Source organism: Bufo gargarizans, chromosome 3 (genome assembly GCF_014858855.1).
Source record: "Bufo gargarizans isolate SCDJY-AF-19 chromosome 3, ASM1485885v1, whole genome shotgun sequence".
NCBI lineage: Eukaryota > Metazoa > Chordata > Amphibia > Anura > Bufonidae > Bufo > Bufo gargarizans.
In genome coordinates, this window is record NC_058082.1 from 358,320,159 (window position 1) to 358,608,516 (window position 288,358).

A 288,358-nucleotide genomic window follows, 5' to 3' on the forward strand; every position below is an offset into this window, starting at 1 on the left:
TCAATGATTTTTTCTCTGGCTGACCTTCCTTTAATTAATTTTGGTTAGACCAAGTGTTTTATAGAATAAAATAAAAAAGTAGAAAAGGCACACACATTTCAGAAGCTACAAATATTTACTTCAATGTGCAATCCTGCAACAACATGATGAGAACTTTACTTGTCACACCTCAAAAGCCAATAAAATGTGCTAAAATACGACCTATCACAACTTATTATATATAAAAATTGAATTAAACCACATTTACAAATATCCTTCATTATTTAAAAGTAGAAAATAATACATCATGAGTTTTTTATTTGTAAATTCCTCTGAATGAGATTCAGTTATTGTAAATATATCTGAAAATGTTAAAAAAAAAAAAAAAAAAAAAGCAGATTTTGCACACATTTGTTTCATTACAATGACCCTCACCCCTGTATCCTCCTTACCATGTAAATCGAGATCAAGATGGTTTATGAAACATTCATGAATCCCATGGTCTCAGAATACAAAGAGGAGAAGATGAGCTACACCAATGATACTGTGAAGTATGCCTGTAGCGGAAATCTTGGACTAAGGCCTCATGGACACGACAGTTGTTTTTTTCCTTGTCCGTAACGCCGTTTTTCATGATTTTCTGCGGACCCATTGATTTTCAATGGGTTCGTTGAAAACTCGGCTAATGCACCATTTGCCATCCGCGTCCGTGATCCATGGTTCCAGTCCGTCAAAAAAATATAACCTGTCCTATTATTTTCGCGGAAAACGGTTCGCAGACCCATTCAAGTCAATGGGACCGCTAAAAAACGCAGAGGCACACAAGATTGTCACCCACGTCCGCTCTATTCCTATCATTTGCATGGCAAACCTGTCTTAGACTTTTTTTTACATTCCTTTATGTTTGGTGGTCCTCCAAAAATAAAGGAAGACACACGGAAACAAAAACTTAAAACTGATCACGGAACGAGGGAACCCCATTTTGCGGAACGGAACACAACAACGGTCGTGTGCATGAGGCCTAAAACTGATACAGCGACTGATGGAACGTGTTAGACCCGTAATGTGACAGATGCAGGGAGATGATCTAGAACATTAAGCAGTAATACAGGTGACACACTAAATTTGAACTATTGTGAATCCTTATTTGCCACCAAACACGAGTGTTAAATTAATGGTATATCACTTACAAGGATGATAAATACAATTACTTCTCTATACCAGTCGTGGATCCCTACAGAAGTATTTTAATATCCAATATCTGTACTGCAAGCAATAGCACCTGTGTTTCCTACAGATAACATTTCTGTCAAGTCCTCAGACACCGCAACTCCATGAACGGTCTTCTAAAGCTACATATCCAGTGTTTTCAGTGTAATAGTCACATTCATTATTCACAGTACACAAATAACTTCCAGGTGAGTTAGAAATCTTCAAGAACTCTCCAGATATGTGGAGAGCCCTCCCATTCACGTCATTTCTATTCCATTATAAAAACTTGGGTGTACAAAACTGGTGGTTCTGTTAAAGCAATGGTCAAGTGTCTGAAAAGTTATCTTTGCCAGGGCTCTGGGGAGACAGTCCAGGGGCGGGGGGCTTCTTTGCTGGTTTTCTGTGAAAAAAAAAAAGTCTTTGTCCATGGTCCCAATTAAAGGCTTGTATTAAAAACCTGAAAAGAGAAGCATTCGGTAGTTTTCTTGTTTGCCAAGTGTGCAGAATAATACCAGTGTTGAAGCCGTGATGGCAATTAAAAGCAATGACCTTTATCCAAGACAGTACTGCATTACTCTACTCATCTTTATAGAGGTACCCTGATGCTCCACCGATGGCAGATGTCGGGGAAAAGAAGAAGCTAAATTAAAACATGTCAGAATCTTCCTTTCCCCAAAAGCCAATCCTTTTGTTTTTCCAGGAGTTTAAGAGGACCTGTCACCACGAAATGCAATGCAATCTGCAGGCAGCATGTTATAGAGCAGGAGAAGCTGAGCAGACTGATAATATTGAAGGACATTATTTAGTAATTTAGTAATTTATACATTTAAATCTCTGCCATTTCTGATGACTGACAGCTCTCTCTGTATACACACACAGAATGCCATCAACCTCTGGTAGCACCTACCGCATGCACAGCTGAGGTCAGAAAGAGGATAGATCTTTCTGACTTTAATCTATAAATTACTGAATCTTTTCCCATAAAACTGTATAACAACCTGCTCAGCTCCTCCTGCTCTATAACATGCTGCCTGCAGACTGCACTGCATTTTTCGGAACTGCTTTGTAGCTCGTCAGTAGTGAAACGATTAAGCAGGTTTGTGGAATTTATGGAAGTAACATACAATGGTAAAATCAATATGCAAAACACTGGGTGAGACCGTTCACTCATCTGCACTATGATTTGTGAATTGATGCCTACCTTTTATATTTATTCCTCTGCAATTTCCGTCTCCTGATGAACTACCACCTTGGTCACCGACATGTCTGGATGTTGCTCCTTTGCTTCTTTGATAGCTTGCACCAGGACCTAAGGACAGGAGAAACACTTAGAAATAACTACGAAATAACTTTTTAATTCAAAAATATATGCCATTTCCTCAGTTAAACCAGTAAACAACCCACTGGTAGTTGACTATATTACCTGGTCATGATCCAAGTCTCCGTCACCTGTAATAACTATCCTCTTTTCTATTCGAGTTTCTGAGATGCCCCCTTTCACTGTCTGGAGGAGAGGAATTAAAGCAGATTTAGACAAGAAAGTAGAGTAACCTATTGCGATTAGAAATATAATATCCATTAACTAACATGTCATTTAATTTAATAAAGGATATGTATAAATTTCTGATTGCTGTGCCTATGTCAAGAACGAGGAGTCCTGCCTGATGAGGTGACCTCCGGCCACTGCATCCAGGTGGAGAATGAAAGGAGAGGTGGTCGTGCATGTGCACGGCTCTCCATTCACTTCTATGGGAGTCTCAAAAAAAGGCAAGCATGCTTCCAGCTTGCTGGAAGAATAAAAAATGATAACATGCAGGATTTAGTTTTCAGTTTACCAAAGTGTTCATTTTCAAGTTACCAAGCAATCAGATATCAGCATAAAAAAAGATTGGAAGTCATTGGCTTTATTTACATGGTCATGGCCCCTTCATGCTGATGCTAACATTCATGTACAATAATGAACCAAAAATAAAACTGCTGACAAAACTGCATAGAAGATAGAAAGTGGTGCAGACATAACTGGTGATAGTCATGCAGATTACATAACAGAGAAATCTGAGCCTTTCACCCCAGCACTGCTACCACAAGTACTATTTCGTTACAGTGGCTCTACCATCCCAAATCTACACACCAGGTGCACTCTCCACGGCACACCCACTACCGATAAAATCACAGTAACGGTCCATTCACACGTCCGCAAATGGGTCACCATCCGTTCCGCAATATCGGAAACGGGTGCGGACCCATTCATTCTCAATAGGGCAGAAAGGGATTCAGAGAGCACACTATGTGCTCTCTACATCCGCATTTCCGGAGCTCCGCAAAAAAATAGAACCTGTCCTATGGGGGGGTGCCGGCCGGGTGTATTGTGGATCCGCAATTTCGGATCTGCAATACACCACGGATGTGTGAATAGACCCTAATAAATATCAATAGTTTGGAGGGCACACAACTATCTGGTGTTGCAAGGAACAGTCAAATACATAAATGCACATAAACCATTTATTCCAATATATACATTAAAAAATAAGTGAACATTTATAAAATAAAAAAAATATATAAAAAAATATAGTGATATCAATGATTGATAAAGTACAATATGGTAAAAAGTAAAATAAAAAGTGCAATCGCAATAGTGACAATATCGATGGAATAATATATATACCTTATTAAACCATTAGACCTATATTAAAAAAAGTTTATCAAATTAAAAAACACGATTGGTGCATTTATAAATACATAATAAATATGCTCATAAATCCCATGATTCCATGGTATAATTAATAATTCGTATTATCATGTGATATAAGTAATATCTGAAAAAGCAAATCAGTGATATTCTCAAATAAAATAAATCAAGTTACAGTGATTATTCAAACGGCACTATCAACATAAATGACTGAATATGTGATATGTTTTAGTTGGTTTTCATGTAATTGGCCAGCTGGTATTGAAATGTAATAAATATGTAAGGCCACAGTTTCTGTATATGTAAGATTATATGTTCATGTTTCCTCTCAATCTGAAGATTGACATACGAGACATTAAATTATCATCTATACAACTAAGAAAATCCAGTCCACACTTTCACATGAACATTGACTACAACAAATACCTCCCCCCCAAATAAGGAATCCCCTTTAAAAATGACCCCTTAGGATGTTCACTGCTGACCAGTGAAGGAGCACGCGTCTCCGAAGCGCATTTGATGTATATTGCGCTGACAGTGAACAGGAGAGTGGCTTTAACTTGCTTGTAGACCATTATATCACGGAGACGGACTGGTTGTCCTTTTACAACTGAACTTTTTACAATTAAACCTTCCATAATAAGAGGAGCAACCGACGTCAACTACTTACTTGCTGGTTTCTTGTGGCCGATCAAACTAACAGCCTCCAAACACGTGGGAAGCCAAAAGAGCCGAGCCAGCACAGCTTAGTGCCCGTAGCTTTACAGCTCCACTCCGGATGCAGAGTATCCTCACTACACAAAGGATTGGTAATGTAATTGCAAGTTTATGTTATACTAACCACAATTAACAATTAATCATTTTATCAAATGACAGTTATCCAAAGAACAAAAAGCTGCCTCCATAGAGGGGACATCCATTACCCCCTAATACAATACTAATATACAGACGTCAGCGAAACTGAGAACTATACAAGGGGAGTTATATGAGATAAACTGTGGCCTTACATATTATTACATTTCAATACCAGCTGGCCAATTACATGAAAACCAACTAAAACATATCACATATTCAGTCATTTATGTTGATAGCGCCGTTTTTACTGTAACTTTATTTTATTTGAGAATATCACTGATTTGCTTTTTCAGATATTACTTATATCACGTGATAATACGAATTATTAATTATACCATGGAATCATCAAATTGCAAATCATGGGATTTATGAGCATATTTATTATTTATTTATAAATGCAACAATCATGTTTTTAAATTTGATAAACTTTTTTTATAGGTCTAATAAGGTATATATATTATCCCATCGATATTGTCACTATTGCGATTATACTTTTTACCATATTGTACTTTATCAATCCATTGACATCACCAATATATTTTTTTATTGGATCTGTTCACTTATTTTTTCTGTATATATTGGAATAAATGGTTTATGTATTTGACAGTTCTTTGCAACACCAGATAGTTGAGTGCCCTCCAAATTATTCTGCCACCACAAGTGCCTAGGAGGTGACCCCTTCACATTCAGTGTCCGAGGTTCTCTGCACTGAATGCTTTCCTGCCCCATTCCTCTGAGTGACAATTCTAGAGATACAATTGGATACTAGAGCTGTGATACAGAGGAGGAGCTGGGAAGCGTTCAGCGCAGAGAGTCAAGGCACTGTACACTTCCAGTCGCGAATCTGGAGCATCAAAACCTCAACTTCTCTAACATGTATCCTGTTGAACCATCACAAGAGCCATCTGTGCTCTCCCGGTCACTTCTATGGTGCTGTCAGCAGTTTTGAGACATTAAAACTGCTGATGGACTACCTTTAAGCTGATAATGTATTACGTTACCTTGGTGATTTGGGTTGTTGTGGTGCTGCTGGTTGTTTCAGAGGTAATGGTGTGTGCAGCAAGCAGGATGCTAGGTTCTTGGTCAAAGTTAACATCTTCATTCTATAGATATAAAGGTTTGCATTTATAAAACTTAAAAGGCACATTGAAGCCTAATCTCTAATAGGCCAAGTACTGTTACTGGAACACGTTCCTTCCATTATATGGATCGTGCGCCCATTACACTTCTTGCACAAGGCAGTGTAGCAAGGCTGTGAAATGATGTAATATCAGCACTTTATAGGATAAATTTAGGAGAACCTCTGGTTGTTGTACTTTCTCTAGTTGAGAAGGCCGATTTTAGGCCGAAGCAGAATACTTACTTTTGCTGCTTCATAAGTGATAGTCTTGGTCTCTGTGTGTACCAAGGGGACTTCTTTAGTGGGGATTTGTCCCTTTTCACTGGTTGAAGCATTGGAGATGGTTACGGTCTGTGTTTTCACCAAAGGTGGCTATGAGGAAAAGTCAGAATTAATGAAAACATGTTCAGTCGACTGCACTGTAACAGGCCAACTGTTGGGTAACCTAACCTTTGTATTTTCTTGTAGTAGTACTCTAGGTTATTGAGGTATTACATGTCTTTAGTGTTGACAGACTGCAAAAATGAGCCGATACCATACATACTATTCTCCAGCTTAAGCATTGCTTCTTAAAGAGCCCAACCAGAAGAAAAGAAATGGTCTATTAAAAAGGCAAAACTGTTTGTAATATCCAACAAACCCTACAGATGCACTGCTAAGAGAAACCAGGAGGGTCATGTTGTCATAAGACTCTGTTAAGGGTACTTTCACACTTGCGTTGTTGGATTCCGGCAGGTAGTTCCGTCGCCGGAACTGCCTGCCGGATCCAGCAATCTGTATGCAAACTGGTACCATTTGTAGAAGGATCCGGATGCGGATCAGTCTCATAAATGCATTGTAATACCGGATCTGTTTCCAAAATGATCTGGTATTTATCTTTATCATATTTTTAAAGATCTGCGCATGCGCAGACAGCAAAAACGGGATACGTTTTTCCGGAACACTTGGGGACGGATCCAGCATTAATGCATTTCAATGGAAAATAATGCAAGTGTTCCGGAATTTTGGACGGAGAAAATACCGCAGCATGCTGCAGTATTTTCTCCATCCAAAAATCGTACAGTGACTGAACTGAAGACATCCTGAACAGAATGCTCTCCATTCAGAATACATTAGAATAAAACTGATCAGTTCTTTTCTGGTGTTGAGCCCCTGTGATGGAACTCAATACCAGAAAAGAAAAACGCTAGTGTGAAAGTACCCTAACGACTGGCTTGAATAGTTAGCAAGGCTCATTCACACTTTTATATTAGCAATCTGTATTAATAATTTTTTTTTACCACTGAAAAAGTGATGCAGATACAGTTACTGTATATTTTTTTTTTTCAAATATCCATTTTTTTTTTAAATACACTGCTTTTATGCATGTCTTTTTTTTCAACATGCAGCATGTTCCAATGAATCCATACGGGTACGGTTTTTAGCCTATTAAAGTCATAGGTTGAATTTAAAAATGAAACTTCCGTAATTCTTTACTTCGCATGTGTGTATGTGTTCTCATTTATTTCATCCACACTTCAGTATTATTAAAAAAATATATAATTCCTTTAAAAAAAAAGTTAACAAAAACACAGACAAAAAAACCTGACAAATTTATGGTATAAAAACCAGATGCAATACAGAACAAAATGGTTAAGAAAATTGTAGAAGGAGCCCTTATGTGTATAAATGTGCAAACACTGTATGCTGTATTTCATTTACTAATTTATGCCAGTGATTGCCTGCAGTGGTCACGTGTGCTTGATGTTACTTCAGTGCTGCAGATGGTAAAACAAAGCAACAGAGCAGCAGCACTGGAATAGAAGAGCAATTTCCCAGGTGAATACTGCTATTTTTATTATTTTAGCATCCCCACCCCCCACAGACAGATTTATCCAGTCCTGGAATATCCCTTTAAATGGAATCAGTCACCTCCGTCAAGCCCTAATAAGTGCCGTATAAAACACCTGCCACTTACTTCATATTAGTAATATGTATGTCAACAGTCGCCTCCATTCCCCCACTACAGGCCTGCAAACCAGCCATGGAATGCATTGAGGGATCGGCTGTGCATGCGCATATAATGGACAGGACTCCAGGAGAAGACCTCTTTATGCATTTCATGGCCGTTTTATGGGAACATAGCAGGGGAATGGGGGTGGGTATTGACAAATTACTGATCTGAAGTCAATGGCAGGTGTTACTGCACTTAATAGGGCTTAAAAGATTCCCTTTAGTCTATGACAATTTATTTGTTGAATTTCTGTGTGGGGAATTTTGCTCAGTAAATTTCCACATTAAGTTTGTTTTCCTCAAAGGGTTCAGGGTCAATTACAACACCCAGCCAGTGGCCAGGAGTTGTAATTTTTCTATATAATAATTCATATAATGAAGAATTATGCAAACGCCTACATCGGTGGGACCTGAAAGTTACAAGATATTCTAGATTATTGTATATACTAATCACTTGTAATAGATTTGATCAGACTTTCTGAATTATTGGATGCTCGACTAAAGGGATTTTGTCCTACAATGAATAAGCTTTATTTAGATATCAGGGGCGGACTAAAAACAAAGTGGAAAAAACACTAAAATTGGCCCCATGTAGGCAGTTCCAAATTTACAGAAGGTTGGGCAACACAAGTAGATAGGGACAGCATAAGCAGGAAGGGCCAGCAATACCACAGGTCCTGCACAAAACACCCCCTCAGCAGAACCAAATACCATAGTGCAGCACAAAATACTGCAGACCTCGCCACAGTATTCAATTAATGCTGAGACCATCAGATCATTATTCACCCAGCCAGTGGCTATGAGGAGTGCTCTTGGTGTTGGCCCACCACAAAATTTCCTTTAAGGGTCTATGGCCAGTCCGCCCGTGTAAACAATTCAAGGTCAGATACATACGTAAAGAAGTGCTCAGAGGTGTGGTTGACGCTTTGGAATTGGCTCAATGGCCCCTTATCACGTATCCCCTATGTCTCGTATGTCCCTAATACTTTCTGCTTCCTCGTTGGTACTCAACACCGAGAAATGTCTGCTCAGCCAGTCCCTAGCTTAGGCAGGTCACGGCTTTGATCGGTTGTCGGCATCTCCTGTGTCTTGTGAATGGACCAGGAAGCAGAGAGTATAGGGGACCCAGGAGCATTATAGGATCAGTGAGGATGAGTATCCTTTATTCCACTCCGAGCCCTTTCTGCACCTCCACCACTGGACAACCCCTGTAATCAACCAGCCTCATAGATTTCCAATCACAATTCAGATTCTTAACACATCATTTCACTCACTGACTAATCAATAAATGATTGCACAAACAACTAGAATATCAAAACACTATTTATTTCCTGTCAGCATAAATACAATAACATTTCAGTTTTTTCCCGCCGCATTGTCGTATATGAAAGTTAGTGATATAAACACATAATATCTTACATCTGGAATTGATGAAAGGACAGTAAAAAAATAAAAATAAAAACATCTGGGCACCGTAAGTACTGAAATAAAGTAGATAATAAAAAAAAAGCAATAAAAATGACATTAAATGGCTAGCATCATTAAAAAGTTGAAACATACCAAAAATAAAAAAAGAATAAAGGCAAACAAACTGAAAATACTGTCTCAAAATGCTGAGCAGCTTGTGGAAATTCTGTAAACAGTCACAGGACAGAAAAGATAGGGATCGGACACCAATTTTTACTCGACCATAGAAATTTGGCAGGACCAATAAGAAACAAGTTGTGGCTAGGCCAGTAAACAACGACAAACTACCTGAGGAATACTCTACCCACGGACAAGGTATAACCAGTAAGGAACTAGGCTAACATTAAGTTCAAGCAGCAGGCAACTAAGTAAATACGTCATGGCTTGTAAATTAGACCCATGAATATGCCATGTGGGGTTTCTTTCAGATAATCAATTTTTACTTATATGTCAATCCAAGATCACTAAAGACAATCCAATAAATCAAAAGATTATAAAAATGTTCCCGTTTTCAATAAGGCTACTTTCACACTCGCGTTTGGTGCAGATCCGTCATGGATCTCCACAGATGGATCTGTTCAGATAATACAAACTTCTGCATCCGTTCAGAACGGATCCGTTTGTATTATCTTTATCACAGCCAAGACGGATCCGTCATGAACACCATTGAAAGTCAATGGAGGACGGATCCGTTTTCTATTGTACTTGTGTCATAAAAAACGGATCCGTCCCCATTGACTTACATTGTGTGTCAGAACAGATCTGTTTGGCTCAGTTTCGTCAGATTGATCCATTTGGCTGCAAGCAGCGTTTTGGTGTCCATCTCCAAAGCGGAATGGAGATGGAACGGAGGCAAAGTGATGCATTCTGTGCAGATCCTTTTCCATTCAGAATGCATTAGGGCAAAACTGATCAGTTTTGGACCGCTTGTGAGAGCCCTGAACGGATCTCACAAAAGGAAAGCCAAAACGCTAGTGTGAACGTAGCCTTATATTGTATCCTAAAGCTTCCTACTGCTGTAGAGGCAATTTGCTATCTCATACCAAAAGTATCACTTTATGTTATAGTATTTTTTTATTTTATTTAAACACCTTATAAAGGATCACACAAAAAAAAATACAGCAAAATTCGCCTTCACTTGATCGCTCTCATCACAAATCTGCAAAAAGGCACTAGAATTTATTACATAAAGTGTCCTCCTGAAAGCTATTTTTCACAGTTAATTACACTTTCTAGAAGATATATGTCAAAATCTCAAATGTTGTATTCCATACAAGTAGACGATAAAACGTCCCGTACTTTTAAGCTACAAGAATAAATACCAGTGCATATCATACAAGTCTGATGTGTGAAGACATACAGTAGTACAGGAGCAACAAGCGATATCCAGTACAGAGCGGACACATTTGGTTTATACGGGCTCTCTGCTAAACTGCAGGAAAATAAGCAAGTCATCAATCTATTTTCAGCAAATATACTTCAGTAGCCATAAATACCATTAAAGCACTTGCAGTCTTTTCAGAAATGGGGGAGAGTAGGCAGTCCATTGTGTACGAGAGTCCTATATTATCAGAGGAGTTTCTAGGCCTTGGAAACATGGGGACATGTAGGCATGCGCTATAATGAAGTAATGAAGAGGCGCAGAACTAATTATATATATATATATATATATATATATATACACATATATATATATATATATATATATATATACACATATATACACACACACACACACACACACACATTCTTCTATTCTGGAAAAGTCCTCATTTAGAAAATGAAACAAATTGGAAGCACACGAAACATTAGAAATACATAACAAGGAAGAAAAAAAAACTATAAAAGCAAAAAAGGATACAGAGGCAAGTATTTGAAAGGTAGAATCTTCTTAGCAGCCCACACATAAAGGGATGTTTGAAGCAATTCCATTGCATTTGTGTAAAGGGGTGTTTTTATACAGCAAAAGGGCCGCAGGAATACTCAGCCATACGTACAATGAATGAGATGGAACTCCCACGGTATGAGCGCTCATAAGAACACTAGCCACCAGAGCGTCACTGCCAAGAATAGTACAAAAGACATGAGGAAAGGGATGGGAGAGTTTGGTAGTAAAAGTGAGTGCAGACGACACTTTTCCATAGACTTCTCCTCTGGCATAGGGATGGAGACTTTCGGGAGGTTTCCCCGATGGTCTGTCCCAGGCGGTTTTACAAAGTCTTCGTCCTGCACTGGAGGCTCATGTTGAGTCTGCCCACAGAGGGACGGCAGAAGAGAAAGAGACAGGTGAAACCGAAAAAAAAAAAATACAGATGGCAAATGGAACAGGAGAATAGAAGTACTTGTTAGGCATGTGCAAAGTACTTGGATCTGGCCTATAAAAGTATATTAGGGCCACTGACAAACTGCAGTGAGATTTAAGTGGTATCTATTAATAAGAAAATCTGCCAGTGGCAGTAGTATTTATCCTGTCTCCTCAATTAATAGCAGAGACAGGGAATTTAATGTCTATAAAGTCATGTTTTACGGAATAAAAGGGTTGGGTCACGTCAGATATTAGTGAATTATCGCTAGGAAATGCGGCCTCTGGGACCCACACCTATCTCTAGAGCTCCCAAAGTGCACAGATCCCAAAATAAATAAAAGACAGTCACGCATGCGCTCTCCTTCACTTTGAGCACTCCGTTCTAGAGTTAGGTGGGACCTGTACCCATCTGTTGATGGTGGCATATCCTAGCATTATGCCACTAATGTTTGAGGTGAGACAGCCCCTATAAGTCAAAATGATGAAAGGCAAGAAGTGGGGAATGGCTACTTTCACACTAGGGTTTTTGCTGGATCCGGCAGGGTTTAGTAACAACGCTTCTGTTACTGATAATACAACCAGCTGCATCTGTTATGAACGGATCCAGTCAGAGAAAACGTCTCCGTCGACTTGCATTGTGGGTCATGACGGATCCGTCTTGCTCCGCATCCCAGGACGGAAAGCAAACTACAACATGGTATGAGAACGGAACGGAATGCATTTTAGAACATTCCGTTCTGTTCAGTTACGTTTTGTCCCTATTGACAATGAATGGGGACAATACTGAAGCGTTTTTCCCCTGGTATTGAGACCCTATGACAGATCTCAATATCGGAAAATAGAAACGCTAGTGTGAAAGTAGCCCAAGAGGTTAGAGCTTTTGCTCCCAGTATATTCTGACCATTTACAAAGCCTTTGCATAGTCTCTAAGATAAAAAGAACTCTGATCTCAATTCCCTCAGGGGGACGGCTTTAGGAGGGTTAATTCGTGGACTTTCGGTTGGATCTTTGCACATCCCTGAATAACATTTCTCTGCAACATCACGGCCAGATGGCTGAGCAGCGCCAACAAACTGAGAGATTAGAATTAAAACATAAAAAAGAAGCAAATGAAAAACATTTAAAAAGTTGGTGTCAAAATGAACAAAAAATAATAATAAAGATGGCAGGAAACAGAGTGAAAGAAAAAGAAAAGAGAAGGGAACAGTTATAGTCAGCATCGCAAGGTGTGAAAACATAGGAGATCCTTTAAGTGATGTAGAAGATGGTTTACCATTACTAAACCAAGAAAAAGCCTCAAGACCTGGACTAGGTGGTAACCCATCTCCTGCAGTCCTAAATGTGATAGGGATTTTTGTGCGGCAGGAATTGTCAGAGTAAAATGCTGCAAAAGCCCAAAGCACACAGCTAAATGATAGCGCTGGAGTGCCCCAAGCATACAATCCGAATTTCCAATCTGCTACTTTCTTGCGCAGGAGCCTTGTCAATACATCCATAAACCAATACAGATTTACATAAGTTTTTACACATCATATCCAATAACGAAACAGGTGTAAACAAAAAAAGGCTCTAATTGGCTTTTTATGAGAATGTTAACTAAACAGTTTCTTGGGAGGCATATCTGCTTCTCAGGCCTGTCAACGCATTACTGAAATTTGGCACAGGGATTTGAACCACTGTTTAAGGGCTCGTTCACACGAACGTATTTTGCGTTTAATATACAGGCCATTTTCTGCGGTGCCAAAAATGCGGACAGCACTCTATGTGCTGTCCGCATCCGTTGCCCCGCAAAAATTATGAATCCTGTCCTATTCTTGTCCGTTTTGCAGACAATAGGCATTTCTATAATGGGCTCCTGTTCAGTCCCGCAAATTGCGGAAGGCAAACGGGCGGCATCCTTTTTTTTGCGAACCGCAAAAAACTGAACAGGTCGTGTGAACGAGCCCTAAAGGACATCGTTCAGCAGGCTTGTACCTATGACACTGGCCGACCTGTTACATGTGCACTTGGCAACTGAAGGCATCTGTGTTGGTCCCATGTTCAAACAGATGTAGCAGGGTTAGCACTCCCGCTGTTAACTCAAATTTCTTAACTCATTTCATTATCTTAAGACAAAAGCCATTGAAAAGCAATTGAAGGTGTTTGCTTAGATTAGATAACCAAACTCAGAAATCTCAGAAAAAAGGAGTGCTAACCTCGCTACATCCGTATGTGATGTTTTAACCGTTTGCCTCTACAGACAGTTTTGGCCTTAATGACCAAGCCCTATTTTTCTAATCTGACATGTGTCACTTTATGTGGTAATAACTTTGGAATGCTTTTACTTATCTAAGCCATTCTGAGATTGTTTTCTTGTGACAGTGTACTTCATGTTAGTGGTAAATCTGATTTGATATGTTTTACCTTTATTTATAAAAAAAAAAAAAATCCAAAAAGGTTTTCCAAAAATTCGATAAAAATGAGCAAGTTTCTCTGCTTTGAAGAAGTAGAGTGATACCTCATTAAATAGTTTTACATTCAATAGTTACTTTACATTCACCATATGTCTACTATATGTTGGCATAATTTTGTAAATGTCATTACATTTTTTAGAACATTAGAAGCTTAGAATTTTAGAAGCATAACGTTTTTGATATTTTGAAGAAAATTTTCAAAAATGAATTTTTTAAAGGACCAATATAGTTATGAAGTCACTTTAAGGGGCTGACTTTAAGAACTATACCCCTAAAATTATTCAAAATTGATATTTGAAACTTTTTTTTTTAACCCTTAAGGTGTTCCACAGGAATTAAAAGGAAAATGGAGGTGAAAATTTCACTTTTTTGTGTGCAGGTTTTCCATTTTAATCCATTTTTCCTGTAGCACAGAAAGGGTTAACAGCAAAACAAATCTACTTATTACCCCGATTGTGCAGTGTACAGAAACACCCCTTATGTCGTCGCAAACTGCTGTATGGGCACATGGCAGGACACAGGCCATTTTTGCCGGAATGGTTTTCAGGCACCATGTTGCATTTGAAGAGACCCCGAGATACCCCAACAGTGGAAACTCCAAAATAGTGACCCAATTTGGAAACTACACCCCTCAAGGAAATTATTGAGGGGAGCAGTGAGTGATATGACTCGGCAAGCGTTTCAAAGTATTTAGAGAAACTTTATAATGTCACAGCCCTGGTTAAAGTTCGGCGTCTGGTTACAATCAAGACGCACCACTACATCCATTTGCAGCAGGGGTTTAATAAAAAGCAAATGAGCCTCTAGGAACAACCAGAGCGTTGCCTGGAGGCTCCGCTCTCTCTGCTACTGCCACACCCTCTCCACTTTGATTGACAAGGCCAGTCGTGATGATGTTTTCACCAAAAGTACAGAGGGAGCGAGTGATGCAGAGAGAGCAGAGCCTCTAGGTATACTGGAAATGCCTCTGTTGCTCCTAGAGGCTCATTTGCATTTATTAAAACGCAATTTTTCTCAGCAATGCGGGCACATATGAACATAGGACCAACACAGATGCCTTCAGCTGCCAAGTGCACATGTAACAGGTCAGCCAGGTTCAGAGGTACAAATCTGCTGACGGATGTCCTTTATAGACTGATATTTGTAACTTTATATCCAAAACTGCTCAATGTTGGCAATTCCATTGAGGCAAATGAATCTCAACTACCTCAAGCACAGGGGTGGCCAACCCGTGGCTCTTGAGCCGCATGCAGCTCTTTGCTTCTTCAAGAGCGGCTCTAGCTGTAGAGCCGGGAAGCAGTCAGGCCGGCTCACTCTCCACCCCATGCTCTGATCTCTTTTCCTGATCGGGCACTGTTGCTACTTTGCACCTCCATCTCACTCTCCACTACGTCCTGATGCACAGTGCGAGAACGTAGTACGTAGAGACAAGCAGTATGACCTGACGTTGTGCTCATCAGGTCACAGTGGAGAGCGTGTCAGACCTGCAGAGTAGCAGGTAAATTATAGAAGTGAGCATGGGGCTCTGATCTAAGCATGGGAGGTTCTGATGTGAGCATGGTGGGGGGTCCTGATCTGGGCAATGGGGGCTTGGAGGGGGGATCTGAGCATGGGGGGCAGATCCGAGCATGGATTGGTCAGGTCTTAGCATAGGGGGTCAGATCTGAGAAGGGGGGGGGGGGGGGACTGAGCATTTGGGGGGTGGGGAGATCTGAGCACTGAGGGTCTGACACTGGGAGTCTGATTTATGTTGACTGATCTGGGCATTGGGGGTCTGATGAGGTTTGGGGATCTTATTTTAGGTCAGATGATGATTAGGGATCTGATTTAGGAGTCCGACCTGAGGGCTGTTGAAAAATATATTTTTTTATTTTTTTCCTCTGCTAATGAAAAATAAGAAAAAAATATTTTTATCAGACCTCAGATCAGATGAAAAATATTTTTTTCTCTTATTTTTCTTTGTTAAAACCTAGGTTCATCTTGTAGGGCGAAAAATACGGTGACTCGTGTGTAAATGTATAGCTTGTGGCTCCTGGTAGTCATATTTTTTTTCTTTTTGTTCTTTGTGTCTGTAAAGTTGGCCACCCCTGCTCTAGCACCTGAAAAGACTATACTGACATTTGAGAATTTGACTCTATATTTTATCAAAATCACCACAATAGTCACAAATTATATACTACTATCAGATATAATACCAAATATACCCTTCGGTATGAAATACAGGCTCCTGCGAAAAAGCATCATGTGTTTGGGGTACCATTAGCATTTTGCAGGTGCTGAAACCAAACATGCAAACCATCTGTCAGCAGCAAAGAGCTCACAGCCCATAGAAGCCAACCTCCCCTCCGCAGTCCTTGATATATGCCATGCAAATATTCAATTTTTACACACTTATGTGAAATTGCAGCAACAGCGCACGAATGCAGCCTTTACAATCCCTGCTTCTATTGGACAAAAAAAAGCTAGGAATGGATCGCACAATGCCAGTCTGGCCAGCACATGATCTTAGCATGGGCTTTACCTCTGACCCACATACTTTCCGCTCAGTGGGTAAAACAAGAGCGCGTTTAACCTAGATCCATAGGAACAATAAAAGCAAATATGAATATAATAGTATGAACAGTTAAATTAACAATGCAATCTTGTCACAAACACGTCTACCACGAATAAAAAGTAAAGCACAATGGAATTATCCTTTATAAAGGAAATGTATTACTACAATAACTAGCCATGTAGTGAGACATGCAGATGTCATTGGTGGGGACCTGCGATCATAGAACCCCACCCTCATGATCGTTAAAAGAGCCACAGTTAGTGGACTCCCACCTCAACATCTCTCAGTGACATGACAAACATGGGCACAGGCAAAGAGATATGCAGTGGACATGCGCCCCCGAATCTCTCTTTGCCTGTGTCCACAGTGGGCAGAACACATGCCAAGGCCCCTTGTGATGCACAAAGGGGCTACAGGGAAATATCTTGCCACAAAGACACAGGGCTGGCTGGAGCTTACTGAGGGGGCGGAGGTAGGCGCGAATAGGGCAGGGGAACCTGAGCACTTGCAATCGCTCATTAGCATATCATATAAATAACTTTTTGGGGCAATTTGGAGATTCTGAAAAACTAAACACAGGATCTGTGTTAGGGTACTTTCACACTAGTGTTAAAGTTTTCCAGTATTGAGTTGCATCATAGGGGCTCAATACCGGGGAAGAAGGGGGGGGGGGGGGAATATATTTTAAAAAAATTCAAATAGCTTCAGTTTTGTCCCAATGCATTCTGAATGGAAAGCAATCCGTTCAGTATGCATCAAGATGTCTTCAGTTCAGTCCCTCTTAAGGTATTTGGCCGGAGAAAATACCGCAGCATGCTGCAGCATTTTCTCTGGGCAAAATTCCGAAACACTTGCCAGAATGACGGATTTGGCATTCATTTCCATTGGAATGTATTAATGCCGGATCCGGTACCTAGTGTTCCGGAAAGACTGATCCGGTTTCCTGGTCTGCGCATGTGCAGACCTTTAAATCTGTAAAAAATAAAAATAAACAACGGATCCGGTTTTCTGGATGACACCAGAGAGACACCGGTATTGCAATGCATTTGTTAGACGGATCCGGAAACAAATGATATTCATTTGTATACGGATTTCCGGATCCGGCAGGCTTTTTCGGCAACGGAACTGCCTGCCAGATCCTTCTAACACTAGTCTGAAAGTACCCGTATGTCTTTGTGCCCCACTGAACCGGTCAGGTTGGTGACAGACTCCCTTTAAAGTGAACCTGTGAGCTCCCATATCACTTCAAAACAATGCTTGGTAAGGCTGTCTCCCTTATTATACTTTTAGATGCCAAATTTTACGCTGCAACGTTGAGAAATTCAAGTTTTAATCCTTATACAAAAAAAGGAATAGAGTACACCCTGGATGGGCCTGAGCCGCTCGGTGCACCATTGCTCCCCTGCTTTCGCCTCCCACACTGGTTTGATTGACAGCGCCAGGCTTCTCCAGCATAATTGCTCCTAGCCCTTAAATCCCACAACTGCGTGATAGCTCAAAATTCAGTACAGGAGCATATCAATAATATGTCTTTGTCTGACCTCAATAGACTGTACTGCATACTCTTTAAAGTTTGCACAGTTTCAGGCACATGTGCAATAATGCTGAAGGAATTGTTGCCCTGTCAATTAAGCCGGAGTAGGAGGCCCTGGGAGGCGAAACATGCAGAGCTATTACGCACCAAGTGGCTTGGGCCTGCCCGGGTGCCCGTGATGCCTAATTTGTAAGCATAAAAACATACATTTCTCCACACTGCAAGATCACTTCTGAGAGCTAAAGGTGTGGGTACAATATGGGAGACAGCGCTACCACACATTGGCCCAGATTTACTAATGCTAAAGATGGCGTAAGTTTAGACAGGCTGTCTAGACCGGCACCACAATTATGACTGGGGCTCAGGCTGGATGATACTACTAGTGCAGGGGCAGAGACTTTTCACTAACTTTATACCAATTGTTGGTTGGCTTATTTTGTGACAGATTTTTATGTCAGAATTGCCCCAAAATCTGGTACAAAATGGCACATTTTAGGCCCCATCCCTTCCCTGTGAAGCACCGCCCAGTTTGCTCCCCATCTTCAAACATGATGGAAAAAAATGTGGCAACCCTAGATGCACCAAATTGCACCACTTTTTAGACGGACTTTTGATGCAGATACATTATTAAATCCAGGCCATTGTTCTTGGTTTTAAAGTGATGTGTCAGCTGACAGACCCGCTTTAAAGTGTACACCAATCACAGTGTACAGTGACAGCCATGGACCCCAAGGAGAAGACGAATTATTACCACTTCTGTCTACTTCTTTCTTCTGTACATAGCACTCAATGAGCGCTATGCAGTGAACAGAAATCTATTAGGCCTGGCAATTGCCTGGTGTCTCAGGCAGATCAGAGCTGCTGGGTCTTAGCATGCCCTGACCAGCTCTGCCTGTATATAATGCCTCCGCAGGGGGATGTTTCCCCCTGTAACCGGGGCTCCTTTAGATGCCCTAGTTACACTGAAAAACTGCAAAATACATATTTGCCAAAACATATTAAAAAAATTAAAACATAATAAAATACAAATAAAAGAAAAAAATACCCACAATAACCAAAACAGTTGCCATGGTTGCCCCGTGCATGCAAAACTATGCATATATCAAAACGACCAACATAAAATAGGGAACCCATTTCAGTTTGCATATTTAAAAGGGGTTTTCTGAGATATTTTTAGTAGGGGTCCAAGATCTGAGACACTCGCTGATTAGCTTTTTGAGAAGACACTAAAGCAAATGGGGCTAAGCACGATACCAAGCACATCCGCTATACTATGTAAAGTGTTGGACTTGATAAGCGTCGAGAAGGAGGACCACCGGTGCCTTCTTAAACAGCTGATCGTGGGGGTACCAGATGTTGGACCCCCACCGATCAGATATTGATGACCTATCCAGAGAATAGGTCATCAGTATTAAAGTCTTGGAAAACCCTTTTAAACAATACGAAGCTACAGTTCGGAATAAAACTTTAAAAAAAATCTCTAAAAAAACATTAATAAAAAGCCCTAGGTGTCACATAAAATATGTAGCCAAACTTATTTTGTTAGTCTAACAAATAATAACGTTAGGACAGTTTTACCACCACGTGCACTAAATCACGAAAAAGTGTCTGGTCATTAAAGCCTTTGCAGGCCTGGCAATTAAAGGGATAATAATCAAATACATATGTAGGTGGACACCAAATTATGGGAAGCTTTGACCAATTCCATAATAAATACTTTGTTACTGAGACCTGGTTTTCTTACAGATAAGACTGTAAAAAACCATAACACTATGAATTGTAACAAGACACAGACACATATACCCCAGTCTATCGGTGAAAAAACAAAGACGAAAATGGCGGTCACACTTAATAGATGAAATACAATTGTTTTGTAAGCATATTAGATCCCATCTGCACACATTTTACACCAGTCACGGTGGTGAAATCACTCTGACCTGCTAATATTATGGTAACTATTCCTTTTTAGTGACAAACCAAGACTGAAATCAATAAAAATAAAATAAAATAAAAAAGGCTTACAAATGAAAAGACTTGTTTAAAAACTACTAAATAAATTTTACTAAACCATAATTGATCTGAATGTCTGTATTCAGACTTACCCCATCACTGCCTGTTTGGACCTGTCCATTGAAACTGAAAGTACGGAAAGGAGAGTGGGAAGAAAGGCGTTTATCCCACTCACTGGGGCGTGGTGCAGGAACAGACTCCATGAAACTTTTCTTCAGCTCACGGATACTGGCATGGTGGCGAATTATTTCGTCTTGCGTCTTCTCCAAGTCCTAACAGAATTTGATGGTATAGTGGATAGTAAGATCAATGGGATAAGAAATGCAAAGAGTCGAGATGCCCATCACAACAAAAATGAAGAAAACGAGTCAGAAAAAAATGAAGCAAAGAAAAGGAGACTGTTAAGCTTTTAAGAGCTTGAGGCCACAGAACCCACGGACATGAGTATACTGCAGTAAAAGCAAGGTTAAATCACCTGTAACATTATATGGCCACTGCCCAGAAAATGGCAAATGCGCTAAGCAAGTTTTATTGTGCCAAACACACGGGTAAGAAAGCAACATAAAGCAACATGTAACTCTTAGGGGGCAGTCACACAATCTTGGTGCCGCCGTGCCCATGTTGCGGACTGTGGCACTGGCCATCTGTGTTCTGCATAGTGGAGCAGACCCACCGACGACAATGGGTACCCAATCCACAGGTTGCGGCAAAAGATAAACATGTCCTATCTTTTGCAGTGCAGAGGCACAAGTCGGGAAGCCAACAGAAAACAAGAAGGCCCTTCCGTGGGCTTCCGGGTCCGTGCCGCAAAAGATAGAACATGTCTTATCTTTTGACACATCTTTCAGATGGCGGACCCATTGAAGTCATCATAGTATGGCAGCCCTGCGACCGTGTTAATGCCCCATTATAAAGTTCCCAGTGAAAGCAGAGGCTGAAGATTTACCTACATATAATTCATCACTTAACTGCACTGTCTGCCGAGTAAATAGGTAAATGTCTATTTTTAAAGCAGTTGTCAGAAGAAGAGAGGGCAACACTGACCTATTATACACATGAACATTCTAGAGCTTCTGGTTTTCTTAAGGACATATACACACAAGGGGTCATTTACAAAAAAAAAAAAAAAATATGCCAGTTTTTGACTCCATTTTTTGTCTTTTTAAATGCCTGCGCAGAAACGTTTTGGTGAGTGGTGGGGCCAGGACATCGGCCCTGAAAAATTCACCAACATTAGTGTCTGGAAATGACCGAAAACTATTCCAGTTAGAGACTGGAGTAGGTTTCCATCTAGGAAAATGGACTGCCGGAGGATGTGCCTAACTTATGACGAGCCATCAAAGGCCAGCCTTGGTCTTTGATAAATGACCCCCAATTCCATTTGCAGTTCTAGGCACAAGATGAAACTGTTCTTATGATGATGCATACTGGAGTTCAGAGGCAAGCCTTTATAAATTATGTTCAGTCCTGCCACATTTGTTACAATTCTCGTCTGTATGAAAAGACTACTTCTCAACAATGTTCCGTCCTTTCTTTGGGTTGTCACACATTATAGCTTTATAGTAAACACTTTAATCTTTTTTTTTTTTTAAATAGTTGCAAACCAAAAGCCAAGAGAATATGGATGTAATAGAGAGTTCTCCATTTTAACCCTAATCCAAAAAGAATACTCTAGATAGTTTCCAGCTGCATATAATCGTTATACTAAGTGAATACATCTGCTATCTATTTCCCAGTGTATAAACCAGTAAAAATACCAGTAAGTTGTGCTGCTATATCTTGCTATATTGGAACTGCACTGGTGTTGGCTGAGCAAACTTTTAAATGCAGGTTAGCTGAAAGAGTTTCACAAAACGTGAGCGATAAGTAGGTTTTATTTCCTCACCACAGAGAAACAAAGTGAAAAATTTAGAAATTTAGAAAACTATTAACTCTTTACCGTTATTATCAAGTGTAATCCGAACTGTAAGCTCTAACCAGTAGCCAAATGATGGCATGTGTGGGAGGCTGCCATTGACTGGACAATGCATCACAGTAGGTGTATTTCTACTTCTGAACATTAACAATTGTATTGTAAGGATAAAATACCTTATTTCTTGGTGTAGCCTTCATTTGTTATTTCATGATTTCATTAGTGATAAAATCCACTTTTTATGAAATGTAAATGAGTGTCCAAGGCCGAGCCCAGTGACAAATGTAAAGCTATTGCCCTCAGGAGCTTCTACATCGCGCAGGCAGTTTGCGGTACTGCACCTGCGTGAGATTTCACATAGCGGAGGGGGCAGCGGCAAAGAGTTCGGGTGTGGGCAGTTACTTATGCTGGAAGAGGCGTGCTTTGGCTCTAAAGGAAGGCAGGCTGGGCACTGTACGGGGGAGTTCCTGGGCTCCAGATTAGGATAACACCTTGGACACTCATTTGCATAACATAAAAAGGATTTTATCGCTAATGAAACCACGAAACACAAAATGAAGCAATAGTAACAACTCAATATTCTCAAACCAGGTGACAGATCCCCTTTAAGTACCGATTGGTTCTCCCCTTTAATTCTGTTTAATACTCGGTGTAATCATTTATACGTTTCCTTGTAATGAAGTGGGTTAGAAATAGTACCCATCCCCAATTGTGCTGATAAAACCACATTCCCGAGTGATCTCAGAGACATGCGTGCTGCACACTGGAGGAGGGGCTAACAGTTTTAAAACTGTGACACACATTCCCTCAGGAAACTCCATTTGAAGACTATACCCTAGGTAGGATGTAGGTATGACTTGCCCTATCTCTTGTCCACCCTGGGGTGTCAGTCATATGTTATAACGTGGTAGACAGCCATGGGTTATAGCATGATCTACGGAATCTCCACCCCATTTAGGCTAGTGATATTTATTTACTTTTTATCTGTATGTGATTTATTTGTGTTATTGTATATTTAATCACACTTAGTAGATATATTTATTCATTAAGCCTGCGTAAGCTTATTCAGTCTCAAATCTTTAGAATTCACGTTACGTTACAACAATATCTATAAAGAATGATGTAAACCCTAAATCTCTGTCACGTGAAAAACAACAGGGCGCACACTATGCTTTTAATATACACTGGTTAAGGTAACATGACACCAGAACTGTGAATGCAGTCTTGTATAGAATAACTATAAGGCATACTGAATAAGGGTCCATTCACACGTTCACAAGTGTTTTGCGGTCTGCAAATTGCAGATCCGCAAAACACTGACACTGGCACATGGCCGGCACTTTAATAGAAATGCCTTTTCTTGTCCGTGTCTGCGGACAAGAATAGGACATGTTCTATTTTTTTTGCAGAGCGGAACTGCGGATGCGGACAGCACACTGTGTGCTGTCCGCATCTTTTCCGGCCCCACTGAAAATGAATGGGTCCGCACCCGTTACGCAAAATTGTGGAAAGGATGCGGCCGTGTGAATGGACCCCAAGAGTAGTAAAGTAAAGTTCATTTTTTTTATGCAGTTTCTATGTAAAAGTTAACATTCAATATAGCAATTGCGTATTTAGTGGATGGATCTTTTCAATAGCCGCGATGGTCAATCATATTAAGGTCACGCATATTGTAATAATACCAATCTTTGTATCTTTACTACATTTCTTTCCACTACTACCAATTACACAATGGTATAACTTCAAATATTTCCTGAGGCTTAAAAAAACACAATGCTATAATATATATTTTAAAGGACAGATAAAAGTTGTTTCAAAGTATTACAATGCTGTTATAAAAGCCCAGGTACAGGTTATTATTAGCATGCGTTAGCTTGACATCACAAGATTACCGGCTGGAACACATGTATCCTGTTATATAACATGAAGCACAGAAATGCTAAACACAAAGTTATGACCAGCTTCACAACAGCAATCAAACACAAAGCAACCCATAAATTAGATACGAAGCAGCAGAGGTCCAACAGAAAAACACAATGTATTACATCCCTATGAAAATTTGCCTGCTCCAGAACTTGGCCCCAATGGTCTGCTAAAAGTGGACAGAGATATAGCTCAGGCCCATCATCCTTAAACACACAAAAGGTCAAAAAGGAAACATTCAAAAAGCTTTTTAAAGGGTAAGGCCTCATGCACATGAACAGGTGCTGGCCAGGCCCGTGCTGCGGACCACAAATTGCGCTCTGCAATCACAGGCACAGTCTGTAGGGCTGCTGCATGCAGACGCGGACCCAAAGCCAGGGGTCTCACATTTTTATGTCATTGTTTCAGGGAGTTTTTCAGTAGGAAAACACCTAAAAGAAAACACAAAAGACCATACTGCACTAGGAAAAAAAAAAAAAAAAAAAAAAAAAAACTGCATGAAATGCCGAGAAAAATAAAGTCCATAAAAAAAAACTGTAGTGCATTCCACAATTCCCTATTGCCTTGTAGCATAACCATGCCCTTTTTTTCCCCTTTTTTTTGCAGCAAGAGTGCAGTTTTTCCTAAATCTGCTATTTTATGGTCTTTTCCTTACTCTTGTCGTCTGTTTCCATTCTTACTTTAAAAAGAAAAAAAAAACTGGCAGAAGGGAGAATGGGTCACTAAATAGGCTTAAAGAGAACCTGACACCAATAAAAAGCAGTGCAATCTGCAGGCAACAGGTTACAGAGCAGAGCGATATATAGTCTTGATTCAGTATAACTTTGATTTTATTCATCAAAATCATTGCTCTTTCTATGCATCTATGCTCTATAACCTGCTACTAGCTGTTCATGCTACATTTTCATGGTGACAGGTTTCCTTTAAAGGGAACTGAACAGATTAGCACCAGCATTTTTTACTGCCCCAATGCAATTGAAAAGAAAAATACAGCGACGTAAAAGCTCTATTCTTTCTGTCCAGTTCGTGTAAATCTATGTCTCCATGGTAAAAGACAAGAAATAAACCCTGTGTAGTCAGCTTCTGCAGTCATACACTTTTCCCTACCCCCAACTTCTTTCTAACCTACCAAATGTATTTCAGAGTAAAATGCTGGAAACAGATGGAATGAATCAGGCTACACAAAGTTTGTTTGTCGTCTGTTACCATAGCAATGGATAGGTTTGCATAAGATCTGTGAAAACCTAGCTGTAGATTTTTTATTTTTATTTTAGTAGCGCTGGGAACAATTGAAAACTAAGCTCAGGAGCAGTCAAATATTTACTGGATAAAATTAGTCACATGGAACACTCTGCTTTGGAAACATGCAACAAAGATTCAAAACTAAGTGTGAAAAACATGCAAAAATGAACAAACATGCAGACAAGGTCTGCACAAACAAAAAATAAAATGAGAAAAAAGTAAGCTGCATGATTTAATACCAACCTCCAACATTAAATTGCTATGCCTGATATATATGTTTTCACCCTCTAGTTTCTTTGCTCTTTTCTGTGAATGTGAACAAAAATAAAATAGAAAAACATTTAAATTAAAGCTAGTTAAGCCTACAGTAGGGAACGTGACAGAAATGAAAGCCAAATCATTCCCTCCATACACTAGAAAATGTAATGCCGCAAAAAAATGTCTCCACTAAACTGTCATATAAAAATGAAAGAGTAAGTGTGTTAAAATATTTATTTTACAATGTATCCGGTCACTCCTATTTTTATGTTTTTAGGTCTCGGACAACCCCTTTAATATTATATTTGCATTCATATATGAGAAACCTTTCCCAGAGCCATCGGATACCAGCTTTCATCTTACCAGTACAGACCACCTAGGTCCTGTGGACAAATCCTCCCTCTTTGTTTTCACAAGATGCTGACATTTAAACATCTTCATAAATATAAAAAGTAGGGACTTACAGGAACACGTCACCTGATTCAAACACAGGGTCACTTACCTTTTTTGTCCAGTCATTTTCTTCAGCAGCTCCAGTGGAGTCCATTTAATGATGCGCACATGCAGCGGAGTCCTTGTATTCAGAAGCTCCTGGCTCCCCAGCCATTGAATGGAAAAGACTGCTTTTACCATGTACATAGTATGGGAAGAAAGCTGTCAATCATCCATGTAAGGGCAGGTGGAGCTGTGGCTCAAGGATACAAGGACCTCACCGCTCAGATCCTGCTCAAACATTTTTTGAAAGTAACCCTGCGTTTGAATCCACCACTAGTTCATACTTCCCACAGAAGAGCATAAAACTCGTGAAAGATTCCCTTTAAATAATCTGGTTTGGAAAGACCTGTGTTTCCCTAGAATATATTATAGAATCCTCTCCCCTTTATCGCACTGCATTTATTTAATATTTTAATAAATAAATAAATATGTTAAGAAGCTAATTAACTGGATCAATTTAAGTGCTCAAGCAAAAGTTGCTTAAAAAATTGAAAATAATCAAAACAAAAAACACAAAACGTAGGCACATGCAAAGTTATCTTTGAGAATTTTGCATGTCATGTAAATGTAGAATGAGAATACAGGAGTATAAGAATATATAAAGAAGGCTTTGTGTTTTTTTTGCAATATCTTTGTTTTAGTGTGGCTATCAACAGGTAAATATTGACCCTCAGTTATCAAAACTGTAAGGCGGGCCATATATATTCCATGTACAGTATGTCAGACTAGCCGACCATCTAATGTGTATGAGGGCCTCCCAACTCTAGCAGACAGCAGATATATGGATTTCAATAAGCCCAATCCTTCAGGAAGATAAGGTGCTGTTAGAGATGTCTGGCAGCACTTTCTCCTATCTCCCCATTCAGAAGACAAGCATGCTTAGATGATCCAAGTGTGTTGTGAAGGGGGGGGATGGTGTTCAAGGATAGCTTGCCTTGTTGCCCATAGTAACCAATCACCAAGACATAAACACATTGTAATTTTAAAACCAACATTTTGCTAACCTTCCTCATGCGAATTATCTCTTCCTCTTTCTCAGCTGGTTGCTATAAAGACCATGGGAGAAATGAAAAAGACAAATTAAGACTTGTACACATCAATAAGATATATAAATATAGTAGAAAGCGTTAAAGTAGTGGTGATTACCAATGTATAACACCTCAGGCTTACAGCAGCCTCCAGGTAGGGAATCGTCTGATCTGAAGCCATTTCCATTTTTTGATATTAAGGCTACATTAACACGACCATATCAGAAATATAATATATAAAGCAGAGTGTGTGCGTGTATGTCCGCTAAAGGAATCCGCACCATCACATTCACAATCACAAAATTTGGCACACCGGTACATAGATCAGGTCTCCGGAAAGGTTTTAGACAGGGTCTCAGCTCTCTAGCACATACCATTCCTGAGATATTCCCAAAAAATGCAAATATGGCACATCACATGACCTACATTAGCTAATAGAAACCTGCAGGTTCTTAGTCTCCACATAGACACAGTTTTACACCAGGTTTCCATTACAACCCAGCCATTTTTCTAAACTGCTGTAGGTCAGCTTTAACCACTTCAGCCCCGCTAGGTGAAACCCCCTTCATGACCAGGCCACTTTTTACACTTCGGCACTACACTCCTTTCACCGTTTATCGCTCGGTCATGCAACTTACCACCCAAATGAATTTTACCTCCTTTTCTTCTCACTAATGGAGCTTTCATTTGGTGGTATTTTATTGCTGCTGACATTTTTACTTTTTTTGTTATTAATCAAAATGTAACGATTTTTTTGCAAAAAAATGACATTTTTCCCTTTCAGCTGTGAAATTTTGCAAAAAAAACGACATCCATATATAAATTTTTCGCTAAATTTATAGTTCTACATGTCTTTGATAAAAAAAAAAATGGTTTGGGCAAAAAAAAAATGGTTTGGGCAAAAAAAAAAATGGTTTGGGCAAAAGTTAGAGCATTTACAAACTATGGTACAAAAATTTGAATTTCCGCTTTTTGAAACGGCTCTGATTTTCTGAGCACCTGTCATGTTTCCTGAGGTTCTACAATGCCCAAACAGTATAACTACCCCACAAATGACCCCATTTTGGAAAGTAGACACCCTAAGGTATTCACTGATGGGCATAGTGAGTTCATAGAACTTTTTATTTTTTGTCACAAGTTAGCGGAAAATGATGATGATTTTTATTTTTTATTTTTTTCTTACAAAGTCTCATATTCCACTAACTTGCGACAAAAAATAAAAAATTCTAGGAACTCACCATGCCCCTCACAGAATACCTTGGGGTGTCTTCTTTCCAAAATGGGGTCACTTGTGGGGTAGTTATACTGCCCTGGCAATTTAGGGGCCCAAATGTGTGAGAAGAACTTTGCAATCAAAATGTGTAAGAAATGACCGGTGAAATCCGAAAGGTGCACTTTGGAATATGCGCCCCTTTGCCCACCTTGGCAGCAAAAAAGTGTCACACATGTGGTATCGCCGTACTCAGGAGAAGTTGGGGAATGTGTTTTGGGGTGTCATTTTACATATACCCATGCTGGGTGAGAGAAATATCTTGGCAAAAGACAACTTTTCCCATTTTTTTATACAAAGTTGGCATTTGACCAAGATATTTTTCTCACCCAGCATGGGTATATGTAAAATGACACCCCAAAACACATTCCCCAACTTCTCCTGAGTACGGCGATACCAGATGTGTCACACTTTTTTGCTGCCAAGGTGGGCAAAGGGGCACATATTCCAAAGTGCACCTTTCGGATTTTGCAGGGCATTTTTTACACATTTTGATTGCAAGGTACTTCTCACACATTTGGGCCCCTAAATTGCCAGGGCAGTATAACTACGCCACAAGTGACCCCATTTTGGAAAGAAGACACCCCAAGGTATTACGTGAGGGGCACTGCGAGTTCCTAGAATTTTTTTTTTTTTGTCACAAGTTAGCGGAAAATGATGATGTGTTTTTTTTTTGTTTTTTTTTTTCTTACAAAGTCTCATATTCCACTAACTTGCGACAAAAAATAAAAAATTCTAGGAACTCACCATGCCCCTCACAGAACACCTTGGGGTGTCTTCTTTCCAAAATGGGGTCACTTGTGGGGTAGTTATACTGCCCTGGCAATTTAGGGGCCCATATGTGTGAGAAGTACTTTGCAATCAAAATGTGTAAAAAATGGCCTGCAAAATCCGAAAGGTGCACTTTGGAATATGTGCCCCTTTGCCCACCTTGGCATCAAAAAAGTGTCACACATCTGGTATCGCCGTACTCAGGAGAAGTTGGGGAATGTGTTTTGGGGTGTCATTTTACATATACCCATGCTGGGTGAGAGAAATATGTTGGCAAAAGACAACTTTTCCCATTTTTTTATACAAAGTTGGCATTTGACCAAGATATTTATCTCACCCAGCATGGGTATATGTAAAATGACACCCCAAAACACATTCCCCAACTTCTTCTGAGTACGGCGATACCAGATGTGTCACACTTTTTTGCAGCCTAGATGCGCAAAGGTGCCCAAATTCCTTTTAGGAGGGCATTTTTAGACATTTGGATCCCAGACTTCTTCTCACGCTTTAGGGCCCCTAAAAAGCCAGGGCAGTATAAATACCCCACATGTGACCCCACTTTGGAAAGAAGACACCCCAAGGTATCCAATGAGGGGCCTGGCAAGTTCATAGAATTTTTTTTTTTTTTTCGCATAAGTTAGCGGAAATTGATTTTTTTTTGTTTTTTCTCACAAAGTCTCACTTTCCGCTAACTTAGGACAAAAATTTAAATCTTTCATGGACTCAATATGCCCCTCAGCAAATACCTTGGGGTGTCTTCTTTCCAAAATGGGGTCAGTTGTGGGGTGTTTGTACTGCCCTGGCATTTGAGGGTCTCCGCAATCATTACATGTATGGCCAGCATTAGGAGTTTCTGCTATTCTCCTTATATTGAGCATACAGGTAAAGGGAAAGGCGTCTGCCAGGACATAGGAGCTCCGCCCTACATCCATACCCACTTAGCTCGTATGCCCTGGCAAACCAGATTTCTCCATTCGCATCAATCGATGTGGATGAATAAATCATTGCCGGGATTTTTTTTTATATATATATATATATATATATACAAAGTGCTTGCCAAAGCATAGGAACGCCGCCTCCTCCTCAGCTCGTATGCCTCGGCAAACATATCTGTCACTGCAGAGGAGAAAATCCCGTCTTGCAGCGCCGCATACACCGACTTGCGTGTAATCTGACAGCAGCGCAATGCTTCTGTTAGAATGCACATCGGTGCTGCAGCTAGTAGATCGGTTGGTCCACCTGGAAGGTAAAAAGACAAAAAAAAAAAAAAAAAACAGGCCACAACGCAATAATTTTATTAACTTTGGAACAGAACATGTAACTTTAACTTTTGGAACTAAACATTAACCTGTTTGCTTACCTGTTTTTTTTTTTTTTGTTTTTTTACCTTTATAGAACAAACCTCTCCTTCCCCATGGGTCAATGTGCAAAGCGCAAATCGCCCAAAGATGTGGCGAAGTGCGTTATGCACTTTGTCCCATGTGAAAGGAGAGGTTTGCAGCAGCTGTGAGTGAATGGGCCCTAATAGCCCTGTGTGCCTATCCTGGTGAGATGTGATCCCTATGCTAGGTGTACCTGTGTGTGGTACTTTCGGAAACACTCCCCTAAGCATAGGGCAGGGTGGTCGGGACAGTCAGGACAGAAATAGCGGGTGTCACGCCTTATTCCACTCCTGCTACAGACACGACATTTTTTTCGGGGTGGCGGTCAGTTTGAGGTACCAGCAACGACACTGGGGAAGTGTCGCTCGTGTAGACGGCTAACTACACTGGTGGATGGGGCCACGGAACCTCCTGGATACAGGAGGTTCGCGATGATCTCTTCCTGAAATTTGAGGAAGGATCCAGTTCTCCCAGCCTTACTGTAGAGAACAAAACTATTGTACAGAGCCAATTGAATTAAATATACAGACACCTTCTTATACCAGCGTCTGGTGCGTCGGGAAACTAAATACGGAGCCAACATCTGGTAAATGAAGTCGACCCCTCCCATGTGGAGGTTATAGTCGTGGACTAAGAGGGGCTTTTCAATGACACGGGTTGCTCGCTCAATTTGTATTGTCGTGTCTGCGTGAATGGAGGAGAGCATGTAAACGTCACGCTTGTCTCTCCATTTCACCGCGAGCAGTTCTTCGTTACACAGTGCGGCCCTCTGCCCCCTTGCAAGACGGGTGCTAACGAGCCGTTGGGGGAAGCCCGCGCGACTAGTTCGCGCGGTACCACAGGCGCCAATCCGTTCTAGAAACAAATGCCTAAAGAGGGCCACACTTGTGTAGAAATTGTCCACATAAAGATGGTACCCCTTGCCGAATAAGGGTGACACCAAGTCCCAAACTGTCTTCCCACTGCTCCCCAGGTAGTCAGGGCAACCGACCGACTCCAGGGTCTGATCTTTTCCCTCATAGACCCGAAATTTGTGGGTATAGCCTGTGGCCCTTTCACAGAGCTTATACAATTTGACCCCATACCGGGCGCGCTTGCTTGGGATGTATTGTTTGAAGCCAAGGCGCCCGGTAAAATGTATCAGGGACTCGTCTATGCAGATGTTTTGCTTAGGGGTATACAAATCTGCAAATTTCTGGTTGAAATGGTCTATGAGGGGCCGAATTTTGTGAAGCCGGTCAAAAGCAGGGTGGCCCCTGGGACGGGAGGCGGTGTTGTCGCTAAAGTGCAGGAAACGCAGGATGACCTCAAATCGTGTCCTGGACATAGCAGCAGAGAACATGGGCATGTGATGAATCGGGTTCGTGGACCAATATGACCTCAATTCATGCTTTTTTGTCAGGCCCATGTTGAGGAGGAGGCCCAGAAAAGTTTTAAATTCGGAAACTTGGACTGGTTTCCACCGGAAAGGCTGGGCATAAAAGCTTTCCGGGTTAGCGGTGATAAATTGTGTGGCATACCTGTTTGTCTCTGCCACGACTAAGTCTAAAAGCTCCGCAGTCAAGAACAGCTCAAAAAATCCCAGGGCCGAATCGATCTGAGCTGTCTCAACCCGAACTCCAGACTGGGCGGTGAAAGGGAAAACTACGGGTGCGGCTGAAGTTGGGGACTGCCAATCAGGGTTTGCCAGCACCTCTGGGATTCTAGGGGCTCTACGGGCACGTCTTTGCGGTGGCTGCGACGGGGTCACTACTGCACGTGCCACCGTACCAGCTTCAACTGCCCTTCTGGTGCTCGCTACTTCACCAGGTTGTACGGCAGTGCTGGTACTAGGTCCAGGAAGGGCTGGGCTGCTGGTGTATGCCTCACCACGTAATCCGACAGCACCAGCCCCACTCTGCTGCTGTTGAAGCGGATCCTGCGCAACCTGCGGTCTAGCGACACGGGGCCGGGTACGCCTGGTGCTATCAGGGACCTCAGCCTCCTCGTCCGAACTTTGGGTCAGAGAGCCACTGCTTTCTACAGGTTCGTATTCTGACCCGCTGGATTCATCAGATGAGGGTTCCCACTCCTCATCCGACTGGGTCAGAAGCCTGTAGGCCTCTTCAGAAGAATACCCCCTGTTAGACATGTGGGCAACTAAATTTCGGGGTATTCCCTGAGACTACCCAAGAAAAAAAAAGCAAGCCTGTCTTACAAATGGGAGGCTAGCGAAGTACCGGAGGCTGCTGCGGTTGATAAAAAATATCAAAACAGATTTTTTTATCGCCGCAGTGCGTGTAAAGTGAATGTGCAGCGATCAAAAAAAAAATTTTTTTTTGTCACTGCGGTGGGGCGGGCGTGGGTGTACGCACGTGTGGGTGACCGATCAGGCCTGATCGGGCAAACACTGCGTTTTGGGTGGAGGGCGAACTAAAGTGACACTAGTACAATTATAGATCTGACCGTGATCAGTTTTGATCACTTCCAGATACTATAAAAGTACAAATGCTGATTAGCGATACGCTAATCAGCGAATAACGGACTGCGGTGCGGTGGGCTGGGCGCTAACCGATCCCTAAACTACCTAACCAAGGGGCCTAAACTATACTGAAACCTAACGGTCAATACCAGTGAAAAAAAAAAGTGACAGTTTGCACTGATCACTTTTTTCCTTTCACTAGTGATTGACAGGGGGGGGATAAAAGGGGTGATCAAAGGGTTAATTGGGGTGATCTGGGGGCTAAATGTGGTGTGGTGGGTACTCACAGTAATGATGTGCTCCTCTGCTCCTCTGCTGGAACCAACCGACCAAAAGAAGGAGCAGAGGAGCACAGCAGCCATATAACCCAATCATATTTACTAATATGTGGGGTTAAATGGCTGCTGATTGGTTTTTTTGAAAATCAGCAGCCTGCCAGCCAATGATCGTGGCCGGCAGGCTGCTGACGAAATACTCTGCAGTGAAATGCCGGCCCGCAATGCGCATGCACGGGCCGGCTGTGACGTAATCTCGCGTCTCGCGAGAGGACGCGCCGATGCGTCCAGGAGGAACTAATCAACCACCTCCCGGACGCATCGGTGCGTACAGCGGTCGGGAGGTGGTTAAAAGGGGCAGGGCGCTCTGGATGACACTGTTAAGGGAGCGGAGTGCTGTGGAGGTCACAGTTCAGGGGGAAAGTAGGGTGGCCATTTAGGCCACCCACAAAAGAACTTAAAAACAACGCCCCCAGGTCTCGCCAAGCCACGCCCCGACCGGTTAGGCCACGCCTACTCCCACTCCGCAATCGACAGAGATTGAAAAAAATGTAGGTAAAAATCTACTTCTGTAAGCTGCATGGGTGGGAGGGACGGTGACATTCTCCCTGCAGCTCACGCTAAGACAGCATAGTGCTGCTGTCTGAGAGTGAGCTGTTCAAAAGGACATCCCTGTGTCCGTCCAGGCCCTGCACTGGACGGAGGACAGGGAGTCTGAAAGCCAGACTGTCTGGCCTAAAACCGGACCTCTGGCTACCCTAGGGGCAGGCTGCTGTGGAGGTCACAGATAAGGGGACAGTCCGCTATGGAGGTCAGTGTTAAGGGGCAGATTGCTGTAGAGGCCACTGTTAAGGAGATGGGGTACTGTGGAGAACACTAATAAAGGGGCGGCCGCTGTGGAGGTTACAGTTAAGGGGGCGGGATGCTGTGGAGGTCACTGTTAAGTGGGCAGGCAAAGGTGGGGGTCACAGTTAAGGGGACGTTCCACTATGGAGTTCAGTGTTAAGGGGCGGGCCGTTGTAGAAGTCACATTTTACGTGAACGGAGCTCTGTGGAGGTCACTGTTAAAGGGGCGGGTTATTGTGGAAATCAATATTAACGAGACAGGGTACTGTGGAAGTCACTACTAAAGGGGCACCACTGTGGAGGTCACTGTTAAAGGGGAGGGCTCTGTGGATGTTATCGTTAAGGCCGTTGTGGAGGTCACTGTTAAGGGAGGAGGGGACTGTGGAGGCCACTATTAAAGGGGCAGCGGGGTACTGTAAGGTCACTGTTAAGGCAGCAGGGTACTGTGAGGTCACTGTTAAGGGAGCGGGGTACTGTTACAGTCAATGTTAAAGGGGCAGTCGCTGTGGAGGTCTCTGTTAAGGGGGCCAGGAATGGTGGAAGTAAGTTAAGGGGACTGTAACCTATGGTCAGTGTTAAGTAGTAGGTGCTGTAGAGGTTACTGTTAAGGAGGCAGGCCCCTGTGGAGGTCACTGTCAAGGGGGTGGGGTGCTGTGTAACTCACTGTTAAAGGGGCAGGCTGCTGTAAAGGTCAAGGTTAAGGGGGCTGTTATTGATGGCTTATCCTAAGGAGAGGTCAAAAAAAATATGTAGGAGCAGCACACAAAGGTCTCAACAACCGCACCAGAATGCACCAGCCACGCCACAACCGCAGATCCTCAGCAGTCCGGTAAATAAGTAAAAGGCGACGGCAGCATCTCCGGTATCTTCTTTATTGATAGTACTTCAATGAACGTGCACGCATAGCGACAAATTCAACGTTTCGGCTACATCATAGCCTTTGTCAAGCATAATAACACATGTAAATACCCAATCTAATATAGTGCAAAAAGAACCTCCCTCACTTGTAAGGTAACCAATCCGTTAAACAATACAACACCCACTTAATTTAAACTAACCAATGTACAACCAGGTATACTCGTCCTAATTTACATGGCATTATATATCATTAAAAATACCTGTGTTGTCGTGCAAAAGAAGGGTGAAACTTGCGATAGTGAACACATCGATTACCTGGACTCCATGATCGCGTCTCCCGTTGTTCACTGCACATCTCTATATTGTTAGTAATTGGCCAGAATGCGGATAATCACATGATTGTTTAACCCCGCCTTATCAAGCTAACCTAAACACCAGGAAAACATCCTGTTATCATAGATACCGACGCTATCACAGGAGAGGAATCTCCATATCACACATTACCTATGCACTTCCCCATATCATACATAGCGTGCAACGAGTAATTTCATTAAAATTAAGATATCCTGCACCGCCCCGCGATATCGTACCATATATTCAATGCGGGCATAACAGATGGGGACAGTGCGTCAAAAAGTATATAATGGATGGAGTAAATTAACCACCACTATACAATCACGGCAATCGGCCACAAAATCCTACCAAATGGTCAGTCAGCAGTGGAGTCCAGGTATCTCTGTCCACACCGTCGCATTATACCCAGAATCTATAAAGGAGGGAGAGAAAAAGTGACATTTTTTGACGCAGTGTCCCCATATGTTATGCCCGCATTGAATATATGGTATATTGCGAGGCGGTGCAGGATATCCTTTATTTTAATACAATTACTCCTTGCACACTAGATATGATTTTTGGAAGTGCATAGGTAATTTGGAGATTCATCTCCTGTGATAGCATCGGTATCTATGACAACAGGATGTTTTCCTGGTGTATAGGTTAGCTCGATAAGGCGGAGTTAAACAAATCAGGTGATTATCAGGTGACTGTGGCGTCATCCACATTCTGGCCAATTACTAACAATATGGACATGCGCAGTGAACACCAGGAGACGCGATCATGGAGTCCAGGTAATCAAAGTGTTCACTATTTTGCACGACAACACAGGTATTTTTAATCATATATAATACCATGCAAATAAGGACGAGTATACCTGGTTGTACATTGGTTAGTTTAAATTAAGTGGGTGTTGTGTTGTTTAATGGATTGGTTACCTTACAAGTGAGACACTAGGCATTTAGATGTATTATTATGCTTGACATAGGCTACGATGTAGCCAAAACGTTGCATTTATCGCTGTGTGTGCACATTCATTGAAGTACTATCAATACAGAAGATACCAGAGATGCTGCCGTCACCTTTTACTTATTATCCTGAGAAGTGGTCATAACTATCGTGAGCCTGGAAGGCCTCTCAAACAATGCATGCAGCACACAGCTTTAATGACATTGACGTGCTGGTGTCAATAAAGGGTTTCTGGGTGACAAAAAAAGGGAACTGTTGCGATAAAGGTTTGCAGAGGTTACAGATCTTCAATGGCTGTATTACACATTTCAAGACAAATATCATTCTATACCATTTAAAATCTGCATTACATAAACTAACCTGCGCTTGATCTCCATTGACCGTGGGAGAGGAATTCTTCTGTGGTGGAGTTTTTGCCTCCTAGATGAAGAAGCATAATACAAAGCATAAAAGACAGGTATAAAATGAGCTCACACTGAAACCATCTTGTACAGTTGTTTAACTGATAAAGAATAAACAGCACATTGCACTTTACAATAATGGATGCTAGGAAATTTGTCAGTCACCTTAGGGGAGCTCCTTGGCTCCTTGACTTGGTCCTGTGGTTTCTTCTCCTCATTCTTCGTTGATGATTCCTCTCTAGATCGTGCAGGTTGTATAACAATTTGACTCTGAGCGATTACAGGAGCAGAGACTGGACGGGCATTGCGTTCAGGTGTTGCCACTGCAGCTATCAAATTCAAGAAAGAAGATTAGGGTGGCAATAAACCATATTCCGGACACCAACAGCCATTGGGTCAGATTTCCATAATACCATTGCATTTACTGGTATTTCATCCTGCTTTCCCACTGGAATCTGCTACAGAGGCGTCTAACATAACCTCCTCCACAGATGTGCAGAATATTCCGTTATCTAGTGTTTTAAACAAATGTGGCTCGAACTAGATGTATGGAAGAAAATCTTTATGCCAATGAATACAATTATAGCGTAGCAAAAATAAATAAAAAAGCAAAATGGCTTGCAATGCATCTGTATGGATCTTTAGGCTGTAGGCTGGGTTAACTGAACAGCATGGATAATGGACTGGCTGCACATGAAAGCTCAGTAGATTATGCGTTTATGATTATGCCATATTCATACAGTGTTTTTAGGGGTGGTGCTAAGGCCTCATGCTCACGGCCGTGCCCGTATTGTGGCCAGCAAACAGCGGGTGCATAATATACAGGCATCAGCTGCTTGTACACCGCACTTGAATGGGTCCGCAATCTGAAAGGTGTGGTGCTGAACGGAGTACCTCTCCGTGCCTCCGCACCGCAAAAAAACAGAACTTGTTCTATTATTTTTTTTGCAGCGCAGGCAGATCACAGTCAATAGGTCTGGATCTGTCTGCGGCAGCCGCATGAATGTTGCCTGTACATTGGGGACCGCAAATTGTGGTCCCCGATGCACAGAACAGCCGAGCAATGGCCGTGTGTATGAGGCTTAAAGCAACATTTCCCCCTGTTTGTAATCAGAAATGTGGAAGGAGACCTATAATGACATGTCATTAAAAATGTGTACCCATTGTGACAATCCCAATGCTGTACACTGCACAGAGCTCACGTGAATAACAGATCTGCTGCTGCTCTTCAAAAATTTCCCAAACAGACCCAATGCACAAGTCTATACTGCCTCAATTCTCCATGTGAAGGCATGTTAGCTTAAAAGGGGTTTCCCGGGAAGCATCAAGATCCTTTAAAATAATCGGGTAGCTGTAATTTTTTTTTATCCTATCTTCTGCTTTGGGTTGTGGTCACATGACTATGTCCATGCAGAGGAGTGTCTGTAACTAGCTGGGAGGGAGGAGCTATAAACTAGCTGGGCGTTAATAGGGGCGGTGCCGATACAGGATTTAGATAAACCAGAGGGATTCCCCCTCTCCAACACTTGACTGCTCACTGCAGAGCAGACCAGCCGCCCAGCAGAGTGAGTAACTTAGTTTAATTTATTAATTTAATTACATTACTGCCGGCTGCCGCGCGGCAGCCCGCAGAGTCCAGCAGCACTGTCTGGTCTTGGCTGTCTGAGTGTAGTGTCCGGATGGATCACTCCTCTACTTCCGTCCTCAACTGAAGCCGCTCCTCCTCCCTCCTCCCTCTGCCTGCCCTGCACAGTGCGCTTCACACAGGGCCTCGCCTCCGCTCCGCCTCCGCCCCCTGTGAACCAAGTGAAAGTGAATCTGATTTCAGCCGTGTTCTCCGGACTTGAGGCTGAAAGGGAACGGCGTTCCTGCCATGAAAAAAGTGCAGGAACGCCGTTCCCACGCGTTCCCCCTCCACTCGACCCCTGATTCCGTTAGATGGTGAAAATCGACCAAGAGAGTCCAAATTTAAAAAAAGAAGCATAGGGGAGATGTAAGCAACTACATGCACATATAGAGGTTGTCTGATTTCCAGTATTGATGACCTATACTCAGGATAGGAGGGGATCTGATGCCCGGTGCTCATGTGAGTGCTGCGTCCTCTTCAGTGTTTATCTGCTTGCCGTGGGCTTTGCAGCGGCGTGCAGGTGTAATTACAGCTCCTCAAGTGAATGGGAGGGAGTGTAACAACAACTGCTCCTTCCTGTTCAAGTGAATGCACAAAACAGCCGAGCGGCTGAGGACAGGTCACCAATATCAGAAACTGGATAACACCTTTAAAAACCATAGTAATCCTGGAAACCCCTTTAAAACCATGCCCATAAAATTATTCACACTAACATACAGTGAGAAAAACGAGTTTGCCTTCACAGCATTCAAAATATCTAAAGTAATTCTGTTTAGTGAAAACCAGCATAAATATAGTCATGCAAAATGTATTTCCGGTAGTTGTGGTAATAATTTACAGAGGACTGGAAGGTGTCACCATGTGATCGTCTTCAAGAGCAGCGGTCAACAACATAAGTTCTGCACCTCTCATTATGGAATGATATAATAAATATCCTAATGAAATTGCATAGATTCATTAGGGGCTCTTTGAATACGAAATTTAGCAGATTCCTTTACAAGGATTTGTCAGATTTTACATTTACTGCTAAGCAACACTGACTAAAACTGGCCAAAGCCTACAGAGACATTTCACAGCCTTTTCCCTCTCAGAAGCAGGATCCACCCATTCATACGCTGCTTAGTAAAAGGTGACCATACACTTTTGACCTACCACCCCAATCCTCCATACAAGTGCATGATGGGTTCAGCCCAGCATGCACGTTTCCAGTGGAAAGAGGGGAACAAGCAGCAGACAAGCTTCTCTCCTACAGGAACAAAGTATACTAAATGGTGAAATCCAAGGTCTATACTAGGCCAGTCCTGCAAAATTTGATGGATTCAGAAAATTTAAGTCTAAAAGAGCATAACCTTAAAAGGGATGAACCAGTATTTCATTATCCGTGATCGGTCGGTGTCCAAGACCACACACACACGCTGATCAACTGTTCCAGAGAAGCTCTGCATCTACACACATCTGTCCATTGCACAGTGGATGGAGCAGGTAACTACACAAATGCCTCTGCATGCTGTTATATTAGCAGGACAACAAAAACAATAGAAGTGCTAGATACATAATCTGAGGGACACCAAGTGCACCTTACAGACCTCCGATTGTAATGGGGCCCGCCAGGTAACCATCATTTTCATGGACATATTAGTGCAACATGCTCCTGCATGTTCAATGGCGCCTCCAATGCATATGTGAACTAGCCCTTACCCGATAACCATTACAAAAGGGGGAAAAGCTATACATTTTTCTGGGAACGGTGTATTACATCATAATATACTTATAAGGTCATAAAATAGTTGCTGTATCTAATCACAAATGCACATAATACATCTAAAGACTATGTACACATCCGGGGAGAATTTTTTTTTATGATTGCATTTTACCAATTTTGGGTTAAAAATAATTTTTCAATTGGTCTTTTAAAAAAATATTCAGTCGTTCAGTCACAAATGGTTAACTGTTTAGCTGTGTGCTTTGTGTCAGTCATCTAATAACCCTCATCTCTAAACTAATAAAAGCCACATTCTTATCAGAAAGATAAGGATTTAGCTATAATGAGCATTTAGGACTGTGATGGTTAACCTCCAACACTCCAGCTGTGGTAAAACTATGACTTCCAAGATGCCCCCTTGCTTGGCTGTTCTGAGAACTCCATATAAATTAATGGAGCATGCTGGGAGTCATAGTTTTACCACAGCTGGAGTGCCGGAGGTTAGTCATCACTGGTTTAGGAAGTCAGAGACCGGAGATAAGGAGCCCTCAGCTGAGCTGCCTGACTAAACAGAGTGAAAACAGATAGCATGCTACCAGAGAATCTCAAGGCTGTACACCGAAAAGGGCTCAAAATTTTTAATAAATACCAAGTGAAAAATGATTAGCTCAAAAGGAATACAATGTAATTAAAAAAATTGTCCCCAAAGGGATCTATAGCCTTTTAAGGGTATGAACACAGTGAGAACAAATTTTTTAATATTGCATTCTCATTTTGGTTTAAAAATCATTTTTCAAAAGTGTTCTTCATTAAAAATGTTCAATAGTTTTTCTGACACCTTTTACGTAAAATCTGTAAACTCGCAGGCTGTTTCACAGTGACTCCTCAGAGAGCTGCTCCGACGGCTCCATGTGTAGCCGTTATCTTTGATCTCCTGACAGCTTATAAACACTCCCTTGCTAAATTATTATGCTCAGCTTTGAAACTCCGCAAATCTGTTCCTACAGAAGAACAGACTACCGGAGGTACCGTATCCGCCATTGCCGGACACAACCGGATCCTTATTTACTATAATGGGATCTGATGGATTTCCTGCACAAACATAGCCTTCTGTCTGACATGGTGATAACCCTTTAAAAGTGGCTGCGATCAGAAAAACTGTTGACATTTTTTATAAAGACCAATTGAAAAAATTTATTTTTAGACCAAAATGAAAAAAATTAAAATAAAAATTGTTCCCAAAGACATCCATATTTTTTTTAAGCTTGGCTGCAAAACAGGATGGCAAAAGAGGTTCCTCACAGGACAGCCGTAAAGCACTTATTTCATGCATGTGCTTAGTAAACTTCAGCTCATACCAAGTGACCAGCTACAGCAGCAGGGCAATGTAAGTAACGCCCAAAACAACACTTATGCGATTCTGTTATTGACGTGAAATCCATCGATTTAATAGACGTTGGTATATTATAAAAAAGACGGACAATGGCGTGAATTTACTTTAGGAAGATGCATTGCTTTCTAGTATAGCAGGGGCTAATGTTAGTAGACAGCCACAAGGATCAGTCTTCACACACTGGTACCTTTCTGCTCAGTCTCTACATATATTTTGCGGGTCTGCTCAACCACGCTCATCTCTTCCGGCTTCTTGAGACCAGCCTTGTCAATGTTTTCCAATTCAATCTCCTCTGGAAGCAATTTGATGACATTACAATAGTGGGACACAGAAATTTCCTTATGTCACACCTTACTAGATGTGATAACTAAAGAAGCAATCCCAGACCCGCAGCCTTGGCACGATGGAAAAACTAATGCTAGTATAATTATGGCACAAGCAGATTATATTGCAAGTGGAGACTGCTTAATACTAAGTACTGAACCAATGCAACACTTCAGAAGGCAGTTTAATATTTTGTGTAACACACATAGAATTAGAGCAAAATGCAACATTCAATTTCAGCCTGTTTTGGGCCTTATTCACACAGGAATTGGGACATGTTGTAGTTTTTATTTGGCACAATTTGTGGGTACACATAACTTCTGGAGGGGGGATGGGAAAAAATAGCAACACTGCCATTGAATTTTTATGTTATAAATTTTGACGCGTACATTTTTTGGCATAAATAACAATGTTATTCTCTGCATAAGTACAACTGCAGCAATACCAAATGTATGCCTTTTTTTTGTATTACTAGTTTTGCACAATAAAACCTCTTAAAAAAAATATTATATATTTTTTCTTATTTTTTATTTGCATCTGCCAACTCAGAACGTTTATATTTTTTCCTTCTACAGAGCTGTATGACAGCTTGATTTTCGCAGGACGATTCATAGTAGCTTTCATTGGTATCATTTTGGGGCGGATAACACTTTTCGATTTGTTTTGTTGGTGAATAAGCAAAAAACAGCAATTTTGGCTTTTTGTTTACTGCATTTACTGTGTGGGGGAAAAACTGGCATTCCTTTTTTAACTTGAATATTTTTATTATTTGCTAAAACTTCATTAGACTTTTTATAATTTTTATCATTTAAACGTCTGACAATTTATCAGTCCCACGAGTGTTGTCTAGTGTTCTTCTGAACACTTCCATTACATACTGTACTGATGCAGTACAGTGTATTATAGTGTCAATACTATACAGACAGGCACTGCACCTCTGCCACATCCTGATAAGGAATACACTGCAGGCAGACCTGGGGGGCTTTCATTAGGCCCCTGGTCCCATGCTAAGACATTGGAGGCAGAGATCTAATTTGCAGGTTGCTGATACCTCACAGGGGGAGCTCTCGTCCTCTAAACCACTTAGCTGCCTCAGTAGTTACTGACCACGGCATCCAAAAGGTTAAACAACACTGCCATTCCAGACCATTAAAGCAGGGGGCTAGCTCTAATATGAGAGCGACCTCTTACCCTGCACGGCAGGCCTGCGCAAAAAGGCAGTGGCCTAGCCCAAGGCCCATTAGTGACCGCCGTAAAAAGGCCCATCAGTAGTCGCCCATCAGTAGTCATTAACATTTGGTTATATGAACAGGGGACTCCAGAATTTGACGCAATTAGGGCATATAGCCATGAAATAGGCGGTTCCCTCGCTCACAACCCTCCTCTATGAGCTTGAATGTGTCCCGTTCTGGCAAACTTGGTGTTTTTGTTACAAAGCCCACCATTTACCTGATTGGCTTCATTGAACTCACCTCAGCAAAATCACTTCATTGCCCCAGGGGCTACATTCTGAGAGGTGTAGTCTCTGATGTGACAACTCCTTTAAAACTTAAAGCCAAGGTCTATAAAATGTATGACCCTTCCTGCTCCGTAAGCAAGTTTACTGGTAAGACCTCCACTACAATACTAGAGAAAGATAAAGGGTCCACTGCTGACAATTGTTGATGGGGACAACTGACAGAGCATGTCCATAAAACTCTCCTACCGATGTCAATAAGTCAACTCTAGAAACCTGTATCCCATGTCCATGTGGCTTCTGTAAAACAAATATTTAAACTGTTGTTGACCCAGCAGGGCAGCAGCTGAGGCAAGATGGCTGCTCCTGTATTCATGTTCAAAAATTAAATACACAGATCTACTACAAGAAATAAATACAGATTTGAAAAAAGTACGGTATGTAAAAGTAGCAGATTTTAATTAGTAGAAGAAAATGTGATACCTTCAACCTAATCAACTCCTTAGCCTACATGCACAGTGTAATGACAGTGGTGTTGCCAACAGATAGCCTACCGCCATATATGTGCAGTGCAGTGATGGTGTGGACTCGGGGGCAAAAATAAAAAGTGAACAAAAGTCGTATGCAACCCAAAGTGAAACCAAGGAAAGCTTCAACTTATCTCGTAAAAAAAAAAGCCCTCCGACAACTCAGTTTATGGAAAAATAAAAAAAAGTTGTGGCCCTCAAAAGCAAAATAATTATTCTCACCCACCATGCCCTACAATTGAGGTAAAAGTGGGTGAGAAGGTCAAGGCTGGGATTGCTGTTTTTTTCTGACTTGACTTCCGATTTCCAAGTTACCGGTATATGATTTTGATATTATTAGCCTATCCTCAGGAAAGGTCATCAATACCTGATCAGTGGGGGTCCAGCTTCCATTAACCCTACTGGATAGGGGTTTTAAGAGGCTGCTATACCCAAGTAAGCGCTGTGGTCTCCTCACAGCTTACCAAGCACAGTGCTGTACACCATATAGCAGCTGTGTTTGGGATTGTCGCTCAGGTTCATTCACTTGAATGGGACTGAGCTGTGCCCAGGCCATGTGACCAATGAACGTGAAGTCACTGGCCTGCGAAGCAGTTGCAGCGCTATTGCTGATCAGCGGGGGATGCCAGACCCGCACTGATCAGTGACATCAAGGAGCAGTGACGTTATTTCAGCCAATAAGCAAAACTACAAAACAAAAGCAGAACATACATTGGCTTAAAAAAGATTAGCTTAGCCGCCTGTACAGTAAGTGCAGCTGCACAGTAGGAAATGCACAAAATGTAGCAAAGAGAAAACGTGCAGAAAAATAGGAAAAGCAGCATGTGCAAAAAAAATAATCAAAAAAGATACCCAAAAATGTCTATTATACCTTTGTGCGACACTGTTGCTGGCACAGCATGAATTGGTATCTTTAATTCAATCACTTCAACATCATTATCCTCTTCGGAGGCAATGAATTTATATGCTGGGCGCCCTTTTTTAACTAAGGCAAAAAAAAATTGTTGGAAGTTGTACAAATTATTACAACACTTGTGTGGGAATGGTGTATAAGGCAGGAAAAAACTACACAGGGACTACACTATACACTAAGGGATATGGATACAATCAACGGTCACTATAATATGCCCTTTTGGGCTATATGCATACATTGGTGTGGGAAAAAAGCCTGTAGCAGAGTGCAATACAACAAACTGCATACAAATCCACATTTTTAAATATATAAGGATATCCTATATGTGCACCTGCAGAGGAATAACACACTTGTGCTCAGCACCCTCCCAGCCCTCACTGCCACACAAGGAATAGTACTGTCACGCTGGGACCAGAGCTGGAAAAGTGCCCAGGAAAGGCTAGTTATTGCTCTTCCCTAAGAAAAGTTATGTGATCATGGGAACTACGCCATGACAAAAGAAATGCCAAAAATAAGCCTGGGAAAGAAAAATGAACCACAATAAGAGTCATCAGCAAGAAACCCACGTCAGATAGATCCTCCTAATGATCTATATTTCTGCACACACAACTAAATATATCACTTCTATTCCATAGCGTGTAAATGTAAATAGCATTCTGAAAAGACCCATTCCCTTGAATTGAAAGCATTTTTATTCTCTGCTTCCAGTGGGTAAGTCCAGAATATCCTCAATCTTAACTTTGCTAAGAAGTTAAACATGGTGTCCAAGCATGCCGTAACAGTGTTTTTCACTTGCGGCATTCTTCAGGGAGTATGCAGTGTTAAGTCTATTTCCACATGTGATGGCTTAAAGGGATTTTCTGGGGGTTAAATATAGATGGTCTATCCTGAGAAAAGGTGATCAAGATCTGGGCGTGGGGGTCTGGCGCCAATATCCTGTTCGTTGGTCACATGGCCTATTTGCAGCTCAGTCCCATTCATTGCCATACTGAGCACAGGTGTCGGTCCCCCACCAATTAGATGTTGGAGACCTGCCCTGAGGATAGGCCTTCGATATCAAGCTCCCAGAAAACCCCTTTGATTTATGGCTTTAGAGTCCATTCAAACGTCCGCATCCGTTTTGCAGTATCAGGAACGGGTGTGGACCCATTAATTCTCTATGGGGCCGGAAGAGATGCGGAGAGCACACTATGTGCTCTCCACATCTGCATTTCCGGTGGGTGGTCCCAAACTTCCCGGCTTCAACCCCAAACTTTCAGGCCACGGCACCGGAAAAAAATAGAACATGTCTTATTCTTGTCTGCAATTGCGGACAAGAATAGGCAGTTCTATGGGGGGTGCCGGCCAAGTGTATTGCGGATCCGTAATACACCACGGACGTGTGAATGAACCCTTTTAAAGCGATTTTTGCAAAATCCCAGCATCATGTTTGAAGACCGGATGAGTAGTCCACGTCTTCTGATTAAGAAAATGGCTTTATGCTCCAACATCCTGACCTACAGAGGAAGGAACATGCAAGTATGGCTACATGCATACGACCGTGGTGTTTTGCGGCCCTGCAAAATTGCAGATCCGCAAAACACGGATGGTGTCCGTGCGCGTTCCGCAATTTGCGGAATGGCACGGACAGCCTTTGATATAACTGCCTATTCTTGTCCGCAAATCGCAGACAAGAATAGGACATGTTATATTTTTTTTTTGCAGGGCCACGGAACGGAGCAACGGATGCGGACAGCACACGGAGTGCTGTCCGCATCTTTTGCGGCCCCATTTTAGTGAATAGGTCCACATCCGAGCCACCAAAACTGCGGCCCGGATGCGGACAATTTTTTAGTAAAACTGCTGCCAAAAATGTGACAAAAGCCCAGCATTTCAATAAGCTCAACAACAATTTTATAAGGCATATCTACCAAGTCAGATGACTAGGACCTCCACCGACTCTGGGAACAGGGGTCAAATGACATCCATTGCTGGAACTGAACCAGCAAGAAAGGGACAAAGAGGCCATCATTTTTGTCACATGAATTAATAGGGAGTGACAGTTTCCATAACTCCTCATTCATGGCAAAAATATCAACTGACATTTCATGTGTATTAATTTGATTTCAATTGTACTAGATGAAGCAAAATTAAGGCCTCTTTCACATGGGCGTCATGTTTTTGGCCCAGATAAGATGCGGGTGCGTCGCGGGAAAATGCGTGATTTTTCCGCGCAAGTGCAAAACCTTGTAATGAGTTTTGCACGTGCGTGAGAAAAATCGGCATGTTTGGTTTAGGTGTTGTGTAGACTATTATTTTCCCTTATAACATGGTTATAAGGGAAAATAATAGCATTCTTAATACAGAATGCTTAGTACAATAGGGCTGGAGGGGGTAAAAAATAATTTAACTCACCTTAATCCACTTGTTCGTGCAGCCTGGCTTCTCTTCTGTCTTCTTTGAGGAATAGGACCTTTGATGGAGTCACTGCGCTCATCACATGGTCCATCACAATGATCTTTTACCATGGTGATGGATCATGTGACGGACCATGTCATGAGTGTAGTGACGTCACCACAGGTCCTTTTCCTACTGCACAGCAAAGATGAAGACAGAAGAGAAGCTGAGCTGCGCGAACAAGTGGATTAAGGCGAGTTAAATAATTTTTTATATATTTTTTTACCCCCTCCAGCCCTATTGTACTATGCATTCTGTATTAAGAATGCTATTATTTTCCCTTATAACCATGTTATAAGGGAAAATAATAATGATCGGGTCCCCATCCCGATCGTCTCCTAGCAACCGTGCGAGAAAATCGCACCACATCCGCACTTGCTTGCGAATGTTTGCAATTTTCACGCAGCCCATTCACTTCTATGGGGCCTGCGTTGCGTGGAAAACGCACAAAGAGGAGCATGCTGCGATTTTCACGCAACGCAAAAGTGATGCATGAAAATCGCAGCTCATCTGCACAGCCCCATAGAAATTAATGGGTCCGGATTTAGTGCGGGTGCAATGCGTTCACCTCACGCATTGCACCCGCGCGGAAATCTCGCCCGTGTGAAAGAGGCCTAACTGCATTATTTATGCTGCTGGTGGTACCATTAATTGTGGGTGGGGGATTTAACTGCATTTAAGCGCGTAGTTTTGATATTAAGCTACTTTCAGACTCTCGTTTTGGTGTGGATCAGTCATGGATCTGCACAGATGGATCCGTTCAGAACATACAACCGTCTGCATCCATTCTGAACTGATCCGTTTGTATTATCTTTAACATTGCCAAGACCGATCTGTCTTGAACACCATTGAAAGTCAATGGAGGATGGATCCATTTTCTATTGTGCCAGATTGTGTCATAGAAAACGGATCCGTCCCCATTGACTTACATTGTGTGAACTATTTATCTGGAAGCTATGTGGTGCAGTGTCTTGGCTTATGTATAGCTAGATTAGATGCCGTTGAGGATTGCCTGAATTGTGGCCAAATCGAATTGTGTGGTTTGTGACCAAAAATCCTTCAAAGTTGGATTTTTTTTTGTGACTGTGCCATTGCAGTCAACCCCACACTGTGATCTTTTCATGACATTGTGCAGCCTTAGGGCTTGTTCACACGAACGTAAGGGCTCCGTGCCCGTGCTGTGGACTGCAAATTGCGGTCCACAATGCACCAGCACCGACCGTGGGGCAGCCACATGTGGATTGCAGACCAATTCACTTGAATGGGGTCCGCGATCTGTCCGTTCCACAAAAAGATAGAACATCTCCAGATTCGCGGACCCATTCAAATGTATTATCTTTGTATTATCTTTAACATTGCCAAGACCGATCTGTCTTGAACACCATTGAAAGTCAATGGAGGATGGATCCATTTTCTATTGTGCCAGATTGTGTCATAGTGCCAAATGAATGGGTCCGCACCCGTGATGCGGAATGCACACGGCTGGTGACCTGTGTATTGCGGAACCGCCGTGTGAAGCCTGTAACACGGGCACAGAGCCCTTACGTTCGTGTGAACAAGCCCTTATCCTGTACAACAAAATGGCCATAAGATAGGCATAAGGCCACCCTTCATATAAGATAGGGCCAGGGGCTATTCATAGTATTCAGCATATTGAGCAGACTAGATGGGCTAAATGGTTCTTATCTGCCGACACATTCTATGTTTCTATTCCCCTTAGACAAGCTTGGTGCACTGGATTTTTCAAAAACTAGGCTGGCACACTTTACAACAAGGTCTAGCTGCAATCACATTAGTAAATGTGGGCCAATTTTTTTGTTGCCTACATGTTGAAGCATTTATGTTTCATGCATTTCCACAGTTTTTCAAGATGTTTTATCGAGTTAGGGCTTATTCACACGACTGTAATTTAGCGGAACGGATACGGACCCATTCATTTCAATGGGGCTGCAAAATATGCGGGCACCGCACACCATGTGCTGTCCGCATCCGTAATTCCGTTCCGTGGCCCCGCAAAATATAGAGCATATCCTATTCTTGCCCACAATTGCAAGAATAGTCATTTCTATCATAGGGCTGGATGGTATCCGTGTTTTGTGGACCGCAAAACAGTTGTCTGAATGAGCCCTTATACTGGGAAGCCTATGGAGAAAAGTCTGAAATAACAAAAGATCTCCCGCAAGTTAAAGGGATTATCCCATGACTAGTACATGACAACCTCTTTCTAACATAGCCAGAACCAGCCCTGTACCTCACATGGATCCAGAGATCTCCCCATTCATTGCTCTGCTGGATTTATATCAAGCTGATATCTCAAGGGGAGTGTCTTTTCTGCTGCAGCTCTGGTGGTGAGCAGGTGGAGCTATACAGATATATTTTATTGAAGAAAGACAGTTTGGTTAACGCTTAACACTGGATTTACACGGCCTGAATATCGGGAACGAACGTTCTACTAAAGGTGCCGCAGATACTACACTTCAGCTCCTCTTAATGAGCAGCCAACTGTCGGGAAGGAACGCTTCCTTCCTGACAATCTGCTTTTTCTCGCCCGATACAAATGCAACTTTAATCTTCCCTCGCTTTGCCAACGCCACCCATCCCCACTCTTTTGCCTGGGTCCCGACTAGATGTGTGCGCTTATTTTCCTGTTCAGCTGCATTTACTATTATGCAGCTACACAGGAAGAGAAGGGCACAAATGCGACCAGGACCCGAGCAGAAGAGCCCGCAGCCTGTGTGAGTGAGGCGGGCACAGCAGAGAAAGGATGGGTAAGGGTACTTTCACACTAGCGTTTTTCTTTTCTGGCACCGAGTTCCATCACAGGGGCTCAATGCCGGAAAAGAACTGAACAGGTATATCCCCATGCATTCTGAATGGAGAGTAATCCGTTCAGGATGCATCAGGATGTCTTCCGTTCAGTCATTTTCACTGATCAAGCAAAAGAGAAAACAGCAGCACGCTACAGTTTTATCTCCGGCCAAAAAAACTGAAGAAATTAGAACATATTAACCAAACTGTCTTTTCTTCCACAGGTTAGAAGAAAGGCAGTTTTTATAAGAAGCCCAGAGATCACCTTTAAAGGGGTTCTCCAGGAATAGCAATAATTTTTTAGTAAGTGCCTGCATTCCGCCTCTGTAAACAGAAGAATCATACTTATCTGCTCCATGCCGCTCCTTTACTGTGTTCACGTTCCAGTTTGTGGCTTATTTTCTGCTGGTTCTGCATGGGCATCGTCATATGAATTGCTGCAGCCAATGATTGCCTTCAGCGGTGACATGGCCAGAAGCAGCATGTCACTGCTGAAGCCAGTCATCAATAGCAGTGGAGCATGTGAACATGCCCATGCAGCAGCAACAGCAGAATACAAGCCACGGACTGGAACATAGACACAGCGGAGGATCAAATTGGCGAGGAGCAGGTAAGTATGAATCTCCTATTTTTGGAGGTCGGCTGCGGGCTGAAAAATCAGTATGTACAACCCCTTTAATGTAATACTTCTTCATTATTAATTTTTTGCAGTCTCCACATATTGTGTGCTTTGTTAATATTAGGTGCCATACATGGAAAAATGTCTTGTGACTATCGTCAGGGCTGATAAATCACATTAATGTGATAGTGTTAGATTACTATATGATTTTGCATGCAATATATACCTATGAAATTGTAGGTGTACATTGGATAACATTCACTTGAGAAAAAATTAATAAACTATGTTGGATTACTTTGTGATAACTGAAAACTTATACAATTCCACCCCCACATACAATTTTCTGCAGTGCAATATTACATAATATCACACATGATTTTATGGTGTAATCTCTGACGAGATTGTGTTGTAAATGAAACGGCAAGGTGATACTTCACATCTAGTGCAGTGCGATACAGATCAGTAAGAACTGGCCTGCTTAATGAGGGTTACAAGGAGTCAAAGAAACAAATCTAAATGAAAATAGCAAAGACAGTAATGAGGACATATTACAAAATAGATAGAAACGGGGGGTTACAAACTCACTCCAGGAAGGGGGTGGAGTATAAAAAATACCAAATTTCTAGACAAAAGTGTTAGAGTCAAAGATGCACCAAATTTAACAAGCAGTGCACAATATTTAATAAATCTGGGGAATAGTTCTCCTGTTCAGCCTCAATCAATATTACCTTCATGATAAATGTCCCCCATTATCTTTTATTGTATAAGCCAATGTTAACTAAAAAAAGGTAAGGCGTGACTTAATATAAAGTGCTGAAGGAGAAAAATGTATGTGCATACTGGTCAAAAGCATCCTAAAGGACATCTAAAATAAGTAGGGTCTTCGGATCATGAGGGTTGGAAGGACAATCCGTTCAGCTAATTACATCTCTGAAATCAGAGTCAATTTTAAAGCAAATGCACAATAAACACGATATATTGCAGTGGTTGATCAGGAACAAAAGGTAGGACATGAGAGACAACCAATATGAATGCCTTGTGCTCTCATCAATCCAAACTTGGGTGAAGTTACCTCCATCTAGGCTGCGTGTGGCTCTTTTGCTAGCAGTTCGCTCAAACTGGGGAGCAGGTCGGTCAATGAGAGCACTGGCATGCCTTGTCTGGGCCTGTGTGCGCCCACTGTAACGAAATTTGGATCCCAGTGACAGGAGCCTGTTTTTAGGAATGGTCTCTGTAGATGTTAACCTAAAAAACAAAGAATATAAGTTTAATATTTAATGGATAGTAAAAAAAGAACAAAGCAGGGGGTGCAAAACGGTTTCTGGTCTGAAGGCCATATTGTCAGCACCTCTCCCTAAGGCTGCGACAGAAGGCTAAAGAGGTACTTTCATCTGAAACATGTATGGCATAACCACAGGGAATGTCAGAAATATCTAATGGGTGTGATTTTTCTATCGGGAAGATGGGAGTCTCCTGAACTCCTATTCAGTATGTCAGAGGAGGAGATGAGGGGGAGAAGTGACTGTGTGTGCTCTCTCCATTTTGGTATATAGAAGTATCTATGTTCTCTGGGTACATTCATAGAATACACCATCAATATTTCATAAATGCTATAAATGGGTATACCACTTTAAAGTATGCACCCGATTTATCACAGGGCCTCAGGCTGGATGAGAAATGTGGTGCAGGCATAGACACATTCTATGACTCTATACCAACCATTGACTGGCTTACTTGAAGACAGAATTCTGCCTCTAGTTGTGCCAAAATGAGCTAAAATTGATCCAATTTGCACCATTTGGGCCACTGTGTTGCAAGGGCAGACAGGTGTTTTTTGACACACAGATTCAGAGACCACCAAAGAGGACATTTTTCATCGACTGCCCTCAAGGCCTGCAATAGGCATAACATATTAACAGTTTAGTGAGGATTGTTCTTAAAGGGGTTCTGCCTAGATCATCAGCATCTGATCGGCGGGGGTCCGACACCCGCAACCCCTGCTGATCAGCTGTTTGAGAAGGTAGCAGCAATGGCAGTAGCGCCGCAGCCTTCTCGCTGTTTACCACAGGCCCAGTGACATCACAACTATTATCCCTGGCCTGGGCGGGGCTAAGCTCTGTTCCGTTTAAAAGAACTGCAGAACACCTTTAAGTTGCTTAAAACAGAATTCACACAGCACCTAACAGTGCCCTCTCAGTAATGCCAGCCATGCACAACCACTACCCAAAACAGTGACCGCCAGACAGTGCCCTTATCCGAACCACCACCATACTGTGCCTCTAAAACAGTCACCATAAGTGCCAGTCTGTGCCCTTCCATTACTGCCAGCCACATACCTCAGCTCCACCTACTGGTACCTGCTTCTGTGCAGCTCCACTTTCCTCTGACATTAAAGATACATGTGAGAAGTGTTAACCGCCATCTGCTCTCTGATATTTTGGGCTATCTAGGGAAGAAAGAACTGAGCACCCCATTTTCTACATATGGAGGATGCAGATGACCTTTGACAGTTGTTTCTTTCTGAACTACTGTGGCACAAACAAGAATGCCTGTGTACTAATGACGGTCTACCCCCACAGAATGGCATCACAGGCTGCATGTGGCCTCAGGTTCTCAGGCTGTTCACCCCTTACTACAACTTAAATTCTAACTTACCTGAAAAACGTATGATGTTCAACACAGACTTTCCAAAGTTTCTTTGCTGCTCGGTAACTTGGTAACTTAAATCCTATTGTACTTTCATATTGCTCCTGCTACAAAAGGAAAAACGAATTAGGGTAAGTTTGGCAAACCTGGTGGACATATAAAAAATAAAAAATAAAGGCTTACAACAGTTCCATCAAAAATAATCAGTAATTTCTGTCATGATTCCTGTAAACGATGCAAATGGAAACCATGACATCAGTTTGAAAACAGCCTTGAGTAATACAGGGAATTTACTTTGTATATATAAACTTTAGAGTTCTTTCTTTGCTCAGCTATTTCATGAAAATGTGAAGCAAAAAAGTTAGCCTCAAGTATAAATCATAACAAGCAAGCGGCATTTTCATACCTCACCAGGGCGAATCTTAATGAAAAAGCTGCTTCTTTTATAGGAGATTTTCAATACTTTAGGCCAAGGGAAACGGTTGATCCTCAGGTTATCTTTGAAGACCATGAGACCACCAGAACAGACTCCAAGTTTTATGTCTACTCCCTCCAAGTCCTGGATAAACATTAGATAACACAATTTAGAATATATACCACAGTTATGCAGAAATGACACATACTAAAATTTTCAGCTGCATGCTTGACAGGTACAGAACAAAATAAAAAGCAGTCCTTGTGTTACTCATGAATCCTAAGTTGCTTAAAGGGGTTGTCCAGGTTCAGAGCTGAACCTGGACATACTCATAATTTCACCCAGGCAGCCCCCTGATGTTAGCATCGGAGCATGTCATGGTCTGATGATCTCCTTTACCCTGAGCTAGATTGTGCAGGGCAAGGGCTCTTTCATTTACAATAACAGCAGTGTGTTCGGTGAGGTCACCGGCTCTGATGGACGGGCTTTAGCGCTGCCCTAGCCGTTTTACAAACTAGGGCATCACTAAAGACCGGCCATCAGTGCCGGTGAGGTCACCAGGCTCACTGCTGGACAGAAGCCTCCGCCTGGCAGCCTGGTACATCACAGGGACTCCAGAAAATGCCCTTTTTGCGCAGGGCAAAGGAGAGCATCGAAGCATGAACTCCCCCGGATGCTACTGGAATGCCTGCTGGCCCCATTATCTATAATAGGGTCCGATGGAAATCCGGCCGCAACCCAGCAAAAATGCCAAGAGCTGGTTGGACAGAAAGCGCTTTTTGTCCAGCCGATTCCAGGCATCCCACATTGGAAGAGCCTGCCGGAAGGCTGTAGCACTTATGTGAAAGTAGCCTTGGACAGCTAGACCTGTAGTTCCACACTGTCTGTTCACAGGTGGCATTCAGTGCTAAATAGGTTTGAAAGTGACAGATGAAGAAATACCCAGCATTCACTGGTACGAACCAGTACAGTCTGCATTTTCAGTGTTACAGACATATGAATCTATCATCGCCCATTTCACATCTATGGACACTTTGTCGAGGCTTTAAAGAAATGTCAGTATCCTATGTGTCTGCATCCTATATAGCACTAGAAATACAGACTGCCGTGGCCCATACGAGGGAATTCTTTGGATTGCTTCGCCTATAAACTCCTTCTGCATCACCACCAAAGGGAAAATTTAAAATTACATAGCTCCCAATGAAATCAATAGGCTGTCCAAGTAACACTTGGAGATGATGGGTTCCTCAGAGCATGAGGCCCTTTTTGTAGCCACTCTGCAATGGTTAACAGACAGACCTCTTTGAGGTGCCTCATCTTAGGCCTCATTCACACGACCGTTGTTGTGGTCCGCATCTGAGCCGCATTTTTTGCGGCTCGGGTGCGGACCCATTCACTTCAATGGGGCCGCAAAAGATATGGACAGCACTCAGTGTGCTGTCCGCATCCGTTGCTTCGTTCCATGGCCCCGCAAAAAAAATACAGCATGTCCTATTCTTGTCCGTTTTGCGGACAAGAATAGGCATTTCTACAATGGACCGTTCCGTTAATTGTGGAAGGCACACGGGCGGCTTCCGTTTTTTGCGGACCACAAAAAACTGAACGGTTATGTGCATGTAGCCTAAGGCCTAGTTCACATGTCAGTGGTCTCCATCAGGGATTGTGACCCAAAACCAGGAGCGCAGCCTACAAAAAGATATGGTATAATGGGAAGACATATTGGACATCTTCTCTATTTTGACCAACACCTGTTTCTGGCTCACAATAACTGACTGAAATCACTGACCAAACACTGACACATAACCAGACAAAGCACCAATTACACTATACATAACTTACTCTAGTTGGGGGGGTTTGGAGCGGACAGATTATCCTTATCAAAAGTTTACATCGGTGGTGGTCTGAGCTGAGGTTCCTGGAACAAGGAGAGGAGTGCGCACATAGTGTTCTCTCTCTCCTCGCAGCTGAGGACAAAATAGACTTCAATGCAGCTTGTCTTGTGCAGTGAGGAGAGATGGTGCCACACTTCTATGTCTTTCTAGGGATCAGTGGGTATCTCAGCGCTCACACCCACCGATCTAAACTTTTGATATGGCTCTACGACAAACGTTTTTTTGAAAAGCTAGTGACTCTTTAAATTAGAATATCTAATAGAAAAACAGTTGAACATATGAACACACCTTGGCTTGGTGAATATCCACACCATACATGGTCAGCTTTTTGGCATTTTCAAGAAACTCCAAGTCAGCTTGCGCTGGAGTCATTGACCTGATCAATACAAATAATAGAAATTACTAAAAAAATATAAGGCCTCCTCTTAGTGATATTACAAAGACACAAATAGTAGCTTTTAAGTCAGTCAATCTCCTCACCTGTTCTTCAGCACCAGACTACAATCTACCGCTTAGTGCATGCAGTATTGAATGTTGACTGACTTGATTCCATATCAGGCCTTTAGCTTATGCCTCTATTAGCATACTATACCAAGCAATACAAATGAATATCATTGATTACTACCTTGTGTCATAATTCAATGAGTACAAACCATTCAGTGATGAGCAAGGCAGAGACATATTTTGCTGATGATTTTGTAATAAAGATAAAAAAAAAGCTAATTAGACTGACAATTGGTATGCATGTTTACCTGTAGGACTTATGTAGCTCTGCAACTTTGGCCTCAAGATCCTTTGTCTGATTGGGACTCAGTTTAAACTCGCTCACATAATCTGTGCCATGAAGATCTTCATCATAATCTCCCACTTCTGACTGGACAGTGTACGAACCCAAAAGGGCAAGAGTGGCAAAGGAGCATGGCAGGCGGCCACTGAGGATGTCCTGACGTAGCTGGAGGCACAGGAAATATCTGTGAAAGCATAAGAACCACAGTAAGCAACTACAACTTGTATGACACTTAAAACAGACAATTCCTGCCCCATACCTACAGAGATCATAATATAAGACTGTATAAGAAATTTAAACTCACAAATAAGATGCAAATCACTACTGCGGAGTTGAGCACATAAGGCTACTTTCACATAAGCGTTTTTTGCGGATCAGTCATGAATCTGCAAATATGCTTCCGTTACAATAATACAACCGCATGCATCCATCATGAACACCACTGAAAGTCAATGGGGGATGGATGTGTGTTTTCTTAGAAAACACACTTGCAACTATTTTTGGTTGTTGCTCCAGAGTATATTACATAAAAAAAATAAACCCTTGCTATTCATTTTTATTTTCAATACCCTACCATGTCATAGCCACCCTTCCTAGGCATATCTAAGTGTCTCCAAGGTTACAGAGCAGAAACAAACCCTGTATCATCCGATCTTGAAGTCAAACTCCCTCCTATCTGTCCACAATTCTTGCTAACCTCGTAAATCTTAGATCAAGCTTTATCCGCAGTGCCTTATGGGGCTTACATTAGGATCTCAATGAAGCAGTGAGCAGTCAAAATATTGTCATCAAGAGTCAATGTGGTCTGTTACAGTCCATCTTGATATTGCGGAAAAATCCATGACGACTCCAATTTTAACAAAAGCAGGACACTAGTGTGATAAGGAGTTTCCCACAAAGGGCATTTGTCACTAAAACACAACACTTAGATGTTTGTCAGTCTAGCAGCCTTTGAATGCAAAGGTACAAGGTAGACCGCTGCTCCGCTCCTCACCTCAAACCATGTGCAGTCCGACATTAAGAAAAAAGGAGGCAGTAAATATTACCTAGTTATGTCTTCTGTAAGCTGAGCAGGGTCCGGTGGATAAAATTTCACATTGAAGGTGAAATCCCATGGGGCCCCTGTGAATAAATAAAAAATAAATGAAAACACAAAAAACAGATAGTAAATAAACATACGCTGCTTTGATGCTAGCAAAGTGATAGAAAGTAACAAATATAAACAAAAATATTCATAACCATCATTAAATAGGAATTCTTGTTTGATAAAAAAAAGGGTCTGATAAGGCAAACGCACACAAAATAATAATAATAATAAAAAAATAATAATCAATCCCCCGCCGCTGCTATTCTCCACTTCATCTTCACTGGCTCAACATGATGGATAGGGCTTGGCCTGCCTGCTCAACCAATCACTGGCCACATCAGTGACCAGCATCAAACAGTGATTGCCTAAGTGGGAAGTCCAAGCATTTTCCAGTGTGTTGAGCCCAATAAGAGCAAGTGCAGAGGAGGGAGAGTAGGGCGGGCAAATGGGGGATAGATAAGTGCTCCAAATTATATGTATGTAATACATTGCAATAATTTACCAGAGACTTTAAAGTAACATCTTTCTGCTCTGTATCCAAACAAAAAGGTGCCAAAAAAAAATAAAAAAAATTCAGATAAACGAATGGAACTAACCACAAGACGGTGTTTTTAATACTTTTTGTCTAATCTAATCACCTTTACAGCCTAATCAAGTCACTTGTCATATGAATTGTAGTGATTCTTTTTACCTTCAAAATTGTGATTTGTGTATAATTGTGACACATTGAGAGGTTTTGTCTGGGAAGGCAGGTATCTTCCTCCCAGCATGTGCGGCTGGGCTGGTTTCCAGCCAGATGAAGTCAAATACCGGGCCGGATTTAAAGTGCCGGTCCGGGTTTTGGCAGTACCTGGCTGTCCTTAAATAGGCAGCTGGGCTCAGAAGACAGGTCTCTGTTTTTGGGATCTGACGCTTTGTGCCGTGCTGGAGGGTTGAGAGACGCATGCTGGGGAAACAGGTCCCCTAAAGCCTGCTGTGTGTACAGGAGGCAGAACTGCCAGCAAGGTGACTTGTGTTATATGAACTTTCCATTGTGTGTGACTCAACACCAAGACTGCAAAGTTAAATGCTGTTTTGTGTAATTGCCTCAAGTGTGAATAAACACTGACGTTTTGAGTTAATCCCTTCCTAACACATGACATACTATTAAGTCATGGAAGCCACTGCGTTCCCGCAATTTGATGTAATAGTACGTCATGGCGATCGGGCAGGCACCGGAGCGGTGCGCACGCGATCACTGCAGGGGCCTGGCAGTGCCTGGTAGCCGGGCCCTTGCTGTATCTGCCGGCATTGCTGTAAAAGCCGATGCCGGCGGATTAACCCCTTCTATGTTGCAGTCCGCGCCATAGAAGGGGTTTATGTCGGGTAAAGGAAGCCCGATGCCGTGCAGAGGCTGCCCGATGCCTTGCACAGCATCGGGACCTGTCTTCTACGGGTGCAGAGGAGATCCAGCCTCAGGGTGGGTCTCCTAGGCAACCTGTTAGTGTACAACTCACTGTAGTACACGAACAGGCAATGCATTACGATACAGATGTATTGTAATGCATTGCAGAGGGGATCAGACCCCCCAAAAGTGAACATCAGAAATAAAGTAAAGAAAAAAAAGTTAAAAAAAGTGTTTTTGATAAAAAATTTATAAAGTACAAAAATAAAATAAAATGCCCCTTTCCCCTTATTTTATACAAAAAAAAAAGAATAAAACACAACAAACCCACACATATTAGGTATTGCAGCATCCATAATGACAGGCTCTATAAATATTTCACATGATCCACCCTGTCCGATAAACAAAAAAAAAGGGACCAAAAAAGGCGTATGTTCCACAAAATGGTATCAATAAAACAGTCACCTCATCCCACAAAAAATGAGCCCCTAACTAAGACAATCACTCACAAAATTAAAAAAAACTATAGCTCTCAGAACATGGAGACACTAAAGCCGAATGCACTTGGCTTTTCGGTCCGTGGTAACCGGGCCTGGATTCCTGCTGAGAGCAGGAGTGCACGGAGTCATTGGTTGCTATGACGCCGTGCGCTTCATGCTGCCGCTGCACTACAGTAATACACTCGTGTGATGTATACGAGGAATCCAGGACTGGTTATCACGGACTGCTCACGGCCGTGAAACACGGCCGAGTGCATTCTGCTTAAAACATCCTTTTTTTTGTTTCAAAACTGCTATTATTGTGCTAAAGTTAAATACATAAAAAAAATATATATATAAAAAAGCTATCACTCTCAGACAATGGAGAGACTAAAATATGATTATTTTTTGGTTCAAAACTTCTATTATTGTGCTAAAGTGAAAAAAAAAAAAAAAGATACATATTAGGTATCACCACGTCTGTAACACCCAGCTCTATAAAAATACCACGACTTAACCCCATGGTGATGAATCATGTGATGAGCACAGCGAAGTCACCACAGGTCTTTTTCCTCCTGCACAGCAAAGAAGACTACAGAAGAGAAGCCGGGCTGCGCAAGTAAGTGGATTAGGCCTCATGCACACGGACGTGTTTTTTTTTGCGGTCCTCAAAAACGGTTTCTGTTGTTCCGTGATCAGTGTCAGTTTTTTTCTTCCGTGGGTCTTCCTTGATTTTTTGAGGATCAACGGACATGAAAAATGAAGTCAAGTTTGCCTTTGAAATGATAGGAAAAAACGGACACTGATCACGGACGCGGATGACAATCTTGTGTGCAGCCGTGATTTTTCACGGACCCATTGACTTGAATGGGTCCGTGAAAAAAATAGGACAGATAGTAAATAAACCTACGCTGCTTTGATGCTAGCAAAGTGATAGAAAGTAACAAATATAAACAAAAATATTCATAACCATCATTAAATAGGAATTCTTGTTTGATCAAAAAAAGGGTCTGATAAGGCAAACGCACACAAAATAATAATAAATAAAATAATAATAAACCAAAAGAAATCAGGGTATTAAATATTGAGTTTTGTTTGGCTGTTAATGCTTGTTTTGCTACTGGAAAAAATTAATTAAAATGTAAAATCTGCCAAAAAAGTGAAATTCTGAAGTTTCAGCTCCGTTTTCCATCAATTCTTGAGGAACACCTAAAGGGTTAACGAAGTTTGTTAAATCAGTTTTGAATATCTTGAGGGGTGTAGTTTCTAAAATGGGGTCATTTTGGGATGATTTATATTATGTAAGCCTCATAAGGTGACTTCAGACCTGAACTGGTCCTTAAAAAGTGGGTTTTGGAAATTTTCCAAAAAATTTCAAGATTTGCTTTCAAACGTCAAAAAATAAAATGTAATTTTCAAAATTATCCAAACATGAAGTGGACATATGGGAAATGTAAAGTAATAACTATTATATGAGATATCACTATCTATTATAAAAAGTAGAGAAATTGAAATGGGAAAATTTGGGAATTTTTAAAATTTTGGGGTAAATTTGGGATTTTTTCACAAATAAAGGTGAAATATATTGACTCAAATTTATGACTATCATGAAGTACAATGTGTACCAAGAGAACAATCTCAGAATGGCTTGGATAAGTAAAAGTGTTCCAAAGCTATTACCAGATAAAGTGACATGTCAAATTAGCAAAAAATGGCCTGGGCAGAAGAGCGAAAACTGGTACGGGGTAGAAGGGGATAAGAACTTGTATTTTGCCTCTGTACTGCGCCCGCTTACCCTTTATACCAGAGCTAAACCCCATAATATGCATGTAGACAGCAGCATGATCCTAAATGTCTTATAAGCTAATTGATAGTTTATACCAAAATGTATCTCTAGTACAAACCTGTATTTGTGATTTCTATTTCCTACTCCTGCTTGACCGTGAGTTTACTGTACTTCACTCTCATAATGCTTTGAGTACAATACACAAGTGAGGCAGGAACTCACAGCACCAAGTCATTATGATGCTGTGAGTTTGAGTCACAGGAACAGTGCTCGGACTGGGAAATGCAGCCATCACGTGGAGTGTATTCCCAGAATTAGGCTCCATCACACGCCCGCAACGTGTTTTGCGGATCCACGGAGACGCAGATCCGCAAAACACGGACAGCGGCAATGTGCGTTCCGCATTTTGCGGACCGCACATTGCCAGCACTATAGAATATGCCTATTCTTGTCCGCAATTGCGGACAAGAATAGGACTGGTTCTATTTTTTCGGGAACGGAATTGCGGACCCGGAAGTGCGGGTCCGCAATTCCGTGTCCGGGCAGCACATCGTGCTGCCCAATAGGAATGAATAGGTCCGCAATTCCGTTCCGCAAAATGTGGAACGAAATTGCGGACGTGTGAATGGACCCTAAATATGTCTTGAAATTGACTTACGGGCTCATGCACACAAAATTTTTTTCTGGCCCGAAAGCAGATCTATTCACTTCAATGGGTCAGCATAAAAAAAGGAATATACTCTGTGTGCATTACATTTCCAATGGCCGTTCTGCAGAAAAATGGAACATGTTCTATTATTGTCTGTATTACGGACAAGGATAGGACTGTTCTATTATGCAAAATGCACACCGTCGGTATCTGTGTTTTGTCGATCGCAAAACAAGCAAGTCGTGTGCATGAGCCCTTAGGCTACTTTCACACTTGCGTTTGGTGCGGATCCGTAATAGAATTGCACAGATGGATCCGTTCAGATAATACAACAGTCCGGAACGGACTGATCCGTTTGTATTATCTTTAACACAGCCAAGACAGATCCGTTTTCTATTGTGCCAGATTGTGTCATAGAAAACAAATACTTCCCTATTGACTTATATTGTGGGCCAGAACGGATCCGTTTCGTCAACGGACACCAAAACGCTACAAGCAGCGTTTTGGTGTCCGCCTCCGAAGCGGAATGGAGACTGAAAGGAGGCAAACTGATGCATTCTGAGCGGATCCTTATCCATTTAGAATGCATTAGGGCAAAACTGATCCGTTTTGGACAGCTTGTGAGCCCTGAATGGATCTCATAAACGGAAAGCCAAAACGCTAGTGTGAAAGTAGCCCTTAGGCCTCATGCACACGACCGTGCCGTTTTCTTTTTTTTTTGCGGTCTGAAAACCGCAGATCCGCAAAAAAACGGAAGCTGCCCGTGTGCCTTCCGCAATTTACGGAACGGGCGGCCCATGGTAGAAATGCCTATTCTTGTCCGCAAAACGGACAAGAATAGGACATGCTATATTTTTTTTGCGGGGTCACGGAACAGAGCAAAGGATGCGGACACCACACAGAGTGCTTTCCGCATCTTTTGCGGACCCATTGAAGTGAATGGGTCCGCACCCAAGCCGCAAAAACTGCGGCTCGGATGCGGACCCAAACTACGGTCGTGTGCATGAGGCCTTAGGCAGATTTTTTATTGTATTTTGTTTTTGCCAAGGCCAAAAGGAAAGACTGAGTTTGACCGTTTTCAAACAACTCCTGGTTTTGAGTTAGGCCTCATGCACACGACCGTTGTGTGCATCCGTGGCCGTTGTGCCGTTTTCCGTTTTTTTTCACGGACCCATTGACTTTCAATGGGTCCGTGGAAAAATCGGAAAATGCACCGTTTGGCAGCCGCATCCGTGATCCGTGTTTCCTGGACGTGAAAAAAATATGACCTGTCCTATTTTTTTCACGGCCAACGGTTCACGGACCCATTCAAGTCAATGGGTCCGTGAAAAATCACGGATGCACACAAGATTGTCATCCGTGTCAGTGATCCGTGTCCGTTTTTTCCTATCATTTCAATGGCAAACTTGACTTAGATTTTTTTTTTTCATTTTTCATGTCCATGGATCCTCCAAAAAACAAGAAGGAAGACCCACGGACGAAAAAACGGTAACGGATCACGGACCTGCGGACTTTAACCACCTCCGGACCGCCTAACGCACATGTGCGTTCCGGAGGTGGCAGGCTGGCGCACAGTCACGCATATATGCGTCATCTCGCGAGACGCGAGATTTCCTGTGAACGCGCGCACACAGGTGCGCGCGCTCACAGGAACGGGAGGTAAGCGAGTGGATCTCCAGCATGCCAGCGGCGATCGTTCGCTGGCAGGCTGGAGATCCGAATTTTTTAACCCCTAACAGGTATATTAGACGCTGTTTTCATAACAGCGTCTAATATACCTCCTACCTGGTCCTCTGGTGGTCCCTTTTGTTAGGATCGACCACCAGAGGACTCAGGTAGGTCAGTACAGTCGCACCAAACACCACACTACACTACACTACACCCCCCCCCCCCCCCCGTCACTTATTAACCCCTTATAAACCCCTGATCACCCATGATCACCCCATATAAACTCCCTGATCACCCCCTGTCATTGATCACCCCCCTGTCAGGCTCCGTTCAGACGTCCGTATGATTTTTACGGATCCACGGATACATGGATCGGATCCGCAAAAAGCATACGGACGTCTGAATGGAGCCTTACAGGGGGGTGATCAATGACAGGCGGGTGATCACCCATATACACTCCCTGATCATCCCCTGTCATTGATCACCCCCCTGTCATTGATCAATCCCCTGTAAGGCTCCATTCAGACGTCCGCATGATTTTTACGGATCCATGGATCGGATCCGCAAAACACATGCGGACGTCTGAATGGAGCCTTACAGGGGGTGATCAATGACAGGCGGGTGATCACCCATATACACTCCCTGATCACCCCCCTGTCATTGATAACCCCCCTGTAAGGCTCCATTCAGACGTCCGCATGCGTTTTGTGGATCCGATCCATGGATCCGTAAAAAATCATGCGGATGTCTGAATGGAGCCTTACAGGGGGGGTGATCAGTGACAGGGGGGTGATCACCCTGATCACCCCCTGTCATTGATAACCCCCCTGTAAGGCTCCATTCAGACGTCCGCATGCGTTTTGTGGATCCGATCCATGTATCCATGGATCCGTAAAAAATCATGCGGATGTCTGAATGGAGCCTTACAGGGGGGGTGATCAGTGACAGGGGGGTGATCACCCTGATCACCCCCTGTCATTGATAACCCCCCTGTAAGGCTCCATTCAGACGTCCGCATGCGTTTTGTGGATCCGATAGATGTATCCATGGATCCGTAAAAAATCATGCGGATGTCTGAATGGAGCCTTACAGGGGGGGTGATCAGTGACAGGGGGGTGATCACCCTGATTACCCTGATCACCCCCTGTCATTGATAACCCCCCTGTAAGGCTCCATTCAGACGTCCGCATGCGTTTTGTGGATCCGATCCATGTATCCATGGATCCGTAAAAAATCATGCGGATGTCTGAATGGAGCCTTACAGGGGGGGTGATCACCCTGATTACCCTGATCACCCCTGTCATTGATAACCCCCCTGTAAGGCTCCATTCAGACGTCCGCATGCGTTTTGTGGAACCGATCCATGTATCCATGGATCCGTAAAAAATCATGCGGATGTCTGAATGGAGCCTTACAGGGGGGGTGATCAGTGACAGGGGGGTGATCACCCTGATTACCCCTGTCATTGATAACCCCCCTGTAAGGCTCCATTCAGACGTCCGCATGCGTTTTGTGGATCCGATCCATGTATCCATGGATCCGTAAAAAATCATGCGGATGTCTGAATGGAGCCTTACAGCGGGGGTGATCAGTGACAGGGGGGTGATCACCCTGATTACCCTGATCACCCCCTGTCATTGATAACCCCCCGTAAGGCTCCATTCAGACGTCCGCATGCGTTTTGTGGATCCGATCCATGTATCCGTAAAAAATCATGCGGATGTCTGAATGGAGCCTTACAGGGGGGGTGATCAATGACAGGGGGGTGATCAGGGAGTCTATATGGGTGATCACCCCCCTGTCATTGATCACCCCCCCCCCCCCCCCCCCGGTAAGGCTCCATTCAGACATTTTTTTTGGCACAAGTTAGCGGAAATTTTTTGTTTGTTTTTGTTTTTTCTTACTAAGTCTCATATTCCACTAACTTGTGTCAAAAAATAAAATCTCACATGGACGCACCATACCCCTCACGGAATCCAAATGCGTAAACATTTTTAGACATTTATATTCCAGACTTCTTCTCACGCTTTAGGGCCCCTAAAAAGCCAGGGCAGTATAAATACCCCACATGTGACCCCATTTCGGAAAGAAGACACCCCAAGGTATTCCGTGAGGGGCATATTGAGTCCATGAAAGATTGAAATTTTTGTCCTAAGTTAGCGGAAAGTGAGACTTTGTGAGAAAAAAAACAAAAAAAAAAAAATCAATATCCGCTAACTTATGCAAAAAAAAAAAAAAATTCTAGGAACTCGCCATGCCCCTCATTGAATACCTTGGGGTGTCTTCTTTCCAAAGTGGGGTCACATGTGGGGTATTTATACTGCCCTGGCTTTTTAGGGGCCCGAAAGTGTGAGAAGAAGTCTGGGATCCAAATGTCTAAAAATGCCCTCCTAAAAGGAATTTGGGCCCCTTTGCCCACCTTGGCAGCAAAAAAGTGTGACACATCTGGTATCGCCGTACTCAGGAGAAGTTGGGGAATGTGTTTTGGGGTGTCATTTTACATATACCCATGCTGGGTGAGAAAAATATCTTGGTCAAATGCCAACTTTGTATAAAAAAATGGGAAAAGTTGTCTTTTGCCAAGATATTTCTCTCACCCAGCATGGGTATATGTAAAATGACACCCCAAAACACATTCCCCAACTTCTCCTGAGTACGGCGATACCAGATGTGTGACACTTTTTTGATGCCAAGGTGGGGAAAGGGGCACATATTCCAAAGTGCACCTTTCGGATTTCACCGGTCATTTTTTTACAGATTTTGATTGCAAAGTACTTCTCACACATTTGGGCCCCTAAATTGCCAGGGCAGTATAACTACGCCACAAGTGACCCCATTTTGGAAAGAAGACACCCCAAGGTATTCCGTGAGGGGCATGGCGAGTTCCTAGAATTTTTTATTTTTTGTCGCACGTTAGTGGAATATGAGACTTTGTAAGGAAAAAAGAGAAGAAAAAAAAAATCATCATTTTCCGCTAACTTGTGACAAAAAATAAAAAATTCTAGGAACTTGCCATGCCCCTCACGGAATACCTTGGGGTGTCTTCTTTCCAAAATGGGGTCACTTGTGGCGTAGTTATACTGCCCTGCCAATTTAGGGGCCCAAATGTGTGAGAAGTACCTTGCAATCAAAATGTGTAAAAAATGGCCTGCAAAATCTGAAAGGTGCACTTTGGAATATGTGCCCCTTTGCCCACCTTGGCAGCAAAAAAGTGTGACACATCTGGTATCGCCGTACTCAGGAGAAGTTGGGGAATGTGTTTTGGGGTGTCATTTTACATATACCCATGCTGGGTGAGAGAAATATCTTGGCAAAAGACAACTTTTCCCATTTTTTTTATACAAAGTTGGCATTTGACCAAGATATTTTTCTCACCCAGCATGGGTATATGTAAAATGACACCCCAAAACACATTCCCCAACTTCTCCTGAGTACGGCGATACCAGATGTGTCACACTTTTTTGCTGCCAAGGTGGGCAAAGGGGCACATATTCCAAAGTGCACCTTTTGGATTTCACCGGTCATTTTTTACACATTTTGATTGCAAAGTTCTTCTCACACATTTGGGCCCCTAAATTGCCAGGGCAGTATAACTACCCCACAAGTGACCCCATTTTGGAAAGAAGACACCCCAAGGTATTCCGTGAGGGGCATGGCAAGTTTTTAGAATTTTTTATTTTTTGTCGCAAGATAGTGGAATATGAGACTTTGTAAGAAAAAATAAAAAAAAATAAAATCATCATCATTTTCCGCTAACTTGTGACAAAAAATAAAAAGTTCTATGAACTCACTATGCCCATCAGCGAATACCTTAGGGTGTCTACTTTCCGAAATGGGGTCATTTGTGGGGGTTTTCTACTGTTTGGGCATTGTAGAACCTCAGGAATCATGACAGGTGCTCAGAAAGTCAGAGCTGTTTCAAAAAGCGGAAATTCACATTTTTGTACCATAGTTTGTAAATGCTATAACTTTTACCCAAACCATTTTTTTTTTTGCCCAAACATTTTTTTTTATCAAACACATGTAGAACAATAAATTTGGCGAAAAATGTATATATGGATGTCGTTTTTTTTTGCAAAATTTTACAGCTGAAAGTGAAAAATGTCATTTTTTTGCAAAAAAATCGTTACATTTTGATTAATAACAAAAAAAGTAAAAATGTCGGCAGCAATAAAATACCACCAAATGAAAGCTCTATTAGTGAGAAGAAAAGGAGGTAAAATTCATTTGGGTGGTAAGTTGCATGACCGAGCGATAAACGGTGAAAGTAGTGTAGTGCCGAAGTGTAAAAAGTGCTCTGGTCATGAAGGGGGTTTCACCTAGCGGGGCTGAAGTGGTTTAAAAAAAACGGTCGTGTGCATGAGGCCTAAGGCTACTTTCACACTTGCGTTAGAAGCGGATCCGTCTGGTGTCTGCACAGACGGATCCGCTCCTATAATGCAAACGCTTGCATCCGTTCAGAACGGATCCGTTTGCATAACTGTTTATTTCAGATCTGATTTTTCACTTCGGAAAACTCAGATCCGACAGTATATTCTAAACACAGAAGCGTTCCCATGCTGATGGGGACGCTTCATGTTAGAATATACTGAGAACTGTGTACACGACTGCCCCCTGCTGCCTGGCAGATGCTGCCAGGCAGCAGGGGGCAGACCCCCCCCCCCCCCCTCCTGTATTTAACTTATTGGTGGCCAGTGCGGCCCCCCCCCCTCCCCAGTATTAAATATGACCAGTGCGGCCTCCCCCTCCCTCCCTCCCCAGTATTAAATATGACCAGTGCGGCCCCCTCCCTCTATATTTATTGGTGGCCGGGCCAGTGCGGATTCCAAGTATTGTGAGCAGTGCGGCCTCCCCTCTCCCCCCCTAATTAAAATCACCCCCCCCCCCCTATCATTGGTGGCAGCGGAGAGTACCGATCGGAGTCCCAGTTTAAATCGCTGGGGCTCCGATCGGTTACCATGGCAACCAAGACGCTATTGCAGTCTTGGCTGCCATGGTTACTTGGCAATAAATACAAGCATTATACTTACCTGAAGAGCTGCGATGTCTGACCGGCCGGCAGCTCCTCCTACTGGTAAGTGAAAGGTCTGTGCGGCGCATTGCCTATAGCACAGACCTGTCACTTACCAGTAGGAGGAGCGCCCGGCCGGTCAGACATCGCAGCTCTTCAGGTAAGTATAATGCTTGTATTTATTGCCAAGTAACCATGGAAGCCAAGACTGCAATAGCGTCTTGGTTGCCATGGTAACCGATCGGAGCCCCAGCGATTTAAACTGGGACTCCGATCGGTACTCTCCGCTGCCACCAATGATGGGGGGGGGGGGGGGGTGATTTTAATTAGGGGGGGAGAGGGGAGGCCGCACTGCTCACAATACTTGGAATCCGCACTGGCCCGGCCACCAATAAATATAGAGGGAGGGGGCCGCACTGGTAATATTTAATACTGGGGAGGGAGGGAGGGGGAGGCCGCACTGGTCATATTTAATACTGGGGAGGGAGGGAGGGGGAGGCCGCCGCACTGCTAATATTTAATACTGGGGAGGGAGGGGGAGGCCGCACTGGTCATATTTAATACTGGGGAGGGAGGGAGGGGGAGGCCGCCACACTGGTAATATTTAATACTGGGGAGGGAGGGGGGCCCGCACTGGCCACCAATAAGTTAATTACAGGAGGAGGGGGGGTCTGTACACAGTTCTCAGTATATTCTAACATGAAGCGTCCCCATCACCATGGGAACGCCTCTGTGTTAGAATATACTGTCGGATCTGAGGTTTACGATGTAACTCAAATTCGATGGTATATTCTAACATAGAGGCGTTCCCATGGTGATGGGGACGCTTCAAGTTAAAATATACCATCGGATCGGAGAAAACTCCGATCTGATGGGGACTCCTGACTTTGCATTGAAAGTCAATGGGGGACGGATCCGTTTGAAATTGCACCATATTGTGTCAACGTCAAACGGATCCATCCCCATTGACTTGCATTGTAAGTCTGGACGGATCCGTTTGGCTCCGCACGGCCAGGCGGACACGAAAACGCTGCAAGCAGCGTTCAGGTGTCCGCCTGCTGAGCGGAGCGGAGGCCAAACTGATGCATTCTGAGCGGATCCGCATCCACTCAGAATGCATTGGGGCTGTACGGATCCGTTTGGGGCCGCTTGTGAGAGCCTTCAAACGGAACTCACAAGCGGAGCCCCGAACGCTAGTGTGAAAGTAGCCTTATTCATAAAAAAAAACTGAGCACGGAAACATACTCTAAGGCCACTTTCACAGTCAGTATTTGGTCAGTATTTTGCATCAGTATTTATAAGCCAAAAACAGGCACAGACCTATTATACTTTTCTTGGTAGGATCCATTCCTGGCTTTGGTTTACAAGTACTGATGAATACAGGCCATGTGAAGGTGGCCAAAAGCAGACACTGCAATGCTCACAGATGACTAATGCCGCAGAGATCCAGAATGCTGCCAAAGAGGTCAATACTTCCAAAAGCCATTGGATATTCAAAACCTAAAGTTTTCTTTAGAACGGCCAAGTGCTTTAAAGGGATTCTGTCACCTCCCCTTAGCCAAAAAACGATTTAAAAGCAGCCATGCAGCACAGCTTACCTGGATTAAGCTGTGCTCTTTTATCTTGAAATCCGTCCAGCAGTTACTGCAAAAAACGACTTTGATCGATATGTAAATGTGTCCTGAAGGTGCCCAGAGGGGCGTTTTTTTCTTCTTAGTGAGCCCAGTACCGCCCCTCTTTCAGTGCCCAGCCCGCCTTCCTTGTACTTTCTAACCGCCGCCCCCAGCCTGCCACAGCCTCCCCTCCCTCTCCTCCCCCTCCCTCACGCCGAACGAAGTCTCGCACAGGCGCAGTACCCACTGAGGGCTGCGCCTGTGCGATCATCAGGAGACTGAGGGCGGCAGCTTCATCTTCGTCACTGGGCATGCGCCGAGCCCAGTGACGTCCGATGTTAGCTCTTTCCCTCAGCCTGGTAGGATGCGCAGAGGATTGCCGATCGGCTGCTGCACCCTGCGCTTTCTCCAGTCTGCCTGCCACAGTGAAGACGGCCAGCGATTTCTTTCCCCACCCTCCCTTCAGGAAAGAAATAAGTATTTGTTGGGGCGAATTAGGTATTATTATATTAAGTAAAGCTTTACTGAATTTATACATTTTCACTGAGCAAAAACAAATACTTATTTCTTTCCTGAAGGGAGGGTGGGGCAAGAAATCGCTGGCCGTCTTCACTGTGGCAGGCAGACTGGAGAAAGCGCAGGGTGCAGCAGCCGATCGGCAATCCTCTGCGCTTTCTACCAGGCTGACTGAGGGAAAGAGCTAACATCGGACGTCACTGGGCTCGGCGCATGCCCAGTGACGAAGATGAAGCTGCCGCCCTCAGTCTCCTGATGATCGCACAGGCGCAGCCCTCAGTGGGTACTGCGCCTGTGCGAGACTTCGTTCGGCGTGAGGGAGGGGGAGGAGAGGGAGGGGAGGCTGTGGCAGGCTGGGGGCGGTTAGAAAGTACAAGGAAGGCGGGCTGGGCACTGAAAGAGGGGCGGTACTGGGCTCACTAAGAAAAAAACGCCCCTCTGGGCACCTTCAGGACACATTTACATATCGATCAAAGTCGTTTTTTGCAGTAACTGCTGGACGGATTTCCAGATAAAAGAGCACAGCTTAATCCAGGTAAGCTGTGCTGCATGGCTGCTTTTAAATCGTTTTTTGGCTGAGGGGAGGTGACAGAATCCCTTTAAATCAAGGTCCCATTTAAAAAAAGAGAGCGCATACTGAGTAATCTCATAGTAATCTTTTGCTTACAGACAAAACAGAAATATACCTGCTTTGCAGCATTTAGTTTTAATTTTATAAGAAAGGATGTAAACAAATGATCATCCGTTTCAATCTGTCTGTACATCAAGTAAGAAAAAAAAAAAAGGAGATAAAAGACTACAACTACACACTGTTAGGCTACTTTCACACTAGCGCTTGATCGGATCCGTTCTGAACGGATCCGATCATATTAATGCAGACGGAGGCTCCGTTCAGTACGGATCCGTCTGCATTAATAACTTAGAAAATGTTCTAAGTGCGCAAGATGCCTGAGCGGATCCGTTCAGACTTTCAATGTAAAGTCTATGGGGGACGGATCCGCTTAAAGATTGAGCCATATGGTGACCTCTTCAAGCGAATCCGTTCCCATTGACTTACATTGTAAGTCTGAACGGATCCGCTCGCCTCCGCACGGCCAGGCGGACAGCTGAACGCTGCAAGCAGCGTTCAGCTGTCCGCCTGTCCGTGCGGAGGCGAGCGGAGCGGAGGCTGAACGCCGCCAGACTGATGCAGTCTGAGCGGATCCGCTCCATTCAGACTGCATCAGGGCTGGACGGAGGCGTTCGGGTCCGCTCGTGAGCTCCTTCAAACGGAGCTCACGAGCGGACCGACGAACGCTAGTGTGAAACTAGCCTTACTCAGAACATCTTACAAAACTGGAGGAACACTACAAAGGCAGCATCAAAATAATGTCAATTAAATCAATTGATGCATCTGGTTCAGGTCAAAACATTTAAACTCCTCAAGGGTACATCCACAAGTGGCAGATACGCTGGAGGTGCAGAATATCAGCAGCATCAAGGTGGATGTGATTTTAAAAAGCTGGAAACCTGCCCATCATCAACACCTGTAGGGAGCTTGCAAAGATAAATGGTACACTTGGAGTAAAGCCCTCTGTAAAATGGGGTTTAGTCCACTAGGTGTCACCATAATCTTTCTGTAGAATCCGTTGGAACCGATGCATTAAGACAGGCATCCTCAAACTGCGGCCCTCCAGCTGTTGCAAAACTACAACTCCCAGGATGCCCGAACAGCCTACAGGTATCAGCCTACAGCAGGGCATTGTGGGAGTTGTAGGATGCCTGCATTAAAACCTGATCGTGTGAGGATCAGGGTCAACATTATCCAACAGGAAGCGTAGATAGTAAAAATGGTGAGGAGACAAAACAAAAGTACTTTAGGTCTCATCCACACATCAGAGTTTGATCAGTATTTAGCATTTGGTTTTAAAGCCTAAAGAATAAGTAAATGGAGGGGCATAGAGAAAACACATGCAAAAATATGACAAACCCATTGTTACATGCAGGGCTGCAATTACAGTTTTACACCGAAGCAATCATTTATTTAGAAAATTACTTACTTAATGGGGTATTTCCACCTTAAACATTTATGGCTTATCTCCAGAGACGGAACCCGTACCAATCTCCAGTACAGGGGTCCCCTAACCCCATCCTCTCTCTTGACGTGTCCACCACCCCTAATGGAGAGGTGGTCCCACGTGTATGCGTCTCTCTCCATTAATTTCTATAGCAGTCACAGAAACAGCAGGGCACCAGCCATTCATCGTCTGCTGTGATGAGGTGGCTGCCTTGCCAGGTGGAACGGGGCTTCTATGTGTGACTCGCATATATCCGACATTTATCCTATTTTTATGCCATAAACAGCTAAGGTTTGAATATCCCCTTAAGATAACACTCGCCTCAAACTGTGTTAGGAAGCTAAAGTCTGGGCTTACACCAGTGAAATTTCCTGGTGTCAAACATGATGCCTTGATGTACGCCACCATATTCAGCAACCAGTGGTTACCATAAAAAAAAAAATTGCAAAAACATATTTGGGATGACAACTGCATATGAAAATGCAGCGAGATTAAGCTTTTCTATACATCATTAAGAGATAAAGTATGCTGACCTTTACCTGCCTAGTGAATGTCAAAAGGACCCTCCTAACATCTTCGAGGTCTATGGACTTGTCAATGCAGACGCTGAATGGACACATAGAACAACGTTTAGAGCACTGACGGCCACAACCTAACCCTAATTACATTAGCGGTATTGGAGCCTTCCATATGAGCTGGCTGTGCAAGTACAGTTATGTAATGTGGCTTCAGTGTCCAATGGCTGCTGTAGCAGTGCTGAATTTTAACAGTCAAAAAAATACAACTTGGATTACAGAACAGAGTTTGTGCAAAAAGGAAATTGCACGCTCCGTGTTGAAATCCTCACAAGATCAGATGGCTGATTTTTCATGCTGACAAACCAGATGCTTATTTGAAAGAAACTCAGCTGCAGAAAGCCAAGGCTAAGGCTTCATGCACACGACCGTGTGTCGGTCTTGCCCGTGCTGCGGACGTAACTACAGTGCGCGATGTATAGAACCCGACTGGCCAGCGTCTGCAGAAACTGACTCATTCACTTGAATCGGGTCCACGATCCGCACTGCTAAAAAGTAATGCATATACTATTTTTATGCGTTGCGGAGGAATGGACAGAAAAACCCACGAAGCACTTCCGATCCATGCCTCTGTTCTGCAACGCATCTCCCTGATTGCGAACCCATTCAAGCAAAGGGGTCTGCATTCATGGTAAGATGCACACATGGCTGGTGCCCATATATTGTGGGCCCGCTGTTTACGGGCCACAATAGGAGCAAGGCTGGGCAACGGCCTTGTGCATGAGGCCTAACCCTTGGATTTCTGCTGGTGTGCACTCATTAGTCCCGATAATTAGGGCTTCTCCATGTATGGCTACCAGTTTCTGTAAAAACTAATGCGAGTGTGTTTTTTTTTTGTTTTGTGACATGGAGTTGCAATCTGCAGGCAGAAAAATCGAAGCCATATAAACTAACACTGCTTTGAACTAAACACTATGAACATGTGGTTTACATGCAGATTATATACACTCGCAAGCATTGAAATCCACGTGGAAAATCAGCCAAGTGAACATACCCCTAAAGGCTTCTTGCACGCGGCAGTTTCGTGGTGTATTGGGACCCGCAATTTGTGGTCCCCAATGCACAAGCACCATACGTGCGACTGCCGTGAAGGATCCAGGCCCAATGGGTCCGTGAGCAAGTTCTATTTTTTGTGGTGCGGAGGCACAGACAGAAAACCCCACGGAAGCACTCCATGTGTCCACATCCGTAATGCGGTGAGCACACGGCCGGTGCTGCATATTGCAGACCGTAAAAGACCTAACGGTGCCTGCACATGGTGCAATGTGTGTACAGAAAATCTGGAGCAAACCTGCACAAAAAAAAAAAGAAAAAAAAAGGAAGAAACACACACTGAAATGTGCACTATTATTGTATTGCAGTTTTGATGTGTTTTTGTACGTTTTTTGTGTGTTTTTGGTGCGGATTTTTGTGCGAGTTTTCTGTTTGTTAACAACAATATTAAAGTCTATGGGGAAAAACACTCTACAGAAGGTGCGGAATCGCACAAATAATTGACATGCTGCAGATTTTAAAATCCACACAACAGGTCAATTTCCGCACCTAAGGATAAAAGCAAAGTGTACATGAGATTTGTCAAATCTCATTCACTTTGCTGGTACTGTATTATGCAGAGTTTTTTTTGGCTGTGTGCAGAAACCTTAAAAGTAAATGTGAACAGTGATGATCAGTTCACAGTGTTCGCCAGCGAACACATGTGGGCTGCCATCTTTACTAAGGTAGACTCACCCGTCCGGCGATGCGTCTCAGTCCTGCAGGGTTTTTGTGGTGAACTTCTTTAAAATGTGCGGAAAACTTCACCACAAAAACCTTGCAGGACTGAGATTTGTGGGGGTTGAACATGTACATAAGAATTGGAGAGGTGGGGATGCGGTTAAACAAAGAGCGAAGCACAGCGGCTCTACGAATTAAATACGCTACAACCCAAAGGCCTCAACATTGAATGGGACATGAAAGCTGTCAGTATGGATTAATACAACAATATTCCATGAGATTTCTAGTATAATACTCACAGGCCGCTTCCTTGAATGGTAGAGGGTGGGATATTAGATGATATAAGGTAATGGGGATGTATTAGGCGTTTTTAGGTAGAGTAGGGGTTTTAGGTTTCCATATCATATATATATATATATTATTATTTTTATATTCAAACACGGCAAGTCATTGCCCACCACCCGAACCTGAAGAATGGTTTGTACTCTAGGTACAGGGCACCAACCGGTGGATGCACAACCATGTTGTCTCCTTAGGGCATGCGTATATGGCATACGATGCCAGTAGGTTTTGTGCTAGTCACAAGAGTGATTCTACATTTTTCGCTGTAAGTGATTTAATATATGTCACATATTTTATTTTATATATGAGAACATTATGATATTTTGTACTAACTTGGATTCTGGAAACCGGAAATGACATAGTACCCTAAGTGCATAAGATCAGAGTTCGGGTGGATTTGATTGTGACGCCCGAGACGAAGCGAAGGCGAAACCCAGGTCAGGCTAATTTACACGCTTTATGCAAGTTGTTTTATTGCAAGTACAATAAATTATACTTTTTAACAAAAGATTTTGGGTATTGCACTATGATCTGTTCCTCTTCAAGGAAGTCGCTTTGCTGGTGGTTATCGAGACCTTATACTGGGGATGCATCTGTGAAGCTGCAAAATCTCCATGAAGACTTCTTGTTTGTGAAACACTCGCCATTCAAGTCTAGCGCGGACCCATATGCATGTACTCTTTTGGACGTCAAGAGAAAGGATGGGGTTAGGGGGACCCCTGTACTGGAGATTGGTACGGGTCCAGTCTCTGGGGATAAGCCATAAATGTCACCGGGAACAGGCAGTTCCGAGAACAGCCCGATGAAGGCCCCCGGCAGCTGTTCTTGGAACTGCCTGCTCCCGGTGACTGCATTTGATTTCAGACCGGCACCCGGCACAGGCGAAGGTAAGGGCTTACCGGTGCATCGCCGGACGGGTGAGTCTACCTAACTAAAGACGGCAGCCCGCATTTGTTCGCTGGCGAACACTGAACTGACCCATCACTGAATGTGAACAGTTAACCAATAAGCAAGTGGGTAATGAAAGCTTACACTAGGTGTGTGGGGGGTTATGCCACATATTACGACAGACATTGCACAAGCTTCACACTATTTCTTGGAACACCTTCTGCAATAAGTTGCGTCTACCAAAAGCAGCAGAACGGCATTTATTTATGTGGGTATGCAGTGTTTTTGGTGTGGCTGTGAGAATGATTTGTAATAAAGACCAGGGCAACTATGAGAAAAATGAATTCCCGATTTCAGTCTTTGGATCCTGTTAATCAACTATAGAACGTTATGGGTTGTTTTCTGTTAAAATCACTCCTGCTTCATGCACATTTTAATGCAGAGTATGATTAGGATACAGTATTAGCAAATGTAACTTACAGTGAAATATGAAAAACCACAAAATATAAAAAGGCCTAGAGGTTCAGTATGGAGTTGAACTACAGTGCAATGATTGCTCACTAAACAATGATAAATGGATCAGGATTATGAGCACGAATTCAGCCAAAATATATAGGAAATAATTAGGGGTGACTGGGCTGCTAGCTTCCTCACCACCACTTATGTACTCAGTATGGGGTACGGACCGTCAGAACACACTATGCAGAATGTTAAATGAGTTTAAAGGCCTTTCTGAAAAGCACCGCTCATAAATGTAAAATCATCACTAGAAAATGCAAATCATTCTAAACTCGCATTATGATTACAATGTAAGCTAGCATGTCTTTTAAAATCAGAAAGGGACACAAGTACAAGAAAATACCACACTGTACTGTGGCAGAAAAGGGGGCATAGATAAAGGGAAAGGAGGCCAGCTTATGGTGCAAACTCATCTTGAAACAACACAACACGGACGACTGATCAGCTAAAGAGGCTTAAACCTAGAGGCCGTTGAGCCATCTGGAAAGGGATCAGTGTTGTCCGCTCCCTCCCAGCTAACCATTTTCCACAGAGATCTGTGCCAAAGGTTTAAGCAACCCCTCCCATCATCACTAAGCTGCATCATGCTGATTACAAAGCCCCAAAAATGAGAGCACAACTGCAAAGTTAAAACTAGTTTTATTATCGTATCATGTGGGCACGTGCTCCTAGAGCATAAGGACACAACCAGAAAGCACATGACACACATCAATCTAGCTAAAAGCTTTTCATACGCTCTGCAGTATCAAGAAACGCTAAATAATGTGATCATATAAGATACGTACACACCATCTTAAAGATGTCTGCTTGCTGTGAGGAGCCTAAGGCCCTCCAGTAAAATACATTTTGGGGGCCCACTGTAAAAGTCTACCTGCTAACACAGCGGCAGATGGCAAGACACTACAAGATGACTGGGGTTTCCTGCAGCCACTTCAAGAAGGCAGGTCACTGGGGAAAGAGAATACTGTCTGGCCTGCCTCTGTACCTAGAGGTCATCGCAGATCCCCAATGCATCAATAATAATAATCTACAGTTTTTATATGAACATAGACTGGTTGAGATGCTTCTTTCCTCTGCGTTTGGAGGAAAGAAGGTTTGTACACAAACATAGAAGAGGATTCTTTACGGTAAGAGCAGTGAGACTATGGAACTCTCTGCCTGAGGAGGTGGTGATGGTGAGTACAATAAAGGAATTCAAGAGAGGCCTGGATGTATTTCTGGAGCGTAATAATATTACAGGCTATAGCTACTAGAGAGGGGTCGTTGATCCAGGGAGTTATTCTGATTGCCGGATTGGAGTCGGGAAGGAATTATTTATTCCCCTAAAGTGAGGAAAATTGGCTTCTACCTCACAGGTTTGTTTTTTTTGCCTTCCTCTGGATCAACTTGCAGGATATCAGGCTGAACTGGATGGACAAATGTCTTTTTTCAGCCTTATAAACTATGTTACTATGTAGATCTCAAATGTTATGGCAAATATTTTTGAAGAATATGCTTTTTTTCTATGCTAATAAACTTGGTAAGAAGTCATCTTAAGGACCCACATGTCACTTACAGCGCATGGTGAACGAAGCAAGCGTGTATCGGGGAATCAAGAGCAATAGCTGCTGGACGAGCCAGCTACTGAAGAGGTCTAGACATCTCATACAAAGTCCAGCAGAAGGTGCCTTGGTGCGACACCAATAATGCTCGTGTTAAAACGAAGTCTGTTTGGTACTTGATTGCTTGAAGCAGTACTCCCTCCTAACCCAAACCAACCTTTAACAAGAGGCCACAAAATATACTCACCATGCACCTGTTTCCTGATGTCCTTCACCGCGTCGATCCAGGTCTAAAATGGAAGAAATCGTCATTTTCATTCATTCATTTTTTTATTTCATACAAAGAGGACCATAAACTTCATGGAGTCAGAATGTACTGCAAGAATGCAAATATTTTTCCTTACCATTTAAATAAGTTTTAATCTGTCCTCCCACAACATTATGGGGTACAACACAGTACTCTACATGCTCTGAGCCTTTGAAACATTTCCTGCCAATACTCTGGTTCAGGGGCAGCAGGCCAGAACAATGGAGACAGATACGGTTTATCAGTGCCGATTATACCTGTACACATATTAAATCTTTATCTAAGGGGTAAAAGAAGAATGGAAAAATAACTAGCTTTGTAGGTCTGTACACTCTTCTAGAATGCCGGCCTGATGCAGATATGCAGGGATAAAAACAGCCTGACGTGTGATGCCCTTACTAAACCATCTTTTAGGTCTTTGACAGTTTCTTTGAAAAGAACACACACAAAAAATAATACAAAAAATCAATAGAGAAATCTTCCTTCTGATTTCTGCTTCACCTGTAGGAGGAAACAGGTAGAACGGAGAAGACTCTCGGGGTTATGTGTCATGTGCTTAGCTGTTTCAGTCACTCCCATAGAGTTTGAATGGAGCAGCAGAATACAACAAGCACAACTGCAATTCCATGAAAACGCCATTTTAGTTTCAGACGTAGACAAGGGTTGTGGCAGCGTTTTATTCAAGGGAAGGGTGCATAGAGGATCAGGGTCCTCCATTCGGTGCAGCCAATCACTGGTATTTTGTCTTCTATGTAGGGTTCGGCTCTTTCCTGATAAAAGTGATAGGAATTGTATACCTCACAACAATTCAGCTATAGTCTTTTATTGGACAGGAAACCTACATAATCGCTTTGCCCAGATATTGTTTGGTATTCCATAAAAGCAAGTACCGGTAATTCACAGTGGTACAAACAGCTGTATTTACACCGCCTCACCATTACAAAGTAGATGGCGTGCAGGTAAACAGTGAAGACAACGCAGCGCTCGCATGAGTGGCGCGGCCGTGCAGAGAGTCGGACCACCACTGATCGGATATTGATGACTTATCCTGAGCAAAAGTAACCAATATCATGAAGTCAGACAATCCCTTTGAAGAGAGCCTAGTAACTACCTGCATCCCCATATAATAAAAATGATGGAGCATCTATTCCTATAATTATGTTGTGCAGTACCTCTATTCCTTGTACATACTGATTAATCACCCAGCTGGACCTTTATTGAGAGATTAATTTGTAAACTTCTAGAAGGAATAATAGAGGGATGGCACAACACAGAGTGATCTAAAAGATGCTCCAGAATGGTTATTACACGGGGAATGCAAGTAGCTACTAAAACAGACATGTCAGGAGAGGTGAAAGGTCCTTTTTAACTACAAATAAAAACCTGTTCTGCTGCCATAAACTGCAAAGAGATAAACATACAATTAAAGTGCTGTTATATATTTTTTGGTAACCCACATATTCATTATTCTCCATAAGAAAATCAGTTTATTTTCCCCATTTACTTAAAATCCACACTTTTTTTTAAAGTTTAGCTTTTTTTTCTTCTTTGATCTACACAGTAATGTCAACAAATATTTCTTCTCTTCTGGTTTCACATCTGATACTTCTTGGAACGAAAAACATCTAGATTAAAAAATGAAATCCTCTCTCATTCCCAATACACATATACCCCCCATCCTCTTTACGGTACACTATTTTTGTATTTTATAGAAACAATACCGTTTAGGTCCATTACCGCTCTGCCTTATCACAGGCAATAGTGAATTCAATGCTACATCTGCAATGTTTATCACACAATTTATTTATTTTTATAAATAAAAAGAAGACCTGTCATCTCTCCTGACATGTCAGTTTTAGTAAATACTCTCATTCCCCATGTAATAACCATTCTGGAGCATCTAAAGTATCTATTGTGCCATTCCTGTATTATTCCTACTAGAGGTTTACATATAAATTGCTTGCAGTCAAGGTACTGCTGGGTATTACCAGTAGCTGGTGTGTCTGAATAGGTATAAGCAGTGCTGCTAATGTCAGACTGTGCAGGGACACAGCCTCAACTGGCAACACCCATCTGTACCTTTAAAAAAAAAAAAAAAAGACAGCGCATTTTTAAAACACACAATTCTTTCTACTGCATTCTGAACAAAAGAAGAGCCAAGTGAGACATTATTAAATGCCACTCTGTGATTAGCTCTTTGGGAATGTTTACTTAAAGCCAAAACTCTTAACAAAGCAATTTTTCATCACTGCATTGAGCTACAGCCTTTAAACAAGATGTCTGGATCTGTTAATCAAAGTCTACTGAATGATGCCGAGCAGAGCTGTACAGACAGAAGGGGTCTCTGTGCCTGCTGCAGAAGTGCGGTCAACCATGCGCAAGCTCATCCTGTATAGATTAATCTGATGGACAATGAGGTCTGAAAGGAAGGACTGGTGGGAGCTAATTAAAGGACACTGGCTCTCTGCAAAACCAGACAATGAATGAACAATGAAAATGCAACTCAGAGCATCACAGTTTACACAAGAGAGTAACTGAATTTGATCCGAAAAGACTTAAATGGGTTGTCCAGGAGAAAAAACAACTTATTAATATGTCTAAGATTTGTGAAACTAGATAAACAGGCACAATCACCTCAGAGAGGATGCCTGGTTTCCCACCATTCTCATCCCAACAAGAGACACCTGTCATCACACCAATGACTGGTCGGTCACATGTCTCTATTGCGACGACAATGTCCCGACATAGTAAGTAGCAAATGGTTGTGGATCAGTCATCTTCAGAAGAGAATTGATAAAAAAAATAATAATAAATACTCTCTATAAGTGTATTTTCACCATGCTGAGAAGTTTTAAATATCTTTCCCGGGATAATCCTTTAACTGTTTTGCACCATAGAACGATCTGCTATGCGGACCCCTCGCTTACCTTGTTAGAAGGGGACTCCCATATGGCAAGACCAAAATAATCCTCCTCGAGAATATTTAAGTGGCTACACACTTTCTTAAAAAGATCCTGCCCCTTAGCATGTTTCTACAAGAGAAAACAAAAATAAATCATCTTGTGAATTGAACGTAACATGTTGTCATGTGTGAACACTGCACAAAACAGTTTGCTGAATTCACAATAAGTTGCTGACACTGGTTCAGGACACTTTACCAATGACCTAACGCCAACATTCTTGGAATACAGTCAGCAGGGAAAACGGTGGATTTACTTTATATCCTTTTCTGTTCTGTCCGGAAGTGCACTAAAGAAAAAGCTGACATGGCAATCCAACCCAGCATTAATGTACCAAGCTCCTAACATGGGTATTTGTAGTCTAGGAGCTGGCATCAGCTTGTGTTCTAAGCCATGAATGTCATAGTCTATATCTCTGATGGCTAACCTCCGGCACTCCAGCTGTGGTACAACTCCCAAGATGCCCCCTTGCTTGGCTGCTCTCAGAACTCCACAGAAATAAACGGAGCATGCTGGGAGTCGTAGTTTCACCACAGTTGGAGTGCCGGAGGTTAGCCATCACTGCTCTATAGTCTTTAACTCTCCTTCTTGAAAGTCTGAACCCTTTTGAGACCAGGTAAATTTATTATTATATTATCATTTTGTTTTAATATTTATTTTTTCACTTTTCCATTCACATTGCCATTTGACGGCTTGTTTTTGCAGGCCAAAAATTTTATTTATTTCAATGGCATGATTTGAGATATCTTGTATTGCATCATCAGAGCATCGCAGTTTCTTCAAACAACTAGACCACGAATATCAAAATGTCAGAAAACCCTTTCTAAGCTGAATAAAATTGATGAATCAAGTGTAATTTTGAAAAAAATAATACTAATAATGTATCCTTTCACAAGCGCAAAGTGTAACAACCTCTGGGCCTCTGCCTTAGACATTCAGCATACAGAAACAGAGAAGAATGATGGCAGAGAAAGATCATATGGTCCAACTAACTTGCCCTCATACTATTTCCTTTTAAATTAAGTTACTATAGAATTTTTCCAACCACATCTACTAGAAGTTAGTTCAAAGCATCTACTACTCTCTGTCAAATGCATCATACTGCAGTAACTTCAATACTTGGTAGCACATATAATAGCAGACCATTGAGACTGTGTGCATGATGCTCAACTGTGATACACATTACCCTTCGCCATTAATTTGTGCTTCAAAAAGTGTTAGAGTATATTCCCATGACCTGCATCACAGTACTCTTTATAAAGACACAGGGGGTCCTTCACCAAGACCAGCTTTTTATGCCGATCTTAGATTCCCCCTATACTCTGTCAGAAAATTTGGCTAATTTATGACAAGGCACCTTGTTGTAAATTAGGCAAATCTATGGCAGTTTGTGCACCAGGAGAGAAGAAAAAAAACAACAGTCCAGCCCCTGACTGGAGTCTTTTTTTTTCTTTCCAATATTTACACTCGTTTCCAGGTGTAAAGTTAGTAAAACTAGCAATTTCTCTCAGCACAAGCCTAAAAGAAATGCCTATTCCTATCTGCAATTGCGGACAAGAATAGGACAGACTCTACCTTTTTTGCAGGTGCCGTGGAACGGATATATGGATGCTGACAGCACACAGTGTGCTGTCCGCATCTTTTGCTGCCCAAATAAAATAAATGGGTCAGCATCCGCTCTGCGATGCAGCTACATAAATATGGTCATCTGAATTAGCCCTAAAACTGTCAGTCCAACTAAATATTGTTGCACGGTTAGTAAAAAAAATTAAAAAATAAAAAAAATTGAAAGTCCCATTTATTTAAGACTAAAACAATCACAAATGCCTTAATAAGTGACCCACACAAAGTAGCTAGCTTTCCTAATTTCCTAGCAGCCATGTATCCATTGTGCCTCAAACTGTACAAGAATTCCCAATTTTATTGCACTTTCAGTAACACTAGAAATGTAAACTAATATAGGATATGTATCCCTGAAGGAACGCACAACAATATGGAACAGCTAAAAAAAAATAAAAAATAAGAATGAGGACTTGACAAATCGACATACAAATTCAAAATGCATTTATACGCTCCAAACTGAAATGGCTAAAAGTCTTCATTTAATATACATTTTTAAATATAAGATGAGCAGCAAATCTGCCTAGTTATGCATCAATACAGAAATAAGAGATGTGTTACTGAATAGACAGACTAGCAGACCTGCCAAGGGCTGGCGACTTCTATGGAAGCTGTAATACTGCTCCATATTATTTGTTACCAGCTTATCCAGAAACAGATATAAAAGGGGTCTAAGACCTAAGGGGACATTTGCATAAGTCTATTTTACGCAGTATTTCTCATAAACCTATATCTATCCATCCAATAACAAGTAGTGGGGAACACTTACCAAAAATGGTGGACATGAAAGTAAATATGGCAATCTGAATATGCAATAGCTTCAGACCCCCCCCCCCCCTCCCCCCGATAAAATACATGGATGCTGGGGAAGAAGGCGTAAAATACTGGACTGGGTTGAACAAAGCTACTTTTCTGCAGAAGGCAGTGATGGCCAAACTCCCCTTTTACTAGGCAGAAACCAAAATTCTTTTACTTGTGTGGACATTTACATAGATATGTAGGACATTCTTAATCAACGTGCTTATGTAATAAAAAGGGTTTTATTTTCATCATACTCACGGCAAATGACCACATCTATCAGATTGCCTTTGTGCCCAAACATACTGTTCTTCTTTTATATAGAGACAAATCAGCATTTTCTATAATGAGAAATCTACACTCTGCTCCCTAACAGTGAAAGGAAGCACCTGCCCTCTCCATCTGCCTGAGGGGGAGCAGCTGGATGGCCAGGGGATATTAGGGACTAAATAGCTTGCCTTTTTATTTAACCTCTCTCATTTCCCACCTCTTGGCGACTGAAATTAATTGAGGCGGTCGGAATTCTGAGAGGTTAAAGACACAAAACCCCAGCAAGAAACAAAGAGCAAAAATAATCAGTGTGAGGGGACACAAAAATTATATACATATAAAAGAGTCAAAATAAATCAACAGATTAGCAAAGGGAGGGACAGCTGTTGCCTGACTTAAAGGGATTTGCAGCCTCAACAAGCCAGGACAAAACAAATCATTTGGACATCAGAAATGCTTAGACGTGAGATTTATCAGAGCAGGATGCAGCACCTAGCTCTTACGTAGAGGCCGAGAAAAATCTGATTTTCAAGAGGTAATGACATGTTCGGAAGGAGATGTAAATGTGAGGGTGTGAGGAGCACATCAAGACGTGAGGAAAACAGAAGAGCCGGTGGTTTGTAGTACAAAAGGTCATGGAAATCTCAAATATAAACTCTGCAGGAAATATTTATTTACTGGTGCCCTCCCTTCTGGAGATACCAAAGGCAAATGTGTATTTTACTTGTTTCCTCTAAGATCAGGTCTGATTTTTTGGGGAATACAATAAGGGAGATATGTTTTCAGTCTCACTGGCTTCAACACCAGAGACCTCTGCTACAAATTGAAAGTGCATAAATAATGAAACTTTGAGACAAGACCTATTCTAGCCAAAATAATGACATGGAAATGATATGTATGGGAAAATAAGAAAGCTCCAGTAATAGTCACACATAGTTCACCTCCGTTATGATGATCTGTAATCAATGATTAAAAGATACTTGGAAGAGGAAAAATGAGCTGTAGACAAACATCCCGATGTTGCCATAACCAACCTGCATTTACAGAACTTATGTTAACCCTATTTTCTGATATCAATTACTGGAAAAGGGGAATTTAAAGGTTATGGACAACCTTGACATGGAGAAAATAACCTTTACACATGTCAGTGGTTATTTTAAGTTAAAACATGTAATTCTGCAATCTTCCTTCATTTATTTGTAGACACCATGATATTCAGTTGTCCAGCATGCTGCTGCCTTCCCTAGCTCTCATGCATCCGTATAGATTCATTCCTGCACTCATGTCTCTTTCTACATCTCATCTCTTCTGTACGGACAGTTATTGATGCTGAGGAATGTGTGATTCCTCTCCCCCAGCAATGTTTGCCAGTGGTGCTCTGCTTTCTTTTCACACATGTGCATGCATAGTCTATGTAATTCTCATCCTTCACTCTGCAGAGTACAATATTCCCTCTGCTGCTATCTCTACCATTAGAAGAGATGGGGAGACCAGAGTGTAGCTATAGCAGGAGTAGCATGCAGTTGGATATACACTGAGCAAAAACATAAACGCAACACTTTCGGTTTTGCTCCCATTTTGCAGGAGCTGAACTTAAAGATCTGAAAAATGTTCTACATACACTAAAGACCCATCACTCTCAAATATTGTTCACAAATCTCTCTAAATCTGTGTTAGTGAGCACTTCTCCTTTGCCAAGATAATCCATCCCAAGGTGCTTATTAGACAGCATGAATATTGGTGTGCCTTAGACTTCCCACAATAAAAGGACACTCTGAAATGTGTACAGTTTTGCCTGGGGGGGGGGGGGGGGGGGGGGGGGGTTAGAAAACCAGCCAGTATCTGGTGTGGCCACCATTTGCCTCACGCAGTGCAACACATCTCATTCATTGCACGGGCAAGAGCTCTGGTAGACATTCCTGCAGTCAGCATGCCAATTGCACGCTCTCTCAAACATTGCAACATCTGTCGCATTGTGCTGTGTGATCAAACTGCACATTTCAGAGTGGGCTTTTATTGTGGGCACACCTGTGCAATATTAATGCTGTCTAATCAGCACCTTGATATGCCACACCTGTCAGGAGGGATGGATTATCTTGGCAAAGGAGAAGTGCTCACTAACACAGATTTAGACAGATTTGTGAACAATATTTGAGAGTAATGGGTCTTTTGTGTATGCAGAAAATGTTTTAGATCTTTGAGTTCAGCTCATGCAAAATGGGAGCAAAACCGAAAGTGTTGCGTTTATATTTTTGTTCAGTGTATATCATATTCAGCACCAGCACTAGCTAGGTGAAGGACTTGCACATAGTAATAGTACATCATTAGTTTTGCTAACAATTCTTTTGCATTGCTCAAAGGCATCTCAAATAAATAATAAAGCAACTTTGCAAACAGTCTTCCCCAGAAACCCCTAAGTTTAGTGTCTACAGGTATAATGCATACCTAGGATACATAGTTGTGTGTGTGTTCATGATTACAGATCACATTTTGTTGATGGACTGAAGAAAAAAAAAAAAAAAGGGTTGCACTTAGCCTTTAACATGTGAAAATCATCAACATGTAAGTGCTCTTACCTCCAGTTCACATTCATACACTGTGTCATCAAGAAGGGTAACTTTGCAACGCATGTTGGCTGACCTCCTAACCACTTTTTGACTACTCTTTGAGTCTTCGGTTTTTGTGAGCTTCTGTTCTGAGTTAACTTCAACAGTGTCCTCCTCGTCCTCAGGATTTGCTTCAGGGTCTTGATCGTCTTTTCTATCCTCCTGTGCGGGCTAAAAAATGAAAAAATTTAATAAAAAATGGAGTAATACAACCTTATTAGAACCATACCAGGCAAACTCAATAGTACCATTTAAAGTGGTTATGCCATTGTTTATGTAAAATTTTAAATCAGAAATCACAAAGTACATGATAATCTCTTTCTAACAAAGCTAGAATCAGCCCTGTACCTCACATGGATCCAAAGCTCTCCCAATTCATTGCCCCAACTGCTCTGAGACATTATTTCAGGCCGGCAACTCAAAAAGTATATCGTTTCTGCTGCAGCACTCTTCCCATCACAGCTCAGGGCATGACCTTTCTGCTGCAGCGCTCTCCCTAACTGTCACAGCTTTTAACTGTAGATACAGCTAGCGCAGTTGAAGGATGGAATTGAGCATGTGCAACCACCTCAGTAGGTGGACGTGCACATTACTATACAGATTAAACACCATGGGGCATCATTATAATGAAGAGAATATCTCACAAGTTTCAAAAGCAACTAGTTTTTCAGGCTGGATTATATTAAAATAGAATTTTAATAGTGGTATAACCCTTTTAATGGGAAAATGGTGGCTAGTCTTTCATTCTGTATTTCCTTATTAGTATATTTTTGTGTATTTTGCACAAATCAAGCTAAGAGTAAAATATTTTTGCTTCATATCTACACATCATGCTTTACTTACAAAAGCAGTTTAACCTTAGGGCAGATACTAGCAGTAGCTGTTTGAACAATACACATCACCTGGGTTTCTGCACTGCTCAGAGAATGTAGGTCAAGAGATGGGTCAGTTCGCAGTTCAGGTTCTGGAGCTGCTATAGGAGCCTTCAAAAAAACGTCATCATCCAACTGCTCTCCCAACCCTTCGTCCAACTCCTTTTGTTCTGCTGCTCCTTTTTCTGAAGACGATTGAACGTCTTTGTCTTCTTCGGTCACCTGAGATTTTGGTCTTTTAAGAAAGGAAGAGAAAAGTCTTGACAAACGCTTGCCTTCAGAATTCCGGTCTTTACTCCTACGGGTGCTGGGTGAATCTGTGGAAGGAGAACCCTGGGTTTCTACAGTCTCCGGTTTATCCCCTGTGACAATTTCCTCCGGGACACTTTTGCATGCCCCTTCTTCCTCTTGTTCCTTCCCTTCCTGCTTTTGGTCCTGGGGAGGACTCTCTGCCTCAGCAACTACACTCTTCTCTGTTGTCATTTTTAAACTGTAAAAGGAGTGAGAGCAATGCATTAGGAGATAAAATAGTTCAAGACTTAGCAGTTTGTGCTAAAAAACATTTCAATATGGCATAATAAGCACATTCCTTTCCAGACGAGCATTTATCAAAAACAAAGAAAAATTATCTGCTTAGCCTTTTAGCACCACGAGAAAATGTTGAAGGACCAACCTCATCTGACATCAGTATTTTTCTGTAAATAGGATGAATAAATGATGATTAAGTAATCGTTCCAAGCTTTTAATGAAGGGCACACGTCAGGTTATTTGTCTTTAAAGGATAACTGTCACATTTAGACTCTAATTTCAATTTTCATATATGTAGTTACTAATAACATGATATTCCAGAATCAGTTACTATTAGACTGACTTACCCCATATTTAGCAAGATTCAGCCCTTAGCAACCAGTCTGCATAAAACTGCAATTTCACTATTCAGTTAAGATGGCCGCTACTGCCCTCACCCTGAGGCTAATCCCACCTGCCCTCACTAGCCAGTAACAATAGCCCCCCAAAAGTGTCGTTAACCAGAGCCCCCCCTAAAGGGTTAATCTCCTGCAGCACAAAGGGGTCCTCTTACCACATGTTGCTATCATTTATACACTGAGCAGACGGCAGATCTCCCTTCCCTGTTGTGCGCTGCTCCAACTCTGCATTCTCCAGCTCTGCTGAGTGAGGGAGCGTCTGCCAAGCGCAGAGACAGGGAGAAGTGCACACAGCCCAGGCACTGTTATCAGCTGCTGGGGAGGACCTGGCTTTAATCATTTGCTTACAGTCCCTGTCTGTCAATAATGTGACCTTGCACGCTGCGTCCTCCGTCCTTCAACACATAGACGGACCATGCCTAGCAACCCTATTTTAAGCACAGGTAAAAGTAGGCAGTACAGGGAACATAAATGTGGAATTAAGGGGTAATTGATTACACAGAGAAAAGTTGAAATAGGGCCACCAAGGTGATATTAATCACCACAATCCAATACTCCCCAAAAAAAACACAACAGTTATACAGGGTGGGCCATTTATATGGATACACCTTAATAAAATGGGAATGGTTGGTGATATTAACTTCCTGTTTGTGGCACATTAGTATATGTGAGGGGGGGGGGAACGTTTCAAGATGGGTGGTGACCATGGCGGCCATTTTGAAGTCGGCCATTTTGAATCCAACTTTTGTTTTTTCAATAGGAAGAGGGTCATGTGACACGTAAAACTTAATGGGAATTTCACAAGAAAAACAATGTTGTGCTTGGTTTTAACGTAACTTTATTCTTTCAAGAGTTATTTACAAGTTTCTCTTTGTTTACAGCCATTGACATGTCGCCGAGGTTAACACGTGCGGAGCGGATAGAAATTGTGTAGATGTCTGGTGAACGCAGTAATCGGGTCATTGCAGCAGATTTCAATGCAAGACAGCCTACGAGACCACCCATCTCCCATGCTACAGTTAGCAAACTGCTTGCTAAGTTTCGTGAAACTGGTTCAGTGTTGGATTTGGCAAAATGTGGACGCATGAAATCTGTCACTAATGAAGAAACATCAGTGGCTGTCCTAGCTTCATTCAGCAAGAGCCCACAGCGTAGCACTCGCCGCATGTCACTGGAGAGTGGCATTAGTCGAACATCCCTTCAGCGGATATTAGCTACTCACAAATGGCACCCTTACAAACTCCAGCATCTCAACGAGGATGACCCAGATCGGCGCACTGAATTTGCAGAATGGGCAAAACAAAAATTGGAACAGGACCCTCAGTTTACGCAGATTTTGTTTATTGATGAGGCAAACTTTTATGTGAATGGTGAAGTTAACAAACAAAACCACCGCTATTGGTCTGACACTAACCCACATTGGATAGATCCCTCCAAGACTGTTGGAACCAAAAAATTGATGGTATGGTGTGGTATAGTGGGTACAAAGATAGTGGGGCCATTCTTCATCAATGGAAATCTCAAGGCCACTGGATATGCGAAATTGCTACATGATGATGTGTTTCCCTCTTTATGCACTGAAGCTGGCACGTTTCCTGAGTTTTTCCAGCAAGATGGTGCACCACCACATTATGGGTGTCAGGTCCGAACATTCCTAGATGAACAGTTTCCTGGAAAGTGGATTGGTCGTCGTGGGCCAGTTGAATGGCCCCCAGGTCTCCCGATCTGACCCCCTTAAACTTTTATCTTTGGGGTAATCTGAAGGCAATTGTCTATGCTGTGAAGATACGATATGTGCAGCACCTGAAACTACGGATACTGGAAGCCTGTGCTAGCATTTCTCCTGCGGTGTTGCCATCAGTGTGTGAAGAGTGGGAGAAGAGGATTGCATTGACAATCCAACACAATGGGCAGCACATTGAACACATTTTATAAGTGGTCAGAAACTTGTAAATATCTCATGAAAGAATAAAGTTACGTTAAAACCAAGCACACCATTGTTTTTCTTGTGAAATTCCCAATAAGTTTGATGTGTCACATGACCCTCTTCCTATTGAAAAAACAAAAGCTGGATTCAAAATGGCCGACTTCAAAACGGCCGCCATGGTCACCACCCATCTTAACATAGTAACATAGTACATAAGGCCGAAAAAAGACATTTGTCCATCCAGTTCGGCCTGTCATCCTGCAAGTTGATCCAGAGGAAGGCCAAAAAACCCTGTGAGGTAGAATAAAGTTTCCCCCCTCACATATACTAATGTGCCACAAACAGGAAGTTAATATCACCAACCATTCCCATTTTATTAAGGTGTATCCATATAAATGGCCCACCCTGTACTTTTTAGTTAAAATGCAAAAGAAAAAACTTTTTTTTTTAATTTTTCTTCTTTTAAATTTAGACAATACTCTACCACTGAAAATGATATCCTTCTGTAACTGTCAGCACAGAGAGATAAAACTGTAGATAAGATAGGAAACCCATCATCAGTTTACTGCTGCTGTGAAGGAACAATAATCACACATGTAGAATTATGCTCTCTTAATTAGGGATAAGCGAATTGTGTTATGGATTCCACTACCACGGCCCATAACGCAATTCCATGACGGAATGCAGTCCTTCATAACAGAAGTCTATGGCCAGAATAACGGACCTGTCCGGTTTCCGTTATGCAGGAGTCTTCTCTTGCATTGCCTTGCTAGTCCTCCTGGATGGGCTCTATTTGCCTGACTACCGCGATGACACCACGTCGACAGCCTGTAACTGCTGCATTCAATCACTGGCCCCAAAACCTGTAATCCCACTGTATTATTACCCCTTTATGAATTTTGTGCAGGTTCACAACTCAAAACCAAGGCACATTTATTACATGTGGAGGAAAGGTGATTTAGATATCAATATAGGAAAGGGATTTTTAAAAAGTTAGATCAGTCAAACAACAAACCCACAACAAATCTCAATGCTTATGACTACTACAATGAACGCAATAATACATCAGTATTAAAAGCAAGCTACCTTAGTGAAATTAAACTGTTATGGGCAACTGGCAGCTCATGGATGCTCACCTTACAGCCCTAGCCCCTCTTCCAGAGTTCTGCAGCTTAGCATCATTACTAAAAGGGATTTTTTGTTACAAAAGTGGCCACATGTTAAAGGTTTTCTGATGCAGTTTTTAAATTCAAAACCAGGATTGGATTAAAACACATCTGTGCCCACCTACCCGCGCCACGGTGGTCTCAGTCAGGCAGGTCCTACTCTAAACCTACCTATGCCATTGGGCATCTATCAGGAGAGCAGACCCGGCACATAGTGTGCTGCTCCTAGTGACCTCTGTGTGCACCAAGCAACCAATGAGAGGAGGAGCACACACAGCTATATGTACCACCTTATTCGAGGTTGCCTATTAGATAGGTGGGGCAACTGCATAGGTAGGTTTGGAAGTAGGACTTGCCTGAGACCAGCATGATGTGGGTAGGTGGGCACAGATGTGTTTTGTTCAAAATATATTGGCTAAGAGTCTCAGATTTTATCATTAGTCAGGGCTTAGTCCATATATAATGTTTGCATCTATTGTTTTAGTGCATTATTTTCCATGACTTTATACATTTATTGATAATCTATCCAGAGGTCATCAGAAGAAATTCCTGGTTAAACTCCTTATACTTTGTCTAATTTTATGATCCACTCCTGGCTTTGGCTTTAAAAACTGCACCACAGAACCTGAACATGTGGCAGCAAGTTGACAGTTTAAAAGCGTTAACGACGATTTATACTGCCCGATTGTCGGGAACAAACAGTTACTATGAATGCCCATTCCTTACAACAGGTCCATGTACAGTAAATGTGCTGCCAGGTCTCCGGATGAACGAACGTTTAAATGAGCTTTCGTGAAGCACATTAAATCATTTCTGGGTGAACAGCAATCTGCTGCCCAGAAACAATGACCCTGTATGAGGAAAAGTAACGGAAGTAGCCATCCCTTATCCCCATACATATCAATATTAGATTTACCTCCAATAAGGAGCAGGCAGTTAGTTGGGAAGGAATGGTCCCTTCTCGATAATTGACAACCAGTTGGGCCAGTCTAAATCCGGCATTAGCAACAAGTGCAATGAGCCTCCATGGTAGTGAGCAGGAGATGTGAAAATATCGGAGAACCCTTTCCAATATACTATGTGCAAACAATCCTGAAATAAACAGAAGACGCAGTAGGTTGAATGTAATGAGCTGCCCTTAGATGAATTCATTGGCCTGATCAGAGGCTCCTTGAGACTGTGCAAGGTTGACCCCCACTGAAGCTGAAACCCACTGCTATGTTAACAACACAGGAGCGGCAAGGAGAGTTTTATCATTTATTCTGATAGCAGGCAGTTTAGAATCTGAGTTTACATGCTTTATCTATTAGGTTATCAAGAAATATACAATCCTACCGTTTCTCTTGTCTGGTAAGCAGGGTCTTAATAGTCAATAAGTGTGTGTTTCCGCTGTAGGGCAGATAGATTGCTGGATGTTTATGCCCACGCCCTGACAAAGTAATGACCAGTCTTCCTGCAAATAATATTTTTATCCCTGTTTATTAAATTATCCTCATTATACAAGGATGCCTGATGTCATTTTAGCTCACAGGGGCACAATTATTAATATCCTGCTCTTTTAAAAGGATCTGTCAGCTGCGCCATCTGAAGTCAACAACCAGTAAAGTGCTGGAAAGAAGCAAACAGTGCAAATACGCACAATAGTCACACTCCAGCACTCTTTTATTCGAAAATCCAGACCATGACCACAAATTTCATAAAAGCACATTGTCAACTATTAAATTGGTTTGTAGGAATGCTCTAAATTCTAATGCTGGACGTACATATAAAATCATCACTGGCTGTAATGCGGACGATCGATCTTACATGGGATCGTCATACGAATGTTCGACAGACACGGGGAGACTGATCTGGCCAACCAGGGAGTCCATCATAAAAAGAAACTGACTCCCTATGACTAGCGCAGTGTGTCAAAAGGTTGACCCCGAAACTCTGACAATCAAGTCACACGCATGTAGCTTTGGCCAGGCACGGTGTTATTTTTTGTGGGAGAAAGTTCTGTGAGGAGGACTTTTTCTCCCATTAAAACCAGATCTCTGATGGAACTGACTGACTAAAACAGATGCAAACTGAGCACAGGGGATCTGCTTATCTTAAATGTTTCTGTTCTTCTGCAGGATCAGCAGAAAAGAAAATGAAATGGTGATAGGAACACTGCCTAAGGCACAATCGTATGTCCACAAGCATGGGTCAGTCTTGTTATTTCATATAAGTTTCATTTTCTATTTTTCAGAAATGGAATGGCGACGTCAACACGGCTTCAAGTTTACTGTATCGTCATAATAAAAACAAAGTACAGCCTTCTCTGAATTCTGTGGTTTAAGTATCAGGACTTGAAGGGGTTGTCTCACTTCAGCAAATGGCATTTATTATGTAGAGAAAGTGAATACAAGGCACTTACTAATGTATTGTTATTATCCAATACCCATATTGCCTCCTTTCCTGGCTGGATTCATTTTTCCATCACATTATACACTGCTCGTTTCCATAGTTACGACCACCCTGCAATCCATCAGTGGAGGCCGTACTTGCACACAATAGGAAAAAGTGCCGACCTATTCGTCCACTTAGGATCCCAGCCACCAAAAAGGCCGCCGCCTTTTCCTATATTGTGCAAGCATGGCCACCACTGATTGATTGCAGAGTGGTCGTAACCATGGAAATAAGCAGTGTATAATGTGGTAGAAAAATGAATCCAGTCAGAAAAGGAAGCAATATGGATAATCACAGGACATTAGTAAGTGCCTTGTATTAACTTTCTCTGCATGATAAATGCCATTTACTGAAGCGAGACAACCCCTTTAATTAAAATAACACAGTAGTAGTATCTGTCCTTACCAATTTCTCTACTGTGATTCACACCTAATTTTGTCTTAAAAAGCATGAACATGTGGCTGCCCCCTCATTGCTTCTATAGGAATAAAGAGGGTAAGTAACATCCAGGTGCTGCTAATCAAATGCTCTTGACTAAAACAAGAAGTTTTGGCCTGGAGTGTTCAACTATGTGTTAACACAGTGCCAAGTACGAAAAAAAAAATCTGCGTCTCTAAAGGAGACCATACACCTTAGGCTACTTTCACACTGGCGTTTTGAATTCCGTTTGTGAGATCCGTTTCAGGGATCTCACAAACGGTTCAAACGGATCAGTTTCGCTCCGTTCCGCCTCCATTCCGCTCTGGATGCGGACACCAAAACACTGCTTGCAGCGTTTTGGTGTCCGCCTGGTGATGCGGAGCCAAACGGATCCGTCCTTACTTACAATGTAAGTCAATGGGGATGGATCCGTTTTCACTGACACAATATGGTGCAATTGAAAAAGGATCCGTCCTTCATTGACTTTCAATGTAAGTCAGGACTGATCCGTTTTGACGTAGACTTTTTTTAAAAGAATAATGCCAACGGATCCGTTCTGAACGGATACAAGTGTTTGCATTATAGGTGCGGATCCGTCTGTGCAGATACCAGACGGATCCGCACCTAACGCAGGTGTGAAAGTAGCCTTAGATATGTGCCAGCCAATGCAGGCCTTTTATTTCAGCTCATCTCCTTTGAGAATAAAGGATCAGGTATGTTAAAATCCAACATGCATAAAACTGTTGTCTGATGTTTGACTAATATGTATGGCCAAAAACAGGGTTTTCGCACAAAAACACCTATCTTCAAGAGCTGTATAGTTCTACTGCAGTCCTATAGAGCTGAATGGTACCATAGCGGACATGTCGGACCGCCACTCCATTCAAAGAGGCAAGCATGAGACCCCATTCTTTTAAAATCTCTGGGATCCCTCAGACCCTTGCCAATCTGTGTTTTTATTGGGAAAAAAAACCTTTAAAGGCTAGGGCTCCATAGAGTCACATATCATCCTCTCACACGAAACTTATTGGGAGTAAACACTTTGGGAATTTAACCCTTGTGATGCCCTGATCAACAGCAATCACAGCATCATATGGGGCCTTGCCTCAGATAGTCCCTGGTATAGTGATAGCCAGGATTAGCGGTTTTGGAGCACATCCCTGGGCCTACCAAAGTCCTGTGCATTTTACAGTAATACACTGGAATACATGGGAATGCTAAAGTATCATCATTAAAACTAAAATCCCTATCTGGGCAAAAAAAAAAAAAAAGAACACAAAACACACAAATAAAAGTCAAAACTAATGGATGAAAATCCCCCACAAAAAAAAAGGATTTGAATGGTATGGATGTGCTAAAAATAGCTGCAGACAGAAGCAAATCTAGGAAGCGTAGTACATAATTTATGAGCACACAAATATCCAAGGCGCGCGCTGCCACAGCGCCAGCCGTGAGCACAGCCAGCTGCAAGGAGCAGAATTACTCATTTTCAGCACGGATAATATAAATGTAAATAACCGGTTTATAACATGAAGGGACATAAGCTAGTCTGGTGACACCCAACCCATCCGCATAGGTAACAAGAATCCATGTGCAGATGCATTTTCCAGAAGATTTTCATGTATTCGTTTTTTTCTTAGGAGGGTAGAAGGTGGCCTAGAAATAGCACTACATGTACTGCTTGGGTGTTACAGTGAATGAAATGCCAAGGGAATGAGTCCAGAGAAAACCCTCTGAAAGCAGTCTGGATCACCTGCAGCATTTCATTTGTCATAGAAAACATTTTTTAACGCTGTTCTGTAAGGCCAGGTCCACATGCAGCGGATATGCCTATTGATTACACCCCTCTATGTTGAAAGAGGGTAAGGCCTGCATGAAAAGCCATAGCAGATATTGACACCCTGCAGATTTTGGAAATCTACACAGCACAGGTCAATTTCCACGGCACGTGGATTCAGGTTACTGGTCTGGTAATGTATGCCAATGCAGATTTTCCGTTTGCAAATCCAGATGCAAAATCTCCAGCTAGTCCGCTAAGCATGGATGGAAGAAGAAAAAAAAAAATATATAATAATCATAGGGACACGCCTAAACTACTCTTAATTAAATGGCAGGGTCAATTGGACCCAAAAAAACACTGGTTCACATTTATTAAAGGGGTTCTCTGGACATTAGGAAAAGAACAGACCGGTTGAAGAAAGATTGTTTTGTTAATACTTACCCGTACCCAGTCTCCGCTGCACTCGCTCAGGTCCTGAAGCACACACATCCGGTCAGGTCCTGAGCCGAAGCGCTTACAGCCGGTATGAGTGCAACAGAGAAAGCGGCATGGTAAGACAGGGTATTAATGAAAATCTCTTTCTTCAATGCATCCGAGAAAGGCTTGTATTTTAACTATGCATAGAGAATCCCTTTAGTAATGGCATCATTTTCCCCAAAGAAACTGAAGAAGGTAATTTCTAGAGAAGTGCTATTCTGTGGAACATTGCCTACGAGACTCACTATAAGAACTGGCGGGCTATGCAAGGAGATCTAGCACCTCCAGAGAGCCATATTTTATTATATATGCCTTTATTTTATTTGTTAAATAGAATCTTTATTATTATATAAATACCAAACATGCAGTTACAGTCATATAATCAATTATGTCCCCAAATCCCTTCCAAAGTCCCACTCTGCAGCAGAGAGGGAGAAAAATTATTAAAAAAAAATAAAGTGGACTTTTCTTCTTCATCTAAGGTACTTTCACACTTGCGGCAGAGTCATTCGGCAAGCAGGAACTGGAACTGCCTGCCAGATCCGGCAAAACGTATGCCAACTGATGGCATTTGTAAGACTGACCAGGATCCTGATCAGTCTTAAAAATGCCTGATCAGTCAGAAAAATGCCAGATCCGTCTTTCCAGTGTCATCTTTCTCCTGATCAGGAAAAAAGACTGAACTGAAGACATCCTGATGCATTCTGAACGGATTGCTCTCCATTCAGAATGCAGGGGGATAAAACGAATCAGTTATTTTCCGGTATTGAGCCCCTAGGATGGAACTCTATGCCGGAAAAGAAAAACGCAAGTGTGAAAGTACCCTAAAAACACATATCTAACATTTCTTAGCGAATTTATCCAAATCTCCAGTAGTACATAAGATCTATCATATAGCACCCCACCTGATTCACCCGACTTTTCCAATGAAGACAATTTGGCTTTCTACAAGAAGTCCAGTTTTGAACTTTAAAGGGAATCTGTCACTAGCAATTTACCAATTTTTTTTTTCATGAATCCATGTTTAACAGAGTACCTGTTTTCCATCTGTCTTGTTCTTTTGATTGTGAGTCTTGTCATTTCTTAAAAAAAAAAATAAAAAAAAAAAAAAAAAATCGATTCTTATGATATGTAAATGACGCTGTAAGGAGCCCAGAGGGGCGTTATTCTCTCTCCACGGTGCCCAGGAACGCCCCTCTGAAGTGCCGTGCCCGGCTAAATTTGGGGGCGTTCCTGGGCACCGTGGAATAAGAATAACGCCCCTCTGGGCTCCTTACAGCGTCATTTACATATCATAAGAATCGATTTTTTGAAGAAACGACAAGACTCACAATCAAAAGAACAAGACAGATGGAAAAAAGGTACTCTGTTAAACATGGATTCATGGAAAAAATAAATAATTGGTAAATTGCTAGTGACAGATTCCCTTTAAAGTAACCTGGACTTGAAAAAGCAACTGTGGTGTTAACATATTATTTGGGAATGGTCTTGGTTAAAAACATTGGACTGCTTCATGGGTCGTGCATTGGTAAATCTGGAATTGTGCATTTGAATTTCTTTTAAATATTTATCAGCAACTGCACTGCCTGTGATAAATGTGGCTAAGGCAAGGAGGATATTATGGATGTATTACCCCTCCATATTATTAGCACATGTCATGGCCAAGCCATAGGTTTAACGGACCTGAACTCACAGCATCATAAGAATTTATGATGCTGGGAGTTCAGGTCAGTTAAACCCATGGCTGGGCTATGAGTGATACAGACGGATAATTAGTCCCGATTTTGCCTGGATTAGCCTTCTTGGTCATGCACCCTTTTCTTGAGAAGATAACGTTTTGTTGCAATGTTAGATACAACTTGTTCTTTCTTTGATAAATGTGACACAATGTCATGGACAAATCTGCCAGAACCACAAATTTTTCACATTATTTTTTTTAAACACTTTTAAAAGAAATTTGCTGTCAGAAAATGACCAATTGTTTAAAGGAGTAACGCCACAATGAAATATTACTTTTAGATCAGATTTTCAACAGAAATCATTTTTATAAACTGTCCCCGAGTGTGGCTATTGCAATTACACCCCTGGTGTGTTAATTCCCTGGCAGAATCTGCAGGTGAGGAGCAGTTTCTAGTCTGCACATTCTTGCTGGCTGCAGGAATGACTCTGCTGCACATGGACAAGTGAACACCGGGGGAAGATACGCGACTGAGCATGTGTGTCCACTAGCAGATTATTAAAACTATTTCAATTAACAAAAAAAATCTTAAATTTTGCAAAACCTAACAGAGAAATTAAAGATTGAATCATCTGGCAACCCATCTAGAAATCAAGCTTTCATGCAGGGTCCCAAAATTCAACATAACATGGAAGGCAACATGTTTATTACAAATCTGGCAAGAGAGAACACTGAAAAACACCAATCAGTATTGGGGCCCATCTCACCTCCACCGATAGTCCCCCTTATGCCTGAACAGTGACCACAACAATCTCCCTTACAGGTGACTTCACACACAGCAGATTTTATAGCACAAAATTTCTGCAACTGAAAATCCGTGCCATTCATCTGAATTGGCTTGCTCTGGCTGGAACCCGCATCCAGGGCATTTGCAATAAAAAAAAAATTATGATAATCAAGGGAGCAAAAATGCAAAGAAAGAGTCTTAAAACACTACCATATAAAATTACAGTATTTGCAGGTTGTTTATAATATCATATTGGCCAGCATGTAACATTTGGCAATAGCAAATTTGGCAAAAAAATGTAAATAAAACATGAAGCATGAACCTGACAATTTTTTCACGTGTTCCTGAAATACCTTCTTTCCAAAGGCTAATAAGAGCTAAATTAAACAACAAAGAGGTGTATATATGAAAATAATAAAATAAAAAAATTGAGATTATTGCACTGAAATCACTTAAATGGGTTTTCCAAGACTATTAAATGCCCCCATATGCCCAGGCCCTTCACAATGAATTTACTTACCTGGCTCCCTGCTCCGCTCCTGGTCCCCGCACAGATGAAAACATCTTGTGTTGGGGGACGAGCAGCCAATGGCAGACAGGGACGAGCCACCCTAGCGTCACCTGTGATGCTAGGGAGGCTCGTCCGTCCCCCTTTCCCGACACCGGATATTTTCATCCACGCACGGGGAGAAGCAGTGGCGGCGGTGCGGGGACCAGAAGCAGCGCAGGGAGCAAGGTAAGTATATTCATTGTGAGGGGCATTTAATAGTCTTGGATAACTCCTTTAAACTGAACTGCCAAAAATTGAACCTCTTAAAAGAAACTAAACATAAAATCCTGTGTGTCTAAATTCTCACCAGATGATGCCACCAAAGCAGTACATTTGTTCTGATGCTGCCAGAGCTTGCTGTGGGTGGGATCCCCAATGTAAAACAACTACAGTTACCATGATTCCCATCCCCTCTCACACACACTGCCTCCATACATCTCTATTACAAGATGTAATGGGGCATTTCAGTTACAGAAAGTCTCCTCTCTCTCAAACACCTCAGATGCCATGGTTTCTACTGATGTAGCAAGTTAAGGGGTTAAACAAGTGCCCTGATGCACAAAGCTGTTAGAAGCATCTTAGGCATTGAGATTGCACATTGCATAGTGACGCAACATTCATCTGAAGAACCACCCTAAGAAGGCAGAAGTCTTTGAACAACCACCATAAAAACACTACAGTGCAATTGCTAAGGAGTTAAAAACTAAAAGGAACTGAAAGACAGAATATAAAAAAATTGTACTATTTTTTAATATACAACGAATAACATTTGTGGAAACAAAAAGCTCTCTAATTCAAGTCAGGGGAAAATAAAATAAAAATTATAAATAAATAAAAAATCAAATAGCAATATTTTGTAGGTGAGACAAAAAAATGTGGAAATTCAATCTAATCAAACTTTAAAAGGACTGTTAAAAAAGGCAAAAGACAAGTTCACTAGGTGGGCGTTCTGTTGATATAACTTAATTTCCTTCTAGATGCTTTACACATCTTCCTCCTTGCCAAATGTTAAAATATACTTTGCAAGCAGCTGATATTCAACAACACAAGGAACTCATTTAAAATAGGATACAACATTAACTACTGAATAGTGTGGATCTGAATGCAAAAAGGAATATAAAAAAAAATATATAATTTATTATTATTATTATTATTATTATTATTATTATTATATCATGTGACTGCATATAGTGGCACACATTTTTTCATGCTTTTTTTTTTTAATGAGACTTTTAATTATTTAAAAGTAATGAAACAAAAACTACAAAAATGTTGGTACTGTCATAATTTTACAGACTCACAGAATAATATTAACATTTTATGGAACTCTCTGCCTGAGGAGGGGGTGATTGTGAGTTCACTAAATGAATTCAAGAGGGGCCTGGATGTATTTCTGGAGTGTAATAATATTACAGGCTATAGTTACTAGAGAGTCGTTGATCCAGGGAGTTATCCGACTGCCTGATTGGAGTCAGGAAGGAATTTTTCTTCCTCTGGGTCAGCTTGCAGGATAACAGGCCGAACTGTGGACAAATGTCTAAGGGTACTTTCACACTATCGTTTTTGTTTTCTGGTATTGAGTTCCGTCGTCGGGGCTCAATACCGGGAAAAAACTGATCAGTTTTATCCTAATGCATTCTGAATGGAGAGCATTCTGTTCAGGATGCATCAGTTCAGTCCCTTTTAAGTTTTTGGGACGAAGAAAATACCGCAGCATGCTGCAGTTTTATCTCCGGCCAAAAATACTGAACACTTGCCGGAATGCCAAATCCTGCCGGAATCCTCTGCGCAAGTGTGAAAGTGTGTACCCTTATTTTCAGCCTTATAAACTATGTTACTATATTATTTTTATTGAACCATATACACTTTAAAAGCGAAAAACCAAAAACAAATGTGGAATTGCAAGAATTCCCCCCCCCCCCCCATTTCAACCCCACAAATGCCTGTAATTTTTTTTTACAATTTTTCAATACAATAAACCATTGTTCCACCCAAAAAAAATACAACTCGCCCCACAAATAAATTCGTCCTATATGTATAATGATGGAAAAACACAATTATAACTCTAAAGGCAGGGAGGGAAAAATGAAAATGTTACCCCTAAAATGTGCTTGATCCTTAAGGTGTTAAACTATTTTTTCATTCACAGACAGAATGAATATTGCAGAAGTTTCCATAAATGATTAAACAGAACCCATTATCACATCCCCAAGTGCCCACAATACCTCACAGCTACAGGTCCTTCTCAAAAAATTAGCATATTGTGATAAAGTTCATTATTTTCTGTAATGTACTGATAAACATTAGACTTTCATATATTTTAGATTCATTACACACCAACTGAAGTAGTTCAAGCTTTTTATTGTTTTAATATTGATGATTTTGGCATACACCTCATGAAAACCCAAATTTCCTATCTCAAAAAATTAGCATATTTTATCCGACCAATAAAAGAAAAGTGTTTTTAATACAAAAAAAGTCAACCTTCAAATAATTATGTTCAGTTCTGCACTCAATACTTGGTCGGGAATCCTTTTGCAGAAATCACTGCTTCAATGCGGCGTGGCATGGAGGCAATCAGCCTGTGTCACTGCTGAGGTGTTATAGAGGCCCAGGATGCTTCGATAGCGGCCTTAAGCTCATCCAGAGTGTTGGGTCTTGCGTCTCTCAACTTTCTCTTCCCAATATCACACAGATTCTCTATGGGGTTCAGGTCAGGAGAGTTGGCAGGCCAATTGAGCAGAGTAATACCATGGTCAGTAAACCATTTACCAGTGGTTTTGGCACTGTGAGCAGGTGCCAGGTCGTGCTGAAAAATGAAATCTTCATCTCCATAAAGCTTTTCAGCAGATGGAAGCATGAAGTGCTCCAAAATCTCCTGATAGCTAGCTGCATTGACCCTGCCCTTGATAAAACACAGTGGACCAACACCAGCAGCTGACATGGCACCCCAGACCATCACTGACTGTGGGTACTTGACACTGGACTTCAGGCATTTTGGCATTTCCCTCTCCCCTGTCTTCCTCCAGACTCTGGGACCTTGATTTCCGAATGACATGCAACAATCCAGTGCTGCTTCTCTGTAGCCCAGGTCAGGCGCTTCTGCCGCTGTTTCTGGTTCAAAAGTGGCTTGACCTGGGGAATGCGGCACCTGTAGCCCATTTCCTGCACACGCCTGTACACGGTGGCTCTAGATGTTTCTACTCCAGACTCAGTCCACTGCTTCCGCAGGTCCCCCAAGGTCTGGAATCGGTCCTTCTCCACAATCTTCCTCAGGGTCCGGTTACCTCTTCTCGTTGTGCAGCGTTTTCTGCCACACTTTTTCCTTCCCACAGACTTCCCACTGAGGTGCCTTGATACAGCACTCTGGGAACAGCCTATTCGTTCAGAAATTTCTTTCTGTGTCTTACCCTCTTGCTTGAGGGTGTCAATAATGGCCTTCTGGACAGCAGTCAGGTCGGCAGTCTTACCCATGATTGCGGTTTTGAGTAATGAACCAGGCTGGGAGTTTTTAAAAGCCTCAGGAATCTTTTGCAGGTGTTTAGAGTTAATTAGTTGATTCAGATGATTAGGTTAATAGCTGGTTTAGAGAACCTTTTCATGATATGCTAATTTTTTGAGATAGGAATTTTGGGTTTTCATGAGCTGTATGCCAAAATCATCAATATTAAAACAATAAAAGGCTTGAACTACTTCAGTTGGTGTGTAATGAATCTAAAATATATGAAAGTCTAATGTTTATCAGTACATTACAGAAAATAATGAACTTTATCACAATATGCTAATTTTTTGAGAAGGACCTGTATAGTCATGTCTCCAACTATGTCTTGTCCATTTCACTACATGGAAAACTTTGCCGAAATACAACTTTATTCATCCTGGAGGGCGTATGAAAATTGTCATCTTTAGGTCAAGAGAGCAGCATTCTTGATGCTCCAAGTCACGCTAAGCACACCCCCATCTTGCCTCTTTCACCTTTTGAGGGCTTAGTGCTTTTTATATTCAGACATGATGTGCCCGAGATTGTTAGAGGCATGATGACTAGATCTATGAGGAACTGTGGGTGGTTTGGGAGGCATTATGGTAATGTCAGATTTTCTTTAAATGGTTTGCCAAGAATCTGTGTAAGCTCCATCGCCCAACTAGCTGCCAGGTTAAATGTGGACCCACAGTGCCAACTAACTGGTTTCGATTTGGGCTAAACCCAATGGCGTTGTCCTGGCAATCCCCTGGCATTTACCCTTTAACTCCTATACAGAGATCTGGACTCTGCTGCAGGGAACCAACCAGGCTGCTGGAATAGTCAGAGTGTAGTTCTGGCATGGAGGACTTTACAGAGAAGTGCAGGCCACAGCCTGCAGAGATCAAAAGGAACGCCAGTGGCCTGGACTGCCACTGGCGAGTAGCAGGGGAAAATGGATTCTGGCCGCTGGCTCAAGAGGAGAGGTAACATGGTGCCAAGCAAACACAGGTTGCCATTGTTACACCAAACATCAGATTATATGCGAAACTCATTTTTACCATGTCAAAGATGCACAAGACAATGTATACCTATGACATATACAAATACATTTTAACATGTTAGGGTACTTTCACATCAGCACCTACAGTGGATATAAAAAGTCTACACACCCCTGTAAAAATGTGACCTATAAACTGTACCACTCAATTGAAAAACAAACTGAAATCTTTAAGGTGGAGGGAAGAAAAAAAAAATAATAATGAAAAAAACTAAAATAATGTGGTTGCATAAGTCTGCACACCCTCTTATAACTGGGGATGTAGCTGTGTTCAGAATTAAGCAATCACATTCAAAATCATGGTAAATAGGAGTCAGCATACACCTGCCATCATTTAAAGTGCCTTTGATTAACCCCAAATAAAGTTCAGCTGCTCTAGTTGGTCTTTTCTGAAATTTTCTTAGTCGAATCCCACAGCAAAAGCCATGGTCCACAGAGAGCTTCCAAAGAATCAGTGGGATCTCACTGTTAAAAGGTATCAGTCAGGAGAAGGGTACAAAAGAATTTCCAAGGCATTAGATATACCATGGAACACAGTGAAGACAGTCATCATCAAGTGGAGAAAATATGGCACAATAGTGATATTACCAAGAACTGGACGTCCCTCCAAAATTGATGAAAAGAAGAGAAGAAAACTGGTCTGGGAGGCTACCAAGAGGCCTACAGCAACATTAAAGGAGCTGCAGGAATATCTGGCAAGTACTGGCTGTGTGGTACATGTGACATTGTGACAACAATCTCCCGTATTCGTCATATGTCTGAGCTATGGGGTAGAGTGGCAAGACAAAAGTCTTTTCTTACGAAGAAAAACATTCAAGCCAGGCTACATTTTGCAAAAACACATCTGAAGTCTCCCAAAAGCATGAAGGAAAAGGTGTTATGGTCTGATGAAACCAAGGTTGAACTTTTTGGCCATAATTCCAAAAAATATGTTCGGCACAAAAACAACACTGCACATCACCAAAAGAACACCATACCCACAGTGAAGCATGGTGGTGGCAGCATCATGCCAAGGGGCTGTTTTTCTTCAGCTGGAACTGGGGCCTTAGTTAAGCTAGAGGGACTTATGAACAGTTCCAAATACCAGTCAATATTGGCACAAAACCTTCAGGCTCCTGCTAGAAAGCTGAACATGAAGAGGAACTTCATCTTTCAGCATGACAACAACCCAAAGCATACATCCAAATCAACAAAGGAATGGCTTCACCAGAAGAAGATTAACGTTTTGGAATGGCCCAGCCAGAGCCTGAATCCAATAGAAAATCTGTGGGGTGATCTGAAGAGGGCTGTGCACAGGAGATGCCCTCGCAATCTGACAGATTTGGAGTGTTTTTGCAAAGAAGAGTGGGCAAATCTTGCCAAGTCAAAATGTGCCATGCCGATAGACTCATACCCAAAAAGACTGAGTAGTACTGTAATAAAATCAAAATGTGCTTCAACAAAGTATTAGTTTAAGGGTGTGCACACTTATGCAACCATATTATTATATTTTATTTTTTTCTTCCCTCTACCTAAAAGATTTCAGTTTGTTTTTCAATTGAGTTGTACAGTGTATAGGTCACATTAAAAGGTGGAAAAAAGTCTGAAATGATTTATCTTTGTCAAATTTTTTTACATCACAGAAACCTGACATTTTATATCCACTGTATTTGCATGCTGAACAAATAGAACAGAAGTGCCGCATTCGGCACACAACTGATTGGAACAGAACCTAACAGATCCCAATCAGCAAAATGGAATCCGTTTTGGAAAACATTTGTTTTAGCAGAGAAAAAAAATGTCTACATGCAGGACTTTTCTCTCTGCTATGTTTGTCACAGAAGCGCCGAAAGAAGCCTCCAACGCAGATGTGAACATGTCCAGTTAAAAAGATGTACTGAGTTTCAGACAACAACCTCTATTTCTTCATTCATTTTCAGAAACCCCTGATATGCAGATTGTAACTATTTCTCAGTTTCATGATTTTCTCAAGAGGACGTGTTTCTCCCAATGTTACATGCTGTACCTGAGGTCTCTGACTCCAGGATGCTGCTGCCTTTACTAGCAAAAAATCTACAGCCCATAAAGGATTTTGTGCTGACAAGACACTGGTCCAGAGTCTTCCACACTAATCTGCTGTGTACAACAATCTCTGCTTTCCTGCTGGTATGTCTAACACTGGACTACTTGGAAAGAAGGGGGGAGAGCGGACACATCTAGGAGCATGTTTTCAGACCTATATCATTTGCAGCAGGACAGCCAGCTATGTACAGGGGTTGCACAGACTCAGCAGCAAAACAGTCGGTAATGTTTAGAAAGAAAAAAAAACATCTATAAAAAATATATACATATATAATTAGTGAAAAGGTGTCCATAGTGTATAATAATAATTACATCATGAAACATTATGTGACTGACATACATGGCCCTCATGCACAAAAACAAAAACTCAAATGAGAAGCATCCATGTTGTGCATAGCAACCAATAAGATCACTTGTACCAGCTTATATAATTCTCTATAACAGGGGTACTCAACTGGCGGACAATAGAACAAATGCCCTGTATGTCCCACGCTCAAGTGTATCTACATCCTCAGGACACAGATACAGTTAAATTCAATGGTGAAGCAGGCAACTTCTGACTTAATGTCACTCAGCACCTCCCGCTCTTGTTTTATTGACAGCCCCTATGATTTCAGAGCTGGTAACAGAGACACAAGGGGAGCCACGTGCAATTAGAGTGGTGTAACCAAGATTTTCTCATGATTAAAAGGGGGTCAAATGTTTAAAACATGCCCCCCAATCCCCTCATATAGATTTTGCTCACCCCACAACGCACGGATTAAAACGTCCGGTGACGAGGGAGCAGCCAATACCAGGCCACGACGGGGACGAGCCTCCACAATGCTAGGGAGGCTCGTCCCCGTTGCAGCCTGCTATTGGCTGCTCCCCCTGTTGCCAGATGTTTTGATCCGCGTGACAAGGAGATGCAGTGGCAGCAGTGTGGGGATCAGGAGTGGGCTACGTATAATCTATATAAGGGGCCTGGGCATTGGGGAGGCATGTTTTAGGCTTTGGATAACCTCTTTAAAAGACTGGATTTTTACAAGGTAAAGCTACCTGGAAGTGTAGCGGTGAATGCACAACTCCTGGCTGCTCAAAAAGTAGTACAGTATAATACAATTCTATGGAATTCTTCAAATGCAATCTACATGCTGCACATTTTTAATGTCTGGATTTTTTCCATGCTGATCAGGCTTTCATATGTGCAGCATGCCCATTGTCTTTAGTATTGTTCATAGACTAATTCCATTACCTACAGTAGAGTTGAACTCTGCTATACAAAAAAATAATATAATGCTCCATAGAATGCGATGTGTTTACAGCATATAATACAGACCACCAACACCATACAGCAATACAGTAAGGACTATAGGCACACATATTCAAATCCTGCTTAAAACTTGCAACCAGTTATCAAAAGCCTACAATAAATTATATATATATATATAATATATATCACAGATTATTTTCTCTTGAAGTGCCAGTTCTCCCGACATTGTCCTGCTTTATATTGTAAAGATGTCACCTCTCTCAGTGGAGTTGTGACACAAAATAACCATCTGCCTGATGGAGAGAAGTCTCAAAGCTGTCATGTCTGTGTCTCAGGTGCATGATCTGCCTAAACATTCAAGTATCTTATTAGGAGATGTACACTCCAGCTGCGAGAAGTCTTAGAAAGATTTCAGTCCTAGGAAGACAAATGGACTAGTACACAAAGGAGGGGGACAATAACTCTGCTGGACAAATGTGGGAGGGTGGACATTGATGCCAGATAAAGATTATATCACTTTGCCTGTCTCATTTCACATTTTTAACATGAATGAGATGTAGGTTACCCAGTCTCTGTACTAAAGAGAACACTACCATAGGATAAAAGAAAACTAGAAAATATATAATAATTATTATTCCACAACCCAGAATTAAAGGGTGCATATCAGAAACATAATATAATTTTTAATGCACAAAGAAATCAGAAAAAAACTTTTATACAATGAAAATATTAAGTAATCGTGGGCATGACATTTTTCTACTGTACTATGCAAGTTTAAGATGGAATAACAGATCTCCTTTGGGAGATAACACAACACTGAATTATTTTTCGGCTGCAAACAGTAGCAGCCTACATTTCTATACAAAGCCTTTGAAAATATGTAAACTAACACCACTTTCTTTTGGTGGCGTCATTGCATGTGCTAAGCAGACAGATAGTATGACAGCCTTATAAAAATTATATTTAAAAGGAGTGATTACACACTAAGCTTACCTCTTCATACCAGTAAGTGATATTCCCTCTGGGGCCACAATTCTATGCATGCACTGAAAAGTGCAACCAGGCAATGAGGAGACAGCAATAATCTTTGCTAAACCCACACCCAGGAAAAGCCCTCCCTGAACAATAGCTCACCCACATTGCAAAAAGCCTTCTCAAGCAAATATTCTATCCAGTCACCTCCGATGCAGACACTTCCTATTTCTCTCCTCTCTTTCGGTACGCACTCAAAAGCTAAAACAAATTACTTAGTAAAATGGGTGCAAAACAACTATATATAAACCATATCTTCTAGACTTCACTTAACAGCAGTCAGGTGCCTGAAGAGCGAACCACCACTGATGCACTGAGCAAAGGGGCAAACACTCAAAATGTTGACCAACAGCGAGCTAGAAGAAAAAGGAGTTAACCTATAAGTGCTACTCAAATCAGAAATCCATCTCCAGAGACTTGTATTTTCCCTTTTCTACCATGCATAAGGTCAGCAGGATTTCTGAAGAAGATTTCCATTGGAATCTACTGGTACATCCCTAAACACTGATGCAACGACTCGTCAAACCAATGAAGAATGATCCTGGTTTAGACAAGCTGCTAACAAGGATAGACATTTCCATCAGTACGATCCCGTACGTGCCGGATGAGGAGCTCCAGTTTTGCCCCTCGTGGGATGCATCTGTAAATGTCGTCACAAGCAGCAGTTACAATTACTGACCATGAAAGACACCAGTAACTATTTTTATGATCAGTCGAGTTTTTTTCATTTACCATTCCATTTTACTTGGGCTACTCTCACACCAGCGGCAAAGAACTCCGGCAGGCTGCTCTGGCGTGTGAACAGCCTGTCGGATCTGTGCTGCCACTAGAGCATGCGTGCCCCCGGACTGCCACTCCAGCCCCATTGACTATAATGTATTCCGGGGGCACACGTGCACTAGCGGCAGCACGGATCCGACAGACTTGTTCACCCACCAGAACAGCCTGCCGGAGTTACTTGCCGCTAGTGTGAAACTACAATTAAATTGGCCAATCATCATTAAGATTGCAGGGAAATTGTGGCGATATACGGCCACTATACACGAACCGTACGGCTTAGGTAATATACAGTCTCTCAGTATACAATGCATTTAAAGATGGTATGCCCTTAATGCTGCATGGATTTCTTGCCCAGCGTGTCAAAGGGGTTTCATCACACGGTAATGTGTTGCATACTTTCTGCAGCAAAGACTCTTATGTGAAGTTGAAGCCTTCAAGTTAGGCTATGGTGACAGTAGCGTTGTGATCCGACAGCCTGTTCCTGCATAAATGCCGGCTGTCAGACAGACAAAAATTTCTGCATGCAATTAGTTGAATTTGTCCGGCCGAAACCCTGCATATATGCTGGAAAAGCGGCTGGATCCCACGATACAAGGTTGTATCCGGCATTGCCAGATACAGTGAGCTCCAGTACATTGATCCTCAGCCACATCAGGCTACCGGAATTCAAGCGTAACTGAACGGGGCCTAAGAGACACAAGATTGTTCTCATGGTGTATACTGGTAAAGTGGCTTTCCATAAAACTGAAAAAGGTTAGTGCAACAGAAAGAACAAGCAAGAATGTTAAAAAGTCACACTAGTCAGTGAAAGCCTTCAGCTAGGGCAGTGATGGCTAACCTTGGCTCTCCAGCTGTGGTAAAACTACAACTCCCAAGATGCCCCCCTTGCTTGGCTGCTCTCAGAACTCTGTAGAAATAAATGGAGCATGCTGGGAGGTGTAGTTTAACCACAGCTGGGAGTGCCAAGGTTAGCCATCACTGAGCTAGGGAAATAGGGGTGCACATACAACCTCACCCATGATTGACTGCAGTTATTTTAAGCAATGACTGGACTACAAAATAATCAAACTAGGCCTTCATTTTGCCAAGGCCATATCCTTTAAAATGAGAAAACAAGGATAACAAGAACGTGCAATTTACAAGAACACTTAGTAAAACTTGCCAAGTAGAATCCTTAGATAAGCTTGTTCCTCTGCACTTCCAAAAGCACAAACACGATAATACGTTCTAACACTGAAACACTTTTTAGGCTGGGTATGATGGCATTTGCCCACTGTGGTTTTAAGTATTTTACATCGGAATGGTTAGGAAGTCTTAAACCCCCCCCACAAACAATCACAATACTGAGACGTCCTACTGGCACCCCTACTCAGTCACACAACAGCAGAGACCACAAAGTGGCTGCAGCAGTCACATTCTAGTATGGTACATTATTGCTGGCAGCCGGTAAACAAACACTGGCCAGGAGGCTCTGGAGCATGTGCACTGACTTGGCAGGGTATTAAAGTGGTAATTACCGTTTCCTTTTCCCCAGACAACCCTTTTTAAAAAAAAAGCAGGTTATGAACCTCGGGGTTGTCCACCTTTTATTAGGTGGTCGTGTCTACTTTGTAGTGAACTGAGCTATTCACTGAAGAGCTATTCCTATTGAAATGAATGAAAGCATAGGATAGCTGAAAAGCTGATCTGCAGAGGTGTGGGGTGTCAGACCCCACGGATCAGCTAGTGATGCCCTATCCTGAGTATAAACTGTCACTTAACCCCTTAAGGACCGGGCTCATTTTCACCTTAAGGACCAGGCCATTTTTTGCAAATCTGACCAGTGTCACTTTAAGTGCTGATAACTTTAAAACGCTTTGACTTATCCAGGCCATTCTGAGATTGTTTTTTCGTCACATATTGTACTTCATGACACTGGTAAAATAAAGTCAAAAAAATTAATTTTTTTGCATAATAAAATACCTAATTTACCAAAAATTTGGAAAAATTAGCAAATTTCAAAGTTTCAGTTTCTCTACTTCTGTAATACATAGTAATACCCCCAAAAATTGTGATGACTTAACATTCCCCATATGTCTACTTCATGTTTGAATTATTTTGGGAATGATATTTTATTTTTTGGGGATGTTACAAGGCTTAGAAGTTTAGAAGCAAATCTTGAAATTTTTCAGAAATTTACAAAAACCCAATTTTTAGGGACCACTACAGCTCTGAAGTCACTTTGCGAGGCTTACATAATAGAAACCGCCCAAAAATGACCCCATTCTATAAACTACACCCCTCAAGGTATTCAAAACTGATTTTACAAACTCCGTTAACCCTTTAGGTGTTGCACAAGAGTTATTGGCAAATTGGGATGAAATTTGAGAATTTCATTTTTTTGCCTAATTTTCCATTTTAACCCATTTTTTCCACTAACAAAGCAAGGGTTAACAGCCAAACAAGACTGTATCTTTATTGCCCTGACTCTGCTGTTTACAGAAACACCCAATATGTGTCCGTAAACTACTGTACGGCCACACAGCGGGGCGTAGAGTGAAAGGTGCGCCGTATGGTTTTTGGAAGGCAGATTTTGCTGGACAGTTTTTTTGACACCATGTCCCATTTGAAGCCCCCTGATTTACCCCTAGAGTAGAAACTCCATAAAGTGACCCCATCTAAGAAACTATACCCCTCAAGGTATTCAAAACTGATTTTACAAACTTTGTCAACCCTTTAGGTGTTGCACAAGATTTAATGGAAAATAGAGATACAATTTCAAAATTTCACTTTTTTGGCAGATTTTCCATTTTAATATTTTTTTTCCAGTTACAAAGCAAGGGTTAACAGCCAAACAAAACTCATTATTTATGGCCCTGATTCTGTAGTTTACAGAAACACCCCATATGTGGTCGTAAATTGCTGTACGGGCACACAGTAGGGCGCAGAAGGAAAGGAATGCCATACGGTTTTTGGAAGGCAGATTTTGCTGGACAGTTTTTTTGACACCATGTCCCATTTGAAGCCCCCCTGATGCACCCCTAGAGTAGAAACTCCAAAAAAGTGACCCCATCTAAGAAACTACACCCCTCAAGGTATTCAAAACTGATTTTACAAACTTTGTCAACCCTTTAGATGTTGCACAAGATTTAATGGAAAATAGAGATACAATTTCAAAATTTCACTTTTTTGGCAGATTTTCCATTTTTATATTTTTTTTCCAGTTACAAAGCAAGGGTTAACAGCCAAACAAAACTCATTATTTATGGCCCTGATTCTGTAGTTTACAGAAACACCCCATATGTGGTCGTAAACTGCTGTACGGGCACACGGCAGGGCACAGAAGGAAAGGAATGCCATACGGTTTTTGGAAGGCAGATTTTGCTGGACAGTTTTTTTGACACCATGTCCCATTTGAAGCCCCCCTGATGCACCCCTAGAGTAGAAACTCCAAAAAAGTGACCCCATCTAAGAAACTACACCCCTCAAGGTATTCAAAACTGATTTTACAAACTTTGTCAACCCTTTAGGTGTTGCACAAGATTTAATGGAAAATAGAGATACAATTTCAAAATTTCACTTTTTTGGCAGATTTTCCATTTTAATATTTTTTTTCCAGTTACAAAGCAAGGGTTAACAGCCAAACAAAACTCATTGTTTATGGCCCTGATTCTGTAGTTTACAGAAACACCCCATATGTGGTCGTAAACTGCTGTACGGGCACACGGCAGGGCGCAGAAGCAAAGGAATGCCATACGGTTTTTGGAAGGCAGATTTTGCTGGACAGTTTTTTTGACACCATGTCCCATTTGAAGCCCCCCTGATGCACCCCTAGAGTAGAAACTCCAAAAAAGTGACCCCATTTTAGAAAGTACGGAATAGGGTGGCAGTATTGTTGGTACTAGTTTAGGGTACATATGATTTTTGGTTGCTCTATATTACACTTTTTGTGCGGCAAGGTAACAAGAAATAGCTTTTTTGGCACGTTTTTTTTTTTGTTATTTACAACATTCATCTGACAGGTTAGATCATGTGGTAATTTTATAGAGCAGGTTGTCACGGACGCGGCGATACCTAATATGTATACAATTTTTTTTATTTATGTAAGTTTTATACAATAACTTCATTTTTAAAACCAAAAAATTGTTTAGTGTCTCCATAGTCTAAGAGCCATAGTTTTTACAGTTTTTGGGCGATTATCTTGAGTAGGGTCTAATTTTTTGCGGGATGAGATGACGGTTTGATTGGCACTATTTTGGGGTGCATATGACTTTTTGATCGCTTGCTATTACACTTTTTGTGACGTAAGATGGCAAAAAATTGCTTTTTTTACACTTTTTTTTTCTTTTTTTTTTACGGTGCTCACCTGAGGGGTTAGGTCATGTGATAATTTTATAGAGCCGGTCGATACGGACGCGGCGATACCTAATATGTATACTTTATTTTTATTTATAAAAGTTTTACACAATTATTTTATTTTTGAAACAAAAAAAATCATGTTTTAGTGTTTCCATAGTCTAAGAGCCATAGTTTTTTCAGTTTTTGGGCGATTATCTTGAGTAGGGTCTCATTTTTTGCGGGATGAGATGACGGTTTTATTGGTACTATTTTGGCGTACATGCGACTTTTTGGATCACTTTTATTACCTTTTTTGGGAAGTAAGGTGGGCAAAATTTCAATTTTCTCATAGTTTTTTTTTTTTTTTTTTTTATGGCGTTCACCGTGCGGGGAAAGTAACATGACCGTTTTATAGATCAGGTCGTTACGGACGCGGCGATACCTAATATGTGTAGTGTATTTTTTTATTTTTATTTTTATTCAGTGATAAATGTTTTTTTATTTTATCTTAACTTTTTTCACTTTTTTTAAAAAAAATTGGACCCAGACCCACTTGGTTCTTGAAGATCCAGTGGGTCTGATGTCTGTAAAATACAGTACAGAAACTATATAGGTTTCTGCACTGTATTTTACTTACACTGAACAGATCTATGCTTTCAGCACAGATCTGTTCAGCACCATGGACAGCAGGACGCCTGAGCAGGCGTCCTGTTGCCATGGGAACCTTCCCCGTCTGTCACAACTTCGCAGACGGGGAAGGGTGAGGACGGGGCTTCGGGGGGCTCTCTGGGGGCTCTCTCCCTCTCCCATCGGGGGGCTGCAAAGGCACAGCAGCCCCCCGATCGGAGAGGGAGGGAGCTCCTTGCGCTGTTAACCTTTTCCATACAGCGGTCCGTACGGACCGCTGCATGGAAAGGGTTAAACGGCTGACATCGCATCACCGATGTCAGCCGTTTATACCAGGGTGCCAGCAATGTGCTGGCACCCTGGTATAACCCACTAGACGCCAACGATTATGCAATGGGAGGCGGGCGGGGGATCGCGATCCCGCCTGCCGCACCGCCCGCCTCCCGCAACGCCCCCACTGCCTGCGACACCCCCCCTGCACCACCCGCCGCCATCAAATCATGCAGGGGTGCAGGGGGGGGTGCGCAATATTGATTTTAGGCACTCTGAAGTTTCTGATCCCCGCGGTCAGGGACCGCGGGGATCAGAAACGGCAAAAAGCGCAGCAAACCGCAGGTCTGAATTGACCTGCGGTTTGCTGCGATCGCCGACACGGGGGGGTCAAATGACCCCCCCTGCATTGTTACGGGATGCCGGCTGAATGATTTCAGCCGGCGTCCCGTTCCGATTAACCCCCGCGGCGCCGGAATGCAGATTTTAAGTCAGGACGTACCGGTACATCCTCGGTCCTTAAGGACTCGGGAAATAGGGCGTACCGGTACGTCCTCGGTCCTTAAGGGGTTAATAAATCAGACCATCTACTTTTATGCCAAATCCAGGCATTTCAGAGCTATCAAAACAGTAGTGCATGGGGAAAAGAATCAGAAATGTTAGATTTCAAATGGTATCTGGCAGCAACCTATCCCCCCTTCCCTATTACTATATCCATGCTTATTGTGAAGTCACAAGAATAACCGTTTCTAACACCTATCCCAAGTATATGGCTGGCTTTAAAGTTCTGTAACTGCAGCTCAACAAGTTCTGCATTGACATGATTCATCAGACTTGGGTCAGAATTTTGCTTCTGTTCTAAAGATCTTTAGTCTTATTTGTCACTCAGCATAATAGGCGTTTTATATAACTCCAGAATAACAGATCTGCCCCATAGTTTCGGCACTTAAAATGTACACCATTTACAGCAGCCTCTAATCTATATTCGCTAGGCCATACATCCGTATACATCACACTACCACTTATCCCGCTGCACAGCAGAAGACCTCCAGGTGCCCATCAGTAGGTTATGGCGATCATTCAGCAGCGTGCGCACGGCCAGTTGTGTGGATGGGGCCACTCCTTTTATATTGATGGCCTAACCTCAGAACAGGCCATCAATAGTCATATGGTGGAGGTCTGACACCCCAAACCCCGGTCAATCAGCTGTTCAGGAGTAGTTTTGAGGCTGGAACTATGCAGCTCCGTCTATTGTGTAGAGGACGGAGCTGGATACTGTCAATCAGTATAGGATACGCCAGCAATATAAAAGGAGTAAACAACCCTTTTTAAAGGGGTTTTCTGGTAATTTAAGAAAGTGCCCACAGTCTCCTGCTTTCTCCATCTTCCATCCCTGCACGGTTTACATCCGGCAGTGCATGGGTATGGTCACATGCGCGGCTCCAGTGGCGACACGCTGCTTGTGGCCTCATCACTAGTCATTGACTGGAGTGATAAGTGTGACCATGCCGACACACTAACAGATGCACAAAGTGCGCGGACTGGGAGATGGTCGAAATGTCCCCCCATTAGCTTTATTAGCTATCTAATGCCACAAAGCTGCCAAAGTTGCCCAATAGCCGTAGCCTGAGCCCAAAAATGCTGCAAACCATTTTGAAGGACATGTCACCACATGAACAGTTTACCTTAATGTGCGGCATCAAGCATGACAAAGCCGCGTGTAATAACACAACTGTGCCAGGCTGGACCATGCCCCACTGAAGAGGAGTCTGAATATATAAATATATAAAATACACATAAATAAGAACATGGCCCAAAACAGAAATAACAGTTTGTGGCGTTCAAATGCCTTGGCATTCCACCGTAGGCCAGATTACATCCTTAAAGTAACCCAAGACATCTGGAATGGCTGATAACATGCCCGATTCAAGATAAAGCAGATTGTAGAACATGTAAACAAGAGGCGGCTTTTAACTGCCACAGCTAAACATTGCCTGAAGTAAATGGCCAGTATCAAGATTCAGGAAGCCTCTGTTCACATCATGCCAATGGAATATGTCGGGGGTATTTCCCAAGGGGTATGCTACTCTATAACCGTTGGTCATCCCAATTTTTTTTTTATATATATCTCAATTTATTATGTCCACATATAACACCCCCTGATGAAGCATGTCAGGTGAATGGTGGCCTTCTGGAATGTTATTAGTTTTAGACTTTTTATGCCTCCCTTCACAGTTCTGAAAAGTTTCTAGAACAGGGTAATGAACAGTTAAAAAAAATGTGACAAATTTATTAAAGAAGCATGCAGAAATTATTGGTGCAGCCAATGGGGGCTGCTTTGGGTTGTTACTTTGAGAATGGTGTTTAGATGAGGTCTACTGACATGCCTGACACAAACACATCAAATGCTCCTGACCTTAAAACGTGCATCTCCCATACTCCGGAACTCACTACCCCAGCACATCAGACTCTCCCCCAAAATCAACTGAAAACCCACCTCTTCAGGAAAGCCTACCACCTGAAATAAGCATGCTGCCACAGCACAGCCAGATGGGCAGCTTCCCCCCCCCCTTCCATTGTAGATTGGAAGCCCTTGTGGGCAGGTTCCGCTCCCCCTCTGTACCAGTTTATTCGTTTTACGTTTATTGTATTTTTTTTTTTTTTTATTATGTATGTGTAATTCTTTTGATTTACAGTGCCATGGAACTAATGACGCTGTCAAATAATAATAAAATGCTCACAGTCAGTATTAGTAAGCCAAATCCCGGAAGAGGAACAAATCTTTCCATTAGACTTTTCTCTTATCTTTTACTGGTTTTAGTATAATACTGACCAAACACTCTCATTCTACAATAAACCTTGGCAGCACCTTTGTATAAGCCCTACTCCCTATACCAGGGATCAGCAACCTCCGGCACTCCAGCTGTGGTGAAACTACGACTTCCAGCATGCTCCATTCACTTCTCTGGGAGTTCTGAGAACAGCCAAGGAGGTGTGCATGCTGGGAGTTGTAGTTTCACCACAGCTGGAGTGCCGAAGGTTGCTGATCCCTGCCCTATACTAATGTCTCTCTTTACATGTACACAACAAACCCACAAGTAGGGGTGGGCGATATATGCGATATGCACGATATGAATCTGTGCAACGATACAGATTTTGTCCATATCGCATATATCGCTTGACCACGATATGACTACGGAGCGGTAGTGAATTGAAGAAGCTTCTCACCGCTCCGTGGCTCAGCCTCCCGACTCCGCAGTCTGCACCGCGCTGTACTGGAGTGGCCAGGGCCTGTCGCGCACACAGCGTCAGCCCACCCAATGTATGCTGGGAACACAACGCAACACCTGAGGACTGCTGAGATTATTCTGGGGGGGCTGGAGGATCGGGGGGGGGGGGGGGGGTCCTATTTGCAAAGGATGGCCATGGGGCTTGGGAACTGGCTCTGGGGGACAAGGACATGTCTGATGGCAGATGATGGCAAATGCCATGGGGCTTGGGGCTGATGGCACTGGCTCTGGGGGACATGTCTGATGGCAGTTTTGTCATTTGTATTTTTTGTATACATACAGAAGAAAATAATATGTCGCAATATATATTTTAGGCCATATCGCCCACCCCTAAAGTATACTTCGTATTTTGCTAATTTGATCTACTATTTCTGAGTACTCAGGGGAGGTTTTCAGTCATTGATCGCATTCTCTCTGTAAAGATGGCCACTTTAGTCAAAAAGTTGATCAAAACAGACGATTTCAACCAAAACAATAATTTGTCAGGTGAAATTTAACAATGTAGTTAACTACCAGCCAACATGTATACCACCTTTGGTGTGCACACAAGGAATGCTACAGTCACTGATAACACCTACCCTCTGAAAAATGAAATCAGGAAACGCAGGGATTAAAATTAATAAATGACAACTTTTACTGAATCTTTTCCCACAAATATATATCAATCTGCTCAGCTCGTCCTGACCTATAACATGGTGCCTGCAGATTGGCCTGCATTTCGTGGCGACAGGTCCTCTTCAACCTCAGGGAGGATCATTTAACCTCTGTAACACAGAACATTTTATCTGTTCTCCACTCCGATTTACTAATTGCTTCCCATAAAAAATAAAATAAAATAAAAAAAAGTGTAACACACTGACTCATCAATAGGTCTATGGAGGGAAGGATTGTGTCCTTTTGCATCATTTTTCCAACAAGTAGGAATATTTCTGGGTGCCATCAGAAATACAATATTATATAAAATATACATAAAGCCTACCCCTCCTCGAGCATTGGAGCAAGTTGTACAACTTCTATATGTAGAGTATGTTAAGGCCTCCTGCACACGACCATATGGTTTTGCGGTCTGTTTTAAACTGATCAGTTTTTCTGTTTCAGTAGTGTTTCAGTTTTGCCATTTTCCGTTTGTGATCTGTTTTTTGCGGATCGCAAACGGAAACATACAATAATGTTTAATCAGTAAGTACATTAAAAAACTTGGGCTGGGCATAAAATTTTCAATAGATGGTTTTTCAAAAACAGAATGGATACGGAAGCAATACAGATGCATTCAATTTTTTTTGCGGACCCATTGACTTGAATGGAGCCATGGAACGCGATTTGCGGGCAATAATAGGACATGTTCTACGTTTGCACGGAACAGAAATACGGAAACGGAAGGCATACGGAGTACCTTCCGGGATTTTTGCGGATTCATTGAAATGAATCGTTCCGTATACGGTTCGTGTGCAGGAGGCCTAAGAGTGCATTTACACCAACAGATTATCTGACCAATAGTTGGGGTGTAAAAAAAGATGTGTGTAAATGGCCATCTGACCAATGATTAGTCAGAAAATCTGTCAGATAATCTGTTGGTGTAAATGCTCCCTTAGGCCTCTTGCACACAAACTTTTTTTTTTTCCATTTCCGTTCTTGCAAATTCCGTTTGCGAAACCTATCATTTGAATGGTTCCGCAAAAAAAAAAAAAATTATGAATGAACTCCGTATGCATTCCATTTCCGTACATCCGTTCTGCTGAAAGATAGAACTTGTCCTATTATTGCCCGCAAATAACGATCCGTGGCTCCATTGAAGTTAATGGGTCCACAAAAAATAAAGAATGCATACGGAACACATCCATATGTCATTCGTATTCGTTTTTTGCAGATCCATGCCCACTTTGCCCTTGTGTATACTGTTAAAACTAGGGGTGCACCGAAATTTCGGCGGCCGAAAATATCGGCCGAGAATGCACCTAATCTGTTTCTGCCGATATTTTTACATATCGGCCGGAAATAGCGGGGAGGGACTGGGAGGAGGAGCTGGGGGCCGGTGCGTTCACTGTGCTCCGGCCCCCAGCTCCAGTAGTTATAAAATGTTGTACAATTAATAAGGATTCTATTCATGAGGCCCCCCTCTGCAGTATTGCATTCAATACAGCCACATCCTACTCACAGGGCTGTGCTGGCCGGCCGGGCAGACGAGCGGCAGCGTCACGACTGACGTCACATGCCTGCGCCGCCTCCTTCATTCAGAAAGTAGGCCGGGCACATGACGTCAGTTGTGACGCTGCCGCTCCTCTGCCCGGCCGGCCAGCATTAAGATAACAGCCCTGTGAGTAGGATGTGGCTATATTGAATGTTCTACTGCAGAGGGGGCCTCATGAATAGAATGCTTATTAATTGTACAACATTTTATAACTACTGGAGCTGGGGGCCGGAGCACAGTGAACGCACCGGCCCCCAGCTCCTCCTCCCAGTCCCTCCCCGCTATTTTCTATTAATTGTACAATGGGGGGGGGGGGGCTGTGGATGGCACTGTTATGGGGTGGGGGTCTGTGGATGGCACTGTTATGGGGTGGGTGGGGGTCTGTGGATGGCACTGTTATGGGGTGGGTTGGTCTGTGGATGGCACTGTTATGAGGTGGGGGGGTCTGTGGATGGCACTGTTATGAGGTGGGGGGGTCTTTTAAAAGTATTTGGGCAAAAAGGCAGTTTCGGTTTCGGTCAAGGGGTAGCCTGAATTTTCGGTTTCGGACCAGAATTTTCATTTCGGTGCACCCCTAGTTAAAACACATTACTTTAAAAAGTTATGTTTAAGTTTGCGATCCGCATACGGAAACCATCTGGATATTTTTGCGGAACTACGGAACAGAGACAGAAACACAACAGAAACAAAAAACTGAACAACGGATCAGTGAAAAACGGACTGCTAAATAAAAAGCCATACGGTTGTGTGCAAGAGGCCTTAGTCTCATCAGAGTGAGCCACTGATCAAGTTTGACTGACTTTTTTATGTTATGGACTATAAAGTGATGAACTATATAAAAAATAACAGCAGCACTGCATGATCAGAGGCACAAAAGCTGGCTTTTTTCTGTCAGTGCTAGAAAAACAACACGCGTCTAGGAAATAAAACTATATTAAGTCAAATACACATCCAAATTAGCGAATAGCTTCCAAGCAGCGGCGATACAACCCGTACATAATACTAATAAAAATAGCTATCACCTATGAAGGATCATATAGTAAGATGAAAGTGCTGCGTACACTGAAAGTGTCAGCGTGAGCGCAGATCCAAACATTCCCCAAAGCCAACACATGGCTCAAAAGGCTGCATTGTTTAAATGGAGAAATGTCCCTGTGACCGAGGATCAGCTATTCCCCTTCAAAGGGCACCAGCTTTTGTTTGAGATAATTCCAGCATTACTAGATCGGAGACAACTCAACTCTCAAACAGGGATGCAATGCAACCGAAAGTGCTACAGTAAGGGGACTACGATGGAGATGCAACCATATATACAAAAGAAACGTACACAACAAGTGGGGTGGCAGCTACCATACTTAGAAGTCATAAACCATTCATATAGGAGGACAAAACAGAAAATAGACATGTGACTGCATTTCCAATGACGGTACAAGACATCTGGAAATAACACCAGAGAACGTGACACCAACCTTCAAGCTCAGAGCATCAGCAATGGGTATCTTCTCCTCTTGCCAGCTACACCCCAGATGCCAGCTGCTAAACCAGTTAATAGGTTATCATACCTCTACCAACGCCTCCTCTCCACCTCTCTGGATTGAATTTCTTGATGCCCCCAGGAAAGCAGAGGGGAGGAGATGAATTTATTCCTGAAACCTTGGGGATGATGAAGAATAAGAAGTCTCTAGAATGCACTCTCTGGAGTCTTCACACTATTTAGCTGCAATACAGACCCTTCCCAGCTATTGTCCTGCTGCTTTATTTTCCACACTATGGGAATATTTTACAGGAATACAAAAGAGAATCTAGCGCGAGACAGTGTTATGGAGGAGTAAGGGGCGTATCAAAGTGGGGGAGGTGGCTGAGGAGGCTTTGTTTACCATGGATAAAGGAGGGTTTATTTATTTGGATGGAGTTCAGGCTCAGCTGTAACCTGCAGTCCCCAGAGAGGTGGAAGAGGCATAGAATAACCCTGCCATGCAGCACCATGATGGATTGGTGGCAGACGACACATGGCGGCGACAGGCAAATCCATCACATATTAATACATGACTTATTCCAGGGTCTTCATCTTCTCTGAAACTTGCAGTAGCTTCAGTATGTAAGGATAAAACACTGGTGTCACAATGAGAGCAAGGGCGGTCCGCAAACCGCGAATACGGCCACGAGCATCCCGCACTTTCCACAGGTCACATTGTGGAAATGCCTTTCCTTGTCTGCAAAACGGACAAGAACAGGACATGTTTTATAATCTGCGGAATGGCCGCATGCACATAGAAAGCACGCAGATCACATCCAAGTTATGTATGCATTCTTTGTGGGCACATGGCTCTGTATACGATCTGCTATGTTTGTCCACAGCCTAAGATCTGAAAATGACCTGGAATTGCATTCAGGACTTTTCCTATGGTGTATTCCTAAGTTCAATAAATGGATTTTCCAGGACTCCAATATTAATTACCCATCTTCAGTTCAGGTCATCAATATCAGTTCGCTGGGTCCAACGCCAGGCACCCCACGCTGGAAACTATACAGTGGACAGGGTGCTCCATCCGGTGTGCTGGTGTATTACAGCTCAGTTCACTTGGTGGGGTAAAAATGCTAATAAAGAAATTAATTTACATTTTTGCCACAAAAAAGCACTTGCAACAAAACTTGCCACTTTTGTACACCAGAAATCTGAGACACTTCCCAGAGTCTTCTCTGTTACAATCCACTCTGGGCCTTGCTTTCAAAAAACCTGAACAAGAAAACCCAGCCTTACCGGTCAGTGGTTTTAATGTTAAGAGGTTAGCCATCTATTGGGTTTTTTGGCAACACCTCACCTGTTTCCTGGGCAGACCTGCAAAGGGAAACATACTTACCTGCTCACCAACGCGGGTGTTCCTTCGCCTCGGCTGCCTCCCTTAGGTCCCCTGCTGTCAGAATCTGCTTTGATACTGCTGCAGCCAATCTCTGGTTGCAGCTGTGACCTCCTCATCCCCCCACATCAAGTAACCAATTGACAAGACGCAAGAGGAGCAGTGATTAACTGCAGCGGGTCAAAGCGGATGTTGACAGTAGGGGACCTGAGTGAAACAGGAGTGAAGGAGCTGGGCCCTAGCATTGGGGAGCAGGCAAGTAGGCTTCCCTTTGCCAGTCTGCCCAGAAAGTGTTGCTAAAAAAAAAAGGTGGCCAATCCCTTTAAGGCTACTTTCACACTAGCGTTCGGGTTTCCGTTCGTGAGCTCCGTTTGAAGGAGCTCACGAGCGGACCCGAACGCAGCCGTCCAGCCCTGATGCAGTCTGAATGGAGGCGGATCCGCTCAGACTGCATCAGTCTGGCGGCGTTCAGCCTCCGCTCCGCTCGCCTCCGCACGGACAGGCGGACAGCTGAACGCTGCTTGCAGCGTTCGGGTGTCCGCCTGGCCGTGCGGATCCGTCCAGACTTACAATGTAAGTCAATGGGGACGGATCCGTTTGAAGATGCCACAATGTGGCTCAATCTTCAAGCGGATCCGTCCCCCATTGACTTTACATTGAAAGTCTGGACGGATCCGTCCCAGGCTATTTTCACACTTAGCTTTTTTTAGCTAATATAATGCAGACGGATCCGTTCTGAACGGAGCCTCCGTCTGCATTATTATGGGCGGATCCGTTCAGAACGGATCCGCCCGAACGCTAGTGTGAAAGTAGCCTAAGGCTGATCAGAGTATATTAAGACGCAGTCATATGTGGCCATTTCATTCAACTAAAAAATCCCTACACAGCAAAATTAGATGTTCAATCTTTCCCAGCAACCTACTGTAGCTCCACTACTGTCACATGAAGGGTTGACATGAGGTGACATCCCACAATGTGACATGTTGAAAGACAAACAAATCCTAAGCATATTGGAGAGATTTAGACAGAACCTTGGCTAATAAATGTATGTTCTGTCCGGGGCTTCAGTCAGACTCCCGTAAAATAGCCAGACAAAATATCACAGAACAGGAAGAATTTGTGTAGACCACAGCCTCTGTAAAGCCATATCTAAGGCTACTTTCACACTAGCGGCAGGACGGATCCGACAGGCTGTTCACCCTGTCGGATCCATTCTGCTGCTTTTTTGCCGTGCCGCCGCTCTGTCCGCCCATTGACTATAATGGGGACAGGGGCGGAGCTCCGGCGCAACACGGCAGTGCACGGCGAAAGGCCGCCAGACTAAAAGTACTGCATGTTTTGACTTGGCTAAAATCATACAGTGCACGCAACAAACCTATGGAACTCTATACACTTCGGCCATCAACTCCTATTCTACCAAAGATATATTGTAATTATATACATACACACACAGACACCATTGATGGATCCGTTTACCACAGGCTCATGCAGGTTTCCAATAAAATAAAAAAAGAAAGTACATTTCTTCAGAGCTGATTATGAGGCTTATCCGGCAGTAGGGACAAGTGGCATGATGTACAAGAGCAGGGTTGAATTGTGGCACTTTTCCTGGACCTGTGGATTTGGCTAGCACGGCCTATACATGCATCTGCAGCAGCGCCATCTCTGAACCTGCTCCTCCGGCCGGGTACATCGCTTCCTCAACAGGAAATAAACAGTTGCACGATGTGTGTAATCTTGTGACATCAACTTCTGTGACACCGTCTGAATACTTCAAAGCATCTATAAGACCCTAGGTTTCTCCCGGAGCAGGGATGGAAAACCACAACTCCCACCATGCCCTACTGTAGGCAGTCCGGGCATGCTGGGAGTTGTAGTTTTGCAACAGCTGGAGCGCCACAGGTTAGCCATCCCTGCACTAGAGGATTAAACCAGCATGGACAGCGAGCAGTCCTCATGGAAACCGCATACAGGCGATACGCTGGGAGGAGAAGGTCACAGTAAGGCTACTTTCACACTTGCGCTGTTAATTCCGTAAACGGATCAGTTTTGATTCTGCACATCAGAATGCATCCGTTCCGTTAGAATGTGGTTGTACCAAATCAAAACAGAAAAAAAACAGATCCGGCACGAAATACCTTGAAAGTCAAATGGGTGACAAATCGTTTTTTTAGGCTCCTAAAAAAAAAAAAAAAAAAAAAAAAAACACGATCCGTCACCATTGACTTACATTGTTTTCAGTGCCGGGTCAGTTTTTGTGACCGGACAAAAAACTTTAGCTTTCCCCCCAATATTATGAATTGTAATCATTGGTGGCGCAGTGCGTCCCATCCCCCCCAGTATTATAATAATTGGTGGCAGTGGCCCACCTCATTGGTGGTGCAGTGGCAGTTCCGAACGAAGCCCCAGCAGTGAAGTCGCGGGGCTCCGTTCGGTTACCATGGCAGCCAGGATGTTACTGAAGCCCTGGCTGCCATGGTAACCTCCCTGCTGCTGTGTGTACTATGCACAGGGCAGCAGGGAGAGTGTGAAGTCCTGTTCACAGTAATAGAGCTCTATCAGGGTGAGGCCTCATGCACAGCGCGGTTCCTGGCATTATGGACCGCAATTTGCAGGCCCCAATGCACAGGCAATGTCAGTGCACAGGCCAGGACGGATCGAGACCCATTCAACTTGAATAGGTCCATGATCCGTCTGCACCGCAAAAAATATAACACTTTTTTTTTGCGGTTCGGAGGCACAGACAGAAACACCACGTGAATGGGGCAATACGGCCATGGGCGGGCAACGGCCTGAATAGGACAAGGGTTCTAGCCCCTAAGGAGGCTAATAACTAGTAAATAAAAAGTAAAATGAAAAGTAAAAAAAAAATATATATATATATTAAGTTTAAATCACCCCCTTTTCCCAATTTCACATATAAAACAATAAACAAACATATTACATATCTCCACGTCCGAAAAGTCCAAACTATAAAAAAATATCTCCTATGCGGTAAACTCTGTAACAGAAAAAAATTATGATAAAAACCGGGTGATTTGCAATTTTTTAGTCACCTTGTCCCGTCCCCGTCCCCCCCCAAAAAAAAAAAAATAGGACAGGACTGTTCTATTATGGGCCGGACGTACCATAAAATGCGTAATGCACGCAGCTTTTTTGGTGCTTTATTTTTTTCGTGTGGTATCAAGTATCGCAATACTTTTTTATTTTAAAATCTAAATCAAAATTTTGGTTTGGTAACAACCCTACACACATGGACATTTCCCATACGGGAGGTTCCCATGGCAACCAATCAGCTTTCTATTTCCCAAAGTGTCTCTGTAAGGGTACTTTCACACTTGCGGCAGAGGATTCCGGCAATCTTGACGCAAACGGATGCATTTGTGAGAAGGATTTGGACGCGGATCCGTCTGACAAATGCATTGCAATATCGTATCCGTCTTTCCAGTGTCATCCGGAAAAACTGATCCGGTATTAATTTTTTTTTTGCATTAAAGGTCTGCACATATGCAGACCGGAAAGCCAGATCCGTTTTGCCGGAACACTTAATGCCGGATCCGGCACGAATACACTTCAATGTAAATTAATGCCGGATCTAGTATTCCGGCAAGTGTTCAGTATTTTTGGGCGGAGAGAAAACTGCAGCATGCTGCAGTATTTTCTCCGTCCAAAAAACGTAAGAGGGACTGAACTGATGCATCCTGAACGGATTGCTCTCCATTCAGAATGCATTAGGATAAAACTGGTATTGAGCCCCTAGGACGGAACGCAATACCGGAAAACGTTAACGCTAATGTGAAGGTACCCTAACACGAGAGATGGAATCTGATTGGTTACTACATGTGGGAAATACACGTATACCGCATTTTATTGGGGTTTTACACCCTTTAGAAATTCGATAGATCATCAATATCAGATTGGGAGCTGTACTGCAGTACCCCAGCATGGCCACCAGTGGACGGGACCTTCTGTCTCCAGCTCCATCCACGGTCTCCAATGCTGTCGTCAGGGCCGGCGTCATAACCCGGCATTCCTGGGCAAGTGCCGGGGCCCAATGCTCCTGGGGGGGCCCACTGAGCTGCTATGAGCACTTCCATCAATACAGATGGGAGCTCTCACTGCTGTCATTTCACTTACGCAGTACCCCTTTGGTGGGCCCTCTGAGCTGCAGAGACTCAGAACACGCCCCCTCTACACAGGGCACATGCTGCCTGAGGAGAGAGACCGCAGGGCTGGAGCAGAGAAGTGTGAAGACAGTCTGTGAGTGAGTCTGCACTGTGACTGTCTCTTGTCTGTGGGACAGAAGGGGGGACTCTTCGATCTGCTGCTGCTTCATTCTATTTAGTTGTGTTACTGTTTCATTAAGCAGTTTGCCTGCATGGCCATAACTGTATCCCCTTCCATGCCCACACCACTTTTTTTTACACCTGGCATGAGCGGGAAAAGATACAGATTGCGGTGCTAAGGACCTTTGTGCCACAATCTGTGTAAGAAATACGCCTAATATAGACGTATTTCTATATAATAAATGACCCCCTAATTGTATTATTATTCGGGGGTAGGGATAATATCATTATATTATATAGATTCTAGTGTATTATACTGTGCCCTGTATTTCCCAGTAGAAATTTATCCTTGGGAAACACAGTCCTCATCCCTGACCACCAGGACCAGGTAGTGCTCTGTCAGTACATGGCGGCCTCCCCTCTCCGCCACGCTGCTCCGCTGTGTACTGGTGCTTATTCTGACACTAGGGCTCGGTTCACATCCCATTTGTGCCATCCATTTAATGTATACCAAAAATGTATGCGTTAACAGATGCCTCAGACTGATGCCGTACAGTGGCGTCCGTTCACCATACAGTTCCATGGTAAAAAAACGTATGCATTTTTTACTTGACTCTACAGGATACAAAAACGTGGAGTGCTGCACATTTGTATACATCAAACCGATAGGAAAAACGTGATGTGAACACACATTGGGGGGGGGGTACTAAAAATTTTCTGTGGGGCCCAGTCAGTTCTAGCTACATCACTGCACATCTCCTTCTCTCCTCCAGGCCTGGCTCACTGCTGCAGCGGGCCGGAGGAGAGAAGGAGCGCAGGGAGCTGCGGTTAGAGATGGACAGGACCGCCAGCTCCCCTGCTCTCCAGCAATGATAGGTATGTGAGGGGGCCACTGGGGGGTCATCCATCACACTGTGAGGGCCCCTTACACAGTATAATGACTCCCAGTGCCCCCCATTTAGTATAATGATCCCCATTGACCCTCCATTTAGCATACTGACCACCAGAGCCCCCATTAAATATAATAACCCCTCGTGCCCCCTCCATACAGTATAACCCCCAGTGTGGGGGCGACTGGGGGTCATTATTCTGAATGGAGGGTCACTGTGGGGTCATTATACTGTGAGGGCCCTTTACATAGTATAATGACCCCCAGTGTCCCCCATTTAGTAATGATCACCAATGACCCTTCATTCAGTATAAAAAAACCCAGAGCCCCCTCCATACAGTATTCGCCCTAGGGCCCACATGAACCTGGAGCCGGCCCTGGCTGTCGGCTGCTGAAAAGAGCAGATCACTGATCGGATATTCATCAATATCTGAAGGGTGGAAACCCCCTTTAACTTTGCTCATCTCTAATTTGAAAAATTGCAAATCAAAATTATTCAAAATCTATCTCCTGGAGCACCAAGGGGCTGGCCACACTACTCAAGACACTGCCCTAAGACCCCCAGACATCTGCACTGGCGCTCTCGATCTCTGGGTACACCTGGAGGTGGAGGAGGTGCTCCGACCTGAACAAATTCGATTTGATAGAATCCATTCACTCATCTCCATTTTTAATAAATCTCTCAGTCTTTGGCCTCATGCACACGGCAGTTTGTTTCCGCGCCCGTTCCGACGATTTTAGCGTTTCAGATGCGGACCCATTCAGTTCTATGGAGCCGTTGAAAATGCGGATAGTCCACCGGTATACGCGTCGGTGGTTCCAGTCAGTCCAAAAAAATATAACCTCTCCTATTCTTGTCCGCAAAAAACTATTAGCGGACCCATTCAAGTCAACGGGACAGCAAAAAAAATATGCAACGGACAACGGATCCCCAATTTGCGGACCGCAAAAAAACTGTTGTGTGCATGAGGCCATTCGCAAATGAGAACTGCAAATGGTAACGCAGCTTACTGTGTGAACATAGCCTATAAATAAAGCATTCTTCCACTGATTTTTTTATGAATCCTGTCCACTTGTTGGTGCACAGGAGAAGACAGCGCAGTGTGACAGCCTTAGTACCACACGGCTCCACATAAGCCTAGCCGGTCTTTATTACTGGGCTCAGTAGCCATGTTACGGCAGGTCTAGCGATAACACACAAGGGGCGGGAAATCAGCAGCAGCGGTCACAGCACACCGCACAGCATCACCTCACACACACCAGTACATACGGGTCTCAGAAGTGGCTGGGCCCCGGTTTGCCGCGCTTCGCTGTAGCCCACGTGATCTCCGCACCTCTACCTCCGCCGCCAAGCAACAAGCGATTCGCGCCCCCGGCCAGTAAACACTGGAGTAGACGCTTATTGGCCGGGGTCTGTTCATTACTAGAGGGGCGTCACTACCGAGCCATTGTGTGAAGCGGAGGGGTGGGAGATTACCTGCAACAGCCATGTTTATTGGGGGGGACCTATATATAGAGACATTAGTTTGTGTGAAGGGGACTTTATGCTATCAGCCATGTTGAGAAACATTCACTCCCACGTAAACATGTCAGTGTTCAGGTGGCTGGCCGACTGCACGAGCAGCAGGTTAATCTCCGCCAGCCCGGAGCTTGTCCTCTACTGCCGCCACTCGGAGACTCTAGGAACTGCACCACCTATTGCGTTATCCATCTAATCTGGCGCCATTATACAGTCAGCTGGTAAATCGTCACGCGATATGACCATTGTGTATACGTGTAATGAGCAAAGATGAAGTACGGTACTCACCAGCAGCAGCAGGGCACAGGAGATTGGGTCAGGACAGGTGCATGAAAAGACAAAAATATATGGTTAATACAAATATTCCTCACAAAGATGTAACAACATTGATGCAGCAAACATGATTATCAGTTCAGTCAAAAGTGCATACGAGAGTCCTTACATACATGATATTTTAATTTTTTTGTGGTAAAAAAAACTTCAAACACATTTTTACCCACTGGTGTTTGGGGTCATTTACTAAGGGCCAGTTCAAGCTTAAAAATCAGCACGGAATCCACAGGTCTTTTTACACAACCAATAGAAATATATGGATCCACAGAGTATCACCAAAAATACAAGTACAAAAAATGAATAATTAAATAATTTATTTGGTGATACTCTGTGGATCAATATTTTGCAATCGGATATTCAGCGCCGATTCCGCCCCAAGATAGGGCGTACTGCTTCTTTTTTACATGTGTAAAAAAAAAAATTAAATGCCGTTTCCTATTAAAATGAATGGGAGGCTGTTTTGGAGCAGATTTTGAGGCAAAAACACTCCAAAATCAGTGCCAAAAAAACTAAGTGTGAACTGGCCCTGACTAACTTTTTACACTAGTTTTATATTCTTGCTAAATTGCCTTAAGATTCAGCTAATTAGGAGCATGTATGACAATGTGCCTGCCATAAAAACTACTCCAGCCCCTGACTGGAGCTTCCAGGAGTAAGGGTCCATTCACACGCCCGTGGAATGGGTCCACATCCATTCCACAATATCCGGAACGGGTGCGGACCCATTCATTCATTCTCAATGGGGAAGGAATGGATGCGGAGAGCCCGATCTTCCAGCTCCGGAAAAAAAATAGAACATGTCCTATTCTTGTCCGCAATTGCTGACCGGGTGTATTGCGGATCCTTAATGTTAGTAAGTTTTTCAGATTCCCCGACATGTCCCAATTCCGCCCAACTGTCGAACACAGGGTAAAACTGGCCATGCCACTAAATATTGTCGCATGGCCAGTCAAAAAATAAGAGACTTTTTTATGACTAAGTTCCTTAAAGGGGTTCTCCAGGAATTAAGAAAATGTCTGGGGAGCAATCATCAGGGGAAATAAAATGTCTGCTGCCCTATTAGTACACACAAAACCTGTCCTAATCACACAGCAGAACAAGTTACTTCACAACACTGAGGTAAAGAGCTGCCTCATCCTCCTCTCCTACTTGTCGGGGATGATGATCCTGAATACAGCTGATAAGATCTTCAGCTCAATCTCTGTAGGAATGGAGTTCATGAGGAGACATGAAGTACAGTATTGTGAAGTAACTTGTCCTCCTGTGTGATTAGGACAGGTTGTGTGTGTACTAATAGGACGGCAGACATTTTATTTCTCCTAATGATTGCTCCCTAGACAAAACAAGCCATTATAACCAATGAAAGGTATTTCGGGAATATATTTATAGTAAAGTAATATTTAAAGAGGACCTTTCACCGATTATGACGATGTGAACTAACTATACAGACATGGAGAGCTGCGCCCGGGGATCTCACTGCACTTACTATTATCCCTGGGCGCCGCTCCGTTCTCCCGCTATGCCCTCCGGTATCTTCGGTCACAAAGTTATGGTAGGCGGAGTCTTACGACATTTTCTGACTTGTTCAAAAGTGATATGGAAAGAGCCAGGGCCTAAGATGTATGCTGTCCGGATTCGTGGCTCCGCAAAAAAAATAATAACATGTCCTATTCTTGTCCATGCTTTGCGGACAAGAATAGGCATTTATATTGCCGGCGCCTGTTACGTTCCGCAAATTGCGGAAGGCAACACGGATTGCTTCCGTTTTTTGCGGATCCGCGGTTTGCGGAACACAAAAAAAAAAAAATAGCACAGTCGTGTGCATGAGGCCTAAACCAAACATTCCTGATAATAGCTACTGGGATGAAGCTGTATATACTGTACATGTGGCAATCATCTCCACTCTATGGGGACGAGCGATCACTTGTCTCCTTAGAAAACGAGGCAGCAAATCCCTGTTTATACAGGATGTTGTGCTGCTCAGAAACAATGAATTTGGTGCCGGACAAGAGACGCGATCAACTGATAAACGATTGTTTGCTCATCCATCGGGTGGCACCTTTTACGCAGGCCAATAATCGTGAACAACCCTTTCTACAAACTCACATCCCCAATAAGTGGCCCAATGATTGGTCTGTGTAAAAAGGACCTTCAGCCGACCAATTAGTATAGAGTCAAATGGGGTCATTTAGTAAGACTTAATACCCCTTGCACTGGCACATGATACACCCAAGTTATGTAGAGGCACCTCTACATAACTTAGGCGCATCCACTGCCAGCCTAAATCTACACCAGCAAAAGAGGCGTAGAAGATGTTAAATGACCCCTTCCCCACTCACACCACACAGTTTATTGTTTAGAACTGGTGTACGTGACGTGTATGAAGAAGATGCTGCAGATTCGGTTGCAAATAAATAACCCCCAAAGTTTCTATCCCTGCATCAGATTTATCATCCAGTCCGAACCACTATACTGCAGGTCTAGACAGCCTAAGCCGTCTACAGGCTTAATAAATCAGCCTGTGTAAAAACAGCAAAATGCAGGTAACATAGTCAATGAGGAGCCCTACGCTAAAAGGTAAGGAAAAGATGTACAAGCAAAAATTTTATACCGCTCATCCCTTTTACTTGAAAAAAAAAAAAATTGTTGGAAAAAAGGGAAAGCTGCTTCAAGTGCTATGTGCATTATGGACTGCTACACAATGACATACTGCAATCCGAAAAGTGCAATTCCACCAGTTTTCCCTATGCGGTAAAACTAATCTGTGCCCTTCATTCTCTGTCAGTATGATTAAAACGATACCACGTTTATATTAGTTTTTCTTGTGTTTTATTATGGGGGGGAACTTTTAGAAAAATTTATTTTCCATTCCATCCACCTTGACGGCCATAATGAGCGATAATACTTGACCTCTGTAGGGGTATGAATACACAGAGTTTAAATTGCCCCCACCCCTCCTTCCCTAAGTGTTTTTCCTGTCCCTACGGGGTTAGGTTGCAGAGAGAGTCCTCCCGGTGGGGAGTTGAAGTATAGCAAGTATTTACCTTCATCCGCTGCTGCCTTCCCGAGGCAGGATCTAAGGCGTGGCAGCAGTGGGCAACGTGGACACTCGCCCCGGCTTAAGCTGGGACCTGTGCTCCTCGGTTTCACAGTCTCCCTTCCACTTTGTGTCGGAAGCAGACCACTGATGCCGGATCCATGTGGGACGCGCGCAGCGTCCCCCTGATCTTACGGCCGGTAGGCGGGGTGAGGCGGAGCCTGGGCGCAGAGTTGATGATGCGCCAAGATGGCGTCATGAACCGGGAAGTGTTTAAAAAGTGGCGCTCATACAGCATGGAGCTGTGCATCACCCCACTATGTCCACTCCTGAGACTTCAGCATCCCGTCAGGAGGGTTCTGACCCCTCTCAGTCTGCTCCTACTGTGAGTTACCCTAAGGGGAGTATGGTTATTCTTATTTCTACATATATTATGTTATAAATATGCTGATATTTGGTTGCTCTCCTTTAGGCCTCATGCACACGGCCGTTGTTTTGGTCCGCATCAGCGGCTCGGATGCGGACCCATTCACTTCAATGGGTCCGCAAAAGATGCGGACAGCATTCTCAGTGGGCTGTCCGCATCCGTTGCTCCGTTCCGTGGCCCCGCTAAAAAAATATAACATGTCCTATTCTGGTCCGCGCTTTGCGGACAAGAATAGGCATTTATATTAAAAGCTGTCCGTGTTTTGCGGATCCGCGATTTGTGGACCGCAAAACACACCACGGTCGTGTGTATGCGGCCTTACTCATTAGAGAACAAGAGATACTAAATCTAAGTCTAAATCCCTAAAGTGCGCAACCTGTGCCAGGAGACTTCCTGATAACTATAAAAAGAAGTTGTGCAAACAATGCATTTCTGACGTCTTAAAAGAGGAGCAAACATCTATCCTGTCTGATTAAATAGTTTATCCAGGATGAGATTAAATCTTCCCTAGCATCTCTGACTACTTCTAGTACGCCTATCCCGCCTGCCAAAAAACCTAGATTATCCATTCAATCCTCATCTGAGGCCGAGGACATTGATGAGGATACCTCTGCCTCTCGACGAATACTTGAGGAAGAACTTTTCTCAAAGGATGAATTATGAGGATGATAAAAACTAAAAAAATGTCCCCCTCGGATGAAATGGAAGGTTTACTAAAAGCAGTTAGGTCTACCATGGGCATAGAGTATATGCCCAAACCTCATACGGTACAGGACGAGATGTTCGGGGGTTCACGTACAAAAAGAACAAAAGTATTTCCCATCAATGAAAATATCAAAGAAATTATATTGGATTAGTAGATTGATTCTGAAAAAAGACTAGGGGTGTCCAAAGAATTCAGGAACAGACGATTTAATCAAGCTGAATGTAAGGTCTTTGATGAAATACCTAAAATTGATATTCAGGTGTCAAAGGTAGTCAAAAAGACAGCCTTACCATTCGAAGATGTTTCACAACTTAGCGATCCAATGAAGCACAAAGCAGATTCGTTACTAAGGAAGGCTTGGGAGGCATCTATGGGGTAAAAAGCAACATTGCTGCTACATCCGTGGCAAGGGCCACGTACTTCTGGTTATCAGAATTAAATGATCACCTAAAGCACAAAACCCAGAGAGAAGATTAATTCCTTACCATTGTTAAAATCAGCAACAGCTTTTTTATCAGATGCCTCAGCTGAATAGGTATGCTTTTCCGCAAGGATGCAGCCCTTTCCAATGCAGCTAGAAGAGCTTTATGGATGAAGGCATGGTCAGGGGATAAAACGTCCAAGTCTAAACTATGCTCTATTCCCTTCTCAGGGGAATTAGTTTTTGGGCCAGTGTTAGATAAAATACTGGAAAAAGCGGCTGATAAAAAAGGAGTTTCCGGAGGAAAAAGAAATAAAGAAAAGGCCCTTTCATCAATTCCCTTTACAGTCCAGGCCTTACAGGCAGGGCTATGGAGTCTGAGTCGGAGGCAATTTTGGGTACCTGGAGTCGGAGTCAGCAAAAAATGAACTGACTCCGGCTCCTACTAGATTTAAATTGGAATAAAAAAGAAATAAAAGCAAGTTTAAATGTCCCAATTCACAAAACATTATAATTAATTACCGTATTTTTCGCCCTATAAGACGCACCTAGGTTTTTTAGGAGGAAAATAAGAAAGAAAAAAATTGGGAACCAAAAGGTGTGCTTTTGGTGGGTTTTGAACTAATGGGGGCATCTGTGGATGGCACTGATGGGCGTTCATTGTGTGGGCATCTGTGGATGACACATATATAGCATCTTATCTTGTGTCGTCCACAGATCCCCCCCATAACAGTGTCCCTGTGTAGTGAATGGGGGCCGGCATCTGTTTCTGTAATGGCAGCGGGGGCCTGGTGCCTGCTTCATTCATAAAGTGGGCGGAGCAGGCGCGTGACAGTGAGCTACGCTACAAGTGCCCACCCAGCCTCCTGACTGCCAAGAAGTAAGTAGTACAGCGCTAGATTTAAGATGATTGGAATACTTTAACAATACCCACAAGTTAGATATGATTACCGTATACTACAGGGGCCCGATGTAGTAGAATACAGTGACTGCACCAGGCCCCGCTGCCATTACAGAAACAGATGCCGGCCCCCAGCCCCTCCTCTCTCTCAGCCTATTCACCGGACGGTCGCAGCATTCGCCCCTAAGACGCACTGCTACTTTTCCCCCACTTTTGCGAAAAATACGGTACTTCTCTACTGTAAGAAAAAAGGCCAATGCATGCAGTGCGTCACTGCAAAAGAGAACACGTTACGTGACCATGAAGAAGCATGCTTTTCATATGCTTCACTATATGGCACGCAACGCACAGTTAAGGAGCGGCAATACTTATACTTTCCATTGCGTTGTGTTCCGCTGTTACAGGCCCATGGTTAACCTAGCCTCTCACTGAAAACTGATTAAGTAAATATGTTTTTTGCAGGACTAGAGACACTTGTATAAGTGAAGGGAATGGATAGTCAATAGTTCAAGACTGAAGCTGTAAACCATTTGAAAAACTGCTGTCATTCAGCTAAGGCTATAAAAACTTGTAAACTCAGATTGTTAGCTTAAAGGGAGTCTGTCACCAGCATTTCACTTTTTAACCCTTCCCACAGCTCCCTAGCATGCTTACAGTTAATCAAAACGTTACCTCTGGCATCTTTCCTGCTGTTCTAAATCCATTCAAAAACGATCTTTATAAGATATGCAAATGAGGGCTCGCAAGTGCCCAGGGGCGGCGTTACTCTCTTAGGTGCCCTGCTTGCCCAGCCTTTTCATTGCGTCCCCCCTACCCTCCGCCCGCCCATCCTTTTCCTCTGACCGCCTTTCTCATAGCTTGTTATTCCGCCGATATCCCGCGCCTGCGCACTCCGGCCGGCGCATGCGCACTGCGATGCCCATTCCTTGTACGGCATCACAGTAATTAATGCGCATGCGCCAATAGACCGCCTCCTTTGTTGAGTTTTCGCGCCGTTAGCCGGCGCATGCGCAATAGTTACTGTGATGCCGTACAAGGAATGGGCATCGCAGTGCGCATGCGCCGGCCGACGGACGGAGTGCGCAGGATATCGGTGGAATAACAAGCTATGAGAAAGGCGGTCAGAGGGAAAGGATGGGCGGGCGGAGAGTAGGAAGGGGCGGGGGGACGCAATGAAAAGGCTGGGCAAGCAGGGCACCTAAGAGAGTAACGCCGCCCCTGGGCACTTGCGAGCCCTCATTTGCATATCTTATAAAGATCGTTTTTGAATGGATTTAGAACAGCAGGAAAGATGCCAGAGGTAACGTTTTGATTAACTGTAAGCATGCTAGGGAGCTGTGGGAAGGGTTAAAAAAGTGAAATGCTGGTGACAGACTCCCTTTAAAACTTTAAACATGACTATGGGATTCTACTAGGGAAATCATGTTTTAAAATAAATGCCCCTTCCCCTGCCCCTTCCTGGATCCTCCCACTGCCCTATCTTCAGCAGAAGATCAGCACACAAAAGGAGAAGGCAGCAGCTTTCTAGCCAGTAGTTCTGTGGTAATGACATGTATGTTGCCTTTCTTTCCTTCAAGGAATGTATAAAATACATTTGCATATTAAATACAGAGGAGTCAGAGTCGGAACTACCAAAAACTGAGGAGTCGGAGTATTTATCTACCGACTCCACAGCCCTGCTTACAGGGGTAAAGGTAAAACGGGTCGCTGGAGCTACCCAAAAGGTGGAAGGGGTAGAGGATTCTTTCTTAATCCCCAAAACAAACAGAACAATAAACAATGACAAAAGTGGGAGGCAGGTTGAAGAGTTTTCTAACCCAGTGGAATCAGGTTACGTCAAACCCATGGGCATTAAATATCATATCTCGGGGATACATAATTGAATTCTCTTCAACACCTCCAGAAAAATTCTCTATTACCACCCAAAACAGAAGTGTAAACGAAAAGGGAAAGGGATTCTACTCAGGTCTCTTTCTAGTCAAAAAACCAGACGACACATTCCGCACAATAATAAACCTAAAGCCCTTAAACAGATCCATAATATACAGAAGATTCAAGATGGAGTCAATCGCTTCTACGATTCCGCTGATTCCAAAGGGTGCCTTTATGACATCAGTAGATCTAAAAGACGCCTACTATCACGTACTGATTCATCAGGCCTCCCAGAAATATCTAAGATTTGCAATAAGAGATCCTGGGGGACTCCTCCATTACTTTCAGTACGTAGCCCTCCCCTTTGGCATCTCATCAGCTCCCAGAACATTTACCAAACTGGTGGTGGAAATTATCGCTTTTCTGCGCAGAAAGGGAACCAATATCATCCCCTACCTAGACGCTTTCCTAATAATTGGCAATTCAAAAGAAGAAACCTTCAGGACTACAAAAGAAGTTATAAGTACCTTTTCAGATTTAGGATGGGTGTTAAAAATCAGAAAAAAAATCAATACTCAACCCATCTACAAAAATAAGGTTCCTGGGCGTAGAGTTAGGTTGTTCGGGATACAGAATCTATCTACCCCCAGGACAAAGTAAGATCTCTCACTCATGGATCTTGAAAGAATGGGACAGGAAGCAGACGTCCTTAGACAGGATAATACAGGTACCATCAACAGTCAAAATAGATCTGGACTGGTGTAAGGAAGAGAAAAAGCTGCTCCAAGGCATAAAATGGCTCAAGATCCCAGAGGCTCAGGTCATAACAGATGCCAGCTCTTCAGGCTGGGGTGCAAAGATAGGCAACCATTTTTTCCAGGGAGACTGACCAAACTGCCTAAAAGGAAGATCCTCAAACTTCAGAGAACTGAATGCAGTCCTTATGACACTCACAGAAGTAGTAGACCTATTAAAGAACAGGCATCAGGCAACATCACTACAGTGGCGTACCTGAAACCACCAAAGGGGCACAAGGTCCGATTCACTGGGGGGAGTAGCAAAAAGAAAATTTTCCTGGGCAGAAACAAATATTCTCTCCTTAACAGCAATCTAGGGTCAGAGAACCTAGAGGCGGACTTCCTAAGTTGTAAAAAAATAGATCCAGGAGAATGGACATTAAACAACGACATATTTCACGAGATCACGGCCAGGTGGGGACTACCAAAGATAGACCTGTTTGCCTCCAGGGAAGATGCCCAAATCTGACGCTTCTGTTCAATAAATCCAAGAGACAGACCATGGGCAATAGATGCTTTATCAATAAGATGGGAGTGGGACCTAGTCTATGCGTTTCCACCCTTTCCGCTGATTACAGAAAGAAACAACAACGATGATCTTGGTAGCTCCCCACTGGCCAAAAAGAAGCTGGTTCTCAATCCCGAGACAGTGGGCATTAGAAGAACCATGGAAAATACCCTACAGAGAAAACCTGCTCTATCAGGGCCCGATAAACCATCCAAACCCCCAAATCTACAATTTGGCGGTCTGGATCCTGAGAGTGAATCACTAACAAGACAAGGCCTTTCAGACAAAGTAATCCTTACCCTTAAAGCTAGTAGGAAGAAAATTACATCAGCCATTTATCTCAAAGTCTGGAAAAGATTTTGCAGTTGGCTAGGGGAGGAGCACCCGAACACTTCTTCTCCGTCAATTAATAAAATACTAGATTTTCTGCAAAATTGGCTAGAAATAGGCTTGAGGCCAAGTACCCTTAAAGTCCAAATATCGGCCTTTAGCACCTTTTAAGATACTAGTCTCGCACAGCACAGCTGGATAAGGAGATTTATTAGAGCAGCTTCTAGGTTAAGGCCAACCTTAAGATCTAGGATTCCTCAGTGGGACAGTATTCGAGGGGCTAACTAACCCTCCTTTCTCTCCCTTATCTGAAATCTCTATAAAACATCTGTCATTCAAAACGGCTTTCCTGATAGCCATCACTTCTGCAAGACGTCTAAGTGAGATACAAGTACTCTCCTGTAAAGAACCATATCTCTGAATTTTCAAGGATCGAATTGTGCTAAGACCAGATCCAGGTTTTCTCCCCAAGGTGGTTTCAAATTTTCATTGTGAACAAGAGATAGTATTACCATCTGTCACCAGCCACCTAGGAGAGGAGATAGAAGAGAAGATGCAACTCCTGGATGTTAGAAACACCATAATACTGTATCTAGACGCAACACAAAATTTCAGAATAGATGATAATCTCCTAATCCAGTTTGGTGGCCGAAATAAGGGGAAAAAACTTTCCAAAGCTTCGAGAGCTAGGTGGATCAGATCCACTATAGAATGTAGCTACTCTCAAGAACAAACCTTGTCCGGAAGGTATAAAAGCCCATTCTACCAGGGCTACTGCCTCTTCTTGGGCAGAAAGAGCTGGTGTCTCACTAGACCAGATTTGCAAAGCAGCTACCTGGTCAAGTCTAAACACCTTTGTAAAACATTATCGCCTTAATCTTACTGCCTCTGCAGATTTAGATTTTGTTCGAAAGATTCTGCAGGCAGCTTCCCACCCTATTAAAAGTATTTGTTAGTTCTCATTGTGGCCGTCATGGTGGATGGAATGGAAAACCGTAATTATACTTACCGGTAACTCTGTTTCCTTGAATCCACCATGACGGCCCATATATTCCCTTTCCCCCAAAATTTTTTTTGCATATATATATTATCTAATATAAGTCTCTATTTTTGTATGAAGTAATACTCAAAGGGGACACACATAATATTGCTCACCTACGTGGTAATTTGTAAAAGCACTGAGGGGGAGGAGGGGTGGGGGCAATTTAAACTCTCTCTGTGTATTCCTGCCCCTTCAGAGGTCAAGGGTTATCTCTCATTGTGGCCGTCATGGTGGATTCAAGGAAACAGAATTACCGGTAAGTCTAATTATGTTTTTTTTTCTTTTCGCCATATTCTGACCCCCATAAACTATTTTATAATTACATCAAATCTTTTTAGAGGGACGATCTGTAGTTTTTATTGATACCATTTTAGAATGTGAATGACTTCTCGATCACCTTCCCCCAAAAATTGGAGAATCAGCCATTTTTATTTTTTCCCCATTACGCCGTATGGGATAATATTTTAATATTTTAATATTACGGGCATTTTAAACACTATCATTAGATTAGATTTGCTATTTCTGTTCAGCAATAGAATTCAATCCATTACTGAATATTAAATGTTGTATATTCCAATGCAGTGCTGCCACCTGCAGGCCTGTATTGGAATATACCAGTAACAGTACAGATTCAGGCTTATTCCTAGTAAGGACCTCCTTCCCCGATCTCAGCCAGGAGAAGGCGTCCCAGCCCAATGTTTGACCACAGCATCTGAGGGGTTAATTGTCTGCGATCGGCTAATATTAGCCATGGGTGTCTGCTGTTTAAAATAAATATAAAAATAGAGGAAGACAAACCAACTTTATTAAAAGGTGCAGGTCTCAGAAGAAAAAAAATTGCATCAGAGACACATACGTTTACGTTTTCTCTGAAAAGATATATTGCAGAGTTTCTTGTACTCACCTGTGTTAATGACCTACAAAGCACAGGCTAAAAGGCCCTACACAGGGACCAATGTTATAGGCAAGTATAGTAATAATTGTCTCATCATTGCATTTACATGTCATCTCTTCTGTATGGGGACGAGCGAGCTCTCTTTTGGGCAGTCAGTTTACACACAGATCTGCTGCACAGAAATGATGATTCTTGGTGCTGGACGAAATACACACTCAATCACGTGACCATTTGTTCGTTCATCAGGTGATTGCTAGCATCTTTACATGGACCAATAAACCGTGTTTCTACAAATGTTAATGGTCTGTGCAAAAAGACATTGGGGGAGATTTATCAAAAGTGGTGCAAAGGAAAATGGAAGCATCGATCTGACTGGTTGCTATGGACGACAAAGCCAGTTTTCCTTTGCTCTCCTATAAAGTCCCATCCTTTACAGGTTAATACTGGCTCAATAAACACAATCGTATTGCTGATCCATAATACAGCGCTGTACATGGTGCCTAGAATTTGATTGTTTTCTTCTTGCTATTTTGGTTGGTTACATTTCACAAAGTCTGAATGTGGCACCTACAATTAGTAGTTACATAGACAGGTAGTAATTTGAAAATAAAAGCTTAGCAACAATGACCCAAATATTAGAAATAGGAATGTACTGCAGATAAATTTGGAAAATCAATTAGAGCAACTCCTTGGTGGCTGTGATCAGGTACCTGCAAATCAACTGACTGAATAGCAAGATTTGAAATATAAGGCTACTTTCACACCAGTGTTTTTGCTGGATCAGTCATGGATCAGCAAAAACGCTTCCGTTCTGATAATAAAACCATCTGCATCCGTTCTGAACGGACCCGGTTGTATTATCTGTAACATAGCCAAGACTGATCAGTCATGAACTCCATTGAAAGTCAATGGGGGACGGATCAGTTTTCTATTGTGTCAGAGAAAACTGATCCATCCCCCTTGACTTACATTGTGTGTCATGATGGATCCGTCTTGCTCCACATCACATCGCAGACAGAAAAATGCTGCTTGCAGCGTTATTCTGTCCGCAATGGGGACGCAACCAAACGGAACGGAATGCATTCTGGAGCATTCAGTTTTGTCCCCATTGACAATGAATGGGGACAAAACAGAGATCCTATGACTTTTCTGAATAGCGGAAAGGGAAAGCGCAAGTGTGAAAGTAGCCTTAGTAAAATAATAGCAGAAAACACTTTATCTGTATTGTCTTCAGCTTTTTTGGAAGATTCCCCCTTTCTCCAGGTCTCCCAGACATTTTCGGAGACACATAACTGATTACACTAATGGAGAACTCACTATAGATTGTCTCTAAATGAAAAAAAAAAAAAAGAAAGCCTTCAAGGTGCGTGTCAAACATTTTACTGGAATAGTAAAATATACTATGAAAAACAAGTCAATTCATATATAAAACATAACTACTCCTGGGGAATGGCTATGGGGGACTCATCAAGCTGTCTAAACAGCATTCTGCTGCCCAGAGACAATGTAGTTGAATGAAAAGTGCTTGTTTTGTACAATGGTCCAGCCATCTTTACAAAATAGTACATATAAAGCTGCATGAGCCAGTTGAATGGTGAAGCAGGGAGCTGTCAACTCAACTGTCTATGCTTCCTTTGCAGTTAAGAGTGGGACATGACACAGCTGTCCTAGGACCGTGGGACAGCCCTCAAAATAAGAGACTGTCCTGCCGGACCTGGGACAATTGGGAGGTGTGGTCTAATGACAGACAACTTTTGAATCTATGGTGAAAAAGTATTCATAACCCTTTTCCACATTTTTTCACGTTACATCCTCAAACTTAGGCCTCATGCACATGGCCGTTATTTTGGTCTGCATCCAAGCCGCAGTTTTGGCGGCTCGGATGCGGACCTATTCACTTCAATGGGGCCGCAAAAGATGCGGACAGCACTCTATGTGCTATCCACATCCGTTGCTCCGTTCCGTGGTCCGCAAGAAAAATATAACCTGTCCTATTATTGTCCGCGTTTTGCGACTAATAGTTGTCCTGTGGAGAGATTCTCCCACTTGAGCTGTGGATCTCTGCATCTCCTCCAAAGTGACTATGGGCCTCTTGGCTGCTTCTCTAATTAGTGCTCTTCTTGAGGTGGACAGCCATTTCTTGGTAGGTTCGCAGTTGTAACATACGCCTTCCATTTTCGGATTATGGATTGAACAGTGCTCCATGACATGTTAAGAGCTTGGGATATCTTTTTTTAAATAGCCTTACCCTGCTTTACACTTACAACTTTATCCCTGACCTGCCTGTTGTGTTCCTTGATTTTCAGGATGCTGTTTGATCATTAATGTTCTCTTACAAACATCTGAGGCCTTAACAGAACAGCTGTAGTTATACTGAGAATAAATTACACACATGTGGACTCTATTTACTAATTAGGTGACTACTGAAGGCAATTGGTCACACTGCATTTTATTTCAGTGGTATCAGAGTATAGGGGGCTGAAAATAAATGCACGCCACACTTTCCAGATGTTTAAATTTAAGAAGTATTTTGAAAATCATGTATCATTTTATTTTTACTTCACACATACAGTACTTGCTACTTTGTATTGGTCCATCACTAAAATCCCAATAATATACATTTAAGTTTGTGGGTGTAACATGAAAAAAATAAAAATAAATAAGGAACAGTTCAAGGGGTGTGAATACTTTTTTCAAGGTACTATATATCTAAATTAATAATCACAACCGATTTGCCACTATAAGGCTATTTTCACACATGTGGCTGGGTGTTTGTCATAGCTGTGTCATGGTCTGGTGGCAGTGGACCGTGACACTTTAGCCGTGCATGCTTCTTGCCGGTGGCAACGTGTAGTGTTTAGCATGTTTTAACACTTAATCTTTAAGGTTGTTGTCCCTTCCCATTCTGGTGGGTTTAAGCGTGAGCAAGGAGGAGCTGGGTGTGGGCTCTTATAGTACTTGGGCTTCAAACCTGAGGTTTGTGGGACTTTAGCTTCTTGTGGAGCTGGAGTTATGCTGCCATCCTGGACCTTACCATCTGTCCAGTTTGAGGGCCACCTTGTTGGACATAGATTGTCATCCCTTATGTATCCTCCATGATCCCTACCTTACTGTGTTGATGTTTGGTGTGGGTTTATGTTCAGGGTGTAGTGTACATCTTTTTGTAGTTTCAGGTCTGGTCTTTTGGTGTTGTTCGTCCAGCATGTATGCAAGGTGTTTCCCTGTGTGTTGTCCCTGCGGAAGTGGGCTCCAGGATTTCCTGGGGAGGGGGACGACAACCACTTTATTCCTGTTTCGAGGCCTAGTGGCATATGCCGCCAACCTACATTGTACGGTGTGGAGGAGTTTTCCCCCACTCCCCACCGTGACAGTATTCCAGCCAGCAGGTCTGACAGATTCTCTGCATATTTGCAGGGTAATGGCCGAATCTCTGCCAGACCCCATTACAATCAATGGGGTCCGGCGGGAAGGTGGTAGTATCCAGCATGCCAGATCCGGAGTTCCCTGGCGCAGGTATGAAACTAACCTAATTCCATCAAAGTCAATATTTATTCGTAATACTTTAATCTATACCTAAAGTCAATTGAGCTATAGCTGCAGGGCCATTTTACTTTGCCAGTAAAGTGTTTGACACACATGTTCAGAACCTGCTTACCTTTTTTCATTTACATTTTTATTGTGCCGAGGGCATGAGCGATTAAGCAGCACTTGGTGGCTAGTGTCCCATAATCAGGAGGGGGAGGACCACTTATTCTATGTGCTTTCAAAAGCTACCATACATGGAACGTACATAATGATGCCAACCTGCAGATAATGGGGGGAAAAATGGATTCTATATTTTAAAAGGGTTTCGGTCACCAGAAAAATCTTTATACTGTATACAAAGGAAAAGAGGCGGAGTGGCACTGCAGCGCTGAGAAAAGACCCCTTAATCTCTGGTATCACGGACAGGTCAGTGAGAAAAAGATCTAGTACAGGGAGTGCAGAATTATTAGGCAAGTTGTATTTTTGAGGATTAATTTTATTATTGAACAACAACCATGTTCTCAATGAACCCAAAAAACTCATTAATATCAAAGCTGAATATTTTTGGAAGTAGTTTTTAGTTTGTTTTTAGTTTTAGCTATTTTATGTTTCAATGGTGTTTATTACGTTTTTTTCACACAAATGAGATACACATTACAATGTGCCAGTTTTAGCTATTTTAGGGGGATATCTGTGTGTGCAGGTGACTATAACTGTGCATAATTATTAGGCAACTTAACAAAAACAAATATATACCCATTTCAATTATTTATTTTTACCAGTGAAACCAATATAACATCTCAACATTCACAAATATACATTTCTGACATTCAAAAACAAAACAAAAACAAATCAGTGACCAATATAGCCACCTTTCTTTGCAAGGACACTCAAAAGCCTGCCATCCATGGATTCTGTCAGTGTTTTGATCTGTTCACCATCAACATTGCGTGCAGCAGCAACCACAGCCTCTCAGACACTGTTCAGAGAGGTGTACTGTTTTCCCTCCTTGTACATCTCACATTTGATGATGGACCACAGGTTCTCAATGGGGTTCAGATCAGGTGAACAAGGAGGCCATGTCATTAGATTTTCTTCTTTTATACCCTTTCTTGCCAGCCACGCTGTGGAGTACTTGGACGCGTGTGATGGAGCATTGTCCTGCATGAAAATCATGTTTTTCTTGAAGGATGCAGACTTCTTCCTGTACCACTGCTTGAAGAAGGTGTCTTCCAGAAACTGGCAGTAGGACTGGGAGTTGAGCTGGACTCCATCCTCAACCCGAAAAGGCCCCACAAGCTCATCTTTGATGATACCAGCCCAAACCAGTACTCCACCTCCACCTTGCTGGCGTCTGAGTCGGACTGGAGCTCTCTGCCCTTTACCAATCCAGCCACGGGCCCATCCATCTGGCCCATCAAGACTCACTCTCATTTCATCAGTCCATAAAACCTTTGAAAAATCAGTCTTGAGATATTCCTTGGCCCAGTCTTGACGTTTCAGCTTGTGTGTCTTGTTCAGTGGTGGTCGTCTTTCAGCCTTTCTTACCTTGGCCATGTCTCTGAGTATTGCACACCTTGTGCTTTTGGGCACTCCAGTCATGTTGGCCAAACTGGTGGCAAGTGGCATCTTGGCAGCTGCACGCTTGACTTTTCTCAGTTCATGGGCAGTTATTTTGCGCCTTGGTTTTTCCACACGCTTCTTGCGACCCTGTTGACTATTTTGAATGAACCGCTTGATTGTTCGATGATCACGCTTCAGAAGCTTTGCAATTTTAAGAGTGCTGCATCCCTCTGCAAGATATCTCACTATTTTTGCCTTTTCTGAGCCTGTCAAGTCCTTCTTTTGACCCATTTTGCCAAAGGAAAGGAGTAATTATGCACACCTGATATAGGGTGTTGATGTCATTAGACCACACCCCTTCTCATTACAGAGATGCACATCACCTAATATGCTTAATTGGTAGTAGGCTTTCGAGCCTATACAGCTTGGAGTAAGACAACATGCATAAAGAGGATGATGTGGTCAAAATACTCATTTGCCTAATAATTCTGCACTCCCTGTATGTCTGCTGTGTAATTGAGAGCGCTGGCCGGCGGTGCTCTGTCCGACGTGTAACTATCAAGTTACTTCCAGTAAATATCGATACAAGTAAGAAAAAAGGACGGCACTCACCCCTTCTTTGCGCTGAATCAAATCTTCTTTATTTGCAGTGGTGAGCGGACACAGACATAGGAATGCAACCAGGTGAATGGGCAACGGCCGTTTCGCACCGAAGTGCTTCCTCTGGCCCGTACCGTACTGGCTGACATTAGCGATGTGCTTATGTCAGTAGTACATAACAGTGTGCTTTATAACTCCCTGCCTGCCACCGTTCCCTCAAAATAAAGACTTTTATAATATGCTAATAAGCCTCTAGGTGCTAGTGGGGCGTTGCTTTAGCACCTAGAGGCTCCGTCTTCTCACCCTTTGGCACGCCCATGTCCAGTTGATTGACATCCTAGTTCTCCTTAGTGTCCCGTAAATCCTGCGCCGTCCGGTTTAGTATTCGGCGCAGGGAGTGAAGGACGCTTTCCTGCTGCCGGCTTCACTCACTGCTCCGAATACTAAACGGGACGACGCAGGATTTTACGGGCACAGAGGAGAACTAGGATGTCAATCAAATGGACATGGGCATGCCAAAGGGTGGGAAGACGGAGCCTCTAGGTGTAAAGCAACGCCCCACTAGCACCATGAGGCTTATTAGCATATTATAAAAGTATTTATTTTGAGGGAACGGCGGCAGGCAGGGAGTTATAAAGCACACTGTTATGTACTGCTGACATAAGCACATCGCTAATGTCAGCCAGATACATAACGATTTTTCTGATGACAGAAACCCTTTAAGCATACATTATGCTCAGTTATGCACATTTTGGATCCGTTTTAGACATTTCCGTCTGAGGTCTATTATTTTAGACAGAAAAAAAAAAAGTGCAGCATGTATAACTGAGCATGGATGCTTAAAATACAAAATCCGTTTTTTGCTGTTTATTTTTCTGTTCTTCTGATGGATCAGACAAACAGAAAACTAAATGCTGATGTAAACACGGCATAAAGATCCATGCAGAATACCCATATAATAGTGTCAAGCAAGAACTAAAAATGAAAATTACCACCCCTATACCCTTCCTTGCATGGAAATACCAGGCACAGTGCCCATAAAATGGAAAGAATAAAGAGTATACAACAAAGGTTCTCATCCCCCTTTCCCACACCTCAGTCATAATTGTATAGTCTGACATGTCGTTTGAGCCTCTAGCAGGATATGACTGGCTCAGTATAACATATAAAAATTAGTGGTTCAGGTACTGTATATGACACCATCACACTGGACAGGAGCAAGAACCACACCCAGGCCTGTGACACAAAGGGATACCGATAAAAAAAATCATATATTAACAGCCAATATGGGAATATTCTGTGTATTGCTTTGGTGGATGGTTTTCTGGTTATACAGTAATTTTATTAATTCACTCCATGTATTCTACTTCCTGATCTGGCTCTTTAACGTCCCCTTTTGTTTGGGCTTTTAGCACAGCAGGCAGTCTCGCATAACTTTGTCAGTCAGGCCATGACTGGGACCAGGAAGGGAAAGAGGAGGAGTGACTCAATTAACCTCCTCAGGACCACCGCACGCAGGGATGCGTTTTTGCGGCGGCCCTGTAATTCCTCCTGGACGCGCCGGCGCGTCATCTCGCAAGACGCGAAATATCGGTCAGGCGAGATGCGCATGCGCATCGCGGGCCGGCAAAAGTTAAAGCACAATTTCGTCATCAGCCTGCCAGCCAATTATCGTTGCTGGCAGGCTGATGATTTAAAAAAAAGAAAAAAAAAAAAAAAGAAAGATAGAATCAGAAGCCATCTAACACATTATATTTATAAATATAATGTGTTAAATGGCTTCTCTGCTCCTCTGCTGGTCCTTTTCGTCGGTTGGTTCCAGCAGAGGAGCAGACATCACAGTGAGTACACACCAAACACTACACTTAGCCCCAGATCACCCACATCACCCCAATTAACCCCTTGATCGCCCCTGTCAATCACCTAGTGAAAGGGAAAAAAGTGATCAGTGTAAACTGTCACTTTTTTTTTCCCACTGGTATTGACTGATAGTTTTAGGATAGTTTAGGCCCCTTGGTTAGGTAGTTAGCGATCATTTAGCGCCCAGCCCACCGCACCGCAGTCACTGATTAGCGTATTGCTAATCAGCATTTGTACTGTTATAGTATCTGTAAGTGATCAGAACTGATCACAGTCAGATCTATAATAGTATTAGTGTCACCTTAGCTCGCCCTCCACCCAAAACGCAGTGTTTGCCCGATCAGGCCTGATCGGTCGCACACACGTGCGTTCACCCACGCCCGCCCCGCCGCAGTGACAAAAAAAAATATATCTTTTTTTTATCACTGCACAATCACTTTACAAGCGCTGCGGCGATAAAAAAAAACAAACAGTTTTGATATTTTTTTTATCAATCGCAGCGGCCTCCGTTACTTCGCTAGCCTCCCATTTGTAAGACAAGCTTGCTTTTTTTCCTGGGTAGTCTCAGGGAATACCCCCTAAATTTAGTAGTCCAAATGGCAAATAAGGGGTATTCTTCTGAAGAGGCCTACAGGCTTCTGACCTAGTCGGATGAGGAATGGGAACCCTCATCTGACGAATACAACGGGTCAGAATATGAACCTGTAGAAAGCAGTGGCAGTCTGACGCAAAGTTTGGACGAGGAGGTTGAGGTCCCTGATACCACCAGGCGTACCCGGCCCCGTGTTGCTAGACCACAGGTTGCGCAGGATCTGCTTCAAGGGCAGCAGAGTGGGGCTGGCGCTGTCGGATTACGTGGTGAGGCATACACCAGCAGCGCAGCCCATCCTGGACCTAGTACCAGCACTGCCGTAGAACATGGTGAAGTGGCGAGCACCAAAAGGGCAGTTTAAGCTGGTACGGTGGCACGTGCAGTAGTTCCCCAGTCGCAGCCACCGCACAGACAGGCCCGTAGAGCCCCTAGAGTCCCTGAGGTGTTGGCAAACCCTGATTGGCAGCCCCCAACTTCAGCCGCACCAGTAGTTCCCCCTTTCACCGCCCAGTCTGGAGTTCGGGTTGAGACAGCTCAGATCGGTTCGGCACAACTTTTTTTTTTTTTTAGCTGTTCTTGACTGCGGAGCTGTTGGACTTAGTTGTGGGAGAAACAAAAATCGATATGCCACTCAATTTATAGCCGCCAACCCGGGAAGCTTTTACGCCCAGTCTTTCCGGTGGAAACCCGTCCAAGTTTCCGAAATTAAAACTTTTCTGGGCCTTCTCCTCAACATGGGCCTAACAAAAAAGCATGAATTGCGGTCATATTGGTCCACAAACCCAATTCATCACATGCCCATGTTCTCTGCTGCCATGTCCAGGACACGATTTGAGACCATCCTGCGTTTCCTGCACTTTAGTGATAACAGCACCTCCCGTCCCAGAGGCCACCCAGCTTTAGACCGGCTCCACAAAATTCGGCCCCTCATTGACCATTTTAACACCAAATTTGCAGATTTGTATACCCCTGAGCAAAACATCTGCGTAGAAGAGTCCCTTATACATTTTACCGGGCGCCTTGGCTTCAAACAATACCAAGCAAGCGCGCCCGGTATGGGGTCAAATTGTATAAGCTCTGTGAAAGGGCCACAGGCTATACCCACAAATTTAGGATCTATGAGGGTAAAGATCAGACCCTGGAGTCGGTTGGTTGCCCTGACTACCTGGGGACCAGTGGGAAGACAGTCTGGGACTTGGTGTCACCCTTATTTGGCAAGGGGTACCATCTTTATGTGGACAATTTCTACACAAGTGTGCCCCCTCTTCAGGCATTTGTTCCTAGAACAGATTGGCTGCTGTGGCGCGCGACCTAGTCACCGGGGCTTCCCCCAACAGCTCGTTACCACCCGTCTTGCAAGTGGGGAGAGGGCTGCCTTGTGTAACCAAGAACTGCTCGCGGTGAAATGGAGAGACAAGCGTGACGTTTGCATGCTCTCCTCCATTCACGCAGCCACGACAATACAAATAGAACGAGCAACCAGTGTCATTGAAAAGCCCCTCTGTGTCCACAACTATAATTCGCTCATGGGAGGGGTGGACTTCAATGACCAGATGTTGGCTCCTTATTTACTTTCCCGCAGAACCAGACGCTGGTATAAGAAGGTGTCTGTATATTTGATTCAATTGGCTGTATATAATAGTTTTGTTCTCTACAGTAAGGCTGGGAGAACAAGATCCTTCCCCAAATTTCAGGAAGAGCTCATCGAGAACCTCCTGTATCCAGGAGGTTCCGCGGCCCCAACCACCAGTGTAGTGAGCCGTCTACACGAACGACATTTCCCCAGTGTCGTTGCTGGTACCTCAACCCAACCGTCACCCCGAAAAAGATGTCGTGTCTGTAGCAGGAGTGGAATAAGGCGTGACACCCGCTATGTCTGTCCTGACTGCCCTGACCACCCTGCCCTATGCTTAGGGGAGTGTTTCCGGAAGTACCACACACAGGTACACTTAGCATAGGGATTGCATCTCACAGGACAGGCACACAGGGCTATTAGGGCCCATTCACACAGAGCTGCTGCAAACCTCTCCTTTCACCTAGGACAAAGTGCATAATTTACTTCGCCACATCTCTGGGCGCTTTGCACATTGTCCCATGGGGAACGAGAGGTTTGTCCTATAAAATCACCAGAAGCAAAAAAGTTAACGTTCTGTTCAAAAAGTTAAATAAAGTTTATATGTTCCATTCAAATGTTATTATAAAAAGTTAATAAATGTATTGCGTTGCGGCCTGTTTTTTTCTTTTTTACCTTCCAGGTGGACCAACCGATCGACTAGCTGCAGCACTGATGTGCATTCTGACAGAAGCATTGCGCTGCTGTCAGATTACAGTGGGGACATTTGGGTCCCCTGTATGTGGGCCCAGTATATATGGGTATATATGTGGGCTTATATTTGCCCATTTATGCCCCAGGTTTATCTGCAGGAGGGAGAGGCCGACAACTGGACAATTAAGTCCAGTTTCGGCCACTTCAAAGGACAGAGGATCCTCTGCCCTTTGATAACATTTCCGGCAGCGCATAACAGGGACAAGGGAACAAAGAGCTCCCATGACCCTGTACCTCCGGCGCCAGGTACAACGGATTCCCCCCGCCTGGAAGCACGCTCCAGGACACGCGGGCTAGTGCGGTGAGGTCATATCACCACGACAGCCCTCGTGGACTTGGCTGCAGGCGTGTGTGTGCGCATGCCTGCAGCGAGGGAAGACAGAAGCGAGCACGGCAGGGTTTAAATACCCCGGCCGTGCGGCACTTAAGAGAGAAGTCCGAACACGCCCCATAAGAGAGCGCAGGCAGCGCTCAGGAAGCAGCCCCCAGCCCCAGGAGGAAACCGCAGGCTGCGCTGTGCTGGAGGAGAGTGGAGGAACGAGGAGGCAGCATTTAACCCTGGATTGCCGAGTATATCGTCCCCCTATACCACCAATATTCCCCCAACCCTTCTCCCCTGAAGTGCTATTATGCCCTGCCCTTGCCCACAGACCCTATAACCATTAACCCTTCCATCCCTGCCATGATCCCACTGCCCACAGACCCTGTATACCCCTGCAGATTAACTCCTGCAATCCCTGAACCCCAGCTATACCCCTGCACTGCTACCTTGATGGAGCCTCAGCATTAACCCCTGCTGAACCTCTGTACCCTGTAGGAGCCTTCAGCCCTTTGCATCAGTGTCCTGCATTAACCCTTGCAGTGCCACCATCAACCCGGATTTACCCATGGGTTGCATGTGTTAACCTTGGCAGTGTCTATAGAGACAGTGTACATAGCCAGGTTGGGTGGGCTGCTGCGCACGTGTGTAAGTGAGTGTAATGTTTAGGTAGATTTGTGCAGTGGAATTGTGTATTGTACTGTGTGTAGCGTAGTACAGGGTTTATTGTAGTGTTATATATTACTGTGTGCGACTATAAGTATATATATTTATATGTCCTTTGATATATATTTATAGCACTAATTAGACTGTAAACTTGTTGTTGTGTTAATAAATTCCTTTATTATTCATGACGCAGTGTATAGTCATTTATAGTCCCCGCCGCAGTAGTAAGTCGCATATAGTTCAGTGTAGAGTGAGGCAATAGAGGTAGTTTCTTTTAAGGTATAAATAGGCGGAGTCATGAATAGATGATTCTACGCCTATTTATGAATATTAATTATTGATCTTAACCAAAATAATAATTAATATTTCCTTTTACACATTCTTCTTCAAAACAGCTCCTGTAGTGCGATATTCTGACACCGGGACAATGTCTGTTGGGGCGTCCTGCAGTGTAGATCACAGGGAATGCGTGACTATGAGGCACCAGAGAGATCTGAAGCTGGATATTTCAGGACAGCTGACAAACATGGGTTGTTTGGGGGTCGAAGAAATTAGGAGGACCTACCTTCTTCTACCCTAATTTCTCCTAACCCAATTATCCTACACAAGCGGACACACTAGTCTGCTTGACAAACCCTTGAGCAGCCTATCTAACATAGAATGTGTCGGCAGATGAGAACCATTTGGCCCATCTAGTCTGCCCAATATACTGAATACTATGAATAGCCCCTGGCCCCATCTTATATGAAGGATGGCCTTATGCCTATCCCATGCATGCTTAAACTCCTTCACTGTATTTGCAGCTACCACTTCTGCAGGAAGGCTATTCCATGCATCCACTACTCTCTCAGTAAAGTAATACTTCCTGATATTACTATTAAACCTTTGCCCCTCTAATTTAAAACTATGTCCTCTTGTAGCAGTTTTTCTTCTTTTAAATATTCTCTCCTCTTTTACCTTGTTGATTCCCTTTATGTATTTAAAAGTTTCTATCATATCCCCTCTGTCTCGTCTTTCTTCCAAGCTATACATGTTAAGGTCCTTTAATCTTTCCTGGTAAGTTGTATCCTGCAATCCATGTACTAGTTTAGTAGCTCTTCTCTGAACTCTCTCCAAAGTATCAATATCCTTCTGGAGATCTGGTCTCCAGTACTGAGCACAATACTCCATATGTGGTTTCACTAGTGCTCTGTAGAGCGGCATGAGCACCTCCCTCTTTCTACTGGTAATTCCTCTCCCTATACACCCAAGCATTCTGCTAGCATTTCCTGCTGCTCTATGACATTGTCTGCCTACCTTTAAGTCTTCTGAAATAAAGACCCCTAAATTTCTTTCCTCAGATACTGAGGTTAGGACTGTATCACTGATTTTATATTCTGCTCTTGGGTTTTTACGCCCCAGGTGCATTATCTTGCACTTATCAACATTAAATTTTAGTTGCCAGATTTTTGACCATTCCTCTAGTTTTCCTAAGTCCTTTTCCATTTGGTGTATCCCTCCAGGAACATCAACCCTGTTACAAATCTTTGTGTCATCAGCAAAAAGACACACCTTACCATCGAGGCCTTCTGCAATTTCGCTGATAAAGATATTAAACAATATGGGTCCCAGAACAGATCCCTGAGGTACCCCACTGGTAACAATACCATGGTCTGAATATAACTCCATTGACTACAACTCTCTGTTGTCTGTCCCTCAGCCACTGCCTAATCCATACAACAATATGGGAGTCCAAGCCCAAAGACTCTAATTATTGATAAGCCTTCTATGTGGGACAGTATCAAAAGCCTTACTAAAGTCTAGATAAGCTATGTCTACTGCACCTCCGCCGTGTATTATTTTAGTCACCCAATAAAAAATAAATAAATTAATAAGATTAGTTTGACATGATCTCCCTGAAGTAAACCCATGCTGTTTTTCATCTTTCAATCCAAGGGATTTTAGATGTTCCACAATCCTCTCCTTTAGTATGGTTTCCATTAATTTCCCTACTATTGAGGTCAGGCTTACTGGCCTATAGTTACTCCCTACTACCTTTCTTGTGAATGGGCACAACATTTCCAATCTTCTGGGACGACTCCTGTTGCCAGTGATTGGTTAAATAAATCTGTTAATGGTTTTGCTAGTTCACCGCTGAGCTCTTTTAATCGCTTTGGGTGTATCCCATCAGGCCCCTGTGACTTATTTGTATTAATTTTAATTTTAGACAGCTGACTTAGAACCTCTTCCTCTGTAAAGACACATGCATCAAAAGATTCATTAGTCTTCTTTCCTAACTGAGGTCCTTTTTCTTCATTTTCCTTTGTAAAAACTGAACAGAAGTATTCATTGAGGCAGTCAGCTAGTTCTTTATCTTCTTCCATATACCTTCCTTCTTTTGTTTTTAATTTGGTAATTCCTTGTTTTAGTTTACTTTTTTCATTCATGTATTTGAAGAATGCCTTATCACCTTTTTTCCCTGACTGAGCTAATTTCTCTTCTGCCTGTTCTTTAGAAGCTCTTATAACTTGTTTGGCCTCTCTCTGCCTAATCTTATAAATTTCCTCGTTTTGTTTGGTTTTTATAATTCCTAAATGCTATCTTTTTGTTTTTAATGATCTTGGCCACTTCTGCTGAGTACCACAGTGGTCTCTTCCTTTTTTTGCTTTTACTGACAAGCCTAATGCAATTTTCTGTTGCCTTCAATAGTGCCACTTTTAAGTAGTCCCATTTCTCCTGGACTCCAATGAAACTGTTCCAATCTGATAGGGACTCGTATACCACTAATCTAATTTTAGAAAAGTCTGTTTTTCTAAAACTTTTGTTTTTGTGCGGTGTGACTCAATCACTGTACTAGTAAACCACACTGACTGGTGATCACTAGATCCCAAGCTTTCCCCTACAGTAATATCAGATACCAAATTCCCATTTGTGAGTACTAAATATAAAATGGCCTCCTTCAGGGTTGGCTCCTCAACTACTTGCTGCAGAGATAATCCCAGTAGGGAATTTAGAATATTTGTACTCCTGGCAGAACTAGCCATTTTGGTTTTCCAGTTTACATAAGGAAGATTGAAGTCTCCCATAATGATAGCTATAATGACCTTGAAGGGGGAAGTTATTTCCTCAACTAGTAGATCATCTAAATCTTTGACTTGGCTAGGTGGTCTATATATCACACCTACACGAGTTACCTTATGATTATCAAGCTGCAAGGTAACCCAAACTGACTCTAAATTGTTCTCACTAACTTGTATTAAATTAGATTTTATGCTATCTTCCACATACAGGGCCACCCCTCCCCCTTCTTGCCTTCTCTGTCTTTCCTGTATAGAGAGAACCCTGGTATTGTTATATCCCAGTCATTACTCCCATTGAACCACGTCTCAGTAACAGCCACTACATCTATATTCTCAGATGCCATTATAGCCTCAAGTTCATTGATCTTATTCCCTAAATCTACTATTCTATCTCCTCCACACCACTCTTATAAACCCCTGTCTGTATGGAAGCCTCTAAAATCTGCGCCATACTCTTTCAGATCCAGTGGAGTCTATTCCATCAGATCTGACTAACCCTCAAACCTTCTTTCTTCCTTTATACCAAACATAGGATGTGCCAAGCACTATACAGGATGATTTGGAAAGAGGGAGCCAAGAGCAGAAAAGTCAGAGATTTGTACCAGTTCAAGCATCCGATAAAAAAATAAAAAATAATAATAAATAACAAAGCTACCAGCTGTCTTCCTATTATCCATACTTTACATTAACATTTCATGGTGGATTTGCTGCTGTGGCATTGGCAGAATTATGCAGGATGTACTTATAGCCACAGAAACATTTATGGACCCACTGGGAAAAGGAAGATATCATATCCTTGGCAGTCGGATTGTCAGGAACAACCATTTACATGTCGCTGAATAGGTGCCTTTTCAACCTTCATTCAATTAATCGGATTTTTCTAAATCCCATTCACATTTTGTCGAAAACTCTGCATAGTTTTGGACGTGCTGTGTCATTTTCTAATCCACAGCATGTTCTATTTATTCAGTGCTTAATTTGCACGGCTATTTCTGAAGATTTCACCTATTTAAAACTGGATGGAGAAAGCTGTAAATCCTTATAAAAAAAAAAACTGCTCTGGGAACTTACTCCCTACAAGCTCTCTAGTATTCCCTCATAAAATGTGCCAGTATGTTCCCCATAAGGACCAGAAGTACAACCCCAAATTCCCAGAAAGTTGGGAAGCTGTGTAAAATGTGAATAAGGCAGCATGCACACGCCTGTTTTGGTCCACATCCAAGCCGCAGTTTTGGCAGCTCGAATGCAGACCCATTCACTTCAATGGGGCCGCAAAAGATGCGGACAGCACCCAGTGTGCTGTCTGCACCCGTTGCTCCATTCCGTGGCCCCGCAAAAAAACTATAACCTGTCCTATTCCGATCCGCCTTTTGCAGACCAGAAGAGGCAGTTATATTAATGGCTGTCAGTGCCGTTCCGCAAATTGCCAAATGCACACGGACACCATCCGTGTTTTGCGGACCGCAAAACACACAACGGTCGTGTACATGAGGCCTAAATGTGAATAAAAACAGAATGCCACGATTTGTAAATTTCAGAGCCCTGTTTCATTCACAATAGATCATAGAACACATCAGATGTTGAAAGTGAGACATTTTACCATTTCATGAAAAAAATTTACTTTTAGAACTTGATGGCAGCAACACATCTCAAAAAAGTTAAGATACGGCCATGTCTACCATTGTGTAGCATCCCCTAGTGTCACCCGCGATGCTAGGGAGGCTCGTCCCCGTCCCTGCCTTTGGCTGCTCCCCAACACTGGATGTTTTCACATGGGGAGAAGCAGCAATGGTGGTGTGGGGACCAGGAGCGGCGCAGGTAGTGGGGTAAGTATATTCCTTCTGAGGGGCCCGGCCCATGGGGGGGCTGGTTATGATATTGGAGAACCCCTTTAATAATAAAAAAACATGAAGGGCCACGGTTCTCCGGTGAGCACTGCAGCCTCTTCACAGCCACTACAGACCATACAGCACTGTTACTGGTAACGCTGAGACCACACCGCTTGCTTAAGTTCTTTGGCCCCATCAAAGAGCTAATCAGCAGAGGCGCCAAGAGTCAGACCACCCACCTATCTAATATTGATGTCCTATCTTAATGGTCCCTTTACACGGGACAACGATCTAGCAGATTGTCGAGAAGGAAGCGTTCCTTTCCAACAATCTGCTGATCGCTAGCAGAGGAGACCGGTACATTTACATGCACGATCTCCTCCAGAGTATGGCTAATGCTATCGCTGTTCCCCATACTGTCTAGTTCTTTCCCAGCAGCAGATTGTGTTCGCATCTAGCCTTTCTGGTGCCTAAGGCGAAAACTGAAACAGCACCCCAATCCCCCAATGCCAATTTACTAACCTAACCCCTTCCTTCCAGCCCTACTGTTAAATACATACTTGGAAAACATTACATACAGCGCTACAAAACATACAGGGTAATACAGCACCACATACTGTGCTTCTCAATATTACACTGCAGAAACAGATAAACCCCCTTCTCCTGCCCCCTGAAGCAATCGCCTCACCTCATTGGTGGTGCACCCCTGTATGTAAAGTCCCGCAGATCATCCGATGAACTAGCAAAACGCTCGTTCATTGAGTGAAGGGATCTTTCATGCACCTCAATCATCGTTTATGGGCAGCAGATTGTGCTGTCTGAACAGTGATCTTCTACCCTGAAACAATGCTTCTGTATGGGGACGAGCGATAGCAATAGTCATTGCTCATTCCCATACAGTGGAGGGGATCGCTGCATGTAAATTCAACACTTCGCCTCCACTCACGAGCAGGCAATTGTCTGGAAGGAACACTGCTCATTAGTGGACATGAGGTGCTGCATTTACATGGCTACGGCCATCGCTCTTCCTCATATAGCTGCACTGTTTCTGGACAGCAGCTCGCTGTTTAGACAGCACGATCCCATGCCCAGAAATAATAATTTAGGTGTCCACATGAACAAATCTTTTACCCAATAAACAAGCGTTTTGCTGGTTTATTGGGTGACCTGAGGAATTTTTAGACGGGAAGATTATGGGGAATAATCATTCCTAGGAATGTTTGTCCCTAATAATCTGCCCAGCAATCAGCAGTGTAAACCTGCCTTAATCCTCATGTATATCAATAAAAATGCTATAAATGAATACAATGCAATGTGCAATAAATATGAGTAAATGGATCTCAATAAGGAGAAGTTAAATGGAGTCTGTCACCAGTTTTGACTATGCTGTGAAGCAGCTCACTGCAGTGAGAACTTCAGTTATGCACTGCCCCAGGCACTTCCAAGAGCAGAATAAAACTGCATATTTACACTATTCCTGATGATAAAAGCTTCACAAAAGATATGTTTGCACTGCTCTCCCCGGGCCATACTTAAATGGTCAAAACTGCAGACTCGTTTTAAAAGGTGTTCTCCAGGAATAATGAGTTTCAACAAATGCCTGCAGCAGTCCTCTTTAAAAACAGAAGATTCAAACTTATCTGCTCCCCACCGTTCTGGTCCTCTGCTCTTCCACCACTATGTCCATGTTCCGGTCCCTGCAGTGTTGAAATCTGGCACAGCATGGTCATGGTCACATTCTCCACTGCAGCAGGTGACTGGCTTCAGCATTGATTTACTGCTTTTGGCCACACCGCTGAATCCAGTCCTTGGCTGCAGAAGAGCATGTGACCATGCTGCGCCGGATGTCAACACAACGTGGACCGGAACATAGACAAAACCGACGCAGCACAGTGGACCAGGGCGGTGGAGAGCATGAATCTTCTGTTTAGAGATGCAGGTATTTGCTAAAAACTCATTATCCCCAGAGAACCCCTTTAAAGATTTTGTTCCAACTGAAGTAAGCACAAGTAACACAAACTTACTGGCTCATAAGGCACATTATGAGCAGCATAGAGCTCAGACATCTTCAGTACTACGACTCAATATATGTTCTCTTATTTCAGGCCCCATTTTGTGGTTATTCCGCATCAAGGCCAAATATATTAGGCAAGAGTTCTATGACTAGTAGTTCTTGGGCTGCCTGGATGTAGGTCCCCAGCTGATGGCAGCTCTAAATACTACTGGGCTGTAGGGGCACCAGCAGGGCTGAAACGATTACTCTATTGACTCAAGTAATTCAACACACAAAAAATCCTCTATGCAAATTTTTTGCATCGAGGATTCATTTGTGTCATGTGATCACTGAGCAGAAGTAAAGCTCTTGCTATTACTTACCGCTCCGTGGTCACCCGCCGGATACGGGGGACAGCCGGCAATGGATGCCATGGAGGGGCCGATGGGAGTGGGGGACATGGAGGGGCTAACTGACGGCACTGGGGGAGTAGGAGACATGGAGAGGCTGATCTGATGGCACAGGGGGAGTGGGGGACATGGAGGGGCTGATCTGATGGCACTGGGGGAGTAGGGGACATGGCAATGGATGGCATGGAGGGGCTGATAGCACTGGGGGAGTGGAGCTGAAGATACTGGGGGGAAAGAAACTGATGCACTTGGGCTGATCCCACCAAGGGGAACGAAGGGTGTTGGGGACTGATGGCAGGGGGTCTGATGAGTTTTTATAAAGGAAAACAGTCTATTAATTCATTAGAGTACTCGATTAAATCATTAAAAAAAAAAAAAAAAAAAAAAAAAATCGATAGAATACTCAATTACTGAAATAATCATTTACTGCAGCCCTAGGCACCAGTGAAGTTATACTACTGAAACTTGGCACAAGGGTTATAACCATATCAATGTCAGTTGGTACTAGAGCAAGTTACAAGTGACTGTCATATATTTAATATCCATATTTGATAGTGGTTTATAAAACATTTTTGTTTTTTCACACAATGTGGCATACTGTATTCTTCACCCCATAAGACGCATCCCCCCAAAAAAATGTGTGTGGGGGGGGAATGCGCTTGCGTCTTATGGGGTGAATACTAATGAGCCGCTTCCATTATGGAAGCGCTCATTAGTGCCGGAGGACCGGGAATCGGTGAAGGCTTTGTACTTATCGCTTCATGGTCCTCGGCTGTGCAGGGCTGCGCACAGCGTGAGGCACTCTGTGACGTCACACGGTGCGCAGCCTTCACAGCACAGCTGACAGCAGGATGATGCAGATTGCGCTGGAGGAGAGGCAGATGGACACTTCTGGGGGCTGGTGAGAGGCAATGCAGGCTGCTATGAGAGCCATGGGGCTCTTATCTGAGGTCTGATTGGGGGTCATTTATATTGGGGGTCTGAGCTGAGGTCTGATTGGGGGTCTGATTAACATTGGGGATCTTATTGGGGCTGTTAGCTGAGGTCTGACCTGAGGTATAATGAAAAATATTTTTTTCTTATTGACCCCCTCTAAAACGTAGGTGCATCTTATAGGGCGAAAACTACGGTATATAGCTACAGCTTTTCTAGGACATGATGCGGTTTTTCACAGTGCAGCATGCCAGCTCCTTCTTGATTACTGCGGATTCCCCAGTTTCCACTATGGCTCCTAACTTCCCCAATCGTCAAGACATAACTCTCTCCTCCAGCCCCTGAAGTAGTCACAGCAGGCATGAAAGAGTAGGATTTATTCCTAAGTGTATTCATACTATTTAAATCAAATTACAAAATGCCATGTCCATTTTTTTTTTTTCTTTTTGGTGGTTCCCTCATTTCCATGTGCTTCATTTTGGGGCACATTTTGGTTAAAAAAGTAGTATATATTTTGTAATGTAAAAACCTGCTACTTTCACACTCGCGGCATAGGATTCCGGCAGGCAGTTCCGTCGCAGACACTGCCTGCCGGATCCGTCAATCCAAACGCAAATGGATGCATTTGTGAGACGGATCCGAATGCGGATCCGTCTGACAAATGCATTGCAATACCGGATCAGTCTTTCCAGTTGTCATCCGGAAAAACTGATCCGGCATTCAGGCAAGTGTTCAGGATTTTTGGCCGGAGATAAAACTGCAGCATGCTGTGGTATTTTCTCCGGCCAAGAAATGTAAGGCTAGTTTCACACTAGCGTTCGTCGGTCCGCTCGTGAGCTCCGTTTGAAGGAGCTCACGAGCGGACCCGAACGCCTCCGTCCAGCCCTGATGCAGTCTGAATGGAGCGGATCCGCTCAGACTGCATCAGTCTGGCGGCGTTCAGCCTCCGCTCCGCTCGCCTCCGCACGGACAGGCGGACAGCTGAACGCTGCTTGCAGCGTTCAGCTGTCCGCCTGGCCGTGCGGAGGCGAGCGGATCCCTTCAGACTTACAATGTAAGTCAATGGGAACGGATCCGCTTGAAGAGGTCACCATATGGCTCAGTCTTCAAGCGGATCCGTCCCCTATTGACTTTACATTGAAAGTCTGAACGGATCCGCTCAGGCATCTTGCGCACTTAGAAAATTTTCTAAGTTATTAATGCAGACGGATCCGTACTGAACGGAGCCTCCGTCTGCATTAATATGATCGGATCCGTTCAGAACGGATCCGATCAAGTGCTAGTGTGAAAGTAGCCTTAGAGGGACTGAACTGATGCATCCTGAACAGAATGCTCTCCATTCAGAATGCATTAGGATAAAACTGATCAGTTTTTTTCCGGTATTGAGCCCCTAGGACGGAACTCAATACTAGAAAAGAAAAACGCTAGTGTGAAAGTACTCTCACAATCCGAGGTCATCTGAGTCTTGCCAAAACTAGCTCTGAAAAGTTTGACTATTAGTATCTCATGATCTATCAAGTGATCCCTAGCATGTCAATAGGATGTGGGAGGGAGCACAGGGAGAGAACCCTGCTTCTGCATTCTGTATCCCCCTGTACAATTCCTTGTGAAAGTGTGCCATACATATTCCATGCCATGGGTTTATAGCATGTAGACATTCATAGGTTCAACATATTGTATTGTACTGCTCTGTAATGTCTGGAATCCGATTTCTGTTCAGTCAAAGAACAGGTATTTTTTAAACTTAGGCCTCATGCACACAGCCGTACCCTGTTTTGTGGTCTGCAAATCGCGGATCCGTTAAACACGGAGACCGGCCACGTGCGTTCTGCATTTTGCGGAGCAGAAGGTCCAGCCCTCAATAGACCAGTCCTATTATTGTCCGTAATATGGACAAGAATAGGACACGTTCTATTTATTTATTTTTTTGCAGGGCAGATGGCATCATTTGCAGATGGCACCATTTGTGGCCCCATTGAAGTGAACAATGGGGCCATAAAAAACCCGGCTCGGATGCAGACCCAAAGTTCGTTATACTGAGGAAACATGACCTATCTACAGTACTGTGCAAAGGTTTAGGGAAAGTGTTAGGCCCCTTTTACACAAGCGAGTATTCCACACAGGTGTAATGCGTGATGTGAACGCATTGCACCTGCACTGAATGCAGACACATTCATTTCAATGGGTCTGTGTACATGAGCGTTGGTTTTCACGCATCACTTGTGCGTTGCGTGAAAATCTCAGCATGTCCTATATTCTGCGATTTTCACGCAACGCTGGCCCCATAGAAGTGAATGGGGCTGCGTGAGAAATCGCAAGCATCCGCAAGTTGTTTGTATACCTTCAGTTTTTTTATCACGCGCGTGCAAAAAGCATTGAATCGCATTGAACCCGCGCGATAAAAACTGAACAGCTGAACGTGATCGCATACAAAACTGAATGAACTTGATTGCGAAATAGCTCATTTTTCACAGATTTTTTTTTTTTTAGCAATTAACAAAATGCAAAGTGAATGAACAAATGAGAAATTACATGAAATCAATATTTTGTGTGACCACCCTTTGCCTTCAAAACAGCATCAGTTCTTCTAGGTACCCTTGCACAAAGATTTTGGAGGAACTCAGCAGGAAGGTTGTTCCAAACATCTTGGAGAACAGATCTTCTTCTGGATGTAGGCTTGCTCAAATCCCTCTGTCTTTATGCTATCCGAGACAGACTTGATGATGTTGAGATCAGGTCTCTGTGGGGCATATCATTACTTCAAGATAGTTATAAAGGACATTGGGCCAGGATTTATCATTAGCTCAGATCAGAATAATCGAGTGAAAAAGTCCCAAAAAAAGTCCCAAACGCTAAAACTGCGCACAAATTTGCGACTTTTTTCTGCTCTGCACTATGCTCGCCAGTTTTTTTGAAAGTAGGCGTGTTTTCTTATGTAAATGAATCTCTAGACAGATTTACTATTGGGACTATTTAAAAAGTTGCAAAAAAGTCGCAATTTCACTCCAGTGAGGACCATGCTTATCTTATTAATAGAGACTTTTTAATAGAACATGCCACTTTTTCGTAAAGATGTGCGACTTTTGTAAAGCTGCTCACTGACTGATAAATTGCTACCGTCAAACCACATTTATTACAGTCTTAAAGGGCCGATCATAAATCTGACTTGGCTAAAACTGACTTTAGCCATATGTGAAAGTGGAGTGAGCTGTCAGTCATGATAAATCTGGCCCATTGGCTCTATGTTTGGGGTCATTGTCCTGCTGCAGGATAAATTTGGAGCCAATCAGATGCCTCCTTGGTGGTAATGCATATGATGTATGAGTATTTGCCTGTATTTATCAGCAATAAGGACACTATTAATCCTGACTACGTTCAGCATCATAGACGCAATGGTTGGCCAAGGAAACTTAGGCTACTTTCACACTAGCGTTCAGGGCTCCGCTTGCGAGTTCCGTTTGAAGGCTCTCACAAGCGGCCCTGAACGCATCCGTACTGCCCCAATGTATTCTGAGTGGATGCGGATCCGCTCAGAATGCATCAGTCTGGCACCGTCTGTCCTCCGCTCCGCTCAGCAGGCGGACACCTGAATGCTGCTTGCAGCGTTCGGGTGTCCGCCTGGCCGTGCAGAGCCAAACTGATCTGTCCAGACTTACAATGTAAGTCAATAGGGACGGATCCGTTTGAAGTTGACACAATATGGCTCAATTTCAAACAGATCCGCCCCTCCATTGACTTTCAATGTAAAGTCTGGACGGATCCGTCTGAGCAACTTTCACACTTTTTTCTGAAATATAATGCAGACGGATCCGTTCTGAACGGATCCCATCGTCTGCATTATAGGAGCAGATCCGTCTGTGCAGCAGATGAAAAAACACATCATGCTTACATTCCTTTAAAAAAAAAAAATAACGGGAGATGTCCAGCAGTGCCATCAGCTCAGAACTGGCAATAACCAGTAGGACCCAGGGACACCCAACTACTGTTTGCAGATGCCTGGTCAGAAGCGGTCTTCTTGGAAGAATTGCAGCCAAAAAAGCGATACCTTTGACTTGGAAACAAAGGCCAACTATGCAAGAAAACATAGGAACTGGCAGAAAAACAGCAGCAAGTGTTCTGGACAGATGAGACAAAATTTTAAATATTTGGTTGCAACAGAAGGTAGCTTGTTTGCTGAAGGGCTGGAGAGGGATACAATAATGAGTGTCTGCAGGCAACAACATGTTGAAGGTTCCTTGCAAGTTTGGGGCTGCAATTCAGCAAACTGAGTTGAGGATTTGGACAGGATTAATGGTGTCCTCAACACCGAGATACAGGCAGATACGTATCCATCATGCAATACCAACAGGGAGGCTTCTGATTGGCTCCAAATTGATTCTGCAGCAGGTCAACAACCCCAAACATAGACCAGATGTCATGAAGAACTATCTTTAGCTTAGGCCTCTTTCACACTTGCGTTGTCCGGATCCGGCGTGTACTCCACTTGCTGGAATTACACGCCGGATCCGGAAAAACGCAAGTGAACTGAAAGGATTTGAAGACGGATCCGTCTTCAAAATGCTTTCAGTGTTACTATGGCACCCAGGACGCTATTAAAGTCCTGGTTGCCATAGTAGTAGTGGGGAGCGGTATACTTACAGTCCGCGCGGCTCCCGGGGCGCTCCAGAGTGACGTCAGAGCGCCCCATGCGCATGGATGACGTGCCATGCGATCACGTGATCCATGCGCGTGGGGCGCCCTGACGTCACTCTGGAGCGCCCCGGGAGCTGCACGGACGGCAAGTATGCTGCTCCCCCGCTCCCCACTGCACTTTACCATGGCTGCCAGGACTTTAGCGTCCCAGCAGCCATGGTAACCATTCAGAAAAAGCTAAACATCGGATCCGGCAATGCGCCGAAACGACGTTTAGCTTAAGGCCGGATCCGGATCAATGCCTTTCAATGGGCATTAATTCCAGATCCGGCCTTGCGGCAAGTCTTCAGGATTTTTGGCCGGAGCAAAAAGCGCAGCATGCTGCAGTATTTTCTCCGGCCAAAAAACGTTCCGTTCCGGAACTGAAGACATCCTGATGCATCCTGAACGGATTTCTCTCCATTCAGAATGCATTAGGATAAAACTGATCAGGATTCTTCCGGCATAGAGCCCCGACGACGGAACTCTATGCCGGAAGACAATAACGCAGGTGTGAAAGAGCCCTAAAAAGGAACCTGTCATCAACTTTATGCTGACCTTACTGAGGGCAGCATAAAATAGTGACATAAATGCTGATTTCAGCGGTGTGTCACTCAGGAGCTAAAAGTAAGTGGTTGCTGAGAACCAGCATCATAATCATTGGAGCCCAGGCCTAGAAGAGTCAAATCTACCTGAGAAGAGTCCTGGTTATTCATAATCTCCTGCTCTCCGGCCCACCTGCTGATGATTGGCAGTTCTCTACCAGAGAGAAAACGAGGTAGAAGACTGTCAGTCATCAGCAGGTGGACAGGGAGAGCAGGAATTCATGAATAACCATGACTCTTCTCAGGTGGCCGTGACTCTTTTCAAGGCGTGGCCGCCAATGATTATGATGCTGGTTCTTGGAAACCAGTGATTGCCAGTTTGCAGTGTTCGCCGACGAACACATGCGATCTGCCATCTTGACTCACAAGTCCGGCGATGCAGAGGTAAGTCTTTACCTGTGACTGTGCGTGAGCCGGTCTGAAACACATGCGGTCACCGGGAGCAGGCAGTTCCGAGAACAGCCACCGGGGGCCTTCATCGGGCTGTTCTCGGAACTGCCTGCTCCCGGTGACCGCATGTGTTTCAGAACGGCTTGCGGAGTGCCTACATCCACAGAAGATCTGGGTTTAATTCTCCAAGATGTTTGGAAAAACTTTAGCACAATACTGTACATAATAGGCACAACAACTGGGAGGACCATCAAGAAAAGTTTATAATATTTTTCTCATGTTAGGCTCTTCTCGCATTGCATCTACAGTGTCTGCCTGAGGTTTCCATTGGGAGTATTTCCTAATCGAAACCTCACATGTATGTGTTCAGACGCTACTTGGTGGCACCCATAAGGGCTCGTTTAAAAGAAATGTATACTGTGGAGTATATGTTTTTTTTACTGGGTGCCTCTGTATGGAATACTACAGTCTGCTGTGCTATTCCACAAAATTTTAACATGGTATCCCCAAAAAGATACCAGCCCAACAGAGACCAAAAGCACATTCTTTTGTTCACACAAATCAAATAACATATCCGTTTTCTGAACAATGATAGCCTATGGGTGTATTCACACGTTCATTCCTTTAACAGACTGTAAATAAAAGCCATCAAAAGACAGGACACGTCCTATTTTGTTTGTTTTCATGGCTCGACAAACAGTTCAAGGGCCGTGGATTTGAGCTCCCTCAGATACAGCCTAAAAGGGCACCAAAATTGGGCCCGAAACATTGTAATAAATGTAATAAATGTACTAATGGTGTTGAAATTTGAATGAATAAAAACTGAACTCTTGAATATCACTCCTTTGGCGTTCTGTCTCAAACTCAATAGGAACGATATATATAGATTTCTGTGGTGGAGCGAATCAACTTGGGACGTGCACCCACAAAAGCCATTAGTGGATGAGTGCTGTGGTCTTTGATTCACAAGATACAGTTCGAGGGGGAAATTTTTTCAGAAAGGCACCCATGAAAAATGGACCATTTTACCGTTTTTAACTAACTGTTGTGTGAATGAGGCCTTTAATCATATGCATCAGGAGCCTTCATGGTGCAGACGCAGCATAGATAGAGCTAAAGGCAGGGCATCACAGAAGATAGCAAGAACTGTCACTTCACAGCAGGCAGGCAAATGCAGCCTGTACATAGAGGCTTGGTATAGTTACAAGGAAAGCAATCAATAAATCCAGACAATAATATAAATGTATTTTCCTCCAATACACAAGCAGGAACAAAAATATTTTTTAAAGGGTTCCCATACATACGGTTGGAAATTACTGACCAGAATATAGCAGGTTACCTGAAAAAAAAGAGAATGACTAAGATCCTACAGCTTTCCTGGGGTAGATAACAGTAGAGACATATTTATCATGAGGGGAATTGGGAATTTGATAGTCAGTTTTGCCATAATTTGCGCCAAATAGAATCAAATGGCACATGTTTTTGACAGACTTGGCAAACCATTTTGTCTCAGGCCTCAAGCACATGAGCGTCTCTATTTTGCAGTCTGTAAGCCGCAGATCTGCAGAATACAGATACTGGCAGTCTGCATGCTGTATTTTCCTAACAGAACTGCCTATTCTTCTCCGCAAAATGGTCAAGAATAGGGTATGTTCTATAATTTGCGGAACTGCCACACAGATCCATAGAAATGAACGAGTCCATGTGCAAACTGCAAAAAATGCAGACTGGATGCAGACCCAAACGACTGTAGTGTGCATGAGGCCTGTGTGTACCATCAGGTTGTGTACCATCCTCCTACCGGACTAAGAGTTTGCATTTTTTCAACTTTTAGACACCTAATTAACATAGTTAAAAATGCCCAATTTTGGGGCGTGGCTTGGCTGCCGAAGCTCTCAGTTCCGGCACATAAAAGTTCAATAAGCGAGGTGCCCGGCTAAATTTGAAAACTAATAACGCCTCCAAGTTCATCTAAATCGCCTCCCAGAGGCGCGGCTAAGTGCTCAAGTCAACACCCCCCCTCCTCAGTGCCGCGCTCTGCGGCAAACACCCCGATCCTCCTCTCGCTGGCATCCCAAATCCCGCGCAGGCGCAGTGCCGGCGATTGCCTGCGCTATGATAAGATGACTGACGGCACTGCGCCTGCGCGGGATTTGGGATGCCGGCGAGAGGAGGATCGGGGTGTTTGCCGCAGAGCGCGGCACTGAGGAGGGGGGGTGTTGACTTGAGCACTTAGCCGCGCCTCTGGGAGGCGATTTAGATGAACTTGGAGGCGTTATTAGTTTTCAAACTTAGCCGGGCACGGCACTTCAGAGGGGCGTTCCTGGGCACAGTGGAGAAAGAATAACGCCCCTCTGGGCTCCTTACAGCTTCATTTACATATCATAAGAATCGATTTTTTTGAAGAAATGACAAGACTCACAATCAAAAGAACAAGACAGATGGAAAAAAGGTACTCTGTTAAACATGGATTCATGAAAAAAAAATTGGGGGTAAATTGCTAGTGACAGATTCCCTTTAAGGCTACTTTCACACTTGCGTTCAGAGCGGATCCGTCTGGTGTCTGCACAGACGGATCCGCACCTATAATGCTTAGATCCGTTCAGAGCGGATCCGTTTGCATTAACATGAACAAAAAAAAAAAAAACAAAAAAAAAAAAAAAAAAAAAAACTTTTTTTTTTTTTTTGTTCATGATAGTGCAAACGGATCCGTTTTGACTTTACATTGAAAGTCAATGGGGGACGGATCTGTTTGAAAATTGAGCCATACTGTGTCAACTTCAAACGGATCCGTCCCCATTGACTTACATTGTAAGTCTGGACGGATCCGTTTGCCTCCGCACGGCCAGGCGGACACCCGAACGCTGCAAGCAGCGTTCGGGTGTCCGCCTGCTGAGTGGAGCGGAGGACAGATGGAGCCATACTGATGCATTCTGAGCGGATCCGCATCCACTCAGAATGCATTAGGGCTGGACGAATCCATTTGGTGCCGCTTGTGAGAGCCTTCAAACGGAACTCACAAGCGGAGACCCGAACGCAAGTGTGAAAGTAGCCTAACATGGCACCCCAAATAAGGAGACCTGCAGGCTGCAGCAGATATTCCATGTGACAGGTCACCCCCAGGAAACCCCTAACAGTTTCTGTAGGTCATGTATAAATTTATTTAATGGGGGTGTGGCATGGGAGGAGCAAGGTCAAGAAGTGGGAGGGGCCATGGTGGGTAGTGGGCGGGGTTAAGGGGCCCAATTCAGATTTTTGCTATGGGGCCCAGTGATTCCTATGTACGCCTCTGGCGAGGTCCCTCGTCTCAATCAAGTCGAAATTCCCCCAAAGTACCCTGAAAGGCCCTCACAAGATGCCTAGAGGGAAAAGAATCCTGCCAAAGCAAGGCAAGTTGGCGCACAACCGCCATCTTGCCAACAAGCTCCGGCGACTCCGTATCCCTCTCCCACAAAGGCCCTCTCTCCCAACAGAGACCTCGGCTCATCACCATCAGCGAACTCCCCTACCTCGGCTCAACGGGGAACATCAGACTCCTCATCAACCAACAAAGCCTGAACATCTCCAGCTTCTCCGCCATCTCCACCCAGCGGGAGTCGGGCAGAACAGAGGCCGCGGTTCCAAGAGAAGGAAACACAAAAGGTAGACCCAGCTTCTGAGCAACACCCAGCAAGCCACCTAGCAGGCATAATCCAAAGCCTTTCTATATCTGACCAGCCTGCATCTGGCAACCTAATGAAGTATATGCTGGTTGCCTTTAGCTCTACCTTGCACAAGGACTTTTCCACATTACTCACCCCTCTCCGCTCCTCTATCACGGCGGTTGAGACAAGTGTCTCCTATGTTGAAAGCAAGATGGGTGAATTCGCAGCATTCCATAACCATCTTATAGATTCCCATGAGAAAATGGTTATTGATATTGATAACATCAAGGCTAAACTTATCGATCTAGAAGATCGCTTTAGGCGCAATAACATAAAATTTAAAGGGATTCCTGAATATATAAGCCCATCTGCATTGACAGCATACGTGCAAGCTATTTTAAAACAACTTCTCCCCACTAGCTCAGCTATGGACTTCACCATTGATAGGGCCCATAGAATTCCAAGACCCAGGCATCTTCCAGAAACAGCACCACGGGACACTTTGGCGCATATATATTCTTATCACATATAAGAGGCCGCTCTGGCTGCAGCGAGACAAATGCCTGAATTGCCTGCACCTTACCAAATGGTGAAATTGTATGCAGATCTCTCAGCAGCCACCCGGTGTTAACGCCAGGCCCTCGGCCCAATCACTACAACTCTCAGAGACCACAACGTGGCCTAGAAATGGGGGTTCCCAGTAAAAATCCTACTCACTCTGAATGGGAAGCAATACAGCATCTCTTCAGTGGTGGAGGGCCGCCGGTTATTGGAGACCTGGAACATCTCAGTCGGAGATTCTCCAGCTAACCATAAGAACTTACCGCAGCATCTGGAACCAGAATGGTGTACAGTTAATGCCCGCCGAGGGACCAAACATTAAAGGGGTTCTGCAGTTTGTTTAACCACTTCAGCCCCGCTAGGTGAAACCCCCTTCATGACCAGAGCACTTTTTACACTTCGGCACTACACTCCTTTCACCGTTTATCGCTCGGTCATGCAACTTACCACCCAAATGAATTTTACCTCCTTTTCTTCTCACTAATGGAGCTTTCATTTGGTGGTATTTTATTGCTGCTGACATTTTTACTTTTTTTTGTTATTAATCAAAATGTAACGAATTTTTTGCAAAAAAATGACATTTTTCACTTTCAGCTGTAAAATTTTGCAAAAAAAACGACATCCATATATAAATTTTTCGCCAAATTTATTGTTCTACATGTCTTTGATAAAAAAAAAATGTTTGGGCAAAAAAAAAAAAATGGTTTGGGTAAAAGTTATAGCATTTACAAACTATGGTACAAAAATGTGAATTTCCGCTTTTTGAAACAGCTCTGACTTTCTGAGCACCTGTCATGATTCCTGAGGTTCTACAATGCCCAAACAGTAGAAAACCCCCACAAATGACCCCATTTCGGAAAGTAGACACCCTAAGGTATTCGCTGATGGGCATAGTGAGTTCATAGAACTTTTTATTTTTTGTCACAAGTTAGCGGAAAATGATGATGATTTTATTTATTTATTTTTTTCTTACAAAGTCTCATATTCCACTAACTTGCGACAAAAAATAAAAAATTCTAGGAACTCGCCATGCCCCTCACGGAATACCTTGGGGTGTCTTCTTTCCAAAATGGGGTCACTTGTGGCGTAGTTATACTGCCCTGGCAATTTAGGGGCCCAAATGTGTGAGAAGAACTTTGCAATCAAAATGTGTAAAAAATGACCGGTGAAATCCAAAAGGTGCACTTTGGAATATGTGCCCCTTTGCCCACCTTGGCAGCAAAAAAGTGTCACACATCTGGTATCGCCGTACTCAGGAGAAGTTGGGGAATGTGTTTTGGGGTGTCATTTTACATATACCCATGCTGGGTGAGAAAAATATCTTGGTCAAATGCCAACTTTGTATAAAAAAAATGGGAAAAGTTGTCTTTTGCCAAGATATTTCTCTCATCCAGCATGGGTATATGTAAAATGACACCCCAAAACACATTCCCCAACTTCTCCTGAGTACGGCGATACCAGATGTGTCACACTTTTTTGCTGCCAAGGTGGGCAAAGGGGCACATATTCCAAAGTGCACCTTTCGGATTTTGCAGGGCATTTTTTACACATTTTGATTGCAAAGTTCTTCTCACACATTTGGGCCCCTAAATTGCCAGGGCAGTATAACTACCCCACAAGTGACCCCATTTTGGAAAGAAGACACCCCAAGGTATTCCATGAGGGGCATGGCGAGTTCCTAGAATTTTTTATTTTTTGTCGCAAGTTAGTGGAATATGAGACTTTGTAAGGAAAAAAGAAAAAAAAAGAAAAATCATCATCATTTTCCGCTAACTTGTGACAAAAAATAAAAAATTCTAGGAACTCGCCGTGCCCCTCACGGAATACCTTGGGGTGTCTTCTTTCCAAAATGGGGTCACTTGTGGCGTAGTTATACTGCCCTGGCAATTTAGGGGCCCAAATGTGTAAGAAGTACCTTGCAATCAAAATGTGTAAAAAATGGCCTGCGAAATCCGAAAGGTGCCCCTTTGCCCACCTTGGCTGCAAAAAAGTGTCACACATCTGGTATCGCCGTACTCAGGAGAAGTTGGGTAATGTGTTTTGGGGGGTCATTTTACATATACCCATGCTGGGTGAGAGAAATATCTTGGCAAAAGACAACTTTTCCCATTTTTTTATACAAAGTTGGCATTTGACCAAGATATTTTTCTCACCCAGCATGGGTATATGTAAAATGACACCCCAAAACACATTCCCCAACTTCTCCTGAGTACGGCGATACCACATGTGTGACACTTTTTTGCAGCCTAGATGCGCAAAGGGGCCCAAATTCCTTTTAGGAGGGCATTTTTAGACATTTGGATCCCAGACTTCTTCTCACACTTTCGGGCCCCTAAAAAGCCAGGGCAGTATAAATACCCCACATGTGACCCCACTTTGGAAAGAAGACACCCCAAGGTATTCAATGAGGGGCATGGCGAGTTCCTAGAATTTTTATTTTTTTTGCATAAGTTAACGGATATTGATTTTTTTTTGTTTTTTTCTCACAAAGTCTCACTTTCCGCTAACTTAGGACAAAAATTTCAATCTTTCATGGACTCAATATGCCCCTCACGGAATACCTTGGGGTGTCTTCTTTCCGAAATGGGGTCACATGTGGGGTATTTATACTGCCCTGGCTTTTTAGGGGCCCTAAAGCGTGAGAAGAAGTCTGGAATATAAATGTCTAAAAATGTTTACGCATTTGGATTCCGTGAGGGGTATGGTGCGTCCATGTGAGATTTTATTTTTTGACACAAGTTAGTAGAATATGAGACTTAGTAAGAAAAAACAAAAACAAACAAAAAATTTCCGCTAACTTGTGCCAAAAAAAATGTCTGAATGGAGCCTTACCAGGGGGGGGGGGTGATCAATGACAGGGGGGTGATCACCCATATAGACTCCCTGATCACCCCCCTGTCATTGATCACCCCCCCTGTAAGGCTCCATTCAGACATCCGCATGATTTTTTACGGATCCATGGATACATGGATCGGATCCACAAAACACATGCGGACGTCTGAATGGAGCCTTACAGGGGGGTTATCAATGACAGGGGGTGATCAGGGTAATCACCCCCCTGTCACTGATCACCCCCCCTGTAAGGCTCCATTCAGACATCCGCATGATTTTTTACGGATCCATGGATCGGATCCACAAAACGCATGCGGACGTCTGAATGGAGCCTTACAGGGGGGTTATCAATGACAGGGGGGTGATCAGGGAGTGTATATGGGTGATCACCCGCCTGTCATTGATCACCCCCTGTAAGGCTCCATTCAGACGTCCGCATGTGTTTTGCGGATCCGATCCATGTATCCATGGATCCGTAAAAATCATGCGGACGTCTGAACGGAGCCTGACAGGGGGGTGATCAATGACAGGGGGGTGATCAATGACAGGGGGTGATCAGGGAGTGTATATGGGTGATCACCCGCCTGTCATTGATCACCCCCCTGTAAGGCTCCATTCAGACGTCCGTATGCTTTTTGCGGATCCGATCCATGTATCCGTGGATCCGTAAAAATCATACGGACGTCTGAACGGAAGCCTGACAGGGGGGTGATCAATGACAGGGCGGTGATCAATGACAGGGGGGTGATCAGGGAGTTTATATGGGGTGATCATGGGTGATCAGGGGTTTATAAGGGGTTAATAAGTGACGGGGGGGGGGTGTAGTGTAGTGTGGTGTTTGGTGCTACTGTACTGACCTACCTGAGTCCTCTGGTGGTCGATCCTAACAAAAGGGACCACCAGAGGACCAGGTAGGAGGTATATTAGACGCCGTTATGAAAACAGCGTCTAATATACCTGTTAGGGGTTAAAAAATTCGGATCTCCAGCCTGCCAGCGAGCGATCGCCGCTGGCAGGCTGGAGATCCACTCGCTTACCTTCCGTTCCTGTGAGCGCGCACGCCTGTGCGCGCACGTTCACAGGAAATCTCGGCTCTCGCGGGAGGACGCGTATATGCGTCCACCCAGAAGAGCAGGGCCGCCGCCAGGACGCGATCCTGCGTACGGCGGTCCTGAGGTAGTTAAACTGATGATCTATCCTCTGGATTGATCAACAGCATCTGACTGGCGAGGGTCCGACACCCGGAACCCCCGCCAATCAGCTGTTTAAGAAGGCAGCGGCGCTCCAGCAGCGCCGCAGCCTTCTCACTGTTTACCACAGACCCAGTGATGTCACGACTAGTATCACTGGCCTGGGCGCGGCTAAGCTCTGTTAACTTGAATGGAGCTTAGCCCCGCCCAGGCCAGTTGATACTACTCGTGACATCACTGGGCCAGCGGTAAACAGTGAGAAGGCTGGAGCGCCGCTGCCTTCTCAAACAGCTGATTGACCCCCACCAATCAGATTCTGATGATCTATCCAGAGGATAGATCAGTTTAAACAAACTGCAGAACCCCTTTAACTGTTGTTCCTCCTACATAAGTGCCACTTTAATAAGTGGCTTCAGCACAGATTCTGATCCCCAAATTCCTACTCATCCAGTGCTAGGATGACGAATCCAGTCCAACTACTTGTATGGACTGTTATTACCACAGATAAGATTTTTGTTTGTTTACTTCCTTTTTGTTATGTTCTTGTCATTCTATAGATTTACTGCCATGTTTTACAGGGCAGTGTACAGTACAGACCAAAAGTTTGGACACACCTTCTCATTCAAAGAGTTTTCTTTATTTTCATGACTATGAAAATTGTAGATTCACACAGAAGGCATCAAAACTATGAATTAACACATGTGGAATTATATACATAACAAAAAAGTGTGAAACAACTGAAAATATGTCATATTCTAGGTTCTTCAAAGTAGCCACCTTTTGCTTTGATTACTGCCTTGCACACTCTTGGCATTCTCTTGATGAGCTTCAAGAGGTAGTCACCTGAAATGGTCTTCCAACAGTCTTGAAGGAGTTCCCAGAGATGCTTAGCACTTGTTGGCCCTTTTGCCTTCACTCTGCGGTCCAGCTCACCCCAAACCATCTCGATTGGGTTCAGGTCCGGTGACTGTGGAGGTCAAGTCCTCTGGCGCAGCACCCCATCACTCTCCTTAATGGTCAAATAACCCTTACACAGCCTGGAGGTGTGTTTGGGGTCATTGTCCTGTTGAAAAATAAATGATGGTCCGACTAAACGCAAACCGGATGGAATAGCATGCCGCTGCAAGATGCTGTGGTAGCCATGCTGGTTCAGTATGCCTTCAATTTTGAATAAATCCCCAACAGTGTCACCAGCAAAGCACCCCCACACCATCAGACATCCTCCTCCTCTATGCTTCACGGTGGGAACCAGGCATGTAGAGTCCATCCGTTCACCTTTTCTGCGTCGCAGAAAGACACGGTGGTTGGAACCAAAGATCACAAATTTGGACTCATCAGACCAAAGCACGGATTTCCACTGGTCTAATGTCCATTCCTTGTGTTCTTTCGCCCAAACAAGTCTCTTCTGCTTGTTGCCTGTCCTTAGCAGTTGTTTCCTAGCAGATATTCTACCATGAAGGCCTGATTTACACAGTCTCCTCTTAACAGTTGTTCTAGAGATGTGTCTGCTGCTAGAACTCTGTGTGGCATTGATCTGGTCTCTAATCTGAGCTGCTGTTAACCTGCGATTTCTGATGCTGGTGACTCGGATGAACTTATCCTCCGCAGCAGAGGTGACTCTTGGTCTTCCTTTCCTGGGGCGGTCCGCATGTGAGCCAGTTTCTTTGTAGCGCTTGATGGTTTTTGTGACTGCACTTGGGGACACTTTCAAAGTTTTCGGACTGACTGACCTTCATTTCTTAAAGTAATGATGGCCACTCGTTTTTCTTTACTTAGCTGCTTTTTTCTTGCCATAATACAAATTCTAACAGTCTATTCAGTAGGACTATCAGCTGTGTATCCACCTGACTTCTCCACAAGGCAACTGATGGTCCCAACCCCATTTATAAGGCAAGAAATCCCACTTATTAAACCTGACAGGGCACACCTGTGAAGTGAAAACCATTTCAGGTGACTACCTCTTGAAGCTCATTAAGAGAATGCCAAGAGTGTGCAAAGCAGTAATCAAAGCAAAAGGTGGCTACTTTGAAAAACCTAGAATATGACATATTTTCAGTTGTTTCACACTTTTTTGTTATGTATATAATTCCACGTGTTAATTCATAGTTTGGATGCCTTCAGTGTGAATCTACAATTTTCATAGTCATGAAAATAAAGAAAACTCTTTGAATGAGAAGATGTGTCCAAACTTTTGGTCTGTACTGTATATCTCAGAACAGGGTAATTTATACACAACTCCTTTCCTCATCCTTGTAATGTTAGTTCTTTTAGATATGCCATCTGATCACAGCACAACCAAATTACATCATGGTAATTAAATTTGTGTCCCTAAATGCTTAAGGCCTAAATAGCCCTCAAAAATGCTCTTACATGTGGAGAGAAGCAATACAACTCCACGCTGATGTCCTTTGTGTTCAGGAATCGCATGTGGTGCTGCAATATGCCCATAGATTAGCTCACCACCTCTTCCCCCATATTGTGCATTCTCATCACAAAAACAAAGAGGGGTTATATTAGCCTTTAAATCATCAATTGACTACCAACCTATTGCATCGATTATAGACCCAAAAGGCAGATATATAATACAAGTATGCGCTTAAATAATATCACATACACTGTAGTGGCAGTTTATGCCCCTAACAAGCACCAGATGCGATTCCTCAATAGGCTTCTGGCCAAAGTGGCTGGGATAAAACAGGGTCACACATTGCTTTGTGGAGACTTTAACATGGTCTAGGATGCAGTGGTGGACTCTACAGCACCTTCTAAAACTCGCAGTGAGGTACTGGGTCCACTGCTGCGTAGGGAAGAATTATATGACATATGGAGGATTCACCACCTGCAGGAACAGGATTTTTCATTTTTCTCAAATGCACACAATACGTATTCCCGCATTGACCTATTCGTCTTAGATAGATCTCTCTTACAATTAGCTTCGTATTCTACCATTGAAACTATTAAATGGTCAGACCACGCCGCGATCTCGTTATCTATTGAAGAAACATATAATGTCAGAGATTTTGTGGCGTTGCAATGACTTCATTATGTCAAATCCCAGTTATACATCTGAGATGAAGAAGGCTCTCACTGAATACTTCTCCATAAACAACGGTTCTGTCTCCAGTCCATTTAATCTTTGGAACGCACATAAAGCCTTCATAAGGGGCATCTTTATTAAACTGGGACATCGTGCAAAGAAAGATAGAGAAAAACTGATTGATTCCATTATCGCCAAGCTATCCACCTTAGAGTCCATAAACAAAACCTCCTTTACTGAAGAACGTAAAACACAAATCAACACACTGAGATTACAACTCAAAGAATGTTTGCTATACCGCTACGAGAAACATCTCAACTCAGTGAAAGCCCGCTATTACACTCAAAATAACAGAGCAGGGAAACTGCTAGCTAACCGTATTTAAAAAAACGATTAGCTAAATCCAGGATTCTATTTTTGCTACATTCAGATAATAAAAGCAAACTATATAATTCTAAAAATATCGCTAACCAATTTATGGAGTACTACTCCGCCCTGTACAATCTAAATAAATCTCAACATACCTACCAGGCCTCCCCCCCAGAGATAGAAAGGATTCTATCTTCCCTAAAACTCCCTTAGCTGACTCTGCAACAGCAATGCATTCACTCTCCCCTTCTCCCACAGGGAATTGTCACAAACCATATCCTCCCTACTCCTACATAAATGACCAGGTCCTGATGGTCTCTTAAATACCTACTAAAAAACCTTTACCACTAATCTACTCCCTCATATGTTACCAATGTATCAAACATTCTTAGACGGCTCATTTCCACATGAGATGCTGACTGCCACGATAGTGACTATACCCAAAACTGGCAAATCCCAAGATATACCCAAGAACTTTAGGCCCATCGCCCTATTAAACATGGATGTCAAAATCTATGCTAAAGCATTAGCAAATCGTTTAACGAAAATTCTCCCAACATTAGTTGGGATAGACCAAGTGGGTTTTGTCAAGGGCAGACAGCTCACAGACAACACGAGAAGGGTATTGAATATCCTGGATCATATCTCTCACCAAAGAACTCCTGTCTGTATGATTACGCCGGACGCCGAGAAGGTGTTTGACCAACTGAACTGGTTCTTTGCCTCCTCGAGAGGTTAGGCCTTGGAAATAACTTGATTACAGCTATTAAAGCCCTATATTCAGTCTCCTCAGCAAAAGTATTTGTGAATGGTGCACTTTCAACAACCTTCCCAATTGCCAATGGAACCCGTCAGGGCTGCCCACTATCCCCCCTTATTTTCATACTAGCCATAAAACCCCTAGCCCAAGCCATTAGGCAACATCCTCAGATCTCGGGTATTAACATAGGCAATAAACATCACTATATACAGATGACATCCTGCTAACCCCATCATCTCTACAGACCTCATTAAAAATAATCCTACCACTCCTAGCTGAATTTGGCCGTCTATCCTACTACAAAGTCAATGAAAGTAAATCCTAACTCCTACCCTTCCACATACCTCCCCAACAATTACCGGACTTAAAACCTTGATACCCTTTTGACTGGCAATTCACCCATATTAAATACTTAGGCATTAACATTACTTCAGCCACTCACCTCTTGTTCCAATACAACTATCTTCCCCTCTTAGACACCATCAAACAAACCATCATTTCCAACTATGGAAAATTTTAAATATCATGGAGAGCTCGTATAGCTACCTTTCAAATGATGACGCTACCTAAACTCGTATTTATTTTCCGCTCAGTCCCAATTAAAGTGCCTCTACACTTCTTCACTAAAGCTCAGAGCCTTCTCAAAATCTTTTGTTTGGGCAGAACGCAAACCAAGTGCATCTTCTACACTATTATGCAAAACCAAAAGAGGAGGGGGCTTAGGCCTTCCAAATTTAGCTGACTTTTTTAGCAACACAAACCAACCTTCTTTCTGGTTGGTGGGTGGGAGACACCTCTATTCCATGTATTCAAATTGAATCCTCTTTTGCCCCTAAAAATCGCCTCCAAACTCTACTTATGGATAGCCTAAACCCCCTTGCAAAGACACTCCCGCAACTAACCTACCTTTTGGGAGGGGCCCTAGACCACCCACGCACCTATAAGCATTCCATCCGTTTCTCCTCAGACACAGATCTCTCAAATTGGAGACTGCGAGGCCTTGAGTGGATTTCCCAATATATATTATGGAAGGACAACTCTGGTCCTTTTAAGAGCTCCAACAAGAGTTTGAGTTGCCAAATAGGGATTTCTACAAATATTTACAGGTTTGACACTTATTACAAGTTTATAAACCATGTGAAATCATCGCCAATAGACAGGTATTGGAGTTATGGACATCTGCCGCAAAATCCGTGCAGTCATCTAGCCTTAGACCACTGTATATGAGTCTGGGAGATAAACACAGTCTTTCCATAAAATAACACCCTTTTTAACTTGGAACAAGGAAATTAATACATCACTATCTATAACCAAATGGCTCCCAGCTCTGAGATTTATCTCAAGTACCTTTTTTAGCTTGTCTCTATTTGAGGCAGCTATTAAGACCAGTTTGAGATGGTACCTAACCCCAGATAGGCTAAGTAAAATATATCCTAGCTCTTCTCACCTCTGCTGGCGCAGTTGTGGAGCCAAAGGTACATTGTTACATATCCTCTGGTCTTGCTCTAGGCTGACGGACCTATGGAATAGTGTTTTTAACTTAGCCTCCAGATTCTGCGGCATGTCCCTGGAACCTTCTCCCCATAGAGCTTTACTCTTCATAGTTATGCAGGATATCCCCATATCGCCCATTTATTGATAGTAACTAAACTCATTATCACCAGGAACTGGAAGTCCACGGGAATTCCAACCTTGTCGGAAATTATCACTCATGTACAACAAATATTGCGTATATGAAAGGATGATGGCCTACAAAGACCATAAACCTGACAAATTCCACAGAAATTGGCAAGCCTGGCTTTACTTTGTGCCCATAATATTCAGCCCGCTCACAAATGTGAATCAAGATACCCTCTGAGAATAGTTTGTGTGTTTGTTTAGGTTACCTAACCCTATTTTATTTAGACAAGCTATTGTAACTTTTGTTTAGCCATGCGTTGAATATTCTGAGTAAAAAATCTGCGATTACGAGATATATCCTGTTACATTAGTCTGTGTCTTCTTGAACACTGTAAGAATGTGAAAAATCAATAAAAACTATTGAAACAAAAAAATATAAAAAAAATGCCCAATTTTCCAAAGTGACGAGAGCGTCCTAAAATCAAGGGGGAAAAAAAACAAAACATTGGAGTGCGCCAAAATTTGTGACTATTTCTCCTGACAGAATTCTGGCACAAAGGAATTCCTGCCCCATTTTGAATCTGCCACCAGATTTTACAATGCAAACTTCATATGTTATTGAAGAGCCTAGATCATCAGGATCAACCCTTTTAAACCAGATATAATGCCTGGTAAAATTGATCCTGCCGAATAAACGGATATCTCATGTACGTTTCTCCCTTGCACATTTCCGAGAAAAATATCTTATATGTTAGGCTTTCACACTCACGTTTTGTGCGGATCTGTCATGATAATACAACCGTCTGCATCCGTTCAGAACGGATCCGTTTGTATTATCTTTAACATAGCCAAGACGGATCCGTCTTGAACACAATTGAAAGTCAAGGGAGGACGGATCCGTTTTCTATTGTGCCAGTGAAAATGTTTGGCTCGGTTTCATCAGACGGACACTAAAACACTGCAAGCAGCGTTTTGGTGTCCTCCTCCAGAGCAGAATGGAGATGGAACGGAGGCAAACTGACGCATTCTGAGCGGATCCTTTTCCATTCAGAATGCATTAGGGCAAAACTGATCCGTTTTGGACCGCGTGAGAGAGCCCTGAACGGATCTCACAAACTGAAAACCGTGAGTGTGAAAGACTAAGTTAGGTCTTCAGTGCACTAAGAAGAGGTGCCTATGCAACAATGATGTCTTCCTCCAGCTGAAAGAGGAGACACTCAGCTTTGTTTGGGTGGAAGATGATGGGTATTGGCGCAGTAGTCCTTTGTGATGCTGGGGAAGAAGAGACAGATGCCCTGCACATGTGCCGATACCACAGACTAAGTCAAAGGTGAACGATTCCAAGCCAGGCAATGAAGGGTACAAGGGTAGTGGCTCTAAGTGCAGAGCAGAGGAGTATTCCAATGATTCCTATGAGATGCTCAAGGTGACATGCCCAGGCTTTCATGAAGAGTGACTTCATGTCCACACAACGCTGCAGGATTCAGTTAGTCACAGTGCGGGTCACGTGATGTAATGGTAGACCCAAGCAAATTTCACAATTGTACAATAATGCGGCCTGTATGGCTTGGTGCACAGTTGTGTCGGGCAGTTTTTTTGGGGGGAAACAGGACAACTGATAAACGTATATGTGCACTTAAAGCATGGGTCAGGGGTCTATAGGCGAAAGGCACTTTACAGAAAAACACAACATGCACATGAACGTGATGTCACATGGCCTAGGAAAAGAACTAAGCTCTCACAGAGCGCTATAGCCTCTTCATACAGCTGATCGGCATATATGTCAGCCCCCCCCCCGACGATCGGATATTGATGTCTTATGCTGAAGATAGGAGACCCCCTTTAAGTATGATGCTAAGACCTGACAAGGTGGGCCTACTTTGAAAATCCATGCCAGCTTGATAATAAAATGTTTTTTATAATAACAGGTGGGATAATGGATTGTTCCGATATGGATTTTAAAGACAAGTACACCAGTCTCATCAGGTCTAAGATCTATTTATTAATCTATGCAGTTCAGGGGTGGACTGGCCATATATCCCAAAGGTATAATTTCCCGGTGCACTGACGCCTAGAGGGCCACCTGAGCCCTCAGCATTAATTCATTAATGTAGGAGCATTAGGTACTTATACACCTCGGGTGCCCTTCTGAATTAGCATCCTCAGGACAGTCACATAGTTAAAGGGCTTCTGTCACCCTATTAAACCGTTTTTTTTTTTTTTTCTTTACTAATAATCCCTACACTGCGATCTCATCATACATAAGCTAATTAATGATTTTCGTTCAGTAGAATTTGTTAAAAATCGATTTTTGAAATATGTAAATTACCTTGCTACCAGCAAGTAGGGCGGCTACTTGCTGGTAGCAGCCGCGTCCTCCGATGGTAATGACGCCCCCTCTGCTTGTTGATTGACAGATCCCGTCCGCTGGCCCTTTCTCTGCTGGCCCTGCCTGTTTTGATTCAATATCTGGCGCCTGCGCCGCGGCCGTACCTCTCTTCAATCTGCGCAGGCGCACTGAGAGGCGGCCACTCGCTCGGCCGCTCGCTCCTCAATGCGCCTGCGCCGGGTGTAGATGTGACGTCATCGGCGCAGGCGCATTGAGGATGGAGCAGCCGAGTGAGTGGCCGCCTCTCAGTGCGCCTGCGCAGATTGAAGAGAGGTACGGCCGCGGCGCAGGCGCCAGATATTGAATCAAAACAGGCAGGGCCAGCAGAGAAAGGGCCAGCGGACGGGATCTGTCAATCAACAAGTAGAGCGAGCGATCAACAGTATTTTGTGGTACACAGTGGTATTCAGTGTCGGACTGGGGTGCCTAGGGCCCACCAGTAAAATTTATTTTGAGGACCCACCATATGGATACATTTAAACAGATAGCAGCAAGATGCTACAAGATAATCGATTATTGGGGTCCCCACAGTGAATTTGAGAAGATACTAGCTGGCGGTCTCTGTACCTAGAAGTCATGTCAGCTACCTGATCGCGTCAATAATAATAAAATGGGTAGTTTCTTAAATTCTCTACCCAGTATCTTATATGAACATAGGCTGGTTGTGGTGCTGTACGATGCCTATCTTTATCTAATGCAGTAACTATACTGTGTCATGTGCCACTTGTGCAGGGGGTGGAAGACTAGGGGCCCACCGGGGATTCACCTGTACCAAGCCTGGTGGTATTTGTATCTGCTGAGGCAGTAGTCCATGCTGCACTGTGGTACTGCTGACCCCCCTACTTGTGTTGCCCTGTCTTCTGTCAATTTGGACCCGCCTACAACATGGGGCCACTTTTAGTTATTTTTTTTTATTTTTTTCAGTGCCACTTTAAGTGCCCAGTCCATTATGAAATCTGGTGACAGAGGGTGGCCAGAGCAGAATGGCTTGATGGCACCCACATGCATAGGGCAGAAATGGTCTTGTCATAAAAACAGTGTGACAAGTTGTACTGTCAGCAGCACTGAAGGGTAAGGAGACTGCGGACTCTACCACCAGGCTGCCATCAGGCCATACACAGATCACATGGCATTACATATTGCTGCTGATGGGATGGTTTTCTGCATCCAGACTCGTCTACAGCAGCGATCAGCTAGACAAGCCTGAAGTGAGGTGGAAGTTGTAGGGAATAAGAGAGGCTGGGGCATGTACAGATCCTCGGCCCAGGACTGGCTCTCTACAGCAATGAGAACTTGCTGCGCTCACAACTAAATGGGCTGCATCTATTCTGGGACACGCACTAGTAGGCTCCCTGCGATCGCCCCGATTAGCGGAACGACGGCTCCCTGCGATCGCCCAATCACTAGAATGACGGCTCCTTGCGATCGCCCAGATTACCGGAATGACGGCTCCCTGCGATCGCCCAGATTACCGGAATGACGGCTCCCTGCGATCGCCCAGATTACCGGAATGACGGCTCCCTGCGATCGCCCAGATTACCGCAATGATGCAAACACACAGCCAGACTACTTACAGCAGGGGCGACGTGACAGGTGCCCCGGCAGTGACTGCCTGTCAGGATCCCTCCAAACTACACAGCAGAGGGGGCGCCATACCGTTCAAACTCCAACCACTCCGCAGCGTCTCCGAGTTTCAGCCTAAGAAATCCCCGAATGACTGCAAAACTTGGATGGCACACCGCACACAGGATATCAACATGCCCAGCTCCGCCCAGTCCCCACAGAAGGGCACCTACCTGACTGACGTCATCAAGGTGCTCATGGGGTCACTACTAGCTGACAGCTCGGGCCCCTTCCACCTGCACTGAAGCCGTCCTTGTCTGACGTCATTGCCCTGCACCGCCCCCTTGGAGAAGGCAACGCCCACCATAGCTTTTCTCCGCTTGGATTTGCAGGGGCTAGGAGGGGCTCGACAGCTGCGGATCTGCCTTGATTGGCTGCCCGTCCCACGTAGGCGGAGCTATATGCAGCTCTTTGCTGCAGTGACTTTAGGTGTTAACCCATTAACTACAGATCCAAGGCGAAGAATGTTAGACTTGTAGCTGGGGAGCATTTGGGTGGTCGGCGATCGCTCCTCCAGTCTTTGTATATTTCTCTAAGCTGCTGTCAGACCTGCTGCTTTGGGGGGTTAATGCTTCCAGGTGCCAGGCACTCTTTTGGCATCCTTATGAAGTTACTGGGGTCCTACCGGACAACCTAGGAGAATTTCATGTCTTCCTAAATGAGTTTTCTATGTTTTTTATATTCTTCCAGAAAACTGGAGCAGATTCCAGTAGAAGGTAGGAAAGGCTTGGGATAAACTATTGGTGAGCAGGGGTGGACCAGTCCACCAATGAGGTCAGGTGAGGCCTCGGGGGGCAGCAGGGCAATGAGCACTTTCATTGTGGGGCACGGGCGTCTCCCTGGCCCACCGTTTCCTCTAACAGAAGCCGGTGTCGTCATTATCGCGCTGCCTGAGCCGGGCATTTCAGTTTTCGCCTCAGGCAGCAGAAAGGCTAGGTGCACCCCTGTTGGTGAGGGTTGGGCACCAAGGACTTCAAGCAGGGTTTTCTTTTCTTTATTTCTAGCCTACGCCATCACTTTATTATTGATGGGTCCCTCCTCTGAGACCCCCAAGGAACATGAGAATGGAGGGGAGGGGGGGGGGGGGGTGGGCAGCACCGTGCACGGCCTGGCCACCTGGCTGGAAAGTTCCATTCACTTGAATGGCTCCCTGCTACAGTTCCCAGCAAAGCCAGGGGGACACGGTGCTTAAGGTGATTAGGAATGAGCGAATCGACTTCGGATGAAACATCCGTAGTCGATTTGCATAAAACGTTGCTTCAATAATGTACGGAGTGAGCTCTCCATACAGTATTAGAATGTATTGGCTCTGATGGGCCGAAGTTATTACTTTGTGAAGTCTCGTGAGACTTCGTATATTAACTTCAGAAATTGATTAATACTGTTAAAAAACATTTCCCGAACTCAGGTTTGATTCCAAGGTACCACCTGGAACCGAACCCAAGTTCGATACAAAGGTTTTTTACAGTAGAAATTAATTTCTGAAGTTATTACCCAAAGTCTCATGAGACTTCACAAAGTAATAACTTTGGCTCATCTGAGCCAATACATTCTAATACTGTATGGAGCGCTCGCTCCGTACATTATTGAAACAAAGTTTCATGCGGATAGACTTCGGATGAAGCATACTACTGTACATACCTAGGCCAATAAAGCATGTCATAGACTGGTTTCTGTAGGAACCTGACAGATAAATCTGTTTCTCATCTCTGTATGAACGTGGAGGCATACAAGGGTACGGTAGAGGGCTCATGCACCCTGTGGAAGCCCTAATACATCTCCTTACAAAACAGCTGTGTGTATGGGGCTTTTTTTTCATAGTAGAATGTAAGAAGAAGCCACCAAGAATGTGCATTCATTCTCTATTTTAATGGCCATTAAGAAAGGCATAAAAAAAAAAAAAAGATGAGAAAAACTGCCCGTTTAACCATTTTCTCTTTGTGTGACTGTAGCCTAGTGGATATACCAAGTCCATTGTGGTAATGTCCTGGGTGGATCACACTGCATTTCAGAATATAAAGATGGCTGCTTTAGTGTAAGAGGTCCATGCACATTGACTTTCCCATGAAATACGTAGATGAAAAAACCTCTGAGCACCCTCACTTGGAGGTTGCCGTAATTGCTATTAATTTCAGTGGCAATAAACCACGTATAGGTAGCTACCTCTCCTATGAAACAGTGGGGGGTCCCAGCCTCTACAACACACGTTTCCAAGGCTACTTTTTATATTTGCGGAAAAGTGATCCGGCAAGCAGTTCCGTCGCTGGAACTGCCTGCCGGATCCAGCAAAACGTATGCCAACTGACGGCATTTGTAAGACTGACCAGGATCCTGATTAGTCTTAAACATGCCTGATCAGTCAGAAAAATGCATTGAAATGCCGGATCCGTCTTTCCGGTGTCATCCGGAAAAACGGATCCGGTATTTATTTATTTTTTAAAAATTTCGGACGGATGCATTCCTATGGAAAAAAAGGCATTCAGGCAAGTCTTTTGTTTTTTTGGGCCGGAAATAAAACCGTAGCGTGCTGCGGTTTTATCTTTTGCCTGATCAGTCATGACTGAACTGAAGACATCCTGAACAGATTACTCTCCATTCAGAACTGATCAGTTCTTTTCCGGTATTGAGCCCCTAGGACGGAACTCTATGCCGGAAAAGAAAAATGCGAGTGTGAAGTACTTTAACATGTCTGTTCCTGAATGCCTCTTAAGGGAGCAGTGACTCGTTCATGTCATTAACAGGGGTCTTCAAAACCTGTGCTGTATATGACTGAGTTTCTCAGTATTTTATGCAGTCTTAGATGCCTTTCTTGGAATATACTGGGCGTACTAAACAGCCCTAAAATTATCCTTTTCTAAACAAGCGTGGGCATGTGAGCCCTGCTGGCACGTCTTACAGCCATGATGGGGTCATATGATGGCCTCTTTCAGCTGCTCAAGCTCAATACTACAAGAAGCGTCTATGAGGGCTTCCATGACTGTATTTACATACAGTACAAGTAGATTTCAGTTTTGGCGCAAGGACATTGGAAGATGTGACAAATTTATTGAGACATGCACCTCTTGATAATTGGTCAGATCTTCACCCAGCGAGGTTTTTATTAAGACTATCATGTGAAACACTAGTCTTTGGGCTCATTCACACGGCCGTTGTTCGGAATATGTGGGGACCGGCCATGTGCACACCACATCATGGATGCGGACCCATTCACTTGAGGCACGGAACCCCACGAAGTGCTTCCCCAGGTTTTCTGTCCATGCCTCCGCACCACAAAAAAATATAACGTTCTATTTTTTTTGCGGTGCGCACGAATCACTGACCCATTCAAGATGAATGAGTCTGGTTCCGTTGCGGCCGCCACACGCAGGGGGCACCACCAATGACGCCAGGTGAGGCGATCGCCTCAGGCAGCACCAGGTAGGGGGGCAGCAGAAGGACCATGGGCAATAAGCACTTTCATTGTGGCAAAGGGGTTAGGTTAAGAAATTGGTATGGTGGACGGTGCCGTTTCAGTTTTCGGCTCAGGCAGCAGAAAGGTTATGTGCACCCCTGGCCGCGCGGATGGTGCCAGTGAATTGAGGACCGCAAATTGCGGCTCCCAATGCACTAAACTGCCGAACGACGGCCGTGTGAATGAGCCCTTAGTAAATACCCCATATTACGTTCCCTTTGAGAGAGCACTCTGTCTAGTGAAGATCAGAAACCAGATGCACAATATATAAAAGCACAAATGTGACTTATTTTTCACATTCACCAAGGAAAAAGAATACAACATTGCTGTCTTATATTACAGTCACTTCTAAGAGTTCTTTCCCATATGTCTGATGATCCGGCTCTGAAACCAGAACTGATCATATTCATGTGAAGCCTTACCTACCACGCCAGATGTCCAATAGCGCAAAAAAGATTAAAGAAAAAAAGTAGCAGCACTAACGAATCTATAGCAAAAAGTCTCTATGGTGGTGGTGGTATTTTTGCTGTATTCTAGATGTCAAATAGCGCCAGACAGAAAAATGCTGCATATTATGTTTCTCCTGTCTACAGACAGCAGACCTGTGCGCTAATACACATATATATGTCTGTGCAATGACACAACCAATGTATGTGCACCCAGCCTAAAGCCTCTTGCACACGACCGTATGTATTTTGCGGTCCGCAAAAACCGGATCCACCAAAAATACTGATGACTTCCGTGTGCATTCCATATTTTGTGGAACGGAAAAGCTGGCCCCTAATATAACAGTATCACCCTTGTCTGTAATGCAGACAATAATAGGACATGTTCTATTTTTTTGCGGAACGGAATGCACACAGAGTACCTTCCGTTTTTTTGGGGCCTACCCATTGAAATGAATGGTTTCATATACGGTCCGCAAAAACAAAACAAAAAACGGAATGAAAATAAGTTTGTGTACAAGAGGTCTAAGTAGTATCTAATGAGGTATGTTTTGTGTGGGGTACAGGACATTCAGCCTATATCAGTAATTCACAGCTTCATAGCCACATATAGGGTGCATTTTGCACCCGAACTGACCATAATTATACTGTTCATTAGAATTGCGCAACGCCTCATTAAAATGAATTACCTCCTTATTTATGATGAGACACGAAGCACGTCAGCGACAGAGCCTTCAAGTGCTGTTTATCCAGTAGTGATCGCCTCACCCCACCCTTCTCCTGGAAAGAGCTATCGCCATGTACCACATGTAGCTGACTCACTGCCGAGGTACTGACTCATGCTTAACCCTTGAATTCCTGAGGTAAGCCAGGGATAAAAGAACAAGGCAGTAATGGTGCTGACACACGTTCAGGTTGTTTATGCCGTTTTTGAAGCCAAAACCTGGAGTGGATTGAATAAAAAACTGAAGTTTTATGTGCCCTTTTAATACTTTCTCTCATGTTATGATTTACTCCTGATTTTGGCTTCAAAAACTGCATCAAAAAGCGCCCCAAGGACCCTAGAATGTTGACTTTTGGGTGACGGTGCCTTTGAAGAATTGTCAAGGGAACTGTGTCTGGAGGACAGTTACTTTTTAGCTAAATTAACACTATGAACACATTGCTTATATACATATGGATTTGGGCCTTTCTGGATAGAGGAACTTGTAAATATATATATATCCATCTCTCGTCCCCACCTCCTGCACAAGTGGCACATGATACAGTAGACTGACTGCACAGCATACAGCCTATATATAGGCTGTATATATATATATATATATATATGAAGAAGGACATATATATGTTCCGCGATCACTCAAAAACGGAACCATCAATTTCAATGAAACTTGGCATACACATCCCTTGCTACCTGGAAATAAATCTTGTGGGGGTCACAGCTCTCTAGGACATACCGTTACTGAGATATTCCCAGAAAATTACCTGCATTAGCCAATACAAGCCTGCAAGTCTTTCTCTTCATCCCAACTGCCATACATACAGTCACATGTCCCTTATCAGCCAATAGAAGCTTGCAGGCTCTTAGTCTCCACATACACACAGTTTTACTCCAGGTTTCCATAACAACCCTGCCATTTTTCTTCACTGCTGTAGGTCAGCTTTGGGCTAGGGCTACACGAAGACAACAAGTTGCACAACTACACTGCTACATATGTCGCACGACAATTGTTATAATGATAATCTATGGTGTTGAACTGCGACGCGACAGTCGCAGAAAAATCCATCTTGGATGGATTTTATGCAACTGTCGTGTCGCAGTATGTCACATGTCGGAGTGCGACACCATAGCCTATCATTATAAAAATTGTTGAGACAAAATGTCACACCACACATGTCGTCGTGTAGCCCTAGCATTAAAGGGGCAGGGTGCTGTGGAGGTCACTGTTAAAGGGGTGGGCACTGTGGAGGTCACTGTTAAAGAGGCATTCACTGTGGATGTTACTGTAAGACCTCTTTCACACAGGCGTGTGCGCCCCGTTGCCGTATTGCGGACCGCATTCGGGAATCCGCAATACACGGGTGCCGTTCCGTGGGCATTCTGCATCACGGATGCGGACCCATTCACTTGAATGGGTCCGCAAATCCGGAGATGCGGAATGGTACGGAACGGAACCACGGAACAGAACCCTACGGAAGCACTACAGAGTGCTTCCGTGGGGTTTCGTCCCGTACTTCTGTTCCACAAAAAGATAGAACATGTCCTATCTTTTTGAGATCCACTGCGGCTGCCCCATGGACTGTGCTTGTGTATTATGGCCCACATACGCCAGTGTGAAAGAGGCCTTAAGGGGGCAGGCCGCTGTGGAGGTCACTGTTAAGGGGGCAAGGGCCGCTATTAAATGGGCAACTGCTGTTAAGGCAGCGGGGTACTGTGGAGGTCACTGTTAATGGGACGGGCCCCTGAAGAGGTCACTGTCAAGGGAGTGGGGTGCTGTGAAACTCACTGTTAAAGGGGTGGGTTGCTGTGAAGGTCAACGTTACAGGGATGGGCTACTGTGGAGGTCCCATTTTAAAGTGGCGGGGCACTGTGGGGGGTCAGTGTTAAGAGGTGGGGCACTGTGGGACGTCACTGTTAAAGGGGCGGAGTGCTGTAGAGGTCACTGTTATGGGGGATACTGTTGATATCTTTTAACGACATCACAGACATATAGTGGCCAATATGGGGGAACTGCCCAAACACTGTAGCGTGTTTATCATTGGGCGAGCAGTCCCACCGCATGTGAACCACTAAAATACCGTGGCAAGTATGGGGGAGCTGCTCAAACCCCAAACACTGTGGCGTGTTTCTCATTGGGGGAGCAGTCCCACCGCATGTGGACCGCAGCAAACGACCATCCCGAGCAATTATGCGTACAAAGGAGGACGCCCGCGCGGTCCACATGCACCACAACAGCATCCTACACAGACCGGAGCATTGTGCGGATGACAATACAATTATACAAATCACTGAAGAAAGTGCACCAAACGGATATACCACTGACTATACTAGCTGGTCATACAAGCAGATGTTAAAAGCTGAGACTTTTGCCAATATATTCCTGTCAGGAAGATATCGGAGCCCAACATGCTCCCCCAATGAGAAACACGCCACAGTGTTTGGGGTTTGAGCAGCTCCCCCATACTTGCCACGGTATTTTAGTGGTTCACATGCGGTGGGACTGCTCGCCCAATGATAAACACGCTACAGTGTTTGGTGTTTGGGCAGTTCCCCCATATTGGCCACTATATGTCTGTGATTTTGTTTTATAAGTATTGAATGTGCCTTCATCTGGCAATTGAACATTCTTTTGCACCTGGAAACCTCCATCACACGGTCTGATATGGGTGTGGCTTACAGTCTTGCTTTGTTCACATTGCATTAGCTGTCCTGCTATGCGGTTGTGTGGAAGCTTGGCTGTGAGACGGATTTCATCACTTTCAGACCGTGTTCACACCATAGGTAGCTTAGTGGTAGGACCCCTTGCCATGCTGAGAACCGTGACATGGTGCATGTTGGGCTCCGATATCTTCCTGACAGGAATATATTGGCAAAAGTCTCAGCTTTTAAAATCTGCTTGTATGACCAGCTAGTATAGTCAGTGGTATATCCGTTTGGTGCACTTTCTTCAGTGATTTGTATAATTGTATTGTCATCCGCACAATGCTCCGGTCTGTGTAGGATGCTGTTGTGGTGCATGTGGACCGCGCGGGCGTCCTCCTTTGTACGCATAATTGCTCGGGATGGTCGTTTGCTGCGGTCCACATGCGGTGGGACTGCTCTCCCAATGAGAAACACGCCACAGTGTTTGGGGTTTGAGCAGCTCCCCCATACTTGCCACGGTATTTTAGTGGTTCACATGCGGTGGGACTGCTCGCCCAATGATAAACACGCTACAGTGTTTGGTGTTTGGGCAGTTCCCCCATATTGGCCACTATATGTCTGTGATTTTGTTTTATAAGTATTGAATGTGCCTTCATCTGGCAATTGAACATTCTTTTGCACCTGGAAACCTCCATCACATGGTCTGATATGGGTGTGGCTTACAGTCTTGCTTTGTTCACATTGCATTAGTTGTCCTGCTATGCGGTTGTGTGGAAGCTTGGCTGTGAGCTGGATTTCATCACCTTCAGACCGTGTTCACACCATAGTTAGCGCAGTGGTAGGACCCCTTGCCATGCTGAGTGACCGTGACGTGGTGCATGTTGGGCTCCGATATCTTCCTGACAGGAATATATTGGCAAAAGTCTCAGCTTTTAACATCTGCTTGTATGACCAGCTAGTATAGTCAGTGGTATATCCGTTTGGTGCACTTTCTTCAGTGATTTATCTTTTAACGACACACACAAACATTAAATGAAATAGATGAAATATACCTGTTCGAAGCCGGGTCCTTCTGCTAGTGTTCATATAAAACTAGGTAGATTATTTAGCAAACTCCTTAGTTTATTCCTATAGATGCCTCAGGTGGCTGAGATGACTTCTAGGTATAGAGACAGGCCAGCCAGTATCATCTTTCCTTAGAAACCTCTCTACACGGCCATAGTTTCAGTCCGCATCCGATCAGCGTTTTTTGCGGACCGGATGCAGATCCATTCATCTCAGAAAAATAGAACATGCCCTATTCTTGTTTCTTTCATTGACAAGGATTAGACATTTTTACTGAAGTTTCAAAATCAAAAAATGGTGGCATGCACTCGGCCAGGATCTCTGTGTTACAGATCTGCGTTTTGCGTACCGCACTTATGGCCGTGTGCATGAGCCCTTAAAGGGAACCTGTCACCACAAAATGCTGTGCAATCTGCAGGCAGCAGGTTATAGAGCAGGAGAAACTGAGCAGATTGATATACAGTTTTGTAGGGAAAAATTCAGTAAAACATGTAATTTATTCATCTAAGGCTCCTTTCACAAGGTTGATACGGATTGTGTCTGGATCTGTTCAGGAAAAAAAAAGATGGTTTTGCACACAGATGCAGTCAGTTTTGTCTGCGATTACATTTAGTGGTTCAGTTTTTTTTCCAATGGATGCTATCAGTTTTGATGCGTTTTTCACGCACATGAAAAAAAACTTAAAAATTACAAACAAAATCTCAACCATGGGTAAAAAACACTTTGAATCCGGATACAATGCGTTTCTCACAGAAGCCCTTTTCTATGGGACATGGGATGCATGCAAAACGCAGAATAATAATGAAGGGGGATCGACAGAAAAGAGCGTTAGCTCCGACACCCTACGGATGGAAGTGATTGCCACCAAAAAGGCCACCTTGTAGGACAAAAAGGCTCAAACGGAGCCACCATGGTGGTGCAGATTTGCGACTGCCGTGGAGTTGTCGGGTTAAACCCGAACTGGATACCTCCAGAGATGGTCCGTCCAATGAACCAGAGAGACGAATCACCTGCAATTCCAGGATATTGATCGGAAGTTGGTGTTCCTCACGGGACCAGGAGCCCTGGACTGAGAGATTGTCCAGAATTACCCCCTAGCCCCAGAGACTGGCGTCAGTCGTCAACACTTCCCAGTAGCGGGGGAGGAAGGAGCAGCCCGACATCAGCATCAGAGACATCAACCACTACCGAAGGTCTCGTGCGTTGGGGCAGGGAGAAAGATGAGTCGATCCAGGGAGGCTGGGGAATGGTCCCAAATGGTCAGAATGCACCGCTGAAGAGCACTGGTATGGAACTGAGCATAGGGCACTGCTTCGAAGGAAGAGACCATGTGGCCCAGTGCCCTCTTGCACTGGCGAATGGGAAAAGGCTAAGGCCGCAGCAAGTTGAGGATCTGACGACAGAGAGTGGAGAGTTTGTCCGAGGGCAAGAATATCTTGGCCCGATCAGTGTCGAACAGCATGTCAGAAAAATCAGCTGCTGAGATGGATGAAGACATGACTTTGATAGGTTCAGAACCCATCCGAAGCTTTTCAGGGTGCCCCGAATGTCCGCCGTTGCCTGCAATGATGGACCCTTGATCAGGATATCGTCCAAGTACGGAATCGCCACTATCCCACTGGCATGAAGCAGAGGCCAAAATCTTGAAAAGACTGGGAGCTGTGGCAAGACCGTTAGGGAGGGCCACAAACTGATAATGAAAAGGTCCCACTGCGAACTAAAGATATTTCTGGTGACCAACGCAGATGGGAACATGGAGGTAAGCGTCCTTGATGTCTATTGAGGACAGGAATTCTCCGGGGTCCATGTATGCAATGACCGAACGCAGGGACTCCATCCGGAAGCGGCTGAAGGAATCGGTTGAGGGCTTTGACTTCTAGGATGGGACGGACCATACCCTCCTTCTTGGGCACTACAAAAAGATTGGAGTAGAATCCGCGAAAATGCTCTTGAGGCGGAACCGGAACAATCACTCCCTGCTGCAGAAGGGAGAGAATAGCCTGAAAAACAAGATTTTTGTGAACTCACCTGTAAAATCTCTTTCTCGTTTTATTCATTGGGGGACACAGGACCGTGGGTATAGCTTGTTTGGGCGACACTAGGCTGAAAACTGTTAGCTCCTCCCCTGCCAGCAATACCCCCTCCAGCCTGGAGAGAGCATATCAGTTTGTGCTCCAGCAGTAGGAGAAGCAGAAATTAAACTGAAAACCAAACAAGAAATGCACACTGCCATAAGACCAAACCAAAAACAAGGTCCCAACTGGCAAACCATGGACCCCACATGCCGCACTAAGAACATTTGGGTGGGTGCTGTGTCCCCCAATGAATAAAGCAAGAAAGAGATTTTAAAGATGAGTTCACAAAAATCTCATTTTCTCACTCATATCATTGGGGGACACAGGACCGTGGGACGTCCTAAAACAGTCCCCGGGGAGGGAAGATAAAACCCCCAAGAAAGCAACTCCCTCATAGAAGTCACTACATTGCACCCTGCAAGACCCTGCGGCCTGCAAGACCCTGCAGGAGTTCTGAAACCCTCCGGATAGATCTGATGGCCATTAAAAAGGCCACTTTCCAGGAGAGCAAGCAAAGGGAGACCTCTCTCATAGGTTCAAACGGAGCGGCCTAGTGTGAACCCAGAACTAAGTTCAGGTCCCAAGAATGCAAGGGGGGACGATAAGGAGGCACTGTGTGAGACACCTCCTGCATAAAGGTCTTGATCGGACCTAACTCGGCCAGGGGCTTCTGGAAAAAAATGGACAGGGCAGAGACCTGTTGTTTCAACGAACTAAGCGCCAGACCCAGCTCCAATCCGGACTGCAGAAATGCAGGTATATTAGGAAGGAAAACCCGTCTGGGAGGAAGATCGCGCTCCTCACAGAAGCACAGGAAGGACTTTCCTGGCTCTAATCATAGTCCGAACTACCGCATCAGAGAAACCCTTCTGTCTCAAAATGAAGGTTTCAATAGCCACACCGTTAAACGTAGTGTATCCAAATTCTGGTGGAAGACTGAACCTTGTGAAAGAAGGTTGACCCTGAGTGGAAGGGGCCACGGCGCGTCCCCTAGAAGAAGAATGAGCTCTGAATACCAGGCTCAGCGAGGCCAGTCTGGAGCAATCAGGATTGCCTGGAGGTTCTCCATCCTGATTCTGCGCAGAATCCGGGGCAGGAGAGGTAGGGGTGGGAAGAGGTACAGGAACGAAAAGTCATCCCATGGCGCCACAAGAGCATCCACGCTGTGTGCCTCGGGATCCCTTGCGCGAGAGAAGAAGCACAGGAGCTTGCGATTGAGCCTGGACGCCATCAAGTCCATGTCCGGACGTCCCCACAGAGATTCTTGAACACCTCCAGATGGCGGAGTCCACTCCCCAAGGTCCACCGTCGTCTGGCTGAGAAAATCATCTGTCGAATTGTCTACTCCCGGAATGTAGACCACAGATATCACCGGAACGTGGTCTTTTGCCCACTGCAGAATCTTCGCAGATTCCTTCATCACCGCCAGGCTGTGTGTCCCCCCTTGGTGGTTGATATAAGCCACCGCCGTGGCATTGTTCGATTGCACGCTGATCAGACGACCCTGCAGGAGGGGAGTCCAATGGTGAAGGGATAGATAAATGGCCCGGAGCTCCAAGATGTTGATGGGCAGTTTTGACTCTGATTGAGACCAAACGCCATGGACCGTCCAGGTGGTGAAGACTCTGCCCCAACAATGAAGACTGGCGTCGGTTCTAATAACCGTCCATGTGACTGGGAGAAAAGGATTTTCCCATATCCAGGTGCGATCCACCAACTCAGTGCCGACCATACCTGCCAAGACAGGTGAACAGCGAATCCGGAAATGTGTTCCAAGAGGACAAAATGGCACGCCGAAAGGACCTGGTGTGGAACTGAGTGAATGGGACTGCCTCGAAGGAGGCTATCACCCCCAGTACCCGCATACATGTGCAGATTGACGTTCTGCGGCGCCGGAGTAGCAGACACACCGACCGCTGGACATCCAGTCTCTTGTCCTGTGGCAGACGTACCAATGCAGCGCCCGAATCCAGCGTCATGCAGAGGAATCTGATCTGGGTGGAAGGATTGAGGGAGGATTTCCGCAGATTCACTATCCAGCCGAAGTGGGAGAGTGTGTCCAGGGTGATCCCAAGACTTTCCTCGCACTGAGTGACTGTTGGAGCCTTGATCAAAATATCGTCCAGATAAGGGAGAAGAGTAATGACCCTGGACCGCAGAAGGCCCAGGAGGGGAGCGAGTACCTTCGTGAATACCCGCGGAGCTGTCGCCAGGCCGAATGGGAGGGCGAAGAATTGGTAATGGCATGACTGCAAAACGAAGAAAATGTTGGTGAATGGCTGCGATGGGGAAGTGCAGGTAGGCGTCCTGAATGTCTATGGACGCCATGAATTTCCCTTGGACCAATGAAGCAACCACAGAGCGAAGGGACTACATCCTGAACCGTTGAATCCGGAGGATGCGGTTTACCACCTTGAGGTCCAGCACTGGAAGGACCTCGCCCTCTTTTTTGGGAACTACAAAAAGGTTTGAATAAAAACCTGTAAACCTTTCCTCTAGGGGCACCGGAGCATTCTTTCAGGCAGAAGGGATTGGACTGCCTGAAAGAATGCTGTAGCCCGAACTGGATCCCTGGGGGGTTGTGAGAGGGAAAAAAAAAAAAACGGTTGGGAGGGATGAACTTGAATTCTATTTTGTAACCCGAGGTGACGACCTGGAGTGTCCAAGCGTCCGAGATGTGAGCTCGCCAGATTTCCTGGAAGAGGGGGAGACGACATCCCCCCACCCGCGATGGGGGGGGGGGGGGGCACACCTTTATGCAGAAAACTGTTTTCTGGAAGAGGAACATGGTGGCTGAGCCCACGGACGCCAGGCCGGCTGGGGCTTAAAGGATGAATTTTTACGCTGGTCCTGTGTGGGCAGTCTGGCTGCCGAGGTAGCTGCCAGACGGGTGCCAGAGAACTGCCGAAAGGACTGATAACGGGAGGACGAAAAAAACTTTTCACCTTGGGTTGTGGAAGATGTGTGCTCTTCCCATCGCTTCTGATATAATCTCGTCAAGCCGGGAACCTGGTAAAAGGGAGGCTTGAAAGCGAGCCCTTAGAGGAGGAACCTGACGCCCAAATTTTAAGCCAGAGCTCCCGGCGCATAAAGACTGCGAGAGCCGAAGAGCACGCAACCATAGTACCAGCGTCTAAAGCCGACCTCACAGAGGTACTTCCCTGCCTGAGAGATTTGGACCGCCAAGGATTGGAGCTCCACAGTTGGGAGATCCGCCTTCAGGTCTTGATGTAAACAGAGGGCCCACTCCGAGACCGCCTTGGCCACCCACGCAGGGGCGAATGGGTCGCAGGGCCCATCCACTGGCCGCAAACACAGACTCAGAGAGCGATTCAATGCAACGGTCCACCGGGTCTTGGAGAGAGTAGCCATCTGCCACCAGAATAGCAGCGTTCTTCGCTAGCCAAGCGACCAGTGGGTCCATTTTGCCACGCATTCAGCTGTAAAAGGATAAAGCAGGACCAGCTGTTTCGGAACTAGGAAGCGAAGACCTGGCTCTTCCCAAGCTTTTGCTACAACCACAGAAAAATCGTTGTGCAAGGGGAAAGATTTAGGGGTCTGCTTCGCACGTATAAATGAAATTTTAGAAAGGTCTTCCACTGCCCGGGGCAGGGCCTTTGCCCAGTCAGGTTCCACACAGCTAGAATTGCCCTGTACTTTTGTGGGCTGTAGAGGGGAGGGATGGCTCTGTGCGAGCACATGGCATGCAGAACATAGAGATGTTGCCTGTCCACGAGGGAATTTTACCCTGCACGAAGTGCAGGCATAGTAGGTGGCCCTGCAGGGGGCCTGAGGGGAGGCCGGTTCAGACGGTGTGCCACAGCTACTCTACGCTGGAGGGGGTAGCGATAATCCTACCAGAAATGGCGGTAACCCAGGTCCCGTATCTCACCACGCTGAGGAGAGCCGAGCAGAAGAGGGGAGGAAAACTGTTGTGGCAAGAAAGATGACTCCTCCCCCTCTGGACGCTGAGGAGCATGACTGGAGTGAGTTACCTCAAGCCATGCCCCCTGAATGTCCGCTCTGTTGCGCATGGAAGCAAAAATGAGTGCCGCCATGCCTGCAGGAGGAAAGCAGAAGAGGACGCCTGTGTCTGAGAGTACCCCCCGCAGTGTGTTGCGGCATTAACCCCCGCATGCCGCTGCCGAGAATTGACGATGCCAGAGAGCCGTCTGCACGTGGCGGCAGTTAACCCCCGCATGTCCAGCGAAATGTGTCAAGGAATGCTACCCCCTCTCCAGGTCTGTTCTGGGACTTGCGAAGAGTAGAAAGGGAGAAAGGGCTGCCGGTGGTAACATACTCACCTGCCTTTATCTGTGATATTCACCCTTCCTTGTCAGACCAGCAATGCCACCTCTACGGCCGTGGCACCGAAGTGGCAGGGGACTGGGCAGTATAGGGTTTGGAGCAGGTGGCCCTCTTGCTGGCGGGAAGCAGGGGAGCTAAGCTGCCCTGGTCCACTTGTCTTCTTGGGAGAGGCAAGGCGGTGGGACAACTGACACTGGCCAGCCTCCCGGGGAGAGAGAGAAGCCCTGCGACTCTGTGTCCCCTCCAGAAACCAGCTAAAAATAAAATAAATCACAAGAAACACCCTGCTAAGCAGGGAGGTCTGCCTCCTGCGACACTAAGCTAAAAACTGATATGCTGGCAGGGGAGGAGCTAAGTTTTCAGCCTAGTGTCACCTCCTAGTGGCAGCAGCAAGCTATACCCACGGTCCTGTGTCCCCAATGTTATGAGCGAGAAAAAGGAAAGGGCAGCGGGAGGACGAGCGAGAAAAAAACTGGCGGAGGTGGGGGATCGGAACTCCAGGCCAACCGTCATGCCGAAGAGGACTTGGGGGGTATAGGGCTTGGAGCCCTGCTAGCGATGATGCCAGGGAGGGTGAGGCTTGAAAGATGGTTTGAGCTTCTGCTCTGGGGCAGATTTGACAGCTGGCCACTTCAGGCTGGAGGAACTTCGAAAGGGCCGAAAAAGAGGTCTGCGCTTTTTAGACCTGTTGAAGTGCACCTGCTCTGCGGCAAATGGATGCTTTTACCCCCCTTCCCGCTTGTTTTTGGAATTTAGTCAATGAAATGCTTACTGTTCCCAAGATGTCGATAATAAATAGTATTTTTTATTGATTGTAACTGGGGTCAAAAACAATACAGGGATATGTAGGTTAGCTGGAAGATTATGACGTCATATCTAATAGACGGCCGGGGTGTACAGGATCTGTAAGATGGTGTAGGAAAACTTAGGACCTGTAATCAGTACATTTTGGGCTGTAAGAACGCTTAGGACCTGTAATCAGTGTAGCTTTGGCTGAAGGACCTGGGAGACTGTCATGTGGTCATGACGTCAGGACCAGGTGACCGGATAGTGATCATGTGATCAGGGGATGACGCGGCCGGCGCATGCGCTGTTACCCCGAAGTGCTCAAGAGGTCGCAAATCAGGTGACCAGGAAGCGCTGAAGGAGGCAATCATGCAACATGAGCGGCACCGCGCCGGAACGCCCCTGACACAGATGATCGTGGTTAGTGATAATTGATCCCTCCTCTTTAGTCCTTATATGCCCAATTTGTCTTAGTGTGTTTGTACCTCCTGATGAAGACTACGTGGCGAAACACGTGTCGAGGTGGGAGTGTTTGGGGAAGTGTATGGCCAGTGTTCAGCAGTAAGATGGGTAGGTAACATGGTATCCTGTGCAGGGTGGGCTATAGGTACCTTGTATACTGTTATCCTTTATTTAGCCCTTTATCGTCCTTCCAATACTCCACAGCATCCATGTCAGAGGCCTAGACCAAGAGGATGAGTTAATTAACTAATAGCATTTTGCACCTGCATCTAATCCTGGGTCTGGAGCCTCTGCCCTAATTTTTATGTCACTTGCTGGTTACGGTCACGCTCACCCCCATATGTGATTCTCCACATTGTAGAGCCCTACTATGGCTCAGTCTTCATGTCCTGTCCCTATTTTGCTCTTACCTGTAATAATCATGTTATTTAAATTGAATAAAATGAGGTTTTGAGCCATAGCCTTGCTCTTTCTTTTGTGTAGTTTACCGCCTGTAGCATCAGAGATAATCGCATCCAGACACTTGCCGAAAAGATTGCTACCTGCAAAGAGGACAGACGTCAAGGCCCATTTAGAAGCATTATCCGCTGCCCAGCTAGATAGCCACAGGGTATGGTGAACAGCCACCAAAAGGGCTGAAGAGCAGCCCAAAAGCCTGGCCACGTCCAGAGAGGCCTCACAGATGTAAGAGCTGGCGTAGGAAAGTTGCACTGCAATATCCGAAAGTTCCTTCGGCAAGGCCCTAACGTGGCTTGTTTGCCCACTCGATCATAGCTTTACTAACCCATGTCGAGGCAAAAATAAAATGGGTGCAGGGCAGTGGCAACTGCTTCAAAATTTTGGCAAAAGATTCCAAGGAACAGAACTCATTTGTTACATGATCTTATTAGCTTTAGGACCCGGGAGGAAGCTCCTATTGAATCCTAAGCTTCGCTGAATATTGAAAGCCTGCCCCCTACCAGACTTCTGGAGTCATTGGGACCTCTTGGAAGAGGAGTCAGGATTGAATAAGAATCCTGCAGTTTCTAAAATATCATCTAATGCGGACCCAAAGTCTATTCTTCCAGCGCTGTTATACTACAGGTTAAACAAAAGCAATTATTAAACTACAGATCATATTCTGATACATTTTTAAAGAGAACCCGAACAACTCTGGAACATCTATTCTTAGATAGCGTTACTTGCTGGGTGTGTCCCTGCAGTCGGACTCTATCCAACCAATGCTGAGACACCCCTAACTGGCAACATCCTCCAAACTGCTAGTAATTCATTAATTCTAGCAGGAAAAATAAAGACACATCAGGGTCATAATATTAGATTCTCCTGAATTACACGGGGAATGCAATTACTTAAATACTTTTAACATTCACTTTTGGACCAGAAGAAACAAACTACACAATTTTGTTCACAGTGGAGAATTTTATTGATCTTTCCTGAAACTCCAACAGTTAAAATAGTTATCCACACACAGTTCAAACAGCAACATTAGGTATTCACACCACGCTTCAGTTTTTAGGACTCTCCCAAGAATGCTGTAGCATCTTCTTGCCGATACAACTTTATCCCTGTAAAATTATGAAAGATTAGAAAGACTTTTCATGGAGATCAATATTGTAAGAAGGATTAACCCAGGACCCAATATCTATATTTTTTTACATGTCTAGATCAAGCTCAGATAGTATGAGTACGGTGAAGGTCTCATAATTGGACATAGTCCTCAGTGAGGGCAAGTTTGACATCCCTGCAAGATCAAGACACTTCAATTTACAATTATATTACTAAAGTCATATTCTTACCGGTTGATTGGAAGTCCATTCCTCTGTCAACTGATGCCAAGAAAAGAAAAAAAATATATAAGATAAAACCTGTAAATGTAATCATACAGGTATCACATAGCATGCAGAACAAGCTATCAAGGCCCAGCTCAGTATCAGATGAGTACGGTTAGGTAATCGTCACCATGTTCAGTGAGGGCAAGTTTGTCATCACCGCCAGGCCTTGTGTCCCATGAATAAAAACACATTTAGTACCCTTAGCAGCAGAAATTATGAAAAGTTGACTCAAAACTAAACATGCTACATGTGAAAAAAAAAATAAGCCAAAACTATTTTACTTTTCATGCATCCATCAACCGGGACTAAGTGTCTGATCGGCAACGTACCCAATCCTTTTAAGTTTTGTGCTGCAGATTTCCACTGCAAATTTCACCGTTTGCAATGCATAGGGTGGAAGTTACCAGAAAAGTCTGACAAATCCACATATTACTCACAGAATTTCCTGCTGTCAAATGCACCCTAAAGGAGAGGAGTTTGAGAGCTACAAAACTGATCACATATTCTAAGGGCTGGCCATCGAAACCAACCCCCAGCATTGCCACTGTTCAGCAGAAACCAGCAAGTACTGTGCTCTTCACTGTATACCAGACTGATCTGTACATTATGCAGTGGAGGCATCTGGTTATAAGCACAGTAAAAGCCAGTCCATTCAAGCACATATAGGCCCCCCCCCCCCAATAATAATCTTACTGCTTAATAACTAGCTTTTTCACTTAAAGGCACCAAATATGGGTTTAACGTCCATTCTGCGACAGAAGGGACACTGCATAATTAAAGCTTTTTTTTCTTCCAGGGGGGCAACTAGTGATGGCCTATCTTCAGGATAAGTCATCAATATCCGATAGGTGGGGTTTAGACAGCCAGGACCCTGCTGATCAGCCATTTGAAGATGCAAGTGTATAGTGGCTGTGCTTGGCACTGCAGCCTAGGCCCATTCATTTGACATGACCCGTCTAAGAGGTAGCAGCACTCAGTGACATGGCCTCATCAAACAGATATTTAGTGAAGTCCAAATGGCCTTTGTGTAAAAGCTTAAATTGTATATATATTCTTAATGAGATACCATTAAAACGTAACATTGATTATAATCAATTAAATCCCTAAATATGCATGGTGTAACAGCTTAAAGAATCAGAAGCCCGTTTCTGTGAATAACTTCTAATAGTTACCAAGTAAGCACATTCGATTTTGTTGAAGGTGGAAGCTTGTCAGGATGCTGGGGCAATCATCTGTTCCCTGTATAGAGAAACATTGGAAGATTAGGAGCCTTTCATGAAGAATGATAACCCACCACACAAGTGCTGTACATTTCAGCATGTCTAGATCAAGCTCAGATAGTATGAGTATGGTGAAGGTCTCATAATCGGACATAGTCCTCAGTGAGGGCAAGTTTGACATCCCTGCAAGATCAAGACATCAATGCACATGCCTATTACCAAGAGCCACTCACCTACTCCTGGGAAGACTTTTCCTTAGACGTCTGATGCTAAAGAAAAAATAAAAATGTATTTAGAACCATGCAATTTATTTTAATACACAAGTAGCTACACAGTAAAATCCTGTCTGCTTCAAGGCCCAGCTCAGTATCAGATGAGTACAGTTAGGTAATCGTCACCATGTTCAGTGAGGGCAAGTTTGTCATCACTGCCAGGCCTTGTCATTATGTCAAGTGAACAGAAGCAGTATCAAGGACTCTCTCATTGATATTTTCCAATGCTATATCGACCCATGTGTTCACCGCAGAATATCTACCTACATGCATCTGCTGAAGGCCACAAGACACCCAAACATGCACAAGCTACGAATCCATTAAGCACAAAGGGGAGCTTTATCAAACTGGTGTAAAGTAGAACTGACCTAGTTGCCCATAGCAACCAGATTCAACCTCATTTTTCATAGCTCCTTGGGAACATGAAAGGCAGAATCTGATTGGTTGCTATGGGCAACTAAGCCAGTTCTACTTTAAACCAACTTGATAAATCTCCCCCAAATGTCAACTTTCATCCCCTCATTTAGGACATAACAGAATATGTCATGTGTCCAACAGGCGCAGGTCCTCCTACCTCTGCCCTCAAGAAAGTGGCCCTGCCTTGAACAGAGTACATCAGGCATGTGTGGCTATAGGACTTCTGAAAGACAGCTGAGCGAGTGCCCTTGCCCATTTCTGAAAGTCTCATAGCAGTGAATGGAGCACGAGCAGCGCATCAACTGCCACAAATAACTGATCCAGCGCCTATTTTCAAAAGTCCTATAATGGAGTGGTGGCTGTGCAGCCATTCTTAAGATAACTGTTCCAGAGGTGGGAATCCAGTCAAACATTTATGGTATATCTCATCGATATGCCACAAGTATCCGGATTGAAATACCCCTTCAATAGAGCCCAACAATATAACATCTGAGGGTCCAACTCCCGGCACAGCTCCATATTGTTTTGTATTGGCTGTGCCTTGTATAGCGCAGCACCCCATTGTTTTCTGCTGCAGTTAATACTGTCTGAAGCAACTTATTGCAATAGGCATTTCTATAATAGGGCATGGCACTCCAATCCAGGCAGTCATGTGCGCAAGACCTTACTTCTACAGAATTATACTGACATAATGCTGTCAGTGTAAGGTTACACAGAGCCACATACTGTGCGCTACTGCAAAAGAGCACAGGGATGACACATTGAGCACAATTTCCACACAGGCCTTGGAGGCAATTTGGGATGGGCAAACTTATGTTTTCAAGGTTCAGGTTATCTAAGAATTCAGTTATGGATTCCGCTACCAGGGAGTAGCATGGCAGCAGAATCCAATACTGAATTCTTAGTTATACGCTAAACTTGAAAACACAAGTTCACTCATCACTAGAGGTGGTATAACCCCTTCTAAGGAACAGTCTTCATGCAGTGTACGAGATGGCCGATGGAAAGGCAGGTCAGTTTTACAGACTGTCAAACACCTACCTTCAAGATCTGTTAAAGATCCCATTAGAATCTCTGCAGCAACATCTTGCAGATAGTTATCCTGAGGGGGGAAAAAAATAAAAAATTAAAGTGTGAGTGAATCCATCCCTAGATTACAGCAACACTACTCATTTGATGATACACTGAAGACTGTATTAAGAAAGACTTAACCCATAGGATACCCGCGCCGTACACGTACGGCACAGGAAACGGACAGAAAGCCCCGGCACTCTAATCAGGCATGCGCCGATCAGCTGCAGGGGTCCAGCAGTCACTGATAGCCAGACCCCTGCTGTATTCGCGGGCATCATGCAGTATCCTGCCAGGTTCAGGGTGTCCATCGGCTCCCCGGCACCATTTATAGCATATTTCACTCACTACCAAACTTCAGCTAACATCTCCTGCAGGGTGGGGGGGGGGGGGGGGGGGGGGATAAAACTGAAAGGGGGGGGATGCTAACAGTGCGGTATGGAGGTTCAGTCACATACATAAAGCACATCCACCCCTAGCCAAGGGCCTACACCGGGCACACATGGTGCACAGAGCCGCTCCGGGATACATACACATAGTCACAGTGGAGTGCGGCGTCATCCTACTGCAGGCGCATGGCGCGGGGCCGCACAGCACCCGCACATCCTGCCTCCGTCCGTCCGACCTCCACGACATGCGGGCTGCAAGAGGCCCTCTACAGCCTGCGAGGAACCTTATATCCTAGCGGGCTAAAGGACCTTTGATGATGTCAGACCATGTGATCAGTCACATGTGTGGGAGGAGTCAGGGTTCAGCGCGTGGTGCTGGAGGAGTTTCGGATAGCATTTTCTGGAGAATGTGACGTCCTGAGGAAGGTGTAGTGACGTGTGCATGGCCGCACTGCTCTACCTGTATGCTTACACACACACAGCTCTGCACTGTACACAGTCCTCCAGACTAGTATGCTTTACAAACACAGCTCTGCATTGTAAACTTTATACACACCCAGCTCTGCTGCATTGTATGCTTTACCCACACACACACAGCTCTGCACTGTACACAGTCCTCCAGACTAGTATGCTTTACAAACACAGCTCTGCATTGTATGCTTTACGCACACACACACACAGCTCCGCACTGTACACAGACTTTATACACAGCTCTCCACAGTAGTACGCTTTACACAGTCACAGAGCTCTGCACAGTATGCTTTACACCAGGGGCGGACACAGACAGCAGAGGGCCCCTGTGCTCCTCCCCCTGTGCCATGGTGCCAGTATAAAATGCCCCTATAGAGAGCCCCAAGTAGATGCCCGATAATGTTCCTCTTCCCTATAGTGCCCATATAATATATGCCAGTATAAAATGCCACTATGGTACTCATCCCCACCCCCATATTGATCATAAATAGCAAATAGGCCAGCACTACTCACTGTTGTAACAGTAGTTCCAATGTGTGGTGGTGCCCGTAGTGTTGGATCCTGGTCCAGGGGTCCCCGTAATAGCCAAAAAATGAGTAGAATAAGCCACGGCACTCCAAATGGATCCAATTAACTTCTTTATTACACCTTGTGCAGCAACGTTTCAACCAAACGGTCTTTATCAAGCTCCCAGTACACAAATGACATAGTGAACATTAAATACTATCCCATGGCCTCGCATTGGTTATAGCTAAGCCCTACCCATTAACCCCCTACATGCTTCCTAAAATCTTATACATATTATAGCATCACCATTGTCCTTCCCTTATAACATACTTTTGCATGCCGCGCCGCCATGCTGCAGGAGACTCAGTCGGACCCTCTTCACTCGAATGTGTCCAAATATTCGCGCGCTGATCAGTAAATCCTCGGGGTCCCTGGATTCGATCTGCGCGTGCGCGATGTCGTCACTTCCGCCCTTCTATGCGCACTTCCGCCAGGTTATGCCCTATTATCATGCGTCGGAGTTCCGGATCACATGACTCTACCGCTCCAGTGACGTAATGTCACCTGATCCTGCATCGGTCTCACGGCAACACCTATTTAGTAGCATAGCATCCCCTGACTTTCCGTTACCATGCTACAGGACGCTAAAGCTCAGTGATGTCAGATATTGAGACAACCTCTACGCGGAATCCCTCGATTAAGTGATGCAGGCTGCTTGGTGCACACCATAAAAGGAAATTTATATTCAGAAAACCATATATTAAATATATACAATATTATTCACAAGATACTGCAACGGAGGGATCCAACGTGACATCTTTTTAGGGGTACATTCATCACAACTTAATTTCAGTAGAGCCATAGGGTGAATTACATGGTGTTTTATTTAAAAGGCTGTTTTAGCAGGTCTACCACCATTCAACCTGTGGCTGGTATATAGAGCAAGCGTTCCGGGGGTAGTGAGCCCTCAGTCCACAAGCTCATCCAGTCCTATTCTCACATTCATTCAAAGGGGGAGTGTGGGGGGCTATACTGCGATGACTGGATGCACCCTCCGCATTCCCCCATACCCTCCTAACATTTGTGGTTAGATCCGCTATATCATTATCCAGCTCTAGCACCACTTCACTCCATTGACATTAGTCTTATCCCCAAGATATCAAACAATAGGTCCCTATGATTACAGTCTCCTTGCACTATATTTATTGTTTCTGGTGCGGACCTCGGCAACCTCACATCACTATCAAGAGGCTTACATAACAGATTCTCTCACTCCGCTGATTAGCTGTAGATCTCTCTTTTTAGAGTTATCGTTAGAAGGCCCAGTTACGGTTCTCCCACAGCATGTGCGTTGCTCCATCTAGGGACAAGGAAAGAAAATAAAAAGATAAACAGATTACATAAAAAATGGAGATGCAAAGAATAAACTGGAGGGTTAAATATTATACATATAAAAAAAAACAGGCTACTCAGCCTAGTGTTTGACTTATATTAACGCACATCTCGATCAAGGGTTCAGAAGAGGGAGCCAACCTTGAATTCCCTATTCAGGCCCTTTGGCTCCATGGTCTCCAATTCATAGATCCACCTCAGCTCTTTCTTTTTTAACAGCTTTTCCCTGTCTCCAACCCTCCTCAAAATAGGGACACTATCGATGATCCTATATCTTAACTGAGAGACATTGGGCCAGATTTATCATTAGCTCAGGTCAGAATAATGGAGTGAAAAAGTCCCAAAAAATGTGCAAACGCTAAAACTGCGCATAAATTTTTTCTGCTCTGCACTATGCTCGCCAGTTTTCTGAAAGTGGGCGTGTTTTCTTATGTAAATGAATCTTTAGACAGATTTCCTATTGGGACTAAGTCGCAAAAAGTCGCAATTTCACTCCAGTGAGGACCATGCTTATCTTATGAGACTTTTTAATAGAACATTCAACTTTTTCATAAAAACGTGCGACTTTTTCGTAAAGATGTGCGACTTTTGTAAAGCTGCTTCCTGACGGATAAACTGCTACCGTCAAACCACATTTATTACAGTCTTAAAGGGCCGACCATAAATCTGACTTGGCTGAAACTGACTTTAGCCATATGTGAAAGTGGAGTGAGCTGTCAGAGTCATGATAAATCTGTCCCCATGTGTCTATGTCTCCAAAAGTGTTCAGGTACCGGTAACTCAGCCTCCTCTTCACATTCCTGGTTTTGCTGACTTTCTTTTTTAGCTAGTAGCTTACGTATTGTGTACCCGCTGATTTATCCTGTTTTTACAGGGCTGTGTCGTCTCTCCAATATAGAGAAGGCCACACGGGCACTGCAAACTGTAGATGACAAAATCCGTATTGCACCTCTAATGTGTCCTCTAATGTCATTTTTTCCCGGTCCTAGGGTGGCAGAATTGGAGACCATGGAGCCAAAGGGCCTGAATAGGGAATTCAAGGTTGGCTCCCTCTTCTGAACCCTTGATCGAGATGTGCGTTAATATAAGTCAAACACTAGGCTGAGTAGTCGTGTTTTTTTATATGTATAATATTTAACCCTCCAGTTTATTCTTTGCATCTCCATTTTTTATGTAATCTGTTTATCTTTTTATTTTCTTTCCTTGTCCCTAGATGGAGCAACGCACATGCTGTGGGAGAACCGTAACTGGGCCTTCTAACGATAACTCTAAAAAGAGAGATCTACAGCTAATCAGCGGAGTGAGAGAATCTGTTATGTAAGCCTCTTGATAGTGATGAGAGGTTGCCGAGGTCCGCACCAGAAACAATAAATATAGTGCAAGGAGACTGTAATCATAGGGACCTATTGTTTGATATCTTGGGGATAAGACTAATATCAATGGAGTGAAGTGGTGCTAGAGCTGGATAATGATATAGCGGATCTAACCACAAATGTTAGGAGGGTATGGGGGAATGCGGAGGGTGCATCCAGTCATCGCAGTATAGCCCCCCACACTCCCCCTTTGAATGAATGTGAGAATAGGACTGGATGAGCTTGTGGACTGAGGGCTCACTACTCCCGGAACGCTTGCTCTATATACCAGCCACAGGTTGAATGGTGGTAGACCTGCTAAAACAGCCTTTTAAATAAAACACCATGTAATTCACCCTATGGCTCTACTGAAATTAAGTTGTGATGAATGTACCCCTAAAAAGATGTCACGTTGGATCCCTCCGTTGCAGTATCTTGTGAATAATATTGTATATATTTAATATATGGTTTTCTGAATATAAATTTCCTTTTATGGTGTGCACCAAGCAGCCTGCATCACTTAATCGAGGGATTCCGCGTAGAGGTTGTCTCAATATCTGACATCACTGAGCTTTAGCGTCCTGTAGCATGGTAACAGAAAGTCAGGGGATGCTATGCTACTAAATAGGTGTTGCCGTGAGACCGATGCAGGATCAGGTGACATTACGTCACTGGAGCGGTAGAGTCATGTGATCCGGAACTCCGACGCATGATAATAGGGCATAACCTGGCGGAAGTGCGCATAGAAGGGCGGAAGTGACGACATCGCGCACGCGCAGATCGAATCCAGGGACCCCGAGGATTTACTGATCAGCGCGCGAATATTTGGACACATTCGAGTGAAGAGGGTCCGACTGAGTCTCCTGCAGCATGGCGGCGCGGCATGCAAAAGTATGTTATAAGGGAAGGACAATGGTGATGCTATAATATGTATAAGATTTTAGGAAGCATGTAGGGGGTTAATGGGTAGGGCTTAGCTATAACCAATGCGAGGCCATGGGATAGTATTTAATGTTCACTATGTCATTTGTGTACTGGGAGCTTGATAAAGACCGTTTGGTTGAAACGTTGCTGCACAAGGTGTAATAAAGAAGTTAATTGGATCCATTTGGAGTGCCGTGGCTTATTCTACTCACCCCCATATTGCACATATAGTTTGTGCCAGTATAAAATGCCCCTATATAATGCCCCCCAGCAGATGACCCCATAGTGCTCCTCCCCCACTTCTCCATAGTGCCCCCCATGTGTGACAGTATATAATGCCAATATATAGGGCCCCAGTAGATGCCCTCATAGTGCTCCTATCCCCCATGTGTGGCAGTAAATAATGCTCCTTTGTAGATGCACCCATAGTGCTCCTCCCTCCCATGTGTGCCAGTAAATAATGCCCCTTTGTAGATGCCCCCATAGTGCTCCTCCCTCCCATGTGTGCAGTGTAATGCCCCCTAGTAGATGCCCCATAGTGCTCCTCTCCCTCCACGTGTGCCAGTAAAAAGGCCTGCAGCCTATCAGAGGAATGGGTAAGGGAAACACCTCTCCCTCCCCTGCCCCGCTGCAGCATCCATCTGTATCGCTGTCCTGAGGACGGCGATACAGATGAATATAGAGATGAGCGCTTCCACAATAGAAGCGCTCATCTCTCCCTGCCCTGCCACGGAACCTCTCACAGGCCCCCCTACAGCACTGGGCCACCGTGCAGCCGAACCGTCTGCGCAGGCGGTATGTCCGCCCCTGCTTTACACACTCACACACCTCTTTGCATAGTATACTTTACATATATTCACACTTGCATAGTATGCTTTACACACTCAAACAACCCTTTGCATAGTATGCTTTACACTCACACACCTCTTTGCACAGTATTCTTTACACTCACACACCTCTTTGTATAGTATGCTTTACACTCACACCTCTTTGCATAGTATGCTTTACACTCACACACCTCTTTGCATAGTATGCTTTACACTCACACACCTCTTTGCACTGTATGCTTTACACTCACACACCTCTTTGCACTGTATGCTTTACACTCACACACCTCTTTGCACTGTATGCTTTACACTCACACACCTCTTTGCACTGTATGCTTTACACTCACACACCTCTTTGCACTGTATGCTTTACACTCACACACCTCTTTGCATAGTATGCTTTACACTCACACACCTCTTTGCACAATATGCTTTACACTCACACACCTCTTTGCATAGTATGCTTTACACTCACCTCTTTGCACAATATGCTTTACACTCACACACCTCTTTGCATAGTATGCTTTACACTCACCCCTTTGCACAATATGCTTTACACTCACACACTGTCACGGACGGTGTACAGGAAACAAGACAAAGCAACATGCATATATGACTGAGTGGATCCAAAGCTAAGGAACCAAAAGGGAGACCCCTGCACAAGACCTAGCACTTTCCCTGGCTGCTCAGCCTATGCAAAGATCCGAAAGGTGGAGGTTTGCATATCCACGTACCTCGACTATATAACCCCTGAACACCCTACAATAGTGAGGGGACACGACCACCAGCTCCCTACTCCAGACACGAAGAGAGTCAGGGTCACCTGGGATCCAGTAAACAGAAAATAACAGATAAATGTTCAGCACTTAACTTTGTAGCAGACTGGAAACCAAGATCAGCATGCACACACACACTCCAGGAGGAAGTATAAGCCGCCCAGCAATGCACCATGGGGAGGGATTTAAAGGGAAGCAATTAGTCCAACTCCATGACAGCTGAGAGAGGCCAACGAGATGAGGAACTGAACAGCACAACAAAGAGAACTCAAGGAGGAGGTTCTGAAAGGCCTCTGTCAGAGCTTCTCAGCTGTCTGGTTGTGACACACACCTCTTTGCACAGTATGCTTTACACCCACCCACCCCTTTGCACAATATGCTTTAGACTCACACACCTCTTTGCATAGTATGCTTTACACTCACACACCTCTTTGCACAGTATGCTTTACAACCACACACCCCTTTGCACAATATTCTTTAGACTCACACACCTCTTTGCATAGTATGCTTTACACTCGCACACCTCTTTGCATAGTATGCTTTACACTCACACACCTCTTTGTATAGTATGCTTTACACTCACACACCCCTTTGCACAATATGCTTTAGACTCACACACCTCTTTGCACAGTATGCTTTACACCCGCACACCTATTTGCACAATATGCTTTAGACTCACACACCTCTTTGCATAGTATGCTTTACACTCACACACCTCTTTGTATAGTATGCTTTACACTCACACACCCCTTTGCACAATATGCTTTAGGCTCACACACCTCTTTGCACAGTATGCTTTACACCCACACACCCCTTTGCACAATATGCTTTAGACTCACACACCTCTTTGCATAGTATGCTTTACACTCACACACCCCTTTGCACAATATGCTTTACACTCACACACCTCTTTGCATAGTATGCTTTACACTCACACCTCTTTGCACAGTATGCTTTAAACTCACACACCCCTTTGCACAATATGTTTTACACTCACACACCTCTTTGTATAGTATGCTTTACACTCACACACCTCTTTGCACAATATGCTTTACACTCACACACCTCTTTACACAGTATGCTTTACACTCACACACCTCTTTGCACAGTATTCTTTACACTCACACACCCCTTTGCACAGTATGCTTTACACTCACACACCTCTTTGCACAGTATTCTTTACACTCACACCCCTTTGCATAGTATGCTTTACACTCACACACCCCTTTGCATAGTATGCTTTACACTCACACACCTCTTTGCATAGTATGCTTTACACTCACACACCCCTTTGCACAATATGCTTTACACTCACACACCTCTTTGTATAGTATGCTTTACACTCACCCCTTTGCACAATATGCTTTACACTCACACACCTCTTTGCACAGTATGCTTTACACTCACACACCTCTTTGCACAATATGCTTTACACTCACATACCTCTTTGCACTGTATGCTTTACACTCACCCTTTTGCACAATATGCTTTACACTCACACACCTCTTTGCATAGTATGCTTTACACTCACACACCTCTTTGCATAGTATGCTTTACACTCACACACCTCTTTGCACAATATGCTTTACACTCACACACCTCTTTACACAGTATGCTTTATACTCACACACCCCTTTGCACTGTATGCTTTACACCCACACACCTCTTTACACAGTATGCTTTATACTCACACACCCCTTTGCACTGTATGCTTTACACCCACACACCCCTTTGCACAATATGCTTTAGACTCACACACCTCTTTGCATAGTATGCTTTACACTCACACACCTCTTTGCACAGTATGCTTTACACTCACACACCTCTTTGCACAATATGCTTTACACACACACACCTCTTTGCATAGTATGCTTTACACTCACACACACCTCTTTGCATAGTATGCTTTACACTCACACACACCTCTTTGCATAGTATGCTTTACACTCACACACCTCTTTGCATAGTATGCTTTACACTCACACCTCTTTGCACAGTATGCTTTAAACTCACACACCCCTTTGCACAATATGTTTTACACTCACACACCTCTTTGTATAGTATGCTTTACACTCACACACCTCTTTGCACAATATGCTTTACACTCACACACCTCTTTACACAGTATGCTTTACACTCACACACCTCTTTGCACAGTATTCTTTACACTCACACACCCCTTTGCACAGTATGCTTTACACTCACACACCTCTTTGCACAGTATTCTTTACACTCACACACCCCTTTGCATAGTATGCTTTACACTCACACACCCCTTTGCATAGTATGCTTTACACTCACACACCTCTTTGCATAGTATGCTTTACACTCACACACCCCTTTGCACAATATGCTTTACACTCACACACCTCTTTGTATAGTATGCTTTACACTCACCCCTTTGCACAATATGCTTTACACTCACACACCTCTTTGCACAGTATGCTTTACACTCACACACCTCTTTGCACAATATGCTTTACACTCACATACCTCTTTGCACTGTATGCTTTACACTCACCCTTTTGCACAATATGCTTTACACTCACACACCTCTTTGCATAGTATGCTTTACACTCACACACCTCTTTGCATAGTATGCTTTACACTCACACACCTCTTTGCACAATATGCTTTACACTCACACACCTCTTTACACAGTATGCTTTATACTCACACACCCCTTTGCACTGTATGCTTTACACCCACACACCTCTTTACACAGTATGCTTTATACTCACACACCCCTTTGCACTGTATGCTTTACACCCACACACCCCTTTGCACAATATGCTTTAGACTCACACACCTCTTTGCATAGTATGCTTTACACTCACACACCTCTTTGCACAGTATGCTTTACACTCACACACCTCTTTGCACAATATGCTTTACACACACACACCTCTTTGCATAGTATGCTTTACACTCACACACACCTCTTTGCATAGTATGCTTTACACTCACACACACCTCTTTGCATAGTATGCTTTACACTCACACACCTCTTTGCATAGTATGCTTTACACTCACACCTCTTTGCACAGTATGCTTTAAACTCACACACCCCTTTGCACAATATGTTTTACACTCACACACCTCTTTGTATAGTATGCTTTACACTCACACACCTCTTTGCACAATATGCTTTACACTCACACACCTCTTTACACAGTATGCTTTACACTCACACACCTCTTTGCACAGTATTCTTTACACTCACACACCCCTTTGCACAGTATGCTTTACACTCACACACCTCTTTGCACAGTATTCTTTACACTCACACACCCCTTTGCATAGTATGCTTTACACTCACACACCCCTTTGCATAGTATGCTTTACACTCACACACCTCTTTGCATAGTATGCTTTACACTCACACACCCCTTTGCACAATATGCTTTACACTCACACACCTCTTTGTATAGTATGCTTTACACTCACCCCTTTGCACAATATGCTTTACACTCACACACCTCTTTGCACAGTATGCTTTACACTCACACACCTCTTTGCACAATATGCTTTACACTCACATACCTCTTTGCACTGTATGCTTTACACTCACCCTTTTGCACAATATGCTTTACACTCACACACCTCTTTGCATAGTATGCTTTACACTCACACACCTCTTTGCATAGTATGCTTTACACTCACACACCTCTTTGCACAATATGCTTTACACTCACACACCTCTTTACACAGTATGCTTTATACTCACACACCCCTTTGCACTGTATGCTTTACACCCACACACCTCTTTACACAGTATGCTTTATACTCACACACCCCTTTGCACTGTATGCTTTACACTCACACACCTCTTTGTATAGTATGCTTTACACTCACCCCTTTGCACAATATGCTTTACACTCACACACCTCTTTGCACAATATGCTTTACACTCACGCACCTCTTTGCATAGTATGCTTTACACTCACCCCTTTGCACAATATGCTTTACACTCACACACCTCTTTGCATAGTATGCTTTACACTCACACACCTCTTTGCACAGTATGCTTTACACACTCACACCTCTTTGCACAATATGCTTTACACTCACACACCTCTTTGCATAGTATGCTTTACACTCACACACCCCTTTGCACTGTATGCTTTACACACTCACACCTCTTTGCACAATATGCTTTACACTCACGCACCTCTTTGCATAGTATGCTTTATACTCACCCCTTTGCACAATATGCTTTACACTCACACACCTCTTTGCATAGTATGCTTTACACTCACACACCTCTTTGCACCGTATGCTTTACACACACCTCGTTGTACTGTATGCTTTACACTCACGCACACCTCTTTGCATAGTATGCTTTACACTCACACACACCTCTTTGCATAGTATGCTTTACACTCACACACACCTCTTTGCATAGTATGCTTTACACTCACACACCTCTTTCCATGGTATGCTTTACACACACACACACCTCTTTGCACAATATGCTTTACACTCACACACCTCTTTGCATAGTATGCTTTACACACACACCTCTTTGCACAGTATGCTTTACACACACCTCGTTGTACTGAATGCTTTACACTCACACACACCTCTTTGCACAGTATGCTTTCACAAGCAAGGTTGTTTAAAATGCCTTAAAACATCGCTAGATAGCCTTATGTTCATACCTGACCCGAGTTTTGCTTGACGCTTTGTCTGGGGTGAACCTGACGAAGCGTCAAGCGAAACCTGGGTCGGGTATGAACATAAGGCTATCTAGCGATGTTTTAAGGCATTTTAATCAACCTTGCTTGTGAGTATAATAAATTGTACATCTTGTGGCGGTACTTCACTATTGCGTACATCCCTTTTGAAGGTATACACTATCTATTAGGAGGGTAAAAGCGAATGTGAAGATTTGTATGTCACTGCATTTGGAAATTGTGAAAGAATCCTACTGGGAGAGGCTATCCCTTGATGGAGAGTGAAGCAGTGCGGTCCTTTACATAAAACGCTTAGATGTGAACATAGCCTACAAGGGGTATTCCAGGATTTAGGATATTGATGGAGTTCTGACACCCCGTACCTCCGCTGATCAGCTTTCACCTTGTAACACCAGAACGACACCTCTTCATCCATTGTGTATTGAACTGAGCTGGTCAGTGCTGCGCTGCTTTATTAAGTTTAATGGGAGCAGCGTTTCAGTAATACTACACAGTAGACAAAAGTGTGTAGTTCTGGCAATGATAACAGCTCATCAGTCAGGGGGTGGTGTTGGACTCCTGCCAATCTGGTATTAATGGCCTATTCTGAGGATGAACTATCACTAACAAAATCCTGGAATACCCTTTTAAAGGGGTTGTTCAAGTTATTATGTCTGATAGTAATATGCTTTGAGGCCAGTAAGATAATAAAATAACGTGTCACTTCTGATCCACTGCCATAGCTCCTTTCTCTGCAAGCAGTGACATATTGTGGCTGCAGCCAATTACTGGCATCAGCAGTGTGCAGCTCGAGATTGCTGAGGCCAGTGATTGGCTGCAGTAGGGGTGTCACTGTTGCAGCCACACTAATACATAGCTGGCTGCAGCACGAAATAGAGTATGGAGCAGCGCTGCTGATTGGAAGACCTGGCGAAGGAAGTTATTTTATTTTTTTACCGGCCCAACAGCAGATTAGTATAATAAGGGTACTTTCACACCAGCGTTTTTGTTTTCCGGTATTGAGTTCCGTCACAAGAGCTCAATACCGGGGAAAAAACTGATCAGTGTTATCCTAATGCATTTTGAATGGAGAGCATTCTGTTCACGATGCATCAGTTCAGTCCCTCTTACGTTTTTTGGACTGAGAAAATACTGCAGCATGCTGCAGTTTTATCTCCGCCCAGAAATACTGATCACTGATCCGGCATTATTTTATATTGAAGTGTATTAGTGCCGTCTGTGGCTTTCCCGTCTGCGCATGCGCAGACCTTTAAAAATGGCAAAAAAATGAATACCGGATCCATTTTTCCGGATGACACCGGAGAGACGCATCTGGTATTTCAATGCATTTGTCAGACGGATCTGCATCCAGTTCCGTCGGACAAATGCCATCAGTTTGCGTCCGTATTGACGGATTCGGCAGGCAGTTCCGGCGATGGGACTGCCTGCTGGAATCCTCTGCCGCAAGTGTGAAAGTACCCTAAGGTTTTCATTAGGACAACCCCTTTAAGCTTAGAATGCCGTCCATGATACAGGTGCAAAAAGAACACACACCTGAGTAAACTGTGGGGAACGGTAGGATTTTATCTCCTCACAGAGACTTTGATCGCGCACAATTTCTCAGCAATGGACAGTCTTTCTCTTGGGAGTAGGTGGCAGTGTGGCATCCTCAATTTTGTATTGTCCTTCTCAAAAATTCACAGGACATCCAATTTCACCGTATGGCTTAAACATTGTGATAATTTTATAGTTTGGATCATTGCAGACCTAACAGTGCCAAAAATGTCCCTTTTTTAATATATAATAAACTATTTAAGTAGGAAATAAAGGGTTATTGTGTGTTGTTTTTTTAAATTTAAGATATTTTATTAAACTTTTCCCTTGAGTCCAGCTAGGGAACTTGACCATGCGATTGCCTGATCACTGCTATAATAGACTTTTGTATTGCAGTGTATTATCCTAGTCAGGTTAAGGCCTCATGCACACGACCGTTGTGTACATCCGCGTCCGTTCCGTAATTTTTCACAGTTTAGCCGAGGTCCCATTCATTTCTATGGAGCTGTGAAAAAAAACTGATAGTCCTCTGTTTTTTCTCCGCGTCCGTGATCCGTGATTCCAGTCCGTCAAAAAAATATAACCTGTCCCATTCTTGTCAGTGAAAAACTGAGGACGGACCCATTCAAGTCAATGGGTCCGTCCAAAAAAACGGATGCACAACTGGTATGTCATCCGTGTCCGTGTCCGTTTTTTTCTACAAGACCATGGTGCAATAAAATTACACTTTTCATTAACCTTCCTTTTTTTTCCAACAAAAAAAAGGAAGACACAAGGAAACACAACTGAAGCAAAATCGGACACGGACCACTGAAGCCAAATCACTGACAGTGAAAAAACCCTGTCGTGTGCATGAGGCCTATGCTGACAAGCATCATATTAGACTCTGCTTCTGGAAGGACCTAAAATTTCTACAAAGATCATACAAAAACAAGAAGAGGAGAGTGCATAATAGACAGGGCCATACAGCTAACAAACATTAGATATGGGCCCTATGGTGGCTATGCCCAGGTCATAACAGCCCTGTATTGCAATATTTTAGGGTTCCTCTGGTTGCTACTTGCTGTCCTCACACAGCCCCAGTAATTGAGGTAGGGCCACAAAGATGGCAGACCTGGGGTCTCTAGCTGCTATAAAAGCTATGCATCCCCAAACTGTAAGGGTACAGACACACAGAGTGGTTTTGGACAAGGTTTTTGAGACAGATTTGTCTGCAGGATTTTCAGCCAAAGCTGGAAGTGGATTGAAAAGAAATTGGAAAATATAAAGGAAGAATTTACACTTCTCTCTCCTTGTGGATCCACTTCTGGCTTGCACTGAAAAACCCGCAGGCAGATCTGCCTCCAAACCTCCTCCAAAAAACTCAGTGTGCACCTACTCTAACACTGGGTTCAGACCTGATCGTTCGGGATGGAGCACTCTGTATGAGCGATTGTACGGGCGTTTGCAATCGCGCATACAGAGACAAGCGAACGCCCATTGTCGCGTGTTCCCGCTAAAGTCTATGTACGGGAACGCGCGACAAGAGGCCCAAAGAAGCTCATGTACTTCTTGGGGCGTCGGGCGTTTTACAGCGCGATCGTACGCGCTGTAAAACGCCAGGTGAGAACCGTTCGCTTGTCTCTATAACGCTGTTACAATCGCGCATACAGAGCGCTCCATCCCGAACGCTCAGGTCTGAACCCAGCATTAATGTGCAGTGCTTGGTATTAAAGGGATTCTGTAACCTCCCCTTACCCAAAATCGGATTTTAAAGCAGTCATGCAGCACAGCTTACCTTGATTAGGCTGTGCTCTTCTATATTGTAATCCGTCCAGTAGTTTATGAGAAAATCGACTTTTATGGTTATGCAAATTAGCCCTGAAGGTGCCCAGAGGGGCATTTTGTTCCCCTTAGTGAGCCCAGTAACGCCCCTCTTACAGTGCCCAGTCCCGCCTTCCTTCCGACTGCCTTACCTCCCTGCTGACTGAGGGAAGAGCGAGCATCGGACGTCACTGGGCTCGGCGCATGCCCAGTGACGAGGATGAAGCTCCTGCCCTCAGTCTCCTGCAGATCGCTCTGGCGCAGCCCTCAGTGGATACTGCGCCTGTGCGAGAGTTCGTTCGGCCGTGAGGGAGGGGGAGGAGAGGCTGTGGGAGGTAAGGCAGTCAGAAGGAAGGCGGGCTGGGCACTGTAAGAGGGGCGGTACTGGGCTCACTTAGGGGAACAAAACGCCCCTCTGGGCACCTTCAGGGCTAATTTGCATAACCATAAAAGTTGATTTTCACAGAAACTACTGGACGGATTACAAGATAGAAGAGCACAGCCTATTCAAGGTAAGCTGTGCTGCATGTCTGCTTTAAAATCCGATTTTGGGTTAGGGGAGGTGACAGAATCCCTTTAATGGCACAGGATAGAAAGGAGTAAAAAAGCTATGGTCCATAAGCAAGCATGAATGTTTTTTCAAATGGGTCAGTGGAATACTAGACCCCTTCTGGCAGCTATTCCAAAAGGATCAGGCATATTGAAATCCAACACGCCTGATGTTTCTTTCTCCGACACCTGCCATCACTAGTCACTAGGCTGCCATACACATTAGGTACATTTGACGGTCCTGCCAAAATCGGTGGGTTCGGCCGACTCCCAGCTATTATTACATATCATGCACGTAGCAAACATTTCCTAGAATACACTACAACACGATTTGTGAGTAATTACAGCAGTGTCTGTCAATGATTGGCTGACATTCAAATACTGAAGCATCAGACTGTGAGACAGCAGGTGGCAGTATTGAGCTGCGTACAAGTAAATAAAGGCCGTCCAATAGGGGTTTGTTGCCTTTCAGCATTTTCTGACATGTCAAAGAGTGGAAACTTCAACTGCACCTAATACTACATCCACTTCATAAATTCCTGAGCTCTGTAAATTACTGGCTCAGCAGGAAATCTAGTAAGTTTGATCATGGAATGCCTGCTGATGACCTTATGAATCATGTGTGCTGGTTTCTAGCATAAAAAAGTCACACATAGTTTTGCAAGCAATTTTTGAGCAAAAAATATAAGACTTTGGGGATTGTTTCACCACTTTCAAAACTTTTGAAAAGTAGGTTGGAAAGTGGCCATGGGTAGATGCCAGACATATCAAAATGGAGCAATTTCACTTCCTTCCCAAAAATACTGGTCAAGTTAGGCCACACCCTAAAGGGGGTGTGGTTCTGGGGCCGTGGCTTAACACAGGTGTGAAGTCGCTGTCATACTGTGGCTCCCCAGGAATATTAAAGTCCCCATTAGCGCCACCAGTGATAGTAATGCACCTAGTAATAGTAATGCCCCCATTAGTGTACCCCAGTAAGAGTAATGGCCCTATTAGTGCGCCTCAGAATGAATAATGCCCCCTATTAGTGCCCCCCAGTAAGAATAATGCCCCCAGTAAGAGTAATGCCCCCATTAGTGACCCCCAGTTAGAGTAATGTGGCCCTCATCCCCCGGGAACTGTCACTCGGGGCCGACACACTGACTGTAGAACGTTGTGTGAGAGTCCGGCAGCTTTCCTGGGCCCGGTAACGGAGACTGGGGGAGTGCGGAGGTGTCATGATAGGAAAGCAGCGCAGCAGAAGAGCCGGGGACAGGAGGAGTGCAGGCCCGCGGCTCGTCTCATTGTTATCCGGCCTAATCTGGGAGAGCGGCTCAGTCCCGGTGCGGCCACCATGCTGTGGGGCGAGGGTTTGCTGCTCTCCGTCAGCAGCGTCTTTGTGCTCCTGCTCCTGACCACACGCAGCCCCCAGCTCTCCGGCTTCCAATCCATCCTGACCGGTGGCCTCGCCCTCTTCAGGTTCGAGCAAAGGCTTGTACCGGACACAGGATTACAAACCCGGACTGTCCGGGTCAATCCCGTACGGGTGGCAACCCTAGATATAGTAAATGTGATACATTGAGTTCTAAATGTCTTTTCATTTCCTTCCTTCTCTTTTATATTTTCTGTATATGTAAAACATATCTGAGTCTCTAATTACCTATTTACATCATTTGGAACATACAGTTTTCCTATCTATCTATCTATCTATCTATCTATCTATCTATCTATCTATCTATCTATCATCTATCCACCTGTTTATCTAATATCTATCATCTATCTGTCTATCTAATATCTATCATCTGTCTAGCTAATATCTATCGATCTATTATCTATTTATCTCATATCTGTTTATACACACACATTATATATACTGTATTTATACAGTGTGTATATAATTTACTATGTGTTTTTTTTGTCATATTAACCGCCTCCGGACCGCCTAACGCAGATGTGCGGTCCGGAGGCGGCAGCCCTGCGCACGACGACGCATATACGCGTCATCTCGCGAGGGCCGGGATTTCCTGTGAACGCGCGCACACAGGCGCGCAGCGCTCACAGGAACGGAAGGTAAGCGAGTGGATCTCCAGCCTGCCAGCGGCGATCGCTCGCTGGCAGGCTGGAGATCCTAATTTTTTAACCCCTAACAGGTATATTAGACGCTGTTTTGATAACAGCGTCTAATATACCTCCTACCTGGTCCTCTGGTGGTCCCTTTTGTTAGGATCGACCACCAGAGGACTCAGGTAGCTCAGTACAGTCGCACCAAACACCACACTACACTACACCCCCCCCCCCGTCACTTATTAACCCCTTATAAACCCCTGATCACCCCATATAAACTCCCTGATCACCCCCCTGTCATTGATCACCCCCCTGTCATTGATCACCCCCCTGTCAGGCTCCGTTCAGACGTCCGTATGATTTTTACGGATCCACAGATACATGGATCGGATCCGCAAAACGCATACGGACGTCTGAATGGAGCCTTACAGGGGGGTGATCAATGACAGGCGGGTGATCACCCATATACACTCCCTGATCACCCCCTGTCATTGATCACCCCCCTGTCATTGATCACCCCCCTGTAAGGCTCCAGTCAGACGTCCGCATGTGTTTTGTGGATCCGATCCATGTATCCATGGATCCGTAAAAATCATGCGGACGTCTGACTGGAGCCTTACAGGGGGGGGTGATCACCCTGATCACCCGCTGTCATTGATAACCCCCCTGTAAGGCTCCATTCAGACGTCCGCATGTGTTTTGTGGATCCGATCCATGTATCCATAGATCCGTAAAAATCATGCGGACGTCTGAATGGAGCCTTACAGGGGGGGTGATCAGTGACAGGGGGGTGATCACCCTGATCACCCCCTGTCATTGATAACCCCCCTGTAAGGCTCCATTCAGACGTCCGCATGTGTTTTGTGGATCCGATCCATGTATCCATGGATCCGTAAAAATCATGCGGACGTCTGAATGGAGCCTTACAGGGGGGGTGATCAGTGACAGGGGGGTGATCACCCTGATCACCCCCTGTCATTGATAACCCCCCTGTAAGGCTCCATTCAGAAGTCCGCATGTGTTTTGCGGATCCGATCCATGTATCCATGGATCCGTAAAAATCATGCGGATGTCTGAATAGAGCCTTACAGGGGGGGTGATCAGTGACAGGGGGGTGATCACCCTGATCACCCCCTGTCATTGATAACCCCCCTGTAAGGCTCCATTCAGACGTCCGCATGTGTTTTGCGGTTCCGATCCTTGTATCCATGGATCCGTAAAAATCATGCGGACGTCTGAATGGAGCCTTACAGGGGGGGTGATCAGTGACAGGGGGGTGATCAGGGAGTCTATATGGGTGATCACCCCCCTGTCATTGATCACCCCCTGTCATTGATCACCCCCCTGTCATTGATCACCCCCCTGTAAGGCTCCATTCAGACATTTTTTTTTGGCACAAGTTAGCGGAAATTTTTTGTTTGCTTTTGTTTTAGTTTTTTCTTACTAAGTCTCATATTCTACTAACTTGTGTCAAAAAATAAAATCTCACATGATCTCACCATACCCCTCACGGAATCCAAATGCGTAAACATTTTTAGACATTCATATTCCAGACTTCTTCTCACGCTTTAGGGCCCCTAAAAAGCCAGGGCAGTATAAATACCCCACATGTGACCCCATTTCGGAAAGAAGACACCCCAAGGTATTCCGTGAGGGGCATATTGAGTCCATGAAAGATTGAAATTTTTGTCCTAAGTTAGCGGAAAGTGAGACTTTGTGAGAAAAAAACAAAAAAAAAATCAATATCCACTAACTTATGCAAAAAAAAAAAAATTTCTAGGAACTCGCCATGCCCCTCATTGAATACCTTGGGGTGTCTTCTTTCCAAAGTGGGGTCACATGTGGGGTATTTATACTGCCCTGGCTTTTTAGGGGCCCTAAAGCGTGAGAAGAAGTCTGGCATCCAAATGTCTAAAAATGCCCTCCTAAAAGGAATTTGGGCCCCTTTGCGCATCTAGGCTGCAAAAAAGTGTCACACATCTGGTATCGCCGTACTCAGGAGAAGTTGGGGAATGTGTTTTGGGGTGTCATTTTACATATACCCATGCTGGGTGAGAAAAATATCTTGGTCAAATGCCAACTTTGTATAAAAAAATGGGAAAAGTTATCTTTTGCCAAGATATTTCTCTCACCCAGCATGGGTATATGTAAAATGACACCCCAAAACACATTGCCCAACTTCTCCTGAGTACAGGCGATACCACATGTGTGACACTTTTTTGCAGCCAAGGTGGGCAAAGGGGCACATATTCCAAAGAGCACCTTTCGGATTTCGCAGGCCATTTTTTACACATTTTGATTGCAAGGTACTTCTTACACATTTGGGCCCCTAAATTGCCAGGGCAGTATAACTACCCCACAAGTGACCCCATTTTGGAAATAAGACACCCCAAGGTATTCCGTGAGGGGCACGGCGAGTTCCTAGAATTTTTTATTTTTTGTCAGTGGTTAAATAGTGTGACATACTACAGACAACACTATATAAATAACTGGGGATTCACCATTCATAATAGTGATTGTCAGATCTTATCTATTCTTCCCTTGTACACTGACCTCTGCACAGGTCACAGAGCATGCGGAGAAAACTATCTATAGAAGTCAGTGAGTCCTGACCCATTGTGTCTATGGCCCATGTGGCTGCTGTAAAGCATATTGCTAAACAATAGTGCAAGCAGCCCCCATAATCATGTTCAGGAAACAGAATACAAAAATCTACAATCAGAAAATAAAGTTTTGAGTTTGAGCAATTATCTTTGTGTGTAATACCCTGCAGTGATCTAATGATGAGTAATACATTTTTAATCAGATCTTTCAAAGCAACTGGATGATTATTGTTAAGCCTCATGCAGACGTCCGTGGAACAAGGTCCATGAGATACCGGACTGTCATTGCAGGAGCGCACAGCGTCATTGGGTGCTCCTACAATGCCAATCCGGTATCTCACGGACCATGTTCCACGGACGTCTGCATGAGGCTTTAGTCTCCACCACATTCCCTCATCTGATGATAAATCTGTCAGTGGTTTGCAGTGTAATTCCTTTAGGGGCAAAGCAAAGATGGCAATAATGATTAAACCCTGAACATATTTAGTGATTACTATCTTGTCTAGTTGAACGTCTTTCAAATACAAACTACTTGCTAAAAACTAGTAGCTTGTCGCTCATTAATGAAAGAACCCTTAGGTCCCTTTCACACGGGCGAGTATTCCGCGCGAATGCGATGCGTGAGTTGAATGTATTGCACCCGCAAAAATCACGGTTGTCCCCGCAACGCACCTGCACATTTTCCCACAACGCCCATCTGAAAGAGGCCTTAGGCCTCATGCACACGGCCATAGCAATATGCGGGCACTGGCCGTGTGCTCCCCGCATCACGGATGCGGACCCATTCACTTGATGTGGAACGCAGGCACTGTGGAGTGTATTTTTTTGCGGTGCGGACAGATCATGGACCCATTCAAGTTGAATGGGTCTCGATCCGTCTCAGACGCCGTACGGACGTTGTGCGTGCATTGGGGACCGCACAATGCACGGAACGGCCGCACAACAGCCGTGTGCATGATTGTGGTGGAAGGCTTTACGCTAAAGCCTTCCACCACAGTCCTGCCTACAATGTAACAATATCAACCACATAGCAATGACCTGTACATTTGAAGATGTTAGATACAACATAGAATCGTGTGTGTATATTTCTTGGAGCTTCATTTTCATTTATTTTAGTGTTTTATGACATGCAATTTTAGAACTGGAATTTCTAAGAATATCTAAACAGTGTTGTGCTAGGTTTTCTTGGGCCCACCAAAGGAAATTATTTTTGAGGCCCAGACCCCATACATATAGTTAAGTCTAATAGGCTTTGATTCAAAGAAATAGACCCTATTGGCAAGTGACTGGCACCAAAGGAAACGCCAAATGTTTGTTTTTCTGCTGGACCTTTGGGGCCCACAAAGCCTACAAAGGATCTTCTGGTACCCTACATCTAAATATGCTTGTAATATGCTGCAATCACACAACTGTGTCACACATTCCTAGCATCATGTGGCTAATGGAATGTTTGTTCTGTCTCTGCCCTGTATCCGAGGAACAATAATGCCATACTAAAGTCAATTATGGATAGATAATAGCTAGATCACAGCTTGACCCTAATGGAGATGAGCTAAAAAACAGCCAGGATCTGAAAAAAATATATAACTTCCCCGTAGGTACTTACCATGTTCTTATATATCATTTTTGAGCTCCTGACTTGAGGATCGCTAATTCTGGTTGAGGCTGTAAGTACCAAAGGGACACTACCAATTCATTCTGATTTGTATATTTAGGAATTAGAAGAGAATTTTGGTAGACTCTAAATATCTCATTGAAAATAAGGATGTGTATAATAGTGAGATATATGAAGATTAAAGAGGGTCTATTGGTTGTGAAAAAAAAATCCATGATGTCCCATCTTACACATTGTGTCAGAGATGTTCTATGGAAGAATCCTCTTAGAAGCACCAAGTCTTTCTACAGTGAATTGCATGCCTTTGTAGGGACTAGCTAGGTTAGAGCTCATGGATCGCTGCTTCAGGGTCAAACTGGGATATCATAAAACATGGATAGACTATTGGGCCCAGGTTATGACACTGCTATGGGCCCCAAAGGTTTACTAGAATATAACCCCAATTTGAAGTTCATCAATCCAGTCACATGCTGCTAGGAACATTTCCTATGGAAGTAATACACAAATAAGTTACCAGAGTTTATTAATGATGTGACCTGTGACATCTAGAATGCAGTAAAAAGTAGAAATTCATATATTCTGAACAGATGGAAGGTGGCACTCAGACTCATTCCTTCAGTTAGACCTAACATACCCCAATACCGTTGTCTTCCTCTGACATGTCAATATAACATGTTACAAGATGATTTCAAGTGAAATTCTATGCACAGCATCATCACAGAGCTTCTGTGTATGACAATTAAAGAAATTCAACCTGTTTTTACTTTTAAAAGCCACAAAGTGGTTATTTTATTAATTAAATATTACAATTGTATCAAGAGTTAATGTACAAATTACCGACAATATTGCCTGTTTGAAAATAGAAGAGGGCCAGCCGATAGGATCACATGATCATGAGAAAACATATTGTGTATCTACAGTAAATTAGGATCTGCAGTATTGTTTTTTTCATGGACAAGTCAACAGCGAGCAGGAAGGAAGCTGGAAACCATGTATGTAGCTCTACAAAACCAACGTACCATATGTTCTTGGGCTCTTAATACGCATATAGGTCTAGTTCAGCAACACATCTCTTGAGTATTGTAGTTTAAATATAATAAACACATGGTAACCATGTATCATAGTCATATAATGGGTCATTAAAGAGGACCTGTAACTTTCCCGACATGTCTGCTTTAGCAAATTCTTGCATTCCCCATGTAATAACAATTCTGGATCGTCTATTCTTATGACTCTATGTTGTGTCATTCCTTCTAGAAGTTATGAATGAATTACTAGCAGTTTGGAATGAAGGGCCAGATGGGTGTTACCAGCTGAGGATATGTCCCTGCACAGTCTGACACATTCAATTAGTGCTGCCAGTGACTGTGCAGGGATACAACTAAATGATAACACCCATCTGGACCTTCATTGCAAAAGGGATTGCACAACATAGAGTCGTAGAAATGTATGCTCCAGAATTGTAATTACATGAGGAATGCAAGTAGTTGCTGAAATTGACAAGTCAGGAGAGGTGACAGGTTCTCTTTAAATATGTAGAACATGGTGTCATAAAAAATGATGACAAAAGTTATTGTTTTTCAAATTTCCTTTTGCTGGTTCTCCTTAACAGCATTGTATGATGAAGACAAGCTCTCTTCACATGGAAGCCAGTTCCCTAACCTCCAGAGATTAGCTATTATCACTGGGAGATGCTGTCCATACATGCATCATTACATGGACCAGATCTGCCAGAGTGGTAGCTGGTCTGACAGTGCTGCTTTTCTTTCGTGCTCATAAAGAGGGGATCCAAGTGGGGTCCCTCCTCTATGACATCTACATGCTCAAATTTGGATTATAAGTGTTGTTGTCTTCATAAGTCCCTTAAGGGGTTTTTAATTAGCCCCTGTAGTTATGTGGTACATATTGAAAAAAATCATACTCACCTGCTCCCTGCTGCTCCTTTCCAGCATCCTGGCTGAATTCAGCAATGTTCATGAACCCAGCTTGTATGGTATGGACGTGATCACTTGCACAGCAGCAGCCAATAACTGGTCTCAGCAGTAACGTGCCTCAGCAAGCAACATGTCCCTACTGGCTCAAACACCGCTTGGGAACATGTCACTGCTGAGGTCAGTCATTGGCTGCAGCAGCACATGTGACCATGTCCATACCCCAGCCAGAAGTAAACAATCCAGGGACCAGAACATAGCCTGGGCATGGTAAGTGGGTATGATTTTTAATAGGTACCACAGGCTATGGGGATCTAATTAAAAGTAGTTTCTCATGACACTGAAATGCTGCAGATTTCATGAGAATGTCCCTTAAGGCTAAAGAAAGATGCAGAATTTCAGTGAGGCCATATTATGTTGGAAATGAAAGGAGGTTGTTCCACTTATATAAATGGTTCCCGTCCAAAAGATATTGCTGTTAAATCACTTTTCCCAAATACCACCATTTATCAAAACTGCCTTGTTCTAAAGTTATTAGCCTCCCATTGCACCCTGTGGTAAATCTGGTCTGATATTCATTTGTTGTATATCAACTGGCATGTCTCCTGCAATCCTAGCTAGCTGCTGTCTACTCTGAAGTGTGAGCTCAGGGGGCGCTTCTTAGGCACAAGCATCACTGGTATAAACAAGGGACGTGATTAGTGTCACATGTTCTGCTGATGTCAGCACACATCTCACTGCCCTAAGTCATGATGGGACAGCGCATGACAATCCAGGAAGTAGGATTCAAGCATGGGGGATAAGACAAAACTGAAAATTAGATCTCAGTAATTGATGAAAATACACTTTGGAGTGAAAAGTAGTTTATGGCACAACCCCTTTAATTTTCTTTCCATAATTTTTCGCAAAATTTATGTTAAAAACCAGAAATGTAGTTTCTTCATTGACCTTTTATTATAATATACAATGTAACTACCCCAATTATGTTGATCTCCCTGATTGAGAGCCTATGTGGCTATTTGTGGGACAGTCACTACATTTCCCGTAATGGACTTATTTACAATATCACCATAAACCTGCTACCACCCAACTGTATAGTGCAAAATTGTCTGACATTGCACTTAGGGTTATACCTGAATTGAAACATAGAAGATATAGCTGGCTTTATACAAATAGGGACCTTCTGATCCCGGCATCTTCAGTAATGTCTATAATGGTGTGCCTAAAGAGATCTCACAACTGGTCTGGGATGCTTCATACATCTGTGCAATTTATGATGCTTAGTTTTGCAAATGAGAAGTATCAACCTTTCATGTATTGTTTTCCTTTCTTTAGGATCCACTCTTAGCTTTGGCTAAAACTATGTGGTGTAAACCAGGCTGAGTTTTGGTTGTTTTTGCAGCAATAGTGCCAAAACATGGTGTGAAAACCCAGCCTAAAGGCCACCTTACCTAGCTAGCGCTGATGACAATCAAGCCGTAAGTAGATTTTAGCAGTCTAGTGCAAATCAAGAGCAACGTGTAATAAAAATGGTCCCATGTAAGTGAAAAAAAGCTTTTTATCATATGAGAAGCTGATTGTGCATACAAAGAAAATGTAAACCATCACCAGTGCAGTTATGCTATCGTGTATACCAGTTATTGGTGAGCAATGCAACAAAATAGACCTTAATTGGTGGCTATGGTTTAGTGCAAAGGTTGCAGCTAAAATGCGAAGGTACGCACGGTCAGGTTTTCTGATGCAGTTTTGGAAGCAAAAAACAGGAAGGAATTAAGAAAGGAAGAGATTGTATCTGTCCTTTATACTTTCTCTCCTTCGAAGGCTTCCAAAACTGCAAGAGGAAACCTGACTGTCTGGCCGTATCCTTATGATAATTATGTATTTTCTTGAATACTTCCAATACACATGGGATTACTGTGTCCATCAAATGAGGATGGTATGTCTCATGATTAATATGTAGTCCAAACAACCTTCTCTGATCACATTGTGTTTAGCGTTTGAGCGAGTAAAACGAGGACTTCTGGAAGCCATATACAGTGCAGCCGAGTTTCGCAGTTCTCTGCGCATCAGCAGGTTACTGTGCTAACCTGCTGCTTGCCGACAAAGTCCAGGATAAAATCCATCTCATTGTGCCCCAAGTACAGTTCAGGTAACTCTTCGATTCTGTCCAAACCTAATTCCAGCACCAGAGATGTTAATACATCCTCATCAATGAGGTCAGCGTCTGTCACATTTAAAGTAGGCATGTTCTGATGGTGATTTGGTGCCATTTTGTAAGCTGGGTGTCCCTGCACAAGTCCAGTATTACTCATCATTGGATGTCCCTGGTACTGAGTGCTGAGTTTTTGAAGATGCATTGTAGCCATTAGTTGCTGAGCTCCCATATAAGATTGAGCTTGTCCGGGGTACATCATAGGGTTTGCCATATGCTGGTGCACATTCATCCGTACCCTCATATTTCCATCTGGATGAGCAACTCCATATTGCATCATTGGTACTGAAGGCATGCTTCTAGCAGGATGAGGATGTGGCTGAGGCTGCATACCGTTGACATTCATCCTATAATTGGGATGTCCGTTTTGCATGACTGACATCATCATTGGGTCTGCCATTCCCTATGTTTAGAAAATGGTAAAGCATTATTTTTACATTACTTAAATATATATGTAATTTTGTAGAAATATTGTGCTCATGAATAGTTATTATTTAATGGGATAAATAGTAGACCAACCAACCAAAGTGCAACCTACCTAATGTTAAAAGATTGCTTCCTTTAATCAATATTGAGACAATACCCAGATCCCTCTTCCTCCCATTTGTATATGGTACCGCTGTAGTTTTACAGGTTGATAGCATTAGATATTTTCATAGGTATCTGCTATAACCCTAAGTATAAGAACTGTCAATCTTATTCTGGTCTAGTGGCTATGAGCCATGCAAAGCATTACATTTTGCCCCCATGGCGGTCATTTATACAACTGTGGATGTTAGCATACTAGAATAAAACATAAAGTTCTCCCACCAATGTGTAGAAAACATGCAGGATAACAAAAGGTTGCCTAGTTAAAGGGGTTTTCTGGGATTAAAATATTGATGACCTATCCTGAAAATACGTCATCAGTACCAGATCAGTGAGGTCCAATGTCTGGTACCCCTGCCATAAGCTATATGAAGAGGCCACTGCTCTCTGCTCCTCTTTCCAGGCCAGTGATGTCACACTGATTGGTCACATGGCTTATGTGTAGCTCAGTGCTATTCAAGTACATGGGCCTGAGCTGCACTACCAAGCACAGCCACTATAAAGGTATGGCGCTGTGCTTGGTATACTGCGAGGTGGCCTCGGCAGTTATACTAATGCTGCAGCCTTTTCATACAGATAAGGCTACTTTCACACTGGCGTTTCAGGGTCCGCCTGTGAGATCTGTTTCAATGCTCTCACAAGCGGCCCCAAACGGATCAGTTCAGCCCCAATGCATTCTGAATGGATAAGGATCTGTTCAGAATGCATCAGTTTGGCTCCATTGTGCCTCCATTCCGCTCTGGAGGCTGACACCAAAATGCAGCTTGCAGCGTTTTGGTGTCCGCCTGACGATGCGGAGCCAAACGTATCCGTCCATGACTTACAAAGAGGTGCAATTGAAAACTGATGCATCCCCTATTGACTTTCAATGTAAGTCAGGACGGATCCGTCCTTTTTTTTTAAAGAATAATTCAAAAGGATCCGTTCTGAACGGATACAATCGTTTGCATTATCGGTGCAGATCCGACTGTGCATATACCAGACGGATCCGCACCGAACGCAGGTGTGAAAGTAGCCTAATCGGTGGGGATGCTGAAAGTTGAACCCCCACTAATCTAATATTGGTGACCGATTCTGAGGATAGGCCATCAATATTGTACTCTTTGAAAACCCCTTTAAATATAACTAGCAAAGTGTGAAAGGGCATAAGCAGACTTGGGCATCCTTTGATTTTTCTTCACTATTTTCATAGGTTTCTGTTCAGTAGAGCAGTTTTTTTCTGCCAGTTAAAGTTGGTAGGTGAATACGATCTATGGAAACTCTCCTGTGTGCTAAGGCAATCTAAGTATGCATTCTCCGAGATAAGCACCATCTGCAAGACGCTAGTAAGTATCCTGGTTCTGTGCAAGCAGTGCTTAGCAATAGTAATTTATGTACTTGCTTCAGACGGAAGGATGGAGAAAATATGGGAAAATATCTGATATGACAGTTGCAAGATTTCCTTATTCATTAATATTATGTATATATGGGATTCTCTGAAGTTAGTGCAGATCTGTGCGACTGTGGCGGTAAATTTCTACTCTTGTCGGTCATATAACATTGGTGGCTTTTTACACTCGAGGAGCTTTCTGATATAATAGATATAGGCACGTCATGAATTTCATGTGATACAAAGGTCTATGCATTTGTTATAATGGAATAAATAGTAACACTATTGCAGCTGTCTTATATGTACGGCGCCGTGGAATGAATGGCGCTTTAATAATAGATAATAATAACAACACTATGACGCCAACCACGTCCAGCATTTACAGCCGAGGGTCTAATAGGATTGAGTGTCCTTTTTCACACCCATTTGGATGTGCATTAAAGTCACAGGGGATTTACAAGGAAAACAAAAGCCTTTCAACAGAAAAAGTTTAACCCTTAACAAGTCAAAGGATTCTTGAGGTTTCTGAACAAAGGAATATGATAACGCAGCACTTATTGTTTCTGGTTATATTCTATTTTCAGAGCAATGGTTTATAGTAATTCGGCAGTATTACCTGTTTGTACAGCTACAATATGGTGACTTTAGGGGTCAGTAGGAGAACTATATTTGTGCAGACTGTTGTAGGACATAACAAACACATACACTATCTTAGGATATAACTATATTTGGGCTTTGAGTCGCTTGTGTGAGAAAAGCACATTACAAATGATTGTTGTAATGCTTCTAGAATACATTTAGCAAGGGGTTTAATACACTCACCCAAAGCAGCAGTTCTTCCCTTGATCAGTCCTTTGTAAATCCAATCAGCGTGTAAATGAGAGGAATCCAGACCAGTCCTCCAGACTTCCTACACCAGTGTGCATTGCTAAATAGGACTCTCAAGACACAGAGTACAGTGGGGTGGTGGCTAATTCGAGACGCCCTTTGCTCCTGATTGGTTGGCCTCAATCCATTGCCGCCCATGTGTTGTTGTTAGACTGCATGAACTGCTGCCTATCAGATGGTTATGCCACTGAGACAAGGTGCCCTATGGACATGAGAGTCAGTGTTCAAGTAATGTCTTTGTAGAATAAAGCAAAGAAACTAGATGGAAATTACAAATCATAGTTTGTACGCTCGTAGCTAATGTATCTCGTCTACATGGTATTTCCATCTGTGTATGCTGTATAATAAAAGATCACTTTTATTATTAACCAAAGTGACCAAAAGAAAATACAAACATAATTTGCACATAGAACATATAAAGCACCCAAATTGTTCTCTGCATTATTCCTGTTCCTGCATAAATAGCTTATGGTTCAGGCACACAAATGTTTTTTCTTTCCGTGTCTATTCCTTTTTTTTTTCTTGTGGACTGTATGCAGAACCATTCATTTCAATGGGTCCTCCAAAAAAACGGAAGTTACTCCATATGAATTCGGTTTCCGTTTCTGCAAAAAAATTGAATACCGTATGTCCTATTATTGTCCACATTACAGACAAGGTTGGGACTGTTCTAATAGGGGACAGCTTTTCTGTTCCGCAAAATACGGAATGCACACGGATATCTTCCATATTTTTTGTGGTTACATGTCTTGCAGACCGCAAAATACATACGGTCGCGTGCATGAGCCCTTACTTATATAGCGTTGACATATTTGACAGCAATTTATAGATATTATCACCACTCACTGTCCTCAGTGGAGCTCACAATTATTATTATTATTATTTATTAATAAAGCGCCATTCATTCCATGGCGCTGTACATATGGTAAGCGGGGAACATACATAATACAGACAATTACACTAAGCATGAACAAGATGAGTTACAAATTGGTACAGAAGGAGAGAGGGCCCTGCCGGTGAGGGCTTACAATCTACATAATCTAAAATCCTTATCAGTATGTCTTTGGAGTGTGGGAGGAAACTGTAGGAAACCAGCTGCAAGACACTAGTGCAAACCACTGAGTTTAAATTTAATACCAGGCCACCGTGGCTGGATTCAGACATGGCGTGGAAGCAGCGTATTTTAGTTGCGGAAGAATCCACTGTGTAAATTTGCACCAGGTATTCCTATTGATTCCTATTGACACCTATTGATTGATTTTTCGGGTGTAATTTTCCAGTGTAAATATTTTCCGCAGCGTAATGTGTTAGATGCAGAATTTCTTCATAGGCTTCAATGTTATTTGAAATTCCACAATGGAATCCCCAACACAAATCTGCAACAAATATGCCACAAAAAGTATACAATACATCTGTATGTCATTAAAGCGACTTTTGTGGTGTATTTTATGCCAAATGTGAATCCAGCCTGCTGGTCTCATGGCACATTTGTCACACTCGTTCATTTGGTATGTATGGTACAGGTATTATACATTAGTATGTATGTTTCTAACCTCAACTAATAAAAATATAGAAGACAAAAAAAATAAAGCAACAGCTAGAGAAGTCATTGTTTTGTGCAAGTTTCTTATGAGAAAACCTCTCTGATAATCAAAAAATAATCATTCTTTACACACGTATGTGTGTTTGCTTAGGGTGGGTTCACATCAGCGTTATGTATTCCGTTATGGCTTTCCGTTATAACATGGTTATAACGGAAAATAACGGAATCCATAAGACGGAAGTCAAGTTTTGATCCTTCATAATACAAGTCTATGGGCAGCAGAACGGAGGCATTCTGTTTTGCATTCCGTCATAACAGAAGTCTATAGGAATCATAACGGATCCGTCCCGTTTCCGTTATGCATAATGGTAAAAAAGTCCTGTCGATAGGATTTTGTTTTCAGTCTTGCATAACGGGAACCAGACGGGTCCGTTATGATTCCCATAGACTTTTAAAGGCTTCCGTTTTGACTTCCGTCTTATAGATTCCGTTATTTTCTGTTATAACCATGTTGGGCTACTTTCACACTTGTCAAAGACGGATCCGTTTGTATTATCTGTAACATTGCCAAGACAGATCCGTCTTGAACACCATTGAAAGTCAATGGAGGACGGATCCGTTTTCTATTAAGCCAGATTGTGTCATAGAAAACTGATCCGTTTATATTATCTGTAACATAGTCAAGACGGATCCGTCTTGAACACCATTGCAAGTCAATGGAGGACGGATCCGTTTTTTATTGTGTCAGTGAAAACGGATCCGTCCCCATTGATTTACATTGTGTGCCAGGACGGATCCATTTGGCTCAGTTTCATCAGACGGACACACTGCTGGCAGCGTTTTGGTGTCCGTCTCCAAACCGGAACGGAGACTGAACTGATGCATTCTGAGCGGATCCTTTTCCATTCAGAATGCATTAAAATGTAAACTGATCCGTTTTGGACTGCTTGTGAGAACCCTAAACGGATCTCAGAAACGGAAAGCCAAAACGTGCGTGCGAAAGTAGACTTATAACGGAATACATAACGCTGATGTGAGCCCACCCTTACATGTGTGTAAGTTGTATACTGAGTATGTAGAGTTATGTTTATGGAGGAAGGGGGAGTGACTGGCGTTTTCACTACAAGTCAACCCTAAAGAGAACAAAAGAGGATCAGCTAAAAAATACCAAGTGTGGAAAACAACAGTTTCTAAAGACTAAATTCTCATTTGTATGGGAAGCTTAAGCCGGTGGGGACTGAAAACAAACATGTCTCCAGGCAAGGGGGCAAACACAGTTGGGAGTTGCTGCAAATAACAGTGGGGCCACTCTTATCTAAATGGGATTACAGTACGGTACGTAGCGGCACCTGACAACACATGACAATAGACACACAGTTTATACTAGCTAGAAGTATGCATGCCAAGGAGCAACTTATCTTGTATTGCTGGAGCCAGAACTGAACATGATCTGGAGCCCAAAGTGCAACTGAAATCTGTAACCTCTACGATCACTTCTGCATATTACAACCTTCATATAGTGTAAGCCTATTATCTGGTATAGTCTGGCTATAATGCAGTGTCTACCCTGTTTACAAACCATAAATCCTTTACATTCCAAGAAAAGAATGTACTGTATGTGCTGAGCCTTAATTATACCCTTATCTGATTCATCGCTCTCTTGTGTTTATGTGCATTTATTTTTAGTGTTGGGTGTGTGGATTGCAAGGCAATGGCTCTGTTGTTAGAGAAAACTGTGAACCTGAGCCCTGGGTCTGTGTGCTGAGCTGGAACCTTCTCCTTATTTCCTTGACAAAAGAAGGAGATCAGATTATACTGTATGGGAAGAGTTAATGCATACATGGCATTCAACACACTATATGCACAAATGGATAGCATCTGTACCCTTGGGAACCGTAGGTGCCTAGAGTAATAGTGATAATGCCTCAGCTTTCCGAATAATAAGAAGAGACCATCTGCTGTACTGCTACTTAGGGCTGGCAGGGCTGCCCCTCTACTAAGCTATTCTCTACAATGGCCATGGGCAGACTTTGCCATAAGGATCTCTGATCCCAAAACCTATATTAAAACATTTAAAAAATACAAAATCAAATGTGCTTTGTACATGGCTGCATTAGAAAGTTGAGGTTTCAACTTAAATGTATAGAATATATATCTAATTTCATTTTTAAAGGGGCTGTCCGTCTTTTATTAAGTGATAGCCCATTCAGGATAGGCCATGACTAGATAATTGGCGGGGGTCCAAAGTCAATGGGAGCAGCTCTGCAGTGACAAGCTCAGTGGTGGTGCATGGTGTCAGCCACCGCCGATCAGATAGTGATAGCCTACCATGAGCACAGGCCATCACATGATGAAAAGCAACCTCTTTAAATCAATGGTTATGTCAATAAAGCCAAATGTATAAAGTCAATATTGGTGACCTGCCACAGTCAAAGATTGGCTGGGCCTTTCCTTGCATTCCTGTTTTTGTGGAGCCTGGACAGGCAGTGGGGAGCAGCATGTACTGAAGCAGCATCAGACCAGCAGCAACAGGATTTAGTGCAGGTGAGTAATGCTTCTTTGCTATTTCTAACCCTTGTTGACCTTTTTATTTATTTATTTGTATATCTTCTTGGAAAACCCCTTTAACTCTACATAGCCGTGCTCAAAGCTGTAAGTATTAAATATTCACTTGAACCCCATGGTGCTTATCACCAAGATAGTTCACCTAAAGTCAATGCACACTAGTTTCTTATAGGATCGTGTTACCTTTTATCTTTTGATTGGCCTATAGGGAGGAGTGCTCTCCATTAAGGCATTTATGAGAAGCTAAAAGTTAATTGTGGAAAGTGTTATGGAAGGTCAGAGTCGGTAACCAGGCAGAGGTCAGTATACAGGTAGACAAACAGAACAGCACACCTTCACTGGTTACAAGCAACTGGGAAACCTAAAGCACAGGCACCTTCGTCCAGGGGAAGGTGACTTATAAACCCACAGGTGGCCAGCCATAGGCTAGGACAAGTCAGGGCAAGTGCGCTGGCCCTTTAAGAGTCAGCATGAGCATGAACTATGCCGACAAGAGCAGTTCACGGCCTGCAGACAGGAGACACGTGGGAGCGGGTGACCAGAGCCTCAGAACCCTACGGCATCAGCCACAGAAAAAGGGTGAAAGATGTGGCAACCATGCCCACACCGGATAGCGGGCTGGCAGTGAGCACATAGCGCCGCCATAACAGACACACACAAAAGCCTATGTGTACATCCGGGTATAGGGTAGGAGATAAAGTTATAAAATTGAGGTGAAAGCGAAGTATATTGGTGAAGTGAGAGTGCAACAGGCATGTATATGGGGACAGCACATCTGGCAAGCTGAATTATCACACTGATAGGTAGCCCATCAATACGCAAATGCAGTTCTAGTGGAGCATGATTCTACTGTATGTTTGCAGATCAAATGTTAGCTGGTGTTTATATCCTTTATTATCTTCTTCTTCACTTGTAGACTATAAAGTAATTCTGTGTTAAAATCTATGATATATGCCATATGGAAGTATATGAAATAGTCTATCATAGCACATAGAACAAAGTAAAAGGGTTAAGCACGTTGAGAGTGTTTACCAGGATGCTATAAGACTGGCTGTATTCAGTGTGTTTACTCTCTCAGGGGTGTGACGGGGAGGAGCTGGCACTAAGGCGTAAATGCCTGCTGCGGCCAGCTTGAGAAAACACATACTTCAGGCAGCTGTCAGACCTAATAGAAAAGCCCCATCCAATTTATGAATGAGCTACTCTATGTCAATGGAACCATTTAGTTCTTTACATAACAATAGCTCAATGGATTCTATAAAAATACAATACATGAAAGTGGTAAAAAAAAATACATAGTTTTTAAGCTTGGATTTCCATACTCCATGTATATTAAAGGGGTTTTCTGGGATTTTTTTATATTGATGACCTATCCAATATCAGATTGGCCGGTGTCCGACACCCGTCACCCCCACCGATTAGCTGGTTGAAGAGAAGGCGATGCGCTGTGCAAGCGCAGCATTCCCTTCATTGTTTACAGGTATAATTACAAGCTGAAAAAAAAAAATGGAGCAGGAAATTCTGGCTCTGTTCAAAGTGCAGTGGCTGTGCTGGCTTACTGTAGCTCAGTCCCCATTAAAGTGAATGGGAGCTGGGTTGCAGTGAAGCGGCATGGCCACTACACTCTGAACAGAGCTGTGCTTCCTGTTCCATTCAAAGTGCTAGTTCCACCACCAGAAGCTCTAGATCAGGCATCCTCAAACTGCGGCCCTCCAGCTATTGTAAAACTGCAACTCCCATAATGCCCTGCTGTGGGCTACCTGTAGGCTGTTCGGGCATGCTGGGAGTTGTAGTTTTGCAACAGCTGGAGGGCCGCAGTTGAGGATGCCTGCTCTAGATGATGAAGGGAGTGCAAGGTGTTGGGCCCCCATTGATCCAATATTAATGACCTATCCTGAGGATAGGTCACCACTATCAGGTGCCTCTTTAAATCGGCTGGTTTTAAAGTTTTTTTTTTTCTATGACTTATTCTTACCATTATTATCAGGATAGGTCACCAACATCAGATCCCCCAGCTGTATCAAGCAGCCACCGGCACCAGAAACTATGCAGTGTATGGTGTTGGGGGCAGACAGCTCTGTACACAGTGTAGTGGCCGTGTCAGAGTGCCACAGCTTAATTCCCATTCAGGTGAATAATAGCTGAGTAGTAGTGTGCCGACGCTAGAAACTACACCGTGCACAATGCCTTCTACTTCTACTATGTACACTGTACAGTTTCCTTCACCATGGCTTCCTGAAACAGTTGACTGGTGGGGGTGCTGTCGGGCCTAGCACTCTAGCAGATTCTGGTAATCCAAACATTTATTCATAAAAATTTAGGAGAAATAATTGATTTTGATATTGATGATGTATCCTGAGAATAGTGCAATAATATCTGTAGTTCGGACAACCCTTTTAAGATTCAATGCAACAAACAATCTGAGAACAATGACATATAGATGAAATACTCATAATGTGATAACTTACCGTAATCTCAGGTTTTTTAGCATGTTTCATTTTCTCGCATGAAAGACATGTTTTGTAAACCAAACTTTTAGTCCATATACATAAATGTCCAGCACTCTAGCAGATTCTGGTAATTCAAACAGCTTTATTCCAGGATGAACAAAGGCAGAAGCTTGCCATCCTGTTGACACATTTCAGGTAGAAACCCTTAAACCTGTATTAGACAGGCAGATCAGCAAGCAATTGTCGGGAGGGAAGCGTTCCCTCCCAGCAACCGCTTGCTTGCTAGCAGATTACATGCAGAGATTTCCTCCACAGCATGAGGAGGAATGATCGCTATGCCACCGCTCATCCCCATACTGTCTATTGGTTTTCCGGCGGCAGATCGCTATTGGACAACACAATCTGCCACTGGCATGCTTAAAAATTTGAATTGCCCGATGGACTAGCGTCTGCTTGTTCATCGGGCAATCAGCAGCAGTATTACACTGCAAGATGACCGTTAATGAGCATTCAAGTGATTATTGGCCGAAATATCGGCCAGTGTAATACAGCCTTTAGTTAAATCATGTTTCCCTGTATGACCAGTTTCAGCAGGAAAAAGTATTGTAAAAACAACAGTTCAATGGATTAAGAAAAAAATTAAAATTATTAGGAACACATAATTATTAGGAACACATAACGGAAATTGCACACCAACCAACACCAGACATCTTTATTAGGTTGTGTAACTACACACACACTGAAATAGTGTTGTGTAATACACTTGAAAGAAAAAAATCAACACGGCTTTACATGTAATAGTATAAATGTCTACACGTGTCTAAAGTTGGCCATGTGAATGAGGAACTCAGTTTTATCTCGGAAACAGTTGTTTACAAGTTATGAATGATATTTTCAAGGACCACAATATTGTTTTAAGTAAAATCTGTATAGTACTGTGTACTGTAAACACATTGAAACCTGTGATAACCACTGAAAGCTGCAGTGAAAAAATGTGTTCTAGAGGTTTGGTCTTCTCAAAGAAGAGGACCAATATAAATAAGAAAATCTAGTCTAGATCAGATGTGATCTACTAAAAGAGGTGGTCTTCTGGGGGACATGCTTTTCCCTAGTATGTTCAGCAATAAGGTCTCGCGGTCGCAATGGGTTTATTTTAGATATATGGGATAAAAGATGTACTGTATGTTTTATTACCTGGGCTAGCCATTGTGTCATTTTAGGCAAACATTATATGTAATTTGTTATGCTTGGTTGAAGATAAAAATTTAAATCATGTATATTTCAGCATTTCATTGATCAGCATGGTGGTGGTGAAGATGGTTTCATTTTCTATGGATTTGAGACAGTTCCCAAACCAAGAAACGGGAGTGGCTGGACTTGCCATGTCTTCAATATACAGATGGATCTTGCTTTTGGGCTCTTTGTATCCAACAGGTCTTAATTGGAAGAGCAATCTTCTATACATTTATGAACACTTTGGCCCTGATTTATCAAGACCTGTCTTAAAAGGGCTTGCACTGCTAGAGAAGGCCAAAGGCTGCAGCAGGTATGTAGGGAGATTCTTCAACTGTCTACATGGTCACAGTGGGATTCATTATTGGGGATAGATAACCAGATAGACAGATAACTCAGATAGATTATATCACAGATGCCATGTAGTAGCTACCGGTAGTTGATTTGGGGGCTCTTTTCACATTGCATCCCCAGGATCCAATGGGTGGGAAGCGTTCAGCCTGGTAGGCAATAAAAAAGGGTTTTCCACAGGTTAAAATACAACAGATTGGCATCATATGCAAACGAGAACATATATTACTGAATTCCATGACATTACAAAATTGAATGGCATCATGGCATTCCTTGACATTACAATGATGGCCCTTGCATAAGAAAACTAGACATTATTGGGGCTGCTCATTTCTTTACAGGAGGGAAACCTGCATGGTCATAGGCTACAGCAGGAATGTACACACTGGTGGGATTCATTATTTGGGATAGATAAATCATATATGTTAGGTAGGTGCCCCCCATGAAGGGCAGATGTCTGGCTTTTCGTCTCCCAGCCCTCAATCCAACTCTAGGCCTGAGCGGATGTCTGGTGTCCTTATTTTCTGTGGCTGGCACCAGACGTATAGCTAGGCTTTCATGCAGAGATATCAGAATTATTCTAATGCTACAGCGCAAAAGGCACTTCATAGTGCTGCGCCTGCCACAGGGTGACTAGCTTAAAACATAACTTTTAATAATTTTCCTACGAATATTTTTATGCCTGTTTTAGGCGTAAAAATAGTCACAAGCCGCATTTTTGCAACTATTGTGTTGAGTGCGTGACAGGGGCCAGGACTCCAGCCTCAACACATTTACACTGAAAAGAGGTGTAAAAGAGGAGTAAAAACGACTTTAGTCAGGGGCCAGAGTAGTTTTTACTCCAGGTGCACGGACTGCTGGTGGTGTGCCTAATTCATAAATTAGCCTAATTTTCCAGCAGTGCAGAGGGATAACAAAGAACGGCGTAAAAAGCTGGTCTTTGTAAAGGACCCCCAATATATACACCTGATAAAATCTATCATAGGTTACACAGCAGTACCAATACACCTTCTGATAATGAAAGAACCAACTGGTCCTAGCACATCCAGCGAAATGCTGGTGTGTCAGCATGATGTCGCAGTTAAATATCTAGCAGGAGGTGCTGTGCTGGCACTGTAAGACTCAGTCATCCCAATGGTATAACAGTAGTAATATCCATATTGTGCTCTTTTACAGTAATTATGTCCACATTGTGCCCCCTAACAGTAGTAATGTACACACTGTGCTCCCCCACAGTATTAATGCCGATACTGAGCCCCCTCACCACATTGTGACCCTTCCCAGTAGTTATGTCCACATTGTGCACTGTCACAGTAGTAATTCTCACATTGTGCCCTGTTATGTCTACATATAGCTCCTTTCACTATAGTTAGCCCACATTTTGCCCCTTTCAGTACTGCCCTCTCCATTATTAGAGTAAAAAGAAAACAAAACACTGAATACTCACCTGTTTCCCCCATGATCAGGCATATCAGGTGTTCCACAGCAGCAGCACAATGCGGTCACACATCATGCTGCTGGGCTGTGTAGGATAAGCACACAGGCTGATTCCTGGGCTTGCACGCTCCTCCTATACAGCCCAGCATTGTGATGTGTGGACAGCTGGGGAGTGGTGCAACTGAGCTGAATGGTGAATCACAGAGCACATGGCTCGCTTCGCTCCTGCCTGGCACACTCAGACAGCGGCATTGCACTGGCTGCAGCCACAGCCCCGAGTGAATATAGCTATGGGGCAGACAGCCAACGAGCACTGTATACATTGCAAGAGGTGAAGGACCTATGATGAGCTCACTGTTATATGATCAGTACATGCGGGGCAAGGTTCAACAGTGGAGTGCAGAAGTGGTATTAAGAACCTATGAAGATGTCATGTGACATGATGGAGCTGAACTTTGTGTGCTTGAGAAGAAAGTAGAGAAGCATGAATTTATTGTGAGGGAAATGCTGCTAGTTGTAGTTCTCTCTTCTTATATCTCTTCTCTGTAATCTCCTCTGATATCACATAATATCAGGCTGGGCATGCTGAGAGTTGTCATTCAGTCCTGTTATACCACCTACCTGTAATGTCCTGTGATATCACATAATAATAGCGTGGACATGCTGGGAGTTGTAGTTTTCTCCTCTTATACCTCCTCCCTATAATGTCCTCTGATGGCACATAACAGCCTGGACATGCTGGGAGTTGTAGTTCTCTTCTCTTATACATCCACTGTAATGTCCAAAAGCAAACTCTTGTAGGCAGTAGTAATAATAATTATAATAATATTTATTTATATAGTGCCACCATATTCTGCAGCGCTTTAAAAATTCATAGGGTTCATGTACAAAACCAAAAGTAACAGGCAAATATACAACTGAAACACTAGGAGTCGGGAACCTGCTTGCAAGAGCTTACAATCTATGAGGAATTGGGGTGACACATAAGGTAGTTGATTGTAATAAGCAGGATTCGATCCATTATTATTGAACTGACAGGAGTTGTGCCGGCCGATCTGCTTCGGGTTTGGGACTGCTAGAGGATCGAGATTATGCCAGAGGAGTTGGTCGGGGAAAGGTTTAGTCAGGGAAAAGTCATTTTAGGTAGCTTGATAAGCCTGCCTGAAAAGATGTGTTTTTAAGGCACGTTTGAAGGTGGAGAAGTTGTGAATTGACCTAATATTCCGGGGCAGAGTATTTCAGAGAGTAGGTGCAGCTCGAGAAAAGTCTTGAAGTCGGAAGTGAGAGGTACAAATTATAAATGTTATAAATCCTAGGTCGCTAACAGAACAGAGAGCACGAGTAGGGGGGTAGATGGAGATGAGGGAGGAGATATATGGAGGTGCAGGACTGTGGAAAGCTTTGTGGGTGAGGGTGAGAAATTTGAACTGTATTCTGTGGTGGGTGAGCAACCAGTGAAGTGACTGGCACAGACTAGTAGCATCAGTGTAGTGGTTGGATGGATAGATGAGCCTGGCTGCAGCATTTAGGAAAGACTGAAGGGGGGAGAGTTTAGTCAGAGGGAGACCGATTAGTAATGCGTTGCAGTAGTCAAGGCGAGAATAAATCAAGGCAACAAGAGTTTTTGCCGTTTCCACCGTAAGAAAAGGGAGGATTCTGGCGATATTATTGAGGTGCAGACGACAAGAGCATGTAAGTGATTGAATATGGGGAAGAAAGAAAAGATCAGAGTCAAATGTCGCCCCAAGACAGCAGGCATGTTGCACAGGAGAAAAATGTGGGGGGTTCAGTCAGCACAACCCTGTATGCAGGTGCACATTGCTATGGCGAAATACAGATACAAACGCAAAAACACAAAATGCAATCGCACTCTGCAACCAGCACTCTGCCCTGCCTCTATGCTGGATGTTTAATGAGGCATTGGTGTACATTTTGGCCAAAGCGTAATAAGCCACTCATCACGTCAAGGTCGCCTCTATAAGTGGTCCCTAACACTAGTTCCTACCTTTTACGGGCCATGACAGCCACACAAAGTCCAGGGAGCGCAGGTATAGCATGCACGCCAGGCACACTCTGCTTTTAACCCCGTCCGGTGCCATTACAGCTTTCATCGGATCCAGGGATGCAAGTACCAACATCCATGCTGAGCCCACTATATACTTCTCCTGTTGCACAGGAGTTATGATAGTGCTACCGAAATTGAAATATCAAGTTTAGGTAGGGTAGTAGATGGGAAAAGATAAGAAGTTCAGTTTTTGAGAGGTTCAGTTTTAGATACAGAGAGGACATGATGTTAGAGACAGCTGCCAGACAATTGCTGGTGTTTTGGAGTAAAGCAGGGGTGATGTCAGGGAATGAAGTGTATAGTTAGGTGTCATCAGCATAGAGATGGTATCGAAAGCCAAATCTACTGATAGTCTCTCCGATAGGGGCTGTATAGAGCGATAAAAGTAGAGGACCTAGTACTGAGCCCTGAGGAACGCCAACATCAAGAGGAAGAAGAGAAGAAGAGGAGCCAGCGAATGATACACTAAATGAGCGGCCAGAGAGATAGGAAGAGAACCAAGAGAGAGAGCAGCGTCCTTAAGGCCAATTGAGTGGAGCATGGTGAGGAGGCGTTTATGGTCTACATTATCAAACACTGCAGAGAGATCCAGCAGAATCAGTAGAGAATAATCACCATTTATTTTTGCTGTTAGGAGATCATTAGACACTTTAGTAAGGGCAGTTTCTGTAGAGTGAAGAGGGCGAAAGGCAGATTGTAAGGGGTCAAGAGGAGAGTTCGCAGAGAGATAGCTTATTAAGCGAGAGTAGACAAGATGTTCAAGGAGTTTAGAGATAAAGGGGATGTTAGAAACAGGTCGGTAGTTAGCAGCACAAGTCGGGTCAAGAGATGGTTTCTTTAGTAATGGGGTTATAACAGAGTGTTTGAAAGAGGAGGTAAAGATACCAGAAGAGAAAGAGGTTAAAAATTGTAGTTAGGTAAGTAATGACAGCTGGGGAGAGGAACTAAAGGAGGTGTGATGGAATAGGATTACTGCTACAGGTTGTGGGTCGAGAAGAAGAGAGAAGCCTGAAGACTTCTTCCTCTCTTATAGGGTCAAAAGAGGAGAAAGTGCATGTGGAGGAATGGGAGGGAGGAGGATTGAAATTATTTGGGGACTGGGAGATTATTTCCTGCCGGATACTGCCAATCTTGTCTCTGAAGTAAGTGGCTATCCCATCAGCGCAGAGTTCAGTGACAGGTTCTGGAACTTTAGGGCTTAGAAGAGAATGAAAAGTGTCAAAGAGTAATTTTGGGTTATTTGAGAGTGAGGAGATAAGAGAGAGTGAGGCAGTAAGGGAAGGAGTTACCGTATTTCACGCACTGTAAGGAACACTGGACCATAAGACGCATCTATGTTTTAGAAGGAGGAAAATAAGAAAAAAAATTGCTGGCATACAGGGCCGCCTTAGTTCTACACTTATTTATTGTGGTAAATTTTACCATTTATTGCGGCATATTACTATTTCTACATGTTAATGGGTGAGATGCATTTTCTTATTGCACATTATTACTGGTACCTTATGTTCCCCAGCTGCTTAAAGGGGTTATCCAATATCATAAACTGCCCCCCCCCCCCGATGTGTCGGGCCCCTCACAGGGAATATACTTACCCTGCTCCCCGCGCCGGGGGGGGGGGGGCAGTTTATGATATTGAATAACCCCTTTAAAAACCACTTGTCAAGTTAGAGCCTTCGACGTCACCACGTCCTAATGGACATCCTTTCCCAGGTCAAGCCGCATACATTTTACCAGCTACGTACATCCCTGCACACCGGACCAGCCACACACGGCACTGGTGGTATCGTGGGCGCGGGGGCCTCTCCAGGGTGACCATGTCGTCTTTAACTCTCCTCTGGAATAGTGTTGAGCGCGAATATTCGAAAAGCAAATTTTTATTGCGAATATCGGCACTTCGAGAATTCGCGAATATTTTGAATATAGCGCTATATACAGTATTCGTAAAATCGAATATTCATTTTTGTTGTTGTTATTTTTAACATATTACACATCAGGTGATCATCCCTCCCTTCTTCTAGCTTGTGGGCCAATGAGAAGGCTTTGTCACAGCTTATATTCAGATAGTTAGGGGGAGATAGTCAGTGTAGGTTAGATTGATCTATAGTGTAGCTGAAGGTTCCAGTGCAGGGTGTTAGGCAGTATAATAGGTTCTGCTGTCCATACATACATGCTACAGACATAGTGCTGTGATGTCACAAGTTGCACGTATTGCGAAAAAATATGCACATCATTAATTGCCGAAAATTAGAAAGCGCAAATATATTGGAGCACTCTATCTGCATATAAAGCTATTCTAATGTTCTGCCGTGCCAATTATTTTCTCCAGTCTCAGGGAACTTATACCAGCTTGAAAAATTGTAGCATAAGTGACCCACGCCGGTATTTTGCGCACAATGGCAGCAGCCTACAATACACTTACAGTGCAAGTAGAGACTGCTGGGAGGGTGTTGAAGGCAATCTTCACATTATAAGATGTACTAAAATTTTGGCTTACTTTTTTGGGACAACCAAAATGTGTCTTATAGTGCGGTAAATACGGTAAATGAGTAGGAGCCACGTTTGGTGAGTAAAGCAATGATTTAATGTATAGATTTCTAGCTTCATTTGGCTGACGCTGTTATATACAAGTGTATAGAAGCGATCCATACCTTTGAAATGAATGGGATGGCTTGGGTGTAATTACACCTGCTCACCGCTGCAGATGCAGGTAAACAATGAAGAGGAGGCAGCGGTGGCACGGCGCGCACCTTCTCTTTAAACAGCTGATCAGCGGGGGTGCCAGGTGTCGGACCCCAGCTGATCTGATATTTATGACCTATCCTGAGGATAGGTCATCAATAAATATAACTTGGACAACCCCTTTATAGATTGCTGTTCACAAGCGCAAACCATCCAACTTGAAGGAGCTGGAGCAGTTTTGCAGGGAGGAATGGGCAAAAATCCCAGTGGTAACATGTGGCAAGGTCATAGAGACTTATCCAAAGCGACTTGGAGCTGTGATTGCCGCAAAAGGTGGCTCTACAAAGTATTGAATTCAGGGGGGTTAATAGTTATGCACATTGACTTTTTCTGTTATTTTGTTCCATTTGTTGTTTGCTTCACAATAAAAACAAACAAACCTTTTCAAAGCTGTGGGCATGTTCTGTAAATTAAATGTTTCAAATCCTCAAACAATCCATGTTAATTCCAGGTTGTGAGGCACCAAAACATGAAAAAAGTCAAGGCACTGTAGATTAGTTCCAGGGTCCTATAGGGTTTGATAGGACTCTAGGTATTCCTGCGTATGAACTTACCTACCTTTGGGGTCTGTTCATACTAGTAGTCAGGATTTTGGTTATGGTTTTCACTAGGAGGTGTCCATTTTCCTTCCCTAGTTCTCAGGCCTGATTCCCTGTTCCCCCCTTCCATCCTATGCTCGGTGTGGTGTTTCCCTCCCACACCAAAGCGTGACAGCAGCACCGGCACCAGAACACAATGGTACGCTGAAGAGCAAGAGTGGTGGCCATGGTACCTAATGAAGGAGAGGAGAGGTGAGTATTTTTTTTTTGTACCTGGTCTGAGGTCTGCAACTTTGCATCTAGGAGTATGCGGGGTTGGGTGGGAGTTATCGGCAGCCAGGGTGTGCATGGATTTGGGGCTTGATCTGGGCCTGACCTGGGTTTGTAGGAATTAGAGGTCTGTATAAATCTGGGGTATGTATGAATTTGGGGGCTCATCTGGGGTGTGTTTGAATTTGGGAGCTTATCTGAGGTCTGTATGAATTTGGGGTCTATATGATTTGGGGTTTGATGCTTCCAAAATGAAGATCAGACGAAATTAGAACACACCATCTATTTACATCTGATCTTTATATAACACAAGTTGCAGTCGAGGTGTAATGAGAGATGAGACGCAGGCTGAGATGTAAATTGATAGTGCAGCATTCTGCTGATATTCATTTTGTTGGATGCATGGTGTTATATAACATGAAGATCGATAGATAATAGATACATAGATAAATAGATAGATAAATAGATAGATTAGATGAAAACATTAGATAGATGTATAAATTAGATACTGACTGGCTGCAGTAGTGACGTGTCACCCATGCATCATGTCACATGTCACTGTCGCCTTTCACATGATGTTATTGTTGGGAATCCCGGGACCTGCAGAGCTGATGTAGCAGTGATGCAGCCTGAACCCAGTGGCAGGTGTATATTACCACCATGGGGGGTTTGTAGAAAGGCCCCCAGGGGTGAATAATCACTTTAAGGGTCATAATTGCTGATACGAAATGGAATTCACTTCGACTGTTCCTTAGAGATCTCCCTTTTACACCATCCAAACCTCTACACGGCAGTTTCCTATAACCCCTTGCTTTTTCTAACTGCATTCTCTGCAGAATGATAATGCATCATAACCACTTCCTTTCCCTGTTATTTTGAAACTATATTTCTACTGATCATATCCTAAAAAGGAAACATCTGTTTTACCAGCTAACGACAAAACATTTATATTTTTATCCAAATATTTTATAGAAAATATTTTTGAATGTTTTAGAATACCTCTAAAATAACAAACGACAATGATCATATCTGATGAATTACAGGTTATGTGCTGTGGAATGCACCTAAAAACCGTGGCTATTAAATGGGTTATGCAGGATTAGAAAAAAGTGGCTGCTTTCCTCTAAAAACAGCACTACCCCTGTCCACAGGTAGTTTGCAGTATTCCAGCTCAGCCCTACACACTTTTATTCAAAAGAATTGAAGACCAGACACAAGGGGAGACATTTATTAATCTATGCTCCACTGGAATCGGATGCGCCACAATTAAGAAGCGCACGCCTCTAAATAACTGTGGCTCATCTGGTCCGTGCACCAGAACTGAAATCAGTGCCAGCAAAGGAGCAGATTCAGACTTAACGTATAATCTATGCCAGTTTCCTGACAGTTTATAATAAAATGCTGGGCTGGCTATGCTCTGCCTCTCAGTGGCGAGCAGGGCACAAAACCTTCAGACAGTGACAACATTTTGCACAAATGGGGCATGTGCCAAAGCCTATAACCTTTGATGGCAGTTTACTGGTGTACAGAGGTTGATGAATGCCCCCAATATCTAAAAGTTTTCTCTTTGGATACAAACCCTAGGTCTTTGGCCTGACCAGATAGTATCTGTTCAAGTGGGGTCACGGACAGTAGACTTGGGCCACAATTATGATGGATAGCAAAATGTTGGGACAAACTAATGGAAAGGGAGATATGATCTATTACATAGTGTGTCCCAACATTTTGCTATCCATTGTGACTTTGGCCTGCGTCTACTGTCCCTGACCCCACTTGAAGAGAGTATCTAGTCATTCCATTAGACTAAAGACTGTCATACACATTCAATAGCTGTTGGCCGAACGATTGCTCAGATGACAATTATCTCTCCCGACTCCCCCATAAACATACACGTTCCACCTTTTAAGAATTACAAAGGTATTTAACTTTCTTAGCTCCATGGGGAAACTCTGGGCCTAATGGGCATAACCAGAGATGACCAGAGTTACAGAAACATCCACGTCAACTGTGCTCTGCTGTTTCCGTAACTCCCATAGCAATGAATAGTAGCTATGCAAACAACATAGCACAACGAGCTATACTGTTTCTGGTAACTTGGGAATTATGGAAGCAAAATAATTAATTGTGCTATGCTGATGGTCACGGGTGCTGGGAGTCAGACCCCTGCCGATCAGATATTGATGATCTATCCTGAGGACAAGCCATCACTATAAAAATCCTTGACCTTATTGCTGTTAACTAAAAGCAAGCTTATTCTGTTTTCTTATATCGGCTTCCATAGCTCTTCACTGAGCCAACATGACTGCCAAGGCTTTTTTCGGCTTTTCAGAACAATCAAGACACTTTCTATACACACAGGGAAACCTTAGACTTATTGGAAGTCGAGTGCCTTTTTGTCCCATATTGGCTTCTATTGCTCTTCATTAGCTTTCTTTGCCTTGCCTACGTGACATATACAAACCGGATTCCAAAAAAGTTGGGACACTATACAAATCGTGAATAAAAACTGAATGCAATGATATGGAGGTGCCAACTTCTAATATTTTATTCAGAATAGAACATAAATCACGGAACAAAAGTTTAAACTGAGAAAATGTACCTTTTTAAGGGAAAAATATGTTGAATCAGAATTTCATGGTGTCAACAAATCCCAAAAAACAAGGCCATTTTCACCACTGTGTGGCATCTCCCCTTCTTCTTACAACACTCAACAGACGTCTGGGGACCGAGGAGACCAGTTTCTCAAGTTTAGAAATAGGAATGCTCTCCCATTCTTGTCTAATACAGGCCTCTAACTGTTCAATCGTCTTGGGCCTTCTTTGTTGCACCTTCCTCTTTATGATGCGCCAAATGTTCTCTATAGGTGAAAGATCTGGACTGCAGACTGGCCATTTCAGTACCCGGATCCTTCTCCTACGCAGCCATGATGTTGTGATTGATGCAGAATGTGGTCTGGCATTATCTTGTTGAAAAATGCAGGGTCTTCCCTGAAAGAGATGACGTCTGTATGGGAGCATATGTTGTTCTAGAACCTGAATATATTTTTCTGCATTGATGGTGCCTTTCCAGACATGCAAGCTGCCCATGCCACACGCACTCATGCAACCCCATACCATCAGAGATGCAGGCTTCAGAACTGAGCGTTGATAACAACTTGGGTTGTCCTTGTCCTCTTTGGTCCGGATGACATGGCGTCCCAGATTTCCAAAAAGAACTTCGAATCATGACTCGTCTGACCACAGAACAGTCTTCTATTTTGCCACACTCCATTTTAAATGATCCCTGGCCCAGTGAAAACACCTGAGCTTGTGGATCTTGCTTAGAAATGGCTTCTTCTTTGCACTGTAGAGTTTCAGCTGGCAACGGTGGATGGCACGGTGGATTGTGTTCACTGACAATGGTTTCTGGGAGTATTCCTGAGCCCATTCTGTGATTTCCTTTACAGTAGCATTCCTGTTTGTGGTGCAGTGTCGTTTAAGGGCCCGGAGATCACGGGCATCCAGTATGGTTTTACGGCCTTGACCTTTACGCACAGAGATTGTTACAGATTCTCTGAATCTTCGGATGATGTTATGCACAGTTGATGATGATAGATGCAAAGTCTTTGCAATTTTTCGCTGGATAACACCTTTCTGATATTGCTCCACTATTGTGGGAATTGGTGATCCTCTACCCATCTTGGCTTCTGAGAGACACTGCCACTCTGAGAAGCTCTTTTTATACCCACTCATGTTGCCAATTGACCTAATTAGTGTTAATTGGTCTTCCAGCTCTTCGTTATGCTCAAATTTACTTTTTCCAGCCTCTTACGCTGGGTTCAGACCTGAGCGTTCGGAAACGAGCGCTCTGTATGCGCGATTGTACGGGCGTTTACAATCGCGCATACAGAGATTGGCGTTCACACATTGTCGCGCGTTCCCGAATTTCTATGTGCGGGAACGCGCGACAAACGCCCCAAAAAAAGCTCAAGCACTTGTTTGAGCGTCGGGCGTTTTACAGCGCGATCGTACGCGCTGTAAAACGCCCAGGTGAGAACCATTCCCATAGGGAATCATTGGTTCTTGCCTGTTGTGCGTTTTACAGCGCGTAGGAACGCGCTGTAAAACGCTCAGGTGTGAACCCAGCGTTATTGCTACTTGTCCCAACTTTTTTGGGATTTGTTGACACCGTGAAAATTTGAATCAACTTATTTTTCCTTTAAAATGATACATTTACTCGGATTAAACGTTTGATCTGTCATCTATTACAAATAAAATATTGACATTTGCCATCTCCACATCATTGCATTCAGTTTTTTTTCACAATTTGTTTAGTGTCCCAACTTTTTTGGAATCCGGTTTGTACATACATATCGGAGATGAGCGAACCGATTCTAATGAATCAATCTGTCTCATCAGCAGGGCTTCTTCACCTGTGAGGGGCTATCCCCACATGTGAAGAAGCGGCCACCTGCTGCTAGATTGACAGGGCTGGACATTTAGCCTGGCTCTGACCATTTCCTGGCAGATGGTAGTACCACTTGTGCAGCGATGCAACGGCGCAAGCAGCAAATTGTCTGGCAGTGTCAATTTAGCGGCATGTGGGCACTTCTTCACCTGCGGGAACAACCCTTTACAGGTGAAGATGACCTGCTGATGACACGGATCGATGTGTTAGAATAGATTCACTCATTTCAAATATATATGCATATATATATATATATATATAGAGAGAGAGAGAGAGAGAGGACGCAGTATAGAGGCAACAACAAGTTCTTTGGATCAAATAGTTTAGTGTTTTATTCACTCTTTAGGCAAGTGACAAAACAAGCAGTCATATTCAAACAAAAAGTTACCTTGCGATGTTGGTGTTAATTCACATCATGCGGCAATTCTGTATCAAAGAGTTATTGACCATAGCAGCACCAACCTGTTTTCACGCCAAACAGGTAGCAAGCCTTCATCCAGACACAAGGCTCTGAGATCCCAACACAGAGATCTCGCTTCTGAGTCCAGCTGCCTATTTAAGGACAGCCAGGTGCTGCCAAAACCCAGACTGCAATTTAAATTCGGACCGGTATTTGACCTCATCTGGCTGTAAATCAGCACAGCAGCACATGCTGGGAGGGAAATACCTGCCTTGCCAGACAAAACCTCTCACTGTGTCACAATATATATATAAATACAGTGGATATAAAAAGTCTACACCCCTGTTAAAATGTCAGGTTTGAGGCAAAGATAAATCATTTCAGAACTTTTCTCACCTTTAATGTGACCTATAAATTGTACAACTCAATTGAAAAACAAACTGAAATCTTTTAGGTAGAGGGAAGAAAAAATATAAAAACAAAATAATATGGTTGCATAAGTTAATAATTTGTTGAAGCACCTTTTGATTTTATTACAGCACTCAGTCTTTTCGGGTATGAGTCTATCAGCATGGCACATTTTGACTTGGCAAGATTTGCCCACTCTTCTTTGCAAAAACACTCCAAATCTGTCAGATTGCGAGGGAATCTCCTGTGCACAGCCCTCTTCAGATGACCCCACAGATTTTCAATCGGATTCAGGTCTGGGCTCTAGCTGGGCCATTCCAAAACGTTAATCTCCTTCTGGTGAAGCCATTCCTTTGTTGATTTGGATGTATGCTTTGGGTCATTGTCATCCTGAAAGATGAAGTTCCTCTTCATGTTCAGCTTTCTAGCAGAAGCCTGAAGGTTTTGTGCCAATATTGACTGGTATTTGGAACTGTTCATAATTCCCTCTAGCTTAAAGCGAACCTGTCACTTCTACTATGCTACCCTCACTGAGCGTTTCTAAATGTTCATTGTGTTACCCTAAACATATAAATTACACTTTTAATTTCATTTGCAGACGAATTCAATAAGTATTATGCATTTTTTTACTTCCTGCCCTTTATGCAAATTAACATAAAAAAAGTCATATCTTACTTGTGTGACCAGAGAAGAGTCATATTTTCAAGCTCTGACTCATCTCAGGTTAATTTGCATATGTATCAAATCTTTTTTTTTTTACACAATAAAAGCACATAGAGCTATGGGGACTGGGTATTGACAGGTTCCCTTTAACTAAGGCCCCAGTTCCAGCTGAAGAAAAACAGCCCCTTGGCATGATGCTGCCACCACCATGCTTCACTGTGGGTATGGTGTTCTGTTGGTGATGTGCAGTGTTGTTTTTGCACCAAACATATCTTTTGGAATTATGGCCAAAAAGTTCAACCTTGGTTTCATCAGACCATAACACCTTTTCCCATATGCTTTTGGGAGACTTCAGATGTGTTTTTGCAAAATGCAGCCTGGCTTGGATGTTTTTCATCGTAAGATAAGGCTTTCGTCTTGCCACTCTACCCCATAGCCCAGACATATGAAGAATACGGGAGATTGTTGTCACATGTACCACACAACTAGTACTTGCCAGATATTCTTACAGCTCCTTTAATGTTGATGTAGGCATCTTGGTAGCCCCCAGACCAGTTTTCTTCTCGTCTTTACATCAATTTTGGAGGGACATCCAGTTCTTGGTAATGTCACTGTTGTGCCATATTTTCTCCACTTGATGATGAATGTCTTCACTGTGTTCCATGGTATATCTAATGCCTTGGAAATTATTTTGTACCCTTCTCCTGACTGATACCTTTTAACAGTGAGATCCCACTGATGCTTTGGAAGCTCTCTGTGGACCATGGCTTTTTCTGTGGGATGTGACTAAGAACATTTCAGGAAAGACCAACTAGAGCAGCTGAACTTTATTTGGGGTTAATCAGAGGCACTTTAAATGATGGCAGGTGTATGCTGACTCCTATTTAACACGATTTTAAATGTGATTGCTTAATTCTGAACACAGCTACATCCCCAGTTATAAGAGGGTGTGCACACTTATGCAACCACATTATTTTTTTTAATTTTATTTTTCTTCCCTCCACCTAAAAGATTTTAGTTTGTTTTTCAATTGAGTGGTACAGTTTATAGGGCACATTAAAGGTGGAAAAGTTCTGAAATTATTTTTTTTGTCTCATTTTTTTTACAACACAGACACCTGACATTTTAACAGGGGCGTGTAGACTTTTTATATCCACTGTATATATATTGCAAAGTAACTATGAAGGTATTTTATGTAATTAATTCTATGTTTTAATAATGTTCACTGCCGTTTCCCCTCCCGTCGGTGGACAGAAATAACAGGGTACAATCATAGTTTGTTATATATTATATTTTCAGCCAGTTCATCATTAAAGAGCGTTCTCAGGAATGCTCATTAGCGATGGTCTGGCAGTGTCATACTGCCGCCGATTGCCCAGTGAACAAGCAAATGTTTTGTTATCTGGCAATTGTGATTTTCAAGCATGCTTAAATATCATCGTTTGCTGGCGGCAGATCATACTGTCTAATCACGATCTTCAGCTGGCAAACAAGTAGAGACAGCATGGGGGCAAGCGATGGCATACCGATCGCTTTTCCCCATGCTGTGGAAGAGATCGCATTGCAGAATTGGGCTGTATAATACAGCACTAACTCCTGAAATGCATTGATCCAATAAAGTCTTCTGTCCAAGTGGCTCTGTAGTATGGACTTAATGTAAATGTAACCCAGTATAGTGCTCCATTGGGCAATATAAGAGAGAATACCTCCGTAATGAGAGTCAGATGAAACATGCGATGATTCACAGCAGGGATCATAGATTTCTGTAGGTGCCCAATTATGGCTCTGTAGAACCTTAAGGTTGCATTAAGCTCCACATCATTTATATGTAAATCCCTATTTACAATTTTAAATATCTAGGAATTTGGATTACAAGGGAGGTTACTCAATACATTGAGCTCAATCTGATACCCCTATTGGATAAGATGAAGCGTAAAGTAGATGCCTGGAACAAACTTCCACTGTCCATGATAGGTAGAGCGAACGTAGTTAAAATGATACTAATGCCACAGCTGTTATACATCCTGCATAACGCCCCAGTTTGGGTCCCCCAGCATTTCTTCAGAAGGATAGATGGGCTATTTAGAGATCTGGTATGGAAGAAAGGGGTGCCCAGGATAAAATTGTCAAAACTACAGCTTGCTAAAGATAGCGATAGAGTGGCACTGCCGCATCCCTGGACTTCCTAGCTGCACAACTTCAACATATGCATGGTTGGAACCTGACAACAGGCCGGGACTCTAGGAGACCTATTATCGGTTCTCTTGTAGGGAATCACTCACTCCCCTCTTGGGGCGCTGGAGGCACATGCATTTAAAGGGGTTGTCCGAGTTATGAAAAATATAATATAGCACTGAAAATCTGATATATAACTGAGCTAAGCAAGTTTTATGCAAAAAAAAGTATATATTTTTCCTCATTTCCCTGGTTCTTTTCTGGCCCTTTGTTTACATGCAATAAAAACAATCTGTGCCCCTCCCCCTGCTCTGCTAAGGGAGTGAATACAAGAGCTGCTCTGAGTGACATGTCTGCCTGCTGGGAGACTCTGCAGTATGTTGTATGTGTAGGACTACATGTCCCAGCTGTATAATGACACTGCTAAGGGAGTGAATACAAGAGCTGCCCTGAGTGACAGGTCTGCCTGCTGGGAGACTCAGCAGCATGTTGTATGTGTAGGACTACAAGTCCCACCTGTATAATGACACTGCTAATACACATAGGATCTTCCCCCTACCTTCTTGTGTAATGCTCTCTCTAGTAGGTCAACTCCAGTGCCCAGCATTGTCTCCTCACTGCCTGCAGAGCTGTGCAGCTGAAGGGGTTAAGAATCCTAGCAGAGAGTAGACGGCAGTGAAGGGGATGGGGGGGGGGGCGTGGCCAGCACAGTTTTACAGGCTTGTAAACGAACTTTATCAGAGCAGGGAGAGAAGCTGACATCACAGGTCATGTGAAATCTGAGAAACCAGCCACTGGAGATAAAGTGAGTGAATTGGAAAGCTGTTACATTTGCTTAGGAACATAGAAAGAATAAACAAATAACTCGGATAACCCCTTTAAGCTATACTCCCCTAGCATTCCCACTTTTTAACTCATGCACAAGGTTTGGTGGACTGTCAGAGACCTGTTAGGCATTAAGGGCTGCACCAAATATACCCCATTGTGGCAAAGCGTATACTTATGGGAACTATACAAACTGGAGGGGTTTGAGGGCTGGGCACAATAAAGGGATACGCTATGTCCACCAGGTGTTTGACAATGCTATATTGAAAACATTTCAACAACTCCAAACGGAGTTTGGCCTACACAGGTCAGGCTTCTATGCAAATTGTGACACAGTAAAAGGTCTGGCCTCGAGGGGAAGGTATTTTCCTCCCAGCATGTGCTGCTGGACTGATTGACAGCCAGGTTAGGTCAAGCACCGGACTGGATTTTAGGTGCGGGTCAGGGCTTTGCCAACACCTAACTGTCTTAAAAGCCAGCTGGACGGAAGCAGGGGGAGAGGGCCTGTTCCTGGATGAATGCTTGCGACCTGTTTGGGGAAGACAGGTCGACTACATCCTGGACTTAAACTTTGGCGGGGACCTGATGGCAAAGTGTGAACACATACCTGGACTTGGACTCTTTATGCAGAACCTACACACACACTATAGTCATAACAAACCCCGATATAAGGCTGTCTGTGAGAACATTATCAATTAACCCCAAAGAAAACAGAGCAGCAGAGATATAGTACAAAAGATAACAGATTTTACTAGACTAATAATTTACTAAAATAAAATTGCATATATATATAATAGAAAAGATGGGCAGCACTCCAAATAGTAAAAATGAAAAAATCTTTATTTACCCCAGTGGGACATGCAATGTTTCGGCTCTAGACAGGAACCTTCCTCAAGCAGTGTACAGAGACAAATTGCCAGAAATATATAGCAACATATTCATTCATTAAAATTAGCAAAACATGTGCAATTAATTCATAATAATTGATAAATAACAAAACACGTGCAATTAATTGAAAATGATATACAATAAATATTACAAAATACAAAATATAAATAAGTGACAATGCAATTCATATTGAATATAACGCATATTGTATGTATTTTACTAGTAGTGTGCCCATAAACACATATAATAAAGGATAAACCGCCATACATTATTAACTACAATAAAAAACACAATCAATTTCATGTGGGAATGATACCGTAATCAATAAACGTGAAGTGCTTACTAGGAGGCTTTGCAAGCGGAGGATAGAGGAGGAGTAAGAGGGTGAATGGCTGCCGTCCCAGATACCGCATGTTGCTTGGCGTGTCTGGAGCGTCTCTGCGCATGTCAGGGCAACTCCCTGAATCACTTCCCGTCATAGTCGCATAGAGTATTGCGCGGCTGCGCATTATAACTCTGACACTGCGTCCACCATATTTGGTAAGGGAACCCGACATCCACAGCGAACATCAAATACACACTGTTGCGCACAAATGCAGGGCAGTGCCAACACCTACTCGTGTCGGCATGTCGCAGATGGCAATGCGGGATCGCATGAAGACCATTCCTACCAAACATAGGTGCAGTATATATATATATATATATATGCAGCATTACATTCACAGGAAAAAAACAACAGGAGCACTATATATAATACATCAAAGTAGGATTCTCCTGCAGATATAAGGGGATGACATAAATCCCAAAGAACATATAAATAAAGTGCAAAGTGCCACAGTATAGGCCAATGCATGCAGGAGACAATTGTATAAAGTATACAGACCAATGTAGTCCTAATCCCGACACATGTTTCGCAGTCGCTTTCTCAAGGGATATTAATATCTTTTGTACTATATATTTGCTGCTCTGTTTTTCTTTGGGGTTAATTTATGCAGAACCTGCAGCATGGTGTGAATAAACACCAGGACTTTCAACTAAGGAGAAGTTGTTTGCTGAGCTGTTAAACCTGCTTGTGTGAATAAAACACTGCAGTTTGATCAAGAACAGTTTTTGGTGCCTCTGTTCTGCGTCTGCTCACCCTGCCTACCAGAGCGAATCCCCACAATACTTACAACTAAGGCTACTTTCTCGTGTTTAGTGTGGATTCCTCATAGATCTGCACAGATGGATCCGTACAGATAATACAAACCTCTGCATCCGTTCAGAACGGATCCGTTTGTATTATCTTTAACATAGCCAAGACGGATCCGTCTTGAACACCATTGAAACTCAATGGACGACGGATCCGTTTTCTATTGTGCCAGATTGTGTCATAGAAAACGGATCCGTCCCCATTGACTTACATTGTGTGCCAGAACAGATCCGTTTGGCTCAGTTCCGTCAGACGTACAGCAAAACGCTGCAAGCAGCGTTTTGGTGTCTGCCTCCAAAGCAGAATGGAGACTGATTGGAGGCAAACTGATGCATTCTGTGCGGATCCTTATCCATTCAGAATGCATTAGGGCAAAACTTATCCGTTTTGGACCGCTTGTGAGAGCCCTGAACAGATCTCACAAACGGAAAGCCAAAACGCCAGTGTGAAAGTAGCCTAAGACATGCTTTACAATATTAGGACAAATAAGTTCCTACAACTATTGCCAATACAGCATTGTTGGACCAGGTGGTACAAGCATCTGCCTTTTATAAACGTATTTCTTTTGCATACAGGTTCCTTTTGGAGAAGTGTCTGGGGGAACCAATAGCTGGTTTAAAAGAAAAATGGAAAACAGATGTAGGACCCTTGACCTCTGACCAGTGGCAGTCCATTCTGGAGAGCACACCTGTGCTGTCCCTTAGTGCGGGCCAACGTAGATCGCAGTTGTTCCTGCTACATAGGGCTTATAGAACACCCTTGATGCTCTATAAGATGGGAGTTAGACTGGATGCCCACTGCCCCCGTTGTGCAGAATCGGAAGCCAGCCTGTGGTCATGCACAGAGCTTGGCGCTTTTTGATTGAAGGTGTTCAATATGTTAAATACCATGTACAATATAGTAGTCCCTAGGACCCCATTGATTAGTGTGCTGGGTCTCACGCAAGATCTCCCAGTAACAGAGGGACAAAGGCTGGCAATAGCGAAGATTCTGTACTCATCTAGAAAGCTAAAACATTGGATTCAACCTCTTAGTCCGAACAAACAGGAATTGGTAGGGTCTATAAACCAATTGATAAGGATGGAAAAGGGCATTTATCTGAAAAGAGGAGCTATTGCCAAATATCAGAAACAGTGGGAGAACTGGTTTACATGCTTAGGCCTGGCTTCACAAGATCTGCTGAGAGCTTGGTTGGTGGACAGCATGGGGTAACTCGGAGTGAAAGGAATGCATTAACTGCCCATTAGATACAACGGAGTGGGAACGGGTACACTCAGGAAGGATCGTAGAAGGTATGGTGGACGAGAAATAGGTGGGGGGTTAGGGGGGATTTTGGCTGTTGTTTTTGTATGTTATGTACACTGTCCTAATTGTAAAAATACAATAAAAATGGACTGATTAAAAAAAAAATCCCTATTTACACTTTTTTTTTTATAAAATACAATCATGAGATGTTTTTTTCCACTGTTTAAGTCATGTGAGAACAACCATTAAAGAGGTTGTCTGGGTTAAGAGCTGATCCCGGATATATTCCCTTTTTCACCCAGGCAGCCCCTCTGATATGAGCATCATGTTCTGATGCTTTCCCTTGCCCTGTGCTGTATAGTGCAGGGCAAGGGCTGTTTGTTTATACTTTTTACACTGCTAGGCAGAGGCTTCCATCTAGCAGTGTTCCCAGTGATGTCATCTGCACTAGTGGGCGGGCTTTAGTGCTGCCCTAGCCTGTTACAGGCTTGGGCAGTGCTAAAGCTAGTCCATTAGTGCCAGTGTCTTCACTGGGCTCACTGGTAGGTAGAAGCCTCCACCTAGCAGAGACCCAGTACGTCATCGGATCTGATGAAAAAGCTTTTGCCCTGCGAAATTCAGTGCAGGGCAAGGGAGAGCATCGGGGCTGCCTGGGTGAAAAAGGGAATATATCCGTGTTCAACTGTGAATCCAGAGAACCACTTTAACATATTTTTAAATACACTATATTGATCAGTTTTTTACACATATTTCCACCAATCATGACCCATACTTTCATTGTACCTTAGTTTAGAGTATTCCAGAATTGTTTAAATCGTAATGATAAATGCTAACCGGGCCTTTAGACATAATGAAAGGCTATGATAGTGCAGATGATTAAAGTGCATTTGTTATGTTTTACTAGTGTTAAGCTTCCCAGTATGATCAATTTAAGGTTAATGGGAGAAGATGATTAAATGAGCTGCACTTAGTGACATCTGTCACACTGAGTCTTCCTATAAAGATTATATAGGGCAGGCGTGTTCGCCTACAGTTCACTGCACATGCATGGTTTGTCATAAATGGAACAAACTATCGCTGTATTTTCAGGAACAGAATAAATCACTAGGTCATGAATCATGCTGCTGTTAATGGCTAATAGTTCAGGGGATTTGTGTGAGCCTCACTTAAAGTAATGTTGAAAGGTTGACTCGAAAACTATTACTTGACACATATGTCTCAGGATACAGTATGTCCGGCTTGTGGCTGTGCTCGGTGAGCTGACGTGGTATCATGTCCTAGGAGGCTGACACACATAAACACACGTACAAACTCCATGAGTCACCTTGTGCAGTGATCCGTGTCCATGAGAACCTCTGATATACTCCTAACCGCCTTGTTCTCACACACACACCTTCTTATCTGTTCTCTGCCATTAAAGAGGGCCTGTCACCACATCATGCAGAGTGATCTGCAGCCAACATGTTGAGGTGCACTCATACGCTTCGGGTTTTGTTGCAGAAATTTCCGTGACTGAAAATCTCTTTAATTCACTTAAATGGGGTTTGCAGAATCCATATGCTTGCTGCCTCACTTAAATCAATGAAATTTCCGCAACGAAATCTGCAGCATGTGAAGGTACCCTTAAAGTGCAGGAGGAGCTGAGCAGATTGCCAAATATTTGGTCGGAAAAGATTCAATAAAGCTGGTCTTAAAGGGGTTGTCTCATCATTGTCATATAGGTGCAGGTCCCCTATATCGAGAACGGAGCCCCGCAAGTGAAGGAGGGCGCACTGCGCATGCACAGCCACTTTCCATTCATTTTCTATGAGGCCGTCGAAATTAGCTTTTTACGTCGGCCCCATAGAAGTGAATGGGAGCGGTGGCCATGCATGTGCGGTACGCTCCTATTCACTTCTACGGGGAGGCGGCTTGATGGTGGCTGGACCGGAGTCCTCCAGCCACCACCTTGCGGGGCTCCGTTTTCTACATAGGCGACAATGGGGGCATATCCTAGCGATATGCCCCCATTGTCTGAGATGAGACAACCCCTTTAACTTAGTAAAAGCAGAGATATAAATCTTTCCCCATAAAACTATACATTGGTTTTACAACATACAGGATTTACAACACACCAAATTTACAAAGGTCCATGCACCAGAATAATGTGTCTAACATTAAGACTTGTAGACTGACTTGTAGTCTTAGACAGTGTAACGCATCACACTATTAGTGAATCTGCCCCAGTGTGTTGCCATAAGTATTTTCTTTATGCATTATTTCGACTATTGTATAGAGAATGTGATGTCAAAATGTCAAAAAATCTGCTAAGAGGTAAAGGGTTCTACGTTTTGAAAAGAAGCAAGAAAGACACAAATCACCAGCTAATGAACAAAACGCCAGTAGCATCAAATCCGCCCTAAAACCTGCAATATTAAGCTTCATTCACACGTCAGTGTTTCACGGACGTGTGCTGTATGTGTTCTCCACGGACAGCACATGTCCCCATTAATTTTAATGTGTGTATTCAGACATCAGTGATTTACCACAGTCCGTGGGTCAGTGTTTTCAGCACGGATGCATGCTCTATTTTGTAACTGTTCACAGATCCATCACGTCCATTATAGTCTATGGGTCCGTGAAAACCACAGATGCCATCCGTCTTGCATCCTTGTTTCACGGATCATTAAGAAGAGATTGTTTGAAAATTATTTTTCAGCTGGTCAATGTCAGTGAAACACAGATACAACACGGACAGCAAAAAACGGACACACGGACCCAACACGGATCCTTCATGGACAGCTTCACAGATGCATCACTGACCACCTGCTCACGGATTTGAGCATGGACAGGGACGTGTGAATGAGGCTTTACTTGCAGTTTCTGGTGCGGATTTGATACAGCTTTTTAGCAGGTCTCACCCTTGCATTGAAAATGGTGAATCAGCACACAAAAAATTGCACAAAGAATTGACATAATGCGGATTTCAAGATCTGACTGCAGGTCAATTTCCACACAGAAAAAAAACAACAAAGTTTACATGAGATTTGTCTAATCTCGTCCACTTTCCTGGGACTGTATTACACGGCGTTTTTTTCACGAGAATCTGCGTGGGAAAAAAAGTGTGTAATCCACAACGTGCGCAGGTAGCCTAAAGGTACTTTTAGTGCTATATTTCTATTTTAAAACAAATGTGTGGATGTTATTTTAAGGTGTTTTTCTCTCTATCTATAGGGATAAAATGCCTGAAAACAAATTAACATTGCTTCATCATGTTGTGTTTTTTTTTAAACAAATTGCCAGAGATGTAAAAAACACCACCAAATTGGGGGGCGATCACTAGGCAGAAATGTTAGTGCATCCTGCCTTTCATATTTCCCATAGACTTTCAGTTAATATCTGGAGCTGGTGTTTTTGCAGCAAAAAATGCATTAAAAGCTCAGGAGCAAAAAAAAGACAATAAAAATGAGAGTGCTGAAAAACACCGCAAGAAACCTATGTGTATCCTTCTCCATTTTGTAGCTGTAGAAAAATGCCAGAATAACTTTGTGTGTGAGGAAGCCGCTAGGGTTTTTCACATTACCCCAAAAATCTCTCATACTGCTACACAGACCGAAAAATAAAAAAGTTATAGCTCTTGGAAGGCGACAATGAAACCGCTTGGTCAGTAAGGCCCAAAACAGACTGGTAACTAAGACGTAACTATCCTTTAAAATAAAGGACACGTTTTATTCTGTTCTTCTGATGGATCACAAGAACGGGAAAACAGAACAGTGATGTGAACGAACCCAAACCATGTCATTGTCAGCACATACATTATGTTTTTTTTGTTTGTTTTTCTGTTCTGACGGATCACAAGAACGGAAAACAGAACGTTGATGTGAACAAAATCTTAGATGTCCTGTGAGTTAGGGCTCATGCACACGACCGTATGTCCTCCAAGACATACAGTCCATGAGCGGGTCATATGTCTCGGAGCAGCATACATCGTGCGCACGGGAGTGCACAGCATCATAGGTTACTATGATACTGTGCGCATCAGGCCGCCCACGGGACTATTGTCCTGCTCTGATATGATCATATGAGTGCAGGACAGTAGTCCCGCAGGCGGCCCGATGCGCACAGTATTATAGTAACCTATAATGCTGTGGGCTCCCAAGAGCAGGATGTATGCCGCTCTGGGACATATGACCCGCTCACGGACCGTATGTCTCGGAGGGCATATGGTCGTGTGCATGAGCCCTTAAAGAAAATCTTTCCACCCGGCCATGTAAACAGAGCCTTGCAATAAACGTGACACAATCCAGGTCTGATATCATGCATGGGATTTAAGTCAGGTTACATAATTGGTTTACTTATCTCCAATATCTCAACAAATCCCTCTGACAATAGAACGTCTACATGTTTGGCCACTTAGAAGCAGCAGCATTCATAAACACCCCAGTTCCCATAGCCTGACACACCTCAAGATGTTTACCTTCTCATTAGCATGTAAGTGCCGACTATTGTTCATACACTCACTCATTCTGCTTCATCCTCTGCAGTTTCCATACTTTTTCTCACAGGAAATTTCACTTGCACATTAGGAATCATTATCTGGCCGTGGAATAACAACATTCTCTCTCTTTTTGTCCTCAGTACTTTATTGCATAGACTGTGTTTTGTTATAGTGTTTTTCATTCCCCCCCCCCCCCCTTCAAGTCCTTATTCATCTACATTTACTACCATATTGCAGATACAAATAATGCACTGTAATAGGGAGATCATAAAAATGTAACTATGCATTCTGAATCCCGTTTGTCAGGCTGCATTCACTTTTATGAGAATATTATAGCCATGGTAGGGCAGCCCTTAAAGCCTGCTGCATACTGTGTTATGTGCTCTGTTGACTGAGATTGGCCCCATGTTAGGCTATGTTCACACATGACAGATTTGTGACAGAAATTTCTGTGTCTACAAATTCATTCCATGCATTTTAATGGAGATATTTCTGTGGCAGATACATTGATTTCTGCAAGCCACATTCAGAATGGGACAGTTACATACATTTTTGCAATACAGAAGAAGGGACTTCAGGGAGGTATCAAAGATATGACAAAATATAGTGTGTAAATCCTTTCCTAATGCCCCATCCATTTATATAGAATAAACCCCATTCAAAATCACAAGTAGTTCAAGCATACCCCAAAACGCATACAGATCCCCTCAATAAAGATTGTGGGGTTTCGCTCTGATAGATAGGGTAAGTGGGCGCAGTACAGAGGCAAAATACAAGTTCTTAACTCAAAACGTCAGTGTTTATTCACACTTGAGGCAATTGCACAAAACAACATGTAACTTTGCAGTCTTGGTGATAATTCACACACAATGGAAAGTTCATATAACACAAGTCACCTTGCTAGCAGTTCTGCCTCCAGTAGTCCACAGCAGGCTTTAGGGGGCCTGTTTCCCCAGAATGCGGCTCTCAGCCCTCCAGCATGGCACAAAGCCTCAGATCCCCAAAAACAGGGACATCTCTGCTGAGCCCAGCTGCCTATTTAAGGACAGCCAGGTGCTGCTAAATCCCGGAGAGGCACTTAAACTCCAGTCCAGTATTTGACCTCACCTGGCTGGAAACCAGCCCAGCTTCACATGCTGGGAGGAAAATACCTGCCTTGCCAGACACAACCCCTCACTGTGTCGCAAGATGTAGACAGTCATTTTACAAAAAAACACTTTTTATGCCAGTCTTTGCTTCCCTCAGCGCTGTCGGACGATTTGTCTAATTTATGACAGAGCGTGCTCCTCATCATAAATGAGGTGCACCGTCAGCAGTCTGTGCCCCTGGAATAAAAACTACCACAGCCTCTGAGTGGAGTAGTTTTCACTCCTAATGGCATAAATCTTAGTAAATTTGCCAAGGTCAAAGTCCTGGCCTGGGCCCCACCATGTCCCTGGCACTCCCAAGTGATGAAAATGGTGTTAAAAAAGTTGCAAAATGGGTTCTTGTGACTATTTTTAAATCAAAACCTGCTGGAAAAATGTTTGCAAATGACCCCAATAGATCCCAGCCTAGCACTTAATAGAGACACCAGAACAGACACTCCCTCCCTGTAGACAGACCTCAGGCCAGAGCACATGTACATCATGTATAGCAGAAAGCCTGTGGTGGCAGATATATGTGAGATACCAGACAAAGCATGCACCAAGCCATTCTAAAAACTAATATGTCCCTTTACTACAGCGGAAGTACTGTCCATTGGCAGGAGCAGCAGTGGGCTTGTTCCTGTCTTGTTCTAGATGATTATGGTTGTGCCCTTCTTCTGCCACTACATTTACTTGATGCGATAGATAGTATGACCAGGGATCCTGTGCCTCCTCAGCAAGTCTTGTCTCCAAAGCATCTGGCACATCTCTTTCTGGACTGCTTTCCTGCTTGTTGGTGTAGTACCCACAAAAACAGCTCCAGTAGCAGATTGCTCTTAGGCTTGGTCATCTATAGCCTGCTTCTGCCCATCTGCAGCCATCGCCTTTCCACTGTTTGGAGACTGCTCACTTCGTCAAAGCAGCGTCCATGAGCAGCAGGAAGCACGCAGGAGATTTGCTGGCCTGTCTGGGTGATCTCTCCTTTTTCTGGGAATCTCCCAGATGTTTCAGTCCAGGAGAGTTGCAAGTATGACTTAGTGCTCATGCACACGGCAATTTCCGTTTTTTAAGTCTACAAATTGTTGATCTGCAAAACTCGGATACCAGCCGTGTGTGTTCCGCATTTTGCAGAATGGAATGGTCTTTCCTCATAAGGATGTGGACAGCACACGGTGTGTCTCCGCATCTTTTGTAGCCCGATTGAAGTGAATGGATCTGCATCCAAACCGCAAAAAAAAATACAGATCGGATGCGGACCAAAAATATGTTTGTGTGCATGAGCGCTTTTACCATAAGGGCTCATTTAGGCAAGCAATTTTTATATCAGTGTGCTGTCTGAAGTGTAACGAACAAAATACTTTGGTCCAATTTACATACTAGACTGACCTATTCAAGTTAATGGGTCAATAAAAATATGGATGCCATCCATGTGCTGTCCATTTTTCACAGATGGTTGCTAGAAAATGCTGGGTGGGCATTCTGCAGTTTTTGTTTAAAGGATGTGAAAAATGAATGACATTCTGATGCCATACAAATGGTAAAAAAACTGAGTGAAGTCGGCGGCTAAACTGATTCAACATTGATGGGAAATAGTCCGTTTTTAGCAGACAGAACATAGATGAGTTTTACATCGCTTATTTGAATGAGCGCCAAGGCTGATTTTTGAAGTTTTTGGGCAAATGACAAGAGTGGGTTCAAAAGGGATAGTAATTATACAAGAAAGACTTTCATTTTTTCTTCACTTCTTGCTTTTTCTCCAAAAAACAGAATCAAAAGTTTCATATGTGATATCTTTATTTTTATTTTATTTTTTTGCTTCTAAAAACCACTGATTTTTAAGCATTTTTATTGCATTTTTTCACAATTGTTATAAGTAGCATTTTTTTGTCAAAAAGAGAATCCCCATATACAGTTGTGTTCAAAATAATAGCAGTGTATTTAAAAAAGTGAATAAAGCTCAAAATCATTCTAATAGCTTTTATTTCCATGCAACTGCAAATCAAAACATGAAGAAAAATATATCAAATTTCATTTGTTCCTCTAAAAAAAAATTGAAGAAAAGTGAATATTAGACTGTTAAAAAAAATAGCAGTGTTTGTATTCTTTTTTACAAACTCAAACATTCACTATATAAACAGAAAATTGTTTGAAGATTTTGCTTTCCTTTGAATCGCTTAACTAATATTTAGTTGTATAACCACTGTTTCTGAGAACTGCTGTACATCTGTGATGCATGGAGTCAACCAACTTCTGGCACCTGTGAACAGGTATTCCAGCCCAGGATGATTGGTCTACATTCCACAGTTCTTCTCTATTTCTTGGTTTTGCCTCAGAAACTGCATTTTTTATGTCATCCCACAAATTTTCTATTGGACTAAGATCCGGGGATTGGGCTGACCACTGCATAACGTCAACCTTTTTGGTCTGGAACCAAGATGTTGCACGTTTACTGGTGTGTTCGGGGTCGTTGTCTTGTTGGAACACCCATTTCAAGGGCATTTCCTCTTCAGCATAAGGCAGCATAATCTCTTCAAGTATTCTGATGTATTCAAACTGATTCATGATCCCTGGTATGAGATAAATAGGCCCAACAGTGTAGTATGAGAAACATCCCCATATCATAATCCTTGCGCCACCATGCTTCACTGTCTTCACGTTTATTGCAAGGCTCTGTTTACATGGCCGGATGGAAAGGTTCCTGCTTGTTCTTGGGGCATTTTCCCTTCAGTTTTGTCTTCAGCAAGTGAAATGCATGCTCAATCGGATTCAGGTGATTGACTTGGCCATTGCATTACATTCCACTTCTTTCCCTTAAACAACTCTTTAGTTTCTTTTGCAGTATGCTTTGGGTCATTGTCCACCTGCACTGTGAAGCGCCGCCCAATGAATTCTGAAGCATTTGACTGAATATGAGCAGATAATATTGCCCGAAACACTTCAGATTTATCCTGCTGCTTTTGTCAGCAGTCACATCATCAATAAATACAAGAGAACCAGTTTAATTGGCAGCCATACATGCCCACTCCATGACACTACCACCACCATGCTTCACTGATGATGTGGTATGCTTAGGATCAGTTCCTTTCCTTCTCCATACTCTTCTCTTCCCATCACTATGGTACAAGATGATCTTGGTATCATCTGTCCATAGGATGTTGTTCCAGAACTGTGAAGGCTTTTTTAGATGTCATTTGGCAAACTCTAATCTGGCCTTCCTGTTTTTAAGGCTCACCAATGGTTTACATCTTGTGGTGAACCCTCTGTATTCATTCTGGTGAAGTCTTCTCGTGATTGTTGACTTCGACAAACATACACCTACCTCCCGAAGAGTGTTCTTGATCTGGCCAACTGTTGCGAAGGGTGTTTACTTCACCAGGGAAATAATTCTTCGGTCATCCACCACGGTTGTTTTCCGTGGTCTTCCAGGTCTTTTGGTGTTGCTGAGCTCACCGATGCGTTCCTACTTTTTAAGAATCTCATCTTGAGAGTTGACAGCAACATATTGCAAATACAAATAGCACACTTGAAATGAACTCTGGACCTTTTATCTGCTCACTGTAATTGGGATAATGAGGGAATAACGCACAACTGGCCATGGAATAGCTGAGAAGCCAATTGTCCAATTACTTTTGGTTCCTTAACAAGTGGGAGGCACATATGCAAACTGTTGTAATTCCTACACCCTTCACCTAATTTGAATGTAAATACCCTCAAATTAAAGATGACAGTCTGCAGTTAAAGCACATCTTGTTAATTCCATTTCAAATCCATTGTGGTGGTGTATAGAGCCAAAAATGTTACAATTGTGTCGATGTCACAATATTTATGGACCTGACTGTACATGCTATCCATTGATCTATTGTTTTTCAGCGTCATTTATAAACTGCACATGAGGCACTTAGCATACGTTTTGAACAAAATGCATAGGCCGAATTAGAGTAGGGGCCACCATGCAGCACTTGACAATATGAACATATTTCAAAAGCTCACTTCTCCATGTGGATGTGTGATCGATATCTATTTCTCCACAGTCTGGTATGGCAGAAACTATGCCATAACTACACCATGCTGCATTTTGAGAAAATTTCCAATGACCCAAAAAGCAAACAAAAGGTGCAAGCGACCTCACAATCACTGCAAATAAGGCTATAAGGCCCCATTGCCTCATCAAGGCCTCATGCACATGACTAGGCTTGTGCAAATCGGGCTTTGGATAATAGATCCAAAGTCAAATCTTTCAAACACCTAATGGTTAATGCTGTGACCATACAGCATTCAAATGTATTGGCTCCATGTAGGCAAACTTCGTGTTGGCCGTAGTGACGCGAGACTTTGGTGAATTTCAACGGTATTCCTATCTGCGTATTTAAAAACTTTTTAAAATATGAATAAGAAGTGTGTGGAAACAGCATTAATAACAAAGTTTTTTAACGAATCAACTTCAGATCTATGATCCGAAGCTCAATTCGCTCAATCCTACACTCAGCCTTATGTATTTTGCCATGCTCAAATTGGATCTGAAAAATACGGATACCATCTGTGTTGCATCCGCATTTGTGGCAGACCCATTGACTTCAATGGGTCCGCGTTTTGCAGCAAAGTATAGGGCATGTTCTATCACTTTACGCTGGTCTTTGATATCCTCGGCACTGTAGGAGGATGCGTGTAATTTATGATGAGGCTTAGATAAACTGCCGTTGGGTAAATTCCCCCCATTCTGTTTTTAATGTGTTTTTTTATTTTCTGATTGATTTTTTTTCATTCAATTTTCAGTACATGATTATGGGGGCAGCCATCTTGCCTGAGCTGCTATTAACAGCATTTAAATATATGCTTTACAGCAGCTACAGGGGTCATAGACCACAATAGTCAGGAGATGTTCATTGACATCTATTGGAGATTTTTTGGACGACCATCTCCACAGCTGTTGGGTTACATTTATTGCACTTCTATCAGTCTAATTTTGTCTTATTACATAATTACTAAATATTTATCATATTTTTGAGTTTGGACATCTGTTTCCTGTATATCTTGTACATCATGTTTTGTGACCCATTATGTATATTAGTCCTATTTAGGACAATGCTATTGTAAGGCGTTTCAATTTTTTTGTATTTCTAGAGACCTTTGGAGTGTTCCTTTGTGGTTTTAAGGCTACTTTCACACTAGCGGCAAGGAAATCCGGCACTCTGTTCCGGCGGGTGAACAGCCTGTCGGATCTGTGCTGCCGCTAGTGCACACGTGCCCCCGGACTACCGCTCTTGCCTCATTGATTGTAATGGGGCCGGAGCGGTAGTCCAGGGGCACGTGTGCACTAGCAGCAGCACAGTTTCGACAGGCTGCTCACCCACCGGAACAGCCTGCCGGAGTTCCTTGCCACTAGTGTGAAAGTAGCCTTAGTTGAATAAGGGTACTTCCATACTAGCGTTAGAAGAATCCGGGAAGACAATTCCGTTGCCGGAACTGCCTGCCGGATCCGGAAACCCACGTGCTATCGGATATCATTTGTTTCCTGATCCGGATGCGGATTAGTCTGACAAATGCATTACAATACCGGATCCGTCTCACGATGTCATGCGGAAAAACTAATCCAGTATTTATCTGTTTCACATGCGCAAACCGGATCCGTTTTTCAACAACACTTGGTACCGGTCCGGCATTAATACATTTCAATGGAAATTAATGGCGGATCCAGCAATCCAGCAAGTGTTTCGGAATTTTGCCCAGAGAAAATACCGCAGCGTGCTGCTGTATTTTCTCTGGCCGAATACCGTTAAAGGGACTGAACTGAAGACATCCTGATGCATCCTGAATGGATTGCTCTCCATTCAGAATGCATTGGGACAAAACTGATGCGTTTGTTTCTGGTATTGGGCCCCTATGATGGAACTCAATACCAGAAAACGTTAACACTAGTGTGTAAGTAGCCTAAATTACAAACTGAAAATTTTTACATATTTTAAAAATAACTACAACTTGATGTAATGAAAACTTGGTATACCTTACACATTTTGATCCAGTGTGTACTGAATGTTAGGTCTGCAGTTTTGTGAGGCTCAGATCTTTTCCCCCCAGAAGAGCATTGCATGGCCTATAAGACTCATGCCTACTAGGCACTCTTTGATGTCTTAATGTCTTTTGATGTGTTTATGTCTACTAATAGATGATTTGTGCCTTAACTTTCTACTATAAAGAGATTGTCTGGTGTAGCCCATTTTTAAAAGCCTTATTAGGACATTATAGAAGAAATCCTCCGTAGTAAGCTATTTTTATTGTGATTACCTAGGAACAGCAGCTTATCTCCTTGCAATCAGCTTGTCATTAAAGAGATTTTCCTAGATTTTTTTTACTAATGACTTATCTTCTGGATAGGTCATCAGTATCTGATAAGTGGGGATCCGACACCCGGGACCTCCGCCGATTAGTTGTTTGAGAAGGCACCAGCAGTCGCAGTAGCATCATGACCTACTCGTAGCTCTCCAAGCACAGTGCCGTACATTGTAGAGCGGCTGTGCTTAATAACGCAGCTCAGCCCCTTTCACTTCAATGGTGCTGAGCTGCGCCTAGGCCATGTGACCGATGAACGTGACATCACATGGCCTAGACCAAGCTATGAGAAAGCCAAGGCGCTACTGCAGGTGTTGGTGCCTTCTCAAACAGCTGATCGGAAGATCTAAAATGTATGGGGGCCGCCCAGTACTTCAAATAGAGATTTTAGCATGCCTAATCCCAGAACAAAGGAGGCCAGACTTGCACATTTGTGGTGGAGTGGACAGAGATAGATGTTTGAGCTACAGTTTTTTCATGTGTATAATCTTGTTATTGGCATTTGGAAGAGGTATATGTCAGGGCTATTCCCCAGTGTATGCCTCTGACTTATACTGCTGAGGAATAGCACTATACAGCCATAGAGTGGCATATATCAAACATTGGCCACAATAGTTAAAATAAAATATATGCACGTTATATGTTTTTTGCAGTCTGCTCAAATACCACCTTGACAGAAGCCAAAAGAATACTCTTCTGGCCTCTGTCAGATTAATGGTAGCCCATGACTAGGTTCAGCTTATGCAATGGGAGCATTTCCAGAACAAATGGCAAAGGTACAGTAAAAATTAAATATGTAGAGACCCCTAATTTTGTATGGGCATGGCATACTATATCGGCAGTTTCTCCCCCTATGTAGTTATCCGTCTTCATTGTTTCATGGGTCCTCATTGAAGGACTTTCTAAGGTGCAACAGGGCATAGTTTGTACCACTGTACAAAACGAGCACTTTTCACTGTTTGTGTTACTCCTATCTCCACACAGATTGCAAGCTCTTGCGAGCAGGGCCCCTTATTCCTCTTCTTTTATTTTATTACGTGTTTGCTGCTGTAATGTATGATGTTTGTACCTTAACCCTTTGATTGTAAATAGCTGTGGAATATGTTTGTGATATAGAAATAAATATTATTATTATATAATTATTATTAAAACATTGAAGATAATTTAAACCATTAAATCAATAAACACCACTGCTCCTAAATTTTGGTGGAAGCGGAATTTCTAGAAAAAAATCACAGAAATAAGATAATGCACTTAGTAAAGTAGATGCAAGCATTATATATGGACAAAGTCCTCACTCTGATATGATAATATCTGAGACACTTAGCCAATATATTTTGATCAAAACACATCTGAGCCCGCCTACCAAGCGCCAAGGTGGTCTCAGGTCAGGCGGGTCCTACGCTAAACCTACCTAAGCCATTGGGCTTCTATGTTCAGGAGCGCAGACAAAGCACATATGGTGTGCTGCTCCTAGTCACCTCCATGTGCATCAAGCAACCAATGGGAGGAGGAGCAAGCACACCCATATGTACCACCTAATCAAGGCGCTCTATTGGATAGGAAGGGCAAAGGTGCAGAGGAATGCTACACCCAAGATAAAATAGGTGCGCATTCACACTTGAAGGTGCCACTCCCTCAAGCAAATACTACATAGACAAAAAAAAAAATCACAGAAAAAACGAAGATAAAAACATCCTGCACGGCATTTCTACACTGCCCTTGCCACTTGCACGCCGAAAAAACGTGAAACAACGGCCAAAGTAGACTGAAATCTTTGGCAGCTCGGCTTCGGTGAAGTTGCATGGACTGCTGGAGGATGCGCCTTATTTATGACGAGGCCTGCAGCTAGTCATAAATTAAGCAATCCTCAACCAGCTCAGGGTATATCAAAAACAGGCGTAAAATGCTGGTCACTGATAGATTCCCCTCATATCAGGGGCTCAAAAGCAATAATAAAATACTAATAGCAGTTTATCATAAACCACCTAATATACCAGAGTCCACAGAAAATCTACTACTAAACGAAATAGATAAGGCGGCAAATCATAATGAGGTGGTTATTATGGGGGACTTCAACTACCCAGATATAGACTGGAAAACTGAAACTTGTATATCTCATAAAGGAAACAGGTTCTTGGCAATAACCAAAGACAATTACGTTTCCCAACTGGTTCAGGACCCGACTAGAGGGACAGCCATACTGGACTTAGTATTAACCAATAGACCTGACAGAACAATAGATGTGCAGGTTGGGAAACACCTGGGAAATAGTGACCATAAAGTAATAACATTTAATTTGTCATTCAAAAGATTGTTTCTTCAGGGAGGAACAAAAATACCAAACTTCAAAAAGCTAAATATAGCCAACTAAGAGAGGCCATAGGCCTAACCAACTGGGACAAAGTCCTCAAAAATAAAAAAAATGGGAAATTTTTAAAAGCATCCTGAAACCTAAGGTACATACCTTATGGGAATAAAAGGTTAAGGAACAAGAAAAAAACAATGTGGATAAATAGAAATGTAAAGCAAGAAATAAATGACAAAAAGAAAGCATTTAAATTGCTAAAACAGGAGGGTATGAGGGAAGTATTGAAAAACTATAAGGAAAAAAATTGAATATGTAAAGACAAATACAACCAGCCAAACTAGAGACCGAGAGATTAATAGCCAAAGAGAGTAAAATTAACCCTACAATGTTCTTTAATTATATAAACGGTAAAAAGTATAAATCTGAAGGTGTCGGCCCTTTACAGAGTGATTAAGGGGGAGTTGCAGACAGCGATGAGGAGAAAGCAAAGCTATTACATTTTTTTTTCTCCACTGTATTCACTGCGGAAAATAAATTGTCAGATGAAATGCAGAATGTAAAAGTAAATTCCCCATTAAAAGTGCCCTGTCTGGCCCAGGAAGAAGTACAGCGGCATCTTAAAAAGATTAAAAAAGACAAATCGCCAGGACCAGATGGCATACACCCCTGTATCCTAAGAGAATTAAGTAATGTCATAGCCAGACCCTTATTTCTGATATTTAAGGACTCTATACTGACAGGTGGCAATTTTCAAATAGGGTCCGAAAACAGATCCCGGAAACTATCGTCCGGTAAGTTTAACATCTGTCGTGGGTAAACTGTTTGAAGGTTTTCTAAGAGATGCTCTCTTGGTGTACTTCAATGAAAATAAGCAAATAACGCTATATCAGCATGGCTTCATGATGGATCGGTCATGTCAAACTAATTTAATCAGTTTCTATGAGGAGGTAAGTTCTAACCTTGACCTTCGGCCGGCGTGGTGTCCCTGCCCGGTGTTTGGATCAGGACCGGTTGCTGAGAGTGCTGTGGAGTTGAGTCCGGATTGCGGTGAGGGGTGGGAGGATGGTGCTGTCCCCTTGCCCGGTCCGGTGAACTGTTTTCGAGTCACAGGCTGGGGCGCTGCATGAACCGGGCGCACTATAGGCAGTGCGGCGTATGATCCCCTATGGGAGTTTCGGGCTTGTCCTGCAGGAGTGCCGTTGATCTACCGTTCTATCTATATGAGGACTGGGGTTGATCCTAGAATCTGCGGACCTGCGCTGCTGTGAGGCCGTGTTCCGGGTCTTATTAAAGAATCTCAAGCCACCACGCGGCCCACCTGCAACTACCGCAAGGAAGGCAGCCCTCAGAGACTTCGGTGAAAGGGACCTAAACCAACTCCCCGGGACTCTGAACCACGTCGCAGCCCCTGGACCTATTGACCGGCTGAACTACGGACGGGCAAGTTTGGTGTAAACCACCGGTTTCATTGCTTAACTGTTTTAACACATCTAACTGAACGCTCGGCTAAAATGCCAATAACCGTGGGGGTCTAGTGACATGGTTACTAATAATATTAACAAACAGCATAAATTGAGCATTGCTTGAAGATCTCACGTGTCTTACGTTTTTCTCTGGACCCCGGTAGAAGGCCTATTTATTGTACCTCTGAAGAGCCAGTTTGAAAAAGGGAACAGGGGGGAAAGAGGAAAATGGCCCCTAAAGCTCAAAATAGGAAATCCCTGGGTACCTCCGCCTCTGAATGCGCAGAAGGTAAAAGCCCTAAATCTAACATCGAGAGCCACAATGAAACCCCTCGCCCGTCCAGAGGAAAGAGAAGAGGCTAGAAATGCCACACCACCTCCCGAAAATCGTGAAAAGGAGACTATGGATAATCAGACATATAAGCGTATGGAAACAATTGAGCAAAAACTGGGGGACATCTTGGAGGCCTTAAAAATAACCAATCAAACCTTAGGAACATTGACAACCACCGTGTCCTCGATGCAATCTGATATCTCCCTTATTAGGGATGACATGGACAATATACGCTCTAGAGTTAGAGAATCAGAATTATCCCTAATCACTATTAAAAATGAAGTTTCCATATTGGGAAAAAAAAGTCAAAGGATGGATTCAGGACTTAAGGAGAAGTTAACTGACTTGGAATACAGGGCACATAGAGGAAATATTCGATTGATAGGTTTCCCAGAGGGATCTGAGGGGGACGACCCAGAGGGGTTCATTCAGAAATGGCTGGCAGACTCTCTGGGCCGAGAATATTTTTCAACACTATTCATGGTCGAACGGGCACATCGGGTCCCTAACAAAAAAACGCCTGCTGGAAGTCCCCCACGTAGTCTTCTCGCAAAAATTTTGTGTACCAGTGACCGAGATAGAATATTGAGGCGAAAAAGAAAACTGGGCGAGCTGATTTATAATGGGAGCAAAATCTCGATCTACCCAGATTTCTCTTTCTCTACTCAGCTTAAGAGAAGGCAATATGGGGAGATTAAGAAACGTCTTATTAATGCCAATATTAAATACTCTATGCTGTTCCCGGCCAAATTAAGGATAGTATATAAGGACTCTGTTCTCTTTTTCCCTAGCACTGAGGAAGCCTCCGCCTGGCTGGATGCCAAGGGGTTATGAGATTCTTAGCCGGAGGGCCTCTCTACTTTCTATTCTTAGCTTTTTGTTTTTTCTCTCTCTATTTCATGCTTAACTAAGAGTAATCTGGTTTAATGTACCTTTTGATACCAAGGTTTTTGTGAATTTTTCCTCTGTCTGTTATTTTTCCTACTGTTATATTGCATGAAGGGAGGAGGGAAATAAATTGCTCTGAGATGTCTTGGGGATGGAGGGGGGGGGGGATTGGGGGATGCGGGGGGGGAGGAGGTCTAGGCGTTGTGTAAGAGGAGCGCGGGACTTTATTGTCTTGCGCACCATGGGATGGGGGAGGCGAGGTGTGTTTTTTTTTTGTGTTTTTTTTTTTTCACTGCTGCGGGATCCGATGTAGAATTAGGGAAGGGAGCGTAAAGGCTTGACCACCCCACGATATCTTGAAAATGCCACGTATACTGACATGGAATGTCCGTGGAATGATGGACAAACTTAAACGGAGGTGGTATACGATACTATCTCTAGACATTTGCCTGCTATCGTGGGGTTGTTAGAGACCCATTTTACAGCTGAAAATTTTTAATACATGCGAAAGCCATGGACGCAGTACGAGTACCACTCCCATTATTCTGCCTATTCGCGAGGAGTTAGTGTCTACACACATAGGAATGTGGACTATGAGCCATTTGATCAATGGATTGATAAGGAGGGAAGATTTGTATTCTTATATGGCCAGTGGATGGGACTGAGATGCGTGCTCGCATTTGTATATATCCCCCCCCCCCTTTTCTCCTCGGAAGTACTGAGGAAACTTGCAGAGTATGTCTGTAAGTGGGATCCGTGTCCTATATTGGTGTCAGGAGATTTTAACTCCGTCATGGATAATCAGGATAGGGTATCTGAGCTTAGTGAAAGGGGGAGTACAATTTCTCAACCTACAATCCTTAGCAGGATCTGCCAGGAGATGGGCCTCATAGACGTGTGGCAGTATCTGAACGGCAAAAAAACTGCCTTCTCCTGTTTTAGCAGATCTTGCAGGGCTATGTCCAGGATAGATTTATCACTAGCAAGTTCAGAATTCCTGGAACTGATCCAAAAAATGAAGTACGAACCACACGGTATATCTGACCACACTCCAATGTTATTGTCAACGGCCGACTCTTTGGCTTCCGTGAGGAGAAAATCTTTTAGATTGAACCCACACTGGATCCAAGTGGTCGGCGACCAAGAAAGGATTGGGAAAGATATATCGGAATTCTGGGCACTAAATTATGGATCCACACACATACATTATGTGTGGGACTCCCTGAAGGCCATGATAAGAGGGGCATATAGTATGAGGATTAGGAAAAAAAGGGCGGAATATGCTAACACTGAGAAGGAATTGGTAGAGAGGGTAGGGGCTCTTGAGGAAGATTTGGTCGGTCAAAATGGGGAAAGTGCCCGATTATCATTAATGGAGGCCAAGAGGAAATACCAGACCTTTCTCTATGAAAAAGCTCAGCATAGATGCTTCTTTGCAGGACAGCAAGACTTTTTTGAGAAAGGTAAAACAGGAAGAATGCTGGCATCTCTAATTACTAATTAAAGGACTCAAATCCCAATTAAGCAACTTAAACTGCCTACTGGTGCACTAACCAACGATTGTTTAAAAATCAAAACCGCCTTTATAGAACATTTTACTAAAGTATATCGGTCGGACCTTGGGGTGGATGATGGAGCCCAGGCCCTTTTTTTTGACAGTGTGGTACTCCCCTGTCTCTCCGATCAGGACCACTCCAAATTAAATTCCCCAATTACTCTTGTAGAGGTGGAGACAGCCGTTGATAGTATAAAAGGTAATACGGCCCCTGGTAGGGATGATTTACCCTTTGAAATTTATAGAGTATATCGTAAAACGGTACTTCCACTCCTTCTTCTTATGTTTAATGAATCTTGGAGGAGTGGCTTACTCCCCCTTTCTTTGAGGGAGGCTTCCATTTCTTTAATTTTGAAGAAGGATAAAGATGGGACTGAGGTTGGGGCATATCGCCCAATCTCATTACTCAATACCGATTACAAAATACTAGCAAAAGTGCTCGCTAATAGGCTAAGGGGGGTTGTCCACAGCCTGATCCATCCGGATCAGACGGGGTTTATACCAAAACGAGATATACAGTCTAATATGTCTTTGGATGCCGAGAAGGCCTTTGACAGGGTGGAGTGGCCTTTCCTGTGGGGGACTTTGGATAGAATGAACCTGGGAGAGCATTTTATCAAATGGATAAAATTGCTTTATTGTGACTCCATGGCCAGGGTAAAGGTAAATGGGATTGACTCTGAACCGTTCCCTTTACAGCGAGGTACACGACAAGGATGTCCTCTTTCACCATTGATATTTGCCCTGGCTCTGGAACCTCTTGCTTGTAAAATCCGTCAATCTAGTGAGATCATAGGCTTTGGTGGAAGAGGAGAGGAAGATAAGATCAGTCTATACGCGGATGACATTTTGGTATTTTTGAAGCAGGGGTGGAAAGTTGTTACACCTGTCATGAATATATTGAAAGAATATGGGTCATTATTGGGGTATAGAGTAAATTGGGACGAGTCTGAACTTCTCCCCTTGGTTCAAGCAATCCCCTGACGGCCCTTTGGGCATTAAGTTACTCGGACCAACTGACCCCATTAGATATCTGGGTATTAGAATAAGCGCGGATCTGTCTAGATATAACTCCTTAACTATAATTCCTATGATTAATAAGATCAGGGATAAGATTCAGACTTGGCAGAAGCTGCCTCTGTCACAGGAGGAAAGAATTGCATTAGTCAGGATGGTGGTCCTCCCTATTGCATTATACCCTTTGACAGCGTGTCCGATATGGATTGATGACTCATTTTTTAGGTTGTTGGACAAATTGCTGAATGAGTTGATCTGGGGAGGGGAAGGGTCAGAATTAAGCAAAAATATCTTTGCATTGCTGAGAGAAGGGGTGGTTTGTCCCTCCCATTACTCCAGGGATACTATATTGCAGCACAGATAAAGTGGTGTGTGGGAGGGGGGGGGGGGGGGGCGGATCATCAGGCCGCCTTGCTACTAGGTATCCTCTCAAGAGACTTTCAGGCGCCATATGGGGATATTTTTTCTATTCTGGAGACCGGTCACCCGGGCAAGAGAACAAAACAGTGTCTAATTAGTGATACACTAAATAGGGTTTGGAATAAGATAAAAAAAAATACTGGGTGTGATACGCCATATTTACTTTACCCCACTTTGGCACAATTACAATTTAAAAGAATTTAAGTCAATTGTAGATTATAAATATTGGAACTCACGTGTTATTAACCGTTTAACTCATATAATATCACATGGTAATAGTATTTCTTTAGATGAATTAATAAAAGGTACACCGATAACCCCTTTAGATAGATATAGATATGCACAAATTAGACACGCATATATGCGCACTCAGGATACAAAATTTATTGACTATCAGGGCAAACCCTTTTTTGGATTATTGCTTTAAATTTAAGGACACACAACTTACACGCTCTCAAATATATCACAGACTTCGGGATGTTTTAGGGGAAATAACAACATTTAAAAGTGAGGGAGGCTGGGAAGCTGAATTGGGCGATGGGAACATCTTGGAATGGGGTGTAATATACCAAAATATTAAAAAAGTTTAGATTTCTCAGAAATATAGATTGATTAAGATTGTGCATCGCCTATACTACTCCCCCGCCTTCCTCGCTAAAATATATAAGGAGAGGAGGGACCTGTGTTGGAAATGTTCATCAGATAAAGCGGATTTGGGTCACTTATTATGGAACTGCCCAGAAGTGAGAGGCTTCTGGACCAGTATCGATGAAGAACTATATAAAAGATATAAGATTAAATTGAACCGTTGCTTTACGCAGGCAATACTGGGCCTCTTTCCCCCCTCTGAGTTGACGCCCTACCAACTGTGAGTCTGTATGGAAGGTTTTATGGTCGCAAAGGCCTTAATTGTTAAAGGGGTTGTCCAGGTTCAGAGCTGAACCTGGACATACCTCCATTTTCCCCCCGCCAGCCCCCCTGACATGAGCATCGGAGCAGTTCATGCTCCGATGCTCTCCTTTGCCCTGCGCTAAATCGCGCAGGGCAAAGGCATTTTTCTGAGTTCCGGTGACGTACCGGGCTCTCTATGGGGCTGACAGGCAGCCCGGTGACGTCACCGGCACTGATGGGCGGGATTTGGCTCTGCCCTAGCCAGTAAAACGGCTAGGGCAGAGCTAAAGCCCGCCCCTCAGAGCCGGTGACGTCACCGAACACACTGCTGGGCGGAAGTTACCGCCCGGCAGTGTGTTATTGAAAACAAAAGAGCCCGTGCCCTGCGCGATCTAGCGCAGGGCACTGGAGCGCATCGGAGCATGAGATGCTCCGATGCCAGGCTCAGGAGGGCTGCCGGGGTGAAAATAAGGGTATGTCCGGGTTCAGCTCTGAACCCGGACAACCCCTTTAAGTACTGGGGTACATTTTTATTTATAACAAATTTTGAAAACCATGTATCATTTTCTTTTTTGTTCACACATACCTGTACTTGTTACTTTATGTTGGTCTATCACATAAAATCCCAATAAAATCTATTTAAAAGGGTTTTCCAGATTACAGACAGGTCATCAATATCTGAACGGTGTGAGTCTGACACCCGGAACCCCTGATGATCAGCTGTTTGAGAAGGCACTTATATGAGTCTATGGGCAGCATAATGGATCCGGATCCGTTATACTGGCCATAGACTTCTATTATGACGGAATGCAAAAAGGAATGCCTCTTAAAGGCTTCTGTGGAGAATTCCATTATAGAATTCTGTAATATTTTGTGATAACAGAATCCATAACAGAATTGCCACCGAACCCGAACCCAAACTTGAAAACATCAAGTTCGTTCATCCCTATTTGTGAGTGTAACATGAAAAAAATGTGGAAAGTTCAAGGGTATGAATATTTTTTGAAGGCATTGTATGTGGAGTACGTGTCTCAAGAGTAAGTATCCAATAGGCCTCTCTTATCAAGAGTTTTTTTTTCGCTAGTCCACTCCTCTTCTCAGGCTGTTAATCGTCTCTACAGCTGTGACCTAAAATGAATTCAGATTGTCAGAATGACGACCCTAAAATGTTTTGATACTGATTTAGATTTTTGTTCAAGTGTTTCAATAAACATATTCAGGGTGTGAAATACCAAAATGAAAATCTCTCTTCAGTATCAAAGAATTTTAGGCCTCTTTCTCACGGGCGTCATGTTTTTTTGCCCGGATAAGGTGCGTGCGCGTTGCGGGAAAATGCGCTATTTTTCCGCGCGAGTGCAAAACATTGTAATGCGTTTTGCACTTGCGTGAGAAAAATTGGCATCTTTGGTACCCAAACCCGAACTTCTTCACAGAAGTTCGGGTTTGGGTTAAGTGTTCTGTAGATTGTATTATTTGGTTGTGTTTTGTTTGTGTTTGTGATTTGTGTTTGTTTTGCTGAGGTGCCAAATAAAAGTGATGTTTGAACCTTAAACTTGGTGTCTGGCGAAGATACTTATGTGAATAAACCCCGGAGAAGAGCTAAACCCCCACACAATATTTATAGTATTTTTTAAAATATTCACAAAATGTTTTGCCTTTTTCTTTACACTTACAGTATGACATGATTCACAGTTTTTGATTGGCTTTATATGAGTGTCATAACAGGAAGTTTCTTAGTCCCTGTAATTTAAATATTACTACATCTGCGGTGTATGATTAAGAAACAGACGGTTTAAAACAGTTCAAAATGTTGTGCACATGATGATTTGTTGTTCAATTACTTTTATTAAAGAGAATACAAGAAAACAATTTTGACTGAGTCCAGATATTATCATGTAACATTGTTAGCCAAATACTTTTCAACATGACAGCAGATAAGGTACATACTTTATGTGAAGTACTAGCAAAAATTGGTGAACATGAAAGGATTAAATAGAAAAAACAAACCCACTAACATAAGAGGGGAGGAAAGGAGGGAAGAAATGGGGGAGGGGGGGTATATTATTAGGTATACTATATCGTCTATGTATAGACTCGAGCTAACCAATTTTGAAAAGCTTGGGTACCTTTGAAAAGGATCTAAGGGGTCCATGTTTTGATATATTTCTCATCTGTTCCCTCGTCGTCTGCTGATAATTCCTCCATTCTATGTATCATTTCAAGCGTGTCTAACCAATCCCTAATGTGTGGGGTGTCATGGTACCTCCAATATCGTGGTATGACCAGGCGTGCGGCCTGCAAAAAGAATCTTAAGAGTCCTCCTTTTAGGACAGAAATGGGACCTGGAAGCATAGATAATATTGTCCCTTCAAGCACCTTGCTGCTGCTCACCTGATCATACAGATCATTTAAGTCCTCCCAGAAGGAAGTCAGTCGAGTAAACTGCCACCAAATGTGGGACATCGTACCCACCTCCCTGTCGCAGCGCCAGAATAGGTCTGAACATGTGGTAAAAATAATGTAGAAGTGCTGGGGTTCTATACCATCTACAGCTAATGGACGACCTGTGCGATAAAATAAATGCTTTCTTCCACTGATCCGAGGAGAAAAACCTTCCTAGCTCCCTCTCCCAAGCCAACACATATGGCAGGGAAGATAGGGGACCTCCACTCTCCTGAAGCAGCCCGTAGATCAAAGACACAAGATGTGTGGGTGGAGTAGGTTGAAGATATAGAGATTCAAAAGAACTGATATGCCCGAGGGTTATCTTCCCTCCGTAAGCCCAACAACATCCGTTGTCCCATTCCCGGGGGGGGGGGGGGGGGGGTAGTCTGGGTTATCAAACATAGGGGTCATGGGCCCGGAAAGGTTGAGAGACCCAGAGGCATCGCACATTTATCCCAGATTTATAATATCCCCGATGTTAGTAGGGGGAGGCGCGAGGGTCTATTTGGTTTTGTGATCCATAACAGATCCTGGACTGGGCATCAAATTTCCTTCCTCTTGAACTGAATCCATCATTTAGATAAACCACCATGGAAGACCCAGTCTACTCGGTCAAATGCTTTTTCAGCATCAACCGAGAGCAGACATAGGGGTGAAGTGGTTGTATGGGCTCGGGCTATAAGAGACAGAGACTGTATAGTATTATCTCTTGATTCTCGACCTGGTCCCCATGTATTAGGGTGGGCATATAAGTCTTCAATCTATCAGTCAGAATTTTAGAATAGATCTTTACATCTATGTTGATCAGTGAGATTGGTCGATAGTTGCTACCGACCAGGGGGTCTTTGCCCGGTTTAGGGATTACACATATATGGGCAGTTAGAGCCTGAGGGGGAAAGGAGGAACCCTCTGAAAGAGAATTACACATTTTGGTGAGAGGCTTAGAGACATCATCCACAAACCTCTGGTAGAAACGGGATGTAAATCCATCAGGTCATGGGCATTTACCGACCTCTAGTTTTTTTTTATAACCCCTTGAACCTCCTGTAAGGTTATTTCCCCCTCCAGAGTGTCCCTATCAGCTATCGAAAGCCTAAGGCCCAGTAGGTTGGAAATATAGTTTCTGATTTTCTGAGTTTTAAGGTCTGTGTGTAGATCTGAATATTTCCCTTTCAGATTATAGAGGCTTTTGTAATAAGATTGGAATTGCTGCAAGATGTCCCCGGTAGAGTGAATGCGATCTCCCTCTCTACGGTTAAGGGTGGGGATGTAAGAGGAAATCTGTCTGGGCTTTAACATCCTTGCTAACAATCTACAGTACTCTTATTTCCCTGTCTGTAAAAAATCTTCTTGAGCTTATCCCTAGCTCCTAAATATTTTTGGTCAATCAGTTTCCTAAGAGCTGACCGTGTATCATATAGCTCTTGGTAAATCTCAGATGAGAGGGAACCTTTATGTCTCTTCTCCAAGACCGTCAATTTCTGAAGGAGTGTGTGTATCTCCGCAGACCGCATTTCCTTAAGCTAGAGGCGTGCGATATGAACCTACCACGCACCACACACTTTAGGGTTTCCCATTGAATCGTAGGACTAGAGGTATCCCTGGTGTTCACCTCCACAAATTCTGATATAACGGATTTAATATCTGCCACGCAGACAGGGTCCCTGAGAATGTTATTGTTAAGCTTCCATGAACTCCTAGAACGGGTGGGGTCTCCTATCTCCAGTGACACCCAAGTAAGAGAATGATCAGAAAAAAGAATAGGTTCAATGCCAGCTGCAGGAAGCAGGTCCAGAAATGAATGAGAAAGGAAGAGGTAGTCAAGGCAGTGATACGAGTTATGAGTGGAAGAAAATAATGTGAAATCTTTAGTAGTGGAATAAAGGGTACGCCAGATGTCCACCAGTCTTAGGGACTGAAGGTGTCTCCTGAATCCCCGGGCGACTCCAGCAGAAACAGAAGATCTACCTGTTGACGTGTGAGTCTTCTGCAGAAGGGCTATAGCTACCCTCTGTTTATGGAGGCTATACAGAATCTGGTTCCTCTTGGCTGGGTTATTCAATAGTATTTTAATAGAAGCCATATTACTATACGTGATATCATAACCACTAAGTTTGTATACCAGGGAATGGGAAGGGGTGGGAACAACATGAGAGAGGACAAGACGAACAAGGGGAAATCAACACACATTTCGCACAAACTCTGTAATACCTATAGAGTATAGTGTAAGTTTTAAAGAAACAGCAGCAGACTGGGAGGTCACCCGTCTGCCACCACTATTTAGACCAGGGGGAAGTGAAAGCCTCGACGCTGCAAACTTCCCCCCTCCACCTCTGCCTCCAGTATATTTCTTATAGGAAAGTAAAGAGAAGCAAAATGTAGAACTATCCAACCGTTAACTAACAAGTAAAATGCTCTCCTAACTGTCGGATGAGGACCTCCCCGAGACGGTCGCCCTACAGGAAGTAAGGAGTTCTCCCCTCCCTCCACCCCACCAACATGGCGGCGAGGAAGAAATAAAGCCCCATCCCATAGGAAGCCACATGTAGAACATCCTGGAAAGAAGATCGTAAACCAAGCATTCACTCAGCAAACCAGGCAGTAAAACTAATATAATATTGTAGAATAAATGACTTGTTTCACTGTGTCTTCCTTTGTTTAGAAGATTGAGGGGACACCTAGGACCACTGCTCCCTCATGGGCAACGGTCTTGGAGATGACACGGTCGGCCAGTCAGGAAGGGAGACCACTGGTAAAGCAAAAGTCTCCAGGAACTTGGGGAGGTCTTCAGGATCTCTGAGTGTTGCCAATCTGCCATCTTTCCTAGCGTGTAGTTGTAATGGGAAGCCCCATCGGTATGTGATATCTTTCTCTTTCAGGAGAGTAAGAATAGGCCTCACTGCCCTACATAGTTGAAGTGTCCACCTTGATAGATCCGGCATGATCTGGATAGTTGAACCCCCGATCTCCAACTTTTCTGCCTGGCGGGCAGCTCTCAGAATGTCCTCCTTTATTTTGAAGAAGTGGACCTGGCATACAATATCACTGGGTCTAGCTGCGTCAATTGGTCTAGGGCCCAAGGCCCTGTATATATGATCTAGCTCAATAGGGAGTTGTACTGTGCCATTTAACAGAGAGTCAAACAGGGTCTTGATTGTGGCCTCCAAATCCCTCGACTAGACCGTTTCAGCGACCCCTCCCCTTATCCGCAAATTATTTCTGTGGTGACGATTATCAATATCATCCAGGTGGGACAACAGTTGAGAAATATGTTGAGAGTGGGCCTTCAGTACCTTTTGATGGTCATCCACGTGCATATGTATGGCCTGAGACCTCAACACAGTGGCCCAAATGTTTAATCTCCCCCTTTAGCATCTCCATCTCTGCGCGGTATGTTCGCTCCAACCTGGAAACAGAATTCTCCAGATCATCTTTTGTGGGTAGAGCCTGTTGCTGGGATCGGACGTCCCATCCTGCAGCAGACGCTATCGATGTAGGGCTTCCTAAATCTCTGTCGGAGGGTGAGGAGCGCGCGCTCTGGCTTGAAGCTGGGAGAGACGCTCCGGTGGCCATCTTGGGTGTAGCCGGAGGCCCCGAAGCTTGAGACTGCGATCCGAAAAACTTTTGGATGCTCGCCTTGTCGGGTTGTTGTTCGGTCTCAGATGATCCCTTGGCCGTTTTACGACCCATCTGGCTGGTGTGCTGGTGAGTACTGCTAGTTGGATAGCTATAATAGCAGAAGTGGAGGGAAAGCTACAATCCTGCATGTCCTACTCCACCATGAGCAAGCCACGCCCCTGCACATGATGATTCGAATGGATTTATAATACTGTGTTACAGTCAGAGGCGTATCTATCGCGAGGCAAACAAGGCATTTGCCTGGGGCGGCACTTGCCAATGGGGCGGCAAAATGCCTTGTTTGCCTACACAAATATTTGCCGATCGATCCGATCCTTCACTATGCCACTGCGAGCGGCAGCATCGCCGGCGCCGCATAGTGAAGGAGTGACTTATTACTTATCTCCTCCCTCCTCCTCCCGACCCCAGGTGTTTCCGGAATTTTTTCCTACCCGGCCTTGCTACCCACGTCACTTCCAGTAGTGACGTGGGAGGTGCGTCTCTTCCCTCCGCTCCTGACTGGCTCTGCTGGGGGTTTGTTGGCGCAGGCCCCGTAGCAGAATATTCCGGCCCAGTGCGCATGCCCGAAGCGCAGTAGGAGGCGTAGTAGCAGAAAATTCCCGCTCCTACTGCGCCTGCGCCGAGTCGTCTTATTTGCGCATGCGCAGTGGGTCAGAATATTCAAAACACAAGCGGCAGCCACAGCCGGCCGGGAAAAGTCTGCCCAGACCGGCTCCCTCCTCAC

At 43.5% G+C, this 288,358-nt stretch overlaps 2 protein-coding genes, 1 long non-coding RNA gene and 2 other non-coding genes across 15 annotated transcripts; all 5 read right to left on the bottom strand.

Annotated features, from left to right (window-relative positions):
* Nucleotides 1-805: 805 nt before the first annotated feature.
* LOC122933105 (protein 4.1-like) lies at nucleotides 806-184,424 on the bottom strand. 11 transcript variants are annotated; one of them, XM_044287876.1, is made up of 23 exons: nucleotides 184,242-184,407; nucleotides 87,431-87,890; nucleotides 86,499-86,699; nucleotides 81,202-81,306; nucleotides 78,215-78,257; nucleotides 57,186-57,261; nucleotides 56,105-56,323; nucleotides 55,641-55,728; nucleotides 53,452-53,604; nucleotides 53,055-53,152; nucleotides 51,472-51,644; nucleotides 44,495-44,608; nucleotides 41,504-41,608; nucleotides 36,760-36,923; nucleotides 36,554-36,613; nucleotides 27,005-27,046; nucleotides 25,491-25,553; nucleotides 20,263-20,442; nucleotides 6,099-6,227; nucleotides 5,737-5,838; nucleotides 2,615-2,695; nucleotides 2,393-2,500; nucleotides 806-1,648 (listed from the first exon to the last, which is right to left on the bottom strand). In XM_044287876.1, exons 1-22 carry the CDS (start codon nucleotides 184,373-184,375, stop codon nucleotides 2,402-2,404), a joined length of 2,889 nt encoding a protein of 962 aa, XP_044143811.1. In that variant the 5' UTR covers nucleotides 184,376-184,407; the 3' UTR covers nucleotides 806-1,648; nucleotides 2,393-2,401. The 11 variants fall into 11 exon arrangements, with proteins under 11 accessions (XP_044143811.1, XP_044143817.1, XP_044143816.1 ...); XM_044287882.1 differs by lacking the exon at nucleotides 184,242-184,407 and adding an exon at nucleotides 129,185-129,284; XM_044287881.1 differs by lacking the exon at nucleotides 184,242-184,407 and adding an exon at nucleotides 129,175-129,197.
* A 17,000-nt stretch (nucleotides 184,425-201,424) lies between these two features.
* LOC122931956 lies at nucleotides 201,425-205,527 on the bottom strand. Its single transcript, XR_006388257.1, has 6 exons — nucleotides 205,371-205,527; nucleotides 204,808-204,868; nucleotides 203,311-203,346; nucleotides 203,030-203,096; nucleotides 201,822-201,851; nucleotides 201,425-201,590 (listed from the first exon to the last, which is right to left on the bottom strand). It is a non-coding gene; the product is annotated as an uncharacterized LOC122931956 (long non-coding RNA).
* LOC122933524 lies at nucleotides 201,691-201,774 on the bottom strand. The gene has a single exon (XR_006388477.1). It is a non-coding gene; the product is annotated as a small nucleolar RNA SNORD103/SNORD85 (small nucleolar RNA).
* LOC122933523 lies at nucleotides 203,185-203,268 on the bottom strand. Its single transcript, XR_006388476.1, has one exon. It is a non-coding gene; the product is annotated as a small nucleolar RNA SNORD103/SNORD85 (small nucleolar RNA).
* Nucleotides 205,528-227,075: 21,548 nt separating the features above from the next.
* Nucleotides 227,076-233,381, bottom strand: LOC122931103 (cbp/p300-interacting transactivator 3-like). The gene is made up of 2 exons (XM_044285045.1): nucleotides 233,241-233,381; nucleotides 227,076-230,864 (listed from the first exon to the last, which is right to left on the bottom strand). The coding sequence occupies exon 2, from the start codon at nucleotides 230,859-230,861 to the stop codon at nucleotides 230,316-230,318; it is 546 nt and encodes a 181-aa protein (XP_044140980.1). The 5' UTR covers nucleotides 230,862-230,864; nucleotides 233,241-233,381; the 3' UTR covers nucleotides 227,076-230,315.
* Between the last annotated feature and the right edge of the window lie 54,977 nt (nucleotides 233,382-288,358).

Coding starts and splice junctions, on each gene's coding strand:
- LOC122931103 (XM_044285045.1), bottom strand. CDS start 230,861: ATGGCAGACCCAATGATGATGTCAGTCATGCAAAACGGACATCCCAAT.
- LOC122933105 (XM_044287876.1), bottom strand. CDS start 184,375: ATGGTGGGCGTTGCCTTCTCCAAGGGGGCGGTGCAGGGCAATGACGTC. Junction 44,609..51,471: donor CACACGCAGCCTAGATGGAG/GTAACTTCACCC, acceptor TTTTTGCCTTAG/TTAAAAAAGGGCGCCCAGCA. Junction 36,924..41,503: donor TGTAGAGACTGAGCAGAAAG/GTACCAGTGTGT, acceptor TGAATTTGATAG/CTGCAGTGGCAACACCTGAA.